The following is a 243793-nucleotide window of genomic DNA, read 5'->3' as shown; positions in this document are numbered from 1 at the left end:
CGCCTGGGGACAGCACAGCCCCCGCGGGCCCGGGGCTCTGGTGCCAGGGCAACTCGGGCGGGACTCAGGGTCCAGCCTTTTATCTCCTGCCTTCGCTTGGTGGAAACCCTGTTATGGAGGACCCAGGGCTTCTTTCATGTGTGGTTGTCGCCCAAGACTCATCAGGGACTTCTGGATTGATTTGAGGAGAAACCGAGCAATCAAGTGATCTGTTCCGCTGACCGATTCTGAAACCTGAAACCCTGGGCTCGAGTGAATTCTGGAAGCCTGTGGCTCACCACCACCCTCCGCAGGGCAGCCCGGGCCTGCTTGTCCCTGGGGGGGCCGAGGGCAGCCCGCTGTCCCCTCAGGGCCTCCGTTCTCCCGGAGGGGCTGGGGCAGCTCGGGTATCTGGGGCCCCGGCCCTCTGCTGCTCAGTGGCTCAAGTGCGTGGCACCACCAGGCCACTGCTGGGGCCTGCACACCCCCAGCCCCCCCAGGCATCAAACTCTGAGTCAGAGGCCGAGTCGGGTCAGGGCAGTTTATTTAACAGTAGTTGCCCCTGCCGGCGTGGGGCATGACACACTCAAGTCTACCAAGTTAGGGCCCCGGAAGCACCCTCTGGGCCCGCAGCCCTGACCCCCGCGGTTACAATTCCTGCTTCGAAGGACAGCCGTCTTCAGCGCCCCGGGAGCTGCCCCAGCCTCGGGCTCCAAGGTGCTTTTTGGGGTAGGAGAGGGAGGGGGTGCCCAGTGGCCACCCTGACTCTGGGCGGGGGCCAGGAGGCGGGCGGGGGCTTGCTGGGCAGTCCCAGGGAGGCTGGCTCAGCCCCCAGGGCCGCATGGACGGAGCAGGAAGCCCCCGCCTTCCCCAGGTTCCTCCGTCAAATGCACAGAATGAGTGATAGAGGCGCAGGGGGGTAAAGGTCCCTCAGTCCAGTCAGCGGGGATGTTCACAGGGCCAGGTGGCTGGAGGGTGTTCCCGCAGAGTGTTCCCGGAGGCACCCAGGGGTCTGTCCCACCCTCGGACTTCACTGGGGCGAGGGGACAGGCCATCCGGGGAGCAACAAGTCCCCAGGAGTCGGGGGGGAAGCAGGGGCACGGGGCCCAGGCACGGGGCGGGCGGGGGGAGGCGCGAGGCTGGGGCCGCCCCACAAGGCTCGTCACTGGACGGCATGCCGCAGCAGCAAGTCCACGGCCTCTGCCAGGTTGTCCACGTACCCGTCAGCCTTCACTTCCGGATGCTGCTCGTCACTCGGCCTGGAGAGCGGGGCCACAGGTTAGAGTGTCTGTGACCCCTCTGAAGCCTCTTTCTCCCCCACATCTTAGCACAGGCCTGGCCGGCCTTCAGGAAGCCTCCAGATCCTTCCGTGCCCCGTTACCGGATGCCCCCCTCCCCCAACTCCCGTCTCAGCCACCCCCAGTCAGGGCGCACACACCCCCCTCCTGTTCTCTCCACCTGGTCACCTCTCCAAACCCCTTCCACCCGAAGCCTGCTCAGGGCCCCACGGAGGGGTCCTTGCTGCCAGTGGAAAGGTCACATTCCTGACAGCAGGGCCATGAGCTTGACCTTGCTCTGAGTGCCTTCCCATGCAAACCCCAGGGGTCCACGTGCCAACCGGTCCCTGTCCTCCAAGGTTGCTCCCACACGATAGAGGGGGTGCTCCTGGCAAAGTAGCTCTCTGGCTGGGTGGGATTTGCGGGGCTACAACTATCCAAAACCCCAGATATTTCCTGAGGTGGGTGAGGCCACGCCATAAAGGTGAGCAGCTATGGGGCCCATGAGGCACCAAGGGCACCCCAACGTGGGGGCTCCTGGAGGAGAGGCTGTGGACTGAGTCCTGAGGTAGAGCAGGGCTCCCGGTGAGCATGTGGGAGGGAACTGGAGTCCCGGCCACAGGAGGCGCCTGGGGTGGGCTCCTAGGGACATCCCACAAGTCTTCAACACTTGTGGGAAGGGCTGGGGCCTCGTCCCCCGGGCTGTTGCAACGCAAGGGGCTCAGTGCACGGGGATCCTCACCACCACCCACTGGGCCCGCAACTCGAGCAAGAATAGCTCTCCTTTCGGGGCAGGTATTTTAAGGGAGTGTTTCACTCTTTCAATCCAGACACAATCCAGTGACCATGGGAATTTAAGATGTATTATCCCACAGCAGCACTGAAATACGTACTTGTCACTATCAAAATGTTATATAGGGCGTGGCCACTTTCGCAAATTGTGTGTCGGCACCTACTTGTGACCCACCAGTTTCACTCCCAGGTACGCACATAATAAAAATGCACCAGCATGTTCACCAAAAGACACGTACTAGAATGTTCCAGGCAGTCTTGGCGATAACAGCACAAAGGGGAAACTGCACAAATGTCCGTCAACAGCGGATGGAGAAACGCGCCTTGGAACACCGCGACAATCCTACTCAGAGGGAATTACTCTCCGCGCTGCAGGGTGCGCGGGTCCGGAACCCCAGCTGGACGACCCATTTATGCCAAGTTCAGGAACAGGCACAACCAGTCTCTACATGGTTACTTCTCGGGGGAATGTGATCGGGGGTGCTGGCAATGTTCTAGATCTTCACCTGGGCAGCGGTTACACGGATGGCACATGGGAAAATACATCACACTGTTCATTTTCGGGGTACTCTATGTATATACACAAACAGGTATGTAACAAAGTCACGTGTAATCTGACAAGCACGAGGTATCTATTTCCCGTCACTGTGGCTCGTCTCTGTGGTCCTTGGGCCAAATCCTGCCGGCAGCCTGCTTTTGCACAACCCTCAAGCTGCTGTAAAAAGAAAGGAATAGGCACTACTCAGCTCACAAAGCCTCCACCAGCTACTCCCCGGGCCTCTACCCCACAGTCTTGCAGACCTCTGGTTCTGGCCACCTGCCATCCACGGGCATCTCCCTTTTCGTCCACCCAGGATGGCGCTCATGCCTCCCGGCTGCCCAGGGCTTCTGTGCACAGCCCTTCCTACAGGACGTTCCTCATCCTTGGGAAGCCAGCGCTCCCCACTCAGGCCCTCCCGGTGTGCAGAAGCATCTGGTGGGCGCTGCTGGCCATGCCTGGCTCCAGAGTGTGCGGCGTCCCCGCCACCCAGGCCCCGGGGCGGGGAGGGGACGGGATTCTCCTCGGGCAGCTCTGACCGCAGGGCTCAGCAAGCTGGGCACGCAGGCGTGCGGGAGGGGCCGAGAGAGACGGAGGCCGAGCCCCCAAACAGGCTGTAAACACAACCCCGGCGAACTGTCGGCCTCAGTTTCCCCATCTGTGCATTGAGGATAAGCGTGGCTCCACCCTCTACCCACCATGTGACCTTGGGCAAACACCTGACACCTCTGTGTCTTGGCGTCCCTGTCTCTAACGCATGCTCGGCCTCTGGCGAGGAACAGGTGGGGGGGTTCAGTGGTTTTACCTCAATCACTGAGAGCCCGGATGCCGTCGGGGAGCACGCTGTGTGCCGGGGCTGGGCCGGCAGGGAGACAGAGTGGTGGCCCGGCCTTGGGCCCTGCCCTGGGCACACAGGCTGGCGGGGGGACAGACCTTAGTATATGGGGTACAGGGAAGTCAAAGAGGGGGGCTGTGTGGAGTGGGAGGGGCAGGCAGGCTGGGACCAGAACCCCGGCGGGGGGGATGTCCCGACAGCCCGGAGTCCCAGCAGTCCCCGCACCTGAGGGCACAGCTCCAGGTCCCTGCAGGGAGTGGCCGGCGGGAGGCCAGCACCCGGCCCGGTGTCACTGCTCCCCTGCTTCCAAGCAGAAGGAAGACCCCCGGTCTCCCCTCTCGCTCGGCCTGTGTGCATGGGGCTTGAGTCTTGCACCACCCTGGAGGTGCCCTTTGGGGGCTCCCTTGGCTATCCCTGGGGCCCAGGGCCCGCTCCAAAGCCGAAGCCCCACTTGCCAACGAGGCGGGGGTGCCCCAGCCCTTTGCCTATGAGGGGGTTGTTGGGGCCAGTGGGACGGCCAGGCAGGCTTCAGGTCGTGCCCGGGCAGGTGCGGACCCCCCAGCCCCTGCTCTGTGCCCCAACCCCCGTTCCTATGGCATTCCCAGCTTTCACCCCAAAAAGCGAGGTCTGCGTGACAGCTCAAAGGAACCAAACTTCTCAGAGCAACCCCCCCCGGCTCATCCTCCAAGTCCCTGCATGGCTGGCCCGGGGCCCCCCTCCTCAGACCCCGGCCCCAGGCCCCTGGGCCAGGCTTACCTAAGTTCAGTCAGATGAACTCGACCCTGAGAGGGAACAAGAGATCCGCCCAGGAGAGAAGATGCTCTGTAATGAGCTGCTCGCCAGCCTCGCTCGGCGCACGGCACCTAGCCGAATGGCGTACCCGGCTAATTATGTTTAATTACATATCATTTAAATTCAAGAATCCATTAAAAGAAAGGATTGCATTAGCAGCAAGTCGGTGTTTGCCAACACACAGAGGAAATCACGGACTTTCATGTCTTAATTACGTGACGCTGCCGTGGGCTGTGGCTCGGGAGCCGGGGTGCCAGGAGGGGACTGGCCCAACAGCGGACTAGTGGGAGAGGGTCCTGCTCGGCGCCGGCCGGTGACCCGGGCCCTGCAGGGCCTCAGAGACGCCACACTGCGGAGGCCGAACCAGGAGACCCGGCAAGGATGTGCCCTCGGCAGTGGGAACAGAGCAGAGAGGGCGACGGAGAAAGGGGCCGAGAGACCCCTCGGGCCTTGAGCAGGACGTGGGGGGACGAAGGGGGAGAAGAGCACAGCCAGGCAGTGACGGCAGGATGGGTTTGTGGGACAGATGGACAGAGGGACCCAGACAGATGCACACATACAGAGGAAGAGGAGGAGGGAGCAGAAACTGAGTCAGAGAGAGACAGAGAGAGAGAGAGGAAAGAGCAAAACAAAGAAGGTGTGAGAGAGCGGGGGGGGGGGCGGGGGGGACAGTGACATGGGGGAGGGCGACAGAGATGGGGTGGAGGGAAGGAGGCCAGAAAGACAGATGGACAGAAAGGACCGAGAGACGGCGAGTGTGCACAAAGTTGGGGCAGGGAGGGGGAGGCAGACACACAGGAGTCCCCCGCGCCGAGAGGCAGCCTCGGGGGCCCTGCTCTCGGCCCCGTGTGTCCTGGTTACCCTCCGCCCCTCTGTGACTTCGGTAGGCCCCCTTTCCTTGTACCCCATGGGGTCCCTGTGGGGTCGCAGCACTGCCCCTCCCCAGGGCCCGCTGCTCTGCCCGCCATGAGCTGTCTCTTTACCTCCCTGAGCCTCGGCGTCCTCATCTGTGCAGTGGGCACATGACCCAGCTCTCGAGACTGCTCTGAGAACAGAGCATGGTTATGACAGAACCCTCCCGGCTCATACGGCAAGAGCTCTGAGGGGCATTTAGAGGGAGCTGCGGGGCCAGAGAAGCTTCCAGAAAAAGGGACACAAAGTCCGGACACCACCATCCCCACCTGCTGCATTGCCCTCACCGCCCTCCAGGGGCTGGCATGGACACATGGGTCCTTGCGGACGTCACCCTAACTAGGCAGGGGCGAGGGCACCTGGGTGGCTCAGTCGTTAAGCGTCTGCCTTCGGCTCAGGTCATGATCCCAGGATCCTGGGATCGAGCCCCACATCGGGCTCCCTGCTCTGCGGGAAGCCTGCTTCTCCCTCTCCCACGCCCCCTGCTTGTGTTCCTGCTCTCACTATGTCTCTCTCTGTCAAAAAAATAAATAAAATCTTAAAAAAAAAAAAAAAAAAACTAGGCAGGGGCGCACAGCCTCCAATCCTGGCCCGAGGATTGAGGCAGAGGCAGATTCCCCTGGGGGGTTGCCCTGCAGAGGGCCAACATAGTCCTCTCTGCTCTCCTGGGCCCCTGGGGTGGCATTCAGGTGTCTCTGGCCGGGCCCAGATCCAGTGGGTGGGTCAGAGCAGCTTCTCCAAATGCTCATCTGCTCCCACCTCTGCCTGGGTAAACTCCGCTGATGACCCTACTGCCCAATGCCACAGTCCGGCTCGTCGGCACAGGAGACAAGTCCATCCTCACGGGGCCTCCATCCGCGGGCCAGCGTCCAGGGCCCGCTGCTCCTTCAGGTGTTCCCTGCCCTCCCACATCTCTGTCTACACTGTGTCCAGGAATGCTCTTCAAACCTGCTCCAGCTGCAAACTCCTATTCACCCTTCAAGACCTCACTCACCTGTTCCCACCTCCAGCTCGACCCCACAGGGCCCGCTGCTCTCTCTTTTCTGAGCACGCAGCACGCGCTCCCACCCCCCACCCCCGCCAGGCCATTCCGGCAGGTGCTCTGCTGACCTGGGCTGCCCAGAGGGGGGAGCCCGGCTTCCTGCCATTGGTGGTCGCCCACGCAGGCCGGGCCCAGAGCAGGCACCCAGGAAATGTCCGCCATCGAGTGAATGAACAAAGGCCCCCCTGCCCGGGCAGGGCGCCGCCTGTCATCAGCTATTCCTCCCCCTCGTGCCCTGTGAGCAGAGGGAAGCAGGGAAGACCGAGGCAGAGAACAAGGCCGATCTGTGCGCGGGCCAGCACGGCTTTACAGGGACGGTCTTTGTAGCAGCCAAAGAGAAGTGGCAGCCAGACCCCCCCACCTCCAGGCTAGCAACTGCGGGGACCTGGGGGCAGCCACCCCTCGGGGAGCTCTGGAGGGTCAGTGCCGCTGTGGCAGGCCCGCTTCCCCACCCTGGTCGGCCCCTGCCCACATGGGGAGGGCACACGTCCTTGCCCCGATTGTTCTGGAAGAGCCAGGCGCTGGGGGCAGGCCAGCCAAGTTCAGGGCACGGGGCACTGGCCTCAGAGAGTGACGCCAAGCAGCCTGGGCTGACGAAGTCGGAGGAAAGGACACAGAGTGTTGGCTCACAGGGCCACAGGTGACAAGCCTGGGCCAAGGGTGTCTTTCCGTCTGAACCCCAGGAGTCCAAGCCCCAGGGCCAGAGCTGGCCTGCAAACACTTCCCAGCGTGCACCTGCTGGCCCAGGACACCGCCTGGCAGAAGGGCAGCTGGCTGGGAGCCTGAGGGGCCGCCAGCAGCCCCCTGACCCAGGCTGGCTGCTGGCAGGTGCCAGAGGGTCAGTGACCTGGCAGTGGGGTGGCCGGGAGGGCAGTCGGCCTCTGATCTCAGATGGCTGCTTGAGCCCTTGGTCCCCTGGGCCAGCACGGGACCTGGGTTCCAGAAGTGGGGTGGATGGGCTTGGCCTGGACTTACGGCCCCTCTGGGAAAACTCTGGGTCCTCTGCTAACAGAAACCACTGCAGAAGCCCCTTGCCCCCGAGCCAGCGCCTTCATCCAGCCGAGGTCTGCTGGGCCCTGACTTCACAAGGGGCTCTGACCTGGTCCTTGCCAAGAAGGAGGTCACCACGGACACAAGAGCCAGGGGCCGGGCAGTCACGGGCTGCAGCCTTAGGTCCCTATCCTCACCTAGCCCTCAGGCCTGTGTCCCCCACCGCTTGTCCTGGGACAAGCTGGCCTGGAGCCCCCGGGCCCTGCCCTTGCCAAACCAGCTCACGCAGACAGGGGCTTCTTGACCTGCTTGAAAATCACATGGGGAAAACACACCGGAAGAAAAACCCAGGCCTGAAAGAGGACTTGCCCTGGGCCCTTCTCAGGACCACAGCAACCAGGCAAGGAGAGGAAATGGGGACAGAGTTCTGCGGGCTGGGACCTCTGTTGGGGTCAGAGCCCCGCTGGGGGAGGTGGCCACACCCCATGGCTCCCATCCCTGGCGGGCACCTGGGCCTCCCCTCGTCTGGCCTCTGCTCGCCTGTAATAGGTAGGGGTGGGGAAGGGGCAACAGGTAACCCTCCCTCCCGGTGCCCCCCATGCCGAGAACAGGGGTGTGCCCGGGACGACATGCAGGTCTGACCCACCTCACTCCGCCTTCCTCCCACCAACCTCCTTGTACCCTGAGCCAGGGGCCTGACATCAGTGGCGGAGGGGGCAGGGGACCGCAGGTTGGCCGTCTCCTCCTCTCTCCACCTCTGCTTATCAAGGTAGGGCAGGGTCCCATGCCCACCCACTGGGAGACATACGCTCTGCATAAGCACTGTAGACTGTGGTGGACTGGGGCTGCCCCCCAGAGAGTGCGGAGGTCCCACCCAGTGAGGCCCTGTGGTCTCCCGGTGGTCCAACCCTCATCTGGACATGGAGGGGAGCTGGGGTGAGGGGCAGTGCTGGGCTAACTGGACACCCCTTTCGTTCAGGTGGGTGGCAGCCCAGGGCCCAGAAGTCCACCCTGGCTGACCCATCCTCCAGCTGGGAAGGACCGGGAGTCTCTCCCAGCTGGAGGAAGCACTTGCTGGACCAATTTTCAGGGACTCTGAGCCCTGGTGGGTAAACTGAGGCAGGGGAAGACACTTGCCACAGACTAGAGCTCGCACCCAGCGAGCAGGCAGGCCCCGGAATGCAAGCAAAGCTCTCCTGGCTTGGGGGATGGGCGAGCTGCAGATGCTGCACCCAAGGATGAGGGCACCAACGTGGGCCGGCCGCCCGGGGCAGGTGCCTTTGAAGACAGTCTCCCACGTACCCTGCACAAGGGCCCGTGAGGTGGGCACCGCGACTCGCTGTTCTAGAGAGGACGACACGGATGTACGAGGGGAAGGCACGCGCCCGACGCCACAAGCAGTAAAGGGCAGCGCTGGGCCTTATACCTCCTGTGTCTGGCTTTCTGGAAAACTTAAACCTGGGTTCATTTTCGCGATTCTTCCCTCAGCACACAGGACATATTCTGCAGCGGGGGGGATCACCGATGTGCCGGCCGACCTCCGGCCAGACTGAGAGGCGTCTGGCTCAGCCCCGGGACAGCGGTGGGCCCCGGGAGGTATCCACCAGCTTCAACAACGGCAGTGGGGACAGCACAGGGTTTGGGGAAAAGCAACGAAAGAAAAGGCACAGTTCACACTGTGTGCGGCCTCCCCCACGGATGGGCCCAGCAGAGCCGAGAAGCTGCCGGAACACCTCCTCCGGGCCTCGCGGTCACCAGCAGGGCGGGGGACGGGGGGCCACAGAGGGCAGTGGGGCCCGAGCCCAGCCGGGGGAGGGGCGAGGCGCCGTGGACCCCAGCACCCCGCCTCAGGGCCACTCCATCCACAGGGAGGAAACGGCCCGTTCACGGTGTTTCGGCCTGGTGGTGCCTCGTCAAGCAGAAGCCCCCCCCGGCGCCAGTTGTTTCCTGGGCGGCTCTCAGAGCCCGTCACCTGCAGGTTCCTCACACGGACCACAGAGGTCCCCAGAGCCCCCGGGTCTGGCTGGAGCCCCCACGCCAGGCTTTGCTCAGCTCACATGAGCAATGAAGCCAGGGTCACAAGCCGGTGGCCTCCGGACATGTCGGGCTTGGCCCACAGAGTGTTTTGCAGACACAGAAGCTGGAAATCTGGCTTCTCTAGAACATCGGGAGGACCCAGTAACAACCCGCCGGCATTCCACAGGCGGAAATGAGCTGATGTGGCCCCCGAATGGGGCGAGCGGCTTCGAGTCTGTCGTGCTCCCCACTCTCTGGTGTCTCCCGGCTCTCAGACCGGGCTTGTTCACTCCGCTGCATTTCCTGCCTGCCCCTGTGGGCATCTGGATTTGCCGCCTTGCCCTACAGCGTTGCTATCTGGGGCCCATTTCCCAAGGAACAAGTAACTCCTCCAGGAAGCCTTCCCTGAAGCCCTCGCCCTAGCCCTCACCTCAGTTAGGTGCCTGCTCTGTGCTCCACGGTCCCCGTGTTGACCCCACCAGAGCACCCATCACTCTACTGCAAGTGCCTGGTTACCTGTGTGATGTCCCTCCAGACTGTGGACTCCCTGAGGCCAGGGGCAACCCCATGGTGGTCTCATACTCCTGGCATAAGGCCTTGGTCCTGCCAGAGACAGGAACACGCAGCCGGCACTCTGAGCAGACAAGCAGGTGGCCTCCTTCCTTCTGACCATCTGGGGGCTGTGGGCCATGACCAAGGCATCTAGCTCCTTCTGAGCCTGAGCCGTCCTAGAGGTCTAGGCGTGAGGGTCAGGCCATCTTGTAGCTGAGGGGTGAAGGGCAGAAGGACCTAGGCCCCAGGGCCCTGGGAGGCCTGGCCTGGTCTCACCTTCCTGGCCCTCCCTGGAGGAAGTCCCACTGCTGAGCCCCCACGCATCTGAGCTCCCCCCAGTCCGGGTGGCAGTGTGGGGCCACAGAGGATTTTCTTCTGGAGAACCACTCACCCCCAACCCGGACGTCAGAAGCATGAAAATGCCACCCCACGCCAGGGCCAACACCCAGCCTGGGCAGCCCTGTACGTGGCCAGTCTAAGTGAACCCCGAGAAGCAAGCTCTCCGCGCCCGAGGGCCGCGTTCTGAGCTAAGCCAGATGCCGGGGCTGGCAACAGGCACACAGGAAGCCGAGGTCGCCACAGAAGCGGAGGGATGGGTCCAAACGGTTCCCCACCACCACTGACACCAGATCTACCCGCCCTAACATGGCCCAGGAGCCCGCCAACCACCCCCACTTCTCCTCTCCTCTGTAACTCCATGGCTCCCCCAAACTGCCCCTGCCCAGTTCCCCCACAAGGCCCGACTCAGGGGACCCTCCCCCCTCTTGGTCTCCAGGACCCATCCTACCCCTGAATGGACACCTGTGCCTCTGGGACGAGGCCCAGGGAATCCAGTTGGGACGCTCCAGAATGGAGGCCTGGCACTGTTGTGGTTAGAGTACCAGAGTGGGGAGCTCTGTCCCCAGAGCAGCAGGGCACGCCGGGGGCGCCCCCAGACGGGCACGAGCAGAAGCCTTCACACACCCCCGTGGCTCCCACAGGTCGTCCAAACAGCAAGGCTGGTTTCTCTTTTCTTCCCCCATTTTGTTCCCAGAGAGCATCTGAGGCCTGACCCTAGAGGCCCCTAACGACAGCTGCACGCAGGGCTCGGGCTGCCCACTCAGGCGGGGACTGGGCAGGGGCAGGGAGGGCCAGGCCTGCCAGACAGAGGGTGGGTGGCCCTCCCACTGTCCCGGCCCACAGGTTTGCACTGGGCTGGCCCTGCCCCCGTGGGACCCTGGGCAAACACCTCACCGCTCAGAGCCTGTCGTCTGTGGCTGACAGGACCCCCCCTCCCTGGGCTGTGGCGGGGAGACGATGAAGCTGGCCCAGGGTGTGGCCCGCAGCAGACGTGCGATCTGGGTGGATGCACCGGGGTGGGCAAGAACCCTCCAGGGCCCCCTCTGCCAGGGGGGCGGGCAAGGTCCACAGCTGCTCCTGGGAAGCTCACCTTGGGCTCCATGTCTGGAGGGCAGGCGCCATCTCTGGAGAAGGCGGTGGGTCCTGAGGGCCAACTATCTCAGGGGGGCTTTCCCCAAGGGACTCGTGACAGAACCCAGCCAGGCTGCAGGGACGAGCGTGATGCTCCTGCTTGGCAGGTGCTGAGCGTGACCGGTGGTGGCCGATGCCCCGTGTGGATGTGCCTGGGGACAGGGGGCAAGGGGCCACTCTGGATTCCTTTGGGGGGGCAGCCACTGGGCAGTTGCTGACCTAGCCTAGGCCCCCCAAGCCTGCCCTTGGGGCCCACTTCTCCAAGCCAACAGGACGCACTATTCATGGTGTCATTCGTAACAGTGACGGCCACTGAGAGCCCTCTCCCTCCAGGGACCTGGCAAGGGGCCTTGCACACTTCGGCTCCTTTGGTTTCCACAGCGGCCCAAGACCTAGGTGCTACTGCCCCCATGTTATGGCTGGCAAAAGGGAGGCTCAGAGAGGGGGAGTGGCCTGCCCGGGGTCAGCGAGCCAGGGCCTGAGCCTGTCTGCCTCCCCAGCCTGGCCGGAAGCTCCTGCAGCACGGTCTAGACCCCACCAGGGGCCAGGTGGGCTGGGCTAGCAAGCAAGGGGGGGCCTCACCTAAAATAGGCTCGCTTTGGCAGAGGCACGGGCCCTCGGGGGGCTGGGCATCTGGCCTCCCGCACAGGAACTCCTGACAGCTCTTCAGAATATTTTGATAAAAACATGCTGAACACCTGGTGCGTGTTTAGTTGAAGACACGCCGGCCCAGCCCCTGGCAATATGCTCTCCAACGGCCCAATCCCCCCAGGAGGCTGCGTGCGCTCCCACCCAGGCCCTGGGGAGCACGGGGCAGGGCGCTCACTCCCGGCCTCCCCCAGAAAGCCACCACCCCCCCCTCCCTTTCGGAGGCCGGACCACAGGAGGTCAGGGAGACCCCCGCCCCCCAGCGAGCCTGGGCTTGCACACCCGAGCTCTGGGTTCTCGTGAGGTGGCCCAGGAGAGAGGGGCGCTGCAGGGTGGTGCCTTCCCAGCCTGGGGGCGGAAGGGGTCACGGAATCCCGCTCACTGAAGGCCTAGTGTCATTTCCATCACCATGTACAGACCCAGGTGGCCGGCCCGGGGACCTTGTTGTTGACGGAGGGCTGCTGTGAGGGGGGCCCCACGCGGGCACTTCCTCCAGCTAATCCGGGAGGTGGCACTGTTATGCCCCCCGGATACATGAAGCCTGAGGCTCAGGATGGGTCAAGGAAGTTGCCCGGTGCTCACGTGGCAGAGCAAGGCTCGGCCCCAAACTCTGCCCTGGTCTGTCAGCCTGGGAGCAGAGTCTCCGAAGTCGGGGAGGAGCCAGGCCGCCACCCCTCCCCAGGTGCTGCTTAGGGTCCAACGTGTGGGAAAGTACGTGACCTCAGAGATGCGGTTTCATGAACCCCACGGTCTTCCAGGGACACGCGTGGGACCTCTGACTTACCAGCCTTGGTGCGTGTTCCACCTACACAGGGTTAAAAATTGGCACTTCACAAGCCAGGTCTACACTGGCCACAATGCATGCGGAGAGGGGCTCAGCGTCGTGAGCCAGTTGGAGCAGAACACCCCCCCCCCGCCCACCGAACGGCCGGAGGGAAGGATGCTGAGGCGGGCAGGACGCGAGCAACAGGAACTCTCCCCCGTGGCTGGCGGGAGGGCCCACGGCGCGGCCCTCTGGAAAAAACCCGCTTGGCAGATATCTCTTAACTGGAAACCCGTGAATACCGCGTGACCCGGTGAGCCCATCCTGGGCATGTGCCCCGTGGCCATGAGCCTCTGGTTCCCTGAGAGATGGAAACAGGGACGTCCCCCCAGCTCTGTTCACAATGATCCCAAACTGGGAACCACCCCAGGGTCTGTCCACCAGCGGCAGGATGTGATCCAGTCAGACAATGAAACACACAACAGGCTCCTGCTACAGAGAACAACGCGGATGAGACAGAGCTGGCTTTTTTTTAAGGGTCTCAGTTAGCTCAGAAAGGCACACAGCGATGGTTCTCCTAAGACAGCCAGGGGAAGTCAGAGAGATGGTTCAGAAACCACAGTGAAGAAGGAGGGAAATACCCATACCACAGGCCTGGGAACTAGAGCCAAAAACTGCGGCTTTGAGTTCTCCGGCAGCCAAAGCAAAGGGGGAAGACCTGAAGGTTACATGGGAGCCACTGATGGTTCAGGAGGGATGCCCTTCTTCGCAGCACAGACCAGGAAGGTCTTATCCCTGCCCTACGTGAGGGCAGTGAGGCTCCAGCAGGCTGTCTGCAGAAACTCAGAGGTCATCCTTCCCAAATGAACAGACTCCTGGCTGTCACACTCCAAGGAGCCTGTTACGGGCTGGGGCCAGGACCGGCTCCACCTGCTCCCCTGACCTCCCAGCACCTGCACAGCGGGTCACTGGACTGTTCAGCCCAGGTTTCTCCAAACTAGCTCCCACTTGCTCCCCAGGTCGCCCCAGCCACCCCTTGTTCAGGGAAGTCCCTTCTCTCTGGACTTTGGAGTCTCCACTTGTAAGACGAGCGGAGGCTCCTGGCCCTCTAACCCCTCTCTCCAGTTTGTGGATGGACGGCTGATCTCAGGGGCCGACAGAGGACGGGTGGATGCTGGCCTGGGACAGGTGGGACAGGGGAGGCGGGCCGGGGCCAGGCTGCTGCAGTGTAGACAAGCCGGCAGAGGTCCTGGGAACCAAGCAGAGTTTTGGAGCCTGTGTTTAATGAGACCCATGCTGGGATATTGTTGTTCAGTCCTGATCCTGCACAGAACAGGTCTCTGAAGATATCCCCCGCCGTCCCACCCCGGGGGGCGGTGCGCCAGTCACTCCCCTCCCTGGCAGGCTGCCGTCTGCCCTCATCCACCCAGCCTGGCCCAGGGCCTGCACGGACATGGGCTGAGTGGATCCGTCTCCAGTGCCTGGGCCCCAGTGTGCTCAAGAAGTCCCTCCAAAGGCCAACCTGAGACCATCACACGGAGAGAGGACTGGCTCTGTCCTCAAGAGGCAGCTGGCCCCATTCGATGAGACCGTAACTGAAACACTGTAATGCTGGGCACTGAGCGCCGAAGTGGGCTCTGGCGGGCGGTCCTGCATTCACGGCCTGTCCCTTACTCACCATAATCAGGGGCCCCTGGAGGACAAACTGCCGCCCGCTCACTCACGACCAGCTCCCCGTGCCAGCTTATGTCCTGGAGCTGGGAAAGGACACGCCGTGCCAGGCAGGGAGCAGGGCGCTGCGGGCCTGGCTCCCACCTGCCACCGAGCTCGGAGTGTGAGCTCCTCACGTGCAAAGGGAGAGAACGATAGCCTCCCGGTCCTCACGGAGGTCGCCAGGGGTCCTGATGGGAGGGCCCCTGGCTGCAGCGTTCTGCCCACAGGCTCTGGACCTGGGGGGCCAGGGCCCGCATCCCGCCCAAGCAGGTGACCTCCCCTGCTGTGAGGACTGAATACGATGGTGGATGATGTGTGCGAGGCACGTGGGTGAGCAGTGGGCTCTGGGACAGTGCCGGGCGGGTTGACCGGTGGTACTTAGCGTGAGCACTCGGGGGGTGGGGGTGCGAGGCAGTGGTGCAGTTGGCCCTCACAGACGGGAAACCACGCAGCAGGAAAAGGACCAGATCATCCGGAGGGGGCATCAAGGAACCCTCCAGAGGGGCTGCTCGTTGGTTTCAAACTGACCTGCTGATTCATGAGGACTGTCCCCTGAGGGGTGGGGCTCAGCAGCGGCACCCCTGCCTCTGGGACGGCCTCCCTGTCCTGCACGTGATCCTGCCGCGGCCGCGTGGCTCTTCCCTTTGTCCTCGCACACTGTGCCACACGCTCTCCTTCGCCGCCCTCCTCCCCGCAGATGCCAAGCGGACAGTGCTCCTGCTGGGGGTCGTCTGCTGTAGATGTGGAGATCGCTAAAAAGAATTCTGTTCTTTAACCCCATTCCTGGAAATCTTTCCTGAAGATTTAATTCTAAAGAGACCTCTTACAGAGTCGGGCACGTGGGCAAGTCTTTAATAAAAGTTTGCTGAATGGAGGGAAAAAGTACTTTCAGAGACGTGTGTGACAGAGTACTTACAACAGAGAAAGAACCAGTCCAAATGCCCAAGCGTGGGGCAGAGCGGAAGCCTCGTCTGCTCTCTCTGCTCCGTGGAAGACCCAGAGCCGTGGGCACAGGCAGGAGGAAGGGGAAGCAGAAGACCAGAGGGTTATGCATGCCCGTGCCCTCGGATGCAGCGGGGAGCTGGCCGGAAACCTGAGATAAACAGCTGTCTAAGCGTGGAGGGATCAGAGACAGAGCCTTTTGTCTTTCAAGTTCCCCTGGAGGCTGCAGTAATGCTATCCTAATAATGCACATAATAGTAAAAACAGTCTTTCGTTTCGGCTCACCGCTGCTTCACCAGAGGTGTTAATAAGGCTGGAAAGTCGAGATGATGCTCCAGCCCAGACAGGCACGAGAGGCACAGCGACCCCGCCTGGACCCAGGGCTCGCCAGCCATGGGGATGACAGTCCAGACCAGCCCTGTCCCCGGGGCCAAGCACCTGGTCAAGCAAGGCCAATGCCACCTGCTCTGCAGAGCGTTATCAGTTCATTACAGAGCAGGGGCCTGTCCAGGTGCGCTAAGGTAACCCCGGGGGGAACCCCAAATGCTGCCGGCGATCACCCCCGGGCTGGTCCTCCAGTGGCCCCTCTGCCCGGCTGCCAGCCATCGGGTGGGTGTTGGACAGGCCCAAACCCAGCACCCTCAGGATGGAGAGTCCCACGGGTCTGCCCAGCATAACCATGTGGCACCTCATGCATACCCGCCCAGACTTCGTATCTCATCCCCCGGAGAGAAGGGCACGGGAACAAGGGGTTTGCTTCAGGTCACGTGGCCAGGGCTGGGACTTGGATCCCGGTTCTGACTCCAGTACAGCACCTTCCCTGAACCTGCTGGACGAAACACAACCAGAGAGAGGAGCAAACGAGCCCCCAAAGCTGGAGGCACTTTAGGGCACAACGCCTCCTTTTTCTGGTGAGGAAATCGAGGCCCAGGAAGGAAAAGATGCTGGCCCAAGACGGCCCAGCCAGACTGCACCCAAGATGAGGAGGGTGTCCTTCTAGACAGTGGAGCCTGGCTCTGGGTGCCCAGGCTGTCTGCCTGCCACCCACATGGCAAAGCCCCGAGCAGAAGGGGGTCCCTGGGCTCCCTTCTTCCCAGGACCCTCTCTCTCCTGCCCGTACTTACGACATGGGGGCTAGGGATGGGCTCGGGGTCTCTTCATCAATTCCTCCATACAGATGGGGAAACCAAGGCACAGAAACGAAGGGCCTAGAGTGACCCAGCAAGGAGGCCAGTGCCCCTCCCCCTATTTACTTAGCACCTTCCTCCCCAGCCAGGTTCCCCGAAAAGTTGACGGATGCCACCTCGGATTCATCACAGTCCAGACGGCACCTCGTAAATGGTCAAAGCCGCCCGAAGAGGGGGCCATTCATTCCGGCCCGGGGGGATGCCAGCCTGCCAGGGCAGCACGCCCCACAGTGGGCCAATTGTGCATGCAGGGACCCAGTCCAAGCTGCCCTGGCTCCTGGCGGGCCGCCGTGCCCTGGACGATTCCTAGATGAAATCTTGTTTTCGTCCGTTCCATCCCCAGGCAGGCAGACAAGCTGCTCCTCCAGAACATTTAATCAACACTGCTTCTGATTTTCTTCAGACCCCGGTCCTGTCCCACGATTTACAGGGAAGCCATAAACCAGCCCCAAACAAGCCTGCCCTGTAGCCTCCGGAAAGCTCTGGAAGCAGCTCCAGCAGGGTCCCATCCACCATCTCGGGCTGTGGGTGGGGATGGCGGTGACCTTCCGCTGCATTTACTCAGTGATCCTCGGGGGGATGCTGTCCTCTCTGCAGATGGGGAAACTGAGGCCCAGAGAGGGGGAACCAGGACGCGGGCAGCCAGGTAGGCTTGGGATTCTGGGCCAGGGTTTTCCCCAAGTTCTGGGAATGGCCCAGTGACCCAACTTGCCCCTAACAGCCTCGCTGCCTCGGTTCCCCACCAGAGGCTTTCAGGGCTCGAGCCCAAGGTTCAGTGTGTTGGAAGGGCTTGGGCATGCCAGGATGCCAGAACAGGCAGCCGTCCGTCTGGTGACGGGTGGGAGGAGGGAACCAGGACCGCCTCCTCAGGGTGCTGTGTGGGCTGAAGTTCCAGTGGGAAGCAGGGCCCTGCATGCCATCCATGATACCATTCTTTCCCAGGCACCAGACACCAGGAACAGGGCCTGGCACGTGCAGGAACACCGTCCCTCACTGGCCCCTCGGCCTGGGCGCATGCGGGCACCCTACCGTTCCATACTGTTCCAGCACCAGGTAAGGCCCGTCTGGTTCTCTCCTCGCTCCCGCCCCCAGAGGCCTGCTATTCACTTGTTTTCCATATAAACTTGAGAACTGGGGCACCTGGGTGGCTCAGTCGTTAAGCATCTGCCTTCAGCTCAGGTCATGATCCCAGGGTCCTGGGATCGAGCCCCACATCGGGCTCCCTGCTCCGCGGGAAGCCTGCTTCTCCCTCTCCCACTCCCCCTGCTTGTGTTCCTGCTCTCGCTATGTCTCTCTCTGTCAAATAAATAAATAAAATCTTTAAACTTGAGAACTAACTTCCCCAGTGTGTGCAACGAGGTGGGGGAAGGCGAGAGCAGCACAGATGGCCCGCCGGTGTCTTAAATCATCCCGAAACAAAGTTCTTCAGCAGGCCACACACAGTTTCCTCCTCACGACCCTGGAGAGTGGACTGGGACATGCTCTCAGCTCCCGGTGGGGAGGCCCAGAGCCACACGAGATGAGGACGCTGGTTCTCAAACCCCGCTGCTCAGCAGCACCACCTGGTGTCAAAGCTGTGGGGTGCTGCTAAAGCAGGACCCAGAGGGAAACTCATAGCTCTGCAGCCACTGCAGCATGCTCATGTCATTAGAGACGAAAGAGGAAAGTCTCAAACCCCTCATCTATGCTCCCACCTTAAGAAACTAGAGAAAGAAGAGCAAAATAAACCCAAGGCAAACAGAGGGAAGAATTCATAAAAGATTAGAGCAGAGAGCAATGAACTGAAAACAGAAAAATAGAGAATATCATTGAAACAAACAGCTGGTTGTTCAGAAAGACCAACTAGAAATGCTGATGCCTGAACCCTACCCCAGAGGTTTTTTTCACTTGGTTGGTCCGGGGTGTGGCCTGGGAGCTGGGTGGTCTAATCTCCCCAAGTGCTTCTAATGGGTAATCTGAGTGGAGAGCACCCCCCCTCGCTCCCAGGTGCAGACCCCTTGAGGGCTGGCCTCATGAGATACTGCCTCAGTTTCCATGCCTGCAAAGCCTGGCTGTGTGGTGTTGGGCAAATCCCTTCCACCTATCTGGGCCTCAGTTTCCACACTGGACTTGGTCCTACAGCTGACACTGCACACCTGTGCTATCTGGAGCCCTGGCTTCCCAGACAAACCTGGGGACAGCAGGGTGGGAGTCAGGCTGCCAGTCCAGGAGTCCTGCCTCCCCACCTCTCCCCCTGGGGGTGGTACGGACTCCTCCATCTGGGGCCCAGGGTTTTGTCTTTTCTCCCTCTAAGCTCCCATCCCAACTAGACACTCAGGACATGCTAGCATGCTAGGATACTAAGAGGATGCGCCCTGATGGTCAGGCATGGGGGGGGGGGGCGACCCTCCTGCCCTACCTCCTCTCTAATGAACAAGCCTGGACCCCCAAATAGCCCTGATGATAACACCCAGCCCACCCTCCCCTTGGCTGTATTCTGCAAACTCTGCCCCCTCCCTCCACACCCTGGAGGCTGCTCTGTGTTCCCCGTGCAGACAGCCATGGAGATAGGAATGCCTCAAGCTTTCCTGCAGAAACTTCATGAAAGCAGGGTGATGGGTGAGATCTTTTCTATCTGGGACAGGGATCCTGCTTCCTTCCAAGAGGCGGGCAACAGCATGTGCTAAAACCACAGTCCCTTCCCTAACGTTATGGGGCACAGCCCATGCTAGGAACCCATTCTGTCCTCCATCTGCACCGTATTATGATCTAGCCTTTGTTTTATGGATGAGGGAGCAGGCTCAGAAAAGGGGCTGTAAACTCCCTTGGTCCCAGAGCAGGTAAGTGGCAGTGCTGGGCTCCAGACCCCCTCTGTCTCTGGGTCCAATGTCTCCCCCCGTCCCTCATCTGGGCATCGCCGGGCGCCTCTGCTGGGACGGGCCCATCATGCAGCTCCAGGCGGACGGGACAGGCTCAGAATTGGGAGCCAGGAAAATTCTCTTGGCTCTGATGGTGTCTTCGGAGCTCAAGATAGACCCCTGACAGTGTGCCCTTCATGCCCTCACACCAGGAAAGACAAGAAGAGGCCAAGTCCAGAGCCGGCATGGCGCTGCCCCTCCCACCGTGGGGAAGAGGTGGGCGTACACATACAGAGATGGATTATTAAGCCAGGCCTTTGAAAACATCACAGGCAGAGAGAGGAGTGCCAGCAAGGATGTCCAGCTGCAGCAAACCCTGTGCGGAAGGTGCCAGCATTTCCCCGTGGCCACCCATGGGCACTGTCACTCTCTGGCAGCCCGTGGCACTTTCCTCTGCACAGACCTCAGCCAGTGCTTGCTCTGTACCCCCAGCCTCGAAATGTTCCTATTCCACACTCTCCCACTGCCATTCCGTGGGCATTTGGAAGGAGAGAGGGACAATGGGATGTGAACGAACGCATGAGCTGTTCACGCCATTCTCTGCAGAGAACGATGGATTAAAACCCTGCAAAGCCAATCAATCGCACATCTATTTCTCTAAAGGGGAGGGTGGGGGTGGAGAGAGCTTTCCTGAAAGGACTTGGCCTTGAAACATTAAGCCAAACAACTGGATTTGGCAGCGGCCAGCTTCCGAGCACCGCCAGCCTGAAGAAATGGCGGCCAGGCACGCCGAGGCAGGGTCGGGAAGAATGAACCCATTCAAAGCCAAGCCGGGCGCTGGAGAGTCCGTGCACGCAGGGGGCCCGCACATCAAGGCGCTGCAGCCCCAGGGTTCCCGGGGGCACCAAGAGCCTGACGTCAGCTCTGCCGCTGAGGCCTGGGCTGCCCATGGGGATGCACGGGTGTGGCCAGAGATGCAGGACGGCCAACAGGGCTGTCCGGGATGGTCAGGAAAAGGCCTCGCTCCATGTCGTTAGCCCAGCACCTGGGAATCGTGGGGGGCCAGTCCCCGGCGGACACTGAAGTTGCAGAGGGGTGAGCCCTGCAGCACCGTGGCCTCCAGAGTGGGGTTCTCGCATCAACTGGCGGCCCAGCTCCTCCCTGCACACCAGGCCCTGGACGGAGCGGTCACGCTGAGCCCTCGGGCGGCTGTCCACACCGTCTCTCGTTTGCAGTCCTGCCGTGGACACACGGGCTGTGAACCGGGCCGGAGCTGCTCCACGGCTGAGCCCCCATCACCTTTTGGGAGCCAAGTTTTAATCTTTTCGGACTGGCCTTCAACTTTGGGGGCAGCTTGGAAGCCAGAGTGGTGGGCACAGCTCAATCCAGCAGCTGGAGCTTTCGTGAATGGAGCGGAAAAAGCGTCAGGGCCTGGGATGCAGGCCGGAAGCCCACGGGCCCCGAGGAGGCGCCATCTCTCAGCTCTGAGCTGCTTTACGCAGGAAAAGGCGCCTGCCACACACAACCCAGACTCCGCTCCACCCACCGGGCTGCCTTGGGTAGCCCCTGGTAACCCCGACAGATGCTCCTCCTGCACACACTGCCCCAGACGCTGCTCGTAAACCTGCGGCCCAGGGACACGGTTTGCCAGGGTCTACACAGGCTCGGCAGAAGTCTACACGGTTCTTGTAGACTAGGGGCCGTCCTCCAAGGTTTGGTGGAGGGACACCATGAGATCATTTCAGAGTCCTCGTTAGCTGCACTGCTGGGAGGAAACCGGGACTTACGGATGCTCCACCATGGTTATGAAGAACCACATTTTGCTGGCAACACAGCTGGTCAAGAAAACGAGCATCTGGTTTTGCCGACCCTTTGCTCTTCCTTCCTCAGCTCCTAGAGCACATGCACTATGTGGGCCAGCCCCTGTGCCCTCCAGGGCCCCCCAAGGGACAAGATAGACACTGGGCATGTTCCAATGCTCCCCCCTCGGAAGGCAAACTTGTCCCCTGCAAGCTGTCAGAGCAGGTCCTGAGGAGCAAGAACCCACCAATATGGATATTTTTGTGCAAACACTGGCAAAAACTTGTTTTTTTAATTAAAAAGCGTAGCTTGCTGCTCTGCAGAGCAATGCTTCAGGTGGGCCAGAATCCACGGTCACCTCGGAGGCGAGGCCCAGGCTAACTCGGCCTGCATGTGGACTCCATGTGGACTGAGAACGCACGGAGCCCCTACACCTCAACAAACGGCCATTCAGTGGGTCGTATCTTCTCTTCCTGTGAGCATGGTTTGCTGGGAAGGGGCAGTGGGCAGCGAGACCTCCTCTTGTGGCTGGCAGGCCAGAGGGGTGGCCCACGGGTTTGGGATGCCCATGGTGACAGAGGCCCAGAGCCAGCCCCCCTGGTCGGCACACTTGAGCTGCAGACACTTGTGAGGTCAGGGCCAGCCCCCGACGTCCCAGCACATGTTTCTTGGCTTTTCTTGTTCTAAACTCAGGGTGTGTTCCAGCCACCCTGGAGAATAAAGAGCTAGAGCAGAGGGCACGGAGCCGAGTGGAGGGACCGTGGTGACTGGGAGGAGGCAGGGCACGGTAGGGCCTGGGGCCTGTCTCGTCACGTCGCTGTCAGGGGCCCCCCGGCCTCAGAGTTGATGGGAGGGACGGAGAAAGGACTGAATCGAACGGGGTGAGAGAAGTATTCACAGAATCGAGAGCAGAAGGTGAAGTGACAGGAGCTGAGGTGAGAAGGAAGGGTGATCTTGGTCAAAATGACAGGGCAGGCTGCTCGCTGAGCCCCTGCCGTGGCGTACTGAGTTGGGGGCAGCCTTACTCTTCCGTGGGGACCCCTCCCCTGTGCCCAGGGTCCCCCGCCCGGCCAGGCTCCCACCGCACCCTGGACCCACCTCCCCACTCTGAGTCCCAAGTGAGGAGGGCTGAGGGGAGGGCGGTCTGGGAGTCCTTGCAAAGCCTCCAAGGCGCTGCTGGGGCTGCTCTGTGCCCCAGAGCGAGGAATGACGGCTGGAACGGGCAGCCGGCGTACCAGCTCTGATATGAGCTCCGGCTGGCGCTGCGTCTTAGGGGAACTGCTGGCGGGAACCAGGGTTCAGAGGTTAGGAGCAGAGATGTGTGGCTGCGGGCAGATCTCCTGAACCTGGAGATTTCTTTTTCTTTTTTATTCTGTTTCTCTCTTCTTTTTTTAGAGAGGGAGAAGGGGAGAAGCTGAGGGAGAGAAAGAATCTTATGCAGGTTCCCCACCCAGTGCAGAGCCCGACACCGGGCTCGATCTCACACCCCTGAGCTCATGACCTGAGCTGAAATCAAAAGAGTCAGATGCTTAACCAACTGCACCATCCAGACGCCCCCCGAACCTGGAGGTTTCTGAACTCCTTGGGCTGTTCTCCAGACCTGGCTTCCCCTCCCTCTAAGAATCTCTAAGTGGATCTGACGTGGGCAGTGCAGGGCTCAGAGCCTAGAGAATGCTCCTGCTGGTGGCATTTCCTACGGGATTGGGACTTCTTTGCTCTTTCTGCCTTCTTGTGCCTGCCCTACAGCCCACTCAGAAACCGCTTTGCTTCTTGGTTCCCTCAAAGATCAGACTCCCAAGCCTCCTCTCCTCTCCCAGGGCCACCAGGCAGCACCACCACAAACAAGCACTGGGGACGAAACCAGCTGATGAGGATGTTGCTGACAGAGACCAGTTTTGCCCCAGAAAGAGTTGTGGGGCCAGTTTCTTTTTCGGAACAAAAATGCAATGGGGTGCACTTGGCGGTGTGTGGGAGCTGGTGTGGACTGACCACGCATCTCCCCCCAACCCCACGCTCCGTGAGCTCGCTTTGGTGGCTTGAAATCAGCCTTGCTGGGAGTATTTATGCCATGGAAAGTGGCGAGCGCTACCCATCAGGGCTTCTTTCCCTTCCCTCCAAAGAGCTAGTTGTTACATTTAAAGCACACCACTTGACCATGATAATCCTCCAAGTTCCTCTTAGGTAAAAACAATTCCCTGAGACAATGATTTATATGCTCACATATACGTAAGCCCATGTTCACAGATGCACGGCAGGGCAATTTCCAAGATAATGACAATAAAACCTAATTACTGTTCATCCAGCGAAGGTCTGTTGAAATGAGCAAACCTTCGATTTATAAAAATTTTTGAGTCATTAAAATCAGTATTAGCAAGGTGGAGGTCCACAGGAGGGCCGTGGCCTCTCTCCTGCCTGCACCATGATGACGGCATCACCACGTGCAAAAGAATAAAACTGGACCCTTACCTCACACCATAGGCAAACATAAACGCAAAATGGCTCAAAGATCTGGCCAACAGACACATGAAAAAGTGCTCAGCATCGCTCGGCAGCAGGGAAATCCAAATCAAAACCACGACTGGATACCACCTCACACCAGTCAGAATGGCTAAAATTAACAAGTCAGGAAACGACAGATGTTGGCGGGGATGCGGAGAAAGGGGAACCCTCCTACACTGTTGGTGGGAATGCAAGCTGGTGCAGCCACTCTGGAAAACAGTAGGGAGGTTCCTCAAAAAGTTGAAAATAGAGCTACCCCATGACCCAGCAATTGCACTACTGGGTATTTACCCCAAAGATACAAATGTAGGGATCCAAAGGGGTACGTGCACCCCATTGTTCATAACAGCAATGTCCACAATAGCCAAACTATGGCAAGAGCCTAGATGTCCATCAACAGATGAATGGCTAAAGATGTGGTATATACATACAATGGAATATTACTCAGCCATCAAAAAGAATGATATCTTGCCATTTGCAACAATGTGGATGGAACTAGAGGGTATTATGCTAAGCGAAATAAGTCAATCAGAGAAAGATGATTATCATATGATCTCATATGTTGAATTTAAGAAACAAAACAGAGGATCATAGGGGAAGAGAGGGAAAAATAAAACAAGATGAAATCAGAGAGGGAGACAAACCATAAGAGACTCTTAATCATAGGAAACAAACAGGGTTGCCAGAGGGCAGTGGGTGCGGGGGTGGGGCAGCTGGGTGATGGGCAATGGGGAGGGTATGTGTTGTAATGAGCACTGGGTATTACAGAAGACTGATGAATCACAGCCTATACCTCTGAAACTAATAATACATTATATGTTAAAAAAAAAAAAAAAAAAAAGCACCAAGGGCTTTTGGCACCAGAAAGACCTGAATTGGAAACTGAACTTTTTCACCTATGATGTTTTGTGATTGTGGTTAGTTAAGTCGATATACCTAAAACTTGGTTTCCCATTTGTAAAAATGTGACTGCCATGGAAATGACTTTTTAGGACCATGTTATGCGATAGATAAAATCATCTGTATATGCTTAACAGTAGCTGGAACAAAATATATGCTTAATAAAATATGCTTATCAGTTTTAAAAAATGGCTCAAAGCTCTAAATGGAAGAGCTAAAAACATCAAATTCTTAGAAGAACACACAGAGGTAAGTCTTCATGGCCTCAGATTTGTCAAAGGGAGGGGAACTGCAAATCAAAACCACAATGATATCACTTCCCCACCCACTAAGACGGCTGGAATCAAAAAGTCCGATGATCACAAGTGCAGGTGAGGATATAGAGAGATCAGGACCTTCATACACTGCTGGTGGGAATGTAAAATGGTGTGGCTGCTTTGGAAAACAGTCTGGCAGGTCCTCAAATGACTAAAATTAGTTACTAAATGACCCACCAATTCCACTCTGAGGTATATACCCAAGTGAAAGAAGCCAGTAAAAAAAGACCACTTTTCACATTGTTCCATTCATACGAAATGTCCAGAATAGGGAAACCTACAGGGGACAGAGAGTAGATTAGTGGTGGCTTTGGGCTGGGGAGATGGGGTGGGTAGCTAGATGGGGAGGGTGGTATACACAGTTCTTTTAGAGGTGATGCAAATGTTCCAAAATTGACCGATGGTGATGGTGACTGTACATACTAAAAACTCTCAAATTATAGATTTTAAATGGGTAAACTATGTGATTATAGATTCTACCTCAATAAAGCTGTTTATTTTTAAAAAAAACACATTTAAAGGGACTGATAAGAGCAAAGATGGAAAGCTGACACACAACAGAGGGAGCATTCCAAGTCGGTGGGGGAAAGGGTGGTGACTGAAATGAGGTGTTTGAATAGCCACTGGTTACCGTATAGACAATACAGTCAGATCCCTACCTCATGCCATGCACACCAGTCAAATTCAAGTAGATTTAGAACCTGAATGTGCCAAGCAAAACTTTCAAACTCCTGGAGGAGAATGCAGAAGAGTATTTTTCTAACGATGGGGAGGGGAAGATGTCTTGGACAAGACACAAAACGCATATTTCAATTTAAAACTTTCATTCAGTAAGACACCATAAACTAAGTAAAAATACAAACCACAGGGGTCCTAGGTGGCTCAGTTGGTAAACTGTCTGCCTTCCGCTCAGGTCATCATCTCGGGGTCCTTGGATTGAACCCCACATTGGGCTCCCTGCTCCGTGGGGAGTCTGCTTCTCTCTCTCTTTCTGTCCCTCCCCCAGCTCGTACTCTCTCTCAAATAAATAAATCTTTAAAAAAAATACAAACCACAGAGGGAGCGTAAATATTTGCAACACAAATAACTGACAAAGGAGCAGGAGAAGAATGTATTAAGAACTGTTACAAACTACACTTGACTCTTGAACGTGGGGGTTAGGACCTCCCAGCAGTCGGAAATCCATGTGTAACTTCTGACTCCCGCAAAATAGCCCACTGTTGACTGGAAGCCTTACCAATAACATAAACAGTTGGCTGACTCATTTTGTACGTGTCATACATGTTATATACTGTATTTATATAATAAAGTGATCATGCATATAAGTGGACCCACGCAGTTCAAACCTGTGTTTTTCAAGGGCCAACTGTAATTTTTTTTTAGATTTATTTATTGATTTGAGAGCGGGGGGGTGGGGAGAGGGAGAGAGAATCCTATGCGGACTCCACATGGAGGGAGGAGCCGATGCGGGGCTCGATCTCACGACCCCGAGATCATGACTTGAGCTGAAACCAAGAGTCAGACGCTCAACCGACTGAGCCACCCAGGCGCCCCGGGAGTCAACTAATTTTAAAAGTGACAAGCATTCCATAGTAAAGTGTACGAAGGATATGAATAGATAATCCACAAAGGGAACCTTGAACGGTTATGAAACATTTGAAAAAGAGCTCAACCACACGAAAAGTACAGGGAGTGCTGTTTATATTAAAATGAGATATTATTACACATACTCCAGATTTGGAAAAGCTTTTGAAAAACTTAACAGTACCAAGAACTGGCAAGGATGTGGGAAAATAGGGTTCTTTTCCACTGCTGGAGGGGACAGAAATGGGCACATCCACTGTGGAGTGGCCGGCAATATCCAGCTAGTAAACTGTGAAAGCTGGTTCACTCCGAGCCAGCTCCCCTGCTTCTGAGTCAGGGCGTGCTAACCTTCCCCGATAACAGGAATCACTGAAGTTTTGTTGAAAGAAATCAAAGATTCCCGGCTCTAAAGTCAGACCAGCCAGGGCAGATCTGGTAAGATGTGTATTTAACCAGCTCTCCACAGTGATGCTATGACCAGGCAAGTGGGGGGAAAATTGTCCCAAAGAAAACCTAGCACATTTGCACAAGAAGGCTTTGCCAACACCGTTCAGCACAGTATGATTTATAATCATGCAAAAATTGGAAACCATCTACCCGTCCATCAACGGGAGACTGGAATGCGAGCTGCAGGACAGCCATACATTGAGATGCTGTAACGCGACTCTGGCCGCCTTCCTGGCCAAGCCTGAAAGGCTCCTTTCCAGGAGCTGGCCAGGCCTCTAAATAAATAGGTCCTATGTGCGATTTTCCCTGTTGCTGCCATGTCGCATGAACGCAACTGAGGGAAACTGGAAGGCGTTCAGGGCTACGATTCTTCTACCTTTCCAGTAGCTGTTTCCATCCAGAGGTGGCAGTGACTCACACTCGCCAGTCCCTTGGTGGTGGCAGCGCTGCCCCGAGCGGGAGTTCCTTCTGCAAAACGCACGCCAAACCCTGGTGCCGTGAGATGCTCGTAGAAAGAGGGATTCTGGGGTCCGCTCAGCCAGCCGGGACACGTGTGTACTTAGGATAAGCACGGGGCAGACCTGCCTTAAAGAGGCGGAGACCCAACGACAGTGTCTGGAAGGCCTTCGGGAGGACGTGTTTCAGCACTGGGGCCGTCCGCGTTAGCCTAAAGCAACCAGCTTTCCCCAGATTACTAGCCCAGGAAAACCCTTTTCCATGCAATCTCCTTTACTAGAAACCTCTCTGGGCCTCGAAGGGGCCCTCCAAGCAGGCTGACATGGGTGTGGCCAAAGATAGATGATGCAAAAGGCTCTTCTTCCAAAGGTCCAAACCACAGTGTGCAAGCCAAGAGTGACTGCCATGGGAGGCCGGGCACCGCGGAAGGCTCGGGCAGCCTCTGGAAAGAGCAGCAGGGGCAAAAGACGAATGGCCTGACCCACCGAATCCTGGTGGCATTAGCATTCCCTCTGCCAGCTTCCCTGGCTGGGCCGGTGTGGGGACGTTGGTGACCATGATGGTATGGCCTCACCTCAGGGGGCTCACAGCCCGGGAGTGGGTGGGGGGACACACATGCACGAATCACCACATGGGAGTTAGAAAGCTACTCACAGCATGCAAGGGGCTTTGAGAGAGGCCGAGCTGTCTGCAGAGAAGGGAGTCAGGAACAGAGGTGTGTGCAGGCGCGTGCACACGTGTGGGGTGGGGAGGTGGCCATGGCACCACGTTGTGAGGTGGGGAAGGCAGGGCCAGGCCAGGCCTCGAAGGCCACCTGGCCTCATCTGAAGAGGGAGGTATGCGGGGCAGACACAGGCAAGCCTGCCTACCGCCTGCCTCAGGCCCCGGCCTCCCCGGGGGCCCTGGAAGCTGGAGGCAGGCCCTCTGGAAAGTGTCAAGAGTGACAGTTTACAAACCTAATTAACTTTTTTCTTTGGATCAATAAAATCGCAGGGTGGGCTCATTCCAGGGCATGTCTTGCTTCAAAGAAAAGTTTAGATGGGGAACAAGGCCACATGGGTGGGCTGAGGATGGACGCGCCCCCTGTGCCCAGGAGGCTGGCGTGGGTCCAGGGGACAGCCCATCTCTAGCTAGCTGGAGCTTGGGGAGCCGCCCTGGCTCTGGTCCTCGGGGCCTGGAACCTGACGGCCAGGAGCACCTGGTTCATCTCCTGGTCAACCACAGAGCTGGGCGAGTTCGCACCTCTCGGGGCCTTATTCTCCCAGCTCTAAAGTGGGGACGATAATGGCACCTACTTCCTAGTAGTGATTAAATGAGTTGGCATCAGGCCTAACACCAGTGAGTGCTCAATGGGCACTAGTATTAATCTTCCCATCCTCAGGATCCAAGTAATGGTTCCTGCTCTGAATCCTTTAGAGGTTGTTGCGTGGATGGGGCAACGCACCTGACAGCTCAGGGCAGCGATCAACAGCCTAGTCACCCTGACACAGGGCCGGGTTCAGCAGCCCACCCAGGCACGGGCCAGATGGGGGGGAGGCAGAGGCTAGGGAAGGAGGGAGCAGGGATGGTGGGGTCTCCCTCGGCAGCATGGACACTGACCGCCAGCGCCCCATGTGGGACCTCACCCTGGAGCTCTTCCTGGTCCTCCTGCCATCCCTGGCTTGCAGAAGCATGCAGAAGACCCCTGCACCCTGTGTTTCTGGCAGGGAACCTTGGGGGCAGGACACGGGGGGGATCTGGGCCAACCACTGTGGCCCAAGCATGCCCCCGAATTCCCTCACTACCTCACACTTCACACTAGCGCTTTGTGTTCTTCTGGGTTCTTAATGGGTTTTTTTCTTTAAATATATTTCTGGGAAAGCTGTATTTTTACTCTTGTCCTGCCAGGTTTTTTTTTTTTTCTTTTTTAAATATGTGTGCACTCCATTAGGCAGTAAAATCTCCACATGAAGTCATCCTCGACAGCTAATAATCAAAACCCTGGGTGTTCAGAGAACAAAGCGATTAAGAAAACCAGGCCTGAGTGCTCTGGACCACAGAGGAGTGACCGATGCAGCTGAGATCCACGCTTGCTTTCAGCTCGTGCCCCCGTTTTAGGAACTGCTGACGGCTAACGTCACCACAACACCCAAGGGGCACGAGCCTCTCGGTGGGCCAGCCGGCCGCCCCCACCTCCCCCTGCCCTGGCTGTCCTGCCCTGGCCACCACTCCCGCTCACACCCACCATGCCACAGGGTGGAACCCGGACTCACTCTTCCATGCACACAAGGCCTTCAGCGGCCAGGGTGTGGGTGTGGAGGAATAGGACACGGCCCCCACACCCCAAGGCAGGTGACACGGGAGGGGTCAGGGACGCAGGGACAAGGTGGACACAAGGGCCAGCCCCCCGTCTTCATCTTTTACCCCACAGAGGCCGACCTCTTGATCTTGGAAGTCCAGCCTCCAGAACTGTGAGAAAATAAATGTCCGGTGTTTCAGCCCCGGTCTGTACTGTTTTGTTTCAGCAGCTAGAGCTGACTGATACATGGTGTCTGAACAGAATGAAGGGAAGGAGGAAACGTTCCTGAGAATACAGTGACCATTTTGTACAATGTTCCTCACTGTGTGTGTTTATAACCGATCTCTTGAGATATGACTCACATACCATACACTTCACCTACCGAAAGCAGACAACTCAGTGGTTTTGGGTATATTATGTATTAATTTTTCTAAACTGTGGTACAATAAATAGAACGTAACATTTGCCGTTTTAACCATTTTTAAGTGTACGCTTCAGTGGCATTAACTTCATTCACGATGCTGTGTCACCATCACCACCAACTCGTTCGACGACTTCTTCATCACCCCAGACACAAAGTCTGTCCCCGGGAAGCAATAACATCCCATCCCCCGCCCCAGCCCCTGGCAACGGCCAGCCTACGTTCTTTCTCCACAAATTTGCCTATTCTGGCTTTCGGACTCCCTCCTAAGTGGAATACTACAATGTTTGTCCTTTCGCATCTGCCTATTTCACCCGGCGTAACGTCTTTTGGGTTCATCCGTGTCACAGCCGGTGTCAGAACTTCGTGCTGAATGATTTGCCATCATCAAGACGGACCACATTGTGCTTATCCCTTCACCAGCTGATGGACAGCTTCCACCTCTTGGCGACTGTGAGGAAGCATGCTATGGGCACATGTTCAAGTCCCTGCCTGCAATTCCCACCTCAACGTGGTGACATCTGAGGTTTTCCCGTGCTTCACGGGGAAGGACACACAGGGCTGAGGTGCCCTGAGAAGGGCACATTCAGGAGCACGTAAGTGCCATTAACCTTGATCACTAGGCTAAGGTTCAATCTACCAGATCCTCCACTGTAAACTTCCTATTTTTCCCTTTGTGACTGCTGAGTCTTTGGCATGTTAAGGCCATGCAAATATCCTGTTTCTGCTTACACTTCCAGTGGGCTCTGTCTGGAACCTGCCAGGCTGGAGATGTCTAATGATGGGCGAGGGCAGAGATCAGGAGGCTACTAGAAGCAGAGGTCTGGGAAGCTGGGTTTAAGGCCTGTGTGGGTCACCTGGGGGGCGAGAATGGAGAAGGAGAGCAGTGGGCCTAAGCCAAGTCCTGAAGCCTGTGACATCTGGAGACCAGCAAGGGGCGGGGACAGCAGGGAGACGGAAGAAGCCCCGTAAGTTTCCTCACACTTTGAGGCCATGAGAAGACACGTGGCCTCAGCCGGTGAAACACGGGAATCTATCCTTAGTACTTCAAGATAACAGACCCCTGTCTCGCACCTCCGCACCTCTGCCCACACCCTTCCCTCCCCTGCCTTCCGTGCCCTCCCTGCTCCTGTCTCCACGCATCCTCCCTCTCATCTTCCAGGGTCCACCTCACATGCTGCACCCCTGGGGCCAGCCCAGGGGCTCACTGAACGGGGCTCACTCCCCTCCCTCGGCCCAGACTCTTCAGGACTCTGGTTGTGCCCCTGGGACAGCACCGATGCCCGGGTCAGTCCCTGTGAATCTGGAGCTTTAGGGCTTTCCACAGTCCAGACGTACCCACCCCTCTGCACACAGGACACCTTGTCAAGTTTAAAGCCGATAAACCCCCGTCAGTCCTCCGAGCCAGGCTCTCCGTGTGTGAAGTTCTGGGGACTCACAGAGGCGTGAGGAAGAGCCAGCTGCTAGTCACCTGCTCCACGCCCGGCACAACCAGACACCACTCCCAAGGCACTGGGCACTGGCGTGGCCGAGCCCGAGCCTGGCGTGTTCTTGGACAGGCACAGCACGGTGACCGCAGGGTTAGCGGAGCTGTGGGCCTGGGGCCCCTGTGCCTGGAGGCCCTGAGGGTGGCTTTCCATTTCCCAGTCCTCGAACATAAACTCAGACCTGCCCAGTCTCAGGGACAGGCAATCACAGTTTGGGAACGTGGAATCTTCTGTGTCCCAGGTGTGGTGTGGGGAAGCTGCCTGGCTCCATCCTGTCTCTAATTGCTGCAAGACTGGCAGCTGGGACCTCTTCACCTTGCACCTCTAAATGTTCTCTCTGACCTGGCGCCTGGGTGGCTCAGTCGGTTAAGTGGCTCGGGTCATGATTCCGGGGTCCTGGGATCGAGCCCCGGATTGGGCTCCTGCTTCTCCCTCTCTCCTCTACCCCTCCCCTCCCGCGGCTTGTGCTCGCTCTCTAGCTCTCGCTCTCAAATAAATAAAATCTAAATAAATAAATAAATAAATGTTCCCTCTGACCCGACAATTCCACTTCGGGGTATTTATTTTAAAGAATCAGGGGCGCCCGGGTGGTGCAGTCAGTTAAGCACTTGTCTGACTCTTGGTTTCGGCTCAGGTCGCGATCTCACGGTCACGAGACTAAGCGTCGCATCAGGCTCCACGCTCAGCATGGAGTCTGCTTGAGATTCTCTCTCCCTCTGCCTCTGCCCCTCCACATTCATGCGTGCATGCGCGCACTCACTCTCTCTCTCTAAAATAAATAAATAAATCTTTGAAAAAAATTAAAAAATAAACAATCAAATGAATACACAAAAACATGTTTGTGGTAAAATGCCCATGAAGTTTAGACTTTATACAAAATAAACCAATATATGCACCATGGCCGTTCATTAGTTGTGATAAGGGACCACAGAAACCTAAGGTGTTAACCAGGGAAGAAAAGGGTGAAGAGCAGACGGGAACTCACTGCCATCTTGGTAACTTTTCTGGAGCTATGAAATTATACCAAAATAAAAAGTTTATTTTTAAAAACACACACACATATGTTAGCATGGGAATTTTCACTGCAACACTGTCTAAAATAGGGGAATGCTCGAAACAGCACCGTCTACCAGTCTGGGAATCGTTAAACAGACAACAGTGTGAGTGCGTCCTACATGCGTGAGCTGCAAGACGGAGAAGGGGCTCCCTGTGTGTCGACACAGACACCGGGGTATTCTGGTGGGGGAAGCAGGACTACTGAGCTTTATCAGGGTATGATCCCATTAAAGGAAAAAAGTATGCACATAAAAGAGTCCAGGAGGACGGACGTCAAACTGTAAGAGAGAGGATTGTCTCCAGGAAGGTGACAATGAGGTGACATCGCTTGGCAGTGGAAGCACTTCTGCGTTATTAGAACAGCGTTTCTTTACATCCTTATGCTGCTTTGTGCCAGTGACCACCACCTCGCCATGATGTGACTGCAGAAGCCGCCTACCTGGTCTCCCTGCTTCTATCCTCACCCCCCCCCATCTTACCCAACAAAGCAGCAGAGGGACCCCTTTAAAACCTGAAGTCAGACCATACCTTTCCCTTGTGCCAAACCCTGACATGGGCCATCTCTGCAGAATGAAATCGAAAGCCTTCGGAAGGCCTGCAAGGCCGTGACCCCTCTCCCACCGGCTGATGCTTCTGTTCCTTCTCTCTGCCCCAGCCACCCTGCTCCGGGCCGTTCCTTCCCCAGCAATCTGCACGGCCCCCACCTTCTCCTCCAAGGCTTTGTTCGAGTCTCACGTGACCCCGTGTGTTAGTGCAGCACCTACACCCCGTTCATTGTCAGGAGGCTCCCTCGTCTCTTCACCCACAATACGACCTGCCTACTTAGCATCCCTATCACCCGTCATCGATCGTGCGGCCCTCGAGGCAGGACTCACGCCTCTCACACGCCCAGCGCGTCGGGTGCTGGCACCAAGTGGCCGGCCCGTGAGCGCAGGTTAAAGGAGTGAATGTCTCAGTGTAAAAACACCATAAAAACACTTCCACTGAAGAGTTCTTCGGTCTCACTGATGAGCTGGCCTCTGTCACCAGTGACAAGGTTCAGATCTTGGCATGTTATTTGGCAAGTTTCTTGAATGGAAGTGAATAAATTTAGTCTTTTCCTTACATATCATTTTAAGATTTTATTTATTTATTACTTGAGAGAAAAAGAGAGAGCATGCTTGGGGGGAGGGGCAGAGGAGGAGGGAGAGGGAGAAAGCATCTGAAGCAGACTCCACACTGAGCATGGAGCCCGATGCGGGGCTCGAGCCACGACCTCGAGATCATGACCTGAGCCGAAACCAAGAGTCGGACACTCAACTGACTAAGCCACCCAAGTGCACCTACATATTTTTTTTTAAGTAGGCTCCACACACAGCATGGAGCCCAATGCGGGGCTCGAACTCACAACCTTGAGATCAAGACCTGAACTGAGATCAAGAGTTGGATACTTAACCAACTGAGCCACCCAGATGCCCCATTTCCTTACATATTTTTATCCAATCTTCAAAAACGGCTGCTCATTCCTTAAAAAGTTTAACATGAAGTCACCCTATGACCCAGAAATTCCACAGCTAGTCATATATCCAAGACAATTAAAAATACATGTCCACCAAAGATGTGTACACAAATGTTCACAGCAGCATTCTACACAAGAGCCGAAAACTGGAAACAACCCAAGTGTCCATCAGCTGATGAACAGGTATGTCAGATGTGGTCTCGACATATGATGGAACATTACTCCGCCATAAGAAGGAGTGAAGTGAGGAAGCTCACTTGCTGTGAGGAACACCTCAAAGTGGGAAAGCTAATCCACTGGCGGGAAATCAGAACAGTAGTTACCTGGGGAGGGGAGAGGACTGCTGACCAGGAAGGGGCGTGAGAACCTTCTGGGGCCTGGAGCATTACACAGATGGATCCGGGTGGTGGCTCACAGCTGCACACATGTGTACAAGTTCATCAAGCTGTATATTTCAGAAGCATGCATTTTACTGTACATTATAAATATTTAAAAGAAAGAGAAAACTTACTGTTGACAGTCATTACCCAAAAACATTGTGCGCCCTGGGTCTTTCCCTTCACGGCATTCATCACATCTGATGTGATGGTACCTGCCTCCCTTCTGGACCCTGCGCTCCCTAAAGGCAGCGAACCCCCAGCTGGGCTGCCAGGCGCATCGAGCCACCTGGCAAATACTTCTTAGCAAACGAGTCACATGTGACAAACTTTTCAGGCTGTCGTGCCCTCCACATCCTGTTGGCTTTGGAAACCCTGGCTCTTTCAGCTCTGCCTTCAGACGGAGCATGACCAAGCTCAGCGCTCAGTGCTGGCCCGACCCAGGACAGCTGCAGAGAATCAGCTTGATGGCCATCCCACTGGGGCCACCGTGCTGCGTAGCTGGTGACACACTGGCCTTGTACCTACATCTGCACATCCCCAAATGCCTGACCCAAAGCTATCAAGAGAAAAGAAGTCCCAAGCTTTGCAGGAGCCGAAGCCTCCCAGCTGCCCAGCCCCACAGACCCACGTCCAGACGAAGCCGAGAGCAGCTCCCTGCGGGTGGGGGACAGAAGGCAGGACAGACACACTCCTAGTCGCAGGGGTGCTGACCGGGGCTGCAAGGAGCCTCACCCAGGCTGCGTGTGTGGAGGGGCACTCAGAACCCCAAAACATAGGCCTGGAGCCCCCTCACCGGCTGGCCCTGTGCTGGCCCACTATGGGCCAGCTTCTCATAAAGCAGAGGTGACTCCCCTACACCCACAGCCGGGTGATGAGGGACGGTGCTGGCCTGGCGGTTACCAGCACAAGCTCGTTACAGACCACCGGGGTGCGAAGCAGTGTCCCCAGGTACTTGCTGTCACTTCATTTTCCTGTGCCTCAGCTTCCCAGGGGGAAAGGTCACTACCAGCAGGACGACGGTGTAAAGTTTAAATGAGACTGGTGTGTCCCCCCAGCCCCCATGGGCCTATGATGAAGAACAATGTCAGACACAGGACTCCCACTGCCAGGCTCACACCCAGGAGAAATGCATCTCAGGTGTGCCACCCTGTACGTAGGAATGTTCCGCTACGCTGTTCCGAATGGACCCACATGCCTGCATCCGCAGCCTAGAGACGTGGCAGAAACAGCGCAGCATTGAGCAAGGCAGGACCTGGCCCACAGGAAGCTTGCAGTCCACTGTGGGGACCGTGCCAAAAGCAGTCAGCCCCAGCAGAGGTCGGGACAAAGGGCTGGAGGGTCCAGAGGAGGGGGCTGCCAGGTCCACACCCTCGGGGACTCTGAGACCAGGGCGGAAGCCCCAGCTCTGAGGTTCTGGAGTCCCAAGGAACTCCCCCTTCCCCTCCCCTGCACTCCTCATTGTGGGACCCCCCCTCACTAGACAGGGAGCTCTGCAGGCCGGGTTAAGGGTGTGTGGCCTAGAGTGCCAGCACCCACAGAAACGGGGACGCCTGACCTGGGGAGGTAGGGTGCCGCTTCTGGGCAAAGTGGGGCCACCTGGGGAAATCCAGTGGAAACCATTTGGGTGGCCGGGATGAACAGCCTCCAGGCACGGCTGTTCGCCCTCAGACCCCTGGCCTCGGCTGCCCACCCACCTCTCAGCCTAACAGCCTCACGGAGACCTGGCCGAATTTCCGTTGGGATTCCACTCGCTCTGCACAAAAGACCCCCAAAGCTAGAGGTGTGCCAGTAACGCAGCTTCCTGAGGGGGCGGGAGCAAACCCCGGTGTGTGAGCATCCGCCGACGGCCGTGTCAAACACCTCGCCAAGGCTGACCTCAGGCTGCCGACTCGGTACCGCTGAAGAGAGTGGGGAAGAGATGTGCAAGCTGGCCCCAGCTCGCTCCGCGGACCGCAATTGCCCTTACACGCGTCCCCTGAGCCAAAAGGCTTCGTGTCAACGTTGGGAAACCCAGAGGAAAGTGGGCAGAAACCCAGCGGCGGTGGCCAGCACCCACGGCCTCCCAGCTTCGTGCCCCTGGGGGCGCAGTAAGCAGCATGCCCCTGGGGGGCCAGGACAACCCCTTCTGAGAATGGGTCTCCCTGGGGACCCAGCGATGCCAAGCAGCCTCCTGGTACCATGAGGGTGCCTGAGCACGGGGAGGGGGTATGATGACGCGGCGTCCAGTCTCCAGGAACGCCCCCCACCCCAGGGAGTAACTGGAGAAGGTCCCACTTGCTGGCCCGGCCGGCCTGGGGAATCACTGGGCTTGAGCACCTGTCCCGGGGCCTCGCTTGCCGAGATGCCTGAGTGTTGGCATTGACAACCCCCACAACAAACACAGCACAGAGGCTGAGCCCAGCTCTGCAGGCCCCCCAGGGGCCAGGCTACCCGCACAGAGCCCACCTCCCTGGACGTCCCCCGAGGACGGCAGGGGCGCTCACTGTCCACTTCGGTGCCTTTGTTTTGTTGCCTTTCTGAAGGCATCAAGGCCAATTTTCTCCTTCACACACAAGCAGGGAAGGGCAGCCGTGATCTTCCAACCCGGCTCAGGCCAGCGGGAACACAATGCGCGGCTGGAGCAGCGAGCAGGTGGCCACGTTCCAGGCTCTGGGCGCCAGTGTCTTCAGCTGCCTCCCGGTGACCTCCAGCAAGGCCAAATGCCGCCCAGGTCTCCCGCTGCATGCCGGGACGACGGGAGCCGTGCTCCTACCCCCACCTGACAGAACCGGATGGGCCAAGAACTGATCCCAGAAAACCACCTTGCAATTCCTGGGTGACGGTGGCCACCCAGGAGGCGGCCTCACTTCCTCATCAGGCTTCTGGGCACAGGGCCCTCTCCCAGTGACCGCTCCGAAGGACACAGGCTTCCACACAGACTCTGGGCTGGAGACTATCAGTTTAAAAATAGTGCCCTTCTTAAAAATAGGTGCAAAATCTGGAAACACAGCTCGCCAGGTCCTGCTCCCCACAAACTAAACCGTCACCCTATGTATAAACACACTTTCGTAGAGAAAGGCCAGCGAGATCTTGGGGATGGTGGCCTGGACAGCGAGCCGGCAGGCACCTGTGTTTTTGACAATTTCCAGGAAAGGACGCGCAGGAAGCCACTCCTGGCTTCTGCAAGTGGCTAAAGAACCAGCGAGCAGACAAAACCGTCCATCTCAACCAAAAAAGATTTCCAAGGGAGGAAAAAGGACCTTCTCAAACGTGCTCTCAGCTGGCTGAAGCTGCTATGGGAAGGGGGGTTCGCCCAGCAAAAACCTCTGAGAATCTCAGGTGGGCCCAGTGTGACCTCTGCAGGATGCATGGAGCTGCCCACACCGCCGGGCGGTTCTCCCACACCAGCAGGTGGCTCCCCATCCAACCCAACCCTGCCACTGTCTACCTGGTGACAGCCTCAGATCCCACAGGTCAAGGGATCGTGCCCCCCCACCCGACGCCAATCACAGCCCAGACTGTCACTGTGCTTCTGATCTACCAGCTACAACTCAGCTTCCCGCGCCCCTCTCCTCGGCTTCAGTTCATTTGCTGGAGCAGCTCACAGAACTCAGAGAAACATTTCCTTATGCTTCCCGGTTTATTCTAAAGAGTGTTTGTTATAAAGGCTACGGGGCAAGGTCCAGGGCAAGGGGTGAAGAGCTGTCCCGCCCTCTCCAAGCACATCCCTCTCCTGGTACCTCCATGGCTGCACCAACTCGGAAGCTCCTGGAAGCCCATCCTTCCGGGTTTCTAGGGAGTTTTCATTACGTAGGCATGACTGCTGAAATCCTTGGCCTTGGCCATGGTAGTCAGTCTCCTTCTCCTCTCCCCCAGGGGGCTGGTGGGTGAGGCACCAAGTACCAACATGGCAACCAGTCCCATCCTTAAGAAGTTTCCAAAAGTCATCTCATTAACAAAAACTCAGAGGTGGTTGAAAGGGGTTTGTTATGAATGAGACACCTTTATGCTCTCACCACTGAGGGGATTCCAAAGGTTTTAGGAGCTCTGTGCCAGAAACGAAGATGAAGACCGAATCTCTATTTCTTATTACAAATCACAGTATCACAGAGCCTAACACGGGACAAGTGGGGGTGAGGACATCACTGTTGAATGGAAACACACAGGATCCTGTGACAGCCCCGCTTTGCTCCCGCCTCCTGGCTTCTTGCTGGCTGGGAAGACAGGCCGGGACAGGTGTGTCTGGCGCAGATGAGGCCCACCACCAGCCATCTGGGCCAGGGACGCGCTCGTGTCCGAGAAGTGCAGGGCAAAGCCCCAGCAGCAAACTAGGCGGAGCTCTGTCCCCCTCTGCTCCCCAGAACTAGAGCTGTTGTCAGATGACCATCTGGTGGCTCAGCGCACCCTACGAGCTCTCTGGGAATGGCTAGCAGAAGACCTTAACTTTGCTCATGTGGTTTCCTTTTTTAATATGTAACTTCTTCCATCGTAAAAAAATAAAATAAAATAATAATAATAATAATAATATAACCAGGACACATGTTTAGAACTTAGAGACAGAGAAAAAACATTACCCATAATTCCACAGCACAGGCCACTGCCCACCCTCCCCCGCATCACACCACAACTGCCCCCTCCTCATCTGTCTCCCACCGAGGAACCAGACAGACAGACAGACAGACGACAGGTGGATCCAGTCCCCCAACTCAGCCACCTGAGCGTCTGGGTAGGTTGTCTTCCAGAGTCTTTCCCCACGAGCATGCTTACTCCAGAATTAGCATCACTCTTAAACAGTTTGTCATCAGCCCCTGGCACTTCCGATGACATCACAGGCATTTTTCTGGTTGCTACATACAAAGGGATCCCCCTCCTTGTTCCACTGCTTTTCCAGTAAACTGTTTATTTTACAGTAATTGTAGATTCACACGCAGCTGTGAGAAATCTAGTAAGCCCAGATTTACCCAGTTTCCCTCAATAGTAGTATCTTGCAAAGCTATAGGAGAGCATCAGAACCAAAATACTGACATCCTTATATCCAAAACATGGAAGGTTTCAATCCCTAGTACTAGGATCCCTCATGCTCTTTGTAGCCACGTCCCCTCCCCTCTCCCGACACCCGCTCCCTAATCCCTGCCAACCAAGAGTCTGGTTTCCATCACCGTAATTTTATCATTTTAAAACTGATTTTATCATTTTGAAAATGTTATATACTCGGGGTCAGATAGTACATAACCTTTGGGGACAGGCATTTTTCACTGGAGATTTTATCCAGTGCATCAGCGGTTTGTTTCTCTTCTTTGCCAAACAATATCCCACGGAATGGATATACAGTGAAACTCTTCACCCACTGAAGAACATCTGAATCGCTTCCAGTTTCGGGCTTGGAGAAAAACTGCTATGAACATTTACGTACAGGCTTCCGTGTGAATTATGAGTTTTCATTTTTCTGTGAGCAATGCCCTATGACAGTTGCATGTTTAGATTTTTTAAGAAACCGCCGAGCTGTTTTCCGAGTGGCCATACCATTTCACGTTCCCACCAGCAAGGCCAGAGCTGTCCAGATTCTCAGCATCCTGATCAGCCTGTGTTCTTGTGACTATCTTTTTATTTTAGCCCTTCTGATAAGCGTGTAGTGATACCTCATTGTGTGTGGTTTTAATCTGCATCTCCCTAATGACTAACGATGCTGGACATCTTTTTATGTGCTTACTTGCTATCTGTGTATATCATCTTTGGTGAAACGTCTGTTCATTTTCTTGAGCCCGTTTTTTTCTCCTCTGCATAACCTCTGTCTCTATCTTCATGTTCACAGATTGTTTCCTCTGTCCCCTCACTTCAGAGTTTTTTATTTCGGCTATTGTATTTTTCAGTTCTACAGCTGTCATTTGGTTCTTCTTTGGATCATCTATGTCTTTGCTGAGACTTTATCATTTGTTTCAAGCATTCTTGTAATAGCGGCTTTAAAATCTCTGTCCTAACATCTGTGTCATCTCAGTGCCGGAGTCTATTGGTTGTCTTTTCTCATTCAAGTTGAGATTTTCTTGGTTCTTGGCACGATAATGATTTTGTATTGAAACCTGGACATTTGGGATATTATGATACGAGACTCTAGATCTTATTTAAACCTTCCCTTTTAGTTGGTTTTTGGACACACCTCTGGCAGGCGAAGGGGGTTAGAGCTGCCACATTACTACCAGGGAGGATAGCAGTCCAGGTTCCCCACTTGTCCTCTGCTGACCCTGAGGTGGGGGAGGGGCTCTTCTTACTGCTGGTCGAGGGTGGGAGTTCCACCCTGGTTGGGAGGAACAGAAATGCTTCATAACTGCTTTCCGTACGGGAAGGAGGAGGGGGCGAGAGGGCCTTCTTACCACTGGATGGGGGGGATCTCTGTGTGGTCTCCACCGCTAGCCCAGCGGAGGGGCTCTCCTTACCTCCTGGCTCCTGGCGCCCTACTTGGCCTTCTCTGATACTGCCCCTCCCCAGTGGTGGGGGCTCATGACAGCCTCATGAGGGTGGAAGTTCTGGCTCCACATTCAGCCCTGGCTGGCATGGATGGAGACGGACCACAGCTTTGCTGTGGTATCTGGCTGGCATAAGGGTTATTGTCTACGAGTTTGCGGTCTTGCTAGGCTGCCTGTTTTCTGGTCTGTAGGCTAGAGAGAGTAGGCTTTGTGGGGCTTTTCCATCTGCGTCCACTGATGCTTCCAGCGTCCGGCCTCTTCAACTTCAAGTCTGGGATCTAGGACACAAAAAGACAACCGGGGAGTTCACTGCTGTGTCATTTCTCGGGTCTCAAGGTCACTAGCCTGTGTGCCTTCTTCTCTCCACCTTCCAGAGTCTTCTTAGGTTTGTTTTATACCCAACGTCCAGGGTTTTTAGTGATACTTAGCTGGAGGAATCGGAAAGTAGCGGGCGTCTGACGGAAGACCTAACTCCCTGCGAAGTGTTTGCTTTGCAGAAGAAGTTGGAGAGCTACCGAGGTTCCTGAGGAAGGCGGTGGGCTCCAGCCCCCTCCACAGCCAGGCCAGGCCATGCTCTAGTGCTCCTTCCTGTGACTGTCCCTTCCTCATCTCTGGGCCTGACGGGGACAGCACGACATGTGCCCTGTGAGTGTAAACACCAAACACCCACCAGAAGGTCCACTCTTCGTCTTGGCTAATTCTGCCTTTATTCTCCTGGGAGGAAAACGTGGAGCTATGGGGTTCCTTGTGCCAGGCCAACGAAAGGGTATTTTTAGATTTCCTTCTCCCACAGCTAAGCGTCGGCAATCTGGTCTTTTCCCTGTAGCCCATATCGAAAACGCAGATGAGCCTATTTCAAAGCTGACAAGTACATTCTGTAAAACTGTACATGAAACAGAATCTCAACTGTGTTTGAAAAATACTAAAGGGGGGAAGGGCGCTGGGAGAAAACATTCCAAAATGATAACTGATGTTACTGGTAGATCACAAAAGGATTTCTTTTAGCTACTTAAGAATTGTTTATAATTTCCAAATTTTCCGTATGAACATACCATGTTTATAGAATTAAAAATCAAAATTTGAAACCAAAACCAGTCCTCTCCCCTCCAAGAGAGGCAAACTAGCCTATCTGAAGCTACCGCGGGCTGCTTGTCTCCTCTGGACCTGAGCTCACTCCTCAACACTACAAAAGCTCTGGTCAAGGCAGGACCGTGATGGCGCTGCACGCGATACAACCCAGACCCAGGACCTGGAAGTGGAACTACGCCTCTTCCCTGGGCGCCTGAAGCTGCCGTCTCGCCCCCGCCCCCAGGCCTTCCAGTGTCGGCGGTGCATCAGGGGATAACACCGCTGCAGAGAGTCACTCTGCAGATGCCACTGAAGATGGACCCCATGGAATCTGCTCTGGGGGCTACAGAGTCAGGGGTGTGCACCCCGTGCAGAAGCTCTCAGGCTCCACAGTAGACAGCACCACCAAAGGACCAAAAGTGCAGTAAAATGCAGCACTTCCGAGAATCAACCCCCCGCCCCTTACCACGGCCTCCCCCAGACTCGCCCGAAGAAGCCCCCTTGGATGAAGACAAAAGAGATGCTCGTTGTCCTGTGTGACACAGCTCCACGGCAAGATGGCCTGCAGCCCGGGCAGGCTAGGGCCCACATGGGCATCTTCCACGGCAGATACATCCTCGGCCCCACCACCACACCCCCTCTGTGGCCCTGGTGGGTGGCCTCCATTTCAGCACGCAATGAGGGTTGGGGCCTCCCTGGAAGGTTCTGGGCCCTGGGGAAACCAGATGGCCCCCTGGCTGGAAGTCTAGGACCCACAGCCAGTCAAGTGCAGGAAAGTGAATACAGCTAAGAGGCAGCTGGTCTGCATCAGGGGCAGGTGCCCTCAGACCCACCCAGATTCCTCCAGCAGACAGTGCTGTCAGAGAGCCGAAGGGCAATAAAGAATCAGCACTTCCAAAATCCTGGACAGACTCAGCAAACCTTCCAAGAGTGGAAACATCTTCAGATGGCACCATCTTGCAGGAAGCCATGCCCCCATAAGTCCTCCAACAGCATTCTCTCTCTTCGGTTGCGGGCTGTGGAACCCTCGCTCTCTGGCCCTCTGCTATCTGGAAACATCCGTTAACTTCCTGTTACAGAGGCAGGGCCACATGGGGACCCTTGTGCTCATTAACAGCTGTGGAGAAACCACAGACGGCCAGTTGGGAGAGCACGGCCAGGCCTGGCCATTGGCTGCGCCTTTATTTATAACTTCTTTTACTTCCAGTGTTAAGGCCCCGCAATTGCAACCGAAAAGGTCGAGAGAAAAATGAATGCCTTGACATTTTTTCCAAACATCCTCTCAAAGAGCGCTTGGCAAGGGAACTTGGTTTTGCTGAGAGCATGAGAATGTCTGTGGCCGCAGAGCCCTCCTCGGATGGGATCTATTTTTGTTTGGTGAGACAGCTGTGTTCTGCTAGGCTCAACACTTGGGACTATAAAGGAAAAACAAAACATTGAAATGGGGACAAAAAGCTGTACCAAAATAAGAGTGGGTCTTGAACCGTTCTGTTACACGTCTGGTGGGCAGTGGGGAGCGTGATGGTGCGGCAAGGGCCCCCGAAGGGCTGGCCAGGACAGCGGCTCAGGCCTTCTGCCTGATCTTTCCCTGCAAGCCTTTCCAGGAGGTTCTGTGTCTGAACTGAACAAACACAAGTCAAACATATCCAGCCCCGGGAGAGGCTAGGACTCCCCACAACCAAGAGGGAGACAAACAGAGCAGCTCAGGGCCTGGCTTCCAGGGCCACCCTGCCAAGGGGCTGAGCCCCATCCGCCTCCCACCGTGGGTCCTGCGCATGTGACTTATCCCTCCCATCTCTCTGTATCTCACCTGGAAAGTGGGATTACAATCAGGGGCTGTGCCAAGCAATGCACGTACCTGCGCAGACAGCGCGTAGGTACGTGTGAGTGTGCTGGGAGTGTGGGTCGATGGTAGCTCCTTCGGGACAAGGAGGTCCACCAGCCTTGACAGGACATCCACTAGGGAGGACGTGGAAGCCCTGCCAGCTGCTCCCCGACACGGGGCTCAGATTCCAGAAGTGTCATCATGACTTCCTCCCCCTGCAAAGGCCACCAAGTGCACGGCCAGGGAGCCGCTGGGCCCATCCCCTGGTGCAAGTGGCCCAGCAGCAGCAGAGAACGCGGGACTATGCGACTGCTTCCCAGCTTTGTGCATCCTGGACTGTCACAGGCTCCACTCGACCATCCTTAGGATCAGGGAAAGGAGGGGGCCGAGGCTGTACCCCCTGCTTGCCTCTGGGTTTTCCTCCCCCACTCCTGCACACGCCCTGAACTCCCTAGGCGGCCTGTGGTCCCAGGTGTTCTGGCAACATGCCCAAGACCACTAAGTGGGACCCCCGCCCCTCGGTCCCCCCAGAGTCTACTCTGGGCCCTCTCCCCCTGGGGCCAGCCTGGCCTAGCATCACGGCACAACAGGAAGGACACCTGGCCCCATCGATGGCCATGCGGGGGGCAGGGGGTGAGCCCACTGGCTGGGCAACAGCGAAGTCACATGAGGTTCAAGCCCCACCCCAAGACTAGCCACCCCTAGTCCTCCTCTAGGAAATAGATTTTCCAAATGGACAGTGACTTACTCTAAGAAACCACTTAGTTATATGTCCTTGCTTCTCCGATTCCTGGGGACACAGGAGTTAGAGCACAAAGCAAACACAAGAAGCTACACGTTGACTCACTTTCCCAACACAAAGGGGGCTGGGATGCATGCGTCTGAAGGCACACCAGTGGGCTTCTGGGGCGGGGCTCACGCGGGCCCCGTGAGCACCACTGCTCGTTCAACTGGCATCTGCTGAGCACCAGGCCCCGATCCGCCAGCCACGCTGCTGGGCCTCCTTCCTTCCTTCAGCAGCTGAAAACCGGGTCTGGAGTGCATGCCAGGCCCCCCTTGGCCTGGACACTGGGGACGGGGAAAAGGAAGAAGCCCTGGTCCGGGGGTCCAGCTGCTCCTGGGCCTAGTGCAGAGAGGGGCCTGTCAAGAGAGCTGTGAGCAGGGCACGATGAGACCACGATCCTTCCGCACGCCGGCTACCAGCCCCGCCTGCTGCAAAGTAATTTGCCAACATCTTCTGGTATCTTATTAGATTAGGGAACAAAACACAAGCATCTTCTCTAGGGAATAAATGAGCCACAGACTCTGCATTCCATCTTTGATGAAATACAGATTTCTCGTTAAAAGAAAAGCCTTGGTTTTGAAAACATACAATAAAAATGGAAAAGGATAGAAATACGCAATGTAGAGAAGGAACAAGAATCAGTGACCAAAGAAGATGAGAAAAAACCTTTAGTCTCATTAGTAATCAGAGACGCTACCGTTTTTTTCCATCAACAGAGACGTTTTTGAGAAGCTGATGATGCTGTTCACTGGTATTACCCCTCGGTGAGAATGTGGAGGCGCAGAGCATGTGGTCCATGCGGATGGGGGTGCCACAGACATGGGGAAGGAGGACTCTGCAGAAGCACCAAAAACCTTAGAAGTCTGCCCATCTTTGGACCCAGCAATTCCATGTGCACCCAGAAGAGGGGCTCAGGAATGCCCACAGTTTTATCATCAACAAGAAAAATCATAAATTATTATATGGAAGTTTTGAGAAAATAAAGAGGCTAACGTCACAAAAGAGTGATTCTCCTGCCTTGAGGCAACCAGAAGATGGGATAAAATATGTGAAACGACAGTATTCAGGCCCTGGATGACAGGCAGGGCAGAACTGTGGTCCCAAATGAGGGGGAGCAATGAGGCCAGCCCCCCAGCTGCCCCGTGCAGAGAAAGGGGGTCCATCCATGCTCCCCAGAGCCCTGCACCTCAAAACCCAGGCTGTGGGAGGGTCAGGTGACCTGTCCGCAGATGCCCCCATCCTTGCAGGGCCCTCCGGAAGGAGGGGTGCCTAGCAGACGCCCCACCACCACCACCCAGCAGGCCCTGGGCAAGGTCTCCACGATGCAGTTCTCATTCCTCCTGGAGAGGGCACCTTCCCCCAGTGTTCTGTAGGCTCCTCCCTCTGGTCCAGCCAGGGGAATGTTCACCTTGCCGGACGGAGCGGGAGCAGGAACGGGGTGGGGGCTGCAGCCCAGCCCAGCCAGATCTTTCCTGTTCTCTTCCACGCAGGAGAAGCGTCTGCATGACCATCCCCTTGCTCAGCCCCACTGGCTGGCCCAGGACAGCGCGAGAGGGTAGGGGACTCCCCTTGGGAGGGAGAGAGCACAGTGGTGGTGAGAATGGTGGGGTTCAAATCCTGGCCCAGCCACTCCCTTGCTGGACGAATTCAAACCGATGACTCAACCTCTCTGAGCCCGTTTCATCATCCATGGAAGGCGACTGGAAGGCCAGCCACATCGAGCTGTCGCCGGGGGTCAGTGAGTGAGTCTGTGCAATGCTTAGCCCAGAGTCTCACACACAGGAGGTATTCAGTACATTACAGCTGTTATTATGATTTGTCGCTTTCTCCCCTAACGTGTGTGCCACCCCTGACCAACCACCTGGTTCCCATGGAGATATACCCTGTATTTGTGGGCTGGAGAACCTGGTCCCGTCTGGAAATTTCGGCCAGAGTTGCCAAGTCTCCGGGGTTCAGAGACAGGAAGGTGTGTGGAAATAAAGAAGGGAGAAGAGCCAGCACTGGGACCACCACATACACCAGACCTACAACCAGCGTGGTGGGGATAGCGGAGACCCCGGCGCCCCCCGCCCCGGCCCTGCCCCCAGCTGGGCCTGTCTCACCTGGCCCCTCCCCCCCCCACCGCTGCCTCCCTCGGGCCCTGCGCCCATCTGCCCGTGTCCTCCAGAGCCCCTATCAGTGACAGTGATGACAACAGCAGGAGCATTAGCTGAGCGCCTACCGTGTACCAGGCACTATGTCAAGGACTTTATGCACATTATTTTAGTCATCGTAGCCCCATTACATAAACCGGTCTTAAAGTGGTTAAAGAACTTCTACCTGCCGAAGTCATACCAGCTCAAGTGGCAGAGGCAGAGCTAAGTCCAGGCAGCTCAGGCTACCAACAGCCCCGCCACACTCCCTCCTAACACCGGCTTGAGGGCTCCTTCTATCTGCGCCGGAATCCCTCCTGAAGGAACCAGAGGGTGCTGTCTAAAGGAGCACCTGCTTCCCGGAGAACAGTGCTGCAAGGACAAAAGGAGGTCCCTGTCCCTCTCCCTGGGCAGGAAAAGGGCAGATTCCAGACAGATTAGCCTGCGGTAATCCCCCCCCCCCCCCCGGACACTGCCTGCTGAGGCTGCCGCTTATCTCCCGCTCCGGATTGGGGGGTGGGGGAGGCTGGCAGGCCTCAGTGCAGCTCACAAAGCTGATATTACCAGGAACCAGGCAACATACAGGAACAGGAGCAATCCTGGCCCTAGCATGCAGCTGTTGGACTTTTCCTGAGGTTGGGAAGGGGTGGAGGAGAGGGGTGAGGTCTGGAACATTCTGTATTAGTCAGGGTTCCTTTTCCTGGACACACCAATTTAGAGACCATGCAAAAGCCACCGGCAACGAAGGGTATCTAGATTTCCTGGCCGGCTCCCCTCAGCATCAGCCCTGGACACGGCCTCTGGGCACTGGCTGGGCTCCCCTGATCCTCACATGCAGCCCCCTCACACCCACCAGGCCCAACTCCCCACCCACGGGGAAAGAGTAGGGCAGTCCCACCCCACTTTGACCCCCAGGGCAGTGAGAAAGGCACAGGGGTAGCCTGGCTGCAGGTGCAGGGGGTGGGGTGGGAGGAAAGCCCGAAGGTAGGACCCCCCCGCCCACCCCCCCCACCGGACACTTCGGAGGCCAAGGTAGGAAACTCCATGTTTCCCCGGGTTTGGTTTTTATAGTTCCACACGTGAATTTCTCATTCTCTTTCTCCAAGAGCTGCTCTGCCAGGATGCGTCTAGGAGCCGGAGCCCGAGCTGGGCCCTGGGGACAGCCAAGTCAGAGGGCCTGCCTCCCCGGGGACTGCTGTCATCAGCCGGGCGCCTGCCGCAGAGCCCCGCGGCGGTAACGGCGGGTGACCCCACCCCTGTGAGGTAGGGTGCGAGTCCGGAGGCCTGAGAGGCAGAAGCCAAGAGCTCTAGGAGGCCACAGAGCGCCGAGCCAGCCTCATTATCAGCTCGGAAGGCCAGCTTAAAGGATATCCCAGTAATTGCAAGGTTTTTTGTAAATGTTAATTACAGTTCCCTTAATTAGCTCGGAACCCATTGATCTATGGATTATATTAGGTTTATAAGTGTAATTACCTTAACAGGCATATGGATTACAATTATGCTCCAATTAAACCCCAAGTGTAGAGCATATAAATCAGCAAGGGGGTCCTCCTAATTCTTCAGGGTCCGGCTGTTTAGATGCGGGGGCTGGTCCTTCGCAGGTTCAGGGGCATCTGGGGGTTTGGAGGGAGGGGAAGAGAAGGGTGGGCGGCATGATCTCTGGTATTTTCCCAAGAATGGGGGCCACGCGTCCGGTCGGTCTAGGCCTTGTCGGGGAGGCGGGGATGGCAGGGCCCCAGCCTGCAAAGCAGTGTCTACAGGATTAAGAGCTGTGCCCAGATTGGCCGCTGGAGCATGCCCCCCCCACCCCACCTCCGGGCCCCTTTCTTCCCTCAAGGAGATCAGGACACTCATCAGCCCGTTAATTATGATGCTCGGCCCCTCCAGGAAGAGATGGTTTTCTCTCCTTATCTCTGGAGAGGGCTGATGAATATTATTAACCTACTTTCCAGGGTGGGGAGTGAGGAGCCAAGGGGCCAGATGGGCACAGAGGGCAGGAGGGCAGAGCCCCCTCTTCTGACAGGGCGATGGAGTGCCAGGAACCCCCACCCAGGAGCCTGGAAAATGGGGTGACAAGGGGGACGGCAAGCAAAGGCTCCAGAGGACAGCCCAGCAGAGCAGGGGGAGAAGACAGGAAGTGCCTGCAGCTGGTGGAGGGGATGGGAAGGGCCCTGGGGCCTCAGGACACTGGACCTGCTCGCAGGGTCCCTCCTACAACTTGCAAGACCTCAGAGCAGGCAGCCGGGCGCAGCGCCCTGTGGCTGTCCCAGCATGAGTCCCGGCTCCGAGGGGGGACTTGCGGCTCAGCAGCGTGCCCGAGGTGGGAGCCCCCGTCTGGGCAAAGCCACACTGCTCCCTGAGGAGGCCTGCCAGGGGTCTCCTGGGCACCTCCCATGCCTGTCACAACCGGCCCGCACATGCGTGCACTTTCTTCCCGGGGAGGCCAGGCCAGCCGGGCAGGAACCACGGCAACAGCACCTCAGAAGACGGTGGCACTTCTGTCCTCCGGCCCAGGGCCCCAGGCCCCTGCTACCCACTTTGGCTCTTATGGTTCTGAATCCTTCTCGGGACTGTATCCCATCAGCTGGCCCTCACCTCCCCGAGATTAGGGAGGGAACGCACCCCCTGAACATGCCCCCCCAAACATGCAGTGTGAGAGAACAGCCCACGGGGAGGCAGTGGGGGACAGGGCTGGGCGAGATCAGCAGGCTTCCATGAGGGGACTGGGCTGAGGATGGGTGTCTGAGGGTCTGGGATGTGGATGTCTGTCAATGGCGGAGTGCGACCTCCCAGAGGGCATGGAAGGGTAGCAGTCCAGAGCCCAGGGGGTGGTAGGCAGGCTTGGACTCTGGGCGGAGGGGTGGCAGGGCAGAGGGAGCAGAGCTCCACACCTCTGGGGATGGGCCAGCGAGTCATCAGTCAACCTGCCTTGCCCTCTGCTTGGTCTCTGAGGCAGGTGGGTAATGAGCCTGGGGTGGGGCTGTCTCCTCGGGAACCCCAGGGGGCAGATGGGCACTGATGCCGGTGGGCATGATGATGATGATGAAAACCCGCACCAGGGGAGATGACAACTCCTGTGGTCCCATTTTACAGATGAGTTATGCAGAAACAGAGGCACAGCGAGATCAGAGAGAACCCAAGACCACCAGTCATTCAGTGGCGGACCAGGGATCTCACTCAGGCTGTTGGGCTCCAGAGCTGGGCTCTAGATCCCCACCTAGTTCACGCCCCTCTGTGGGTCACAGGGCCGGTCCCTTGCTGCCAAGGAAGCCATTACCCCAGGGCACAGAGGTGGTGGCAGGGCAGGGAGCAGGCGATTCGGCTCTCTCATGCTGGCTGGGCCCCTCCTTGCTGCCCCGGCTTCCGCTCCCCTAGCTGGCCTTCCAGAGCCCCTTTCCCAGAGTCTCAGCCCAGAGAGGGGAAGCAGGTCTGTCTCCTGCCCAGTTAGTGACTGTGGGGAAAAGTTGTGTGTGCACACGTATGCACGCGCACACACACACACACACACGTGTTCACATGCAGAAGGAAGGGCCCGGTGCATGAACACGCTGGGGCTGGGCCCTTACATGGTGTGGAGGCCTCCACGTACTGCAGCCGAGCCACCCCTATAAATGAAGCACGCGATGTTCTCCCTCCACCGCACACGATTCTAGAAGTCTTGTGGACCCACGAAAGCAGAGGCACTGTTCGACACAGGTACTGCAGGGAGAGTGGGGATGGGTCCTCTCTCCTGACGGCACACAAAGGGTGGGAGGCCAGGGGCAGGCCTCTCAACAGATAAGACCAGGGTCATCCCAAGCCCCCCGCCCCACGGCTGCCTGAGGCTGAGCCCACAAGGCACAGATCGGGCAAGAGGGTCCAGAGACAACAGCATCGACGGTGGACCAGGCTCCCGTGGCCAGGAATGAGCTCCCCGGCGCTGCAAGTGCTCAAGCCTCGCTGGCAGGCGCCAAGAGGAGAGGAGTCCATCCAATCCCCCAAGCCTGTGAGGGGCTAGGAGATGGGCCATCTGCCTTGCACACCAAAGTCAGGACGTCTGTGCCACCCATGCCCTCGCGGCCAGACGCTTCACAGACACAACCTGATTTGATTTAATCCTCGTAACAGCCAGCAAAGAAGCATTACCATCCCCGATCACAGACAAGAAAAGCAAGGTTCAGAGAGTCTGTCACTGGCCTCAAAGTGCCCCATCAGGCAGTGACTGAGCCAGGATTCAAACCCGAGCCTCGGATTCCGGACTCCAGGCCCCCTGATGCAGCCAGAGGCCGGCCCAGCCTGGCAGACCATTCCAGACTATTCCATGAAGGAAGGGAGGCCCACTCCTGCCAATCACAGCACCACAGGAAGCCCATATCCTGTGCTCCCGTTAAGGGCAAAGAGTACCAAGTGGTTTCTTCTAGGAGTTTCTAAGGTCTTACACATAAGACTTGAGCTTAAAAAAAAGGAAAGAAAGCTGGTTTTCAGAAGGCAGGCTCAGAAACAGTTCCTTCTTTCCCTTACACTTCTGAATTTAGCAGATAAGATTCACTCATCAGAGGGCTTTCATGTCCACAATGCATTGCTGGAAATCGTTTTGTGGGGAAAAGTTAATTAGATTTTTATATTAGACTCAGTTCCCATTCGGGCTTAAAGAGGATAATCACCACTGCTACTTACAAGTTAAAAGAGGCCGCGCATTTAAAAATGCATATATTTATTCTGGACTGTCCCCCTTCCCCTTTCTTTCCGGGTCAGGGTGGCTTGGCCTGTGGCAGAAGAGCTGACCCTGCCGTCCCGGGCCCAGGGTCTGGCTGAGAGGCACTGCTGGACAAGCTGTGTGGCTGATGGCAATCCTGGTCTGTCACTTGGAGCTCAAGCCTCCAAGGCCCAGCCATCTGCTGGGGGGGGGGGGGGGGGGCGCTCCAGTTGGGTGTCTAACAGGCCTCCCCATCGTAACGAGGCCAAGGCAGGACTCCCCACAGCCCCCAGCCCAGCTCCCACCCCCAGCCCTCCACCAGCTGCTCAGGCCCCAGACGTGCGGTCTCCCTGACTCCCCTGCCCTGCCCTCCCCAGCCTGCCAGTCTCTGGCTCTGGACTGAAGTGTTTTCAGACTAAATGACGGGATGCCTGTATTTGTTTCAGTCAGTGCTAGACAGGCCTGACTAATACTAGTTGTAACAAAGCGCCACAAACTGCCGGGGGGGGCGGGGGGTCTGTTAAAACAAGAGGAATTCATTCTCTCACAGATCTGGAGGCCAGAAGTCTGAAATCAAGGTGCTGGCAGGGTTGCATTGCCTTCAAAGCTCCTGGGGAGGGTCCTTCCTTATCTCTTCCAGCTCCTGGTGGCCCCAGGCGCTCCTTGGCTGGTGGCCATGTTGCTCCACCTCTGCCTCTGTCTACGCGTGGCGGACTTCTCACCATGTCTTTCTGTCTCTTCCTCTCTTCCTGCATTGCACTAAGGGCCCATCAGACTCCAGTAGGGCCTTGACTTAACTAATTAAATTTGCAAAGGCTCTTTCGAAATAAGGTCACGTTCTCAGCGCTGTGCGCACCGTCACCAGCCTGGGCAGGCCTGCTGCCCCTGGAACTGTTTCTCCAGGAGGGAGACAGTCAGCCTGGACCTCCTCGCAGCCAGAAGCCCTCCCCTCTGAGGTGATGCAGTGTCACCAAGCACGGAGCCAGGTCAGGGGCCTCAAGGGCCAAGGGGGGCTTTTCATGCACTCAGCACGGGCCGCAGGGAGACCCAGGGTGCAACCTACCTGAAGGGACGGTGGACAGAGGCGTCCCTTTCTGCACGCTCACACCTCACCCAGTGGACACCGGGGATGGCAAGCTGCATGCTTACCAAAACTTCTATTTTCTCCACAAAGACTTACATTAATGGAAATAATAAAATCATTACGAGAATCTAAAGTCCAAACCTTTGAAAAGAGAAATTGGAAACATGAAATTTAAACAGTTTTAAAACATGAAAATAAGCCTAAGAGAGCATATTTTTTCATTTGTAATGGAAAAAAAGAAAGCAAATAGCGCGAATATCCATGAGTAGGGGGTTGGAGGAGTAAGCTCGAGCATCCACACCAGGGACAGGTGCACGGCTATTAAAAAGTATGAGCTAGGGCGCCTGGGTGGCTCAGCTGGTTGAGCGACTGCCTTCGGCTCAGGTCATGATCCTGGAGTCTCGGGATCGAGTCCCGCATCGGGCTCCCTGCTCGGCGGGGGTCTGCTTCTCCCTCTGACCCTCCTCCCTCTCATGCTCTCTGTCTCTCATTCTCTCTATCTCAAATAAATAAATACATTAATTAAAAAAAAAAAGTAGAGCTAGCACTTCTGTCCGGGACTTGGCGGGTATCCAGGTGTGAAGTGAGAAAATCAAGGTGCAAAGAAAAACAGTATGATTCCATTCTTTAAAAGGTAAACAAGACGAGCCCCCTATATGTGTGGGGGGGTGGGGGTGTACACGCGTGAGCAGAGAGAGAGGCTGAGCAGGTTAAGACAGATTATTCTGGGATGGAGGTGGGGGTAGGAGAGAGAAGGCGTAAAAAATCTTAAAAACCATAATAAAAAGAACAATACATGTGGTGCAATGGCAGAACACAGAATTCTAACTATAATGTTATCTACAAACTGATACAAACGAGATGTCAATATGCCTATGGACAAGGAAGGAGAATGGAATGTGACAAGGACAGGGACATTCGGGGAAGGTGAGACCGGAGGGCAAGGGGACACAGAAGACCAGTACTCGCCACAAGAAACCACAGGGTGTTCAAGGCAGGGAGCGGGGTGATGGAGTGCGCACCCTAGGTCCTTCTGCCTCCCAGGGAAGATGGACTGGAGATGGGCCGGGGGGGAGAATGGGGACCGGATGCCCATGGTGGTGTGAGTGAGCTCAGGCCACGGGTAGGGGTGACTCAGTGACAGAGGAGGGTGGCCGAAAGACACAGTCGGGGTGGGCAACGGAGACCGTATGCTCAGTGACAGGCACGTCTCGTGTGAGGAGCCTGGGTTGGAAAGGTCAGGGACGGGGAGTCCTGGGCTGGGCGCAGGAGCCTGGGGAAGGCCTCGGGGTCTGGAAGAGGCATGGGTGTCTTCCCAATGTGGACACCCGCGGGGCCCCAACTGGGCGAGGCCCTGGCATGCTGCAGACTCCCACAGCTGGTCTGTCTCCCAACACGGGGACAGCACAGCTTTCAGAGGTCCTGGCTCTGAGTCCTGCCTTGCCGCCCATTAGCTCGGGACCCCGGGCAGCACCCACCCTGCTCTGAGCCACAATCTCCTTAACTCTCAAATGAGGGCTGTTTCTGATCAGATGACACACGGCCCATGGGCCCAGCCCCCCGAGGGCTCAAAAAACAGAGCTGGGAAGGTCTCTGCTGCCACCAGCGCCACCCACCCGCCCTGCTGCCGCCACATGACTATGGACAAGGAACTTGCCCACCAGCACCCCGTCCCGTGTCCATAAAATGGGGCTGAAAGCATCATCTGATTCGGAGTTTTAAGGGAGAGGATTCAAGAAGTGCATAGAAAGCACCACCTGCAGACGTGCCCCGTCCCTGCCAGCCACGTCACCGCCGTCCTCACCAACGTCCCTGCCACGGCAAAGGCCCACAGCTGTGGAGGAACAGGCTGTCGGGGGCTCCAAGGCCAGTGCTTCCGGAGGGAGCTAGGATGCACTGGCATGGTCACGCGACCCAGTCCCAAAGACATGACTGGAAGACTCTTAGGGGGGCGCCTCTGGGAGAGCTTTTGTAGCCACTCGCCAAGGGACTCTCATGGGAGGAGAGCTCACTGGCACTGCCTTGAAGGTGACCATGACACCCGGTACCATGGCAGCCATCTTATGACCAGGAGGTGACAATGTGTTCACATCAAAGGCCATTTCTTTTCTTTTTTTTTTTTTTAAAGATTTTGTTTTTTATTATTTGACAGAGAGAATGAGAGAGAGAGAGAGCATATGAGAGGGGGGAGGGTCAGAGGGAGAAGCAGACTCCCCGCCGAGCAGGGAGCCTGATGCGGGACTCGATCCCGGGACTCCGGGATCATGACCTGAGCCGAAGGCAGTCGCTCAACCGACTGAGCCACCCAGGCACCCATCAAAGGCCATTTCTAAATTGAGGTAAAATCCACATAACACAAAATCCACCATTTTAAAGTGTACACTTCAGTAACTTTTGATGCATTCAAGTTACGCACCCATCACCACGATCTACTTGTAGACATTTCATCACCCCAAAGGAAGCCCCACACCCATGAAGCAGTCACTCACCAGTCCTGGCTCCCCTACAGCCCCTGGCAACCACGAATCTGCCTTCTGTCTCCACAGATTTGCCTATTCTGGACATTGCTATAAACGCAACAACGCAACATGTGGCTTTTTGTGTCTGGCTTCCTCCACTCCAGTGTCTGCAAGGACCATCCGTGGTGCCGCCTGCCACAGGACCTCGTTCTCTTTTGTGGTTGAACAACATTCCATTGTGCGGGCAGGCCACACTGGCCACATTCTGTCGTCCCTGAATCAGCTGATGGACATCTGGGTTGTTTCCACTTTGGGGATATCATGAATAACACTGCTCTGAATATTCACGTCCGTGTTTTTGTTTGAACATATGTTTTCAATTCTTTCTAACCTAATTTTGTATTCATTAAACCTAATGTTGTATTTTTTAATTTTTCCTTAAAATGTCCCCCTTGTCCAAGCTCTCTAAACTTCAGGCCTTAAAAAACTTGGATTTACGCTGATATGAAGGCTGGTGGACCAGAAAGACAAAGATTGCCCTTGTTAATGGCAGTGCTAACCCCGAGTCTGAGGATCGCTGGCTGTTCTTAGGTAAATAACTAAGGGTTGAGGGTTGAAGCCCCCGTTGGTGGAGCGTCCTGTCAGCTGTGGCCAAAGGCGTCCTGATGGGACCAGGGGTTTACGACAGGGATCCAGGCCAGCAGCACTGAGGGGACGGGGTGGCTGGCCTGAAATCTGCAGGTGGGAGAGGACAAGACTTGGCGGCCACAGGACATGACTGAAGAGGAATTTAGGATGGTTCCAGACTTCTCCCGGCAACTTCTTGGGCACAAGTACAACAAAATAACTCACTGTCTTATTATTTAGCTAATAATTTGAGCAAATATTTGGCAGGTACATCCCAGTGCCTGGCAGGGGCCTCGCAGAGAACAGGCCTTTGATAAATGTGAGTGGCCAGCCGCCAGGAAAGGCGTGATGTGTGCAGCACCCAGCCCTGCTCCAGGCACAGCAGGCACGAAGGGACCCTGTCCTTGAGCGGCCACCCAAGGTCAGGAGAGCGTGGCGGTCCAGTGGCGCGTCCCTTCCACCCCACCCTGCCCCGAGAGATGCCCCCTGCAGACGCGGTGCCCCTCACGGAGTCCTACACACTTTGGACCTTCCCACCAGCCTGGCGGGCAGAGGGAGGAACACCCCGATTCCAAGCATACCCCTGAAACAGACGCCTCATCAGTGCCCCACGTCCAGCCTCCTAGTTGCACTGGACCTGGGACGCCACTGTCCATCACTGGACTTGGTGAGCTGACAGCAGAGGTGGCTGCATCCCCCTCCACCCCCCACACATGGGACTTCTCACCTCTCGACAAAATGACAATGTCAGCCTTTACCGCCAAGACCCGAGTCACACCTGAGGATTTGCAGTAATTTTCAGGAACGCTCTTTGACCGTGTCACCTGTGGTTTCCGACTTTGTTTTCGAAAACCAGTACAAAGCCTCAGGAGGAGCGGAGCTGGAGGTTGATGCGGGACTGCAAGAGGGCCCTCAACGGGTGAGTTGAAGTCACAGCCGGTTTGGACGCAGCAGTGACCTGCGGAGCGTCTACGGGGAGCCAGGCACGATTCTAACTATGCGCCATGCCTGATCTCACTCAATCCTGTACAGCCAGCGAAGGCCGCGTGATCAAACACCCGCATGTCCAGGTGAGGCTGTGAGTGTCTGGAGGGGTGCACACCTGCTCAGCCGTCTGCCCCGAGGGAGCCAACTCCCAGCTCTCAGAGCTTCCCTCCGGCACAAGAACCCTCTTCATCCAAAGGACTGTGGGGCCAGGTAGTGGCTGAGGGCGTCTTTCCACCCTGTATTGGGGGGGTGCCGGGGGGAGGCTGCCAGCAGAGCTGCCCCTGGAGAAGCTCCGTCTTTGGCTCGACTCTAGGCACCGACATGCCTGGGGTAAGGGAAGACAGTGGATGAGGCTGGGAGCCACAGTGCCCGGGAGCCAGCCCGTGGATGCAGCACAATGGGACCCATGCGTCACACCTCCATGGGTGCCATCAAGCCATGGGACCCAAGTCCATGGGTGGATGAAACGCAACTGGCAACCAAGTGCTGGCATCTATGCCAAGAAAAGGTCACCCTGACCAAAGGCTTGCTGGCACCAGATGCATTTACTTGTCAGGTTCTGTGAGGTCAGCATCCTTCTCCCCATTTTAGAGATGAGAACACGGAGGCCCAGCCCAGCCACCCATCGTGCCAAAGCTTGTATGCACAGCTCTGATCACACTCTTCCCCACACAACATCGTGGTGATAAGATATAAAAACAGAGGCCAGGGCTCCTGCAGGGAGGGGCTGCCAGCCAAGAGGTGATGTCAGGGCCTGTCAGTAATCGAGGCAGCTATGTTGGCTCGAGCAGCCTGGCCTGCCTGCACTTAGCATCCCATAGGGGTCCTGGGAGGTGGCTGGGATGGAATAAGGAGGGTATTCCTCTCTCAAAGACAAGATCAGTGGCCCCTGTGGGGTATGAACCTGACTCAACTCACTCAGTGGCACGTCTTGGACGTGTCCCGGCCTCTGCCAAGGTCAGGGTCCGTCCAGGACAAAAGTGCAAATGGCCACTGGCCAGCCCTTCCCGCACCCCTGCCCCACAGAGCGGTACCCGTAATTCCAGGCACACAGAGAACCCGATGACAGCCCCTCACAAAGCTCCTTACCCCCAGTGTCCCATTTACACCGTCTCTGCACGCGAGCCCCTGAAGTCCAGCCCTGGGCCCTGGGGGTCAGCACACCCACATTTGGGCACCCAAGGCCTTACAGTGGGACGCTGCCCTGCATCCCAAGCTCTCACTGTGGGTGAGGGCCCTGCAGTCATTCACATGTCAGGTCTAACTGGGAGGTGGTCAGAGCCAGAAGGGACCTTGAGAGACCTCTCTATCCAACTCCCACCTCTTTCGGAGCCTCAGCAAGGGGCGGGGCCGGGCCAAGTCACCCTGTCCTGCACCACCCCCTGTCTGTACCCTCTGCCCCCCTCCCATAAGCATCTACCTTAACCCTTAGGTCTCATGGTGGAAGAAGATGAGGAGCATTTTTGAGCAGCAGCTTCTTCCTGGTGCCCCTGGGAATCATGGCACATCTCGTGTGCGGTGGGCTTATCGTGTGCGGTGGGCTTAGAGTCTAGGAGACAAAGACACGGGTCCAACACAGGACGTGTGGTGCTGAATGGGCCTCCTCAGAGGGCTGAGTGGGCAGCAAGCACCACTCAGGCCTCCCACTTCATATGTGGCTTCTTGGTCCCAGTCTCGAGAAGAACAGGACCAGGGATGTGGCTGCCATCTACATGAGCCGGTGGGGGCCCATGGGGAAAACAAAGGCTCACACTCTTCTTCTTGACTTGCCTTTCCCCCAGCTCTCGTCCCTCCAGCAAACTCCCCTTCACCCTGCAGAACTACACCCAGGCTCCACCTGACACCACGCGGGACAGCCGCCCACCCTGCAGATCCCCCTTAAAAGGCTGACCATGAAAAAGAACAGTACGTGCGCTACGATTCCCTTTATAGAAAGTTCCAGAACAGGCAAACTAACCTCTGCTGTTAGAGGTCGTCAGGATCGTGGTTATCTCAGGGGACAAAGTGACTGAAAGAGACCCAAAGGGGTCTGGGTGGGGGAGGCTGGTCACATTCTGCTTACACAAGTGTGTTCACTTAATAAAAATGTGTTAAGCTCGTTTACCTAAATTCTGTACACTATTCTGCATGTTACATGTCAATAATCAGTTTGAAAAATAGAAAAAGAATCCTGACCACCATAAATGGGACGCTGGCCCAGAGGCTGACAGTAGCCAGGGGTGTGTGGAGGCCGTTCATCACCCCCATTAGCCCGGCCAGTGCTGCAACTCAGGGGCGCCAATTCTCGGCCCTTTGCCCCTGCTGCCCATGGGAGTGAGGGCACAGGCCACCCCACGTGGAGGGTAAGTCCAGGGCTGGCTGTGCCCCGCCAGGCTGAGTAGGGACGAGGGAGGGAGGAGAGGCCCATGAAGACCCCCCCCCCCCGCCCAGGATCTCCGTGGCCACCCACCACATACACACCTGAATAGGTACATGGAAATAGACACTGGAGACTGTCCCTATCTGCCACACATCCCTTCTCTCTGTGCCACCAGTGAGTCTGCTCCTGGCCTCTGGGTGCTGTGGATCAGCAGGCATGTCCAGAGCTGTAAAATGTTCATGGGGAGGGGGGGACAATTCCTCCTACCCAGGGGTTCCAGAAAAAGGAGACAGGATGGGACAATAGGGTTTTCTCTGCACAAAGGGGAAGGAAAGGAACATGCCAGGCTCAGACCTTCTCTGTCCGGTCAGCCCGGGGCGGGTGGGGGGGGGCCTCGGGGGCCTTTAGCCTGCCCCCCTGCTCTGCTGGGCTAGCAGATTCTGGGACAGGCTCCACCCCGGGGGAACTTGGCTCCACCCTGGGGTACTTGGCTGGACCCTGGGGAGTTTGGCCGGGAGGCCAGGAGGCTGCCATTCAGCGAGGGCACAACCGCATCCCAGAGATGGAACCGCACTGGGAGGCAAGCCAAGTCTTTGGGTATGATCTTAAATCCAAAACCAGGCTTCCCAGTCTCATTTAGTAAAACAAAATGCTAACCGTGATTCCCTTTGTGGCTTTTCCTCTTTGTGGTTTCCTACATTGTCCCAAAAAGGTATGGATTTCTTTTATAATCAGAAAAATTACATTAATTTTTTAAAAAGGAGGAAAACACAAACATTAGAGGCATTATCAAAAACATTAATCCCCGAGAGGGTTAATGGAACTCTTTGGGGTGAAAATGGCTTTTCCTCGTGCTGCCATGCTCCAGCCCCGACAGGCCCCACGGAACCCACCACACAGCAGATGAGAAATGCAAGATACACCCCAGCGCACGCTCCATACCAGCAACTGAATTCGTGTTGCATCCAGGATGTTCCATCTTGAGAAAAAGGCCCTGAGCCCAGAAAGACTCCCTGTTCCCAGGCTCCTAAGTCTTGGCCTTCCTGGGGCATCTCTGCTTTGTCCCACCGGCATGATTGCTCCCGGATGGGGTATGCAGTCCCAGATGTGGATGATGTGGCCTCAGGCAGGCCTGAGGGGGCACCCGGGGCTGGGGGACAGGCAGTGCCCCCTGCTCAGGTCAGTCATGAACTCGGGTCCCCATGGGGTGTGCATGCGTCAGGCAGACAACTGGACACCAGTGGTGAAATGCAGGTGGGCTGTGCCCACAGAAAGACCCATGAAAGTGAGGGGAGGCCAGACTAGGGGGTAGAACAGGCAGAGCAAGGAAGCCATCAGGAAAGTAGCATGCAGGGCAGCGAGAGCAGGAGGAATGAGGCCCAGAAAGAGGATTCCGGGAAAGATGGGCCTCCAGCATGGCCAAGCCCTGGGGTGCAGGTGGAAGACTGGTCCCCCCCCAACTGCCCCCTTCCCCTGCTGGTATCTGTCCAGCCCGTCCCTCTGGTCCCTGCGTGCAGGGGCAGAACTTCGGGTAAGGAAGGCCAGAACAGGCTTGATGCAGGAGGGCGGCTCCACCTCCCCAGAGCCTGCTCTCCAGTCCGTGAGATGCCACAAGAGTGGGAGCCCCTGGGGAGCCCCTAGAGGCCCCTCGGCACCTGCCCTAGACAGCCCCAGCCTGAGCGCTCGGACTGGACACAGAGAACCAGTGCCCACTAGCGGCTGGTGGCTAACCCAATCTTTCTGTGCCTCAGTTTCCTCACCTGTACATGGGGCTACATTAGTCTCACCTTGGGCTGCTGGGAACATTATCTGTAACCACGTAAGTCAGTAAATGAGTAGAAGCCACCCTGTGGCTGAGCCCCACAGATGGCCCCCGAGCCCGGAGGCGCTTCCAGCTCCAGGAGTGTGAGCTGCAGGTGTATCTCAGGAGAGCCCCTTGAAGCCCCCTCTCTGCCTCCACCCATCGGGGCAGGGACCTGGTGTGGACACAGGCCGCTCTGCCCCCTGGGCACTTGGGCTCTGACTCCTGGGGGGACAAGAGCCCAGTCCTGTGGCCAGAACCTAGAGGACAGGAAAGGGGACAAGTGGCTTCTACGAACTACCAAGCACTCTGACCCACTGGTCTTGGTATCTGTACCTGTACGGCCCCTGGGGGCTGGGGGCCACAACAGGGCCTGCTGGAGAAGACTTGCGGGCTCCCCGCAGCCTTCAGGCCCCTGCCCCGGCCCCGCCTGCCGAGCTGGGGTGCTGGGCGGCACGGGAGCACCGGGAACCGCGGGCGGTTTTCCAGGCAGCCTTGGGTGCGAGAGGCCGGCCCCCAGCAGCCCAGGGTCCCCAGCAAAAACTCGACTCAACTGTGAAGAGCAGAGCAGAGGGAAAAGAGCAGGCTACGAGGAGGGCCGGGAGTGTGAGGCTGGGCCACCCCAACCGTATGGGTACCCAGTGGAAGGAGCCAGCTCCCTGAGACACTGTGCTCTCTGTCGGTGACCTCCCCCAGAATACACTGAGAGCAACTCCGGAGCTCAGTGTGTGCAGGGCTCCAGACTGCAGTGAAAGGTCCCTCCTTGTGTGGCGCCCCTGCTCCCAGCCCCACCACCACATGGTGGGGACCTGGGGCCTCGTGGACCAGGAGGGACAGGGTAGGGCCATGTGCCTGGGCTGCAGGCCCCTGCTCGGGTGGGGGACCCCTGGCCTCTGGAAGGTGACAGCATGGGCACACCCAGAGCATCTCCCCAGAAACAGGGGCTCACCTGGCCACAGAAGGGCAGCGAGGGTGCAGGGACAGATGCGCCCAGGTACCTGCAAGGCAAGTCCCTCCACACTGATCCCGGGGCTGGTTTCCTCACATAATCACAGTGATGGGAGCACCCATGATAATAACACTACTTAGTATTCGCTGAGCACACACTCTGTGCCAGGAAATGTGCTGAATATTCCTGCAGAACATGCTGTTCTGTTCTCCCCACCCGAGGGCCAACACTCGTTCCCACTGTAATTTTTTTAAGATTTATTTATTTATTAGAGAGAGAGAGTCGAGAGAGAGAGTGGGGAGGGGCAGAGGGAGAAAAGGAGAGAATCCCAAGCAGACTCCCCATCGGGCATAGAGCCCGATGAGGGGCTTGATCTCACAACCCTGAGATCATGACCTGAACCAAAATCAAAAGTCAGATACTTAACCCACTGAGCCACCCAGGCGCCCTCATTATTCCCATTTTAAAGATAAGGAAACTGAGGCCTAAAGGGACTGGAGCAGGACGGGAACACAGAGAGTGGCTCTGACTGGGGATGCTTTCCTGCCTCCCCTCCACCGTCCCCAACCTGCACCCTGGGGAGCTCAGGGGGAGGGGGAGCATCTGGGTTTAAAGATGGTGGGTGAGCCACAGGGAAGACATGGGGGCCCTCTGGTACGCCTCAGGGGCACGCCGCATCTCCTCAAACCATCCATCTCCCCTGGAAAGAGGCTGTGAACAAGCATTCTACACTAGAAGTCTGTATTCTCCGATCCCGCGAGGCCAGGCTAAAAATAACTCAATCCCTACAATATTTTGAGAAATAAAGTGCCTTGAAATGTCACGGGAGGCAGCACAAACTTCTCAGGAAGTGCTTCCTTCCTTCGCCACGCCTCTGCTGCAGGAATTGAGAGGCGGTAAGTGTGTGTGCTGGTGAGCAAGCCCAGACTCCAGGATCCAGTCAGCTTTCCAACCGCTGGTGAGCAGGGCACGTCAGAAGCCACTCAGAGGCTTACGTTTCTGTAAGACTGGGGGGCGGGGGGAGGACCCAGAGAATTCCTAAGGGTTCTCCTAGATGCATGAGTCTCCCAACAAATGGAACACCAGTCCCCAGATCTTCACCATCAGGGGTCTCTTCCAGATCTGCGTTGCAAGCCCTTTGTGGGCATCCACACAGCTCAGGGCAGACGTGCGTGGCCCTCTGTCTCAGGGGAGGGAGGCGACAGAGGCCTGTCCGCTGTTTCCTCCTAGGAGAGCAGGGCAGGGGGGCTCAGAGTGGCAGCCTGCTCTCCTGAAGCTGTTGGACACGTGCAGACCAGAGCCTTGTAGCCCTGCTCCTCTCTTTTCCTCACACGAAACATCCCGATGGAGTGAGGAGAGGAGGCAACCGGGAGACCACGCTCTGGAAGTGGGGCCCACGGAGGCAAGACCTGCAGACCGCAGGAAAAGCGACAGCGAACGGCAGGGTGGGCCCAGCCCTCCGCACCGGGCTGGGAGGCTCTGGGGGGGTACCCTAGGAAGGGGGAATTGGAATGGTGGTGCCCACCAGAGGGCTCGCCATAGCAGAGGCCCAGGACCCTGCCAGGTCCTAAGAGGTGCTTTCGTCACCTGGGCCACGGCCCCACATCTGAGCCCTGCCTGCAGCCCTGTCTCCGTCTGTGGCAGCACATGTTTGGGGTATAAACCCACACACACATGTACCTGGGCAGAAGAGGCCCAGCAGCTTTTGTTTACGACGCAGCCTACCGTACTCACACCTGGCTGGTCTCTCCAAGGCCCAGCCCCAAGGCGGCAGGCACAGAAAGGGGAGCCACAGGAGCAGGAAACGGGGAGCCCGGCTCCTAGGGCCGCCCTATGCTGGCCCCCTGGCTCTCTGGCCTCCATATCCCTCCTCTGTAGAGTGGGGACAGTGGGATGGGTGACGTAAGGCCCCGCCATGGTCTACAATGGGCGGAGCCTGTAGGTAGCATCTCAACGCCCCTGTGCAAGAGCTCAGGGAAGTTCCGGGCTCACGCCGCCACTGTCCTCTTCAGGCCTGCGGCTGGGCAGGGAGGCAGAAGGTGCTCCAGGGGGCCCCGCCTTCCTACTTCGCCTGCCTGCACAGCCTGCTCCTGGCCGCGTGCCTACAGTCCCCTCTCAGTGACCCCGATTCGGGCCTCCAGCCCGGGTCCCCACTTGCGGCAACAATGAGGAGCCTCACCACGTGGCCTGAGCTCTGACACCCCCAACGTGCTCCTAGGCCCCCACAATAGCCCCAAGCTCTGTGCTCCCGGGACCTCTCTCAGCAGCCGGAGGGCAGAGAGGGCAGGTGGGGAAACTAAGTCTGGACACACTCAGCAGGGATTGCAAATAGAGGCTCTGGGGTCAGACAAACCTGATGCTCAAGTTTCTCATTGAAAACCCAGAGAACTAGGGGCATCTGGGTGGCTCAGTCGTTAAGCATCTGCTTCCGACTCAGGTCATGATCCCAGGGTCCTGGGATCGAGCCCCGCGTCGGGCTCCCTGCTCCGCAGGAAGCCTGCTTCTCCCTCTCCCACTCCCCCTGCTTATGTTCCTCTCTTGCTGTGTCTCTCTCTGTCAAATAAATAAAATCTTAAAAAAAAAAAAAAAAAAAACCCAGAAAACTGTGCTGTTTTGCACAAAGAAGAAAAAGTGCCACGGCCGGCACCTGGTAAATGCTGGATTATTCCAGAAAGACAGCTGCTCTTGTCATTACCTAAGAGATCAGGAGGCCCAAGCCACCACCTGGCAGCCCACAGCAGAGCCAGGAGGCACAGTCCAGGCGCCCAGCCGCTCACAGCCCAGTCCATCCATTTCCCAGCAGCTAAAGGACTACTGACAGCTTCCAACACGGCCCGTCAAGAGCCACTGTCCAAACCAATCCTTGCCGGTTCCGACCCAACTCTCCCGGGCTCAGAGCTGCAGCATAAAATTTGTTCTTAAATATCTCAGATTCCCAATGTCTTCTGCCAAATGGGGGCCTGCCCTGCTTCCTGCCTGCCTTCAGAGAGTCCCTTCCACAGTGGCCCTGAAACCCTGAGCCTCCCCAGGCCTTGGCTCGCAGAACCTCCGGAGACTTCTACTTTGGCTCCAGGACATGCCAGCTGGGTTCCCTGGGGCCCCGGGGTCCCTTGGCTTGCCCACACATTGTGCCCACTGCTCCCAGGTCTGGGAGCAGGGGTGGGGGTCTTCTCAGGCCTGCAGAGAGGATCTAGGACACTAGGAGGCACTGGTGAGCTTCCATCCTGGCATGTGGCGAGGCAGGGCAGGAGTATATTTAAACTATTTTGCATAAGGGGACACCTGGGTGGCTCAGTTGGCTTACTTCCTCACTTCGGCTCAGGTCATGATCTCAGGGTCCTGGGATCAAGCCCCGGAGTTGGGCTTGCTGCTCAGAAGGGAGTCTGCTTGTCCCTCTCCCTCTGCCCCTCCTCCTGCTCGTTGCTCATTTTCTCTCTCTCCCTCCCCCTTCTCGTTCTTAAATACATAAATAAAATCTAAAAAAAAAAAAAAAAAAGGCTACTTTATATGGTGGGGCGCCTGGGTGGCTCAGTCGGTTAAGCAGCCAACTCTTGATTTCGGCTCAGGTCATGAGGTCACAGTGGTGGGATTGAGCCTGGAGTCCAGGTCCACGCTGGGTTTGGAGCCTGCTTAAGATTCTCTCTCTCCTGGGTGCCTGGGTGGCTCAGTTGGTTAAGCGACTGCTTTCGGCTCAGGTCATGATCCCAGGGTCCTGGGATCAAGTCCCACATCGGGCTCCCTGCTCTGCGGGGAGCCTGCTTCTCCCTCTCCCCCTCCCCCTGCTGGTGTTCCCTCTCTCGCTGTGTCTCTCTCTGTCAAATAAATAAATAAAATCTTAAAAAAAAAAAAAAAGATTCTCTCTCTCCTTCTCCCTCTGCACCCCCCAATAAAAATAAAATATCCTTAAGCTATTTTATATGAAGACACTGGTGCTTCCCCTTTACTGGCAGGTTCCAAACAGGTTAATCCCCTCTTCTCCCTCCTGGCTGACTGTGGCCAGAACAAAACCAGCAATGACTTCCACACGCCACCTGGATCCTGCCGGCCCCCAGACACAGACAGTATCCATGAGACCCATGAGACCTCCGGGTGGAATGCTGGGGAGGGAGCCCAAGGACGGCCAGGCCCATTCGGCTCTGTGCTGGGGCTGCATGCGCGGGCGGGGATGGGAAGGACACAGTGGGGGCCCTGGGGCCAGTGCCCTGCCAGCCCCCAACTCAACTCCTGGCCTGTCTCCGCACCTGTAAAAGGGCAGGTGGAGTGGGGATGGGATCTGAAGATCAGCTTTTAAATGCTTCAAAGCAGCAGAACCTGCTGGGACACTAGGGGGCTAGGACAGCAGGAATTCACAAGGAAGCCGGATACAGACAGGAGAGCTGCTCCAGCTGAATTAGGGGTAGGGTCTGGAAGCCCCACCTGGATCCCGCTAATTTCCGAGGGACAAAGCAGAACTGAGGCTTGGGGCCCCCAGCCCGAGGACCTTGAGCCCACACTCTCTCTCCCCTGCGGCTCGGAGCTCCTTTGGCCGCTGTGAGTGACTCCTCCCGGCACCAGCCCCCCCCAGCAGGACTTCACAGCACATGTCCCTGGTGGCTGACTCAATTTAAAAATCCACCGGGCTAACTTAAAACAGTGCAGAAACAAACAGAGCAACAGTAATCACAGGTAACACTGCTCTTGCCGGAACCCGGGTTCAAAGGCCAGCTCTCACCAGCTCTGTGACCCCAGGCGAGTCACTCAACCTCTCGGAAGTAATTTAACCATCCCATACAGTTGCTTTGAGGGTAAATGAACTAATGGAATAATCTCTGGCACAGGAGGTCCTACGTCTGTTGCTGTCATGATCTGTGTTTTCCCAACAACCTTAGGAAGAAGACACCTTACTCCACCACCTACAGTGTGGAAGCTAACGCCCAGAGGGCTTAAGGAACCAGCCCAAGGCCAAACAGCTGAGCTGGGATTCACACCCAGGCAGCGGGTCCCAGAACCTGCGTGCTTACCCACTAGGCTCCAGAGACCAGGGCACAGGAGAAAGACTCAGATTCCGTGAAAGTCTTTATTTGGAAGTATTTCCAAGGCCTCAATGCTATGTTTACAGGTGGATCAATGAGCTCTTCCCAGCCCTGGGTCAGCCCGAGCCAGAAACCATGAGAGATCTCCAGTCAGGCACCAGGAAGGGAGGAGACAGGGCCCAGCGCAGGCTCACCTGTACCCCCCAGCATCCCGCAAGAGCATCTGTAAAATGCAGATGGAGCACAGAGAGGTAAGCTAGCCCATGCAGGGTCACCCGCCAGGGACCTCATGCCCTGCCCCGGGCCGCAAAGCCCAGGCCCTTCTCCGGCGCCCCCGTGCCTGGGCCAGGGCTGGTCAGGCTGAGAGGCACCCCTCCCGGCCTCCTGCCCACACGGCTGCAGCTTCTGACAAACCACTGCTGCCCCTCCCTGCCATCAGCTCTCCTTACAATCCCACAAACAGGGCATGGTCTACGATCAGAGAAAACGCCAGATGCCGTGGTGAGACCCAGGCCGACCCGGCGCCTGCCTCCAGGTGCTGAGCTCCCCAGCACAAGGGGAAAGACAGCGACACAAATCCCCCAGCAGTGGCCAACCAGCTGGCCCCGTGAGGGGCGTCTGCTCCTGAAACACAGGTGACCCCGCCTCAGGGCCTTCTCCTGCAGCCCACCACCTCTCAGTCACGCTTTGGGGCCTTTACAGGAACCTGCTGCAGCGAAGGGCTCTGCTCCTGCCAGCCCACCATCCCCAGGCTCCCACCCCAGGCCCCCTTGGGTCCTCAGCCCCAATCCCCGAACTCTGTCACGCAGAGCCTGCAGCGTGTCCGGCCCTGCGCCTACTACAGGTAGGACATGAAGCAGGGCCACCAACACGGCCCCCGCTATCCAGGTGATCCCCTGTGCTGCCACCTTCACCCTAGTCACCTCATCCCCCTGCATTCTGCATCTCACAGAGGCCTCTCCGAGCCCCCAGCAGCCACCCACCGCCCCCCCGCCCCCCGGACACACATTCCGTGCCCCACACTGGACTGGGGACTCTTCTCCCTACACACTGCTGAGCACACAGCAGGTGCTTGCAAAGCTGAGCTGCCTTCCAGATGCACTCCGGGTGGGCAGGAGCAGGCAGCTGAGGCAAAAGCGGGGTCCATCTCCCTGCATGGGGGTCAGGGAGGCTGGGAGCAGCCACCTGCTCCTGCCCGCACAGTAAGCTGGGGTACAGCCAACTGCACCCTCTTCAAAGAAAAGCTAACGTCTCCAATCAAGCCCCTTTCCTTGGGGGTGAGGCTGGCCCTGCAGTGAGCCACGCCAAGCTCTGCCTGCCTGCCACAAGGCTAGGAGCGGCAGGAGAAATCAGCGTGGCTGTACCTGGACTCTTTCCTCGCCCCGCCCGAGGACAGAGACTCCTGAGCACTGCCAACCCTCCCCCACACAAAGGGAAGGCCAGGAGCCGGTCTGTGAGAATGTTTTGGAAATCGGAGGTCACAGTCTCTAGGGGCGAGGTTTCAAAGTGGTGCCACGACTATCCCGGGGCATGACCCCTGTGATTGCACCCAGAAGTGGGGGCCTGGCTGAGCCTGCCCTCAGGAATGCCCCAGGCATGTGGAGGGTCAGGCCAGCAGCCTCGGGCCCTGCTGTGCTGGGCAGACAAGGCATCTCACTGACCTCTCTCCTGCAGCTGTGTATTTATTGAGCTCCTGCTGTACCAAAGCTGCTCAGGATACAAAGGAATACTCCCCCCTCCATCCCCATCTTACAGATGAGAAACCTGAGGCTCAGTGCTCTTCCAGCTGGAAAGTGGCAGAGCCAGGATGTGAGCCTGGGGCTCCTCTCTGTCTGGGAAGGACATGCCCTGACGCAGTAGCACCAGCCCAGGTGAGTGCCCGGGAGCCAGCAACAAAGGGCTGCTCTTCCCATACGAACACGCACGCGACATGGCTAGGCTTTCATCCAGGCACGGGGACAGCTGGGACGGACATGCTGGCAACTTCCCGGGAGCTGCCTTACTAGTCGGGGGGACCCTGGGGGAGTCAGCTCCTTCCCCAGAAAACAGCACGTTCTCAAATGCCTACCGCGAGGCTGGAAGGGGGCCACCAATGTGAAAGTGGCTGGAAAGCTGAAGGGCCGCTCTCCCACTCAGTTTAACAAACGCTGAGCGCCCACCACGTGCAAGGCATTGTGGGGAAAGCAAAAATGGCAAAGACCCATCTCTTCGCTCAAGAAGCAGGGTGGGAGAGCAGGGAGGCAGATGAGGTGGCCAACGTCTGGTGTCTTCCCTCCTTCCTTGTGGGAGGGTAGCCCGTGGCACCCGGGCCTGAAAAGGGGGCCGGAGCCCCCCATCAGGAGGCTCTGGGGCGGTGGGTGGGATGGCAGTCGAGGAGGTGAGGAGCAGGCACTCAGCAGCCCGGCAGGGTCAGGCTGGCTATATTCAAGGGGACTGAGCAAATACGCAAATGGAGAGAGAATAATGTAAACCAGGCTTCTCCCCGTAGAAGGAAGGCACAAATCTGCAAAGGCATAAGGCTGGGCTGAAGCCTGCAGTGTTGGCCTGGAATCAGAGGTGCTGGGGGGAATGTGCTGTCTTCGACAGATACGGATACAGAGGTTCTGGAGGATGGACGTGTGAACGCACATGTACACCCATGCGTACGTGTCCCACCTCTGTCCACGGAGAGGGTCAGAGAGCAGTGATACCCAGAGGCATGGGAAGCGTGTCTAGAGCACTGGGGTTCGATTCCAAATATCACTTTCCAGTAAAAGGAACCAGGGCTCCTTGAGAAATGGATGGCTCCAGGGCTGAGGCAAAGACAGAACATTATTTTGTGCCAGAAAATTAAGGAAGGGCTCAGAGAATGGTGGGGATGGGTCAAAAGGCCACACAGCCGGCTGAAAAGGGCTGCCACTTGCCACATCGGGGACCATGTGAGCCTCAAAATAAATTCTGATAGTAACAGATCGTAACCCATTGAATTAAACAGAATTCCATACGTCCACACTGGTTTAAGTAAAGGAATGGGGAGAAGAAACCATTCTTCTTTACAGTAGAATGCCAACAACAAACGTAAGAATGAAAAGATGGAATGACTTTGGCAACCATCGTAGAAACAGATAATTCAAGAAGTACCAACAGACATTAGAGCCAACAGATAGAAGCAGGGTGAGGAGAGGGATTTCACACAGTCCCCACGTATCTCCCCACAAGTGGTCATAAGTCACAAACGGAAGAAAGTCCGTACGTTTGCACAACTTGTCGCCATCTTAATCGGTGTTACCACCACCAATATCGGGGCAAATGGACATCCCGCGCCTCCTGATAAGACGCCCTGAGAAGCACACAGCACCACTTCTGTGACATTCTGGCCCAAAGTGCATAACCTAGGTCACATCACGAGGAAACGTCAGGTAAAGCGCGTGTCCTGTGATCCTCAAGAGCATCAGTGTCCTGAGAGCTGAGGTCTGGCCGGCGAAGTGCCCCAGACCAACGAAGCAGTCTAGAGAGAGGCCCACGGAGCTGCCTGCCCCCAGACTGGACGCTCCTCGCTACAAAGGACCTCAGGGACCAACGGGTGAAGCGTGGCCAGGTCCGGTCCGAGGGGATGGGTACATGCAATTTTTTTCTATTCTGGAAATCTCAAAAATGGTTTGGAAAATAAGAAGGCTGTGGGAAGTCAAGGGAGTCCCAGGTAATTCTTCTGGAGGTGAGGTGTGTTTGGGCAACAGCAGAAAGGGCCCTGGCGTGGGATCCGTCACAGGCTTCTGCTGGCCACGGGTTTCCCCTGCCCTTGAGACGGCCCCTCTGCTCCTCTCAGCACCCCATATGAAGCCGGGGGGTCCCCTCAGGGCGCTTCCGTGTGGGAGGACTCTGGGAATTCCTTCATTAGGGAAGGGCTGGAAGACAGCAGGATTCAGGCGAGCTGAGGAAGGGGCGGCGGAACAGGTGGCAGGCACAGCGTGATCGAAGGCCTGGAGGTGGGACAGGGCACAAGGGGCTGGAGGGCTGCCTCCTCAAGTGGAGACCTGGCCTCTACTGTGCTCGCAGGTTAGGCTGGGAGGCCCCTGCGCTCAGAGCACTCGCGGGTCTCAGGCTCCTCTCCCCTGAGAAGGTGCGAGATGGAAAAGAGAAAAAGGGCTGGCGAACTGATGCGAGGCTGCTCCACCTGTTTTAACTCCTGGGGCCCCAGCTGGCAGCAAAACCCGGAGACCCAGCACCTCCATGTTTTCCAGGCCTTGGAGGGCAGCAGAGGAGGGCGAGGGCCCGGAGGGAGGGCAGGACCCCAGGCCTGCCGCCCCAGTCCTAGCACCCACACACAGCCGCTTGAGAGAAAGAGGGGGCATGCAAGTGGGCGTGGCCAGCAGGCAGTCTGAGGGGGCCTGGGTGTGAGTGTGAGTGGGGGGAGCCTGGGTGTGGATATGTGTGAGTGCATGTGGCCTGGGTGTTTATGTGTGAGGGTGTGGGACCTGGGCGTGAGTCTGCTGAGTGTGGGACCTGGGTGTGAGTGCGTGGGACAGGGATGTCACGTGTGAGTGGGTGTGCATCCGGCCCCTCCCGGGACCAGCAGCACGGCGCCCTCTAGCGGCCCCAGCAGCAGGCAGTGCAGGGAGGAAGGGAAAATGAAAGCTGACCCTACCAGATCTGGGAGGAGGCACGACGCCCAGGGCAGACGGGATGGGCAGGGTATGAGAACAGGAAGGAAGAGCGCAGGGGTGAACCTGGAGAACACAGAGAAGGCCAGGCTGCACCGTCCCCCGGGGTCCTGCTCAGGGAGCAGCAGGTCTTCATGGTGACCCCGACCCTCTTAGATGACACAGGGCACTGGCTTCATACGACACAGCTGGGCTGGTGTGGCCCTTCAGCTAGGAGAGCTCGAGACAGACTTCCGACGCCCCCTCTCCAGCTAGGGCTCAGGCCCCTCTGCTGGCGACATGCCAAGCCCCCCACCCCATTCTGGGGTCTACAGGCTACAAGGCCAGAGAAAACGGCCCCGAGCACCCCCTCCGTGCTGGGGCGCCTGGGATGCCACCCTTGTGTGGCTGCCACTCTTCCACAGGTCAAACTGTGTGTGTGTGTGTGTGTGTGTGTATAAGCTGGTGTGTAGGGTGCAATGAGGCCACGCCCCGCTGGGCCTGTGGGAGGGAATGGCCACGGGGAGGTCGCAGACCGCTGCGCGTGTTTGGTGGCCCAGAGAAGGCACTGGTTTCAAGCCACAGGGACCGGAGCCCCTCGCCCTGATCCCTTCTGGATGAAACACCTCGGAGGGTGCAGAATGCACCTTGGCTGTGTCACGTCATAAGGGGAGGCAGAAGGAGCTGGGTGAGCCGTCACTGGGGCAGCCAGGCTGGGGGGTGGGAGACTTCCATCATGAAGAGACCTATTTCCGGTGATTTAGTCTTGTGAGTGAGGAGGGGTCCTCTCTGGGCACGGGGGGTCAGGGTAGAGCTGCATGCAGGCTTGGGGGTATTGGGGTACTTGGGTTGGTTTCTGTTTGTGAACTAATAAAGCTGCACTTTTATTTTTTTTTAATTTCTTTGAGAGCGAGAGAGAGAGCACGAGCGAGTGCGAGCAGATGGGGAGGAGGAGCAGAGGGAGAGAGAGAATCCTAAGCAGGCTCCATGCTCAGTGCGGAGCCCAACGGGGAGCTCGATCTCATGATCCTGAGATCGACATGAGCCAAAATCGAGTCAGACCTTAACCAACTGAGTCACCCAGTTGCCCCTGAAGTTGTACGTTTAGGTGGTTTTCTTTTTTGGAATCTTCCAAATTCACAAACCTATGGGTGGGGGGCACAAGTGCACTTTATAAAATAACTCTTGGGGCGCCTGGGTGGCTCAGTCATTAAGCGTCTGCCTTCGGCTCAAATCATGATCCCGGGGTCCTGGGATCGAGCCCCGCATCGGGCTCCCTGCTCGGCAGGAACCCTGCTTCTCCCTCTCCCACTCCCACTCCCCCTGCTTGTGTTCCCTCTCTCGCTGTGTCTCTCTCTCTGTCAAATAAATAAATAAAATCTTAAAAAAAAAAATAACTCTTGTTTGGAATCTCATCATAAAATATTGAGAAGACACTTAACTAAATCATCTGTAACAATCAGATGTCCTTCCTTCCAGTCTCTTCGCTACTCGGATGTCTATACACCTGGCTCCATCTCTGCCTGTGGTTTTCACGGCTGGGCTCCAGCGCCAGTGACCAGCCCAGGACCTAGAGCAGGAGGTCACAGACCAGGTGGAATGTGAGGCTTGAATGACAGGGCCTCAACTTCCACCTCCACCTCAGCTTCCACCTTCAGTGTGGCACTGAAATCTCTGCGTCTGTCAGCGGGGAAACAGGACCAGCCTCCTGGGCTCGTCCCAGGGACCAGAGGCACAGAAAAGACCTGATTCAACATCGGCAGCCTCAGGATGGGTTTGAGGCTTCATTTCGCCGCATGTTGCTGCTGCCCCTTCTTCAGCCTCCCCAGAGGAGGTCCACCAGCCTCTGCAAGTCATCTCTAGTGATGAGGACACCCCCCTCTCCAGGCAGCTCATTCCATGTTGAGACAGCTCTGGCACACCTTTGTGGGCAGTTTCCTCTGACGTTAAATGAGGTTCTTTCCAGAACTTTCTAGAGCAGGGAGAAAGCCAGCAGTGGCATGAGCTGACGGCCACTGTGGAGGTCTCTACCTGCCCCTTGAAAAGGGCAGCATGGGGACATCAACGGCATGTAAAGACAGGGGAGCCCTGGGGCAGGCTCCCCAGTGGGCATATATCCGGAAGAAGCCCACATGGCTAACCAGCCAGGGAGACCGCAGAGCTGTATGCACCAATGCCGAGGTACCACCGTGCTCCTTGCTGTGTTGCTCATAAAAATCCTAATTTAATTGCCCACTTTACCAAAAAGGCCAGAGGAGGGATCAGCTTCAGGCAGAGCTAGATCCAGATACTCCAATGATGTCACTGAAATCTCTCTCTCCCCATCTCTAGACTCTTCTTTCTTGACTGTTAACTTCATCCTTGATCAGGGTTCTTTCTGGGGTACCAAAAATGGCCACTAGAACTTCTTGGCTTATACTTCATTGGCCATTTTCCTAGGGGTTCTGGAAAATCCTGGGCTAACTCACCAGCCCGACTCAGATCATAATCCCATCAACTGTGGCCAAGAGCTCTGCAGGCTGCAGACTGGCCAAGCCTGAGTCCCATGCCCAGGCCTGTGCCTTTGGGGGGCTGGGGGCACAAGGGTGATCCTAAAGGAACACAAGAATCATGCTCGGCACAGGCAGAAACAAAAGGTGCCCACCACCCCACCCTGTTTATGTACTATGGCCCTTCAGAAGGGCCCAACCATGGTACTTCTAGGTTTTTTCACCCTTAAGAGGAATTCTGACCCCCTTGGGGGCAGTATCACCCCTACTGGGCATACATGCGCTAAAATGAGGGGCCAGACACTGTCCCCCCACCACCAACCAATCAAAGAGCAGGTAAACCAAGCAGGTGTAGAGGAAGTCCAACCCAGGCACAGCCGGAGGGCAGGGCCAAGAGGGGCGTGTCTGCCCCCCGCCCCTCCCACCCCCGTAGACATTGACCTCACCACCCATGCCCACCTCTGCCTCTCCCATGCCTTCCCCACTGAGGCCCCTGTGGGTCCCTCCCCATTGCCCTGGGGGGCCCAGCATCCGGGTGGACTGGACTGCTGGGTGCTGACACTGCCCCTCAGGCCCCTAAGCCCGTAAACTAGCAAGAACACAGGCTTCCCCTTCAAAACAGCCAAGAGGGAAAGAGGCTGGAAGCAGGTGGGGCCCTGCCCACTGCAGGCCGAGCATAAACCCACACCACCAGTGTGGAAGTCTGGCATTACCTGGTAAAGTTGACCATATGCATTCCCCATGACCCTGCAATTCCACCTTAAGCAGGCCTACCCTACGAGGACTCATGCCCACGTGCCCAGGAAACATGGATCAGGTGTTCCTGGCGGCACTTCAAAGAATGGCCAAACCGAGACCCACCCAAGTGTCCCTGCCAGGGAAGGGGAAGAGTGGGATGTGTTCATAGCACGGAGGACGCCCGGCCACCAGGAAGAACTAGCTATGCTTGGTGAAACATGCAGTAACTCCAGTTAGATAAAGGTCAGCTCAGGAAGACCTGACTGCGTTTTGGAGGGAAGCAGACCCACACGGAAGAACCACAGAGAACACCATGAAGTGGTCCCCGTGCAGGGTGCCATGGAGGCCTCTGTGGCTTCCCAGCCCCACAGGGGCCCGCAGAGCACATGGTTTCTCCGGCTGTCCTTTGGGGTCTGTGTGTCGCGAGTGCCATCTGCAGGGGAAAGGGGGAGGCGCAGGGTCCCCGCGCCCAACAGAAATGCACCGAGCCCTGATGTGAGCCAGGGAGGCAAGCAAGAACTTTCTAGCAGCTACACTGACAAAAATAAAAATAAGCAGGTGAAATTAACACAAGATACCAGCCTCTGAACATGTTATCGGTATAAAACATGACAAGTGAGCTTTTTCCCGTTCTTTCTCTCCCCTTCAGTCTTTGAAATCTGTATTTTGTACTTCCAGCACATCCGACTGAGAGCAGCCACAGTTCAAGGCAGCCTGTGACCACCGTACTCAACAGTGAGGCTCCAGAGAGCGACCAGTGGCAGAGAGTCCCCCACTTGCTGTCAGGCGCACAGAACCCAGCCTCCTCCGTAGAGGCCAGGCGGCTGTCCCCGGGAGACACTATCATCGACGCCATCCCATCACCTCACCCTCGCTGAAGGCCTGCCGTCCCTAGGTTCTCTGTCCCCCACAAACGGAGAAGGCAGAGCAGAAGAAGGAGGGTGACCAGGAGGAGCCAAGTGCCCACAAGCTGGAAGCTCCATGGGCAGGGCAGGCTCTGACCACCTTGCCCAACGGAGCACGGCCCAAATTCAGCCCGCCCTGCTGTGGCCTGGGGCAGCTGGAGTCCTTGCTCTCGTCTCCACGCTCCACCCTATTCAAATCCCAGTTTTGAATCTTGGACCCTGTATCAAAAGCTGCTTTACCTGACCACTCTCTGCGATGAAAAGATCAGCGAGGCCTGTCCTTAGAGGTCAGTTACAAAGAGGCCAGCAGATGTCCATATACCATTCTTTTTTAAAAAGAACAACCCCCTTTATTTTGGGGAAGAAAACAAAACAAAAACACGGATACCCCAGGAATCCACGGAGGAAGGCAGGCAGGCGAACTTGACCACGTGTGGGGCACTCACCTGAACTTTCCCGTCCGCACCTGCAGGGCTCTCATTCCACACCGCTGGGCACCGCCAACATCTCCCACGATATCATCTCCAATCATGATGGCCTGCCAGGCAGGGACATGGGCTCAGAAGTGATGTCAGGACAGTTTATTCTGTGCGCCTTCATCTTTTTTGACATAATCAACTGCTTGATTTGATGTTTAAAACCACCATCATACAAATTAAACAAGGCAATATTGTCATTATATTGATTAAAAGTCAACCCACCTTGACTGTATCTCCTGCTGCACCCCCCACCCCACCCCCTGCCCAAGAGCCGAGTGCCTCCAATAGTGCATATGTGGGCAACGTGAAATCAGTCAGCAGGTGTAAAGGTGATATGGTGTCACAGGCACGTGTGGGGAGGCTGACCCCATCTTCCCTCTACTCAAACACAGGCTCGATTTTACCTGCAGCTAAATACTCTGTAACCAGGAGCCAACCACTAGTTCTGTGAAAACTAACTAAATTTCTGGCAAATCTCTGTAGCTCACAGTTTAGGAGGTTTTGCTTTCAATAATGAAGATATTAACCTATAAAAACCAAAATAACGTGCAAACAAAAATACACACACACACAGAGGAAATGCTTGCAGCCTGGTTGTCATTTCAAAAAGCATCCTGTGGGATATGCTCTTCCACCTGAAACAACTAGAAAACCAGACAACCAAATGAAACAACAGTTTTCGAGTCACTGCACTGGACATCAAGCAGTGAAGAACAATGATTTGGGACACAGGAAACATATGAGGTGAGGCCCTTGAGTGCCTCCAGTTTCCAGACTGTGGGTGCAGGGAGGCAGGACCACACGGAGCCTGGCAGACTCCCGGAATTGAGGGACAGAGCTAGGGGCTGGGAGACCAAGGCAGCTGAAGTTCCCAGGACAGAGTATCAGAGAGGAGGGGGGTACCCAGAGAGAGAGGAAGGGCGCAGATCTGCAGAAGGTCCCTCTGAATGAGGCAGCATTCTGTAGACTGCTGATCAGCACACGTGAGTGAGGAAACCACCCGAGGCCAGAGAAAAAATCACACTGAAAAATGAAAGAAAACACTGCCCAGACCTCACACGGGGTTGGGAATAGTGCCTGTTCCCACCAGCCAGACTGGAAAATCTCATAATTCACAGGGCACTGGGTAGCGTTCTCAGAAGCATCTTGCCTCGGTAGTGAGGAGTAATTAGCCTTAGACCAAAACCTGCTCTGGTGCTGCCTCCCAAATCTTAAAAGCAAGCTCTGGAAGGATCAAACTGTTTCCAAGTTGTTTAACTGCATCCCAGAACAAAGTGCAAAAATATTTACAGGCATATGAAAATATCCAGCACCCAAAAAAAGTAAAATTCACAACATCTGGCAACTACTTTAAAAAAGTGATCAGACATGCAAAGAAGACAAATATCACACATAATGAGCAGAAAAAAAAAAAATCAGTCTGTCTAAACTGACCCAAAACTACACAGATGTGGGAATTAGCAGACAAGGACATTAAATTAGTTACCACAACTATCTTCCATATGCTCCAAAAGTTAAGTAGGGACATGGAAGATAAAAGAAAAGATCCCAGTCGAAGTTCTAGAGATGGCAACTACACCAGATTTTTTTCCGATGGAGAAGAACTGCTTTTATTTTTAATTACTAGTAACAGTGCAACTTACTGATATTTATAACTAAGGGCAAATGAGCAGTACTAAATAATGCTTACGTTTCATTTACATAGGTAGCACCTGAGATACATTATGTCTAGAACAGAAAACCCCTTGGATGAAATTAATACTGGATTATACAGTGCAGAAGAAAAGATTAATGAACTTGAAAATACAGTAATAGAAACCATCCAAAATGAAACACAGAGGAAAAAATAATTTAACAAAAATGAACAGAGTGAGGCACCTGGGTGGTTCAGTTGGTTAAGCATCTTTCGGCTTGGGTCATGATCCCAGGGTCCTAGGATGGAGACCTGCATTGGGCTCCCTGCTCAGCAGGGAGTCTACTTCTCTCTCTCCCTCTGCCCCTCTGCCCCGGTCATGCTCTCTCTCTCTTTCAAATAAATAAAATCTTTTAAAAAAGTGAACAGAGCATCATCAAACTATGACATGATTTCAAAGGGCCTGATACACGTGTAACTGGAATCCCTGATGGTGAGATGAGAGGGGGTGACAGAAACAATATTTAACTTTCTCCTAATGGCCGAAAAATTCCCAAACACAATAAAACTCATAAATCCACAGATCCAAGATCCCAATCAACATTAAACACAAGAAAAATGAAGAAAATTACATTAAGGCACAACATAATCAAATTGCTCCAAGTCAGTGACGAGGCGAAAATCTTAAAAACTGCTGGAGCAAAAAAAAAAAAAAAGCATGTTACATACTGAAAAACAAAGATAAGATATGAGATTTCCCACTGAAAACAGTGCAGGTGAGTAGCCAGTGGAGCACCATCTTTAAAGCACTGCGAGAGAGGGAAATGCCAACCTAGAATTCTATACCCGGCAAAAGTATCTTTCAAAAACAAAGGTGAAATATATTTTCAGTTGTCTTAAGCTAAAAGACATCATCACCAACAGATCCACACAAAAGAAATGTAAAAGGAAGTCTCTTAGATGAAAGGAAAAGAGTACTAACTGGAAATATGGATCTGCACAGAGGAAAAGAGAGAAGGTGACCCATGGCGCATGTTGACCTTTCTGTCCGCTTAGCCCCTTCGTCTACTGGCCAACCCCCAACAGGCTTTCAAGACTACCACCTTTGAACCCGTCTGGGTTCCAAGGCCCTCCCAAAGCCCTTGGATTACCACCTTGCACTGCACGCCCCCTACTGCATTGTACTGGTTATCTCTCTCTTCCAGCAACATGTGAGCTCCCACAGGCATGGATGTATGCTGATGCTGGCACTTCTCTGATGACCAACAAAAGCCTGTTGAGGGGATCGGTATTCGGGATGATGGCGTGGCTGTCCACGTCTGGAGACAAGTAGGAGGCAAAGCCAACCGGACTCTTCACTGGTCACCAAGGTAGAGTCTACGTCAGTGTTGCCTGAACCTTAGTCGTTAGTGGGCTTCCTTTTGCCAGTATCAATATGTATTATTAATATTCTTGTTCAAATTGATTCATACTTTCTTACATAAATAAATGTATTTTTAAAGAAAAAAGAGCAGCTTTCCTCACTCGACTACCACAGAACTCTGATTTAAAGCTTCAAAATAGGGGTGCCTGGGTGGCTCAGTCGTTAAGTGTCTGCCTTCGGCTCAGGTCATGATCCCAGGGTCCTGGGATCGAGCCCCGCATCGGGCTCCCTGCTCTGCGGGAAGACTGCTTCTCCCTCTCCCACTCCCCCTGCTTGTGTTCCCTCTCTCGCTGTGTCTCTCTGTCAAATAAATAAAATCTTAAAAAAAAAAAAAAAAAAAAGCTTCAAAATATTTTCAGGAGAAGACGTGGAAGAAATCAGTCCAACGCCTCAGACATCTAGAAACGTGTTCCTAGATCTGTTCTCAAGTCCAGTCAGGAATTTACGTGGCTGGAGGCCAGACAGGCCTGAGAAACCAGACTCCTATGACAAGGCAGGTGTCCTAATGCTGCCGGGACAGAAGCTTCGAAACCAACAGTCCTCCACAAGTCTCCTCTCTGCAATCCAGATGCCAAGTGTGGCAAACCAGTGAATGAACCCACAAGCCAAAATCAAGGAAAATCAAAACGATGACAGATGTTCACTAGGTAATTTCACAAATACATAGCCAAGACCTATGAAAAAGTACAGGAGGCAGTGAGGGGGTGGTGGTCAGGGAAGGCTTCCTGGAGGAGGTCAGGTTTTGAGCTTTGATCTGAAGAGCAAAAGAGGCCAACCAGGTTAGGAGGTAGGGAAAGGGGTGAAGGCATTCCCAGCAGGGGACACCACATGTGTGCTAACAACCCGTCTGCCATCATTCACCAAGGCAAGCCATACAGTGAATTCCACAAAGTACAGGCTAATGAGCCTGAAGCAACTGTCCTTGAAAACATCTGAACAGGCATTCAAATAGCTGGAGGAATCAGGAGGAGCTTGTGGAAAAGGCCAAAGACTGAGCTGGCGCCAGTCTGGAGGCCAGGGAGGTAGTTCTGGGCGCACACGAGGCTCTTTTAACAACCGGCTCGGGCTGTCTCGCAGGTATTGAGCCCATCCCTCGATCATATTCAAGCAGAGGCTGAAGGGGCCTTCATCAGTGAAGCCACAGGCAGATGCTGGCCCCAGGAGGAAGCTTGGACATGGACAACGAACACCAGCGCTAAGACCTGTGCCAAAGGTGAGTGGCTACAGCACCCGTCCCGCCCCGCGAGATGCGTGAAGAACTTGAAATGAACTGCATTTCTTCCAGTGAATATCCTAAACTTTATATGCTTCACTAATGCCCTCGGATCCTTTCTCGAATCCCACACTTCCCAAAGTCATACGGGAGACACACTATTTGATTTTAGGTAGAACAAGGACATGCATTTTAATGTAACTAGTTTGCGTTTATTTTTTGAGTAATCTATTTATGGTAAGTGATTCTGGTTTTCCATTTATAGGAGTGATCAAAGTTCCTTTTAAAATACATTTATCGGGGTGCCTGGGTGGCTCAGTTGGTTAAGCGACTGCCTTCAGCTCAGGTCATGATCCTGGAGTCCCAGGATCGAGTCCCGCATCGGGCTCCCTGCTCGGCAGGGAGTCTGCTTCTCCCTCTGACCCTCCTCCCTCTCATGCTCTCTGTCTCTCATTCTCTCTCTCAAATAAATAAATAAAATCTTTAAAAAAATAAAATAAAATAAAATAAAATAAAATAAAATAAAATACATTTATCTAGGGGCACCTCTGTGGCTCGGTTGGTTAAGTGTCCAACTCTTGGTTTCAGCTCAGGTCATGATCTCAGGGTCCTGGGATTGAGTCCCACGTCGGCCTCCCCACTCAGCGGGGAGTCTGCTTGAAGATTCTCCCCCTCTGCCCTTCCCCTGACTCTGCTCTCTCTCTCTGATAAATAAATAAATCTTTAAAAATAAATAAATTTTTAAAATAAAATAATTTAGGGGCACCTGGGTGGCTCAGTTAAGCGTTCAGGTCTTGATCTCAGGGTTGTGAGTTCAAGTCCCGTGTTGGGCTCCTCACTGGGCATGGAGCCTCTTTAAAAATTTTTTAATTATTTAAGTTTTTATGTTTGTTTTTTAAGATTGTATTTATTTGACAGAGAGAGACACAGGGGAACACAAGCAGGGGGAGTGGGAGAGGAAGAAGCAGGCTCCCGACCGAGCAGGGAGCCCGATGCGGGGGCTCGATCCCAGGACCCTGATTTAAAGAAAAATGAAGAAAAAAAAGTGCTGGTGGCAAGTACCAGATATGGTAAAAATTGTAAATTTTTTCTAGAATGACTGATGCTGGGGAGAACACGGCCAAACCCAAACGGGTGTAATTCGTGTGTCTATCAAGCTCCCACGCAGCTCTGGGGACATCATCGATCACAAAAGAAGAAACAGCCAGTGGCAACGCGTGCATCCGGACTTGACAGGGGAAGAGCAGCAGAGCCTGTGGTACACACACGTGATCCTGCAAGCCGGGGTCACCCAGGCCACCACACGCCTCGGCTGGGAGGAGGGGGCTGGAGCAGGGGGGACGCTCGGCCCAGGCGGCCGAACCAGCCATAAGCCCCAGTATGAGACTCTGCTTTGCCCTCTCAAAGAGATGTCCCGAAACCCTTAAGTCAGCCAGTGCACATGCATAACACTCCAACTTAGGATCCTGTCCACTGCCCCCCGAGGCTCCAGGGGCCACCTTGCTAGAAGTTCCTTGGAAATGAAACAGGCCTTCCAATTATTGCAGGTCAAGCCTGATGCCTTCCATGCTCGTGGGGAATAGAAAATTGTGTGCCCATGCACTCCCAAGGCAGCAGAAATTCTTCCCCCTCAGAACAGAGCCCCCCCAGGGCTTTGGGGGTAAGCACATTTGTTGCTGCGGCCCCCAAAGATGGAAGCAGAGACCTGGGCCCTCGGAGGGAGCACTCTGGAGAAGCAGCAGCTGGGCTTGTGCACAATGAGCCGCCGCCTGACCCAGGCAGCGCCTCGAAGCCACGAGTGAGGCTGGGGGAGCGCAGGGGTGCCGGAGGCGCGGGGTACGCAGCTGCCTGGGGCAGTGATGCCTGTCCGGGCCAGCTTGTGGGCTCATATACCCAAATGCGCTGGGGCCCCTGGGGATTTCACAGATTTACTATCGGTGAAGGGCAATAATCACGCCAGGAGGAGCAATTATTGCCAAATCATTTAGGATTTAAAAAATCATTGGCAAGAAGATAGAGGTCAAGAGGTGCACTGTCGGGGGAAATAAAAAACCCCTACCTGTCAGGCCCGGGAGGCACCTCCTCTCTGACTGCACTGCGGCGGAGGGAGCACAGCAATCCCGAGGGCTGGAGGGCGCACCACAGCCCTGCCGGCGGGCTTTTTGGCTCGAGCCCTAACGCGGATTTGTTCACCTTTCTGAAATCTTTCCTGCCACCATCTCTTTACCCTCCGGGTGCCCGGGGAAGAAACTGTTCTAACAGGTGATGATGTGTGGGAGCGCGAACTTTCAGTGCCAAGGAGCTGAGCTTTCCCAAGCAAGCCCACGTGGCACACATTTTCTGGTCATCCCGGGGCTCTGCCCAGGAGCACTCTCCCTCTTGCGGGCCAGTAGGGCTGGCGGGGAAGGAGCGCTGGGCTCCGTCCGGATCTCAGCCCGAGGGGCGCACACACCCACGGGGAGACACCTCGAGAAGACATTGAGCACTCGAGAAGCCCCGGGTCTTCTGCGTGCACCCAGACCCCCGCAGAGACCTGCAGATGGCTCACTGCTGAGTAATCCCCCCCACCTCCACCATCTGCCGCATTCGTCAGGAACAATACCAACACTGCACAACTCAAAGACCACTGTTTTACAGAAAGTAAGAAACACGGTGTGGTGAGGATGTGGGGGATTACTGCTGGTAAGGAAGGTAAACTGACACCACCTTTCTGAAACAGAAATAAGCAATGTGCATCATGGCCTGACGACTTCCCCACTAAGGTGGGATTTCTCCACAAATGATCAGATACATACTAAAGGACGTGCATTCAAGGGTGTTCACAGGGTTGGGTACAAGAGGGAAACTGGGAGTAAAGCTCAATGTCCAACAGTGGGGGATGGTAAAGAACATTACAGTAGCTGGGGCACCTGGGTGGCTCAGTCGGTTAAGCGTCTGCCTTCGGCTCAGGTCATGATCCCGGGGTCCTGGGATCAAGCCCCGCATCGGGCTCCCTGCTCCCTCTGCCTGCCGCTCCCCCTGCTTGTGCTCTCTCTGTGTCAAAGAAATAAAATCTTTAAAAATATATATATATAGAAACTAAAAAAACTGGAAAGGTTAAGCATGATTTGCGTTATTCTAGTTTAGTGGGACGATGAAGTTTTTTTCCTTGTACTTTCTGAATTTTTCCTATCTTTTTTTTTTTTAAGATTTTATTTATTCGACAGAGAGAGACACAGCGAGAGAGGGAACACAAGCAAGGGGAGCGGGAGAGGGAGAAGCAGGCTTCCTGCGGAGGTGTCCCTTCCTATCTCCTTTAATGAACATCAGTTACTTCATACGATAAAATTCTTGTGCTTCGAGGAGAAGAAAATCTATTTAAAAAAAGGCTCTTGGTGGCAGGGGCGGGGAGGGGGCAGCTTAGGAAAAGTCAGGTTTTAAAGGTTATACACACACCTGTGACTGAGATATAAGCCAAGGGCAAACCCAGAGCCGTAACATCCCGAAACTCCAGATGCCCTCAAACCCGAGGCTGCAGTGCTAGGCCCGTCACTGTCTGGGGACAGAGCTTCACGTTCCAATTGGGGCTGCAGGAGCAGACGAGCCACTCCCCCTGGCTCGCTCTCTCCCGGTGCTCCAGGCTCACACTGTCCCAGCCAGGTGTCCCTGAACTGACAGCCGAGTGTGTGCACGCAACTGGGGGGCAGGGCCTGAGCTGTAGAGGGGACTGGGGATGGGCCTTCCATGGAAATCCATGAGCGGGAGGAGGCCATGAGAGAAATGAGTGGCCCCCAGTGGCCCCACATGACATTCACTCCCCAGCCACAGGTCTTGCCACTAGGGTAAGAGCCTGTCCCCATAGCCACGTAGCTAGAATGAATGATCTGAGAACCAGTGAGCAGAACGACAGCGTCCATGTTTTATGCCCAGCCCTCTCAGGATAAACCTACAAACCTTGCCCCCCATATTCGATAGGCCGTCCTGAGGGCATTTACCCTCCCCACCTAAGATCCTGTCTAACTTTATTGTCTACAGTATGTAGTCTGCCAACGATATTTAATAGTTTTCAAAACAGTAAGTGATCCTGTACTTCTAAATACACCTTTTCAAAGTTCAATTACCAAGCCTAAAAATCCTGCTATGTGGTCGGCCCCCTCCTTGAGAACCGGGGTACAGCGAAGGCCTGGAGGGGACAGGTTTGTGGCCACATGCCTCATTAGCAGAGTAATCTTGGGTTCAGTACTAGGGTCTCTGTGACTACTCCCTAATGCTGTGCTTCTCAACTGGGGGCAATCTGGCCCCCAGGGGGACATGTGGCAACATCGGGAGACATCTGTGGTTTCACAACTAGGGAAAGGATTGCACAAGAAGCCCCCCACCACAAAGAATGATCTGGCCCCCAAATGTCAAGGGTGCCTAGGTGGGGAAATGCTGCCCTAATGGAAATGCAAGTACCTAGGACAAGGACTGGAGTAGGGACTTCGTGAAATGAACAGATACATGATGGTACCTGCTGTGACCAGCACATGCGGTGCTCCAGGTAGTCGAGGTCCTTCCTCTCCAAGCCTCAGGCCTCCCATCTGTTAAACAGTCACCCCCAGCTTCTTGGCTCCTGTGCTAACTAAGCCCTCTGGTTTCAACAGTCCCAATTTCCACGAACCCGCATAATTTGCAATGGACGCAATTTCTATGTTTATGGAAAACTGCCACAACCTTCACATCATTTGGGCTTCAGTATGAAGCTATAAAACCACCCACAGATTCTGAAGCCTTAAGCCATGAGAAATTAGGCATTTCTAGAAGTAACCTTTAAGGTATGTTATTCTTTGCCTTATTACTGAATCCCGGAAAGGGCCTGGTTACCTCTAAGAGGTTTGAATTTCCAATCTATTAGAGTAATACCAGCAATCTGTTATTTCTAGGCTATTGAGGAAAGGTTAGAGTGAAAATGGGATTTGGGTGATTATGTCCATTCCAAGCACAGGCAGAGGACTCAGCAGTGGAAGAGGGCCAGGGCCTGGAAGGAGCAGTTATCAAGGGAAATGACTGGTGATAACTTTATTGATTAAAGCAGCTTGAAAAATTTAAGATTTGCCACCACCTGGCACTGAGGATCGCTCCTCATAGGCATTTTTCATTAAAAATAAAGAAGCAGGAACAGAGAATTATTACCTTGTGCATAAGACACAGTTCATTTGAAATGGCCTTATTTTGAAATACTGCCTTAAAATGTCTACATATCCTGAGGCTCAAAACAACATTAACGAACATTTTAGAAAAACAGCGGGGTGAGAGCGTTAACAACATGCAGTTACGGCTCAACTATCTGTCAAGGGGAGAGACAGAAATGACACGTGAGGGGGGAAGGGAGAACGATAATGTGAGAGGTAAATAAGATTGTGGTCAGAGCCGCCAGAGAAAACAATCCCTCAGCTACCCAGGGCCTCCGATGCTCGCAATCAACTGCCGAAGGGACCTCAACCTCATCACACACAGAGATTCCCGAGGAATCCCCGAGCCGAAGCCCCCCACTCCTGACCCCACAGCCCCAGCCCCCGCCAAATGAGATGCCCAGATTAACCTGCCCCCCATACGGGCCTCAGCTGCTCTCTGAGGTGCGGGGAGGGCAGTTTCTCGTTCAGAATGTAAAAGCTGCCTGCTGCGAAAATAACTGAAAAGTGCCAAAAAGCAAAAAAGGGAGAGGGGAACCATGCCAGGTTGAACTATCCAATATAACCAATGATAATGTCATGACGTACAATTCTAAATACGGGTGTTTTTTTAAGATTTTATTTATTCATTTGAGAGAAAGAGAGAGAGCACAGAGGGAGAGTGAGAGGGAGAAACAGGCTCCCCACCAAACAGGGAGCCCAACGCAGGGCTCGATCCCCGGATCCTGAGATCATGACCCAAGCCAAAGGCAGACGCTTTAACCGACTGAGCCACCCAGGCGCCCCCTAAATACTGGTTTTTATTTTTATTTATTTATTTATTTATTTATTTATTTATTTATTTATTTGAGACAGAGAGAATGAGAGAGAGAGCACATGAGAGGGGGGAGGGTCAGAGGCAGAAGCAGGCTCCCTGCCAAGCAGGGAGCCCAATGCGGGACTCGATCCAGGGACTCCAGGATCATGACCCATGACATCCTGTCATAACAGGAAGTAAAGAACCTCAAAGACTACTGGGGTCAGGTCAGAAGGACCCAGAGGCCAACTTTAAGGGGGTCCCACTGATCAAAGATGAAGGCAGTCGCTTAACCAACTGAGCCACCCAGGCGCCCAATACTGGTTTTTAAACTCAAGTTACATTAGCCTTTCTCCTACTCTGTAACAAATTATCTTAAGAATTTATTCTCTCTTAAATTTATCCTATGAGTAGAATATAAATATATACAGGGGACCTTGGATGGCTCAGCTGGTTGAGCATCCAACTCTTGGTTTCGGCTCAGGTTGTGATCTCAGGGTCGTTGGATTGAGCCCCAAATCAGGCTCCACGTTCAGCACAGAGTCTGCTTGAGATTCTCTCTCTCCCTCTCCCACTACCCCTTCCCCTGCTCGCGTGAGTTTTTTTTTTTAAGATTTTATTTATTTACTTGACAGAGAGAGACACAGCGAGAGAGGGAACACAAGCAGGGGGAGTGGGAGAGGGAGAAGCAGGCTTCCTGCCGAGCAGGGAGCCCGATGCAGGGCTTGATCCCAGGACCCCGGGATCATGACCTGAACCGAAGGCAGACGCGTAACGACTGAGCCACCCAGGTGCCCCAATATATAAAATATTTTAAAAATAAATGAATATATATATATACACATAGTTGTTTATATTTAAGAAATGAAAAGGTAAGCCATAATATTTATAAAAAGGGCTCCAATGAGATGATTAGAAAGAGAAAGAAAAGGACAGAAGCTCTACTTCCTTGACTATATCTTGTTTTGTGGATTTGATTTTGAAGCCAAGTAAATATTTTACATAACTATAAAAAAATGCAAATGTTGAAAACCAATTCCCTAAAAATTACAAGCAAATTCAAAGAGGGTCCTGTTGGTGCCAGACCATCCAGACAGAACTATACCTGTGGCTCTAGAATAGAGCATTTTGGTTGTAAATCTCTAGAGGGAGGTGCTCTATACAAAAAAAGAACTGTCCAAACAAGAAATCTTCAGCAATAAGGGTAATTGGTCCCATCAGACTCAGCGATCAGTCGGGACAGGGATACTGATGGCCGTCCAGTCACTGGGACTCCAGCCACAACCGTGTCCCAGTCTCGGGGCACTGCTAGCCCCATGGCAGCACCACATTGCTCACGTTTGGTTCTTTCCCACGGTTTCTGAGATTCAAGACTCCCACGTGTACTATGGACGGAAACAAATGGACTGATTCTGTTGGTATCCTTGAGAGCCAAGATTTTTGATGTGGAAAAAGGAAATACAGATAGAAGACTGATGAGGTCAAGTAGAAACCCACAGGCCTGATGCATCAGAGGTTTCAGTACGAACTCCAGATGTAGTTCATGTTTAAAGATAGATACTTTTCTGAGCCTTAGTGACTAAAAAGGCTCAGAAAAGGGGTGCCTGGGTGGCTCAGTCGATTAAGCACCTGCCTTTGGCTCAGGTCATGAACCCGGGGTCCTGGGACCCAGCCCCACATCGAGCTCCCTGCTCGGTGGGGAGTCTGCTTCTCCCTCTGCCTCTGCCCCTCCCCCCACTCGTATTCCCCCCAAAATAAATAAATAATCTTAAATTAAAAAAATAATAACAGGGGCGCCTGGGTGGCTCAGTCGTTAAGCGTCTGCCTTTGGCTCAGGTCATGATCCCAGGGTCCTGGGATCGAGCCCCGCATCGGGCTCCCTGCTCGGCGGGAAGCCTGCTTCTCTCTCTCCCACTCCCCCTGCTTGTGTTCCCTCTCTTACTGTGTCTCTCTGTCAAATAAATAAATAAAATCTTAAAAAAAAAAAATAATAATAATAATAAAAAGGCTTAGAAATGATGATCATCCCAGTAGCAACAAGAGCTGTTAATGTTCCAATTATGGTTTCCAAATACCATTTTCCACTAAAGGTAAGCATGGCTCCTGGGAAGAAAGGTGAATCCCAAGCCTGAGACAGGAAATGTGCAAGGCAGGTGTGGAACATCCTGTCATAACAGGAAGTAAAGAACCTCAAAGACTACTGGGGTCAGGTCAGAAGGACCCAGAGGCCAACTTTAAGGGGGTCCCACTGGTCAAAGATGAAATACTTTCTACATGAATAAGATCATGACTGCAATGGATTGAAACACATCAAATCTGCTTATGTCTATCTATTTATACTGATATATGCAGTTTTAAATCTCCTTCATTACCTTGGAAGGATGCTAGAGAATCAACTCATTATTTTGAAAACTAATGAACAATGAGAAAGAAACAGGCATTTATCTGGAGTTCCCTATGTGAACTGTACCTCAGGGTAACAAACAGTTGGTGAGAAGTTTTCCTATGTAGAAGTAATCCAGAGGGGGAAATGAAGAAGGAAGGACAGAATTCAAAGAGCTCCATTCTACAGTCCTTGATGAATTAAAGGAGTTAGCACCAATCATGAATAGCAGCTAATAACACAAAAGGAGAAAACTGGACATTCTCAGCCTGCTGATGCAGGACACACCACCATCTATAAAGTAGTCATCAAAAAACTGAACCAGATTCTGACCAAACTTCTAGATCTAACTATCAATATTCAGAGAACAGAGGACAGAAGAGAACATGAAAGTGTACCACAGGTACAATCAACAAAATCCGGACCATGGGAAATTCCATACAACAAACCACCCAGTTTCCCCTTCATAACGTTGCAAGGAAAAACAAAAGGGAGATGGGGGGGGGGGTGCTGAGGGGAATCAGTAGATTAAAAAACACTTGAGAATCTCATTGACCAATCACAATGCAAGAGCCTCATCTGGATCTGATTCAAACAAATTGTAAGCAACATAAAACAATTTTAAGACCATGAAGGATATGTGAACAATGACTGGATATTTGATGATATTACGAAATTATTGTTGGTATTATTTAGACATGGCAATGGCATTATCTATGATTTTTAAAAGAATTCCTATCTTCTAGGGACACAGAAATATTTACAGATGAAGTAAGGATTTCTGGGATATGATTCAAAATAATTTAGGGGAGAAGAACGGATGGAGTATAGATTAAACAAGCGGCTATTAATCTTGAAGATTAATTAATGGCCAAATATGGGACAATCTGAGCAACAAAATTAATAACAACAATAACTTAGGGAATAAAACAAATATCCTTGAGTCCATGTTGGAATAAACGAATCAATGGGGAAAAAAAGGAAAGCTCTTTCTTATAGTCAATTCGAGCTAATAAATATAGAAGGAATGATAGAAATACAAATTCATTGTTTGGCAAACACCCTGTAATAACTGCTTCGGTAAGAATTATCAATGGATGCAAACATTAAGAGGGGAAAAGAATGATGGGAAAGCGGCTATTTATACAGTCAACATGCTTTCCCACAAGATACTTATTAGTTAAATGGGACAAGTAGTAATTCTGCAGTGTGGAGAACCCTGGCACGGATCACCTCCGACACGCTGATCAAAGTGAACCTCAGCCAACGACGGGGAGACGTACCCTCATGTGCCTCCTGATGGAATGCACCAAGAGGGCACAGCACTGTTTCTGGGACATTCCTGCCAAAAATGCATAACCTAAAATTAAATTAAATCATGAGGAGACATGAGGAAAAAAACCAAATTGAGGGACAGTCTACAAAATAACCAGCCAGTACTCTTCAAAAATGCCACCGTCCTTAAAGACTAGAAAGACTGAGGAATCAGCCCAGAAGGAAGGACCCTGGGGGATCCCATTGCAATAAGCAACGTGTCCCAGACAAAGACGCTGGTGGGCTGGCTGATGACATCTGATTTTATCACTGATCAATGACTGTTATGTAAGATGTTAGCGTTTGGGGAAGCTGGTGTAAGGGCATAAGGAAATTCTTTTTGCTAATTTTGCAACTTTTTTAAGTGTGAAATTCTTCAAAATGAACAGTTAAAAATAAGCTTTTTCTAAGTGGTTGTTAGTTGATCGTTAGCGAAGCTCGGTGATGGTACCTAGGAGTTCATTATACTACTCTACTTGCATAGTTACTTGAAATGTTCCATGCTAAAAAGTTAAAATGAGAAGTTTCGGAGACAAAACCACCACATGCAAGATATGGACCCTGTCTGGATTTGACTCAAACAAATTAACATGAAAGAACATTTCTGAGACAACCAGGGAAATTTAAATTTGATTATTGGATAATACTAAGGAATCACTGTTGATTTTGTAGGTAGATTTTTTCCCATTGTGATAAAAAAAAACCACACACACACACACACAAAATCTACCAACATAAGCATTTAAAGCGTACAAATCAGTGGCATTAGGTACATTCACAATATTGTATGACCGTCATCCCTGTCCAGGTCCAGACGTTTTTATCACCCCAAATGGAGACTGTCCCCATCAGCAGCCCGTCTCCACTCCCCCTCCCCCAGCCCCGGCAACCACTAATCTGTTCTGTATCTCTGATCTGCCTATTCGGGACATCTCATATAAACGCCATATAACATGTAAAATGTGGCCCTTTGTGTCTGGCTGCCTTCATTCACCATGATGTTTTCTAGGTACATCCACACTGTAGCATTTATCAGCATCTCGTTCTTTTTATAGCTGAAATATCCCATTGTGTGAATAGACCACATTTTGTTGATCCGTGCACGTGCTGATGAACATTTGCATTACTTCTACTTCTTGGCTATTGTGAACAGTGCTGCTGAATATTCATGCATAAGTTTTTGTTTGAACACCTGTTTTCAATTGTTCTGGATGCGGTCGTAGGAGTGGAATTGCTGGGTCATATGGTGCTTCTGTTTACCTCATCCAGAAGCTGTTTTCCAGAGTGGCTGGCTCCATTTCACATCTGGCCAGTGTCCCCACATAAGGGTTCCAATTTCTCCACATCCTTGCCAATGCTGGCCATCTTCCATTGCTTTTGTCTTTAAAATTATTATGGATAGGGGTGCCTGGGTGGCTTAGTCTGCCTTCAGCTCAGGTCATGATCCTGGGGTCCTGGGATCAAGTCCCACATCGGGCTCCTTGCTCAGTGGGGAGCCTGCTTCTCCCTCTGCCCCTCCCCCCGCTTGTGCTTTCTCTGTCAAATAAATAAATAATCTTTTAAAAAAATTATTATGGATGACCATCCAAGTGGGTGTGAGGTGGGATCTCACTGTAGTTTTGATTTGCATTTATTTCCCCAATGACTAATGACAATGAGTATCTTTTTGTGTGCTTTTTGGCCATTGTTAGGTGTATTAACATACTGTAGTTAGCTCAAAAATAACCATCTTTTTTGGAAAGACGTACTACAACATAAAAGGATACAATAACAACAAATCTGGGATTTAAAATACAACAGCAAGGAGCGCCTGGGTGGTTCAGATGGTTAAGCATCTGCCTTCCGCTCAGATCATGATCCCAGGGGCCTGGGATCGAGCCCCACATCAGGCTCCCTGCTCAGTGCAGAGCCTGCTTCTCCCTCTCCCACTCCCCCTGCTTGTGCTCTCTGGCTCTATCTATCTCTCTGTCAAATAAATAAATAAACTCTTCAAAATACCATCAACTTTTAAAAAAATAAAATACAACAGCAAAAAAAAAAAACCAAGTTAAAAAAGAAAAAGGAAAAAGAAGGGAATGTGGCAAAATCTTTTAATTGTTAAATCTGAGTGATGGATATATGGGGAGAATCCCTCTGAAATATGCCACAATAAAAAAAGAAATTCTGCCCTAGGAAACAAAGTCGTGAAAACCCAGGGTGGTTAAGCCTGTGGTCTTTGTTCATTCAAACCACAAGCCTCTCCTCTCCTACAAGGCTCACAAGGCATTTCCTGGGTTCTTCCTGGGGACCCCTGACTCCCTGTGCCCTGACATTCACAGATGTCAAGGAGGCTTGGGGGCAGAGGTTCTAGACTTCCGGGGCAGACAGCCAGCCTTCTCCATGCATTGTGAAATACCAGCGCTCTAGACAGGAACACGTGGGAAATTTGGATCCAACAAGAAGGGAGCACCACAGTGATCCTGGGGGTACTTGCCTCACCGCAGGGTGCTGACAATGTCCCCAGCATCATGTCCAAAACAGACATCAGGGCAGCCTTAGCCGGCTGCAGACATGTGCCCACTGTCTTTTCAACGACGCTCTCCGTAAACCACCTGCTGCTGGGGACCAACTCCACATCCCCTGGGAAATGGGGGGCCCTGTGGACATCAAAATCGTAACTGCTTTTTTTTTTTAAAGACGTATGTTGGGAAGGCCATCTGTCTCAAAAACAGTCATCCTGTAAGGGTGGCAAGACGCATGATTTTATTCTTACATATTTGAATCTTGCTACGTATTGTTTTTTCAATGAACTGTTGTGTTTTTTTTTATGGAGAAGTGTCCTCTTATCATTACTAACGTAAGCATTTGATGTCAAAGAGACGAAGGTAGGGGCGCCTGGGTGGCTCAGATGGTTGGGCATCTGCCTTCGGCTCAGGTCACGATCCTGGAGTCCCGGGATCGAGTCCCGCATCGGGCTCCCTGCTCGGCGGGGAGTCTGCTTCTCCTCCCTCTGACCCTCCTCCCTCTCCTGCTCTCTGTCTGTCATTCTCTCTCTCTCAAATAAATAAATAAAATCTTTAAAAAAAAAAAAGAGAGACGAAGGTAGTTTTACAAACTCAGAATGTTTGCAAGGACATAAAATTTCCATTTTATCGTGGTTTTCTGCCACACTAGCTCAAATGCACTTGTCCACAAGCAGCCCCGCACGGCCCCTTCGGAGTTATTTCAGGCAGCTTCAACATGGGACTCTGCCCAACACTCTGAGTCGAGAATAAACATATTAAATTGTAATTATTAACTTTTTGCTGGATGGGGTAAGAAATAAAGTCATCAGGTGATGGGACAGTCATCAGGTAGGACTGTTAATTTCCAAGGAAAAACTTGGTTGAAATGTTTCTTCTGATACAGTAGTTACAAATTAGAGTTTTCGAAAAACAAGGGCAGAACCAAAGTGCGGTGAAAGAAATTTCTGCAGCTTAGGCCTCCCATAGCCCTAAATCTCTGAGAGCAGCAAGGCAGAGCACCTTTCCTGCAAATTAAGTAGGTTTCCAGGATTTCCATGTAGTTGAGCTTTCAGAGAGAACCACTCAAGACGTATCATTAATCTATACATTATCTCAGCTCTGGTTGTCTTTTTCTTTAAGATTTTGTTTATACAAAAAAAAAATTTTTTGCTTAATTATTTGACAGAAAGAGAGAGGGAGAGAGGGAGGGAGGGAGGGAGGGAGCACAAGCAGGGGGAGCGGCAGGCAGAGCAGGCAGAGGGAGAAGCAGGCTCCCAGATGAGCAGGGAGCCCAATATGGGGCTCGATCCCAGGACCCTCGGATCATGACCTGAGCTGAAGGCAGACACTTAACTGACTGAGCCACCCAGGCGCCCCAGCGGTTCTGGTTGCCTTAATTATGCCTGCAGAGTGAGATGGCCATCCAAGTCCAAAGGCAGAGGAAGAACACACACACGGCTATGGTCATGGGCAGGGACCGACTGCAAAAGCCCAGGCTGGCTGGGCTGGTGCAGCCTCGTATGAGCTTTTCTTCCACGGAGGCAGAACCGAACAGTCCTGCCAAGGAGACTGACGGAATAAGGACAGTCAATGTAGGAAGACGCAGAGATATTCTTCTCCCCCACGTCTTCCCTGCCACTCGGACTCTTTAAAAGGTAAGTGGTATTAAGAAAATTCAGTTGTGGGGCGCCTGGGTGGCTCAGTTGGTTAAGCGACTGCCTTCGGCTCAGGTCATGATCCCGGAGTCCTGGGATCGAGTCCCACATCGGGCTCCCGGCTTGGCAGGGAGCTTGCTTCTCCCTCTGACCCTATCCCCTCTCATGCTGTTTCTCTCTCTCTCTCTCAAATAAATTAATTAATTAATTAAAAAAAAAAAAGAAAATTCAGTTGTGGGATGCCTGGGTGGCTCAGTTGGTTAAGCGTCTGCCTTTACCTCGGGTTATGATCCCAGGGTTCTGGGATCGAGCCCCACATTGGGCTCCCCGCTCAGTGGGGAATCTGCTTCTCCCTCTCCCTCTGCCCTTCCCCCCTGCTCATGCTGCACACTCTCTCTCACGTTGTCTCTCTCTCTCAAATAAATAAGATCTTTAAAAAAAAAAGAAAGAAAGAAAATTCAGTTGTGTGTGTTGTCTTCCACGATGCTCTAGAGCTGCTCCATTTCTTCTTGCTTCTGATTTGCCGTGTCATCCTAGCCGCCTGCGGTACCATATGAGGAATCCCGTCAATAATGGGATAGGCTCTTCCCGATTCTTCATTCATCAATTCGTTGGTCGATGTTTCATATCTGAGCCGCTTCTCAGAGGGCAGGCACACCAGGAACTCAAGCAGCGCCCGGTGGAAGGCGCGGGGCGGGTGCCCTGTCCTCTTGCTCTTGACTGCTGACCTCCGCCACCCAAACGCGTGAAGGCACCTCCGGGCCACCGCAGGTGATGGCGTGTACCCCGCAGACTGAGGCGAGCACGGTCTAGCAGCCCACGACCCTCGGCCAGCCCCCCACGCCTTCCGCCCATCCCCAGGCTGCCTGCTCCTCGCCTCTTCTGCGAACTATTTTTAACACGTTGGTAGGCTGGTCAATTCTTATCCTTCCAGAGAAGAAGCAGATGTCACTTAGAAACGGCCACAGGCCTTTGTGTCTTACTCTTATGCTGAAACTAATTTAACTGCTTGAAAGCATTCAGTGGGCCTCCTCTGCGGTCCTTCTCCCCCTTCCCAGTAAAATCAGCTCTCATGGGTGGAAGGGCCCACGCCTGGCTGCCCAGCCAACCTCCACAGGCTGCCCGAGCCCTCCAGCCCATGCTCCGGGCCATCCCCGACGGAGCGGCTTCCACACACACACACACTCCCCCGAGAGACCACCCTACCTCGTGGGCTTCCACCCCCATCTCCTTCAGGGCCAACTGGAAGTACTCAGGAGAAGGTTTCCCCACCACTTCGGCTTCGATTCCACAGGCATACTGGGAAAAGAGAAAAGGACACAGCACGAGTTGAGGATGAAGCCACAGGCGAATACTGCTCCGAAGGCCTCCCTCTGGGGAATCAAGGGAAAAGTGCCCCAAATGTGCACCCACGGGCCAGGGGCCTCCAAGAGGCAGGACGCTTGGGCTGAGAGACACATCTCAGAGGCAAGAGCATCAGGATGCTCAGGGCACCCCCACCAGGCCCCCTGACATCTGCTGAAAAACCTGAGCACAGCAGGAGGTGGGCCACCCCCCCCCCCCACCTTGGCTGGTGCTCTCATTTGCGTACTTGCTTCTCCCATGCCCCCAACTCTGTCACAGGCCCTCCAGGGGAAAAGGCCCAGGGCTCTATCTGTCAGTCTGCCCAGCCCTCCCACCTAAGTGCGGGTAGGCAGGAGCCTACGTAGCAATGAGGATGGCAGGTCAGCTGACCTGGGGCGGCTGAGCAGGCACGGGTCAGAGTGGGCCCTGGGGAGCCCCATCTGGGCCCAGCCCTGGAAACTGGAGGACGCAGTCAGGAGGGAGTCCCATTAGGACACATCAAGCTCAAGGTGTTGCAGATGAGCAGGGTCAGGGCTGAGGCAGGTGGCCCGCACAGAGACGGAAGCCGAGAGTCTGAGAGGAGAGCAGCAGTGAGCAGGCTGGAGGCCAGCCGGGTCCACGGCAGGCGGGCTAGGGTGTGGGGAGGAGCAGGAGGGACAGGAGAGCACAGTGACAACCCGGGCGGCTGACGGGCCACGCTCTGGAGCAGAGGGGGCGCTCAGCTTGAAGCCCCGAACAGGAGGCCCTACTTTGGAAACAGAAGAGGCGATTCAGACATGGAGTACACCCCCTTCTCCAGAAAGACCAGAAACATCCCAGACAGCCCTGAGATCTGAAGAAGGCACAGACAGACTCAGGGCAGGTACCTCGAGCGCCTTCATGTAGGCACCGACGTCCAGCATCAGGCCCGAGGTCTCCTTGTAGTAGCGTCTACAAAAGAGCAGGAGGGAACAAAGTGAGCTGAGCCCGGGAGCTATGCCAAGAGAAACTGCCCTGTCCTGGTTCTGCCAGCTCCGGAGAGCAGAGCCACGGGTGAGGGTCAGTCCAGACGCCACGCTGGGAACGACCGACGGAGGTCGGCACAACAGAGCCCAGCGGCGTGTCACCGTGCCCGGGCAGGAGGGACAGTGGGCCGGCAGCTCTCAGTCCCAGTGGCCCCCTGCTGCCAGCCTTATGGGGACCCCAGGGGCAGATGGATCCTGTCAGCAACAGAAAGGCAAGTGGCCTGTGTTCTGGGAAAGGGCAGAAGGTCCACAGAGCATGTAGTGAACCCCTACCTGCTAATAATTAACCCTTAACTGCTGCCCGAAGAAAACTCCATTAGTTCCATGGCACCCCGCAGCATCTCCGATTAGCCAGAGGTCGAGGTGCCAGGTTTCAGGGGCGCCAGATGGTTTCACGAGAGGACAACTCTCTCTTCCCTGTCTCACTGGAGACCGCCACTGCTCGGCTTGCGGGACTGTGCCTTTCTGAGGACAGGCCGTGAGCCCTGCGCTGGCCCTGGCCTCCACCGTCTGGCCCACTCCGGGCCACACAGACCCCTCAGGACACGTGGTGGACCAAGCCCGGTTCCCTCGGAGCAAAGCCATTTGACTATGAAGAGGGGCAAAGGTAGTTTAATCTGTGCTGCTCAAAAGACAGGGTTAATGGGAGCCCAGGACTGTTCAAATGTTTTGAGACCCATCACGTCAGGTGTCCTCTCTTTCCCATGCCCTTTGAGTCGGAGAAACATTGAACAACGCGTACGCAGAGACCCAAAGAAAAGAGAGTGAAGCACGCTGACTCCAGGGCCCAAATCCAAGCTCTACTTCTTTTTAACTGTGGGACTTTGGGTTGCTCAAGTCCTCTGGGCCTCAGTTTCCTAATCTGTAAAATGCGGGGGGGGTGGGCAGGGGCCCCAGTGCCCACCTCATGGATTGTTGCGAGGCTCAAACAAAATAATGCATGCAAAGTTCTTAACATGACGTCTCACATGCAGACACCACTCAAAAAATATTAGAAAATATTATTATTCTGTTTACCCGGACCAGGCTACAGGCAGTAAGCTATGAGCTGGGCCAGAAAGGATGAACACAAGTCTTTCCCATCTGTGGGAGTCGCAACCTGTTCTGTGCCTACTGAAATGTTAGAACTGAGCTTCCCAGGAGCTGCCGCAGAGCTGTCCCCTTTCTTCCAGCTCTGCGCACCCAGGAGTCCCGCCTGTTCCTCTCGGCCCCACCTGAGGCCCTGAAGGCTGCAGGAGCCTGACCGCCTGCCCACACTCACCCAGCACTCAGCATTCTCTGGCTCCATGCAGGCCAGCCTGCAAGGCTTTTAGAATCAACCAGCAGCACTGCTGAGGACCCCATGGGCCAGACGATGCTGCAGGCCCAGGCTTCAGCTTCGTCCCCTCGCCCTCTGTGTGATGACTGCTGTGGGAAGGGAAGAAGGGGGCAGTGGGAGCCCAGAAGGGACAGGAGGGGGACCAGGGAGGGCCTCCCTGAGGAAGGGACATGTCAAGGTGAGCCAGGGACAAAGGACAGAGGTGAGGAGAGAATGCAGAAAGCACAAGAGAGGCTGACCCAGAAGCCAAAGGACAAATTAAAAACAACGCCACCTTGTTGCAACAGGCACAGCTCTGTTTGGAGTTGAGGATTCTGGGGGCCTCTGGCCAGTGCCCTGGGCCAACTTGAGCTGGGTGTACCTCCCTTTGGAAAAACCTTCCAAGGACACCTCCACGGCACAACTTCTGCCTGGCCCATACTCCCCAGTCTTTCTTCCCAAGTGACAGGAACCTGGACTTTCTGAAGTTTAAATTTAGTCCCGCTGGAAGGAAAAACCTGAGCATGCAGCTTAAAATACACAATCAAAACCTTGTCTTTGTTACACTCATGTCTAGAGCCTAAAGAAAAAACTGACTTCCATAAATCAAAATTAGAAACCTTACAATTTCTTTTTTAACTGAATCTGGGTTTGTTTTTACAGCGTCCAGAATTTCCCTTTATTCCTTACTCATTCAGGAAAACCAAAAGCCACCTTGAAGGCCATCTGTTAGCTGAAAACATTTTTAGAGACACAGGAAATACAAGTACCTAAGTTAATTTTTTCTAAATATAAAGGCCCAGGTTATTCCCAAAACCTAAGAGATCTGATATCCTATCTTCTGTTACTGGCATCACGAAAGCAACAGGAGGCCTGGCTGGAATGTGAGTGTTCCAGCCACAAACTAGAAACTGGGGATGCTGGGGAGACAGGACAGGGCTGGGGGCAGAAGCAGTCAGTGGATTTTATGCTTTATTCTTCTGCCCTTCCGATTATTCAGCACGACCTCCCTTCAAAATGACCACTTGACCTCTCCCACAAGAACCATTAACCTTCCATAGTCTGTCGCGTAAACAGCTTAATTTTCTGACGACAGCATGACAGAAGAAATTACAAAGGCAATTCCCACTCTCGGTCCAAACAGATGCCAAATGTAAATCACTCCATTTCCAGGAGGACATTCTGCCCCAGTGCCTCCGCCATCCTGCCTCCTTGGGGGCATCGTGCGGCCCCACGCTGGTGGAGGACGACCCCTCGCTGTCCATGCCCCCCACTTGGACAGGACAGCAGCTCTTCATGGGTCCTTGGGCTGTCCCAGTGCTGACCTGGGCCCGAAAGCTCTCAGTTCCTGTCCCTCGTTTCCAAGCGCCCAACCCATAGCCCAAGTCAGAAGCCCCATTAAGTCAGAGGCACCCCTAATCGCTTATTTGTAAAACCAGCCCTTGCCTACTCTTGAATTTACTGCAGAATGACGAAGCTCAAAAGCAACTGATTCTGTTTCTTTTTCTTTTTCAACAACATATCTACTTTGACCACTACCCACAATCTGGAACAATAACGTTTAACAATTAGGGACAATTTTAAAGAAAAAAGTTTTAACGTAAATCAGTTACAACAGAGCTTCTTAATTATGCTGTTCTCCAGTGAGGGGCTGGTGATCTTAGGGATGCCTGAAGGACCAAGCCTGGAACGTAAGGGAGGTAAGCAGGCCAGGTTCCACGGTCTATAGTGCTCTACACCGTAGAAGGTTGTGAGGTCAGAAAGGGGCTAGGATGGTGAATTTATTTGTCAACCTGACTGGGCCGAGGTGCCAGATATTTGGTCAAACATTATTCTGGATGTTTCTGTGAAGGTCTTTCTTGGGTGAGATTAACATTTAAATCAGTGGTCTCTGAATAAACACATTGCCCTCCATTCTGTGGTGGGCCTCCTCTAATCAGTTGAAGGCACAAACAGAACAGTGTGACCTCCCCGAGCAAGAAGGAATCCGGTCAGCAGAGAGCCTTCGGACTCGGACCATATCTCTTCACTGGGTCTCCAGCCCGCCAGCCTGCCCTGCAGATTTTGGACTCACCTAGCCTCGCTTGGTTGTTTCTGGGACGAATCCTGACTAATACAGGACACATTCTATTTGCATGATAAACACACTAGAATATTTTTAGTTCCTAAAATAAATCTGTCCTCTCATTCCTGAAATCTCTTCTGTTCGTCTGTTTTGACAGAGACATAGCCATGAAAAAATACCATGCGAAAAACAACCAAAACAGTGCACGTAAAGTGAGAGCAGACTCTGAGCTTGGTGAAGGGGACAACAGAAGTGGTGGGGTCTGCGGTCAGCTGGAATTAATGGAGGCAGTGGCCTCAGCTAAGCTTCTGGGTGTGGTGGAATGTGGGGCCCTGAACTATTAGATCTTCTGATTTTTTAAGAAGAATCCAGAAATCTGTGTATTTTATATAAAATCTCCCATTTTTAAACACGCCTCCCCCGCCCCCAATTTAAGATCTTGTGAGGGCCAAACATCTGCTCTCGAATGTAGCCTGGAAGTGACAGGATTTATTGGCCCGGGACCCTGGCTTACTTCACCTCCTTAGGCCTCGATAAGCCCACCTCCAAAATGGCGCTGCTCTTGCCTACAGCTCACAGGGTTGTGGCGGGAATGAAACAAAATGGAGTACATAAAGTGCTCAGCAATGGCGCTTGGACGAACAAAAGGTCCCTCCCTTGACTACTCCAATAGCCAGCCCCGTCCGGCGGACACAGGGAGGGAGTTCCCGATCAGCAGAAGCACCCAAGCTGGGAAAGGCTTCCCCAGACACGGCCCCCAAATCCCTGCCAGGCACGAAAAGCTGGGGCAGGGCTCCAGAGGGTCCCTGCAACTTTAAGAGCCCGTGAATCCTAGTGCCGCTCTGGTGATGACAGAGGAGGTCTGCACAGCTTTCTGGAAAGCAACTTGGCCACATGCATCAAGAGCCTCGGATACGCACATCATCCTAAACATGAAGATGCTTATCTTGGCCTTACTCTGGCAGAAGATCAGAAACCACCTAATAATGTCCATCAGCAGGCATCGGTTTAAGAAACTACAGGATATCCTATAAAAAAGATTACAGCAAAACTGTGCCACAGAGACATTTATTTATTGAGTTGAAAGTTGTTCACAAATTATTATCTGGTGAACAACAAAAACCCGGGTGACAAAACTAGGTCAGGTTTGATACTGATGCTCCAAGTACGTCCCTTTGTAATGATTTCTTTGTGCCAGAAACCACTTGGAAGAAACACCAACGTGCTGACAGCTGTTAACCTGTGCAGTGGAATGGGAATATTTTCTGTTTTCTTCTTTCTGCTCATCTGTTTTCTCTAAGTTTCCTTCCACGAACATGCGCGGTCTTGGTGGTAAAAGAAGTTGTGAAAAATAACCAACATGGTTGGCTTGGGTTTTTTTAAAGAAAGAGACAGTGAGGACTGTGCTAAAGACTCAGGCAAAAATGCTGGCAACAAAATCAGGACTTTACAGAGACTGTGCTCTGCGGCCAGAGATGTGCAGCCTGGCCCAGAGCATTCCTCCAGGCCCTCGAGCCTCCTCTTTACTACTTAGGTGTCCCCTGGAGATAATCCTTCAGTGCCTTGTGCTGTATCCTGTGCAAACACACCTAACCTTGGGACAGTGAGCACCTGCGCTCTGAGACCTCGACGGGGCCTCCGTCCGCAGCGACCCTCCCCGGCCCCAGCCTCTCCCAGCCCAGCATCCACTCAGAAGCCTGACCAGCCAGCTCCCCCGAAGTCAGAGGATTCTCATTTCCTCACAAATTATTAAAAGAAAGGAAGGATGAAGGAAAAAGCGAGAAAAAAGCAGGGAGGGAAAAGGAAGGCAGCCTGTGCCCACCCCACACCCACTTTTCTGCACTGTATACTGATTCTGTAAGCCAGAGACCCACAGAGCGTCGTCCAAAGCAGCCGGAAACATTCTTCCTGAAGCTGACTTACCCTTTTCCCAGAGAGATGAGCACAGGCTTTTCTAGATCCATGAGCACCCGGAAGGCTTTATTCATGTTTTGGTAAGAAAAGCCTTCTCCAGCATCTGCAATGACCACACAGTTGGGGTTGGACGTGTCGATCTGATCAAATTCTGAGCGGACTCCTGGAAAGAAAAAGAGGGATAAAGCCCTGGGGAGATGTGGCCTATGTCCCGTCTCCTACCAGGGACACCTTCTGTCTGCCATGTGGGCCCTGCCCCTTCCTCAGACGTGCTTCCTGATCCTCCCAGCTGTACTGGAGGTGGGTAAGGAAGGGGTTTTACTCCCATTTTACAGATGAGGAATTCCACTCCCCACAGTTAGGATTTGTCAGGAGAAAGATGGGCCCGTCCCTGGGGCTCCCACCCCAACACTGGCATTACCCCAGGGGCTACTCAGTTCAATCCCCCAGGCAGGAAACCCATAGCTCCGCAAGTGAGAAGGGGCATTTGCCTGGAAGACACAGATTCCCAGATGTCGGGTGAAATGAGGCTGCTGGCAACCTTTACAGGGTCGGTACTGCTGGACCTAAACTGTAAAGACCATCGAACATTCCAGCCCAACCCCATGGAAGACAGGAGAGCCGGGACATACAGACGTGCTGAGAGGAGTAGCAGCTGATCCCTCCTGCTCACCAATACCCTTAGCAAAGCCTCTTCCTCCTTTGCCTTCTCTGCCCTCCCCTATTTTATGTCATTTTTAAAGATTTTATTTATTTGTCAGAGAGAGAAAGAGTACAAGCAGGGGGAGCGGCAGGCAGAGGGAGAAGCAGACTCCCCGCTGAGCAAGGAGCCCGATGTGGGGCTCTATCTCAGAAGCCCCGGATCATGACCTGAGCCGGTGGCAGACGCTTAACTGACTGAGCCACCCTGGCGCCCCTACCCTCCCCAATTTTAAATTAAAACCGAGAACGCTGCAAGGCTAAACTGAGTCATCGGCCTTATGTCTTCAGTTCCTAGGATGAAACAGACTCTCAGCTATCTTGGTATTAGATATTGACCTTGCTGGATTAACAAATGGAAGTAACCACATGATATCACTTCCAACCTGCCAGAATAGCAAGAATTAAAAAGACTGACACTGCCAAGTGCTGGTGGGGAAGCAGAGCGGCTCTAAGAGCTAGCTGGCCGGAATGTGAAATGACAGCCCTCTGGGGAAAGGCTAGCCATTTCTGATAAAACTGACAGCCACCTACCCTGCGACCCAGCAATTCCACTCCTAGGTATTTACCCAAAAGAACTGCAGAGAGGGGTGCCTGGGTGGCTCAGTCGTTAAGCGTCTGCCTTCAGCTCAGGTCATGATCCCAGTGTCCTGGGATCGAGCCCCGCATCGGGCTCCCTGCTCGGCGGGAAGCCTGCTTCTCCCTCTCCCACTCCCCCTGCTTGTGTTCCCTCTCTCACTGTCTCTCTCTCTGTGTCAAATAGATAAATAAAATCTTAAAAAAAAAAGAATTGCACAGAAACATTCGTAGCGGATTTCCTCCCTAATAGCCTGAAGTTGGAAACAGTCAGGTGTCCTTCAACAGGGGAATGGACAAAGCGTGGCATATTCACTTAATGGAATAGCACTCTGCAACAAAAAAGAAAAAAAACCTACTGATAATTGCAACCATACAGGTCCATCTCAACAACAGTATGTTGGGGCTGCTCAGACCCTGCAGATTCCAAAGAAAGGTGGTCCTCAGGGTACCTGGGTGGCTCAGTCGGTTAAGCATCTGCCTTCAGCTCAGGTCATGATCTCAGGGTCCTGGGATCGAGCCCCAGGTCGGGCTCTGCGTTCAGTGGGGAGTCTGCTTCTCCCTCTCCCTCTGCTCCTCCCCCTACTCATGCTCTCGCACATTCTCTCTTTCTCTCTCTCAAATAAATAAATAAAATCTTTTTAAAAAAGAGAGAGTGTTTTTGTAAGCCTGAGGCCCTGGGGGGCTGGAGACTAAGTAGCCAAGGTCAGTCCACAGGCGCTGCGTGCCTACCTGACCAACCCCTACTCAAAACCCGACACAAGGATCCAGTGAGCTCCTCTGGGTGACTACATGTTGCAGGTATGGTCACACATCTCGGCTGGGAGAATTAAGTGCGTCTCAGGGCAACTCCATGGACAAGGACTGCTGGAAGGTCATGCCCGGATTCTCCTGGAGTTCGCCCACACCTCTCTTCCCTCTGTTGAGTTCAATCCATGTTCTTTCACCGTGCTAAACTATAACTGAGTCTGACAGCTTTTCTGAGCCCTGTGAGTCCTCCCAGCAAATCGTCAAGCTTGAAGGTGGTCTGGAGAGCCCCTGACACAACTAGATGCTGCATGATACTATTTATATAAAAATCTAAACGAGGCAAACTTATTCATGATGAAACAAATCAAAATAGCAGGTGCCTCCAAGAGCGTAGGGGATGGGGACTGACCGGACAGCACATGAGGGAACTTTCAGGGTGCTGATAAAGTTCTAGATCGCATCACAATAGGGGTTCGGGATACACAGACGTGTGCATCTGTCAAAACTCAGCAGAAGTACACCTGAGATTTTTGCATTTCATTGTACATAAATTTTGTATCAAAAGAAAAAATGTAAACAGATGTTGAACTCTAGTTAATGATGTGCTGAAGTGTTTTCGAGATGTGTACCAATGTCTGCTATTTACCTTGAAATGCATCAAAAAGATAAGATAATGGGGCGCCTGGATGGCATAGTTGATTAAGTGTCTGACTCTTGATTTCAGCTCAGGTCATGATCTCAAAGTTGTGGGATCCAGCCCTGCGTTGGGCTCTGCGCTCAGCGAGGAGTCTGCTTAGAGTTCCTCTCTCCCTCTCCCTGCCCCTCCCCCCGCCACATAAGCACTCTCTCCCTCTCTCTCTCATTCTCTCTCTCAAATAAATAAATCTTAAGAAAAAAAGATAAGATGAAAAGATGGACAGAAGAATGGGTAGACATAACAAAAAAATTATAGTAAAATGTCACTGGTAAAGTCAGGTGATGAGCATACAAATATTTCAAGTAGAATTCCTTTAGCTTTGCTGTATGTTTGAAAATTTCATAATAAAATGTTGCAGGGGGTGGAATTCATCAACGATAAAACTTGGAAAAAGATTCCAAGTCTGAAAACAGGCATATTTATGGAAAACAGATGCAGGAGTGCATCTGGCTTCCCCTCCAGCCTGCTCAAGCTCTAATATCGATTAATGCCCCCTTCAAGGCAAACACTGAATTTCCCTCCCCTTCCCAGCTCATTCCACCCCCATTCCTCCCTTTTCCCCAGGGGTGGGGATTTTCTTTCTTAAGTTTTTCTCTTTCTTTGAAGACCTGTTCTAAAGACACTGGCAGAGATCCCAGATCACAGAGGAAGGATTTTGAGAAAGAGGATTTCTAAAGGCTGGGCATATTGCCCTCAACTGGCTCCAGAGCTATGGATTTGACACTCAGGCCTTTCAGGGAGCACCCTCAACCTCTGGGGGCCCCACTCCTGCCGGGAGGCAGAAAAGTATGCTTGCTTCTGCCAGTGGTTTGTAAATAAAAATACCCGGTGCAGGGGAAGAAAGAGGGCTCAGTGCAACGACAGGGAAGTGTCCTGAATTCTGAAGAAGTGCTTATGTTTCTTCTTTTTAAATATTCAGAAGGCACCAGATAATACTGCTCCTTCCACTTCTTTCCAGAAAAACTCTCCACAGAGGGTCAAAAGGGCTCTTTCCTTGCATTCAGACGAAGATCAGGATGTAAACCTTGTGCCATTTGCCAGAAAGCAGGGCTGGTATTCACAAATAGAGTTCAAGTTCAGGGTTGGGGGAGGGGGACAGGGGAGGTATGGGGAGTGGAGGGGACGGGGGGTGGCAGACACAAACCTATGGACTTCAATCTAGCCCCTCATCCTCCTTCCCTTCCTTCCCCTCCCCCCCCACCCCACAAACCCTAGAAGCTAAAATTTTGCCCCTGTGACAATTCCCTGCCCTCCTGGTCCATTCTAGATCAAAGAAATCAGGCTCAGGATTTTCCTCTGCGAAAACCATTCCATCTGGAAACTGCCTCTAAGGATCCTCTGGTACTCAGCCAGGGATGGAACGGGTCTGGTCCCCAGCAGGGAGCCCACGAGGTTTCCACCCCACAGGCCCATGAGCCAAGTGTTCATGTCCTCCCCAGTGGTTTGACCCAGGTGAGAGGGACACCGTCCCGCAGCCCCCATCTGGAAAGGAGGCACCTTGGCCCCCACCAAGCCCAGGGCCCAGCAGGCCTACCGTCATGAATAAGCAGGTGTGGCCGCAGGCCTCGCTCCTTCAGGATCAGGGAGGTGGCTGGGGCCGGGGAGGTGACCTCGCCCTCGGAAATGTCGAAGCCCTGGCGTTGAAGAAGCCCCACCAGCTCTCTCCGGGACTTCTGCGAATCGTTGGTGCAGAACCTCACCTTCAGCTGCGAGCGCTTCAGTCTGGAAGTGGGAACACGACAGGCAGAAGGTACTGTCAGCACTTGGAGCATGGGGCCTCCAAGGAGGAAGCCAGGTTAACTCCCAAGGGCAATCAGGACCGCCAGCAGGGGCTAGACCACCGTGGCTCCCTGAGGCCGGGCTCGGCTGACCCCGGGGTCTGGATGGGGTTGCTGAGCTGGAGCTGACCCCTTCCAGGGAACCCAGACCCTGCCCCACAACCCTCCTTTCCATCCTCACTGAGCCTGTCACCAGGGACATGTCCCCACTCCCTCCACCTGGGACACGTCTCTGTTCCCACTCTCTCTGCCTGGGACACCCTCCACTTCTTCATCTGAGACACATCTCCACTCCCTCCACCTGGGACACATCTCTGTTCCCTCTCCTGGGACATGTCCCTACTCCCTCCACCCGGGACACATCTCCACTCCTTCTGCCTGGGACACGGTGCCTCTCTACACGTGCCAATTCTCCCATCTCCCGAGACCCACCAGGTATCTCCCCTCCACCACTCCATCCCCTTGGCCTGGCTAGAGGTCTCTCGCGAACGTCCGCAGCAATTTCTCTGGACCATTCCACCATGATCGGCATTCCCTCTCTGCATGTGAGCTACGTGTGCCTAACTAACTCCGGATCCGTATTTCCCCTAAAGTGCAAAGGCGGAGGGACCAAGCTCAGGTGTGTCTTCTCATTGCTGTCACTGAAGAAAAGTTTGCCAGACCATCATCAGGTACATGGACGATCCCAGGATGGACGGACAGGACCCAGGGAGCCCCTGCAAGCCCAGCATGAACCTCGGTGCTATGGCCGGCCAGTTGTACTCACATTCTTCTCTCCTGAGCTCCCAGAACACCTGCTGCATCCTGGCTGCGCTTGGGCAGGTTGTTGGAATACAAAGCCACAAGGTGGACACCTAAAGAGGTCCCAAATGCAGTAACATCCAACCCTCCCACAATTAGTTACTGAGCACCTACTAAGTGCCTGGCTGGGGGCCAGTGCACAGAACTGTAACCTTGATCACAGGCAGGCTCCCGGCTGGAGCCACAGGCCGGGTGGGTGGGAGGGAAACTTCACAAAGGAAGGGAGATTTGTGCTTGTGAACAGGGAGGTGCTCTGAAGGACTGGAACAGGATGAAGAGACAGATGCGGGCCAGGAGGCAAAGAAACAGCGCCCAGCAGAGGGAAGAACAGACTCGGGCTGCATAGGAAAAGGGGCTGGCACGGCTGAGCCCCCAAGCAAGGGGTCCAGTGTGATGGTGGATGTCCCCGCGGGCCCAGGCCAGGAACGCACAGCCCTCCCTGGACAAGCCACGGCAAGACGGCAGTCCTACTCAGCATCCACAGAGCCGCAGCATGGGGTCGTGAAAAAGACACCAGGCTACAAGTCAGGAGGCCTGGGAAACCCTAGGAAAATTAACAGAGGGCACTAATCGTTACCTCGCACTGTTCGTAAACAGGTCTCTAAACACGTCCATGTCAATGGTCTCCAAATGCGCAGGAAGACATCTTCATTTTTCAGCCATCCTTTCAAGTTTTACATTTTTTGTAATATAAATTGTATTAACATTTGATCCAGTTAATAAACATGTAATTTATCATTTAGTATTTATCAATAAATACACATGTACGAGAGATAAGTGCTCCAATTTTGTGCTCACGTGCAGAGATAACACAAAGAGCAGACCCAGTTACTCAGAACTATGGACTTGCAATCAACCTCCATTTGGGCAAGTAAGTGAGACCCCCAACTAAAAACTCTGTCTCAACCCTAGCGGTAATATACTTTTATCCTGCTTTACGAGTGAGGACATTGAATCTCAGAAGGTCAAGTACCTTCTGTTCCCCTTCCTGGACCTGAGGCGCTAGGGATATGGGCTAATTCCTCCTTGACCCCAACACGGATCCTGGAACTGATATGGAGTCAGCACCATAACTACCCTCCAGAGCCAAAGGCAGGAAAGGTCTCCTACCAGGATGGGGTCTCGGAAAAGACTTCCCCGAAGAGCCAGGTCCAATGGGAATCTTGCAGAGCGGACAAGCTGGCCAGGGAAGGGTGGGCGGAGCAGAGGGAGGAGCAGGTGCAGGGTAGGCCCCGCCCTCCTAGGACCCGGTCAGGTTCAGAATCTTCGAGCAGCCTTGGGTATATGGAAGCTGAGCCAGAAAATGAGGCTGGAGCGGAGTGTCACTGAGCAGGCAGGGATGCCTCAGGCCATCTGTTCCATCCCGGGATGGAGGGAGCTCCACATGCAATGCTCCTTGGCGATAACAGAACTGGGAAAAGGTGGCAGGCCTGTCCAATGTCCCCCTCTCCACCCTGGGTGACGCTGTCCTTATCCTACCTCCGGCTTTATCTTTCTTTCTTTAAACGTCCACCAATATCTCCAATCATCTGACTCATATCTTTGTTTATTGTCTCTCTCCCAGACCTACGTGCTCCATGACATCAGCAATGACATCTGGTCCATGCTCCCCGGCATCCCTGCTTCACACAGGGCTGGAACACAGCAGGCTCCCATTTACTGAATGAGTGATGGAAAATCCAAATGACAGCCCGTGAGAGGGACCCTTCCTTAGAACCACACCCACCACACAACCTACTGCCACACCCAAGGGTGTCCCGAGCCTGCAGCCCCCTCACAAGCCCCGTCAGAAACAGGCAGGTGCTCCCACATTATGACGAGCCTCCTGACCCTCCATGCACTGGAGCTGACAGGTGCCACTTGAAAAGAAATCTGTAGATAGACCAACAACAGAGTGAACACACACCTCGAGGCTAACCATGTCTTAATCAACAGCCCAGGTGGCTCAGTCCTTTCTTAGTATTTGTCTTTCCTAATCAGAGGGTTATGAATGATCAATTACGCTTAGTGGTTAATTGCCCTTCATAAAGACAGCTTTTGTATTTTTAAATTAGGCAGTTAATATGTTGTAACTAATAGCATCACCTTGTGCATTATGCACAGATCTTCACTGATTGGCGCCTGGAATGTGTGATTCGCACCCAAGTTAATGGAGCAGTTGAGTGAAGAAGTGCAGGGGTGTCGGGGGACTAATTATCGCTAATGAATTATGATGTGACCTTCTCAGAACAGTGAACAATCGGTGTGACAGTGCCTCACATCTCCTATTCAGGACGCGACTTCAGATGCCGATGACAAATGAGGAAATAGCACAACTCACTTCGGGACACTTCAGCCACGGGTCTCCTCTGAAATACCCACCGAAGTTCACAAAACATATGCTTTAAAATCAAAGTACTGGTTTTAGGATTAAATCAGTCCCTGAAAAAAATCTAGTGCAAAATGTTTGGCAAGTCCCCTCCCTGTGGGTCTGCTCATCCTTCCACCCACCACCGACGGCACCCCCTTTCTGAACATTTGGGACAAGTCCCAGGTCCCCTCTCTGTTTCTCGTAATCACTGAAAATAATAAAAGTGTGGGTTATTAACACAGTAAAGCACGAATACAACGTTACACTGAGCCCTGCCTCAGGGCTCAGTGTCTGTGATCTGATTTGGCCCAGAACCACATGCTTTATTCCCTACATATGTCCCTGGGCCGGGTGCCCTGAGTACAAGCTGACTGAGCAATGCGCCGGGAGACCGGAACCACTGTCCCCATTCTAGAGATGACAAAGTGGAGGCTCTGAGGGGCAGAGACCAATAAAATCGGACAGCTTGTAAGCAGCAGAGCCCACAGGCTGTGAACCGACCCCACGGGGGCAGCTACGCGCTGGCGAGTGCAAGCTTGCATGTTTCCAATAAGGGGAGCATGGCGCCCCCAGGCAAGACCCAGCAGCCCAGGTGCGTGGGGGGGGGGGGGCGCACACATGGACTGAGCTGTGCCCCCCCCCCCCCCGCAGATCCCTATGTTGAAGCCCTAAGGAGGTAATGAGGGCTAAGTGAGGTCATAAGGGTGGGGTTATGAGAGGATAGGGATTAGTGTCCTTTTCTGACAGAGATCTCTCTCCGCTACGCAAAGAGACAATGTGAGGACAGCGGGCCCCAGAAGCCAGAAAGAGAACTTTTACCAGAAACGGACCCTGCTGGCACCAGATCTGGGCTCCCCGATAAATGTGTGCTGTTAGGCCCCCCGGCCTGTGGTTTTCTGTTGCGGCAGTGCAAACAGACGAGACAGCCAGAGAACCAAATCCTCAGCATCTCCTGGTGGGTCTGCTGCAGATGGCACAGATTTGGCCTAAGGGGCCCGGGACAGCAAGGCTTCAGAACGTCAGGAAAGCCCCAGCGCAGCATGGCCTCGGACTTCAGCACAGCCTGCCTGCATCTTCCCAGGAAAGCAAATGTAAAGGATTTCAGCTTCAGGCTGGGCCCAGCTCCAGGCCAGGCTGTGTTCCCCACCCCACCAAAACCCAAAAAGGCCGGAACCAGTGTCCTCCCGCAGGGCCCTGGCATCCCAGAGTGGGGCTCGGACCAGACTGCCCCTGAGACCCCAGCCCCCACCTCAGCCCGCTGCCCCCTCCCCAGGAGTCCCACAAGAGTGGGATTTGCCCCCACTTCCTGCGGCCACAACCGATCTTTGAACTGACCTTTACTTCATCCCGGCAGGCCAGGACAAGCCTCTGCGTGACAACGTCGCCTGGTGCAATTACTGTGCATCACACGAACTGGTCCCTTGCAAATCACCTCGGACCTCACACATCTGCTGGCTGTCGGCATCTGCCAGAGGCGCTCACCCGAAAATAATGGAAACCCTCTCATTATGGCTCGGTAGCAGGTAGAGCACTAGGGCGATTACTGGACATCCTGACCGACCTTGGCATAGCTCCACAGCCCGCTGCCCTCTCTGGCTCGCCACAGAGGGCTGGGAGGGGAGGCCACCCAGGGGGGCAAGAAGGCTGCCCCAGACAAGGCCCTCCTGACTGGGCCCATCCTCCCTCCTCACCCACCCCCCGCCCTTGGGAAGCTGTCACCTTCGTGTGACCCAGGGAGGCCTCCAGTCACCCAGAGTCTGCTGCACCCTCCCCTAGAGCCCAATCTTAGTCATCCTTCAAGGCCTGTTTCATGTTACCCTTCCTCCAGGAAGCCCTCCACCCCGCCCTGGGGCCCCCATCCCCAGTCTGTCCAGGCAGAGCTCATCTTCGGCTTGGCTTTCACACCCCTGGAGCGTGGCAATGCCTTTCTGTGGGAAGTCCCTAACTAATCCGAATTCCAGATCTGATGGGCCCACCTGGTAAAGGAACCACATTGTTCCTGGATCCAGACAACCTCAGGAAGAAAACCCATGTTCACAGCTAATCCCACCCCTGGGCGATATTGCTTCACCACTGCTCCTGCATCCGCCTCTAATCCTTCTGAAGCAAAGTTTCTAGAGGATTCCAGAGGAGAAAGCACAATGGAGCTGGATGCGTCCAGATAGGTAAAGGAAGGCTGAGCCTATGCACAAGGTGCCGGAGTGAGTCGCTCCTTTATGCAGGCTACGGATGGAACAGATGGAACAGACGTGCCCGAGAGCCGCTCTACTGCCAAGCAGCAGGCCAGGTGGCCCCATGGTGATAAGGAGGCACTTTGGAGTCTGATAACTGTGAACGGGGTCCCAGCTCTGCCACCTAATGACTGTGGGACCTTCAGCGAGCTACCCCTTCTCTCTGTGCCTCAGTCTCCTCATCTGTAAAATGGGGATGATCACAGCACCTGTCTCACATTGCAAGGCTCCAGCAAGACCTGTGATGTCCCTACACGGGCCTGGCACACGATGAGCGCTCACTATGTCCCAGCTGAGAACATCTGCCAGGACACAGGAGAAACACACCAGGAGGAGAGGGGAATTGAGGGGTGTGGAGGGGGAGTCCCCCATTCCTGCCTCAGCCTGCTCTGCCCCTGGGGCCACAACTCAAGACGTGCCCTGGTGGAGTGGGGGGTTCCTGTTACTACTAAAAGGGGAATAGCAGCAGATAAATAAAGCTATGCCTCAGTTTCCTTAGAGAGAGAAAGGACATTCACGACACCTCAGGGGGCTGTTGTGACCGGAATGCGGGCGGCAGTGCCTGGCCAAGGCCCTCGGCCCCCAGACGCTCCCAGACGGGAGCCTTAGCAGGGCTCTTCGGCCGTGCCAGCCTCTGTCTCTCTTGGAAGCCACAGAGACTGAAAACACACATCTGGAAGAGGTGAATCCTGCAAAGTACTTATTTGCTCTAAGAACCCATTTTTCTTCTTTTTTAAATAGAAGGTCAAACAGGAGCCTGTGAGTGGAGCACGGACAGCTATGTGGTCAGTCCTGCATTTTGCGTGCAGGAAAACACAGTCATTCGCACGTACCAAGAGGTGCTCATGTTGACTCAGGGAGGGACCCAGCCCAGGTCCCCGCGGGCCCCAGTGATGGGCATCAGCTGGGGTCAGGAAGGCGCCTTGCGGCTGGAGCAGCAGTGGAAGGGCTTTTGCCATGAGAATAGGGTCTGGCCTCCCAGCTGGGGTCCTGCACTTGCACCCTGAGAATGCCAGGCATCCAGAGGCCAGACTCTTGGGGTCCCAGAGTCCCAGCCATGAAATGGGGTAACAGCAGTGCCTGGTCTTCTGCCCTCCAGGACTGCGCATGCCGTGAGCCGTCCCACACGCTGGTATCACCATCGGACCAGGAACGCCAAGGGGAACCTGTAACAGCTTCTGCCAGTAGTAGCTTGGGCTGGGCTCGCCACACCTCCCCCTTCCTTCCACTGATCCACCAGAGCTTTCGGCTAGGCTGACAGCCAGTTTCTCCCCCACCTTAGGGTCCCTCCCCATTCTCCACCTGACATTCTGTGGGCAGCCATGCACATCACCATGTCGTCAGAGTCCAGGCAAGAAACGGAATCCTTAGAGAGAAGAGAAAGAACAAGGGGCAAGGTGACGCACATGGCCGGGCCCTGGCTGGGCCTCTCAGTCAGGCCGGCTGGCCAGTGACCTCAGAGAACAGCGATGAGGTCAGATAGACATCGGGCAGGCTCCAAAGCCAGGGCTCTTACGAAACACGAGGTACCTCCTCCCCGTGCCTGTAACTGCCTCACCTGCCATCCAGCATGTTCTCTCTGACCTGGCAGATCCTCAGAGCTCAGACCAAAGGGGCATGCTGAGCCCACAGACATCAGTGTACTATTTATTAATAAACACAACTTAAAATCAAGTGCAGGGAATCTAGAAACCAGTAGAGAGCTTGGATAGCATTCCACCAAGGGCTCATTTCACAAAGCAGGAGACTGGGGTTCAGAGGGATGCAAGGTGCCTGAGGACATGTGCTGAGGTGCTGTGGGTTCTTCGGACCACTCCCTAACCTTGCAGAACCATTCACCAGCCAGTCGTCCCTGAGTGCCATCACAGGCTGGTCCGGGCCAGGAGCTGCAGGGGACAGAGACCAGGCACACCCAGAGCCAGGTGGCAGGAGGTGACAGCCTGACTCAGAAAGCAACACGCCTGTTGTACCTCCGCCACCTCTGTGTGCCTGAGGCTTCTGACCTGACCCTCTCCAACCTCGGTTCGCACATCTATAAAACGGGACACTGCCAGCAGCTACTCGATTGGGCTGTCGTGAAGACGATACTTGCAAACTGTTGTCAGAAGCACCCAGCACGCTGCAAATACTCAGTAAATGCCAGTGAAGACGTGGGTAGCAACAGTGCCAACCACACCTCTGGCTGGGGACATCTGGGCCCTCGAGGCAGGCAGTCTGACAGGAAGCCACATGCCCAGTGAACCAGGGCCAGGAGGGGCCAGGACGTAGGGAGCCCAGAGAGCATCATTAAGAAAGAGGGCAAAATTCAACCCAGCCAAGGGAGGCTGGGGCAAAAATCCTGGGGCCCCCGGGACAAAAGGAAGCCCAATGGTAGCCACAGCTCCCAGGCACTGGCTGCCAGCACCTTCCCCAGCCCCCCAGTGCACCCTCCCCAGGCTCACAGTGACTTCTCAAGACAACTGGGGAGACGGGTCTCTATCCCCATTCACAGATGAGGACCTGGGGTTCGGAGGGGCTGAGTGCCTTATCCAGGGGCAGAGCACAGAAAAGAACCCTTTATTATGAACTGGCCCCATGAAAATGTACACAAATGTGAAAAATACAACCTGGGCAGAGCTGAGTGATTTCGGGTTGAATCAGCACCAAGTTCAACAACCAAAAGACTCTTCATATTTGCAAAAGAACCACCTCTTCCCCATTATCTGACTGTTCAAGCCACAAAATGCTCCTTTAGCTCCTAGAGGTAGCACAAGTAAAAGGGTGGTTTAAGAGAAAATATCCCACTTAACTTGCCCCCGGTGATGCATGTGGGCAACAGGCACAAAAAGGCTATGAAGCCTGCCCAAGACCACATCACAATCGCAGGACAGCATTGGGACTCAAAACCCAGGCCCTCACCTCCAAGAGCTGACACCTGCATTCTTTTAGGTGACAGGTAGGAAGCAGCACCTGTTTGGGGGAGCACACAGGCCCCACTCTCTTTCCCGGCGAGGCATCCTTAAGCCAGACTCTCTGGTTCCTTCCCGACAAGTGGGCAGAATCCTATCAGCCCCCCGGTCGTGGGAAATTGCCCCACACACTACTACAGGCAGGGCTCAGGCTGGGTTTGCCAATATGCCTTCTCTGTACATTCTTGGGGTGCTAGGGGCGGGGCGGGGGGATGGTGGTCACAACTCCTTTTGTGAGCCTCCTGAGCAACCCATGCCACAATGACCTCCTAATCTCAGGGGCTTCCTACCAGAGGCAGCATGGTTGGGGTGAACCATTAACTCTGCTCCAGAACCACCAGCCTGGCTGTCCTTGATTTCCATATGGTGACCCTGCCCGCCCGTGCTGAGATGAGAACCCGAGAAACAACTCTTGTCCGGTGCGGCCTCATGCACCCATCCAACATCCCTGTTTCCCTCCGTGTGGGTCAGGTGCACGATGCTACTGCTCTATCTCCGATATGTGTGGATTGTCGGGTCTCCTCTACCTTTCTGGACAAAAATGGTATTTTATACACATTATTCTAGAACATCTTTTGCGGACTATATACAACATTCATGTGATATAAACTAATGTCAACATCAAACTGCTGCAGAATACTATACGGTCTGGGTGAACCGTAATTTATTCCCTCCTCTTCTCCTGATAGACATGCAGCTTGTTTCCCAGCCACACACACATGAAACTATAAACATATAAACTGTGGAGCTGTTGGGGCACCTCAGTGGTGCAGCAGGTTAAGCATCTGACTTAGGCTCAGGTCATGATCTCAGGGCCGGGGGATCGAGCCCCACGTTGGGTTTCCTGCTCGGTGGGGAGTCTGCTTCTCCCTCCCCTTCCCCCTCTGCTCCTCCCCCTGCTCATCCTCTCTCACACATAAATAAAATCCTTTAAAAAAAATAAAATAAACTAAACTGTTGGGCTGGCCACTGGCCCTGACTTCAATATTGTTATTCATCAAAACACTTTGATCATTTTCACTGACTGGCTTCATCATCAATTATAGATTTGAACAGAGAAAATATACATTTGTCAAACATCGTTCTTTTGTTTTGTTTTGTTTTTAAGGGGGGGGTGTTCCTACCACAGATTCATTTGGGGGATAAATGCTCTGAGGCTACAGAAGGTTGGAAAGTCCTGGCTCGGGATCTGCAGGGACTCAGGCTCCAGTGACCTGTGAGCACCAGGGCGGAGGCAGGAAGGTGGGGCAGGAGGCGAGGAGGGTGTGATGTCAGGAAAGGGAAGCATTGTGCCTTCAAGTCCTCCAAAACCGAGAGGAAGGGGTGTGGAAGGAGCCACCGTTTCACCCTGGGGGAATGCATGGGCCAGGGCTGGTGACAAAAGGATTTAGACTCTTTACTCCATACCTTCATGCCCTGGTCAGGACTGTTCACAAGGAGGGAGCCGTCTTGTCCTAACACACTTTGTCCCAGGTCTGGGCTGAGTGAGGAAAGCTCCTGTTGGCCTAAACAAGCTCAAACAAGCAGCTGCCCCCTCCAATATCCCCAAGGGACCTCCTCCAGCAGGATGGGATGAGGCAGCACAGGGGAGGCTCCCGACTGTCCCTCGGTCCCTAGCAGCTCTTAGCATCGCCACTCCTAGGCCCAGATGCTGCCAGGGTGGCCCAGCATTGAGGAGGGGGAGGGGAAGAAGGGTTGGTCCTAAGGTCTGCAGGCTGGCAACTTCCGACAAGGTGCCCCCGGCCCCGTCCGTCGCTGCTCTAAAACCTGCCGGGAGGGGCCTCGGTGTCAACAGGGTCCCAGGACTTCCGGGGCACCCCGGGGCTTGAGAGGCCCCACCTGGAAGGATGGGTTGTGCGTCTGGCAGTCCCTGGGTGGGAACTGTTTTATAAAACGACCCTGGGCCGAGTCCTGCTTCCTTCCGCTGGCCACAAAAAGGCTGGGCCGCGCTGGGCCCAGCAGATGTGCTTTAGTGGCCTGAGACAGGATGCAGTAAATGCCCACCTGCCTTTCACATGCAGATGGCTCTGGGGCTCTCCTTTGTGCTGGCCAGCCCCTGGGCCAGCCCCTGCAGCCCCCGCTGGGCCCGGCCCTGCCTCTGAATGGCTCCCCTCCGAGAGCCCAAATGCCCAAGAATGGGCTCCAATAAAGGGCCTGTTGGGGGCACCCCGGGCTGGTTACAGATGTCCCATTACCACGCCCGCCCACAAATCCCAGAGCAGTGAGAGAGCTCGCAGCACCGTCCCCAGCAGCTCGAGGAAGCAGCGGGCGTGGCCTGCGAAGCCTGGGTCTTTGGTTCCATCGGGGACACTCCTGGCACAGATGACATCTGCAGATCCCAGCATACACCGCAGCGGGCCTGCAAGGCTATGTTCCCCCACCCCAGCTCCCCGGCTCCCTGCCGGCTAGGTCCCCACGCCCCCAAATCGGACATGGGCCTTTCCAGGTGCTGTTTACACTGATTCTCCCAACTGAACTCTCAGCTTCAAGAGGGCTGGGACTTCCCTCTGCCTCGTTCATGGCCGAGGGTTCTGGCAGTTTGGAAGTGCTCAGTAAACACTTGTTGGGTGGGAGTGCATGAAGGAGCAAATGCCTACACCGGAGGCAGCGTGGTGCTGGGAGGGACACGGAGGCCTTGGAGTCACAGGACTCCAGGTCACAGGAACCCAGGGGTTAAGCTGGCCCAGCCACTTTTTTCACTTCTGCCAGTTGCGCCTCCATCACTTTGAAAAGGGGCCCGAAATCCCTACCTGGGGGCCAGCTGGGAAGCACCCAGGCAGGACCCGACAGGCCTCCCTCAATCACTGCGTCCACATGGTTCTGGAAAGCAGGGTTTATCCTCCGCATGTGCTCCATGTCCCCAAAACGGTGGGACCTTTCAGAAAACCTGGGGATGACATATCACTACAGAAAGTCTAGGAAGAAGAGTAGGGAGCCACCCCCTCCAGGGCTCCCCAAATGGACGGTGCTGCTGGGAGCCTGCGGCGCTGGGGAGCTGCCATGGGGTGACCGGTCCCCCAGGACCTCGTCCCCTCCCCATCATGCTTGTCTCTCTGCAGCTGCCCTCACCCCAGGGACTTCCATTGAGCTCCTGGGACATCAAAGTGAGCCTCGCATATCAAGGAGGCCACAGAGTGCACGGTGTAAAGAAACCACTCTAGCGGCTAGAAACACTGTAGAAAGCGGCCAAACACAAAGTGTTCTTCACCTTGGCAAGCAGGACCTGTCCCTTAAAAGGTTCCTGGGAGAGTCCAGGCTCAGCTCGGATGCTACAAAATAGGGGTATCCTGCACGTGTGAAACATCCCCATGGAAAACTCCAAAAGCAGGGGGAAGCTTCCAGCACCACTCCCACTACCACTGAGTGTCTGGACGCTGGGCTTCGTGCCTGCCCAGGGCCACCCACAAGGAAGGCCTGAGTGTGATCAGTGGGCCACTGGAGGCCGGGCTGAAGAGCCCAAGAGAAAAGGATGTCCAGAGAGCCACCAGGGTGTGGGTGGGCCCAGGCTCGGTGGGTGCTTGGCCACAAAGGGGCTCATCAGTGAAAACCCTACCCAGAAGTCTTTGTGACTGGGAGCAACGGGATGAAGTAGCCAAGGGGGTGGCCAAGGGGCCACGAAGCTCACTTGAGAAGGCCCTGGTGGACTAGGAGGAGGCATGGGGACTTGGTCCTGTGGCCTGGGAACCCGGGAGGTTTCAGAGGGACGAGGCCATTAGTTCTCTAGGCCCCTGGGCAGCGCGATGATAAAATCTCCCAGGGTAAGTAGCACTATGTCCCCTCACCGAAAAAAATCCCACATGCCCTGGAGAAGGAAATCCCCCTCTCAGCCACAAAACTGGCTCTGATGCATTTTAAGACTACTGTTATACAGCTTTAGATTTCTTTTTTTTTTTTTTAAAGATTTTATTTATTTATTTGAGAGAGAGAATGAGATAGAGCATGAGACGGAGGAGGATCAGAGGGAGAAGCAGACTCCCCGCCGAGCAGGGAGCCCGATGCGGGACTCGATCCCGGGACTCCAGGATCATGACCTGAGCCGAAGGCAGTCGCTTAACCGACTGAGCCACCCAGGCGCCCCCAGCTTTAGATTTCTACACTATAGCTGTTAGCAGAGACATCCCGGCTACTTAAATCAGCCTGAGTTAAAGTAAATCAAAACAAAACCCTCCTGGAGATGGGTGGGAAGGTGCCAGTGCAGAACCCGCACAGGTGAACAGGCCAGGGACCCCTCCTTACCGCCACACCCTGCGACCTGCGCATGCATTTGTTGGACAGGTCTGTGTCAGGGTGGGAGCATTACTCAGGACAGGCTGCTGGAAGCCCCAGACCTTTCTCAATACCCACTCCTCCCACAAAGGACTCGAAGCATGGCTCAGGCACAGTGGCTGGGAGTCAGGCAGACTTGGATCCCCATGGTCCCTGGGCCATCCCGGCGGAGACCTTGGCAAGCCCCGAGCTGCAGTGGCTTCAGCTGGTAAAGGCGAGGCACAGCCCCTCCCCACCCCAGACTGTCAGGGGACCACAGAAGACAGTGAGAGGAAAGCATGAATAGCTAGCACAGAATAGGCGGCCTCTGAGAGCAGCCTCGCCTGCCCAGAAATACAGGGAATAGGGGTGCCTGGGGGGCTCAGTCATTAAGCATCTGCCTTAGGCTCGGGTCATGGTCCCAGGGTACCGGGATCGGGCCCCATGTGAGGCTCCCTGCTCAGTGGGAAGCCTGCTTCTCCCTCTCCCACTCCCCCTGCCTGTGTTCCCTCTCTCGCTGTGTCTCTGTCAAATAAATAAAATCTTTAAAAAAAAAAAAAAAAAAAAAGAAATACGGAGAATATAGTCAATAATATTGTAATAATGTCGTTTGGTGGCTGTTGGCAGCTCCGCTCATCATGGTGAGCACTGAGTAATGTATAGAATTGCTGAATCAATATGCTGTCCACCTGAAACTAATATAAGATTGCATATATACTTCAATAAAAAATTCCATAACTTAAATAAACATATGTATGTATGTATATATGTATACTGTGCTGTCATGGGGTCTATCCTGCACTTAGCACTGGACCAAGAACTTGACATGAGCTATCAGAACACCTGCCCTGCACCCCCTTCCCACCCTGTCTATCCTTTCAGGTGCTCTAGTCTGACACTCGGAGCCATTCTTTATTTCCTCTTCTCCCTGGCCCCCACAATACTCATTGTATCAGCAGGCCCTCCTGGTCCTACTTCCAAACATCTCTTTCATTCACTCCCTTCTTGCCAAATCCCTGGTCTATGCCCCCCCATCTCTCTCTGGACCACATGATGGTCTCCTAACTGCTTTCCCTGCTTCCTCTCTTGAGCCCTGCTGTCTGCCCCACTGCCAGGCCGTTCCCCACTTTGCAACTAGAGCGATCTTTTTTTTTTTTTTTTAAGATTTTTTTATTTGACAGAGAGCGAGAGAGGGAACACAAGCAGGGGGAGTGGGAGAGAGAGAAGCAGGCTCTCCTCTGAGCAGGGAGCCCGATGCGGGGCTCGATCCCAGGACCTGGGGATCATGACCTGAGCCGAAGGCAGACACTTAACGACTGAGCCACACAGTCCCCCCTGCAACTAGAGCGATCTTAAAATATTTGTAAATTTTTTTTTTTTTTTGGGTGCGGTACCTTTTTCCAGCTTTACTGACATATGATTCACAAAGAATTCAAAATTTCAAATGGGAGATACATTCACATGGTTCAAAAAGGTTAAAAAAAGTTAATACACAAAGCTGGACAGTGAAGAATCAACCCCACAGCGCTCCCCAATTGTCCGCCCCCTAGCTCTTCAAACAGTGAAGCTCTTCCCTCAGCTTCCTTAAGCAAACACAGCAGCAGGAACACCGGCCCTCATTTCTGCCTTTTCCACCCGAAAGACAGACACCACACAGCCTGTTCTGTGCTTTGCTGTCTTCACTGACAATACCTCGATATGACAGGCACACTCATTCGTCTTTCTGCTGCATGGTGTTCCCCTGAATAGACGGATGGACCATGATACTCCCCTATTAGTGGGTGTTTGAGCTGTTTCCAGTGTTTTCCTATTTCCAAAAGTTACTTTCATGAATGACCTCACACTGATGTCCTTTCTCATGTATGAGGCAAGGCAATTTCCAGAAGTGGAACTGTGAGAGATAATGCCAAATGTATCTTCCACAAGCAATGTCTGACAGGGTCTGTTTCCGCAAACTCTCACCAAGAGAATGTATGCTCAAAGTTGAGCATATTTGCCAGTTTTCTGGTATTGATGAAAAATGGCACCTTGGCATAGTTTTGATTTGCATTTCTCTTACCTAAGTAAGGCTGAGCATCTTTCCTATGCTTAGGGGTCATTTACTTTTTCTTCCTTGTGAACTAATTGTTTATATCTTTTGTGCATTTTTCTCTTAGGCTGTTGATTTTTTTTTGCTGTTGATTTCTAGATTTGGGGGCATAATTATAAAGGTCCTCTACTCTAAGATTTCAAAGGAAATCTCTCCTGTTTTCATTTGGTACTTATACAGTTTCGCTTTTTGCATTTCAAGTTCTTTAAAACATAAATCAGATCACATGACACTCCTGCCTGAAATCTTCAGTGACTTCCCACTTGCGCTCAGGATAAAATCCAGGCACGTCTCCGCAACAAGTCCCCACTATAGCCAAGCTCCTCCTCTTTGGTTCCATGAACATGAACGTGCCAAGCTCTCTTCCGCTGCTAGGCCTTTGCAGCTGCTGTTCCCTCTAGCTGTAATGCACTTCCTCTGCTCCTTCGCCCAGGTGGCCCTTTGTACCCTCTGGATGAGTCCAATGCCTTCTCCTCAGAGAAGTCCAACCTCCCCTCTGTCACTTTTTCAGCAAATCTTGTGTTTACTCGTCTGCATCCAAGTTTACTGTCCATTTCCCTTGCATACATGAGCCCCATGAAGACTTGTCTGCCTCAGTCACGGCCCTGAGACTGTGGCCTCATGTTTCCCCATACTAGGTTCACTTAACCCCAAAATATAGCCAGTGCCCTCTGCTGCATTCCCATAATGTTCTTGACACCATAAAGTGCCATCACATAATATTCTTGTTCATGACAGAGTTTGTCTGAAGCCTTGGGGTAAACAGAGACTAAGGCAAAGGGCAGAACTTAAACCTGGACTTTAGGAAATGAAGCTCCCAGGGCCGTGGGGAGTCTCCTAGGTCTGGGATGCCCTTCACACGCACTCCTTGTGGCCATGTCTCCCTTTTCTGAGTTCCTGGCCTCTCAAACACCTCCAACCTTGCTACACTGGATAGTTTGGCTCCTGTACAGACTGGTAGGGTGGGCTCCCTGAGAAGGACCAAGAGGCTCACTTAATTGCCATCTAGAGATACGTAAATTGCATCCTGGTGAGGTCAAGCCACTAACCCAGGGTCCTCCAACCAGTGAATCTGGGAACCCAAGTCCTGGGCAATTAGCCCTTCCTGGCTGCCCATCACAATCATGGCAGCACTGGCCTGTCCTGCCAATGGCAACTACAAAGCGGAGGGTCCAGTGGCGCCAACCGTGTTCCTTGCGTGGTTTTCTGTGCTCAAGATTTGGTGGGCAAGATGCCCTCCCCCTCCTCTCCACCCCCAAGCAAATGATGCCAGCACATACATAATTTTAAGTTTTCCGGTAACTACATTAAAATGTAAAAAACAGGTGGAATCTACTTAATATATTTTATTTGACCTAATATATTCAAATTATTATCACTTCCACATGTAATCCCTATAAAGCAACACAAAGAGCTCTTTACGTTTTTGTCACTAAGTCTTCGAAATCCGGCGTGGACTGTGCACTTACCGCACAACTCAGTTCAGACCAGCCCTAAGGCAAGCGCTCAGCTGCCGCAGGCAGGCAGGGGCTGCCCAGTGGGACAGCGAACCTCGGACCAGCAGCGGCCCTGCGCTCAGCTGGGGGTGCGGCGGCGGGGTCCCGCCCCGTGGGGTCCCAGCAGGAGGGCGGGGCGGGGCCAGAGCCGCAGCCCCGCCCCCGACCCCGGCACGGGCCAGACCGCCGGTGGGACCCGGCTGAGAGCTGAGCCTCGCGCCCGCCGCGGCCCACTCACCTCGCCACCGCCTCCACGGAGCCAGGGATCGGCGTGCCGCCGTCCTCGCCGCCATCGTACAGCACGCCCGAGATGTCGAGCAGCACCCCACGCACGCCGGCCAGCCGCTCTCCCCACGCGGCCATTGCGCTCTGCCGTGCGCCTCAGACTCCGCGTCCCCACCCCCGGCTGGGAACTGCGGCCGGGCTCGCCGCGCAGGGGCGCCTGGGAAGTGTAGTCCTGGGCTGTGCAGGCCGGCGGGGCGGGGCCGGCGGGGCGGGGCGGGGCCGGCGGGGCGGGGCGGGGCCGGCGGGGCGGGCCGGGTGTAAACCCGGAACCGCGGGGCGCAAACCACGGACCCCTCCCTGGCTGTCGCCTCTCCATTCCCGGGTCCCACGCCCCCGAAGTCGGAGCCATCTCCCCAGGAGAGCTCAGTGGACAAAAGGCAGGAAGAGCAAAAAACAAGCCCCTGGGAAATAGTCAACCTCCCTAAAAACCAGAGCAAGGCAAATCAAGACAAGGAGGCGCCTGTAAAGCAGCAAACATTAAAGAGATCAGTGCTTCGTTGGTGTCCTCATCCTTTTGCTGAGAGTGTGACAGCCCTAAAAGCAATGGAGATAGTTAGACCAATTGGCCGGGTAATCCCACGCCTGGGAAGTGATGCTAAGGAAGTGATTCTAAAGACGGTGAGCGCAGTGTAAGCTATCAGGCCAGAACAAGCTGGAGGAAGAGTCGGTGTGCAAACAAGTGTAACATGGCTACAGAAAGAAATATTAGGGGCGCCTGGGTGGCTCAGTCGTTGGGCGTCTGCCTTGGGCTCAGGTCATGATCCCAGGGTCCTGGGATCGAGTCCCACATCGGGCTCCCTGCTCGGCGGGAAGCCTGCTTCTCCCTCTCCCACTCCCCCTGCTTGTGTTCCCTTTCTCACTGTGTCTCTCTCTGTCAAATAAATAAATAAAATCTTAAAAAAAAAAAAAAGAAAGAAATATTATGCCACCAACAATGAAAACTAGGTAACAACGTGGAAACTGCTTGTGTTATATGAGAAAGCAGACTACAAAACTAGTAAATTTTACATTACCAGGCAGTAATGTAGACCACAGCCCTGCAAAATTAAGGATGCGTAGGAATAGGGCTGGGAAGAAAATGGGAACATTGCAGTGTGTTAGGCCAATGACATTTTGGATGAATTGTTACAATCCATTTAATGTTACCTCATTTTTGCAATAAATAGAAATTGATAGAAAAGGGGACGTTTCCTTGACTGCCCCTCTGACCTTTCCAAGTATTTAAATTGAAACTTGAGGGGACCCTGGGTGGCTCAGTCAGTTAAGCGTCTGCCTTCGGCTCAGGTCATTATGTTGGGGTCCTGGGATGGAGCCCCTCGAGAGGCTCCCTGCTCAACGGGGGGCCTGCTTGTCTCTCTCCCTCTGCCCCTCCCCACACACACTCATGCTCCTGCTCACTCACTATCTCTCTCTCTCAAATAAAAAATAAATAAAAATCAATAAATTGAAAAAAAAAGAAACTTGAAAAAAATCAGACTCCTCTGGGCATGACTTAGCTTTGAGGTATCAAAAGACCATATTAGAATGGCCACTTCATTTTAGGTTCTTCAGTCATAGACGGGACATAGAATTTGTCAGAATCTTAGAATTTTAACTCAATTCAATGAATTGTGCATATTGTATTGCTAAGTTTACTGGGGAATTTTGTACTCTGTTGATTTTACAGGAGGAATGTAAAATGTAGTTCCTGCCCTTTGGGAATTTACAATCTGGTTGAGGGAGAAAAGAATATTAGACCTTAAAACAAAACAAAAAAAAGAATATTAGGGCGCCTGAGTGGCTCAGGTGGTTAAGCGACTGCCTTCGGCTCAGGTCATGATCCTGGAGTCCCAGGATCGAGTCCCGCATCGGGCTCCCTGCTCAGCAGGAAGTCTGCTTCTCCCTCTGACGCTCCCCCATCTCATGCTCTCTCTGTCTCTATCTCATTCTCTCAAATAAATAAGTAAAATCTTTAAAAAAAAAAAAAAGAATATTAGCCATGGGTCTTAGCTGCAGAAAATAGATACCACACCAACTAAAGGTTTACACAGGCAGTAAGAAACTTACAGATTTCCACAGGAACTGGAGAACCAAGCTCAAGTACCATATAGCCAAGAGCCATGCAGCTATGAGAAATGCCCGACTGCATTGTTCCACTGGGGTAACTCGGCTCCTAAGTTACCAGGGACCTGACAGTACAGGCCCCAAAGAACCAAATCCACCCACCACCATGCCTTGGAAGGATTCTCTACACCTGTGGCTACCACTTACCTTGCTTTCACCATGTCTAGCTTGGTAGAACCTAGTCCAAGCTGCAGGGGAGTCTGGAAAATGCAGTTTTTAGCTGTCCAGATTCTGTGGTACAGGAGCCGAGTCAATCTGGGTAATCTGCATGAACATCATGCTCTGTATGCATGTATTGAACGTCTACTTTGTGGGCTCAGGGCTCTAGGAATGCAAAAAGGTCGAAGGTGTGATCTTTGCCTTTGAGTCAAGACTACAGAGAACAAGACGTACACTTTGAAGATTGCCGATTAAATGTGTGCCAAGCCAAGGAGTGACATAGACACAGCCAAGAGGATGGGCTCTGTTAACCAGAGAAGGCAGCAGTGGTTTCTGAGCCGAGGGACAGCCTGAAGTGGACCTTGAAGAGTAGCTTCCTGCCAAGGAGGAGAAGCAAGGGCATTTCTGCCAGTGGTGAGGAGCCTGCCCATGGTTCTCCCTCTTCTACCGGCCATGTATGACCTTGGGTAAATCACTTTCTATATCTAGGATTATGGTAGACAGAATAATGTCCCTAGAAGGTGTCCACATCCTTCTCTCCAGAGCCCGGGAATGTATACACTTACCTGCACATTTGCAGATGCAATTAAGCTAAGGACCTTGAAATGGGCGGTTATCCCGGATGATCCAGATAGGCTCAGTGTGATCACAAGAGTCCTTATAAGGGAAAGAGGGAGACAGGAGAGTCAGAGTCAGAGGAGGAGACATGACAACAGAAGCAGAGCTGAGAGAGAGAGGGAGAGGGAGGAAGGGAGTAAAAGAGGGAGGGAGAGAGAGAGAGATTCGAAAACGGCCTTGAATATGAAGGGGGCTTGAGCCAAGAAATGCAGGCAGCCCCTAGAAGCTGGAAAAGGGAAGGAAATGGATTCTCCTCTGAAGCCTCCAGAAGGAATTCAGCCCTGCTGACACCTTGATTTTAGGGTTTCTTGCCTCTAGAACTGTAAGATAATAAATTTGTGTCACTTTAAACTACTACGTTTGTGGCAATTTGTTACAGTAGCAATAGGAAATGAATACAGGGACTCAGGTTCTTCATCTGAAGAATGACATTGGTCCAAGGTGACAACATGGTATTGTGAACCACTGACGGACTTGGACCTAGCCTAAAAGTCCGTGACCTTTCTTTGGATATAATGGGTGAAAGGCATTATATAAGTTAGGGTTTCATTTGGCTGTGTGTAACAGAAACCCAGCTATAGTTGCTCAACAAAATAGAGATACATTTCTCATATGTCAGGAAGTCAAGAGGGAGGCAGGCCTGGGCAGGCACAATAGCTTCCAGGGATATCAGGGAATAGACTCCTTCCCTCTCCTGCTCTTCTATCCCTAACATGTGGCTTTCACCTTCATGCTCTCAAGGTGCCTACTGCATCCCTAAAACATTATGTCTGCATTTCAGGCAAGAAGAAGGGGAAGGAAAAGGGCAAAGGACCTGTGACAGCTAAGTCTTGCCCTTATACCAAGAAAACAAAAGTTTCCCCAAAATCCTGATCCAATAGACTCTTGTTTATATCTTTTGGGCCAGAGCTAGTTCAGTTAACACTCTAGTGTGCAGAGCTTCGGGCCTGTTATATTTCCAATTATAAGTCTACAAATCATGTCTGAATTTCCACTCCAATGTGAATCCATCTAATCTTCTGTGACTATAGTAGATGTCGTATAATCCTTCTAGATTTGCTTGTATTAGCTAGGACTCTTTCGTTGGCAGTAACAGAAACCCAATTTCAAATGACTTAAATTTCAAAGGAATGTTTTGGCTCCCATAACCAGATAGTCCAGCAATTGATGGCTTCAGGCATGGCTGGTTCCAAGGTTTAAATGGTAATATCCTAGGCTCTCCGACTCTCCATTTCTTGGCTCTTCCCCATCGTTGGGTTGACTTCCTTCTCTCTCAATGTGGTTGGGCTTTCTCCAGGCAACTGGGAGAGAGAGCTGTGACAGTTCCAGGCCAAAAGAATCCCAGGTGAACCACATGGGGAAGAACTTATTCCTCAACTTGGTCTGATGCTTCCAGAAAGAACTCTGGCCCTCTTGTATCAGAGCCCCCAAACTCCTCATGTCTGTGTTCAGAGGGAAGTGGTACTATGATGATCCAGCCTGACCTAGGTACCCTACCAGGGCTGGTACTCACAGTCTTACCACACATGGAATTTGGGAGGGCGAGCCTCCCAGCAAAAAGCAGGGCACTATCACAAGAGCGCTAAGGTCTAATAGTTTGTGTCCTCGAGAAAATTCAGATGTTGAAATCCTACGCCTAACATGATGGTATTAGGAGGTGGGGCCTTTGGGAAGTGATGAGGTCATGAGGGTGGAGTCCTCATGAATGGGATTCATGCCCTGATAAAAGCAACCCAGGGAGCTAGCTCATCTGTCCATCCTGTGACAGCACTACAAGAAATCAGGCAGTCTGCAACCTGGAAGAAGTTGGACCAAACCCTGTTGCGCTGGCACCCTGATCTTGAACTTCCAGCCTCCAAAACTGGGAGCAATAGTTTTCTGTTGTGTAGAAGCCACCCAGTCTGTGGCATTTTGTTTAAGTAGTCCAAGTGGATAAGAAAAAGAAGGAAGAGATATTGCGCAGGCAAAGTTAGGGTCCCCCACAGGAACCTTCTATTTTTTTTTTTAAGAATTTATTTATTTATCTGACAGAGAGACAGAGAGAGAAAGCACAAGTAGGCAGAGCAGTAGGCAGAGGGAGAGGGAGAAACAGGCTCCCGACTGAGCAGGGAGCCTGACGTGGGGCTCGATCCCAGAACCCTGGGATCATGACCTGAGCTGAGGGCAGCTGCTTAACCAACTGAGCCACCCAGGCACCCCAGGAACCTTCTATTTTTACCAAAGTTTGTCTCCCCTGGAAAGTGAGACCAGACCAAGAAAGGTCTGGGTGGGCCAAGGGGTCTTCTGTGTTACTGAGGTGGGCCATAGTAGAAAAGAAAGTAAGGAGCCATCGGTCGAGAAGTGCCTCTCAAATTTTCATGTACATTAAAATCACCTGGAGGGGGGCGCCTGGGTGGCTCAGTCCTCAAGCGTCTGCCTTCGGCTCAGGTCATGATCCCAGGGTCCTGGGATCGAGCCCCGCATTGGGCTCCCCGCTCCACGGGAAGCCTGCTTCTCCCTCTCCCACTCCCCCTGCTTGTGTTCCCTCTCTCGTTGTATCTCTCTCTGTCAAATAAATAAAATCTTTAAAAAAATAAAATAAATAAAATTAAAATAAAATAAAATCACCTGGAGGGCTTACTCAGAGTTTTGGATTGAGGAGGTCTGGGATGGGCCTGAGAACCTGCATTTCTCACAGGCTCCCAAGCAATGCTGATGCTGCTGGTCTCTGGATCTAGATCAACGTTTCTCAAATTTTAAGATACATGTGAATTTCCTGGGGGAACTTATTAAAATCCATATTCTGATTCAGTAGGTCCAGGGTGAAAAGAGATTCTGCATTTCTTTTTCTTTTTTTTTTTTTAATTTAATTTAATTTTTAAGAAAGATTTTATTTATTTGACAGAGAGAGAGAGACATGGAGAGAAGGAACACAAGCAGGGGAAGTGGGAGAGGGAGAAGCAGGCTTCCTGCCGAGCAGGGAGCCCGACACAGGGCTCGATCCCAGGACCCCGGGATTATGACCTGAGCCGAAGGCAGACGCTTGAGGACTGAGCCACCCAGGCGCCCCTAATTTTATTTTTTAAGTAATCTCTACACCCAATGTGGGGCTCAAACTTACAACCCCAAGATCAAGAGTTGTGTGCTCTTCTGACCGAGCCAACCAGGTGCCCTGCGATTCTGCATTTCTAACATGCCCTCGGATAGGCAGCTGCTGCTGGTCCACAGACCATACTTTAAGTAACAAGTCTAGATTCCAGACTCTAGGATGACCTCCCATCCATGGGGCAGCTTTGATAGTCTATGATCCTGTGATGGTTTTTTTTTTCTTTTCCTAAAAAGAGATCACTTTGTAGAGGAACATGTCCAAGACATTGCCCACGTATGTGCATATTGTTAGTAGAGGTACTGATTGGACAGGCTGTAAATGATGCTCATCAGTTGGTTCCTCCCTCCCTCCTGTCACTGCCTGGCAGGATCTCCTAGCAGACAAGGAGGTGAGGCTCAGGCTGTCAGCTCTAATGCGTTTGAGCAACTCGGGTAAAGGTGTGTGGGAGAGGACGCGCAGTGTGTGATAGTTTCCCAGGATTGCCGTATTTCTTCGGCATCTCTTTGGCCATGGAGACATGCTCCCTGTTTGTACAAAGAGCGGGGAGTTAGCAGTTTTAAATAAGTACACTGAATTATGAGGCTCTGGCAGCAGACCACTGAGGCACTCATATGCGGTACGTTGTACCGAAGAGATTACTCCCAAAGGTGTGGGCGGGAGTAAGGGAAAGAGCAAAAATCTGTACTCGCAGCGGAAGGCCTGATGAGTTCTTACTCCAGCCGCACGAGACCCGCAGCTGGGGAACCTGTGGCCTTCAGGGAAGGAGTAAAGGCGCTGCTAACCTGAAGCCGGGTGAGAGAGATAAAGTAATCTCATCCCTCCCATCCCTTCTACCCTGACAGTTTTCTTCTGCGAAGGGCGTGGTTGCCCAGCATACGTGGCCTGTTTAAAAGCATAAAAGTTGTTCCACAAGTGCATGGGAGGAAGGAGGATCCATTATGAACCCATATGCATTTCTAAACACTTCTGGATCATATTGTTATTTTCAGCATAGCCTGTACCAGCTCTGGAGGTATGGGGTTTCCAATCCCTCTTAGACTATAGAGCTTTGGGTTTATGCTATGGGCCACCATTTATTCCTTTGCAATCTTCAATCTGCTAAATGCCAGGGTGTTAATGAGCACACCAGAGGCAAATGCTGGGCCCCAACTTTTTTTTTTAAGATTGATTTATTTATTTGAGAGAGAGAGTGAGAATGGGGGCACGGGCAGAGGGAGAGACAGACTCTCAAGCAGACTCTCCACTAAGTGCAGAGCTCGATGAGGGGCTTGATCCCACGACCCTGAGATCATGACCCAAGTCTAAATCAAGAGTCAGACATGCAACTAACTGAGCCACCCAGGCTCCCCAGTGTGGGTTCCAACTTTAGGAAAGACCAAGGACTAGACAGTCTGTCCCCCATACAGTATGGCAAAAGCTGTGCCAATCAGCATTCCTGGACCCTGGCTAACTGAATTCCAAAATGCAAGGGGGCACAGTGAATGTGTTGGGAAGGCTGTAAGACGATTTACAGAATCAAAGAAAATGCTGGATTACCAGACCTCAGAAAGTACTAGAACCATCAGCTCCAGAGTGAGAATTAGCAGATGACTTCTTTCAGGCATTACTACTGAGATCAAGCAGCCCCAGCTCAGTGTCACACTGCCTCAGATTCCCAGGGGAGAGAGCCTGAGCAGTCCTGCAGGAGCCCACTCCCACCCAATTGCCAGGGCAAGGTGGCGCCCTGCTTGGCAGTCCCACATAGGAAGGGCAGTGAGGTGGGGTGACCTGAGCAAAGTCAAACTACCGATGCCAGAAAAGGGGCGAGGATGCTGATCAGGCAAAAGCAAGCGATGCCTACCAAGGCTGGCCGGAAGGCTGGGCACCCTGTGGGAAGGAGTGTCGGGGTCAGCCTGGGCAGGGCAGGGAAGGCCTCCCAGAGGAAGGAGCACTTGAACACAGGAGACCTGAAGCTGAAAGCAGGCTCCTTGGCGGGTGTGGGATGGAGAGAACATTGCTGGAGCGACACACACAGGTGTGCGAGCGAGTTCTACCCAGGGTTCCTCTCGTTGCCAGGACTAGAGCCCCTCTCAGGGTGTGTAATGGTTCATTTTGTATATCAACTTGACTAGGCCCCGAGGTGCCAAGATATTTGGTCAAACATTACTCTTGGTGTGTCTGTGAGGTGGTTTTTAGGTGATATAAACATTGCAGTTGGCAGATGGAGTAAAGCAGATTGCCTGCCCCAGTATGGGTGGGCCTCATCCAATCAGTTGAAGGCCTAAGTAGAGCCCAAAGGCTGACCTCCTCCAGGTAAGGGAGAGTCCTGCCTGCCTGACAGCCTTCACTCTGAGACAATGGCTTCTTTCCTGCCTTCAGACTCAAACTGCAACAGCCACGCTGCTGGAGGCTTGAGCCTGCCGGTGTTCAGACCAGAACTACACCATCAGCTCTCGTGGGTCTCCGGCTTGCCCACACATTCTGCGGATCTTGGGACTTGCCAGCCTTCATAACTGCATGAACCACTTCCTTATTTAAAAAATCTCCATATCTCAGGGCGCCTGGGTGGCTCAGTCATTAAGCGTCTGCCTTCGGCTCAGGTCATGATCCCAGGGTTCTGGGATCGAGCCCCACATCGGGCTCCTCGCTCGTCGGGAAGCCTGCTTCTCCCTCTCCCACTCCCACTGCTCTCTTGCTGTGTCTCTCTCTGTCAAATAAATAAATAAAATCTTTAAAAAACAAAAATTCTCCATATCTCAATGTATCTCTCTCTCTCTGTCTCTGTATCCATACAGCCTATCGGCACTGGCCCCCTGCAGAACCCTGACTAATGAGGGTGGCTCCCATCAAAGTGAGGAGGAAGGTTTGTAAGGATGCACAGAGGCTCACCGGGAACCCAGAAGCAGCCTCACAGCCGGCCTCTGGAAGAATGGAGCTCAGACAGCCGCTGGTGCTCACCCATCTGCCTGTGCCTATCATAGCTTCCCTGCTTTGCTCTGCACATCTGTTCTGTTTTGCTCCCCAGCTCTTGCCAAGCTCTACTTCCTCATTACTTCTGTGCTCATGTGGCCCCATAACAGTCACCCCATCTCCATATTTCTCGCCCAGTGAGCTCAACCACCCACCATGGGCAGGAAACATGCCCGTGGGTCTTGATCAGACTCCTGGGGTCTGACTGGTCCAGCTCACTGGTTGAGCTGACTGCTTTGGGCAGCCCAGGAATGGGCCAGCCCAAGGGTTTGGGGTTCTCCCCGCCCCCCACCAGCCTGGCCCACTGCCCACTCACCAGGACCCAGAGGCTGGGCAAAGTCTCTGAGACGGCAGCGTGCATGGGCCCTGCCTTCTAACCCACACACATCTAACACGGAACATCTCAGTCCAGGGACCAAAGTTGCCCAAACAGTGGGGTTGGATCGTGAAGAACCTCATATCTGGAGCTAAGGCATTTTGTCTTCACCCTGTGGATCACAGTAGCCATGGAAATGCCATGAGCAGTGAATCAGGTGAGGTCACTTGGCATGAGCACAGTGGAGGTGGCAGACTTGGGACCCACAGACACGTCTTATTTTTAAAGATTATTTATTTGAGAGAGAGCGAGCGGTCAGGGGCAGAGGGAGAGAGAGAATCCTCAAGCAGACTCCCCACTGAGCATGAGGCTCAATGCGGGGCTGGATTCCAGGGGGACCCTGAGATCACAACCTGAGCCGAAACCAAGAGTCGGATGCTTAGCTGACTGAGCCACCCAGGCGCCCCCACAGACATGTTTCTGATGGGCTTTTTTCAACATTTTGAATCGGTTGCCAGCATTTAAAACTTTGGACTTACCACATACGAATGCAGCTTCCCAGCTACTTTGGGGCAGTATGGAGATCTGGCAGCTCTGATCAGCATTCCTACAAGGTCGTCATCCTCCAGGTGGAGCATCAGCATCCCCTTGTCATAGGACACCGGCTGGTGTTGCTCCTCTAGGCCAGGCCTGGCCCTCTGAGGGCTGGAGCTTTGCACACCCATGCGAGGTGAAGAGCCTGCGGAGGCGGCAAGGCCGGAGGCAGGGAGACCAGGGAAAAGACTCTGAAGGCATGAAATTTAAACACAGATGTGGGGAACAGAGGGCTTTGACACCTACCTTGCAGGAAACTGCCTAAAAATGACGGATCATACTTACCTCCATTCAACAGGGAAGCAGGTGCTTCATGTACTTGCAAAGTCCCACCTTGCTTCCTTGTCTTTATTCTTCATGTGCCTCCCTTGGGAAAGGCTTTAACATGGCATTCAATGGTCACAGTCAGCAACAGCCCACACTGCACTTGTGTCCCTGCTCCTTCTGGCCTTGTCCCTCACCAGTTCTCTCCCCATATATCCTCAGCTTGTCATTTGGCATTTTTCCTTCCTTTCTCCTTCTTCCAATTACGTCTCTACTTTTCCAGATGCCCAGAGCAATTTGGTTTGCCTGGCAATTCCCTTGTCTTGGGCTCCTCCTGGGAATATCTTAAAACATTAGAAAACATGGAACGTAAGAGCTGCCAGAGCTGGATCCCCAAAAGGGCACCATGGTACCCCCCGCCCCAAGAAGTGGTGGGCTCACTTATTTTCCGGCAGGTCCTCTTATGCATCCCAGCCCTCGGTGTAACTTTGAAGGAAAACCATTCCGTAAATGTCTATGATTAGATTTCACCCTGGGGCCGGAAGGTGATTCCTTGATCAGAACTTTCCCAAAGCAGGTTCTGAAATCTCATTGCTTGGGTTCAGATCTCAGCTTCACCACCTCCTAGCGCTGAGGGCGTGGGCAAATTGGGGAGAGTAACAATGCCTGCTTTGTGGGTTTGGGAAGGATTGAATGAAGTAACCAAAATGAGCAAAGAGCCTGGCCGAGCGCCTGGTCCAGAGCAAGTTCCTCAAAAAGAACAGCTATTATTCATATTAATTGTCATTATCAGAAGCAATTAACATGTATTTAACTAACCAATATAACTGCTGCTTTATCCCCTTCTTTGATGCTTCCTCAACATTTCTGAGATAAAGAAGTTGATTTAAAAAAAAAAAAGTTGATTTTTTTTTTAACCTGTTGACTTCCAAGAAGAAATGCTGATTTCTTAAAGCAAAATATGTTGAGTAACCACTTTTCTTTTGGCTGCAGTGGGGTTTGGTGGGAAGGCTACCTTTTGAGCTTTCACAAATCAAAGCCTCCGAGGTGGGTTTTTAAAAGGAATACTTGCTCGGCTTGGCAGCCAGAGTTCAAAGCCCTGGTGGTAAACTGTAAATGCTAGCCTTTAATTGTAAATGAACTCTCCCGGGCAACAGGGGTGTAGAGTCAAGTAAACATTAACACCTGATTCTGCTAGGATCACTAGTTGCCTTTTACAATCCAGCACCTTCCCCCTTCCCATTTTGCAGACCTGTTTTTGAATTGAAATACATCTTGGGGAAAGCTGGCTAATGTCGTGAATAATGGGGTTGCCCACACGGCTATCCCTGCAGTTGACTTCTCTCCCTTTGTCACCAAGCTGTGCCTTATGAAGCTGTCTCTTTGGCATCTATGTCCTCCCCAGGGGGCTGGCCCAAACTGCAGGGTTTTACCTAGAGAATTTGTTTATTTTATTTCAGGAACATAAGATTTTATCTAAGGTGCTTTGACACGGCTCATAATATTGCTCTCCCTCTGCATAAACAGCAAATTCTTTCCGTGTTCACACTGTTCATGTCTTGGGCAGCAGCTATTCAAGGCTGTGCTGGAATTATAGGCCACTTTGTGGAATAGCTTGGGAAGCTTGGCACCATCGATCTGCATCAGTGCCTCTGGAATAGCCTTTGCCTTCTCCTTAAAGATACTATCTAAACTGTGAAATTCATTAAATAGCCCCAGAAATGGATCAGGTTATTTAACACAACATCCCTAATGGTGCAATATCTCAGCTGTCTGCACTGATAGTGAACATTGTCTTGGATAGTGTTATCAGCCCAGGACACCCGCTATGAATATTGATCCTGAGCTTGTTACAGCCATCACTTGCCATCAGGACAGGTCAGGGTTGGAACCCACCTAGCATCAAAGCAATTTAAAGACAGCACTCAGGCAGAATTTTAATGCCCACGTTGGAAAAACAAACCAACTCCATGCACAGAGGGAAGGTGGCTTGCTGGATATAGGAACACCTCAGGTATGAATACATGTGGGAGGATGTTAGTGAGTGAACACAAGACCAAATTGTACCTATCGGAGGTCTCACTAGCTCCTGGTCATTTACAAAGCAGGTGGCCAGAAAGACAATTCCCTAAGGCCCCCCTCCCCTCACCAAATTGAGGAATTTTGCCTGTTTGTTGGGTGGGGGACTTCTGAGTTGGGTGAGTCAAAGGGAGCATGTTCTATCCCTTCAATGTTGATGGGAGACACTACGCTGTTTCTTCTGCGTCATCTATTTCCAGAAGCCACACACGGTAACTTGTAGTACTGTACTGAGCACGCGTATCAGAAATAGAGGGGACAAAAATAAAGGACGAGAACAATTAAAAAGAACCAAAAGAAGTTCTTAAGATTGAGTCTTAAAAAATGTGGCCTTTATATGCTCTTGTCTTTGTCTCCAATTTGTTGCTTCTCCCTTTGCTGCTCCTTTTCTATATTTAACACCTGTCGACTTCAAAGGAAAGGTGATTCATATCCTTTAAACAAAATTTTTTTGAGGCAATTTATAAAGCGAAATGAAAATGACCCAGATTGGGGCTGCTCTTGGCTGTCTGCAGCCTTCCCTGTCTCCCTGGCTTGGGTATAGGGCGCCTCTGGAATGTCAGCCCACCTTCCGGAGGAAAATGGCTGCAAGATTGCTAACAGAACAGATAAGACCCATCGTGGGAGGCCACAAATATCCCTTCTGGAGCTACCTTAGGGAGATCTATTTCTACTCTGAAGAACCCAAATGTGGAAGAAATATGAATGTGCGCGGGGAAAAAAGTAACAGGAGGGTGAGCTCAATATGGGTGAGCTCAATATGGGGAGGGAAGGAGAAAGAAAGGGAAATAAAAAAAAAAAAATCAAGTGAGATCTGGGTGAGAAAGAGTTGTCAAAACAGAAAGCCAAGTACCCTATCAGTATGTGTTCTGGAAGGTTCTCTGATTTGCAATCCAGCTTCCTGGGTGCCACCGTTTAGTTCCAGGGTCACCTTTTCTTTGGTTTTCACAGGGCGTGCATTCCCTCTGGTGGGAGGTGGGCCAGGGGCTCGGGCAGGGCACTTCCCTTCCTGCTTTCCTGTAAAAGCACAATCCATCAGAGCTTTAGGACTAGAGCGGGTTTGAATTTCGGCAGGGCTTTAAAGTCGGCAGGGAATACAGGGGCCGCCTCTGGGAGGGGCCACAGGTTTGAATGAGAAAAGCTACAAGGAACCGGCGCGTAGGGTCTTCCCTTCCATAACAGATGGGATTAACAGCGCCCCACCCACCCCTCCACTTTAATGAGCGAGTTTCTCCTCCTCTTCCTACAGCTACCTTCTCGGACAATATTAATTGCCAAGTCATTGTTTGGAAGCCCCATGGGGCAGGGAAGAAAGGAACAGCAGAATTAGAAGTGGTTCTGGGCAGAGGGGTAGGAGAAGCCTCAGAATTTGCTGCTGGGGTAAATGCTTACTGCTCACAGACTACTCCCCAAGCGACAAAAGGAGAAGGAATGTTAAGATGGGTCTGGCTGGTGGAAGTTTCCCCCAAGGACTGATGTTCATCATTCCAGGGGACTTGGCGGGGCAGATGGGAGCCCGCTCGATTATCTGTTCTCCGACTTTACATTCAAACCAGACAAGCATCTTTTAACTTTTTTTTCCCCCTTCTTCTTGGGACTAGAAGGGGATGGGGGGGGGGTGTCAAAGATGCAACCTGGGTCCCAGAGACCCAATTTCTGTTGCACATGATTGAATCTGTGACTGTGAGGAAGGACTGAAGGGCATCAGGGCTGTGCTTGGCGGCTCAGCGAGCCAGGCTCATCTCACCTGGCTCTGAGCCCGCAACCCGCCAAGGTTCCCCAAAGCGGCGGGACACCCTAGCGGGGGCTCGGACCCCTCCCCCAGACCCCTGCTCTTCTGTGACCCGGCGCCGCTAGGCTCCGGCTCTGGGCAGAACGGAAAGCCTCGGACTTCGGGCAGGATTCTCCTCCTCCATTTCTGACATGGCAGGATATCCTGGAGAGGGTACTGGCCCGGGAAAAGAAGACCTCTCGGTTTGAATCCGGCCGCTGTCACCAGTCAACAGTAACTTTGGGCAACGGACTTCTCACCTTGGAATCTCAATTTCCTTATCTTTAAATGGGGATGATAGTGTTGCCAGGCCACTCCCTCCTCACAGGGATGCTCGGAGAACCAAGTGAGATCGCGCAAGCCCAGGGGCTTTGTAAACTGTAAATTGTGGGAACACTAGAGCTTTTAAATCTGAGGTGACCAGGTCTGAGACCATCACTGTGATTCCCTGGCGGGGCAGGAGATGTGCGGAGCGTTGCCTTCAAGTAATCACTGCTGGCCTCAATTATATCCCCAATTCAAAGTCACCGGGGAAAAGTCACAAACCGAAGCCCAAATCAGTGTGTGTATGGGGGGGAGGGGACCCCCAGGATGGAATGGTCCCGCGATCCCTCGCTCGCGCACATCCGGAGTCCCCGTGGGTCGGGCAGAGGCGCGCGGAGCCGGCGGCGGTGTATGGGCGGGCGCGCGCACCGGGCTCACGCAGGCGCCCCCGAGCCGAGGCGAGCTGCCCCGGCGCGGTGCAGGGCAGTCTTGGGGCCGCTGCGAGCGCGCTCTGCACGTGGCGGGGGTCTGGGCCGCGCAAGTGCCAATCCGGGCGCAGCGCCCCTGCGGCTCTCTCCCAGCCCCGCCTCCGCATGCCCCTCCCCAGATCCACTTGGCCGCCCCGACCCTCCTACTGGCGGGAGAGCTGCGGCCCGGCCACAGCCGAAGGCAAGCCAGAGCGCGGCCATCCCGGACCCCGCGCCGCCGGCCTCGGGCCCGTGGGCGGCGGGCATGCTGGCATGGCAGGACGGCGGGGCCAAGGCGGCTCCCTCCCACCACAAGATCTCCTTCTCTGTCCTGGACATCCTGGATCCGCAGAAATTCACCCGCGCTGCGCTCCCGGCCGTGCGCCCTGCTCCCCGGGAAGCCAAGAAAAGTTTGGCAGAGGCCGAAGCGGGGGAGGACGCCAGCCCAGGGGACTCAACTCGGCAGCGGGAGACCTCTGGTAAGGATGCGAAGCGGCCCCCGGGTCTCGGGAAGCCCCAGCCCAGATGATGCGATGGGGTGGCTGGGAGGTGGGTGGACAACCAGGGACCCAGTGAGTGGCCGTTAGCGGAGCCTTCACCAAAGGGAGAAGGCTCACAAGACGAAGTGCAAAGCGTTGCCTTGTCTCTGTGTTGGAACTGAATTGAGGCAGAAAAGAGGCCCCCAGCATCCTGGGTCTGGGATTTGCCTCCCAAAGGCCGTCCCTGCTCACCGGCCAAACCACTAAGCACCACAGCTCTGTTTTGCTCGCAGTGGAAACTAAACAGCCAACGTCCACCTTATCCAGGCTCATTCATTTATCGGGCATATAACGCACCCACCACGTGCCAGGGCCTAGACCACAGATAAAAGTCATGGAAAACGGCGAGGTAGACAACATGATGAATACTGCCCCCATTTTATGGACGAGGAAGCTGAGGCGAAATCATGTGTCGGTGTCTGGAAGGGAGTGCGAAGTCAGGTTTACGCACCTAGTGCCCACTTCCAACCATCTCGACACCTGCAGAGATTCCGCTGCCCCACGCGCTCTGCTCTCTCTCCCCAGACCCAGTCGTTGACTGGGGCGGGAGCAGGGGTGGGGCGGGGTAATGGGAGGCCTTTGGTCCTTTCTCCTCGAAAGGTTTTTTCACTTACTCCTAACTCTGGCGGGCACCTGATGAGGGGTCTGGGAGAGTTTGTGTCTGGAAAGACGGACAAAAGACAGCAGGATCCGTGCTGGGTGGAGCGTGGGCAGGAGGTTCCCTGGAGGGACGCCGAGTCAGAGGCGCAAGTCCGAGAGAGGCTGGATGCGGCACAGCCCCCCGCTTCTCCTCCCCAAGTTTGGCAGTGACTGGGGCTCGGGGCGCCTCTGGCGGCTGTGCTTGGGCCCGGGTAGTCCGCCTGGTAATTGTTTGGATCGCCCCTCGGAGGGGCCGCTCTCCCCTCCCCCCACAGCCGTGATCGATATTCTATTACTGGCGCCTGCATATCTCCTGCCCGCAGCTTGCAGGTACCGACTTCAAACCCCCTTTCCCTGTCTGATCCTAATATTGTTCGATTAAAACTTACCTTTAATAGATGACATCTATCGATCCGGTCCCGCACAAATCTGAAACTCTATTAACACGGCAGGAGAGAGAAGATGGGAAAGAGGGAATTTCACTTTAGGGGGGGGGGCGAGGGAGCTTAATAACTTCTTTTTTAATTGCTAGGAGTTCCAGACCAAAATAGGCTTCTAGGGACTATGGAGACAGAGCCTTAAACGCGCTTGACATCTCGATGTCTCAATGTACAGTGATCCTACCCGTCCAATACTGTCCAATATGGTCATTATATTTTCTTAATGGGGGTTGTCATTCATTCATTCAAAATTCATTTCTTGGACGTCAACTAGATAGCAAATGAGTAAAGGGCAAGAGGACACCGCACCCCTAAACCCCAACTCCTGGGAAGGGCTTGCGAGGATGTGTGATCGCGGGGTGGTGGGGGGAGCGAGATGCGGGGGAGAGGCAGAGCTAGGGACTCTGGGGAAGAGCAGGAGGGGGTCTGGCGACCCGGAGGGGCTGGGTCGTTCCGGGCTTCTGGTCACCCTCTCCTTCTCCACTAGATGCTGAGGATCGCGGCGCGGGCGCGTCGTCCCCCTTGGAGGGCTCGGAGGCCGAGGAGGCCGAGGAGGCCGAGGAGGAGGAGGAGGAGGAGGAAGCCGAGGACGCGGGCCAGCGGCGGCCGCTGGAGCGCGCTGCGCGCCTGCAAGCGGACCCGGCGCGCTCCCCCGAGTCCCGGGAGGCGGCGTTGGCGGCGGGGGAGCGGGGCACCCGCGGGCTCGCGGGCTCCCCGGGTTCGCCCGGCTCCCCGCGGCCCCGGCGCCGGCGCGCCGAGCCCCGCTGCGCCAAGCCGAGGCGCGCGCGCACCGCCTTCACCTACGAGCAGCTGGTGGCTTTGGAGAACAAGTTCCGGGCCACGCGCTACCTGTCGGTGTGTGAGCGCCTGAACCTCGCGCTGTCGCTCAGCCTCACTGAGACGCAGGTCAAAATCTGGTTCCAGAACCGCAGGACCAAGTGGAAGAAGCAGAACCCCGGCGCCGACGGTGCGGCGCAGGCGGGGAGCGGCGCGCCCCAGCCCGGGGCCCCCGGGACGGCCGCTGGAGCGGGCGGCGGCGGCGGCGGCGGCGCGGGGGGCAGCCCCGGACCCCCGGGCCCGGGCGCACTGCCTTTCCAGACTTTCCCCTCCTACTCGGCGGCCAACGTCCTCTTTCCGGCCGCCACCTCCTTCCCGCCCACGGCCGCCGCCGCCGCGGGCCCCTTTGCGTCCTTCCTCGGGCCCTCCTACCTGACCCCTTTCTACGCTCCGCACCTATGAACCCGGAGCTTCTCGGGGGTCCACTTCGTTGGGACTCACGAGTGATTGGCGTGGTCGCGGGTTTCCCCATTCCACTGAGGGGCGCCGACGCGCAGGGACCGCCCCCTCGTGGTGAGCGGGGGTCTGCGCGCCCCTTCCTTTCCAGCTGTCGCGAGGCGTCACCAGAGGGCAGGGAGAGGCTGCCCGCCCGCTCCAGCCGCGCCCCTTCCCGCCGCGAAGACCCCCTGAATCCACGCGGTCCACAGAGGGGTCAGGGATCTGCCGTCTTTAAAAGTGTCCGGAGGGAAGGCTGTCCTCGACGCTCCCGGCGTCTGACCCTGGCTCTTCACTTGCGGTCAGGCTCAGTTCCGTCCAAGGGCTCCTTCCGAGAGTCTGGGTGTCCTGAGCAGGGCTAACACGGCTGCGGGGATGGAGATGCCAGGAAGCCAAGACTTCCTGCCCGCCGGTCGCTCACACTTAGGATGGAATCTTCTTCGAACATTTTAGCTCACTCAGAGGGTAAGCAGCTTCCCCCTTTCGGAGCGTGTTGGTTCCCTTTTCATACTTGGTTATTGGCCCAAACCCAGTGATTCCTCCCAGGTACTGAACGAGCTGAGTCCACGAGCACACACTGCCGCTGTGAAATGGACTATTTTTAAATGCACAAAACTGCACATTTTTAGATCTTCATTTAAGATTAAGACTTGAGCGCAATTCTTGTTCCAAACAGACCCCCACAGGCTGTTCCTGAGAGAATAGGTATCTTACTTTTCTGAGAAGACCAGAAGTTTCTGCTAGGCTTTGTGGTTAGACTTAGCTGCTGACGCAGGCGCGGTTCGGCTGTCTTGCAGGTTTTTGAGACCAGCTTTGACCAACAGGCAATGGCCTCACGTGCTTAAAATTGATAATGAAGGGACCAGTGGTTCAACTAAAATCTTGAAGTTTATGCCTGAGGCAGTGTTTGATACTCTCATTGGTCGGTCCTGGCATTTCCTAGGCTCCCAAATAGTGAACAGAGCTGGGAAAGGACAGCTCCCCCAGTACACACGACAGTCATAAATTGGACTATTTTTTAAAGGCACAAACTCAACATTGTTAGAGCTTCATCTAGAGCCAGTCTTGTTCCCAACAGACTGTGGGATGGCACAACGTGCAAGAGGTTGTCAAGGGTGTGAAGGAAGTAGTTCTTGGGCTAAAGGAGGACTGTCATTTAGGCAATGTTTTATCCAAGCAAAAACATTCCCATAATGAATTCAACCGTGGGAACTTACTGTATGGCCCTTAGTTCCAACTGCTACTTTTATTATGTCCCTGAAAAAATTATTCTATAAAGTTCTTATGCCAGATTTATTTGGAATACTGCCTTTAGTCTTCTATGTGATATGTTTGGAGTTCATATCTCAGAAACCCCGAGGTTCCCAGCCAGGTCATGTCTATTTCATTCTTACCTTTGTTACTTGAGGTCGGCTGATATCTACACAGATACCATACTGTTTGCTATTTTTTGATAGTCTGTGCCATTAACAAATAAATTTAACGATCAAAGTCTTCTGATAAAGCAAGCCCAGTTTGGTGTCATAAACTCATGATACTATAATTTTGAAATGTCTAGTTCTATTATTATCAGGCATGATAGAAAATATCCCACCTTCTGCCAAATTAAATGAAAACTTCATATTCACCAGATGCTTACAAGATTTGAGAATGGGTATCCTTTAATTACATATGATGTGCTAATTACTTGTTTCCTTCTACGTTAAAGAAGAGTGTCCCCAGACAACCGCATTGTAACTTTCTAAAAGACAATTGATGCCAGATGAGATTAAAAATGCAGTTACTGTAGTTGAGAATGTTTTGTTCACTTTACCTATTGAGAAACACTCCCTCAACAACTGTTCTTTGGTTTTTGAAAAGCAACATCCCATGTGTCATGAACAGGCAGTTCAAGTGCCCAGAGTCAAGATCTGTAACAAGAAACTGAATTTCTGTAAGATGTGGGGAACATTTCGTCTCTCTCAGGTACCAGCATCACAGAAGACTCCAGCAGAAGAGAGGGACTAGGAAGGGAGGCGGGAGGCTTATCTGTCTGTGGACTAGCATGGAGTGCTATCATTCCTGACCTTTGTGGTTTCTACATATTGTGGCAGAGTAATGCTCCAAGTGTGTGACTTTGGACTTCTGCTGCTTTGAAAGGCCCAGTGGCTTTCCGACCAAATCCTTAGACTCAGTCGATTGATGTGTTTGTCTAATAAATCCTTTTTGTAATGATTTCTCATTTAACTATTTCTTGTTCTCTATTAGCAGAGTTTTTAACTAATTTTATAAGTATCGGAGTTTGTATAGATGTGTCTCCCTCCCCCCACCAGCTAGTCTCCACAAATAGAGGGTATTTCTACCCTAACATGACTTTCTCATGCCATGCTAGATACTTTTCCAAGCCTATGCTGGATAGACACACAGTGGCCATGCTAGCAGGCAGTATCTACAAACACACAGGGCCATTTTCACAGCAAAAGTGAAGTAGCTTACAGAATTTTGTTAGTGGCTACAAATTACATCAACCCCTAAGTACCAGATTTTTAGGACATTAACTTCCTAGACTTTTTTTTTTTTAAGATTTTAATTTATTTATTCATGAGAGACAGAGAGAGAGAGAGGCAGAGGGAGAAGCAGGCTCCCAAAGAGCAGGGAGCCCGATGCGGGACTCCATCCCAGGGCGCTGGGATCATGACCTGAGCCGAAGGCAGACGCTCAACCATCTGAGCCACCTAGGCGCCCTGTTACAAATTCTTAATACCCCATAAAGAGCCAGGTAAATAACTTTTTAGGCTTAGGCTGTCCATTGGTCGTAGATTTCTTTCTTTCTTTCTTTCTTTTCTTTTTTTTTTTTGAAAGATTTTATTTATTTATTTGAGAGAGAGCAGCGAGAGAGGGAACACAAGCAGGGGGAGTGGGAGAGGGAGAAGCAGGCTTCCCGCCGAGCAGGGAGCCCGATGTGGGGCTCGATCCCAGGACCCTGAGACCATGACCTGAGCCAAAGGCTTAACGACTGAGCTACCCAGACGCCCCTGACTCTGATTTATTCTTAAAAATAAAGCTTGTTGCCACTAAAGGAGGTACATTCTGGCGCCACCCAGGCACGCCTTGGTCGTAGATTTCTGATGTTAAAAATGACCATGTTGCCCCTTGGTCGTAGATTTCTGATGTTAAAAATGACCATTGCAGGGATGCCTGGGTGGCTCAATCGGTTAAGCATCTGTCTTTGGCTCAGGTCATGATCCCAGGGTCCTGGGATGGAGTCCCTCATTGGACTCCCTGCTCCGCGGGGAGCCTGCTTCTCCCTCTGCCCCTCCCCTTCCACTCCTGCTCACGCTCTCTCTTTCTCTCTCTCAAAAATAAATAAAATCTCGGGGTGCCTGGGTGGCTCAGTTGGTTGAGCGACTGCCTTCGGCTCAGGTCATGATCCTGGAGTCCCTGGATCGAGTCCCGCATCAGGCTCCCTGCTCGGCAGGGAGTCTGCTTCTCCCTCTGACCCTCCCCCCTTTCATGTGCTCTCTCTCTCATTCTCTCTCTCAAATAAATAAATAAAAATCTTAAAAAAAAAAAAAAAGAAATAACTGATAAGACCTGCTTAACTACCTTTAAACGTTATGAGTAGGCTAAAAGATATTCTTCAGTAAACGCTAATAAGTACACTTTTAAAAACATAATTCCACCTTAAAGTCAGTTGAAGGGAAGCACCTAAGAGTCAATGAATTGGGAAGACCCAGACTCAGGCAAAGAGAAACTAGAAGTGCCCCCTCCCGCCTCCAGCTAGAAGCTGGAGGCAAATCCCAGAGGAACCCAGTTGTGGAGACAAAGGGAGAGAGAGCCTTGGAAGGAGGGTCGCTTTCGGGGTCAGCCATGCTTGCCACACCTAACCCTCTCGTGGGCTGTGATTTTCAAGGACTACATGTTCAAAGCCACTTCTACCCCTCTGTAGATATGTGACTACAGAGTTTCTGTGTGGAAAACACGGAGCTTAGTGCCTGGCACAATGAAGGAATTGTTATTCCGCTTGAAGCTAGAAAGGACATTAAGCATGCTGTCCCTAGCCCAACCACCTCACTTACAAAATTTTTATTGCAGTATAATAAACATACAGGAAACTGAAAATATCAGATGTGTACAGCTTGGTGCATTTTTGCGAACAGAATACACCTTTATAGGGGCGCCTGGCTGACTCAGTTGGTAGAGCGTGCGACTCTTGATCTCAGGGTTGTAGGTTGAAGTCCTGCTTTGGGTGTAGAGATTACTTAAAAATAAAATCTTAAAAAAATATACACCTTTATAATCAGCACCCAGATCAAGAAACAGAACATGATGAGCATCTCAGAGGCCCCTTGTGTCCCCTTCCAATAATTACCTCCCCCAGCGTAACCGCTATCCTGACATCTAACAGCATTGATGAGTCGTGCCTGGTTTTCTTTTCTTCTGATTATAAAAATGGAATCCTACAGTACGTATTCTTTTGTGCCTGGATGTCTTTGCTCAACATTATTTATGAGTTTCATCCATGTTGTGGTATATGGTTGTAGATGATTCATTCCTCCTGCTGTTGGCATAGTATTGTATATACAACTTATTTATCCATTCTACTGTTGGTGGGTAATCAAATACTCTTTCATTATTTTGATTACCGTCTTACACACTTCTTTTGTTAACTATATCTTCATACTTTCATTTGTAATATATCCAGCAGGGGGGTTCCTGGGTGTTCATATGCCTAGCTTTAGTAGATACAGCCAATCAGTTTTCCAGTGTGGTTGTAACAGTTTACATTCCCACCTGCAAGGAAGGGGAGTCCCAGGTGTTCCACATGGGAATGACCACCTTTGTCATTCGATGATTTTGGAAGGTATGTAGTCATGTCACACTCTGGTTTTAAATTTCATTTCCCAACGGGTTATGATATTACTATCTCTCTAGATGCCTGTTGGCCACTGGGGATCTGTTTTGGTGAAGTGCCTAGTTCATATCTGCCCACTGGTGAAATAAATTGAGTCTTAGAGAGGAGGTGACTTACTCAAGGTCGTCCGGGTTACCTAAGAAACTGAGATGCAGTGAGGTTATGTGACTTACCCAAGGTCACACAGAGAGTAAGAGAAGAGCAGAACCTGAAAGCTGGGCCTAATAACTCCAGGATGATTTAAAAAAAAAATTTTTTTTTTAACTGGGAATATTCACAGGGTCTCAAATATCACCCCATTAATTACTTTATTAATTACAAATGAAAATGGGGTTTCTCTACAATGGTAACATTGAGGATATCACCTTGACCTTCACCAAATGAGACAAATTGATATCAGATCCCTCCTGGTGTAATCAGGATGATTTAAATTGTACATTGGGCCACCAATCATATAAAATATTTGGTAAGTTTTTTTTTTTTTTAAATGATCTGACAGCTGTTTGGGCATTTTGTAATACTTACACAGGTAAGTGTCAGTATTAGAAAGAAAAGGTATTCCATTGCTCCTCCTTCCTCTGTCCCCTGCCTCTTCCTGCCACAGACCTGTATGGAGCACCCATTCTGTGCCAACTGTTTTGGATGGTGGGAATTTATTGATTTATTGAGTTCCCAGGCACAGAGTAGATTACAGTCTGTGTATTCCTATCTTTTCTGCAACCATGGTGGTTTGTGGAGCCAAAAAGGGGACCACCCTTTATTTCCTCTCTACCACTTACTAGCTCTGCAATCTGATGTGAGTTTCCGCAAGTTTTCTGAGCCTAAGAGGCACATAATACGCTCTCAGTAAATGTTAAAGTTCTTCCTGCCAATGTATAAATTGGCTTATACAGGTAACCGACTGAGCCAGCCAGGCACCCTGGGGATTAGGTTTTAAATAAACGCTCTTCTGGGCAGCAGCTGATCACGCAACACTCATCGTTTGCGAGACTAAACCTGGCCAAGAACACTGGGGGCGGGAGAGGACAGTAGACAGTCCACACAAAAGAGCTGAGTGGACGATCTTAGAAAATTACTTATTTTACAAAATCGATTCCCTTCTTGTGAGCCATTTTCTCCTGTGTATAGTCAATACATTTACAAAATGTTCTCCTTGCTTCTGAATAACTGGCAGATCCTGAGGCAGAAGGGGCCGGTCTGGGGGAGATTTAGATCGCATTTTCAGAACAGCATTACCACAAATTACCACAAATGTGCAGGAAGGTTTAAGAATAATCACTAAAAGGCTAGTTTACCCCCTTTTGGAAAGTTCTCTTCTTTCACAAATGCATTTTTTCCAAGGGGTTCTAGTTTTGCATAGGGGGCTCACTTTGGTAGATCATTATCGTGGCTGGCTAAGTCACCCTAAATTCTCAGGGATTCAGAATACTTAGTTCCTAGGAATATCTCTACAGGAAGAAGGAAACAAATCAACTCCTCTTGGAGCCTAAAAATCCCTACTTACCTCTAAGCAAGATTCTGACGGAATCTTTCTAAAGACATCAAAACAAAGTTCAAGCACCTCTCTGATTTGAAATTAGCTTCCTTCCATATAAATCAGCACAGTAATATTGGTGAATAGGAGCAAACAGCAATCACTCAGGCGATACCACAAAGATGTCTTGTCTGATAAATTCACAAGCTGACTTAATAAAAATACCTTACATGTGAGTCACACTTCTTAATCTTTCAAAACACTTTAATTAAGTTCTTTAAGCTTATTTGTTTATTTATTTATTTTATTTTTATTTTTTTTAAGATTTTATTTATTAATTTGACACAGAGAGAGAGTTAGGGAGAGCAGGAACACAAGCGGGGGAGTGGGAGAGGGAGAAGCAGGCTTCCCACGGAGCAGGGAGCCCGATGTGGGGCTCGATCCCAGGACCCTGGGATCATGACCTGAGCCGAAGGCAGACGCTTAACGACTGAGCCACCCAGGTGCCCCTGTTTATTTATTTTTTTTAAAGATTTTATTTTTAAGTAATCTCTACACCCATGGTGGGGCTCGAACTCACAACCTTGAGATCAAGAGTCTCAGCCGCACTGACTGAGTCAGCCAGGCGCCCCCGAAGCCTTTTTTTTTTCTAGTTGTGGAAAAATATACATAACATAAAATTTACCATTAAAGTGTTCCATTTAAAGTGGCATTAAGTATATGCACAATGTTAGGGCACCTGGGTGGCTCAGTTGTTTAAGCGACTGCCTTTGGCTCAGGTCATGATCCTGGAGTCCCAGGATGGAGTCCCGCATTGGGTTCCCTGCTCAGCGGGGAGTCTGCTTCTCCCCTGCCCCTCACCCCCTCATGCTCTCTATCATTCTCTCTCTCTCAATAAATAAATAAAAATCCTAAAAAAAAGTATATTCACAATGTTAATGCAACCATCATGTCTATATGGTTCCAGAACTTTTTCGTCACCTCAAGCAGAAACCCTGTTTCCACTGAGTAGTAACTATCCATTTCCCCTGTCTACACCTTAGCAGCCACTAACCTGCTTTCTCTATGCATTTGTCTTTCCTGGATAATTCATATAAGTGAGATCATATAATATGTAGCCTTTCGCGCTTAGTTTCTTTCTCACATAATGTTTTCAAGGTTCATCCATGTGTTTGTACTTCATTGCTTTTAGTGGCTGAATTGATAAATCACATTTTGTTTATCCATTTATCAGTTGATGGACATTTGGGTTGTTTCCACATTTTGGTGATTGTGAATAGTACTGCTATGAACATCTGTGAAACAGTTTTTGTTTCAATGCCTGTCTTCAGTTCTTTTCTCTTTTTCTTTTCTTAAAGATTTTTTATTTATTTATTTGACAGAGAGAGAGTGAGAAAGCCCAAGCAGGGGGGAGCAGCAGAGGGAGAGGGAGAAGCGGGCTCCCCGCTGAGCGGGGAGCCCGATGCAGGGCTCCATCCCAGGACACTTGGATCATGATCTGAGCTGAAGGCAGACACTTAACCAACTGAGCCACCCAGGTGCCCCTCTTTTTCCTTTCTTTCTTTTTTTTTTTTTAAGATTTTATTTATTTATTTGACAGAGACACAGTGAGAGAGGGAACATAAGCAGAGGGAGTGGGAGAGGGAGAAGCAGGCCCCCTGCTGAGCAGGGAGCCCAGTGCGGGGCTCCATCCCAGGACCCTGAGATCATGACCTGAGCCGAAGGCAGCCGCTTAACGACTGAGCCACCCAGGTGCCCCTCTTTCTTTTTTTTAAGATTTTATTTATTTGAGAGAGAGACAGAGAGAGCATGAGTTGGGGGGTGGTGCAGAGGGAGAGGGAGAAGCAGACTCTCAGCTCAGCAGGGAGCCCAACTCAGGGCTCCATCCCAGGACTCCAGGATCATGACCTGAGCCAAAAGCAGCTACTTACCAGACTGAGCCACCCAGGCGCCCCAGTTCTTTTCGATGTGTAATTAGGTGTGGGATTGCTGGCTCACGTGGTCATTCTGTGTTTAAGCTGTTGAGGAATCCCAGATTATTTTGCACAGATGCTAGCTCATTGTACATTTCCCACCAGCAATGTATGAGGGTTCTGATTTCTCCATATCCTTACCAACACTTTTTATTATTATTGTTTTTTTTTTAAAGATTTTATTTATTTATTTGAGACAGAGAGAATGAGAGAGAGAGAGCACATGAGAAGGGGGAGGGTCAGAGGGAGAAGCAGACTCCCTGCCGAGCAGGGAGCCCGATGCGGGACTTGATCCTGGGACTCCAGGATCATGACCTGAGCCGAAGGCAGTCGCTTAACCAACTGAGCCACCCAGGCGCCCTATTATTATTGTTTTAAAATTAAAACCAATCTAGTAGATATAAAGTGTATCTCATTTAATTTTGATTTGTATTTCTCTAATCACTCAACAGTATTGAGCATTTTTTCATGTACACGTTGGCCATTTATATATCTTTGGAGAAATGTGCCTTCAAACCTCCTGCTCACTTTTTAATTGGGTTGTCTTTTTGTTGAATTTTAACAATTCTTTATATATTCAAACCACATTATCCCCCTCCCCCCTTTTTTTGTACATGAAAATAAACATAGAGTCCAAAGACTCTCTCCTCCCATCCTTTGCACAAACACTTTTTGGGCGCCAGCTGTGTGCCAGGTGCTACTCTAGCATCTGGAAGTGCAACAGAAAGATCCTGGCTGGGCATGGGAGGGGAGGTCGGGGGAGTGAAAGTCACAGAGAGCTGTGCACTTGGTGCAACAGAGTGTAGAAAATGTCATGGCCTTCTCATCAGCTGTTTCTGCATGAAGGAACACTCTCCTTTGCACTGATGTCATTTGGAATTCAGGCTGAAAATAAATATGCCACTCACACCGCCTTTGCCACGCTTGTTCGCTACCGATCTGGTTTATGTTTTACAAAGGTCTTGCCAGGCATTTATAACTCCCAGGGTGTGGCAAAGCATCATTACCATAGAAGTTAATGGTATTAGCAGGGTAAGTTCAAAGAATCAGAGTTACTTGTTTTCCTGAGATAAGTCATAACTGCTTTTTTCCCCTCACAGACTTCCCCTTACAAACTCCATCATGGTTTTCCAGACTAATTTTTTTTTAAGATTTTATTTATTTGAGAGAGAAAAAGCAAGAGAGAGAGCAGGATGGGGGGGGGAAGGTCAGAGGGAGCAGTACAAGCAGACCCCCTGCTGGGCAGGGAGCCTGGTGACAAGGGGCTAGATCCCAGGACCCTGAGATCATGACCTGACCCAAAGGCTGATGCTTAACCTACTGAGCCACCCAGGTGGCCCCCAAAATAATTTTAAGTAGAACTACTTTCACTGGCTTAGAGAAATGTATTCCTTCCTGGCAGCAAGGTTTATGGAGTATAAACCCATGTAATTAGATCTGCCAGCTAATTCCTAATTTTTCTTTCACTTCCAGACGGCAAAAATACTGTGTTTGAATGACAACTTCATGGCAGGACAGATATAAGATGTTTTGTCCTATCTTCCTCTTTGGAAGCTTAAATATTAGCAACCATACTTGCAGAAGCAGCTGGGCCCTCGATGCAGATACTTATTTTCAAAGCCACATCAGACCCCACATGATCCTTCTTTGCCTGCTGTGGGTCAGGCACTGACTGTGTCCCTGGGAGTACAATGGTGAGCAAGACAGACCAGATCCCTCCCCTACAGTCCTGCCACAGTGGTCTTCCTGCCTTTTTGATCTCTGATCTTTCAGAATAAAACAGTGAGTCTGCACCCCCAATATATGTATTTGCTTAAATTGTACATGTTTACTACAGTGCTAGTACATAATTTACATTGCAAAATATATACTTTGAAAAGGATGAGATTATAAAATATAAATTGAATTTCTAACATTTGTTCCTGCACATCCCTATTTCATCTTACACTCCCTTCTTATGTTTTAAAGGTTGGTGTCTTGAGGACGCCTGGGTGGTTCAGTCAGTTGAGCATCCGACTCCTGGACTCCTGATTTCGGCTCCGGTCATGATCTCAGGGTCATGAGATCGAGCCCCGTGTCAGTCTGGGCTCAGCATGGAGTCTGCTTGTCCCTCTCTCTCCCCCGGCTTGTGCTCTTGCTCTCTCTGAAATAAATAAATAAATAAATAAATAAATAAATAAATAAATAAATAAATAAATAAAATATTTATTTATTTTTAAAGATTTTATTTATTTGTTTGTCAGAGAGATAGCGAGAGCAGGAACACAAGCAGGGGGAGTGGGAGAGGGAGAAGCAGGCTTCCTGCCAATCAGGGAGCTGATGCGGGGCTCGATTCCAGGACCCCGGGGTCATGACCTGAGCTGAAGGCAGACGCTTAACCGACTGAGCCACCCGGGTGCCCCAAATAAAATATTAAAAAAAAAAAACAAAATAAAGATTGGTGTCCTGGCAGACAAGATGATTCCTGACACATTGCCCTTCTCTGCCTGGGCGGTCAGCTCCTTCTGCAGGGGACGTCTCAGCATATCACTTAGCACCTGCTACATTTTATATTCTGTCATTGTCTGCTTCTTTCATCTGGGAGAGCCTGCCTGTTTCTTTTTCTGTCTCTCTTTCCCTGCCAATTCACGCATATATTTTGGGGATCTTTTTACCTCTCACAGTGGAATATGCTGGCACTCAATCAATTGCTATTAAAGGATTGAAAATTCTTCCACTTTTTTGGTTAGTCTGATTTTGTTGTTTTCTTTGGTGTCTGGGGATGATTCTATTTTTCCCTAACTTTTTCAGAAATTGGGCAACAAATCTGAGTCAACATTACATTAAAAAAGAAGTTGTTCATTATTTTTGCCTCTCAATGGAAGTAATTTTCTTCTTTCTAGTCATCAGAGGTGGGTAAGGTCAATAAAACCAACTATTAGAAAAATGACCATGCAGGTAAATGTTGCAGTGGGAAACTCTAAGTTTTCCAACAGCTTTCAGTTTCTGCACTACCCACTGCAGACCAGCACCAGTCCAGGGACCACACAAGGAGTAGCCTGCTTTACTCTTTCTCCTCTGAGACCAGGATTTAGAGTCTTAGCCTTGAAATTGGAAATGCAGGCCAGTCCTTTGACCTGGCAATCCCACTTCTAGGACTTTATCCTACAGATACACCTTTATGAAATGTCAGAGAGGAGGTTATCACTTGTGACACTGTTTGCAATAACAAAAGATTGGAAATAATCCAGGTGTCCAGCAATGGGGCTATGAATGCAGCTATAAACAAAAGAATGTGGGCCATCTCTCCGTATTGACCTAGAGGGAGTTCCAGGCCATATTAAGTGGCAAGGTACAAAGAGCACATGTAACCTGCTTTCTCGGGTGTTAGAAAGTGGAGGAAATAATGGTATGCATTTGTATTTGCTTCTATTTGTATGAAGTATCCCTAGGAGGGTTAACAAGAAGCTAATATAAAGGGTTGCCCACGGTGGGGGATACCGACTGCATTGGTTTGGGGCAGGAGGAAGACTTCTTGGGGTGTACGGTTCATTTGTAAATGAGGCAAAGGCATTAACTTTTACAAAACAAAAAGAAGTTGTTTGGGAGACAAAGTGTCAGGGAAGTAGTTCTACAGACTTAGCAAAAAAAAAAACAACAACAAAAAAACAAATAAACAAAAAAACCCCCAGCTAGATAGTTTACACAATTGGAAGGTTTCCAAGGTTCCTTCAAATAGCACTCTTTGGAAATTGAGAAGAAAATTGGGACTTTCAACAATCTGCCCAGTGGGGCACTGGGCTACCTCCCCGGATTTATCACAAGCTTCCTTTAGAAAATTAAACATGTGGGAAGGTATGACCAGAGCTTGTTCATGGACCAGAAGAAGGCCAGCTCAGAGTCAAGTTCTTAACATATAATCCAGCCCGAATGTGCTTCCCAAACTCCAAGGAGGCTATGCGAAAACTCTATGGTGGTCATGTGTCGGCCCAGAGTGGGAACAGCGTCTGAGGCATCTGAGCAACACTTCATCAACTATTAAAAAGAAGTTGCCTTTTCCAAATAAAATTTACTCTAGCAGATCCCAGTCGTAAAATATTGTTGCCTGTTTAACTTCTCTAGCTTTCTAAGTACAATACACGATTTACCCAGATTTCAGTAGGAATCTGTAGAAGATGGAAGAGTCAAGACCAGATGATGATCATGAGGACTTATAAAAGAACCTTTACTCATCACTGTAAATAAAAATAATAATGCCACCATGGTTTGAACCGCTGGGTAGCTTCGAGTTAGCTGGGTGTTTTAGAGTGTCACATCTGTCTGTGATCCTCAGGACAACCCATTTTACAAGGTGGGTAAGTGAGCCGTGGGGTCTCAGGCTACCCAGCTAAGGAGTGGAGTCAGGATGGACTTCCGGATTGTCCGACTTCAAATAAAAGTTATCCAAGTTTTGGCACTCAGAGTTGGCCTTCATGGAATCAATAAAAAAATCATTGCAAAATACACTGAGCTTCTTAGTACCTGGATAGATAAGGATGTAAATATTTAACTGGTACTTGAGGTTTCTCTTATTTTTTAAATTAATTAGCAAGGCAAATATTTTCTAATGTAAATGGCTGCAAACTCCCTACTTAAATTTTTGTAAAAATTTTTACTTTAACTTTTTTGTTCTTAGTTGAAATTCCTTCTTTTTTTTAAAAGATTGATTGATTGATTGATTTTAGGGAGGTGGGGAAGGGGCAGAGGGAGAGAGAGAGAGAATGTCAAGCAGACTCCCTGCGGAGTGGAGAGCCCTGACAGGGGTTTGGATCTCAAGACCCTGAGATCATGACCTGAGCCAAAATCAACGGAATTAGCTGACTTTTCAGCTCCATAAGCTGAGTCTCTCTTTAAACACTTGCTGTTGAGCTGATTGAAATGGGCTTCCCCGCTAGGTGGGTGAACTGAATTGGCGTGGTTGACGATTCTTTTTGGTATTTCCCATTCTTTCTCTACTTAGCCTTCCAGGCACACAGCCCTCTCAGAGGTTCCCCTTCTGGACCCAGTTCTGTCTCCTGGAGATATGGAGATCTCATGACCCGTGCTAGGGACTGGTCCACCGCCTTCTCTCCAGCACTCAACTTTATAAACTTAACCACACCAAGTGACATTTCTTCAGCACTTAGATAAGTAACAATAATGGTTCAATTGTCCTCTTTTCTTCAACCCAAGCTTCTAGGGCTTCAATCTGAATGGCTGTTACTAGTGTAAGAGTGGGAAGGGCTTTGGGCAGCCTGGGCTTTTGGAATTCCAGGATCATACTCCCATAATGGCCACTGGCTGTGCCACGAATTTCTGCCCCCAGGAATGCAGTGTAGAATAATCATTCCTACAAAGAACACACCGTGAAGATGGGTTCGGGAAGCTGTAAAAATCCTGCAAAACAGGCTCAACTTTCAAGAGCTTTAGAGTCTTGGTGGGATGATAAGATATAGATAGAATTAGAGGTATATGGTAGTGAAACAAGGACTGCAGGTGAGTGACCCCTGTGGCCTTTGTCACCAGGGAATGTGTCATGTGGAGGACAGGTGCTACAGCTAGATTTCTTTCTTTCTTTTTTTTAATATTTATTTATTTATTTTAGAGAGAGCAAGGGTGTACATGCAAGCAGGGGCAGAGGGAGAGAGAGAGAGAGAATCTCAAGTAGACTCCCCACTGAGTGTGCAGCTGGATGCGGGGCCCAATCGCACAACCCCAAGGTCATGACCTGAGCCAAAACCAAGAGTCAGACGCCTAACTGACTGAGCCATCCAGGTGCTCCATGCACCTGATTTCTTTTTTTTTTTTTTTTTAAAGATTTTATTTATTTATTTGAGAGAGAGAGAATGAGAGAGAGCACATGAGAGGGGTTAGGGTCAGAGGGAGAAGCAGACTCCCTGCTGAGCAGGGAGCCTGATGCAGGACTCGATCCAGGGACTCCAGGATCATGACCTGAGCCAAAGGCAGTCGCTTAACCAACTGAGCCACCCAGGCGCCCTTCTTTTCTTTTTTTAAGATTTTATTTATTTATTTGACAGAGAGAAAGAGGGAGAGAGAGAGGGAGAGAGCACAAGCAGGGGGAGCAGCAGGCTCTCCACTGAGCAGAGAAGCCAATGTGGGGCCCGAACCCAGGACCCTGGGATCATGACCTAAGCTGAAGGCAGATGCTTAACCAACTGAGCCACCCAGGTGCCCCATGGACCTAGATTTCTTAAGTGGAATTCAGCTGCTGGGAGGGAAAGTAAGTACTCCTGGCAGGCAGACTCTCCTATCAGAACCAGTATTTCAATTGCAAAATTTCTGAATCTCTGCCTATTGTCCCCAGTTCAGAACCAAGTTCAGAACTTTTACCAGCTACTCCTCTCCCGCTCTCTTTACTACTTTGCTTACCTTGCTCCTGCCATATCCCTTCTTGTCTTAAAGAGGTTTACTCTCCTCCAGATACAAATGTCTGCCCCAGCTCAGTGCAGTAGCAACAGGAGGGATAAGTCATGTGTGTTGTTGAGTTTTTTGTGGGAAGGTATCTTTTTAGGGTGAATATAATCTGGGGAAAGGAAAATTTCTCCTGCTGGGTCAAAATCACCAAATACTTATTTTCTGAGTCTCTTTACCAGGCTTTCTCTTTGGTTGTCAGCTTGGATTTTTCCTTTTTAATCAATCCAAGGCCAAGTATATGTAAGCTGTACTAATAACAAGAAATAACAAGTTGGACAATGAAAGAAGTAGTGAAAAGTCAGAGGCCTGCAGAATCCATAAATCATTTTTCTGGTCACTGAGTAATTCAGAGTTGCCTATGGGAGAAAAATGAAGACTTGTTTCCTCTTTTTGTATAGTTTTAGCTTTTTTAGATGGTCAAGGTTGCCAGATCCAGTTCACTCCTGTTGAAAGAGCGCTTCCTGAACTTCTCCTTTCTCACTAAATTGACCCATGTGCTCTTGCCTGATTCAAAACTTATTGCAGAACCAGGCATGTAGGCACTCAAAGGACTTTGTTGAGTGAACTAATGAAATTAATTTAGGTGTTGGGTATCTGCTATAGGGTCAGTCTTTTTTTTTTTTTAATAAAGACCTTATTTATTTATTTGAGAGGGAGAGAGAGCGAGCACGAGCAGGGGCGAGAGGCAGAAGCAGAGGGAGAGGGAGAAGCAGGCTCCCAGTTGAGCAGGGAGACCTACTCCGGGCTGGATCCCAGGACCCCAGGATCATGACCTGAGCTGAAGGCAGACACCTAACACCACTGAGCCACCAGGTGCCCCTATAGGGTCAGTCTTTATATCTCCCAGATTTATGGCTCCTGAATAGTTAATTACTTGAATCTATGAACAGCTTTAGAGGCTCAAAAATCTTTGTAAAGTATGTTCTGTTTAAACATTTCTAGATTGTACAAGTAAAAAGCATACAAATAGAATAGCTGTTTCTTGGTTGAAAATAAGCTGCTTTCCAGTCCAGGGCTCCAAGGTCACATTATGCTGCAAAATAACCTGGTAGTAGAGAAACCATAAAATATTATCATGTACTTTGTACCTATTGCATTTTTCTGTTAAGAGAGAAGAGATAAAACCCAGACGTTCTCAGGAGTTTCTTACATGTGGAAACTTTTTTGTTAAAGAGCATCTTGTCTGTGAGTCCAAAGGCAATGTGACATATTTTGATGTTATACTCAGATCTTGGGTGTCATGTTCCCCTTCATGAACTCAGAAACACCTGCCCCTACTTGCCAAGGCTTAGGAGAGGTTTCCTGGGCTCTGTAAGATATCCAAGAGCTGGGCTTGGCTCTATATACCTGCCCAGGTTTGTAGAACAGGACCTTAGAGAAAACGATCCTTCTCTGACCTGTTGGGCAGAACAACCTAACTTCCAAGAAATCACACAGTGTTCAGGGTTGTGGAGGGACATCAAAGAAGTAAAAGGCAAAGTCCTGCTCTCAGTGAGCTCCAGAGAGTGCGTGGCTGTAACAGCTGGAGTAAGTGACCTTGGTCTAGGGCAGCGGGAGCCAAGGAGGACTGAATCCCTTTTGGTGTCTTGCTCTGGACATTTGCAGACATGGGCTCTGCTCTTTACAGCTTTGCCTCTGTGCCTACACCATTTTTCAGCCCTGACCTCGTAGCTTTGACTTTACTTTCTACTCAGCTAAGGCTAATCTCAGTTGCTTATGTGTGTTGAATGTTTTCCATTTGCCTCTCTACCCCATCTATTCTCCACCCTTTCCCACTGAGTCTGTGTTCTTGGAGAGTAACCTGCAGAGACTTCCTTAAAGGGGCTCCCTAGGGGGGTGCCTGGGTGGCTCAGATGGTTAAGCGTCTGCTTTCAGCTCAGTGCATGATCCCAGGGTCCTGGGATCGAGCCCCGCATCGGGCTCCTTGCTCAGCGGGAAGCCTGCGCTTCTCCCTCTCCTTCTACTGCTCCCCCTGCTTGTGCTCTCTCTGTCAAATAAATAAATAAAATCTTAAAAAAAAGGGGGAGGGCTCCCTAGGTCTCTGGCTTCCTAATGTGTCCAGCCCATGGAGAACTCTGGTAGGAGGTGGGAGGTCGGGATGCTTATCACCTCGGAGCCCTCCCAGTGGCATCACTGATGACCACAGCTCAGGCAGGTAGCCTCTCCTTTCTTCTTCTCTTTGGGTTTTGGGAACCAGCCTAGGGTTGACAATGGTGCACTGAGTCCAGGTTACTTCCCCACCCTTGTGGTTTACCAGTCCATGCTTAAATAATTCCTGTAACAAATGCACTTCAGATTTCCAATTTGGAGTGTGCCATAGGTTTCCAGCTGGGGTCCTGACTGATCACAATGGTTTCTTTTTCTTTCTTTCTTCTTTTTCTTTTCTTTTTAAGATTTATATATTTATTTTAGAGGGAGAGCACCCCCCCCGTAGGGGGAGGGGCAGAGGGAGACTATCTCAAGTGGACTCCCCGCTGAGTTCCCAGGCTCCATCTCACCACCCAGAGATCATGACCTCAGCCGAAATCCAGAGACTGAACCACCCAGGCGCCCCTGACCACGATGGTCTAAGGAAACACGGTGCAGTCCTTTGTCCCTGCAGCTGTCTTGGACTGCGCACTGAGAAGGGCAGAGGCACACGGGTCTGGGCTGCCTCTCACCTGCAGAGTGACCCTGGGCAAGTCGCTTTCCCTCTCCCAGTCTCTGGTTTCTAATATATAACAAAAATGGTGGAGGCAAAATGATGTCCAGGTCCCCTCCTATTCTCATACGAGATTGTCCTGGACTGTCCATTTTGAGTTCTGAGTTTTAATTATGGCTTGTGGAGGGCGCCACAGACAAACTTACACGGGGTGTGTCGCGGTCATTTAAGTGTCTACCCGCAGCACGAGGTCGGCAGTGTGTTTTCCAGCTGCCGTGATGACTTCTGGGGGTGGGTTCAGAAGCGCAACAGGGTTCGAGGGGTCCCGCAGCTGTGTTTGGGGTGTAGCTGGGTGGGCGCCCCGCAGAAGGCTCTGCGTGGCAAGGGACAGGGAGCATGGCCGGGAGCGCAGGGCTGGAGGTCCTGCCAGTCGTCCAGACCCTCGCGGCTGGGATCCTGGAAACTCCGGGAGCCCGAGGCCCAACAGACATTCCATCCTTTCGGGCCTCGTCTTCCCTCCAGCAAAGGGCGGACAGTGAGCGACCGGCTGAAAGGCAGCGGCCAGGCCCGCGCGGGAGCGCAGGGACCGGGCGGCGGCCCAGAGCAGCCCCGCCCGGGAGATGCGGGAGCCGCTCGAACCTCGGTGGGAGGTTGGGTTCGCGCCGCGCCGCAGCCGGGCGGGCGGGGCGGAGGGCGGGCCCACGGCGATTGGTGCCCAGCTCTCCGTCGCCAGCCAATGGGTGGCGAGGGCGTCCCGGGGGCGGGGCGGAAGCCGCGTCTTAGGCTCTGTGACGCGCCACCGTCGCGCTGCTGTGCTGTCGACGACGCGTGTCCCCGGCCGGCGTCGGAAGCCCCGCCAGGTATCCGCGCTAGCGCGGAGGGGCCGCGGCTCGGGCCGGGACCGGGCGTCCGCGACCGCGGCCGGCGAGGCGGCCGACGCAGGCGGCGTCGGTCTCGGGTCGAGGGTCTGGGGGGTGGGGAACGGGCTTAGGGGGCGCGCTGGGCCTCAGCCCGGGGGCAGGTTCCGCCTTTGCGGCCGTTTTACGCGGCGGGCGGCGGGCGGCGGGCACTGCGGGGCCGGGGGCAGCGGGCGGACGCGCAGCCTGGGCGGGCGGGGGACGCGGCGCATCCCGGCCCGGAGCGGCGGGCGGGCGAGGGAGGCAGGAGGCAGAGAGAGGCTGAGGATGTGGCGCCTCCGCCTGCCAGAGCAGGCGGGGCCGGGCGGGCCCTCGGCCCTCGGTCCCCCCGGCCCGCGGCCCCCCAGCGCTGCGGGGTCTCTGCGCCTTGGCTGCGCGCCTTCGGGCTTGCGAGAAGGTGTTGGGGCGCTAGCGCGTGGGGAGGCGGCACCGGGCACCGCGGGCACCCTGGGTTCCCGAGGTCTACCAGAAGGGTACATTATGGATTTGGGGGAACTGCTCAGTAAACGGTGGCTTTTGTAATGGGACGGAGGGCGCCGATGGACCCTTGAAAAGGGTTCGAATCCTTCCGGGTAGTGCCTGGGCCCTGCCTCCGACCTGCTTATCTCTCCCCTCCCCCAACATCGTTTTTCCCTCCAGTCTTTGTCCAAATAAAAAATTGCAGAAGTAGAGCCTTATCTACAGTAACGTGCAGACTAATTGGATGGTGTCAAGGGATTGGGGCCAACAGGCTTTCAGCATGAAGACTTCATCCGTAGAGGTCTTTGCCAGCAGTGCTGAACATCAGTAAATTCTGGTTGAAATCAGTGGGGCCCTTGTCTCAGGAACCTGTGGTCTCCACCTTTTTGTAACTCTTACCTTCTTGGTTTCAGTTTTACCTCTTTGATGAGGTGATAAATTAAGAGAGAAAAGTGAGTTTGAAATGAATTGGCTTTAATAAATGACTAATCTGTAATTTTCTCAATTCCAAATCCCTTCTTTGGGTTTCTAAGAGTTTCTGTAGGTAAACTCGTTCTCAGTTTGAACCTGAAAGTGTTCTTTATGTAATCCAATTTCTTTATCTTACCTGTTTGAAATAAACAATAGACTTCTTTCTTTTTTTTTTTTTTTTTAAGATTTTATTTATTTATTTGAAGAGAGAGACACAGCGAGAGAGGGAACACAAGCAGGGGGAGTGGCAGAGGGAGAAGCAGGCTCCCCGCCGAGCAGGGAGCCCGATGCGGGGCTCGATCCCAGGACCCTGGGATCATGACCTGAGCCGAAGGCAGACGCTTAACGACTGAGCCACCCAGGCGCCCCCAATAGACTTCTTTCTTAGAATATCTTGGTTTCATCTTCAGAGAATCTAGTTCCGGATTATGAAAAAGATCCAAGTATGAAAGTAGAGTCTGTCGCTCTCTCTCTCTCTTTTTTTTTTTAAGATTTTATTTATTTGAGAGAGAGCGAGGAGAGATATGAGAGTACAAGCACGGAGGAGAGGGAGAAGCAGGCTCCCTGCTGAGCAAGGAGCCCCACACAGGGCTTGATCCCAGGACCCTGAGATCGTGACGTGAGCCTAAGGCAGACGCTTAATGACTCAGCCACCCAGTCGCCCGTTGTGGTTTTTTTTTTTAATGAAGCATTTTAAAAAATGTTAATTCCAGTGTAGTTAAAAGTGTGTATGTTAATTTCAGGTGTACAATGTGGTGATTCAACAGTTGCATATATTAGCGCTCATCAAGATAAATATACTTAAAAAAAAGATTTTATTTATTTATTTGAGTGAGGTGGGGAGGGGGTCAGAGGGAGAAGCAGACTCTCTGCTGAGCAGGGAGCCTGATGCGGTGCTCCATCCTGGGACCCTGAGATCATGACCCTAGCTGAAGGCAGCTGCTTAACCAACTGAGCCACCCAGGCACCCCTGAATCTCATATATTTTAAAATACAGAGGAATTGGGGTGTCTGCATGGCTCGGTCAGTTAGGCAGATCTTGATCTCAGGGTTGTGAGTTCAAGCTCCCTTGTGCTCTGCGCTGGGCGCAGAGCCTACTTAAAAAAAAAAAAGTAGGAATGGACCAAATTTTGGAGGTGTGCGGAGGGTGTGGTCTGGCAGAGCCAGTCCTTTTTCAATAGTAATGGTTAAGATGTTTGTGCCAATGACGCACTTGAGTTGAATTTTAGCCAGATTACATACAAAAAAAAGAAAAACCCACAAATTTTTGTTAGCAGAACTTTAAAAAAAAAAAAAGACTGTATTTGTGAATGGTTACCTCAAGAAAAGTAAATATTTGACCGATACAGGAAAGTCAAATTTACTCCACAAGTTGAATATTTTAAGTGGCTTTTGATGAAATTCTGCTGGTTTTTCTTAGAGTTATTTAAAAAAAACTTGTATTTCATAGTGTATGCTAAATTAAATTAACTCTTCAAAATGCAGCCTTTTATGGAAATTCTATTTTAGGTATGTTTTCATGTAGACAGGATGGATTAGATAGATGGGAGTAATAATAGCTTGAAGAAGGGCTTTGTGAATTATGTAGATTACTGAAAACAATGATAAAATTTTTCCTGTCAGTAGCAGCTTGTCTTGTCTATCCTGTCGTGTCCCCCACCCCGCACCTGAGTGTGGGCCTTGGTTAAAGGCAAGACAACAGCCTGGACTGGTCAGGCTTACACATACTATTTTGACTCTTGAAGGCCATTAAATTTTTATTTTATTTTTTTAAATTTATTTATTTTATTTTATTTTTTTTAAGATTTTTATTTATTTATTTGAGAGAATGAGATGAGAGAGCATGAGACGGGGGAGGGTCAGAGGGAGAAGCAGACTCCCTGCTGAGCAGGGAGCCCGATGCGGGACTTGATCCCGGGACTCCAGGATCATGACCTGAGCCGAAGGCAGTTGCTCAACCAACTGAGCCACCCAGGCGCCCTTAATTTATTTTTTTTATTTAAAAAACTACACTGTACATTAACTTATTGGAATTTAAATAAAAACTTAAAAAAAAGTTCACTTCATTAAATTTAATGGCCTTGGGCTGCCAATCCACACGTATGGAGTAGAGCTTACTTAAAAAAAAAAATGTTAGTTAAGAGAGTTCTTAGTATTTTTTTAATACCTCAGTTTGTTTTCATAGTGCCTCTCTGCATGGTTCTGGTCACAGAGCTGCAGACCTTGATAGCAAAATCACTACAGAGGGTAGTTTTCATCTTAGAATTTGACCGTGTCTCATACAAATGAACTTCTAGACCTACTTGTAATCCAGGCTGCACTTCCTAGGGGAAATGACCTCTGCCTTTCTTTTAACCACAGACCATTTTCTCAGAGCTTCTCAAACACTTCTTTTCCCCTTAGTTTTGTTTTATATGTTGCCTAAGCTTTTTCTCTGTCGAATGTGACAACCTAGGCAGACATTCAGCTTCATTTGTAACAGTTCTTTTTCTGATTATAAATGTGGGACGTAGAGAATAGTAGAAAGATAATCACAGTGAACGTTTTTGTGCCTTTCCAGGTAGTTTTTCCTTATATTACTTCTTTATTTATAATCTTGAACGTATTGTATATATGGTTTTTTTTCACTTAAACACATCGTAAAACACCTCTCCGTGTTGTTATACTATAATTATTTTAAGTGACAGCATGTTGTTATGTATGTGATTATGTTGATCCGTTCTCCTACTGTTGAATATCTTTTATGCATGAATGTTTCTCCACATTCCTGAGTATTTATGATAAGATCTTAGGAGTGAAATTACTGGTCTAAGAGTACAAACCCTTCTAAGGCTGTGATAAGGGCTACAGTTCTTTTCTTTCTTTCTTTTCTTTCTTTCTTTCAAGATTTTATTTGAGAGAGAGAGAGAGAGCACAAGCAGGGGGAGCAGCAGAAGGAGAGGGAGAATCAGGCTCCTCGCTGAGCACGGAGCCCAATGTAGGGCTCGACCCCAGGACCCTCGGATCATGACCTGAGCTGAAGGCAGATGCTTAACTGACTGAGCCAACCAGGCGCCCCTATAGTTCTTTTCAAAAAGGGTTTAGTTCAGAGTACCACCATGGAATGCTGTGTTTGTTTTTTTTTTTTTAAAGATTTTTATTTATTTATTCATGAGAGACAGAGAGAGAGAGAGGCAGAGGGAGAAGCAGGCTCCCAAGGAGCAGAGAGCCCGATGCGGGACTCGATCCCAGGACCCTGGGATCATGACCTGAGCCGAAGGCAGACGCTTAACCATCTGAGCCACCCAGGCGCCCGGAATGCTGTGTTTTATTGCTAATTTGATCAAGGCAGAAATTGTTAATTTTTTAGTTGGTCGAACAGAGCATTAATTCTTACTGCGTAGAGCATAAAAGGCCAAGAAATAAAGTTAAAATCCATGTTTTAGACTTCACAGTAGTATTTTGGGGAAGTTCTGTCTCATTTTGTATAGCTAGACCTTGCATTTTGCTAGCCACTGCCCCCTGTCTGCTAGTTCCTATATAATGTGCCTCCCCCGGATACAACCTGGTGAGAGCTAAGGACCTTCTCCTTCGGAGAATGCATTTATGCATACAATTCTGCATTTTATTTCAGGAGTTATTGGATCCTCTGAACACCATCCCTGCATCTCAGATTAAAAATCTGTATTCTCATCTGAACTGTGGGAAGAAAGGATAGTTGGTGAGTTTGGGGAAACGGAGTGCTGGATTTTGTTTAGTAACTGTGAATTCCTGAACATACTGGATTTACCATGTCGTGCCAGGCTGAAAGGGAAGTAAGCCAAACTCCAAGTATTAAGTTTTTGCTAATTTGGCAGCTTAAAATGAGTGCTAGGAGGTTGTGTGATTTGACTTGTCATTCATGGAACTCTGTCTAAACATGACTTAAGTAGTCTTTTTAAAACATAAGTATAGACAAAAAAATATAGACGTAGTAAGTATGCTTAGTGTTTGTCAACTTTAAAAAAAAATTATTAATTTGAGAGAGAGAGAGAGGGCGCACCTCCCTTTGAATGAGGGGGGAGGAGCAGAGGGGGAGGGAGAGGGACAAGCAGACTCCTTGCTGAGTGCAGAGCCCCACCCCTGAGATCATGACCTGAGCCAACCCAAGAGTCCAAAGCTTAACCAACTGAGCCACCCAGGTGCCCCTGGCAACTTTTAAGATTCTGTTTTTTTATTTAAGAGAGAGAGTGAATGCAAGAGCAGAGGGGGGGTGGGGGGCTGGGGGTGTGGTAGCAGAGGGAGAGGGAGAAGCAGGCTCCCCACTGAGCCGGGAGCCCAATGTGGGGCCCGATCCCACCTCCTCCTCTGATTTGGTCTGCGTACTGAGGGGACTACCCATTTGAAAGGATTCGGCCCCACAGCAGTCCCTTATAACAGGTGCTCAGTCCACAAGATCAGGTACCACCTCTCTAGCCCCTCTGCTGTGCAGCCTTGCCTGACTCCCCAGAGTGAGTTCCTTGTCCTTGATATACTCTCAGTACTGATGACTTAAAAAAAGTATGTGTGCTTAGTAAAGAACACTTGAGTGGCACAGAAGAGAAGAGTGTAAGTGAGAGTCAAAGCCCCTGACCTCCCATCCATAGTTTTTCTCGATTTTCTTACCTATTCTCTTGGCCTCCTTTCCTGTAGTACTTTGTGCACATCCTGCTGTAGTCCTTGTCAGGTTTGACTCTAAACATGTATGTGCTTATTTCCCTTAAGCTTCCCCAGGCAAGGACTGGGTCTTTGTTCTCCCTCATTTTCTTGATTGTTTGGCGGACTTTGGTGAATGCTCAACACATGATAAGCCGACATGCACTGACTCTGGGAAGACTTTTACTCTTACTGCCTTCTCTTCTTTTTGAACAGGTGGGTGGTATTCCTACTTGAAGGACACGATGTTTTCCAGACTAGCTCATCTGCAGACCATTGCTGTGCTTCGTCGTGGAGTTCATTCCTCAGTGGCTTCTGCTACGTCTGTTGCGACTAAAAAGACAATCCAAGGCCCTCCATCTTCCGATTACATTTTTGAGCGAGAATCTAAATATGGTGCACACAACTACCATCCTTTACCTGTAGCCCTGGAGAGAGGAAAAGGTACATTTTGAATTAATCCAATGCCCCTTCTCCCTTTTGCTTGAAACCTTTTATAAAAATTGTTTTTAAGTTTTCTCAGTATACATTTTTCCAGATGCATTTAATTTCTTTTTTTTTTTTTTTAAAGATTTTTATTTATTTGAGAGAGAGAGAATGAGAGAGAGCACATGGGAGGGGGGAGGGTCAGAGGGAGAAGCAGACTCCTTGCTGAGCAGGGAGCCTGATGCGGGACTCGATCCAGGGACTCCAGGATCATGACCTGAGCCTAGAGCCTAGTGCTTGCAGTCTTAGGTACGGGGGGGGGGGGGGGGGGGGGGATACAAAGATGAACTCATTGTCTTTACCATTATGGACCTTGCCAGGAGGGAATGTAAGATACATAAGGGGGCACCTGGGTGGCTCAGTCGTTAAGCGTCTGCCTTCGGCTTAGGTCATGATCCCAGGGTCCTGGGATCGAGCCCCGCATCAGGCTCCCTGCTCCACGGGAAGCCTGCTTCTCTTTCTCCACTCCCCCTGCTTGTGTTCCCTCTCTTGCTGTGTCTCTCTGTCTCAAATAAATGAATAAAATCTTTAAAAAAAAAAGGGAAAGTACTATAATAGTGCTGTCGTTTCTTTCCTTTAACTTTTATTTTGGCATAATTTTAGGCTTAAAGAAAAGTTACAATAACAGTACAAAGAATTTTCTTTTTATTTTTTAAAGATTTATTTATTTATTTATTTGAGAGAGAGAAAGCCAGAGAGAGCACAAGCTGGGGGAGGGGCAGAGGGAGAGGGAGAAGCAGATTCTCTGCTGAGCAGGAAACCCAACTCAGGATTCAATCCCAGGACCCCTCAATCCCAGGACCCCGGGATGATGACCTGAGCTGAAGGCAGATGCTCAACTGACTGAGCCACCAGGCACCCAAAGAATTTTCTATTACTCTTCACCCAGATTTCTTTCTTTCTTTCTTTCCACTCAGATTTCTTTCTTTCTTTTTTTTTTTAAAGATTTTATTTATTTATTTGACACAGAGAGAGAGCACCAGCAGAGGGAGAGGGAGAAGCGGGCTCCTTGCTGAGCAGAGAGCCTAATGTGGGACTCGATCCCAGGACCCTGGGATCATGACCTGAGCCAAAGGCAGACGCTTAATGACTGAGCCACCCAGGCGCCTTCATGCAGATTTCTTGAGTGCTACCATTTTACCACATTTACTTTATCATTTTCTCTACACACACACACACGCACACACGCGCACTCGCACACACGGGCTACGTATTTTCCTGAACTGTTGAGAGGAAGTTGCAGACATGTGATGTCTCTTTACACCTAAATACTTAGTGTTTCTTTCCTGAAATACAGGACTTTTCTCAAACAATAGTGTAATTGTCAAGATAGGGAAATTATCGTTGGTAAGGCACCATTATCTAATCTACAGACCTGATCCAGATTTCATTTGTTGTCCTGTCGTAAAAGGAAAATCTCAGATCATGGGTTACATTCAGTTTTCAGGTCTGTTTAGTTTTCTTTAATCCAGAGCAGTTCCTCATTCTTTCTTTGTCATCTTGATCTTGATGTTTTTAAATAGTACAGGTCAATAATTTTGTAGAATGAACCTCAGTTTGGAAGTTGGCTGGTAAGGTAGTGACTGCCAGCCTTCTTCACTACAAAGATACTATTTTGTCCTTTTGAATATCTTGTGGGGACATGATTTGAGACTCTGCAAACTTTTACTCACACTTTTAACATCCATTAATTATTCTCTACCTGAATAAATGATTACTGATATTTGCCAAGTGGTGATTTAATGCACATTTTGAAATAACAGCCTTAACCTAATAAAACCAAACTTTATTACTTAGCTTTGGGCCAGAAGATGATGTATAAGAGTATTAAACATCTTTATCATTTTGCTGTATTTTTATTTAGGACCAGCACTGTAATCTAGATTTTGAACAAATGAAAATCTAGACTTCTTTTTTTTTTTTTTTTTTTAAAGATTTTATTTATTTATTTGAGAGAGAGAATGAGATAGAGCGAGCATGAGAGGGGGGAGGGTCAGAGGGAGAAGCAGGCTCCCCGCTGAGCAGGGAGCCCGATGCGGGACTCGATCCTGGGACTCCAGGATCATGACCTGAGCCGAAGGCAGTCGCTTAACCAACTGAGCCACCCAGGCGCCCCGAAAATCTAGACTTCTATGTTATGAATTTGGAAACTGTTTGTAAAAATATTCCTGTACTAGCAGAGTGTGGGTTCTGGAATCTGAGTGCCTGGGGTCAAGTCCTGGTTCTGTATGTGCCAGCTTGGGCTAATTCTAAGTCCAAGCATCTCTTTCCATATCTTTGTACTGTAGGATGGTAATACTTTCAGGGGTGGTTTGTTTTGTTTTGTTTTGTTTTTTAAATAGGGTTTTTTTGATGAGATAAGATACAGAAGTACCTAACACAGTATGTTAAAAGTACATGGTAAAAGTTAGCTGGTAAGCTACCCAGTACATTTTAAAATCTATAGTCAATTAAAAAAAATTGTTTTTAAGCATACATAACTTAAAATTTACCATTTTTATCGTTGAGTTCAGTGCAACTAAGTACACCTACAGTATTGTAGAGCTATCACCTCTAGCTAGTCCTGGGACTTTATTACCCCCAAAGGCCCCCCCTATACCCATTAAATAGTCACTCTACAGTCTCCCCTCTCCCTAAAACCCAGCAGCCACTAACCTGCATTCCATCTCTGTGGATTTGCCTGTTCTGGATATTTCATATAAATGGAATGGCTGCAACACATGGTCTTTTGTGTCTGGCTTCTCTGACTTAGTGTAATGTTTTCAAGGCTCACCCATGTAGCATGTGTTAGTACTCCATTGCTTTTTATGGTTGAATGATATTTCATTATATGGATGGACCACATTTTGTTTATCCATTCATTAGTTGGTGGACATTTGGGTTGTTTCCACCTTTGACTACTGTGAATGGAACTGCTATGAGCATTTGTGTACAAATTTTTGTTTGAACACATGTCTTCCACTTTTTTGGGGTATATACCTGGGTGTGGAATTGCTCGGTTAGATGGGAACTTTATGTGTGACTTGCTGAGGAGGTGCCCAACTGTTTTCTACAGCGGCTGCACCATTTTACAATATATATGAGTTGCAGTTTCTAGTAATACATGAGTTCCAGTTTCTCCTTATTGTTGCCAACACTTGTTTTCTTCCTTCCTTCTTCCCTCCCTCCCTCCCTCCCTCCCTCTCTTTCTTTCTTTCTTATAACCATCCTTATGAGTGTAGAATGCTATCACTGAGATTTTGATTTGCATTTCTGTAGTGACAGATATTGAGCATCTTTTCATGTGCTTTTTGGTCATTTGTATATCTTCTTTGGAGAAATGTCCATTCATGTTCTTTGCCCATTTTTAAATTTTTTTTTTTTTAAGATTTTATTTATTTGAGAGAGAGAGCAAGAGAGAGAGGGAACACGAGTGGGGGTGCAGAGGGAGAGGGAGAAGCAGACTCCCTGCTGAGCAGGGAGCCCGATGATGCCGGGCTCGATCCTGGGACTCCAGGATCATGATCTGAGCTGAAGGCAGCCGCTTAACCGACTGAGCCACCCAGGCGCCCCTGAATTGGGTTGTTTGTTGTTGACTTGTGTTTTGGATACTAGATCCTTAGTAGATAGGTTTGTGATCTGGAAATATATTTTCTCATTCTGTTGATAGTTACAGTCAAGTAATCATGATTTTTATGTTACGTTCTGCTTTTAAATTCCAAATGCCAGTTTTCTAGGAGTGAGGGTTTCACTCCAGACTTTATAAACTTTTTCATGTTACTGTGTTCTTGTTAAAGGTCTAATTTCAAGCTGGACAGATAAAATATAATTCCTTATAAACCAGGTTATTTATAATCAATCAGACTATGCTTGAGCTAAAATATGCCTTAACCACAATTCTGTATTAAGTAAAGGTTCATGTGTAGGTATTCAGAAGGCTTGCCAACAGTCTTAATCTTTGAATTTTATGTAACTCAGTGATTTTCTAAAATGACTCTCTTTATATATTTAGGTATTTATGTATGGGATGTAGAAGGCAGAAAATACTTTGACTTCCTGAGTGCTTACAGTGCTGTCAACCAAGGGCATTGCCATCCAAAGATTGTGAATGCTCTGAAAAGTCAAGCAGACAAACTGACTTTAACATCCAGGGCTTTCTATAATAATGTGCTTGGTGAATATGAAGAGTATATTACTAAACTTTTCAACTACCACAAAGTTCTTCCTATGAATACAGGTAAAATATTTCCTTTTACATTAAATAGCCAAGAAAACAATCTTACTACTTTTTGATAATTTAAGATTTTTTTTTTTTAACTGAAAAATTTTCTTTCTTGATAGGAGTGGAGGCTGGAGAGACCGCTTGCAAACTTGCTCGTAGGTGGGGATACACCGTTAAGGGTATTCCAAAGTACAAAGCAAAGATTGTTTTTGCAGGTATGTGAAATTCAACATTAGCCTTTGTGATGTCATCATACGATGTCATTATTATTTCAATTTACTGATGGAATATTTCCAGTGTGTTTGCCTCCTCTGTGATACATTATTTGCTAAATGTTTCATAAAAATTGAGAGATTTTCTCTTTTGGGGTTATTTCCAAGTATTTCTACATAAATGGGATTTTTCTCTGCTAAGTAACTCTCTACTCCTCACTCCCTAAAATGAATGACTGTATGATTTATTTATCATCTGCTTATCAGATTTTTTTCATAGCAGGTTTCTCATTAACTAGATGATCTTTACTGGTAGAGCATTTTTGTCAGGTTGTTGAGGTTGGGTTGTGTTAGAATGGGGCCGTGTCCTAGGCATGATATGGAGTTTGAATCTTAGTATTTGATGTGTTATTGTATCATGTTCTCAGAAGCTGTTGGAAGAGGAGGGCTGGAGTTGCCCTGGATAGATTTCTGGGAATGGTTGAGAGGAATGACTTGGATACTGATTTGGGAGACGAACAGTTACTTCAGATGATGGAATCTGACCTTTCTCCTCCGTACCCACCCTGTATTGGCATCTTACTTGTGTATTTAAATTTTGCTTTTATTTTTTGACATACCAAAAGATGTTTGTAATTGATGTAGACAACTTGCTGAGCTCAGAGATAGGTGTTCACCCATGAAACCACCATGACAATCTAAGCCGCTACCCTTTCCACCACCTCCAAAAGTTTCCTTTGTCCTCTTATTTATTATTACTAGTTGTACTTTTTATTCATTTTTTAATTGAAGTATAATTACCGTACAGCATCCTAGTAGTTGCAGGTATACAATGTAGTGATTCAGTAATTCTGTACATTCCTCAGTGCGCATTGTGATAAGTGTGCTCTTCATGCCCTTTATTTCACGCATAGCCCCACCCACCTCCTCTCTGGGAACCGCCAGTTTGTCCTCTGCATGATATAATCTGACTCTTGGAATCTTTATAATGATGTTCAGTTGATAGGTTCTGCCTTTTTTATAAAGTTTTGATTTTAATTTTTAAAAACAAAGTATGGATAAATTTGTCATTGCACATGGTCAAAATGCATTCTTTCAGTAGTTGAAATTGTTAAATATTCTGACGGCCAGGTGTAGTTGGTTTTTGGGGGTGACAAATTACTATTCCCAAAGAAGAAATCTTTGCTCAGCTCTGTGACCTGCCATTTTGGAATCTCGTGCCTTAGGGGTAGGATGGCATAACATAACTTTTCTTGCAAACAAAAATGGCATTTCTGGTGATTTTCATTCTTCCAGACTGTATTAGTCTCTTACATATTAGCAAACGGTGCAAAGGTGTTTTCACCTGAGTATTGAAAGCAGTTGGTGAGTCAGTTGGGTAGAGACAGAGAAGGCTGTTCCCAACTGAAATTCCCTTCCTCCACCCGCAGAGTAAGCCACAGAGGAGGAGACTCCTGAGGCTGCGTAGGGGGAGAGCAGATAGGCTCCTGGGCTGACTGGTGCATTTTCTTTTCTTTTTTCTTTTTACAGAGAGTGCACTTGCTGAGGCGGGGGAGGGGCAGAGGGAGAGGGAGAGAGAGAATCTTAAGCAGGCTTCATGCCCAGTGCAGAGCCCGTTGTGGGGCTCATTCCCACAACCCTGAGATCATGACCTGAGCCAAAATCAGCAGGCGGACACTTAACTGACTGAGCCACCCAGGTGCCCCTGGTGCATTTTCTCTTTCACAAGCCTGGTCAAAATCAGTGTGCTGTGACTGGTGGACAAGGAGAGTGGGGGTCACTCATGTGAGAGATCCTTTGCAAGAGTAGTGTTGAGGGACGCTTTAAGCCAAAACACAGTAATTCAGTACTGGGTTAATTGGGTTGGTGTGCGCAGAGGTGGTAGAAAGCTATTAAAAAAAAAAGGGGGGGGAACCCCCAAGCCTCTCTGTTATTCTACATTGTTTCTTTCCTTGCTTGAATGTAACCCAGTTCAAATTATCTTATGCATTTGCTTTACTCTGATTCAGGTTATGGTGTTTCTTCCCTCCAGCTTGTAAGCAGGCTCCATGCAGACCACTCTGTCCCCAACACCAAGGACAATGCCCCACATAGTAGGGCCTCAGATTTATTAATGAAATAAATTAATGGGTAAAAAGATGTTTCTGAACAAAGAACAATGTCAGTCATTTAGCACAAAAAAGATAATACCAAGGAAGGCAAAATTGAAAATGTTTAGATTGCCTGGGGATGTTTTCTGCAAATGAAATTTTTTTTAAAAAAATTTTTATTAACATATAATGTATTATTTGTTTCAGGGGTACAGATCTGTGATTCATTAGTCTTACACAATTCACAGTGCTCACCATAGTACCTACCCTCCCCAATGTCCCATCACCCAGCCCCCACATCCCTCCCACCCCCCACCACTCCAGCAACCCTCAGTTTGTTTCCTGAGATTAAGAATCTCTTATGGTTTGTCTCCCTCTCTGGTTTCGTCTTGTTTCATTTTTCCCTCCCTTCCCCTATAATCCTCTGTCTTGCTTCTCAAATTCCTCATATCAGTGAGATCATATGATACTTGTCTTTCTCTGATGGATTTATTTCGCTTAGCATAATATCCTCTAGTTCTATCCCCATTATTGTAAATGGCAAGATTTCATTTTTTGATGGTTGCATAATATTCCATTATCTATCTATCTATCTATCTCACATCTTCTTTATCCATTCATCTGCAAATGAAACTTAAAGTTCATTCTGTAGTATTGGGTGTTTAAAAGGAAAATACTAATTCTCTGTAAAGGATATTCTTTTTCTTTTATTGCTATTATAAATTCACTGTATCTAGAAAAGCATATGTTGAATGCCTCAGTTGTTAGGGTTTGGGATTACTGAAAGAAAAGACCAATATTTGTCCTCTAGGGCTCTAGATTACAGTCTGGACATTCAGTAGAGAAGTGCCTATAATAGCAATTGCGAGGCCAGGCCTTGGTGGTTGTGTGAGCCATGGTGTTTAATAGTGGGTGGTTTTTTTCCCCCTAATATCAGGTTTTTTTTAACAAATGAAAGCTCACCGGAGGCTGTATAAAGCAAAACCTCATTTTTTAAAAAAAATCAAACTTTTTTTTTTTTTTTTTTTAAAGATTTTATTTATTTATTTGACAGAGACATAGCGAGAGAGGGAACACAAGCAGGGGGAGTGGGAGAGGGAGAAGCAGGCTTCCCGCTGAGCAGGGAGCCTGATGTGGGGCTCGATCCCAGAACCCTGGGATCATGACCTGAGCCGAAGGCAGACGCTTAACGACTGAGCCACCCAGGCGCCCCCCAAAAATCAAACTTCTTAAGGTATTTTTTGGGGACCATGCTTATTAAGTTTGGGGGTTTGTTTGAAATAATCTCTGTTTATTTTTCCTTTTCAGCTGGAAACTTCTGGGGGAGAACATTGTCGGCTATCTCCAGTTCCACAGACCCAAGCAGCTATGATGGTTTTGGACCATTTATGCCAGGTTTTGAAATCATTCCATATAATGATCTGCCTGCTCTTGAGGTACTGCACTTAGCCTCACAGTGCTTTAGCTCAGAGTAATAGAAATTAAATTTGTTGAATGTATGAATTGAAAATAGATATGGGACTGTAATGAACGTCTGTCTAACATAAGTTGGGCCAAGATTTCAGACTGGTCTCTGTAATGGTCTATTGGTTTCCAGCACGGGGAAGTCAGGTGCCATGGTCTAATCCTGAGAACCAGCTACTTTCTCTTTGTATCCTGCATAAGTAACTTGGATAGTGTATGTTTAATTACTTTATTAGATAAAATTACTCAGTTTTTAGCTAGCCTTTTAAAATTATGAGTGGAGGACTTGTAAAATAAAAAGATTCACTGAAAATGTCTTTTAAAAAGCTATGTTTTTGGGGTGCCTGGGTGGCTCAGTCAGTTAAGCGTCTGTCTTCTGGCTCAGGTCATGATCCTGGGGTCCTGGGATCCTGTCCTGGGATTGAGCCGCATGTCAGGCTCCCTGCTCAGTGGGGAGTCTGCTTCTCCCTCTCCCTCTGTTGTTCCCCCTGCTTGTGCTCTCTCTTTGTCAGATGAATAAATAGAATCTTAAAAAAAAAAAGTAAAAAGCTATGTTTTTTTGGTTTTGATAGTACATTTAACTATGTATTAGAAAATAAAGGATATTGGGGGGCCTGGGTGGCTCGGTTGAGCGTCTGCCTTCATCTGCCTTCGGCTCAGGTCATGATCCCAGGGTCCTGGGATCGAGTTCCCCGTCGGGCTCTCTGCTCACTAGGGAGCCTGCTTCTCTCTCTCCTTCTGCCTGTGGTTTGCCTACTTGTGCGCTCGCTCGCTCTCTCTTGTCAAATAAATAAATAAACAGAATCTTAAAAAAAAAAATAGGATAGAGTAGCTTAAAGCTGAAATATTTGGAGCTCTTGGTAACTGAGTGTCAGAAATGTTATACTTTTTTTTTTAAGATTTACATCCAGGGCACCTGGGTGGCCGAGTTGTTAAGCGTCTGCCTTTGGCTCAGGTCATGATCCCGGGGTCCTGGGATCAAGCCCTGCATCAGGCTCCCTGCTCAGAGGGATGCCTGCTTCTCCCACTCTCACTCCCCCTGCTTGTGTTCCCTCTCTCACTGTCTCTCTGTCAAATAAATAAATAAAATCTTTAAAAAAAAGTAAAGATTTACATCCATTCTAAGAGTGAGAGATAGCGCATGTTGGCAGGGAAAGGGTAAGGGGAGAGGGAAAGAGAGTCCCAAGCAGACTCTGCCTGGAGTGCAGACCCTGACGCGTAGGCTTAGTCCCGAGACCCCAGCCATGACCTGAGCCAAAACCAAGAGTCGGATACCCAACCGCCTGCGCCACCCAGAAATGTTATACTTTAGTACAAAACTTAATTAGCATACTTAATGTAAAAATATATGCAGTGTGTGATTTCAGATTTAACTTACTTTTAGGCTATTTAACCAAATAGGTTAAAAAGGAAGCTACTAAAACGTATTCATATCTTTTTGTAGCGTGTTCTTCAGGATCCAAACGTTGCTGCGTTCATGGTAGAACCAATTCAGGGTGAGGCGGGCGTCGTCGTTCCAGATCCTGGTTACCTGATGGGCGTGCGAGAGCTGTGCACCCGGCACCAGGTCGCCCACCTTGCACCTGCCTACCTCGCTCAGGGCTGGGCCGGTAGTGTGGAAGCAAAGATGACATCACCTTTCCACTAGGGGGAGACCTCATTCTGAGAGCTTCAGAACTTTCTAGTACGCTCTGTCAGCGGCCTACACAGAAGTTGACTTTTTACTAGCTCTGGAAAGTGGCCAAGCCTGGGCTCAGGCAGAGCTGCAGACTTCCCGGGCCAAGGGTGGTTTCTTCCTCTCCACTCCAGCAGCCTGTGGGTGCTGTGATCCTCCCCAGGCCCCTGGTTGTATCCCTCTGCTCTCTTCCTCTTCCCACCGAGCTGGTCCATATTTAAGAAGTAACTGTTTAAGAAATGTTTGGAATAAGCAAGTGAATTAATTTGTTCCCAGAGAGTAGTTCTATCCAAACCCTGCGGAATAGAGCAGAATGGGCCTCAGGGAGGGAGTGGCCTGACACAGGAGATAATTGTGTGTCTGCAGGATTTCCATAGGATGCTGTTGAACTTCAGTCGGTAATTAAAAGGTTCTCACCAATCTGAGGGAATGTCAGAATGACAGATTTGTGTGGGGAAGTGTTCGCTGTTTGCCCTGTGGAAACAAAATCAGTAATTAATGTATTCCCTTGTTTTCCAACAGGTTCTGTTTATTGCTGATGAGATACAGACAGGATTGGCCAGAACTGGAAGGTGGCTGGCTGTGGATCATGAAGGGGTCAGACCTGATGTGGTTCTTCTGGGAAAGGCGCTTTCCGGTGGCTTGTACCCTGTAAGTTGAGGGTTCAGCTTCTTTAGTCCCTACTCTTGTGAAGTCTGCCCTTAAGATATTTTTACGTCAGCCAATCATGACAATGTGCCTTTCCCATGGCCTGGTTATACGGAGTGCGCTGCAAGGCACCCTGAACGTGTAATAGGAACATTTCGGCATTCCAGGGGGCCGATCGGCTTCGTTAACTTTACCCGGAGAACTGCGTGTACCTTGGAATTTGCTCCGGCATTTGTTTTGGATGGAAGCATTTTACCCCAGAAGTACTTCTGTAGAAGCCTGTGCTTTTTCCCGTTGTTCAGAAACCTAGCATTACCAATTGTCTAAAACCGTGACTGATTCATGTAGAGGTTGGGAAAAGAGTAATGTTTTGTTGTAGCTTCGTCCTTGAGTTTACTGCTCAGAGCCAGTCATTATACTGGATGATAGGTAAAGGGCTCTGACCGTAGCGCATGACTGTTGTTTTCTAGGCAGTTAAACCAGGCATTTCACTTGGCAAGTGGAAAGAATTCTAAATTCTATCGTTGCAGAAACCGCTTTCCTCTTGGTTCCTAAATGCTCTTGTTCGGAGCCATCAAAGCGTGCCTGACGAGCTCGCACTGAGCCCAGGGTATCACCAGTTTGTCCCTGGCAGTTAGGATGAAAGATGCATAGCCCTTGTTTGTGGAAGCTTCATGTCACATTTAATACCAGCTTCATAAATATTTGCTGAGAGTGGGAACGGTCAGTCCGGGAAATGACTTGGTTGGTCCCGAATTCTCTGTCTTGCAGGTGTCGGCCGTGTTGTGTGACGATGAAGTAATGCTGACCATTAAGCCGGGGGAGCACGGGTCCACGTACGGAGGCAACCCACTGGGCTGCCGAGTGGCCATTGCGGCCCTGGAGGTAACAGCCGATTCGGACCATTTGTCTGGTGTCCTTTTGTCTGGGTGGTGTCGACGTGGCTTTTAAGTTTGAGCCCAGGGGCGTAATGAGAAATATAATGACTGCCAAGTATCATAGAACATGAAGTCCAGAGGAGGGACTTTAGGGGCAAGGCATTCTCAAAAAGTAATTTAACCTTGGTCTTGTAGACGGGACTCCTCTGGGGGTTTTGAGTTGCAGTCACCTGGAGCTTTGGGGCCAGAGGCCCTGGGTGGCTTTCAGAGCTTTTACTCTGTGAGCAGACCTGGCCCGCAAGGCTATTTTTTTTTTTTTTTCTTTAGGTTTTGTTTATTTTGAGAGAAAGTAAGAGAGCGTGCACAGAGGGAGAGGGAGAAGCAGACTCCCCACTGAGCAGGGAGCCCGATGCGGGGCTGGATTCCAGGACCTTGAGATCACCATCTGAACCAAAGGCAGATGCTTAACTGACTGAGCCACCCAGGCGCCCCCCTCCTTTGTTTTTAAAGTGTAGATTTGAACACTTTTGGACTTATTCCTTAGGGGCCTACTACAAGGCATAAAATTATGTGATCTGGATCCAAGGATGGACTTTTTAGGGAAAAAAGTAAATGAAACTGTAGTTTAAAAATTAAAGTATATTCAGTCCATTGATTTATTCAGCTAATAAGATCAGTTGCATTAAACAAATTTTCATTCTTATTTTGCCACGAAATCAGATTGATGATGGATTTGTGACTAAAGCAAGCTCTGTTTGAGGCTTGTATATGTTTAACTAGAAACTAAACTGGTTGGGCCGCCTGGATGGCTCAGTCAAACGTTTGACTTTTGGTCTTAGCTCAGGTCTTGATCTCAGGGTCGTGAGTTCAAGCCCCACGTTGGGCTCTATGCTGGGTGCGGAGCGTACTTAAAAGAAAAATGAAACTGGGATAGACTTTGGAAAACAAACGAAAGTTCAGTGACTCTGGTCTTTATCTGATCGTGTTCTTCCTTTGCTTATTGTCCACGTTCCTTTCCAAAGAATGACTTAAACCAGGGCAATCTTAGCACTTGTGTAATTTCTCGTTAAACACAGGTTTTGGAAGAAGAAAACCTTGCCGAAAATGCAGAGAAGATGGGTAATATCCTGAGGAATGAGCTCATGAAGCTGCCGTCTGACATCGTCACAGCCGTCAGGGGGAAAGGATTGCTAAATGCTATTGTTATTCGGGAAACCAAAGGTATGGACGCGAACATTTTACTCCAGATGTTATTTTTATGGGAAGGACTGAAACACTTGCGGTATTTTCTCTGGTGGTTGGGTTCCCCTGTTTGAAATTGTTGAGCAGGTCTGTTAGGCAGAGTCTCATCTGACTTCTGTTAATGGCCTGTGGAAATAGAGCCCTTTCCTCCGGGAAGGACTGAACTGCTCCGTGACGTCACTTACCGTTCTGCCTTGGGCCCGTGACGCAGCACGCGGTGTTCAGTTACTTGCTGCCACGGCCTGCACACGGCACTTCCCTGGGGGGCTTCCTGTTCGCTGTCTTCCCTGCCTCCCGGCGGGACTTGCTCCGGCAGCGAAGGTGGCAGGGGTGGCGGGAGTGGCGGGAGTAGCAGTCGGAGCGACGCGTGACAGTGATGGCGGTGACCGGAGTTCCCCCTCCGCCGCCTGCTGCGTGTGGGCTGTCGCAGTACATCATCTGTATTGGCCCTCGAGGGCTCCTTGCTGGATTTTCCTGTGATAACCCTTCCTTTTATTTTTTTTATTTTTTATTTTTTTAAAGATTTTATTTATTTGACAGAGAGAGAGAGACAGCGAGAGAGGGAACGCAAGCAGGGGGAGTGGGGGAGGGAGTAGCCTTCCCGCTGAGCAGGGAGCCTGATGCGGGGCTCGATCCCAGGACTCTGGGACCACGACCGAAGGCAGATCCTCAACGACTGAGCAACCCAGGTGCCCCGATAACCCTTCCTTTTAAAGCAGTGATTCCCACCTTGGCAACACTTCAGGGTCACCTGAGGAACTTTTCATTTTTATTTTATTTATTTATTTTAGAGAGCGTGTGCAGCAGGTGTGGGGGTGGGCAGAGGGAGAGAGAGAATCTTAAGCAGCGGACTCCACACAGAGCGCAAAGCCCAACACAGGGCTCAAGCCCATGACCCTGAGATCACGACCTGAGCCGAAACCAAGAGTCGGACGCTTAACTGACTGAGCCACCCAGGCGCCCCCTGAGGAACTTTTCTTTTTTTTCTTTTTCTTTTTTTAGTTTTTACCCTGAGGAACTTTTATTTTATTTTATTATTTTATTTTTTTAAAGATTTTATTTATTTATTTGATAGAGACACAGCCAGAGAGGGAACACAAGCAGGGGGAGTGGGAGAGGGAGAAGCAGGCTTCCCGCGGAGCAGGGAGCCCGACGCGGGGCTCGATCCCAGGACCCTGAGATCATGACCTGAGCCAAACGCATTCACTTAACGACTGAGCCACTCAGGCGCCCCCCTGAGGAACTTTTAAAAACAATCCAAACCTAGCTTCCCCTCGGAGATTCTGATTTGATGGGTCTGGGCGGGGCCCAGGCATTGGCCGAACCCTTTCGGTGATTCTGACTTGCAGCCAGGGTTGACAATCATACTCTAAAATGAGGACAGTCTCTTTCCACAAGCTCAGGAGGCAGATCCATCTTAGGAATGTGTAGTGTTCCCTGAGTTTGAGTATTGCTCATTCTCTGCCTGTTAACTTCTCTGTGTCCTGCCCAAATTCTTTTTGCACTGGTTCCTCATAATTAATACGACAGCCTTAGCACATAATTTTTTTGCCTGGTGTTTTTCATTTTTGAAAAACGAATAAAGCTGTATGTCTGATCAGACCATCCAAACCTAGTTATGCGCTTGCTGAAAAATAACCTCATTTTTGAGAATAAGAACAAAGCGCTCTTGCAACTCTAAGCGTCTCTTTAGTAAGCCCTGGGAGTTTTCTTCTGCCAGGTGGCTCTTGCCCATCTGTACTGCAAGGGGATGCTCAAACATTTGTCTTTCATCAGCATGCATGTTTGGCCATTTTTCTTTAGATTATGATGCTTGGAAGGTGTGTCTACGGCTTCGAGATAATGGACTCCTGGCCAAGCCGACCCACGGCGACATCATCAGGTTTGCCCCACCGCTTGTGATCAAGGAGGATGAGGTTCAGGAGTCGGTGGAAATCATTAACAAGACCATCCTGTCTTTCTGAGGGGAGGGGCTGTTTCCAGTGGTGCCCGGAGCCAGCTGGAGCCAGCAGTTTGTGTGAGCTCTGTCACATTCCTGTACCTCACAGAGGCACATGCCACTCCCCGGTGTCTTCACGGACTTTTTTTTAATATACATTTTTTTTTTTTCAGTTCGTGCATAATAGAAGGGCATTTATAAACACTCGGTGTGCTGTGTAATGCGACTGTAAGAGAATGGAATGGCATCTCTGTACAATCAAGTTTCTGTGTGCGTGTGTTCTTTTAAGGTGAAATGTACCTACCTGTATATAGAGAGCCTTTTAATCAAGCCCTGCAGTATAATTTTATGTTTTTATAATTTCCTTACTGAACAGATGTTTTGTATTTGAAAAAGTTACATGGGATAGTACATGGAAGACTTGCTTAACCTTATAAAGTTAAATTATAATCACTGAATTTTAGGAAGGATTAATGGTTAAGCTTATATGAAATACTAGGATTTAAGGAAACTTCGTATTGGCCAGCACCAGGGTGTATCCTATAATGTCATTTTTAATTAGGAATTAGTGTTTAACATTCCCAGATTATGTTTTAAGTGATACAGTTTGTAAGAAAGGTTTATTTTCAGTTTTTCTTTAAAGTAACGCTCTATTTAAGCATCTGTTATGATGGCAGTGTCTCTGATTACCTAACATTTTTAAGCTCTTTGAGAATGTTTTTGCTTTACTGTGTGTGTTTTCTAAGAGCATTTCAGCGTCTTTGGTGATAGAAAAATAGAAATTATAAAAAGAAAGTCTGTTATTATATACTCCCTTCTCCCCTTTGACAATAATTGCTTTTTTCCTGTGCTTATACTGGTATTTACCATTTTTATTAAAGTATCCTTATTATGCATGGCATTGTGCAACTTTTTTTTTTTTTTTATCTGAACATAGTATTCTGGAGGCTTTTCTATGTCGGTAATTACAAGTTTATCTCAGCCTGTGAGGACTGTCATGTGGATATATTATAATTTCACACTGGGGGACACTTGGGTTGTTTCCAGTTTTTCCTTCTTTAAACAAAGCTTGTGTCTGCTTTACGTTTCTACAGTCTGTGTTCGTGGAGGTCTCTAGAGGTGGATTGCTGTGTCAAAGGGAATGAACTTCTATTTATTTTATTTTTATTTTTAAAGATTTTATTTATTTATTTGACAGAAAGAAAGAGCACAAGCAGGGGGAGTGGCAGGGAGAGGGAGAAGCAGACTCCCCTCTGAGCAGGGAGCCCGATGTAGGGCTCGATCCCAGGACCCTGGGATCATGACCTGAGCCGAAGGCAGACACTTAACTGACTGAGCCACCCAGGCGCCCCCCCATTTTTATTTTTTAAAATATTTATTTCTTTTTTTTTCAGTATTTTATTTGTTTGTTTGTTTGTTTATCTATCAGGGAGAGTGAGAGAGAGAGCACAAGCAGGGGGAGTGGCAGGCAGAGGGAGAAGCAGGCTTCCCGCCGAGCAGCGAGCCCGATGTGGGGCTCGATCCCAGGACCCTGGGACCATGACCCGAGCTGAAGGCAGACGGTTAACCAACTGAGCCACCCAGGTGTCCCTTAATATTTTATTTCTAAATAATCTCTACACCCAACATGGGGCTCGGACCTACAACCCTGAGATCGAGAGTCGCAGGCTCTCCTGACTGAGCCGCAGGTGCCCCGGGAATGAACTTTTAAATGCCATGGTGCTGTGTGGCTCCCTGCCACCCCCAGGTTCCAACGAGTTACCTCGTAGCAGCATGGGGGTTCATGACTGAACGTGTGGGCAGTTACAGGGGGTCTGTTCTTACCAGTGGCGGTGCTTATTGGTCTGGGTGGGAGTTTCTGGTTAAAGTGTTGGCAGCGGCTAGACAGGTCTGTCTGTAGGACACATGGCACACGGGAGTGTGACGTTCCTCCTGAAACGTTCAGAGGCTGCCAGTTCTCCATCCCTGGTTTGCACTCTAGGACCGGGTACCAGTGTCTCAGCCTTCCCTCCAAACCTCCCGGAGGCCCCTGACTGGAACCTGCAGACGGCCTCGAGGCTGCCCATTAGCATCACTCGGGCTGTCGGAGTCTCCAGGCTGGCACCCAAGCACCAGGAAGTTTAAAGCTCCCCAAGAGGATTCTGTGTGCAGTCAGGGTTGAGAAACCTGGCTCAGGGGTCTTCCTAAAATGCAGATCCTGATTCAGTGTGAGCCAGACCTGAAATTGTGCATTTCCAGTGAGCGCTCAGGGGGCCCCAGTCCCTGCAGAGGCAGATGCTGATGCTGCCTTCAGGCCTATGATCATCAGGCAGGAGTCCGTTTGATGTGCATTCAGCAATTCTCACCCATCAGAGAAGCCCTGAAGGCCAGGTGAATTTAAGAAATCGACAAGCTTCTTGCTAAATCCTCTGTGGGCCTAATAGTTTGAGAAAGGACCCTGTAGGAAAGCACAGGGTGCCGTGGGGAGCAGTTAGAACCTCGCATGCAAGAAGGTGGGATGTTGGGGAGTCTGGAATTCCTTTGGCGTCAGTGGAGGAAGGACGGGAAGCAGGGAAGTGGGGTGATACCAGATATATTAGACAAGCCTGCCAGGGGGAATGCTGCAGACCTGTTCACCCAGTGCACGCTTCCTGGTTTGCTAGCCATGTCTGTGGTGCTGGGTATGTGGAACGTGGAGAGCGAGGCGGAAAGACCCACGTGCTTGCTTCACTTTATAGTTTGTGGAGGGGGTGCTTGGTGATGGGGGGAGCCCAGGTAGTGGGGAGGCAGGACGGAGGAGAGGCTTTGGGATGTCAGAGCTATAGACTTGTCTTTAGAGCCTCCCTTCCCCCCTCGGAGGAAGTGGGACAATACCCACCTTTCCAGAGAGGTGTGGGCATGAACCGCTATGGGATAGGTAAAGTCCCCACACAGTACCCGGCAGATGCTGCCTAGGGCATGTGATCACAGTCAGGGGTCCCCGCCACTCTCCATTGGAGGAAGAGGGAACCTCTAGATGAGGGTGCTAGCGGGAGGGGGAGAAATGGGGTAGAGTTGGCGGGGCTGGCTGTGCCCTGAAGGGGAGGAGTGGCCTAAAGCAGAAGCCACGGAGAGCATGGGATGCCCAGATACAGGCCCTGGGTTGAATCGCCCAAAGAAAGATAATCCAGGTGTTATTTCGCACTTCCAGTGGTAAGTACCATTGTACTTAGTACATAACAAAGTACTGAGTGTCATAAATGCCAGAAATTTATTTCACAGTTCTGGAGTCTGGAAGTCTGACGTCAAGGTGTCTGTAGGGCTGGTTTCTTCTGGGGGCAACTCTCACATGGTCTTTCCTCTGTGTGTGTGTGTGTGTGTTCTTATAGGGACACCAGTCACACTGGGTCAGGGCCCACTCTAATGACCTCATTCTAACTTAATTATCACTTTAAAGACCTGATCTCCAAATACAGTCACATGCTGAAGTACTGGGGGTTAGGACTTCAACCTATTAATCTCAGGGGAGGAGCACAATTCAGCCCATAAGAAACCCCAACGATGATTTGTTCTTTGCATTTTGTCTTCCTAGGACACCTGGTCTAAGTTTATCATTGGACACATAAGAAAACTCAGGTTGGGTAAGACATCTGATTTACCTAGGCTAGCACGTGAGGCAAAATTACAGTGCATTTGAGGCACTAGGAATTTAAAGCTCCCAGCCTCTTCCCTACAAGAGGGGAACACACCATATGGGAGCCATTTGTAGGTTTAGATCTGTGCTTAATGCTGGCAGCAGACTAGGGTCACTTGGTATGCTTAAAAAAATTAATATCAACATCTAGGCTCCACCTCACATCAATTGCATCAGAATCTCTGGGGAGGGGCGCCTGGGTGGCTCAGTCGTTAAGCGTCTGCCTTCGGCTCAGGTCATGATTCCGGGGTCCTGGGATCGAGCCCCGCATCGGGCTCCCTGCTTGGCCGGGAGCCTGCTTCTCCCTCTCCCACTCCCCCTGCTTGTGTTCTCCTCTCTCGCTGTGTCTCTCTCTGTCAAATAAATAAAATCTTTAAAAAAAAAAAAAAAAGAATCTCTGGGGAGAGGGCCTGGGCGACTGTCTATTGAATGCCCCCTGGGGGATTCTTTTTTTTTTTTTATTTTTAATTTTTTTTTAAAAGATTTTATTTATTTATTTGAGAGAGAGAGAATGAGAGAGAGAGCACATGAGGGGGGGAGGGTCAGAGGGAGAAGCAGACTCCCCGCCGAGCAGGGAGCCCGATGCGGGACTCGATCCCGGGACTCCAGGATCATGACCTGAGGCGAAGGCAGTCGCCCAACCAACTGAGTCACCCAGGCGCCCCCCTGGGGGATTCTAATGCGCAGCCTTTGCAAAGTGGGTGTTGAAGGTAGATGGAGGAGTGGATGAATGTGAATGCAGGTGTCATGTACTCCACTCACCATGCCAGGCACTGGGCTTGCACTGGGGGTCCACTGGTGAAAGAGAAGGACTTCATGGGTTTTTTTTAGTCAGTACACTTTTTAAAATTATTTTCTTTTATTTATTTGGGAGAGCGAGAGAGAGAGGGAGCCAGAGTGTGAGTGCAGGAGTGGGGTGGGGGGGCAGAGGGAGAGGGAGAAGCAGACTCCCTGGACCCTGAGATCATGACCTGAGCCGAAGACACTTGACCTACTGAGCCACCCAGGCGCCCCTAGTCAGTACATTTATTTGTAAAGTACTCAGTACCACTTGGCTAGCCCCGGAGGAGAGGCAGTGCTTCAAAGAAATCCCATTTATTTTTATTTATTTATTTATTTATTTATTTATTTATTTATTTATTTATTTATTTATTATTCTTATGTTAATCCCCAAGAAATCCCATTTATTAACCAGTATGTGCCAAGCACTATTCCACATGTGTTGTTTTGCCACAGGCACAACCGTTTCCATTTCACAGATGAGAAAACGAAGTCTTAGGGCAAAGAAACTTGCCTTAAGTTATTAAAGTAATAGGTGGTGGAGGCCTGGAGCCCTAGGTGGTCTGCGCTAGGCTTCTGTGAGGAGGCAGGGGGTAGTCCCAGGTGCCCCAGGGACTAGGGGGTGGGGGACAGACAGTGCCTCCATTTGTCTAAGGAGTGGTTGAATGGCCCCCAGTATGTGTAAAAGCATTTCAATTTGTTTCTAACTTGGGGAATGGATTCTGAAAAATACCAGCAGGAGCCATTCAGATGAGTAATATATAAAAAAAGCAGTTTAGCCCACTTAGGAAAAACTGTAAAACATATTTCAGGCCCTACTCTACTGTTTCATGCATGTATAATGGTTCAGAGGAGTTTTATTAGCTCCCAGCCTTTATTTTGATTAATGTGCAAATGAGAATTTTTTCCCCCTCTGCACTACTCTAAGTCCCACAAATCGTTAATGAAATATCTGAGCTAATATGGCTTTTATAATTTGCATCACAAAACCTAAGTGCAGAGCAGATGGTGGCTAAAGATAAGTGGGGGTAGAGCAGAACTGGGTTCAAAGCAGCCTGTTCACTAGGACTGTGGCTTGGCTGCTGAGTGATGGGGCCGTGGGGGTCCCAGGTGCCTGTTGTGGGTGGCCTTTCCCCAGGCCTGTGGGGTGGATCTTCCTCTTGGAGATGGAAAGTGAAAGATGCCGGTAAGATTCACCAGCCCCCAATCTCTTCTACCTTCCCTTTCATCACAAAGCACTTTAACTTAGTGACTCCTGAGTGCCAAGCCATGTTACTAATGATCTGGAAGTCATTACTCCTGGGGGTGATTTCAAAATAAAAATGCGAACAGCACACAGAGCTGCAGGACATCCAGAGCTGGAGGACCTGGTTGCTTGAACCTGGGTGAGGAATTCTAGAGCCATGGAGGGTCTACTGCCTATGGGTTCATGTTAGCACCCAGACCTGGGGGAGGGGAGAGGACTTGCCCCGGGGCACAGCGCCAACGTGTGGGGCCTGGGACGGGACCCTGGCGGCGGCCTCCCGGTTTCCCCAACTGTGGGATGAGGGAAGGGGTGGCAGGTGAGCTGTCAGAGCTTCAGCTTGGCTCTTCCCTCTGTGGCCTTCGGCAAGTCACCGCCTGTCCGCCCTTTATGAGATGTGGGGTATAAGCCAGTATTAAAGTGTGGTTCTGGCTGAGCGGGTCTCTGGAGGTGAGGCCCAGGAGGGACCCCAACCCCTGGACTCTCCGCACGCCTTCCGCGCCAGCTGAGGAGCCAGGGTCTGAGACCCCCGGCAGAAGGTTTCAGATAGGAACCTGCCAGAAAACAGCCCCCACAGGTTGTGAGGTTCCCATCCCCCGTCTCAGGTTGTTAGATCCTCTTGTGACCTAGTTATTCCTCTAAGTCAGCTCCTTGGAAATGGGAAGTCCCATTTCTGCGGAGAAGGGGCTTCGGGCTGTGGGCGGAGGACAGGGCTGTGACGAGTTGCCCCTCATCCCCAAGATCCAGCACCTCAGCAAAACCGGGAGCCAGGTTTGGCCAGAGCCGCTCGCTGGCCCGGGGCCCAGGGCCCCTCGGGCCGGCAGGGGGCGCTGTCCGCAAAGTTTTCTTCCCCGGCCCGCCCTCAGGGTCGCGCGCCCGGTGAGTGCGCTGGGGGCCGGGCCGGGCGGGGTCTGGGGCGGCCCGGGGGTCGCCGGCGCTGCCTGCGTCCCTGCGCTGCAGAGCCGGGCGGTGCAGGAGGCCCAGGGGCGGCGGCGGCGACCCGCCCGGGCCTCGCGACCGCGCGCGGAATCCGCAGTGTGCTTTCGTGAACTTCCTTTTATTACTATTTTTTTTTTTTTTTAAGATTTTATTTATTTATTTGACAGAGAGAGACGCAGCGAGAGAGGGAACACAAGCAGGGGGAGTGGGAGAGGGAGAAGCAGGCTTCCCGCGGAGCAGGGAGCCCGATGCGGGGCTCGATCCCAGGACCCCGGGACCATGACCCAAGCCAAAGGCAGACGCTCAACGACTGAGCCACCCAGGCGCCCCCGTTTTATTACTATTAACTCTGCTCCTTGTTGGGAAATGTAGAAGCTCCCACGGCTGCTCCCCGCAGAGACGAGCGCTGTTGCTGGGGGGGCGCCGGGCGCCTACACGTGCCTCCGGGGCTCGGCTTTCTGGCTTGTCGGGGGTCTGCGAATCGCTTCCACCCCCTCGGAGCCCAGACGCCGCCCGTTGCGCCCCTCTGGACCCTTTCGTTCACTGTGCAGAGGTGCGGTTTCCCGAGCAGCTGGAGAATCACCCACCGCGCCGGGTCGGTGACTTAAAGAGCCCCGTGGCCAGCTTGGCAAGTGCCGGCCGCCCGTGCCTCCACCGGGCAGGGGGCAGGGGGCGCTCTGACACTACGGGAAGGGCCTCTTTCCCGGGCTCCCGGCCCTGCTGTGCCCGGAGGGATTTGCGGCTCGAGGGTCCTGCAGGGACTGTGCAGGGGTGCAGGGGTGGGATGGGGAGTACGGTGGCGGGTGGAGGGGTGGTTCTCTGGCTTCTCCGGGCCTCCGTGTTTGTCCCGGTGGTTGCGGAGGGAGTTGTCCAGTGAGTGGCAGGATGTGGGTCCTGGTGCTGGCCCGGCCGTGGCTCACTAATCTTGCCGTGGGTCACTGAGATCGTGACGGTCCCGTGCCAGCGAGGTCTGGCAGGCCGTGGGTGTGTGGGTGCCAAGGGCAAGGCCAGTGCCTGGGGCCCAGACCCGGCCTTGCCGCTGTGCTTCTGGATGCGAGGGAGAGGAGTGGGGAGCCAAGAGGGGTGAGATCCCTCCCCCTCCAGGGAGGAGCCAGGTGCTGCGGGGAGGGGGCGGGGCAAGCTTGCCTCGGAGTCCTTGGAGGCTACTTACCAGCTCCATGGCCTTGGACGAGTTTCCTCATTTAGAAAATGGGAGCGAGGCGCTGGGTCGGGGACAGTGTTGGGTTCTTGGTCCTGCCTGTCTCCCCCTCTGCCCCTGACCTCTCCTCTGGGAATTCTCAAGCTCTGGAGGGCACTGGGATGGTCTGAGACTTGATAAACATGCAGGCGTCTTGGGCCTTGCTCCACGGGTGGCTTCTGTAGGTCTGGATGGCCCCAGGAATCCTGCTTTGAACAACCCTCCTGGGGTTCTGGACCCCAGGGGCCACAGCACTGGGCGGGGGGTGTGGGGGTGCTAAGGTCATGGGGTGTGGGGGAGGTACCTACTCCAAACCCATTAACCTACAAGGCCTTGTCAAAAGTGAGGGATTTTAGTGGTTTGCATGGGCAAATTTGGGCAGGACGTGAGTCAGTGTTTCACTTAGGAGGGCTCATTGCTTCCCTGGGCTTGGGTGGCCTGGGGTTCCTAATCCTAGGTTCACCTGCCAGTGCCTGTCTCTGTCCCCATGGGTCTCAACCTGATGAGTGAATACTGATCCTGTCCTTCCTTCCTCATTGAGGGCCAGTTCATGCTTTAGATTCACGAATCCCTATAGCAGCCCTGCATAGGGACGTAATTCCTAGACTGGGTCCCAGGGAGGTCAGGCAGCTCTAGAGTCTTCAGACTTTAGGAGTTGAAGTTTGACCCCCATGGAGTCTGGTACCCATATAGCCCGGTGTGTGCAGTGGAGTTAACTGAAACTCCAAACCCCATGCTCACAACAGTGACCCCGTGTTTTCCAACCCAAGAGTGGTTGGGGCTGGGTTGGTAAGCAGGGTGGGGCTGGGTGCAGCCTGGTCTAGGGGCCAGGGGTGGGGGAGGTGGCTTCCACCTGTGGCTTCTGTGCCCCCCACCTGTTTCTGCTGTGTGGGCTGAACCTCCGTCCCTAGGCAGAGTTGTGACCCCATGCTACCCCACCTGGAGCATGGCCCTCTCTGGAGAGGTTCTGCCAATTTGCCCTTGGGTGTAGCCAGGGCGCTCTCCTGCAGTGAGGAGGAGTCTGGTCCCCCATTTGGAGGAATGTCTGTCTCAGTGGAGCCTTCTTTAGGCTGCTCTACCTCACGGTGGGGGAGCTCTGCCTCCATGGGTGTGGAGCTCGTTAGGCTGCAGGAGTGGCGCCTGGCCCCATCTGCCAGAACTCAGCCTCCCCTCCCGCCTGGCCTTGGCTGTTTGTGCTCTCACCCCCAGAGTACTTGTGTTTGGGTTGACACACCCCCTGCAAACAGCCAGCCCCGGGCACCTCTGTGGCAGCCAGACCTAGCCCTGCCCATGGCCAGCCACTTTTCCAGAGGAACACGCAGCCCCCCAGCAGCCCCAGCACGGCCCTGATCTTGAAGGTGGGAGCCAGGAGGCAAAGTCAAAATTGCATGGAGGGTAAACAGCGGAGGCCCCAGTTTGGCCTGGTTGGGGTGTCGGCTGGCTACAAAGGGACACTGTGAGGAATGTCCTCGGAGCAGAAGGGACCCATTCAGCTCCCCCAGAACGGGCTTTGCCTACTAATTCGGTGGGTGGGCTGCAGGAAAGGATGGGATGGGTGGTGGAGACTGTGGCCCAATTGCCGAAGAGCTTGCTGCTTCTGACCAGCTAGAACCCAAAGTCCAAACCCGGCCCTGCAGACCGGCTGCTCCAGAACCAGGCAGGGAGCTTGTTAAAAAAATGGCCGTGCTGGGCTCCTGGGTGGCTCAGTCTGTTAAGCATCGGACTCTTGATTTCAGCTCAGGTCGTGATCTTGGGGTCATGGGATCGAGTCCCGCGTCGGGCACCGTGCTTGGCAGGGAGTCTGCCTGAGATTCTCTCTCTCCCTCTGCCCCTCCCCCTGCTCACTCTCTCTCTCTCTCTCTCTCTCTAAATTAAAAAATAATAATAAATAAATATCCTTTTTAAAAAATGGCAATGCTGTCCCCATGGCAATGCCTCCCTGATGAGATGACAAAACCCAGCCCTAGGTGGTGGGCTTAATATATACCAGATCCCTACCTGGTGCTTTGGGAGGTTCAGGCTTGCACATTGCTCCCCTCAGCATCCTGGGCAACAGGGGCAGAGATGGAGACCCCTTTAGCTCTGGGGTGGCTGGGTGGGGCTCGGGGGCAGGAGGAAGCTCACAAGCAGTGTGGTCCTTTACTCAGTGCACTGTGCACATATTTCTCGTTCTCTATGTGTCTGGTCGTGAGCACGTCATGAAGCACCAGGTACTTTCATTTCATCTCATAGCGGGATGTTGTCCCCATTGCACAGGTAAGAAAGCCGAGGCTCCACGAGGTTAACCGATTTGTCCAAGGTCACACCGTGCTGGGGCTGGGACCTTCTCCATGAGTCTGCCTTCGGGGGGTGGATGGGGCCCCGGGCATGTGATGTTGTGGAAAACTCCACAGCAATTGGACTGTGCAGCCCTGTGGGGAGCGACGGGCCACATAACCTCTTGCTACCACTCCAGGTGGCCTCACTGCACACAGGACAAGTGTCAGGGCCACGCAGGGCTCTAGGTGGGGAGGTGAGGGAGATTCCCGTAGATGTGCTGATTGATAGCAGGAAGACAGGCCCCAGGGGTCCCTGGGGCTTCCTGGAAAAGGGACCCACTTCTGTGCAGGGATGCCGACCCATGCACAGAGTGGCAGCTGAGAGTCATTTCTAGACCCTTCTGGAGTTGGAGCTACTATTACAACAGCACGAACTTGTTTGCTTAGAAATGGTCTAAGGAATCTTGGTGGGCATCGGTGGGCTCATTCAGGGTCACCTGACTTTGGGCCCACCCTGCGTGCCTGGCATGGAGGTCGGCTCCCAGCAGCCACCCACGGAAGGCTAGTTTGGAGTGCAGCGAATGGATCCCAGGGCTGGCACCGAGTGGAGCAGCTAGCTGCCTGCTGCTAGAGTTAGTGTGGGGGGCTGAGCGGGGCGCGGCGGTCCCACCAGAAGCAGGGAGAGGGTGAGCGGGCTCCAACAGGGCTGAGGGGTCCTGCGCAGGGGGGTCCTGGCGGCTCCCTGCAATACACTCAGGGGTCTGCACACCGCGACTTGGTGACAGGTGCCCGGTGGTGATGGGCAGACTCCTGCACAGAGGCCACACATACAGTGAATTCCCGTGTGAGTTATTCCATGACCCAAGTGAGGGGAGAGCTCATTCCCATTGTTCTCTCTCAAGGACGCAGAAGAATGTGCTTGGACAGGTAAAAAATGGGAAAGGTTTGCTTAGCTAGCAGATTGCTCCCAAAACAATTCTCAATTTGGATTGAAAAGTGGGTTGCTGTTTCTCAAGCCGTCCCTTAAGGCCTGGTAGGTTTTTCATTCCGGCTCGAGGCAGGAGAGGGAGTGTGGCTGGGGCTCTGCAAGGCTGGATGGAGCCCAGGAAGGTCCCCCGGGAGGGGGGCGTCCGAGTCTCTGGGGAATCTGACATCTGCCTGGGGTCCCCACCTCTGCTCTGGGTTTGAATGAAGCATCAGTGGGCGGATGGAGTCGAAGACGAGAGAATCTGGAAATAAATCTGTGACTTCCTCGACCCTGTAAGGTCTTCCTCTTGAAACTAGAGACTTTGAACTTCAGAGCTAGAAGACCCTAAAGAGCCCTAGGCAGGAGAGACATAATCAAGAACACGCAGGAAGTTAGTAGCAGGAGCTAAACTTGAACCCAGGTCATGGGACTTCCAACCCAGTGCTCTCTCTGGAGTCGGAAATCAGAGTGAAGGAGACTGGTTTGTGTCTGCTTTCTTTTAGACCCAAACCCTCATGTGTTAATGACATTTTCACTCAACATGAGGAAGTAGGTAATTTGGAAAAATTATCAAGTGAGATGTTTCTTGAATCTGGGTGTCATGGAGCAAAGACAGCCTCGTCACATAAATTAAATAATATTTGTGGCTTGACGGCTTGCTTTATGAGGTCTGCAGAGTGAGCTTCTGTGTCTCAGGCAGACCTACGTGGTTGAGGGGTGCAGGATTTTACTACATCTGTTTTACGGACGAGAAAGCAGAGATTAGGACCAGTAAAGTGACTGACACCAAATACACAGAATGTCAGAGGTGGAACTGGGACAGTGTCCTGTCCCCGCCCCCCCCCCCCCCCCCCCGCCCCGTCCTTCTGCGATCCAGTGGTCCTCAGTCTCTGGAGCACTCTAGTGGGGGCGTCCCCCACATGCCTCTTTCTAGCAGACTTCCCAGGTGCTTTGGTTGAGAACCCTCCAATCAAAAATGTGATGATCAAATCCAGAAAGTCTGGTCAGTGATGCGATGAAGAGAAGCGTCCACTCCCTGAGTACTGAATGACTTCATCTTGGGCAACTGTGGACAGATTTTGTTTTCCTGGGACTAAGTCAGACCACGTGTTTGTTGTGATCATGAGCCAGCTGTTGGGAGTTTGGAATCCATAATTCAGCCAACTTTATTGAGTACCTACCTCGGAGGCGGGGGATGCCGAGTTGGGAGTCTCCAGAGAGTGGCCCCAGAGGCCAGGAAGCTGCCTTTAGCTGTTCATTGTCTGTCCTGCTAAGAGGCATCTGTCGGGGGCACAAAGCAGAATAAGCTTCTGGTTCTCTGAGGGATAGTGAGCGAGCGACAGGTTTGGGGTTTGTGCGGGTGGGATGCATGCTGCATCTATCTATCTATCTATCTATCTATCTATCTATCTATCATCTATCTATCATCTATCTATTTAGAGCATGAGCAGGGGGATGAGCAGAGGAGAGGGAGAAGCAGAATCGGAGCTGAGCGCGGAGCCCGACATGGGGCTCGATCCCAGGACCCTGAGATCATGACCTGAGCCGAAACCAAGAGTCAGACGCTCAGACTGTGCCACCCAAGCACCCCCTGTTCCTGCAGTTTTGTCCTCAGGGGGTGCCCCTTGGGTGCCTGTCCTGGCTTGGACATCACTGGCCCTGTGACCACCTGAGCTTCCCACTGGCAGTGTCCCCAAGTCTCTCCAGGGTGCGTCCCACGAATGCAGCGCAGAGGACCCTCCACAGAACAGGCTTTGATTTCCGTCCTCAACTGTGATGGTGGCTTATTGAGGTCGCCGCCTTTCTGATAGTGCTTAGAAAGCAAGGCCCATCCTCCACAGCGGAGGGGCCTCTTGTTTCTGCTGATTTATTGTGCTTACAGCACGGATGTTCACAAGGAACTGCGTATTTATTCCAGCACAGATATTTGCGCCCCTAAACGCACACGTGAAGGAAAACGGAAGAGCCCAAGTCTGGAAGGCTTCCCGAGGAGGTGGGAGAGGCTGGTTTCTGATTTCCTCAACGTGCCTGCCCCCGCCCAGCTGGGCATCTTGAGTCAATTTATGGAAAACTGCCGAGCAATCTTGAGATGGGTTAATTTCAGAGATTGACGAGCAGTTTCAACGTCAGCCAGGGTTTGTAGGGTGCTTATGGGGCCAGGAACGGTGCCAGGGGCCAGAGGGGGAGAGCGAAGAGAAGACAGATGGCACCTCAAGGTCGTAGGCGCTCAGCAAATAAATGTGTATCAAGCATGTCAATTGGAAGGTAGCTGCTGCTTCTCTAGCCTTTACAGTCGGGCACTTGCCCTGAGCTAAGGTCCACCCGAGTTTGGGCCTCGAAGCTGAAGGCCTGGAGACCCTGATGCACATCCTCCTCTTCGCTCGGCATCCATGCAGTGAGGGGATTGAGCGCTGCTCTTTGAGGAGGCGATTTGGAATTGAACGGCCTTCGAGAAGCTGGCTCAGACCCCTGGCTCCCTTGGCTGGTTATCCTGTTCCTTGGGCAAGCTGTCTCTCTGTAAGGCTTTCTCCCCAGCCTTCATGCCTTCGAAACAGCGTGCTCTGGGCTAGACCTCCACCACACAGGGAGAGGCCCTGGCTGTACCCCAGCACCTGGGATGTTTGGCACTCTCCCCCACCCCTGCTCATCTCACGTACATTAGGATGCTGGTCCCAGCTTCCTACCCTGAGATCTCTGCTGACCATTGGCAACCTGTCAGGCCAGGGATTGATGATTACACCTGCTGGTGGCTTCATGCTCCCGATATGCCCTCCGTGTCTGACAGGCCAAGACGTGGCCTCGTTGTGTGGCTACTGTTTGTGTCCACGGTCCCGGATGGCAGCACAGCGTGTGACTTCGCCCTGCCCCGAGCTCTCCTTAGCTGGGCCTTCAAGCATTAAATACGTTGATCTGCTCCGAGTGGACTAGAGGGTGAGAGAAGCCTGACTGTATTATATATATACTTTTTTATTTTGAAAGTCATAGCTGCTCATTGAAAAAAATGATATAGAAAAAAATACAGGAGAGCAGAAAAATCATCCATTATCCCATCTCTCTGAGAGAACTCGTGGTGATATGCCAGCATCTTTCCTTCCGGGCTTTCTGTCTATACCCTCACATAACGATTCCTTCCAAAACCGGAACACCATGGGTAACAGACTGCCTGATACGGCAGAAGTTAATTTACCATCTGTGTTTACCTGAAGAGTCCCATCTGTAGCCCCACTCAGTGATGCAGATGAAGAGCAGGCAGGCACCTAGGTCTGGGGGGTGCAAGGGTGCATCTTGAGGTTCTTAGAGATGAGACATAAAAGGAACCAGGGCCTTTTGGGAGGAGGCTGGGCACCAAGTCCCCATTCCCAGCTGCCCAAGATTGCGAGTTAGGGAGATCTATTGGTTGGGGTGACCCAGTGTGGCCCCAGCCTGGTTGTAGGGTTGGTGGCGGCTCGGGATGCCTCTGGTCATTCTTGTCCACCAGGGCAAAGCTGCAGTGTCCGGTGGCCCAAGTTACTGGGGGTAGAGGACCTGTGTGTGTGGCAGATGCGTTCCCCAGAACTCCTTTCCCTCCATAGTTCCAGGTTGGCTGGGGCCATGACAGATACTTGGCCTGAGTTTTGTTGTGGTTTGAAAGATTTATTTATTTATTTTAGAGAGAGAGAGAGAGAGAGAAGTGCGTGGGTAAGCAGGGGGCGGGGCCGAGGGGGGAGGGGCCAGGGGGAGGGGCAGAGAGACACAATCCCAAGCAGACTCTGGGCTGAGCGTGGAGCCTGAAGTGGGGCTCCATCTCACAAACCTGAGATCATGACCTGAGTTGAAACCAGCAGTCAGATGCTTCACCGACTAAGCCACAGGCGCCCCTGCCTGAGATTTTGGGGTCCGGTGGCAGCCATGTTCCCTTCCTTTGGGGAGACTAGAGCAGGGCCTTGGGCGCCGGCAGCTCACACACACCATCGCTCCTGCGCAGGCTTACCCGGCTGGCCTGGCCTCAGCGCCCCTTTCAGCCTCTGCTGCTCCTGGCCAGGGGCCGTTTGGCTGGGACGAAGGGTGCCAGAAGCAGGCCATTGCCATCATGCACGGTAAGCCTAGTCCATCCTGTGGGCTCTGCTCATCCTGGCTTCCCCTGACTTCCTCCGCGTCGCACCCACCTTCCCTTCACTGCTGACGTCAAACCTGACAGGTTGCCAATGGTCACCAGCTAGAGCAGGGCCAGCCTCCCAGAGACCGTTTCACCAGCCCCCACAGCTGGGTGACACCAAGCCCCTATAATCACAGATATGTGATTATACACAGTACATTATATATATTATTACATGATTATGATTGCACCTACTTTACACACGTGGAAATCGGGAAGCTACCAGGCTAGGGTCTGCGGTCCCAGATGCCGGCTCAACACTGGACTGGCCACTAAGGGACCCACGGTCCACCGAGGACCTTCTCCTCCACGGGCTGGGGGTCTCCAGACCCTTTAGGGAAGAAGCAGGGTAGGGAGGGTGCTCCCCACCACCATCTTCGTACCCCGCTCCCTCTTCTCCATTTCCTCCAAGCTGCCAGTGCCCAGAGCACTGGGCCTGGGCAATCGCCACGGACACTCAGCTGATTCAGGAGAAGGGGGGGATGGAGGCTGGGGTGGAAAAGGAGGAAAAAAGATCTCAGAAATGAAAGGGCCCTGGGAGGAAGGCCCTGAACACCCCCATGCGGTCTTCACCCACAAAAGGGCACAGCATCGGGGTGCTACTTGGTACAACAGCCAGCCCTCTAAAATTAGCACAGCAGCCTGGCAGGGGACCCCCTCCCCTGGCCCCTGGGGACCGTGGGCACCAGCCCAGACAGAGGGGCAGAACCATAGACTCCCAAGGCTCTTCTGTAGGGTTTTTCATGCTGGAGACAAAACTCAGACATAACTTCTGCGAACAACCCTTGCAGGGACTTGGGGAGCTGGGAAAGATACCACCTTCCATCCCTCAAGAAAGGGTGCCCAGAAGTGAGCGCTGGAGTACACATCAGCTCTTTGAGGTGGAATCATAAAAAATAATTCCTTCATACCTAGATTCACAAGCCCGTAACATCACATGGGACATCGGTGTGGAGGGAGAAGGGGAATCCCAGCCCCTGAACCCCAGTGGGGCTTTGCCATCCACGGGCAGGCACTCTGGAGAGGGTTTGGTGGGCTCAGGGGTTGGGGACTTAGAATGCATCTTGGCTCTGCCCACCTTCTTGCAGAAGTCACCTGACAGCTGTTGAAAGATAAACTGAGGCATATTCAACATTTTAAGGGTTTGAACAAAAATCAGTTAGAATCAGGCAGCATCCACTCCAGCAGAGAGGAAGGAGCTGAGGAGCTGCACAAAATAAAAGACTTGCAGGCAGAAGGGAGTGGGAATAAGGAGGTTAAACTGGCAAAAAACAGGGCTGGTTATTGCAAAGTCACTTTCCTTTAGGGGATGGCAGGGGTTTATCAGGCAAATGACCTAATTAGCACTGATCAGGGGGTCCCTTTTGTTTTTTGTTTTTTAAGATTTTATTTATTTATTTGACAGAGAGAGAACACAAATGGGGGCAGCAGCCGAGGGAGAGGGAGAAGCAGACTCCCTGTTGAGCAGGGAGCCCGATGTGGGGCTCGATCCCAGGACCCTGAGATCATGACTCAAGCTGAAGGTAGAAGCGTAATTGACTGAACCACCCAGGTGCCCCCTGATTAACTGGTTTAAGATTCCATTTCTGGGAGAGCTGAAACTAATTAAGTCTGGGTTTGGTGACCTGGGGCTTAGCACAAGTGACTCCATTTGGGGCCTATTGTCTTGTGTTTATTTTTAAACACAGCCCTTCTTCCATAACAAGTCCTTCTGTCTGGAAACCCACAACAATGATCATGGGGAGATGATGGCATTTCCCCCCAGTCCTTTACCTCTCTATCAGGCTTGCACACTGTAATTTGGGAGAAATTATATAATGTGGTGTCTTTATTAATAGCACCTTGGGAAGGAAGCAGGAGGTGAGGTGAGGGAACTGGAGCAAACGGACCTTGCCTCTAGAAACCCTAGCGGAGGGGCTTTGAGGGGTCTGGAAGGAAAAGGGACCTTTTGTCATCCTGGCCTTGCCCCAGGAAGGGACCCAACAGTGCCATCAGAGCAAACAATAAACTAGTACCCAGGCTGCTGTTCTGTTGACCAAGGGGGTTATTTGCATCTCAAAGACCCTGGACTAGTAGATGCTCCTTTCATGGGGTTTCTTGTTCCACATGGGATCTTTCTTCATGGCACGTGCAACTGTGCTTTAGAATGGGTCCTCAGTGCGGAAAAAGGGGAACCCTCTTACACTGTTGGTGGGAATGCAAGCTGGTTGCAGCCACTCTGGAAAACAGTAGGGAGGTTCCTCAAAAAGTTAATAATAGAACTACCCTACAACCCAGCAATTGCACTACTGGGTATTGACCCCAAAGATACAAATGTAGCGATCTGAAGGGGCACGTGCACCCCAATGTTCATAGCAGCAATGTCCACAATAGCCAAACTATGGAAAGAGCCCAGATGTCCATCGACAGATACATGGATAAAGAAGATGTGGTACATATATACAATGGAATATTACTTAGCCATCAAAAAATTGAAATCTTGCCATTTGCAATGACGTGGATGGAACTAGAGGGTATTATGCTAAGCAAAATAAGTCAGTCAGAAAAAGATGATTATTATATGAGCTCAGTCATATGTGGAATTTAAGAAATAAAACAGAGGATCATAGGGGAAGAGAGGAAAAAACAAAACAAGACAAAATCAGAGAGGGAGACAAACCATAAGAGACTCTTAATCACAGGAAACAAACAGGGTTGCTGGAGGGGAGGAGGGTAGAGGATGGGGTAACTGGGTGAGGGGCATTAAGGAGGGCACATGATGTAATGAGCACTGGGTGTTATATACAACTGATGAATCACTGACTTCTACCTCTGAAACTAATAATATACTATATGTTAATTAATTGAATTTAAATAAAATTAAAAAATAGAATGGGTCCTCAATGCAACAACCTTGATTATGTTAAGGTGTGATCTGCATGACAGAAGACCTAAGATAATTTAGGATGTGGTTCTAGTGGGATAGTTCATGTTGTTACACAGGTAGTACCCAGGCACCAGCAGGGGGAATTATTTTCAGGTAGGACTCTCAGCAGGAAGTGATCCCTCCCTCCGAGAGAGTTTCATGATGGGAGAGCAGCATTGGATTTAGAGTCAGACAAACCTAGAACCCATCCTGCCTCTATCTTTTAATTTTTAATTTTTTTTTTTAAGATTTATTTATTTGACACAGAGAGAGAGCACGAGAGAGCACAAGCAGAGGGAGCAGCAGAAGGAGAGGGAGAAGCAGACTCCCCACTGAGCAGGGAGCCTGATGCAGGGCTCGATCCCAGGACCCTGAGATCATGACCTGAGCTGAAGGCAGATGCTTAATTGACTGAGCCGCCCAGGCGCCCCGCCTCTATCTTTTCTAGCTGTGTTGCCTTTGGCAAGTTGAGAACCTCCTTTGAATCTCAGTTTCCTCTTCTCTAAAACTGGGCAATAATCTTTTTAAATTTAATTTATTATTTATTTTTTAAAAAGATTTTATTTATTTATTTGATAGAGAGAGTGAGAGAGAGATCACGAGCAGGGGGAAGGGTAGAGGGAGAAGCAGACCCCCACTGAGCAGGGAGCCCAATGCGGGACTTGATCCCAGGACGCTGGGATCATGACCTGAGCTGAAGGCAGATGCTTAACTGACTGAGCCACCCAGGCAGACTATTTTATTATATTTTAAAGACTTATTTATTTATTTGAGAGAGAGAGAGCAAGCGAGAGCATGAGCAGAGGGGCAGAAGGAGAGGGGGAGAGAGAATCTTAAGCAGACTCCACGGTGAGTGCGGAGCCTGATGTGGGGCTCAATCTCAGCACCGTGAGATCACAACTTGAACTGAAACCAAGAGTCGGACACTTAACTGACTGCACCACCCTGGGGCCCCTAATACTGGGCAGTAATCTTATCCATGCAATAGAGTTGTTATAAATAAGAAAAGGCGTGCAGAATGCTTACTCTAGCACCCAGCCCACAGCACGAAATTAATGGAAGAAATTTGAACAATGAAGATTGGCTAAGAGTGCAATGGGGTGTTATAAAAGGATGTGCATATTGCTTCAAAACTGCATATCTCAATGGCTATCAAGACCTCTACAAATGTCCACCACCTACTCATTCTTCTAGAAATCCATCCAGGAAAGTAGCCCAGGATACAGTCAAAATTCTGTGTACAAATATGCTTTTACAGCATAACTTATAAAGTAGAAAATGGGCAACAGCCTTAGTGTCAGACAAGAGGATGGCTAACAAAAATGATGGGAAACCCTCATTTTAGAGGGTTAGACATTAAAAATCTCTTTCTTTCTTTCAACATTTTATTTATTTGACAGAGAGAGAGAGCACAAGCAGGGGGAGCAGCAGAGGGAGAAGCAGGCTCCCTGATGAACAGGGAGCCCTATGTGGAGCTCCATCCCAGGACCCTGGGATCACGACCTGAGCCGAAGGCAGACGCTTAACAACTGAGCCACCCAGGCGCCCAAAAGTCAGGCTTTCAAAGAATATTAATGATGTGGGGAAATGTGAAAATTAATAAAAGTGAACCCGGTTTAGACTGGAGTCGGGAGGCTGGCAGAGGAAGCTCTCAGGCTCTACCCTTCCTTGTCAACTGCAAATCCAACAGCAAGAGGGGGACCTGGCAGGGTGGATGCTACTTTACTCTCTCAGCAGGAGGAAGACGACTTTCCTTCTCCACCCCCCCCCCAACAGCCCAGCCAATGAGACATGGTCACAAATCAGCCAATGAAAAGTCACCATACTCCAAACTCCCAGTTATTCCAATGGACATTTTGTTTATAACAGCCCTCCCAGTGTCCTTATTTCCTCTATAAAAGAATGTTCCTCTCCTTTGTTCTCTGGGCTTGCCTGTGGTTTTGCAGTAGCTTGCTTGTCCTGGATTGTAATTGTCTGCTATTCCTGAATAAAACCATTTTTGCTGGTAAAATAACTCACAGTTCTACTTTTTAAGGTTAATAATGCCCACAGCAAAATGTTAGGAAGGATGCAAAATTATGTGTAGCCAGAGCCCCAGAATAAACCTAAGCTTCATCTAACACGGGGGTTGGGGGGCAGGGCAGGCTGAAGTGCATCCTGGTTGCAGGTGGTCATGGGCCATGATCAGAGATTGCCCTTGGGGTAATGGAGAGAGTGACAGGGGGCCTGGGACCTGGGTCAACCTGGAGTCCAACCACATTGCCAAGTGTCCTGGGAAAGAAAACCTGGCAGACTCTGTCCTGGGCTCCATGCTCAACACTTTCCCTGTGTTTTCTCATTTAATCCTCAGAGACTCTATTCAGATGAAAAGGCCCAGTTCAGACCAGCTTAAGCTAAAAAGGAATGATTGGCTCATGGAACTAAGAGGTTCAGTAGTATAATTAGCTTCAAGCCCAACTAGATGCAGGGGCTGGAAGGGGTCATCATGCCCCATCTCCCTGGCTGTCATGTAGAGGTTGAATCCCAGTTCCGCTGTCTCCCTCTTCATCACCCCAAAGGGCACTCTCTGCATTATGTCCAAGATGGCTGCCTTCAGCCTTTACAGCAACCCCAGCAAACACAGATGGTCCTTTCCTTTTTTGAGAGAGAAAGAGAGAGCGTGTGCGTGCGATTGGTGGTGATGAGAGAGGCAGAGGCAGAGGGAGAGGGAGAGAGAGAGAGAATCTTAAGCAGGCTCCATGCCCAGCACGAACTCCACACGAGGCTTGATCTCATGACCCTGAGATCGTGACCTGAGCCTAAATCAAGAGTCTGATGCTTAACCGACTGAGCTAACCAGGCACCGTCAGATAGTCCTTTTTTTTAAAGATCTTATTTATTTATTTGAGAGGGAGAGAGAGAGAGAGCCCAAGCACAAGTGGGGGAGGGGCAGAGGCAGAGGGAGAAGCAGACTCCCTGCTAAGCGGGGAGCCTGGCGCTGGGCTTGATCCCAGGACCTGGAGATCATGACCTGAGCTGAAGGCAGATGCTTAACTGACTGAGCCACCCAGGTGTCCCCGAGATAGTCCTTTTTAACCAGAAAAATCCTGGGAAATCTTAATGAGCCTGGAGACCCACGCCCATCCTCAACAAGTCATGAATGAATTTACCCCAGGAAAGATGGACTCCATCTCCAGGAGCTGGAGTAGGGCTGCTGGGCAGGCAGTAAATCCTGGAGGTCTCCTACAAATCTTCAGTATTATTATCTTCATTTTACAGATAAAGCCAAGGTTCAGAGAGGCTCAGTAACTTACCCAAGAACACACTTACCTAAGCCATCGAGGAACCAAAATCCTAACCCAGGCTGGTTACTGCCGAAGCTCATGCTCAGACCACTCTTTTATACCACTTCTATTAGTCTGGTTGGGCTTGTCATAGGCTGGGGGGCTCAGTCAACAGAAATTAACTTTCTCACTGTTCTGGAGGCTGGAGAGTTCCAGAACAAGCCCTGTCACAGGCGGTTTCCGGGGAGGGCTCTCTTCCTGGCTTGCAGATAATACTTTCTGCCTGTGTCCTCCCATGGAAGGGAGAGGGATGCCTGTCCCCGTCTTCTTACAAAGCTGCCAGTCCTACCAGATTAGGCGGCATCATTATGCCCTCACCTAACCTTAAGTTCCTCATAAAGGCCTCATCTCCAAATATAGTCACATTGGGGGTTAGGGCCTCAACATCTGAATTTTTGGCAGGGCGTGGGGCGCAGTTCAGCTCATAGCACTGCTCATTGGAAAGGAGCGAGCCAGCAGCCCAGCTCGAATGCAGGAGGTCACACAGAGCTCAGTCCCTGGCCCACTCCCAAGCCCTCCCACCAGAATTTTAGAGCCAGAACGGCTGCAAGCAAAAGCCGGCAGGGCTGCGTGCACTAAACTGTGCGTCAATCAGGGAGCTTGGTTGCAAGCAGCTGAAGCTAATTTTGCTCATTAAAGCAAACCAGAAATGCATTAAATGCTAGGGAGCAGCTCGCAGGACCGCGAGACGACTAGGTTGGGAGGCTGTGCAGCTGGGGACAATGTTCAGAATCACTCCGCAGAGCTGCCCCGGGAAGACACCTGGGATAGTGGGGACGGACATCGCCACGTGGGCTAGTGACCCTGCTAGTGAATGAGCTGGCCACTGTTGCTTGAACCCAACCCTGGAAGCCTCTAGAACTGGCATGTGGGTATCTCTGCTGCCCCCAACCTCCCCAGTGTGGTGTCCAGACTCTGTGTCCCTGGCTTCCATGATCCCCTAATTGGCAGAACACTTTTTTTTTTAAGATTTATTTATTCAATTGAGAGAGAGGCAGAGAAGCAGACTCCCTGCTGAGGGCAGAGCCTGATGTGGGTCTTGATCCCTGGACCCTGAGACCATGACCTGAGCCTGAGTTGGATGAGCCACCCAGGTGCCCCTGGCAGAACCCATCAAATGGTTGCAAAGGAGGCTGGGAAGGCAGGGGCTTCTGGCATTTTCAGCCTCTGAATTGGGATGGGGCCTCTGCCTTACTCCAAGCTTCATGAAATAGGGAAAGGGCATGCAAGGATGCTGGGTGGCCAAAAAGTGACATTGATCAGAGAAGCAGAACCACTAGGAGGTTATGTGTGTGTGTGTGTGTGTATCTCCATCTCTGGGTCTCTGGTCCCCCTGTTTTGGCCTCATCCTCCACAGTCAGAGGCTTTCCTGGCAGGGGTGTGACCGGTTGGTGGGCTAGTAGGATGCAGGTCAGATCTCCTGGGGCTCTGCTCACCGAGCCCATCTGTGCTCAGAGCAGGGTTTAGGAGGGCAGACCCCAGGGCCAGGCACCAATGCCCTGAGCTGGTCCAGGACCATCCATAGGATCCTGTTTTCTATGTGGTCAGTGTGGGCAGCATCTCCTTAGCTCGGCCTCCCCCTGCCCGCTGTAAGTTTTCATTAGCTTTATTAATAAAATATGGCCACATCCCCCTGCCCATAAGTTGACTTGTTATATTTATAGCTCTTGGAAAACTCCCTGCCCAAAGCCTAAAACCCTCAAACCCTCGACCCCGCCAAAGCCTTTGCTTGGCCAACAGTGCCCCTTTCCCAGAGCTGTTATTTCCGCCTGGCTTCGATGGGGCGGCATCCGCCGGCAGATGTAGGTACTTGGGGATGGGCGGCAGCCTCCACCCAAACAGGTTCAGTTTTGTCAGAAAGCAGCTTAAAACCATCCTCGGAGAAGGAAATGTGTTTTATTTAGGGAAAACAGGAAGAGTCTGTTGCTGTTTAAAGTTATTATATAGTTTTCATCTCCTTTTTTTTTTTAAAGATTTTATTTATTTATTTGACAGAGAGAGACACAGCGAGAGAGGAAACATAAGCAAGGGGAGTGGGAGAGGGAGAAGCAGGGTTCCCACTGAGCAAGGAGCCCGATGCGGGGCTCGATCCCAGGACCCCGGGATCATGACCTGAGCCGAAGGCAGACGCTTGACAACTGAGCCCCCCCCAGGCGCCCCATCATCTCCTTTCTTTTTTTTAAACCCTTCCCAAGAAGTAGAATGGGATTATCTGAAGCCTGTTTTTCTTTTATCTAATTTTATTTTTATTATTATTTTTTATGTTTTTATTTTTTGAAGCTTGTTTTTCTATACACCAGGAGCAGAATTCAGAATAATTTTGCTCTGACCGTAAGAGACACTTCTGTAAGAGTCTCTGGGCGCAGCGTCCTCGCAGGAATCGCTCCCCCGCGAGGCGGTAGGAGAGCCTGTATATGAGTTCCCTTTACTGCTGTAACAAAGCACCACAAATGTGGCCTCACGAAACGCAAGTTCGTTATTTTACAGTTCTGGAAGTCGGGAGTCCAGAGTCAGTCTCACAGGGCTAAGGTCAAGGTGCGGGCGGCGCTGTTTCCTGCTGGGGGCTCCCGGGAAGAAGCCTATTCCTTGCCTCTTCCAGATCCTCAAGGTCACCCGCGTTCCCCAGACTGTGACCCCTTCCTATTTACAAAGCCCAGCACTGACCTCTGCTTCTGTCATCACTTCTCTGACTCTGGCCTGCTGTCTCCTCTCCCGAGGGCCTCTGTGATTCCAGCGGGCCCACCAGATACTCCACGATCGACTCCTGTCCTTAGATCCTTACCCAGCGCATCTGTAAAGTCCCTTTTGCCATGTAAAGGGGCACAGTCACACTTCTGGGGATAGGATTGGACCACTTTGGGGTCCTTATTCGGACTTCCACCCTCAGCAAAGCACTTGCACGGCCCGGGGACGCCCAAAGGTGAACTTGCTGGCCTGGGGTTGGGTCGTGAGTGTCAGGGCTGAGAGTGGAACCGGGGTTTCGCTGCTCTGAGTCCGACACTGTTTCTGCCTGCTCACACAAACCGCCCGCCAGCAGCCTCTCTGCGGGGCGGCTGAGCGTGTGGATGCCGGCTGCAGGGGCGCCCACCTTCTAGACCCACTCCACCACCCACCTGAGATCACACAGCCAGCAAGATCCTCAGCCTTCCTGCATCTCCGTCTTCTGGGGAGAAGCATTGTTCTTCTCTGCAAGGATATTTGTGCGGATAAAAGAGAATTCTATAAGAACAACGGTAAGTTTGGGCTATGTGGTGACTGGCACACTTACTGATGACGGTAGGACAGAACTCCCAAGCTCGGGGGCTCTAAGGCCGTGCACTGACGTGGCTCCAGGACGCCTTGGTTCCTGCCTGCCGGGCTCAGGCTCCGACACATGCTCTCTTTTTCTCTTTGCTCCTCTCTTTCAGCCAACCCTACCCATCATTCTAGGCCTGACTCGGACATCGCCACCTCCAGGAAGCCCTCTTTGACTGTGCCAGGTGGAGCTGGCCTCTCCTTCCCGATATTGGCACCTTCCATGCCTCTCAGGCGTGGTGAACATGGACGTGGGGGTGGACGGAGCCTGGCGTTACCTGCTGCAGATCCACGGTGGAGTCCTGGGCCCATTGCCTACCAGTATGTGTCCTTGGGCTGTTGTGAACCTGATTGCTTACCTGTGAGCTGGGGCTGAGGATGCTGGGCTTGCTTCCCAAGGGGACATGAGGCCTGAAAGAGATGATTCCTGCGAAGCCTCCCCTCCTGGGGCTTGCACGTGGGAAGTCCTCAGTAGCTGGTAGCTACACACAAGTGAATCATGGAGTTGTCCACTGTCACCGGAGCCCAAAGAGCCCGGGCACCCACTGTCTCCGCTTTGAGCTGGAGTCACGTCTGCATATGGGCTTAGCTCACACACATTGGACCTAGTTATGGCCGTCTTTGCTTAGCAAGGATGGGACAACAAGTTAATGACTACAAAGCATGGGAGCTGATTGAAACAATGGGGTGGTCTATGGGAGCTGATGGTATTTCCAGGGTCCTTGGTGCTGTTGGGGGGTGGGGCAGCAGCTCAGAGGCCCTGCCCTGATGGCTTTTGTATCCACTGGGGCTACATTTAAACGCTGGTGCTGGTGGTGGGCTTCCCAGGCCCCAGGAATCCAGTTACGATGTTGGGGCCTCACGCCCTGGTCTGCAGGGGTGAAGGTCCCTTGCTGGGCTCAGCCCCGTGGCTGTACATAACAAGGTGGGGGAGGCCCTGAGCCCTGCACACGGGCTGAATGCCCCTCAGTTCTCCCTGCCTTTGTGCCTTCATCACAGGGTCCTTGTGCTGACCTGCCTCTTTGCCCCCATTGTCTGGGCACCCGGTCCCATAAGCTGAGTGCTGTCCCAAAGTTGTCCCAGGTCCATAAATGCCTTGTAAAAATCGCCAGGGAACAAGACTATTTTATGTTGGTGGTGACTCCAGCCCAGGCCATTAAGTCTGTCCCGACGCAGGTTGGGGCCTGTGGTGGTCCCACTCCCAGGCTTTGTGTAATCCCCTAATTAGGGCCCCTGGGCTTCTGGCCCTGTGCTGTGTCCCCTCGGACCCGGCCCTGCGGGGCTCTGCCCTGTGTCCTGGCAGGGCTCTTGGGCTCCTGGGGCTTGGAGCCAGAGGACTCGGATTTATGCTGTTTGAGACCTTCTCTCCCCTTCCCTGTGTGTTTTCTCTTTCTGTATCTTAATCCAGTCCTTGGAAGTTCTGTTCTCCTACTGGGCTCTGCTCTCCTCTGTCTCTCTTTCTTAGGCCTCGTTTCCAGCTGCAAGTGCCAACTAGTAATTCTGGGAGGAGGCACTTTGACCATAACCCGGGGTGGGTGGGAGGGGATTGTCCCTGGGGGCTGTGCAGGGGAGCCGGGAAGGGGGCACCCAGAGTCTCTCTCCTCTCAGGTTGGACCCGGACATAGAGCGGAGGGTGGTTGGTGTGGAGGAAGGAGTCCAGACTCTGATGCCGAGGTGTAGGGTCCAGAGTTGGCCCTCTACTTTCCAGCTCCGTGACCCTGGCCATGTGCCTACCCTCTCTGAGCCGACTTCCTTATCTGGAGTTGGAGAAGGTGACCATCGTCTCTATGCTGCTTGCCTCACAGGGCTGTTCCAAGGGCCAGATGTGATGAGGGGTACGGGCAGGTCTGGCTCCATGGCATCTGACCTGTGCAGGTGCATGGGGCCCCACGCTCAGAGGACCTCGCGCTTGGTTTCATGCTCTCCTGTTGCCACTTTGCAATTCTTCGTCATTTGGAACAAGGGCTGGCATTTTCATTTTGCCCCGGGCCCTGCAGATTATGTAGCTGCTCCTGGCTAAGAGAATGCTTTATGGACTGCAGGGTGTGCTCTGGACAGAAGGTCAGGGTAGCCAGGACAGGAGCAAGTGCTCGGAAACCAGGTCTGGAGCAGGAATGTCCTAGTGTGTATGGGGGCATGCGGACAGCACAGGGCCCTGGGGGTTATTGTCAGAGCTTCTGCTCTACTCAGAGAAATAGGACGGCACTGGAAGGTTTGAGCAGAGGAGTGACATTATCTGACCTCAAGTATAGAAAGACCAACGTGGCGGCTGTGTTGGGAAGAGACTCCAAGGGTGGAAGCAGGGAGAGCAGACAAGGGGGCTGATGAGGAATCGTGACTCACTCACCTGGCCGCAGTGGTGCTGGAGGGAAGGGGCCGGATTCAGGAATGTTCTCCAGGTGGAGCCAACGGGACTTGTAATGCACCAGATGTCATGGTTCTGGCGTGAAGACTGGGAGGATGGAGGTGTCGTCCACCAGGCTGGGAAAGGCCGTGGGTGCCAGGTCTGGGGGAAGGGCGGGAGTTGGATTTTGGCAGGCTGGGTGTGAGATGTCCTGGTAGAAGAATCTCTAAGGAGAGCTGCTGACAATTCCTCCCCTCCGTCCCCCTGCCCCCATGCCACTTGGCCATTATTTCCCCCTGCCTCCCCGTCCTTGAACCAGGGCTGGTCTTGTGGCCTGCTTGGATCAGGGGAGCATGGGGAAATTATGCTAGGTCAGTTCCTGGCCTCAGCTTGACAAGGTCTGGCAGTTTCTCCTTTGGCTTTCTGGGAACTCGGCTACCAAGTGGAAAGGAAGCCGAGGGAGCCAACTGGAGAAGCCTGTGGATGGCAGTGAGTACCTACCCAACACGGGAGAAAGGCCTTCTTCCATGTTCCTGTACCAGCTGCATTCTCTGAGGAATGCAGCCCCAGGGTGGCCCCAGCCCACAGCCCATGGGGCAGAAGAACCGTCCTGATGAGTCCGGCCCAAAGTCCTGACCGACAGAGTCATGAGAAATAATCAATCGTTCTTTTGGTCACTACGTTCTGGGGTGTTTGTTACGCAGCAATAGATGACGGACCCAGATCTCTATCTGACATCCAAGCAGAGATCCGTTGTGTGGGCCACTGGATGCATGAGCCTGAAGTTCAGGAGAGAGATCCCATCTGGAAAGGTTGATTCGGGAATTTCGGACCCAGGTGACATTAAAGTCCTGAGACTGGATGAGATGAATGAGGTTGAGTGTGGAGAGAGAAGAGGACAGGGACTGAGCCCTGGGGGGTGGGTGGGGGGGTAGGTAGGGGGCTGGCAAGGGGCGGGAGGGGTATGCTGGGGGCCAGGCCTTTCTCCCACTCTGCTGGTGACGTGCCTTCTAACACCAGCCCCCTTGTAGCTGTCCCACGTGACCACAAACTCACTCAGTGGAGAATGCCAATTGTCCTGCTGGGGCCACCCGCATTCCCCTCCTCTCTGAGTTGGGGTCTTTGCAAGCCTCACTCAGCCTCACCCCGTCTCAGCCCAGGGCTTGCTGAGAGTTCTGCATCTGGAGCCTAGGACAGAGCGCTTGGTCCTCCCTGCAGCCCGCAGAGAGAGAAGGGGCTGCCAGGCCCCCAAAGCGGGTAGGAAACAGGTCCTCCTGCAGCCCGCTGAGTGGCACAGAGTTGGGCATGGGGAGGGAGCCCAGGGCTTTGGCCTAGTGTGCGTGGAAGTGGATGCTGAGCCAATGGTTCTCAGGTTCTCAGTCGTGGGAGAGTGGTCGTGGCAGAGGGAACAGTCTATGAGAGGCCCCGAGGTCAGCCGGGAAGAAGGAGGCTCGGAGAGCGGCAGGGCTTGGGGGTTAGGTGGGGCAGGCAGGTGGGACACAGGCCTCAACAGCTCCCCGGGGGGGGTCCTCGTGATGTCCCACAAATGCTCCAGATGACGACCCTTTTGAGAAAATATCACATTGTGCTTGGTGTCCTGTGCGTAACTAAAGGCAGGGACCATTAGTACATTTTGCAACATTAAATGGTTAAATGGTGCTTAAAGGGATAAATTTTATTTGCCTGAAGATTTCAAGATGTGCTCAGCTCCCTCCAGATTTTGATGAAGCAGGTTTCTACCACCCCAGACGTGTGCATGGAAACCCCTGTTGTCAAAGGGCTTTGCCTCCTTTGGCTCGGTTGGTGTGTCTGAGATTGGCTTGTTTGTACTTCTGTGTGGCCACTGCCCCTTCCCTCCCTCCCTCTGCCTTCCCTCCTCTCTTCTATCCATCCTGTCCCTCTTCCAGATTCCATAGGTGGGTCCTCAGAACCCATGCTGTGGGTGAGGTACAGCAACCTTGTCCTAAGACCCCCCCCCACTGCTCAGTCACCCTCAAAAAGTTAGTAACAGCAGGAAGGTAAGCAAATGCCACCCTCTGACAGGGCCCCCCACAGTGCTTCTGCTCATCTGAGCCGGTCTCTGGCCCAGCAGTGGAGGGCTGAGGGGGCAGAGGCCTCAGAGGCATCATCGGGGACGTGGACAGGGCGCGGACACTCTTGGGTGAAACGGGGGGTTGGGGTCTGGTGCTGATTGGTGATGAAAGTTGGCCTTTCCACAGGCCAGCCTGCGCCTGTGGGGCTCACCTGAGGCTGGTGGAGGGAAGCAGGATGGGAGCCGTTGGCTGGGAAGGCCCTGCAGGTGAATCCCGGCCTCCCAGTGGCCCTGTGGCCCTGTGGCCTTGGGGCCCCGGTCCTCTGGTCCTCTGCCCTGGGAAATCCTGGAACAAAACCAAGCCCCCACCGCCCTGCCCCCCAGGTCCTGGCTCACTTCACCTAGCTGCACTTAGGTTGTATTTACCCCTCTCCCCACCCTCCTTCCCTCTCCTCCCTCCCCTTCCCTCCTCCCTGTAACACCCGCTTAGTGCAGTTAATTCACTAGAGTTTAATCCTTCCGATCCATTGTCAATACGTTGTACATTCATTTAAATATAAGTGACTCTTTGAAAATGATTGAGTGCCATGTTGTGTGTGTTTTAGAATCTGCATAGAGAATATTGGTCCATAAGTTTCATTTTCTGTCTTTTTTTTTTTCACCAGACATTAAGTTTTTGAGATAGGTCCTTGTTCTAGGTAATGTGGTTCAGGATATCTGATGGCCTCATGGAATTTTCACTGTGTGAGTCTATGTATAATTTCGACTGAAGGTGTGTGTCCCCACAAAACTCAGATGTTGCACCTAACCACCATCCCCCCACCCCCCGCCAAAGGTATTAGGAGGCGGGGCCTTCAGGAGGTGACTAGGTCATGAGGGTGGAGGATCACAAATGGGATCAGTACTCTTAGAGAAGAAGCCCTCATGGGATGCTGAATCTGCAGGGACCTTGATCTTGGACTTCCAGAATCATGAGAAATAAATGTCTGTTGTTTAAGAGGCTTCCAGTCTATGGCATTTGGTTATAGTGGCCCTGATGGACAAAGACAACTTAACACACACACCCCCATTCCTGAGTGATGGGCCCTTACGCTCTTTGTACCTCAAATCACGCTGTGCCCCCTTCCCTGTGCTTCTGGTGGCAGTGAAGCACGTCAGGGTCACGCATCTGCAGGAGACACACCCTGTGTCTGGGGGTGGTGCACACACTTATGGGGGTGCTCCTGCCTGGCTGCGTGCAGCCCTGCAGCAGTCCGCCCTCCCAGCCGGGAAGGGAACCTGTTTCCGCAGCTCACGGCTGTTCGACCTTCTATTTCTAGTGAACCGGAGCGCTGGGGGAAGCCGAACAGGCAGGATCCCGGTCTGGTGACTGGAGAGGTAAAGCTCTCCTTTTATGGTTAGACATCGGGCTCTCCCCGCCGCTAATCTCCGTTCACACCCTTGCTCATTTACCGGAGGCGCTGACTCTCTTTCATTTGCTGATTTGTAGGAGTTACTTGTGTAATTTGCATGATAATTCCTCATCAGTTTTAGACAATGAGGAAAAACTTCTCTCCATCCGTCACTCATCTGTTCAGCGTGTGCAAGGGGGTTAGTTTGGGGTGTTCTTTATCTAATAGAAATCTTCAACTTTGATGAAGTTGAATCTGTCATTTATCTTCTCATACTTTGTCTTTTGGCATCTTGTTCAAGAAAGTCTTCCTTTGAGACCATAAAGCTTTTTCTCTTCTATTAGCTTTATACTTTAATTTACATATTTTAATCCTTAAACTATGTATGTGTGTGATTATAGTATATTATACTATCATGTGATATTATATAAACATATGTAATAGTTTTCATTTTTATCTTCTTGTCTCTGTGGACAGTTTTTTTGTTTTTTTAAGTAAGTCCTACGCCCAACGTAGGGCTTGAAATCATGACCCTGAGATCGCTTGCTCTACCAACTGAGCCAGCCAGGTGCTCCCTGTAGTCTCGTCATTATGTACAATATGAAGACTTTCCACATACCATTGATAGTTGCATTTATTTTTTTTTTTAAGATTTTATTTATTTATTTGGCAGAGAGAACGAAAGAGCACATGCAGGGGGAGCAGTAGAAGGAGAGGGAGAAGCAGGCTCCTCGTGGAGCAGGGAGCCCGATGCGGGCTCGATCCCAGGATCCTGGGATCATGACCTGAGCCGAAGGCAGACGCTTAACCATTTGAGCCACCCAGGCGCCCTGATAGTTGCCTCTAAAGAACTTTAGTGCTTTTTTTTTCTTTTTAAAAAAATTTTTTATTATGTTAATCCCCATACATTACATCATTAGTTTTAGATGTAGTGTTCCATGATTCATTGTTTGTGCATAACACCCAGTGCTCCATGCAGAACGTGCCCTCTTTAATACCCATCACCGGGCTAACCCATCCTCCCAACCCCCTCCCCTCTAGAAGAGTGCTTTGTTTTCTTTCTTCATAACCTGTACTGAGAATCTGAAGTATCTCTTATTTCCAAAGGAAGAAAATATCCAAGGCAAATACTTTTCTTTATACCTCGTCTCCTGCTTTCCTGATGCTAATTTGTTGGAATTGGAGGACCGTTGTTCATCTTGATGAGTTTACCTCCCCATTTTGAGAAGCTGAATGCTCCACCAGCTTATCTTCCCTTTAAAGCTGTCTGATTATTTGCTTGCTTAATTCGGTGAAAGAATTTCAAGAATCTGCCTTTCATTTTGAACTTGCTTCATTCAACTGCTCTTCCACACAGGAAAAGTTTGAATTACTAAGCACTTAGTATGCAGTCAAGAGACAGCTGGGTGGCTCAGTCGTTAAGCATTTGCCTTCGGCTCAGGTCATGATCCCAGGGTCCTGGGATCGAGCCCCGCATCAGGCTCCCTGCTCCGTGGGAAGCCGGCTTCTCCCTCTCCCACTCCCCCTGCTTGTGTTCCCTCTCTGTCAAATAAATAAATAAAAAATCTTAAATAAAAAAAGATTAAAAAAATATGCAGTCAACATTGAAAAATATTGTAAATGTATGTTGAAATTATAAGACACGCTGCAATACTCAAACTAATGATTGTCAAATGGGCAAATCATTTTTAGTTGGTAGATGAGGTCATTGAGTCAGGGTGTGGATGAAATGTTGGGCCCTGTTTGGAGTATAGGCTGTACGTAGCGGGAGCGTGCATCTGCTTCACACAGCGAGCCAATATCCCAGCTTCATTTCTTTTTTTTTTTTTTAAGATTTTATTTATTTATTTGAGAGAGAATGAGAGAGAGAGAGCATGAGAGGGGGGAGGGTGAGAGGGAGAAGCAGACCCCCTGCTGAGCAGGGAGCCCGATGCGGGACTCGATCCCGGGACTCCAGGATCATGACCTGAGCTGAAGGCAGTCGCTTAACCAACTGAGCCACCCAGGCGCCCTCCCAGCTTCATTTCTTAAATAATTCATTTTTCCTCCCTAATTTCTGATGCCACTACCACCATTGTGGTATGATTTTGGAATTTCTATTCTGTTTCTTTGATCATCTGATCTGTTCCCTTGCCAAAACCACTTCTTTGATCTTTTAGCTATTCGTGAATCTTTATTTTTCATATGAATTTTCACGTCAATTTGTAAAGTTCCTGAAAATGTATTGCTGTGACTTTGATTGGATTGTTTTAAGCTTACAGAAGAGCTTGAGGAACACTGACCTTGGCAATGTTAAGCTGTGCCATCCATGAATAGGGCACATCTCCCCATTTTCTCACACAGTCTTTTGTGCCTTTACGAAATACAAAATTTTCTCCATAGAGATCTTGTGCATTCTCTAATAGGCTAATTCCTAGATGCACTATATTTTTGGCTACATTTTTTCAATGAGTTTTTGCTGGAACAGAGCAACACTGTTGCTTTTGGTGTGTTGATTATGTATCTGGCAACCATAGTGAGTGCTCCTGGTAGTTCTAATAGTCTGTTGGTTCTCTTGGGTTTTTACTTTTATGGCTATTGATCTATTCAACTTTTCTATTTTCTCTTGAGCCAATTTTGGCACTTCATTTTTTTTTTTTTTAGAAATGTATCCATTTAATGCATTTTTAAGTATTGGCCTATGGTTGTGATAATATCCCTCAAATGTTTAATTTATAGTTGTTATATCTGAGTTGTTTCCTGTTTCCATTTTATGTCTTATATATTTGTATTTTAATTGTGTTCATTATTTCTGTTTTGGTCTTGATTTTATTGAATTCTGTCCTATCTATTTACTTAGGTCTTTCTTGTGCCTTGAGTGTTGCTGGTTAGTTTTTCTTTTTCTAGCCCCTTGAGCTAAACTCATTTGTTTTTTGATTAATATATTAATGGCTTTGAATTTTCCTCAAAGAGCAGCTTTAGCCATGACCTGTGAATTTTTTACATGTAGTATACTCATTGTTTGGCTTTCTTGGGGTACTTTTGACTATTCGGCATTCTAAATGATTTCCCCTATTCCTGTTACCTCTAAGTTTTAAAGTGATGGTCTTTTAAACTTTCAGGCTTTAAAAAAGTTATCTTTGACTTGAAAACAACCTGCGGGAAGTATAACCTGATGTGGGAGACAAAAGGAAAAGAAAGAATTAAATTTCCTTCCTAATTACAGCCCATTGGCAAATCCTTGAAACAGGTGGAATGACCTTCCTCTAGGAACTCAGTGCCTTGATGTTAGTACTTTGCTAAAGGCAAAAGGCAATCTTAGCTTGACATTATCCCAACCACCCCAGGATCCTGTGAGTCTACTTTAGCATACAAAAATTCCTTTGGAAACTTCCTTTATCTCTACCCCCCAAGATACAAGTTAGCAATCATCCTCTAAGCATATGGACCACTGATATGCATCTGAAGGGTCTCATGATTAAGGTGTTATCAGACAGTAATAAATGACCTTTTCCCAACAATAGCTAGACCCCTCAAGGTCCTGGAAACCTTGCTTTCAAAATTCCTTAGGGACTTATGTTATCCCTAACCCCCTCCCACTTGAAAGTATATAATGGGTCACTCCTCATGACCCCAGCGCAGCTTTCTGCCCACAGGTCCTGTCCCCCTGTTTTAATAAAACCACCTTTTTGCACTGAAGATGTCTCAAGAATTCTTTCTTGGCCTTCAGCTTGGGGCCCAATTTCTACATCATAACCAACCCAGAGGTAAATATGGCTAGGGGAGGTGGCTGAAGGCAGAGTGGTGACAACATCTCAGGAGCCCCTGAATCCTGACAGTAAAGTCACCTCCCCCATTAACCCAGGGCGTGGAGGGTTTCTGTAATTTGCAACAGAAAAATATCACAGTCTGGGGTAGGGGGAAGGCTGCAGATCACTGAGTCTGTATGTGCCTGGACCATCAGCGGGGGCCCAGGGCAGCCCACCAGGTCCAGGACAGGGTCAGGCTGGTGGAGCCTGCAGGGAGAGGGCTGATGCAGGATGCTCTGCAGGTGTGTCCTGGGGCCCATGCAGGTCAGGCAGGAGAACCCCTTGTGTGGGCATGCAGCTGGAGGGCCACAAATCTCCAGAGTGCAGCTCATCTGAGGAGGACACATGTGTGGTTTTATTTTTTTAAAAAAGATTTAATTAATTGATTAATTTAGAGAGTGAGTGGGGGAGGGGCAGAGGGCTAGAGAATCCCAAGCTGACTCCGCACTGATCATGGAGCCCGACACAGGTCTCCCTCTCACGACTGTGAGATCATGACCTGAGCTGAAATCAAGAGTCAGGCAGTCAACCGACTGAGCCACCCAAGTGCCCTGGAAAATATGTGTTAATAACAACAACAGCAGTGAAAAATCCCTTAATAAGGTTAGTTCTGTGCTAAACCCAGTTCTAAGCACTTTACAGGTTATTACCACATGTAGTCTTTGAGACTGTCCACATTGTAGGTGCTATTATCCTCAGGGGCAGAGGCCGAGGACCAGAGAGGTTATAAAAGTTGCCCAAGATGATGAGCTAGCAAGGAATAAGGCTGGGATCAAACCCAGAGGTCAGAGCCAGTTGGCCCTGGGTCCCTGCTCACAGCCACTCTGCTGTCCTGCTTCTTGCAAAGGAGCTGCGAGAAGCCTCAACACTTTGGGCAGAGTAGGGGCTCCCTCTGCTGCTCCTTATGATGAGTCCAGGTCCCGGTTGTCCCTTTCTGCTCCCTGCCTCAGAGGCTGATATTTTGGTTCCTATCTGGATGGAGTGGTTTCTTCTTGAGGAAGCTGGTTGTTTCCTACGTATTTGGCCTTGAAAGAAGTGGGAGTGATGCTTCTGATCCTTGACATGTCACATGCTGTTCAGGAATCCAGCTTGTATCAGAAGGCCTAACTCAGGGCGCCTGGGTGGCTCAGTCGTTAAGCGTCTGCCTTCGGCTCAGGTCATGATCCTGGGGTCCTGGGATAGAGCCCGCATCGGGCTCTCTGCTCTACGGGAAGCCTGCTTCTCCCTCTCCCACTCCCCTTGCTTGTGTTCCCTCTCTTGCTGTGTGTCTCAACAGCGGTGGACACCTAGGCCCCATGCCCGCAGTGTCCCGAGAGGTGGCAGGGCCTTGGGCAGTGACCAACTTGTACCTCTGGTCACCAGGTGCCCGGCTTTGGCAAAGATGCCTCCCATCACCCCACTCAGCATGGGGACAGGTGAGCTTCCTGCCCCTGAGGGAACCATGATAGACTCAGAACTCACAGTGGGTGCCAGTGGGTACTGGCGGCCTGTTCCCCACCTGTTCTGCTCTGAGTGACCTTGTGGGGTCTTTGCAGGACCCTTAGGAGATTCAGATAGGGTTGTCAGAGAAAATGAAGGACACCCAATTAAATATGAATTTCAGATAAACCATGAATATTTTAGTATATCTCAAGTATTTCATGGGATATACTTATACCAAAAATTATTTGTTATTTATCCGGGCATCTGATATTTTTATTTGCTAAATCTAGCAACCCTGGTCAGAGAGAGATCCCTGATAATGATGAGTGAATTTGCCATTAGCCCAGAGGAATGGGAGCATGGGGCCAGATTTAATCTGCTTTTGAAAAATATGAAGTGTCATTTCTTGGTGCCTCCGAGTAAAGTCCATGCTGAACCGAGCATGCACCGCCTGGTAGAAGCTGGATGTGGGATGAGGCGCTATCTGTCCACACCTTGCCCCCTTCCCTCCCAGGCATCCTTGGGGAATCTCAGGGACTGACACCCAGGAGCTCCGAGAAGGACGCCAACAAGTCATGCCCACCTTTCACACCAGGAAATCAAGCTGTCAATTACTTTATGATATTTTGTCCTATTGTTACTAGAACATTTTTTCTCCCTGATTTCTGAAGTAACGCAGGCTCATTACTGAAAACTGGCAAATATGGAGGAAGAAACGACCAGCCGTTCATTATTCACCATTCAGAGAGAGCTGCCAACAGCTTTGGTGCCCAGCCTTACATTTCCATGCCTTTATATACATATAGGTTATATTTTGAAGATAAAACTTGCATCCTACTCTATACACTATTTTATCATTTGCTTTTTCACTTAGTAAGAGAAGGGGAGTACTTTCCCATTATCCCAATCGTTAAGTTTATGGCTAGATCATATTCCATCTTATTAATGGGCCACGATAGGTCAATTATTTTAATTACCTCGGTCAAACGGAAGGTTTAGTAGAATCAGTCAATTCACTCATTCATCCCATATGACTCATTGGACACCTACAACGTGCAGATGGGAGGACCTGAGGTCCCCGGTGTTGACCGCTGGCCTCTGGCCGCCCAGGCCCCAGGCAGGTGCCCGCACTGCCCTGAGATACACTTGGAGCTTAGTTATCAGCAGCGGCTTCTAACCCCCCGGAGATTGTTCCAGCAAAGCCTTGGCCTTTTGAATTCTACTGTAAACAGCCGTGGGCAATAATGAGAGAGATGAGCCTTATTCTTCTTCCATGTGATCTTAGAAAACCATAAAAACTTCACCGTAAAAAAATTAATAAAAAGCAGCATGATGATTCATCCACCACCAGAGTTTACACTTCCGATTTTTATTCCACAGCTGCCTCCCCTGAGAAAATAAAATATGCTTCTAATTAGCTGAGCTTTTAAAAAGAAAGCTGAGCACTGGGCTTTTTGAAGGCTGTTCGGTATGGGGAATGGGCAGCGCTGTCCATGTTCTGGGGCCACTGAGGCGCCCGGGGGCCTGTCTCAGGGAGGGGCCAGAGGGACACAACACTGTCCTGCCCAATGACCACCTGCTCGTCACCCTCATGGACCTCATGGGGCCATACCACCTTCATAAAATGGATGAAATTCTCCACTCCCAAGGAACATGCTATTTCTTCTAGCTTTGCTCCCTTTGCTGGAAGCATTGTTCGTGGTCCAGGGGCTGGGACCTGGGGCATGTCTGAGCCTCAGTTCCCACATTTGAGAAATGGGCATAATTACAGCTACCCGGAAGGACCACAGTGAGAATGAGATGACACGTTGGTGCCCTGAGATCCTAAGTCCTTCCCACCCCCTTCTGTCTCACCTACGAGAGCTTCTCTGAGCCTGTGCCCCCTGTCTTGGTTTGACCTCCCCCCTCCCACCATCCTTCCTGCCTTGCCTTCCAGAAGAGACCAGGACTGGGGGATTGTGTATTTGGGAGTGGAGACCTGAGCCAGGGAGGGAGGTTCCCTGAGGGGTGAGGTGGCTGAGACCCACCTGTAGCTGGTGGAGCACTGCCCCCAGGGACACCCAATTCCCACAGTGCTCTGGGCTCACAGCATTTGTGGCTGAGCGTGGTCCGTGGCCCCAGGCCCTGTCAGCAGCCAGGGCTGCAGGGTTGGGGGGGTGGGGGTCTGGGTAATCCCTGGACTGGCTCAGGGCTGGCTCCAGTCTATCTATCTATCTATCTATCTATCTATCTATCTATCTATCTATCTATCCATCCATCCACCTCTCCGTCCATCCCTCTAGCTATCTAGAGATCTAAAAACGTCTCTCTATTAAAAAAATGTGGATACAGATTTGTAACAGAATCTTAGTGTATAAGGAAGGTGAGGGCAGGGGCCTGAATAATCTTATTTACATTTTTCTATTTCTTCAGGCATCAGTTGATTCTAGAAAAAAATAGCAGGAGTTAAACATAGAAGATGTGTTCCTGTGCCCACAGTCTGGATGCTGGGAGGTGATTCTGGGAGTGCCAGAGAGGACGTCTGAGAAGGGAGAGATGCAAGGGTAAAGATTGTCTTCTTCTGTACCAGGAGGCTGGGAGGCCCCAGCAAAGCCCCAGACTGGACCTGCACCTAGAGCCTTGGGCCTCGTCACAAACGGGAGCAGGCGGTGAGAAATCCCCGTGGCTTATCCAGTCTGTGGCCTAGGCACAGGTGTGTGTGGGTATTTGGAGGGGAGTGTGTCCATCTGGGAACTTACTGCTGCATAATGACAGCTCACAGTGAGGACCGATCGAAGGTTCTGAGGCCACCCTGGGTCAGACAGCAGGTGGCCCGGCGAGGTCAAGGTCCTCAGGGCTGGGGCTTTCAGGCCTTCCTTGGCTGTGGAACCTCAGGCTCGGGCAAGGCACTGCCTCCCTTGATGGCCTGATTTTGGGGATTGAGGTCAAGGAGTCGGATGGAGAAAGCTCTGTGGGTGTTGGAAGTGGGAGTCTGAGGCCCCTGGTTCGGGTGTCCTTCAGAGGAGGCCTGGATCCACTGTACCAGCCAGGGCCAGAGCGGACCTGCCAGCCGCGGGGCATGTGGGGCCTGAGGCCCAGAGGTGGAGCTAGAGACGGCGGGATTCCTGAAGCCGAGACGATGAAGGGAGTCTGCCCAGGGAGAGGGCAGACTCAGAAGAGGGTTAAGGATGGGCCATGAGGGAACCCTGACATTTAGGGGGCAGTGCTAAGGAGGCGGCAGAAGAGACTGGGAGGGAGCAGCTGGTGGGGAAAGAGATGAGTGTGCCAAGGCCTGGAAACCTAGAAGGAGAAATTTCCAGAACTCAGAAGGTGGGTGTCTGCAAACTGTGAACTGAAGTTGTTGTTTTTTAAATATATAAAGATTTATTTATTTACCTGACACACACACAGCACAAGCAGGGGGAGCAGCAGATTCCCCGCCGAGCAGGGAGCCCGATGCGGGGCTTGATCCCAGGACCCCGAGACCACGACCTGAGCCAAAGGCAGCCGCTTCACCGACTGAGCCGCCCAGGTGCCCTGAAGTTGTTCTGATCACTCTGCAGAGGTGCTTGGGACCAACTAACATGCTTTTTGTTTCTGGGGCTTTGCAGTGGCCCAGACCCTTGTTTCTGCCCAGCCCGGAGAGGCCCAAGGGCCCGTTACTTTCTTGGTCAGAAGCTTCCCTGCAGAGACCTTCTCTTCCATCCTGCACGGCTCCGAGCAGGCCAGCAGCCCCCGAGGAGTCAGGGCGAGTCAGGACGGACGGGGCGACAGATGCATCATGCCGGCACCCATGCGTCGCCTGTAGGGAGCCCGGGATCGGCTGGGCTTTCCGGGCATTTCTGGAGGGGACACTCGAGGCCAGAAGGAGGGTAGGGGCGTGGCTGTCCTCAGGGCCAGAGGGGGCAAAGCGGGGGGCAGGGACCGTGACCCACCTGCGAGGACGATGCAGGAGGAGCGGGTGGGAGGCTGTCAGGATGCAGGCTGCGCTGGCCACGGCTGCTCACTGTTGTTCTAGAACTGTCCTGGCCACAGGCTGACAAGACGCGGAGCCAGCTCTCCATGACGCCTGGCTTTTTTTGGCCAAGGGTGGCGGGTTCCACGAAGGCGATTGCTGTCATTACCCAGGTCGCCCTCCCTGCCCTGGCTCTTAGGAGCTTTGACGTTGAGGGGCATCCTCCCAAGTCCTGGTTACATGTGGCTGCCGGTGGCCCCCAGCGCTGCCTGAGCGAGTCATGAGGCCACGAGCATGCATGACGGGCGTGTATGGGAGACAGAGGGAAAGCCAGCCTGGCTGTCAGGGTGGGCCGCGGCTTCCCTGAAGAAGCAGGACATGGGAGAGCTGACGATGGTTTCTGGGGTCACTGCAATAAAGCCCCAGCCTGACTGGCCCCCAGCTCATCTCTGTTTCTCCGGCGTGCACTGATAATGAATGTGTGTCCCACGTAGGGACAGGCGGTGCCACATGCCCAGGAGGGACGAATGTCCTTGGGGCCCCTGGAAAAGGCCAGGTTTTGCCTTTCCCGATGACAAGGAGCACAGAGCAAAAATTCCTAGCGCATATTGCCAATACCTGGGGAGAACTTCCCCTTACAGAGTAATTCTATAGCTGTTTTTAGATTGATCTGCATTTATCATCCCCATTTTACAGATGAGGGAACTGAGGTAGAGAGAGGTAAAGGAACTTAGCCTGGGTCACACAGCCAGGAAGAGTCTGAGCTGGAGCATGAACCCGAGAGGTTGGGAGCTGTCTGGCTGCCCAGGAGAGGTCTGGCCCATCCCAGGCCAGATGGCTGCTCCTCACTGCTGTGAGCGTTCGATGTCCAGTGTTATTCCCAGCCGATGCCTGGATCTCGGGAGCAATCTTCAGGAGTAACTGTCCTCAGATTCTAGAGCTTGGACTCGGCTCTGGGAGGCCCAGGTTGGCTTCAGTGTGGAGATAAATGGCCAGCTGGGCCATTGCTGGGCTGAGTATCCCTGCATAGGGATCAGACCTGGGTACCACTCGAGGAGCTGGATCCTGGGGTTCAAATCTTTGCTCTACCATTTCTAGTTGCATGACCTTGGACAAGTCACTAAACTGCTGTGCCTCAGTTTCCCCATCTGCAGCTACCTCATAGAGTTGCAGAGAGAAAGAAGTACATCATCCGTGAAGGGCTGGGACCAGAGCCCGGAGTAGGTGCCGGGCTCTGGTGTGGGGCCATTGCCCTGTTCTGCTTCATTCCGGGAGCAGTGCTGCAAGGACCTGCCTGTCCCAGGCATTGTCTGGAGCCACCAACCTGGCCGTTCCTGTCCTTCAGGGACTGAGTGTCCGGTAAGGAGGGTTCTTGGGTCAACCCCAGGTGTTGGTCCATGCATGCTGATGGCAGGAGTTCTGGGGACAGGGACTGGGGAAGCTGTGCCTGCCCTGCTGGCTCTGGGGGAGGTTTGGATTACTCCTGGCCATGACCAGGAGGTACAACTCTATGCCTGGGGTCTCTTTTAGGTTCTAAGGATTAATTAAGTAATCATGAGAGCACCCCTCTTGCACGGTCCTGGGGCCAGTGGTCATGTGAGGGCTCTACATTGACCCAGTGTATGCGTTTGGGAAGTCAAAGGATTTAGCTGAACCCTAGTTTTCTCACCTGGAAAATGGGGCTAAAATAGTACCTTCTGTATAAGGCTTTTGGAGGGAGTAAATGAAATACTTCACCAAAGTCCTCGAAAGAGTGTCTAGTTCTTGGAAAGTTCTTCTTAAATTTTTTTCTTTTTTTTTTTGCATTTCATCTTTTTTTGGTCCCCCAGTTTTGTTTTTTTTTTTGAAATATAATTGACTGTGGTAAGTTCTTTTTTTTAAAAGTAGGCTCCCCGCCCAGCGTGGAGCCCAACGTGGGGCTTGAATCCATGACCCTGAGATCAAGACCTGAGCTGAGATCAAGAGTTGGATGCTTAACTGACTGAGCCACCCAGGTGTCCCCATGGCAAGTTCTTAATACCTATCACTTAACCTGGAAAACATCCCTACAGGTACTCTCATCCCTAGCTCAGACGAGGAAGCAGGTTCAGAGACAGGATGAGGGGGCTCCAGTAGCTGGCTACATCGTTTGTGGGTTCCAGATGACCAGCGATGGAGCAAGTGACCGAAAGTGAGGTAGCAGGTGCTGGGAAGTTTCTGGACTGGGGATCAGGATGAGGCCTAATCTTGATTAAGACCTCACCCTAGATTAGCAAAAGATCAGCTGACCTGGCGCACTCACCGTGCAGAGCCCGTTGCTCTGCCTGTAGAATCTGCTCAGTAAATGTTAGCATCGCGCTGTGCGTGTCTTGATGGGCTGCCTTGCTGGCCCGACTGCCACTGCAACAAGGTGCCTCTCAGTGACCCAGGTGGCATGGCCGAGCTGAGCCAGACATTGGGGAACCAGCTGAAGTGGCCCTGTAGGTGTCTGAGCCTTACGTTTTTTTCTCCCCTCAAAGACAGTTGTTTTAAAGATAGTCCTCTTGCTCCTCCGAGCTGAGCCTCCAGTTGGAGGTGCCATTTTTGTTTCTGTCTATCTGTTGGCTGTCATGGCCCGGGTCTTACAGCTCTGGGCCATCTGCTTTCACTGGGGTGCTCTTCCTTCATGAAATGAGCCTGTTCTGGTAGTTGCAGGTGAGTGGCGTGTGGGATAAGAGTCCTGGAGGGGGGAGGCTGGGAAGTCAGAACAGAGGACCCCCAAAAGGTACTCGGCCTGAGGCTGGCTCCTGACGGGTCATTAGAGAAGCGTCCCTGCAGTGAACAGTGGCTCTCTCTTGTGGCCAGGGCCATGGCTCAGGGTGCGGGGGTCCACTGCTTTTTTCGTTGTCTTGTTTGAGAGACAATGATCCCTGGGAGCAGAGGTCTGTGAGTATAGAGACATTTGTTCCGCCCAGTGGGACAATTGGAGGAAGGCAGAAGGACAGGAGGTGCTGCAGGTCACCATGCTTCTGGATCTGGCTGTGCTTACTTATGTGTTGATGAGGAATTTCTTCCTGAGCTGATGCTCAGGAAGATGTATAAATAATTTCTGGCACTGTTTAAGGTTGAACCCCAAAGGGAGTCACGTAAACCTTTCACGCTGCCAAGCCCGCAGGGGATCTGTAGCCTGTAGTGAAAGCGCATGCCCACCTCAAGGTCTAGAGATGATTATCTCTGTAGCAGCCGGGATTCTGGGGCGTAGCTGGGTGTGGATGGCTTTCCTGAAAATATTTGCTCAGCAGCCGTTCCCTGCACCCAGAAAACTCAAGAGGTACCAGTGCTGACTCTGTGACATGATCACAGTGTGACGTGGTGATGTCATGATGCTGTGGTATGGGGACACTGTGACCTGTCTCGCGTGACTCCCCTGAGTCAGACCTGCTGGGGCTGGCAGGCCTGTGGGTCTGACCTGGAAGGAAATCCTCCCACTGGTTACCCACGTGGCCAGGTAGAGCTCATCTCGGTGGGTCCCTGGCATTCCTTGTCTTCTGGGTCTTGGTGGGGACGGAAGGGTGGTGCCTGGTCTTCCCCTGGCTTTGCGGGAGGAGCTCCTGAGTCTCCCAGGTGGCCCTCTGGGAGACAGACCAGTCTCCTGCTGACATCAGCCGCTCCTCATGGCTTCACCTGGGGTGTTGTGCTCACGAACTCCCTGTACCTGTGCTCTCTGACTTCCCAGAGACCCTGTCCCTTTGGGGTGATTGGGGCTGGGTGGGGGGGTGTGGTGGAAGAAGGAGGGTGCAGGGTGGCAGGGGGATTCTGCGTAGCCCCTTGGTGCTGACTCTAGTGTCCCGGGTGAGGGTTCTCCAGCGCTCCTGCAGGGGGGTCCCACTGCGGGACTTGCCCAGATCCCTCCCGGAGGGTGTTTAGCAAGCTGGTGGCCCTGCCAGCCACGGGGCAGCACCAGAGCGTCACTGCCCTGGGCTGGCTGCTGTAGCTTCAGCCTCCACCCGGCTGCTGGGGCCCGAGCCGTGGGAGGCTCAGGAGAGCAGCTGAGGCCCACAGCGTTCTCTCTGCAAGCCCATCAGCCTCTCGAAGGTATTGGCATGAGCGTGCCTAGAGGAACATGCGTATTTTGAAAGTAAATGATTTGATGTGGAAAGCATACTTGGTCAAGTCATGGGAAAATGGCAGGTCACAGCACAAAAATGTCCGGTTGGAGGCTCCGTGAGGATAGGGCAAGGTATAAACATGGCTTTGCAGACCCAGCTTCAACCCTGAGCTCCCACAAAAATCATCTGGCCCGGAGGAACCATGGAGGAGCCAAGATTCATGATGAGCAATGGGAGAGGACATTTGTAGACCCTGTGTTTCATGCAGTCCCCATGACCCAGGACTGGGACAGCTTCAGAGGCCACGGGTGAAGCTCCTGAGGGTCTGGGCTCAGACCTGGGGTCAGGTCTCAGTCTGGCCACTGGACAAGTTCCCGCTCGTCTTGGAGCCTCAGTTTCCTGATCTGAAGAATGGGGTGTAATTGTACCGGAGAGGTCGGCCCAAGGCTAACAGCGAGGTTGCTTGTGAAACGTGTGTGCTGAGGGACCCTGGGGCCCATCCTCCCACTGGGAGGCCGTCCCCCAGATTGTGCTGGCAAATCTTGGAGTGTACCACGTGCCTGTAACATATGTGGCACCTGATGCCGGGCTGGAAGCTCCTGGGCGCAGGAAGGGGCCTGTGGGACTCCCCTCTTGTTGCCTGCAGCAGCCTGCCCAGTGCCCAGAGGAAGTGCTCGAGAGCTGTTTGCGGGAGAAACGAACCCACGCAGTGATGTGTGCCCAGCACCCCCGTGTGCCACTTCCAGGCGGGCAAAGCACTAGCTTTTTGCAGGTGAGGCTAGCAGGAGGGTAGAGCGAAGAGCCAAGGCTCATGGCACTGTTGCAGAGATAAGGGCAGTCAGAGTGAACAGGACGAGGTAGGTTTGCCAGTGGATACGTCTTCCTGAGACTGGAGCTGGATGGAACCCCTCTCCACCATCTGTCAGGGCCCCAAGTTTCTCCCTGCTCTTCCAAACCCAGTGGGACTGAGAGATGGACATGGGCCGGGGTGAGGAACAAGTGGGATGCTCAGGGGCGGTGGAGGAGTTAGGAGAAGGACAGGACACTGGTAGGGGGGAGGAAGAGAAGGAAGCCCCTGCAGCCCATTCAAGGTGGGCTCACTTGGTCCGATGGGATATTTTGGGGGGAAAATGAAAGGATCATTTAGCCTCAATCTCTGCATTGCTGTGCGTGCTGGACAGTCTAAGAGGAAGCCTCTTGTGGGTATGACCCTTTCTTCCACACATCCGGGGGCATAGTAAAGGGAGCCTACTCTCACTCCCCAAAGTGTGCTGGAGGAGTTCTTGGTGCCCAACTGTGAGCCTGGCTGAGGAAGGCCCTGGAAACTGGAGATGAGTGGGACCTGGTCTGCGTCCTCAAGGAGCTCGAATATCCAGCACCGTGTCAGAGCCTTATGTGATGAGTCTTCAGGGTGATTAGTTTTTTGGAATGGTGCTGGGGGCTGGCAGGGTTCCCCTCCCTCAGCTCCCCGGGAAATACCTAAGCCATGGCAGGGAGCTGGCTCGCCTTCTGGCACATCTTCTTAATAAGTTTAATTAACCCAAGGCAACGTTTGCCGACGCTGATCGCACTCTGGGAGCACAAAATGAAGTGTGCTGGCCAATTCTTGGCCATGTGAGACTCTCACAATGTGCTGTGGGTTCCCCAAATGGGTGGGCACTTTACTCTCGGGTTTTCCAACTGGTGAGGAGCCCCTGCCCACCCTTCCTCACAGCCTCACTGATCTGCGGAGAATTTGCAGATCAAGGTGACACCTTTCAGAGGTGTCACTGTGCCCTTCTCAGACGGGCTTATACACACCTCTGCTCTGACCGTCCATGCCTGCAGGCAGGGCCCGGAGACCCAGCCAGTGCGGACCTGCCTGAGCGTTTCTAGCCTAAGTCACAGGCAGGAGCAGTCCTGCCTTCCTGAGCCCGAGGAGTCACTGAGTGAGGGACAAGTTCCTCCTTGGCAAGGCTCTGCCTGTGTTTCTCCTGGCCACTCAGCCTGGCTGTGTGTATAAGGAGAGAGAAAAATAGTGCCCAGGGCAACCCCTGAATGTTGGTTACTGTTCCATCTCAAACTGAACTATTTTCAATAGTCCTCTAGCAGACTGGATGTCGTAGTTTTGGAATCTGTGAATTCCATCTGGGCAGAGTCATAGAGCACCCCAAGGGCCACAGGGCTCTACAGAGATGGCCTCGTGGGTAGGCCTGGGCCACTGACTTTGGGTGTGGAGAGTGCGGGCAAGTGATGGGCCAGGTCTGTGAATAGGAGGGAGCCCCGTGTGGACAGAGGAGAGGTAGGTGGTGAAAGCGTGCATGATGTGGAGGGGAAAAGGCCCGTGAGGTCAGTCCAGCTATGAGTGCCGAGAAGGGCAGCACCCGACCCGGCTGCCCACCGCCCTACACCAGCACAGTGACGCTGTGGTCGCCCCCACAGCCTTGGCTGCCAGCAGAGATTGGGTGCCTGCTGTGGGTTCTGTTTGGGATTCAAACCAATGTGAGAATGCGTCCAGACCTGGGAATCAGCACAAAGAGTGAGGCTGACAGTTAAGAATTTTCATGGCAAGTACCAAAAACCTCAGCTCAAACTGGTTTAAATAAAGTGAATGAGCCCAGAAGAAATAGATGAATAAGGCATGCAGTGACTTATGTAACTGAGATGTCCATGGACTGGCTGGTCCGACATCATCAGGACGGGATTTTTTCTCTCTCACCATTTCTTCCCCGCGCTCTCCCTTGAGAAATGAGGTGGCCACCAGCAGTGTGTGTCCTCCCAGGTTCAAGTACAGCGGAGGGGAGAGAAGTTCTCTGCATGGCGGCTCCTCAAACAATTGAACACAGAGTGTGAAGACCCACCATTCTGTAGCTAGCTGCATATCTAAGAAAACTGAGAGCACGTGTCCACAAGGGGACTTGACCCCAAATGTTCATAACAGCATTATTCCCAATAGCTGAAAGTAGAAACAACCCCAATACTCACAAAGTGGTCTGTTCATATGATGGAATATTATTTGGCAACAAAGAGGAACACAATATCTCTATCCACAGGGACCCCATGGTAAGGGTGGGAGAGAAGAAGGAATAGGGAGCAAAGAACATTTTCCAGAAAACAGTGGGCATCTGTCTCATCTGGATGGCCCACTCTCCCCCTGATGGGCAGGAATCTAGGGCTCTGGACAGGACAGGAAATCTGAAGGTAAACTGTGGCTGGGAGTGGAATCTGTTGAGTATAGGATGGGGATGTGGTAAGAGAGGCAGAATCCAGGGGCCAAACCAAAATCCAAAAGAAGATGGCAGCCCAGTGGGCTGTCCCTGATTTGTTGAGCTGAGTAGAGGAAAACCTGGGGCTAAGAGTAGGAAATGAACCAGGGATACCAGTCCTGGGCAGCAAGGTTCAGGTCAATGGGCAGATCAGCTGAGAGGAGCCCCAAGTCATTGACAGCACTGGCTAGATGAGGGTAAGGGGATGCTGATAGAGAAGAGGGGTCTCCCTCAAAGATTTTACCTCATTCCATAAGAGGCAAGGAATAGAGAGATGATGCCCCTGTGGGAAGTGCTTAGATGAGTAAATGGAGTCCAGACCAAGGAGAAGCTCATTCTGATAAGAGTGATCAGGAATGGTTTAATGAGGGAGAAGATTGGAGAATGTTCTTGAAGGATCTGTAGACATTTGACAGTCAAAGAGGTGGTAAAAGGCTTTGAGGTGGAGTGTTGAAAGTACACTCTGGAAGGGGAGAGCGTGGAATTCTTCACACCAGATGGGGAGAAGCATGGAGTTCTTCACACCAGTTGGGGAGAAGCATGGAATTCTTCACACCAGATGGGGAGAGCATGGAAGTCTTCCCACCAGATGGCGAGAGTGTGGAAGTCTTCACCCAGATGGGGAAAGTGTGGAAGTCTTCATACCAGACTGAGAGAGCATGGAAATCTTCAGGCCAGATGGGGTGAGTGTGGAAGTCTTTTCACCCAAAAGGGACAGATGGGAAGGGAAAACTGAGAAGAAAGAGTGCAGTGAGAAGCCCAGTGCTCTGAGGATGGGACCTTGGAGCTCCAAGGTCTGAGAAATGGGGCCTAGGTTTAAGTGAGCTGATTCTTGGAGTCCAGGCTGGAGGGACAGGACTGAGGTACAGCTGGTGGGTGGGGCAGGGGACCCCAGGGTCTATCAGCATTCATTGTATTGTTGGAGGCAGAGTCCTCGGATGGGGCTTGTGGATCCTCCTGGAGGGAGGGGAACACAGTGGTGGGAAGCACAGTGAGTGTGGAAGGTGCTCAGCCATCCCCTCCACCATGGGGAGCCGTAGGACAGGCATACCGCCAACTCCTGTCGTAGGAGGGGCCTGGTCCAAGCAGGGGCCAGCCTCAGGTGGGGCCAGCCAGTTGTGGAAGGCTTTGGTTCCATGGGCTGAGGGCTGCTGGGCACTGGCCTGTAGGTCCAGAAGCTCAGGAGCGAGGCTGAGGTGGGCGTCCCACAGCCAGGGCACCTAAGGCAGGAGAGAAGCTTGTCCATGCCACATGGGTTGCCTACTTCTGGTTTGGGGTCAGCATAGGTCCTTGGGAAGGACTGACAAGTCCAACACTCATTCATTCATTCATTCATTTAGTTCTTTTTGTCTTTTCATTCAGGCAGCAGGTATTCATGGAGATGCTGTGTCAGGGGCCGTGAAAAGCTGACCAGGGCTCTATGGCGCTCACAGCCTGCAGAGGGAGACAGACAGACAAACAGGATCTTCCCTCCCAGAGTGGTAGGGGCAGCATGGGGGTGGGGAGTGCTGGGAGCTGAGAGAGAAGGAGGACGGACATCTGTGTGAGTCTGGTGTGGTCAGAGAGGGCTGCCTGGAGGAAGCAACACCCAGGCTGAGACCTGAAAGTGTAATGGGAATGAGTGGTGTGAATTGGGTGGGGAAGAGTGTCTGAGGCAGAGGGGACAGTACCAGCTGGGCCCGGAGGCAAGGATCTCCGGGAGCACTGAGGAGCCCAGCGTATCATGCTCTGCTTTGAGGTCCTGGACCTCCTCCCCATCCCAGGTGATGGAATTTGGATCCTTCCCCTCCCATGGTCATGGCTGCTGATAATCCCTCTCCTGGTGCTGATGACCTTGGGCCTGGGGGTGGGCCTGCGGCTGTGGGGGGAAAGGGGAGGCTCTGCTGCGGGGCCTGGGGTGTCACGGGCAGGGAACCAACGGGGCACTGACTCTGGGACTGAGCCCCGAGTGTGTCCTGGGGGCCACTGTGGCCAGAACCTCTGCAGCCCCTGGACAGGGCCCGGCCCCGCGGAGCCTGGAAAATACACGGCACATCTAGAAGAAGCAAGGCAGCTGGAAACAGGGTTTGCTGGGATTTACATTTGAGAACCCGAAGATGACAAATGTCCTGCCTCATTCCAGGATGGTGTGTGGGGTGAGGGAGATGGCCATGCACGGGGGTGGGGGGGTGTGGGGTGCGCTGGCTGGGGCGGGGTCCTCCAGCCAGGGGCCCAGGGTGCAGATGAAGAACAACGAGGTTTATTTCCCTCCTGAGCCTGGGCCAGGGCTCGGGTGATTTAACTCACCTCCATTCTGCTGGGCACCTCGGCATAGATGAAAGACCACCATGCATCAAATATTAACAAGCCTCGGGGCCTGGAAGGTGGTGTGCGGGCCGTGGGCCCCCCGGGGCTGCCCAGCCTCCTGCCCACGGTTCCTGTGGCCTTGCAGCCTCGCTGGCCGAGGATCAAACAACACAGACGCAGCTCGGCCAGCAGGGCTGTGGGCAGGGGCCTTCTCTGAGCCCCCGGCCCCCCAAACATGAAAGTGAGCCCTGGAGTGCCAGAAACTGACCACAGATCAATATTCTTCCGCAATAAGCTGCCTCGTGCCAGTGAGGTAAGAATGTTCCAAGGAACGCAGGAAGGAGTGGTTTTTATAGTTTCGCCCTCCTCCGCATCTCTCTGAAGCTTAAGGCCTGCGCGGCCGTCCGGCAGAGGGGAGGAGGCGTGAATGTCCCCTGGATCATCACCGCGTTTAGGGAGTGGCCAGCAGGAAGAGTGGGAGCTCGAGGATGCCTCTGATCCCGTCCCGAGGGGCCGATGCTGGGTCAGCTCTGACAGTCCTGCTCCCCATCAGCCCTGCGGCACGCGCTGCTTCCCGGGGAACTGCCACCAGACGCATGGCTGGCCTTCGGGGACACAAGCTCTGATTTGCTTTCTTTGGCGTGGTGCTTGTGAGCACCCCTCCGTGGGCTTGCTGGCTGCACCAGCCCGCAGATGAAGCATTTGGGGGTGGGGGGAAGGCTGCGTCTGCAGGTGGGGTTCTGGCAGGCAGAGCGCACGCCCGGAGGGGGCCCGGGGCTGATAAATCCTGGACGGGGTCCACAGCAGAAGACAGGGACTCACTCACCAGGCAGAGATGGGCTGGACCAAGAGACGTCAGCAGACCTTGGCCCAGGCTCTGCTGTATTTTTATTGAGAATTGTCAGGGGAAGCTCCTTCAAAAGGGTGGGGATGGAGTGGGCGGCATCTGGCAGATTCCATGGGGCTTTGTGGGCAAGAGGTCAGTGGAGGGAGGTTATGAGGTCTGAGAGGGGCCCCCACCTCCCCGATCTGCATCAGGCCAGGGCCGGGAAGTCAGAGGATGTCTCGGGGATACCCTGGGGGGCTGGCTGCCGCCTCGGTGCGTGCGCAGATCTGGCCCTGCCACGTATCAACGGCGCCGGCGGCCCAGGAGACTTGAGACTGGGTTTTCCCGTTGCAGGATTTGTGGAAGATCGATGGTGACAGTGATGTCTGCTCTTGAGTACCTACTGTGTGCCAGGCCCTCTGCTCATCTCATCTCATGTGATCGCCCCATCCTGGAGGTGGGCTCCCTCTCGGTTCATGGAGGGCTCTCTTGAGGCCGGGGAAGTTCATGAACTCGCTCCAGCCCAGAAACCAGGACTGGACCAAGTCTGGGGCTCTTTCCATGGGGCTGCTCAGCACTCACGTGTGTGGCTGGGCCCAGCTCAGTGCTTCACACAGAGTAGGTGCTCGGGAAACACAGGCACGAACCCTTCCTCCTTCCCGCCTTGAAGCTTGTCTTTCCTCCCCGCTCTGGTGCACAGGCATTTACTGAGGCCTCGTCTGTGTCCCCCTCTGCAGGCTCCTGGTCCCCAGGGTGTGGCCATATGGTGAATTCTTGCTACCAGAACGCGAGGGGAGGTGACACCCGTCCTAGTGGCCAGCATCGAAAACTGGTGTTCAGGGAGCGGGAGAGGGAGTTGTTCAGTGGATGGAAGGTCAGTTGTGCAAGATGAGAAAGTTCTCGAGACCCGTTGCACAACAAGGTACATGTAATTAATTCTGTTGTCCTGTACACTTAAACGTGGTTGCCATGGTAAATTTCATGCTGTGTATTTTTTTTTTTTACCATAATAAAAACAAACCCCCTCTATAGAGAGGACTCCAAGGGCTGCGGGAGGGTGGGGCCACAGGCCGGACGGAGCCCGGGGCCCTGAGTGAGCCTGTGGAAGGCTGCCCGGCCAGAAACATTGACCACAGATGTGACATGAGGCCTCAGGTGTTACTGTGTCAGGCCGGTGAGATGCCAGCTTTTTCTGTGATGGTAGCTAGCATTGCCTCAACTGATCAAGGGGGCTTCAGAGATGAAGATCGAAGGCCCCCCTTCCCTCTGGGGTTCACAAGGGTCAGAGAGGACAGCAAACATGAGAGGCTGTGACCCAAAGTGGATGAGTACCTTTAGGGCCTAGGGAAAGATGTGGGGGAGCCCGAGGAGGTCTCATCAGGACCAGGGAAGGATTCATGGAGGATGTAACCAGGAAGAGGACATTTCAGGGTTGCTAAGGGAGAAGAGAGGCCTCTTGGGGAGGGAGCCCCATCTAGCATAGCATGAGAGCTGAAGTCCAGGCAAAGTGTCTGAGGCCCTGGGGGAGCAGTGGGGCCAGGTCCTGCAGGACTGAAGAGTGGGAGCTTGATTTTGTAGGCAGTGGGAGCCACAGAAGGTTAGTGAGGGAGAGCATGCCAGATACACTGTGCTTGAGGCAAGCTTCTCCTGTTGCCATGTGGAGAGTGCCCAGAGCAGGAGAGGTTAGATGTGGGAGACTGGAAGGGTGATGGAGGATAGAAGGGAGAAGCCCAAGAGGGTGGACTCCCAGGACCAGGAGACAGAAGAGGGGCAGTGCGGGGGAAACAGTGCAGACGGCGTCTCTCCCCTCTTCCAGGCTGTGTGCTGGAAATGGGGGTGGTCCTTTTCATGAAGATGGGGAGCCCAGGGAAGGAGCAATAGGGTGTTGGAGTAGACAGTGCCAGAGTTTGTTGGTCCCAAAGTGGATGAATGTCCCTTCCCATGACTGGAGGCCCCATCCTGAGAATCGGTGCCCGGGCTCTGCCCTTCTCTTTGGTAGGGCCCTGAGCCTGTCACTGCCTGTGCGCTGGACGCGAGAGCCCCCCATGCCTCCTTGTGGCAACCCCACCCCCCCTGCCTCCTGCCCCGCAGGTGTCCGGTGGAAGCTTCCTAGAGCTGCTGATGGTTTGGGGCGGGAGTGACTGCAGGGTCTGAACAGGTATGGCCATGAGGTAAAGAAAATGATGCTGCAAACGTGCCCTCAGAGAACATCCACGCTCTGTGTGTTGCCTTTAAAAAATCTACAGAATTGGCTTCGCTTTTCTGCATTTACAAGAAATCTACCTTGCAAATAAGTTTCAAAAATAACCTCTCTCACAACTCTGCATTGTGCTCACCATCTGTGGGCCAGGGTGCGGATGTGTATGCGCGGCCTATGGGTCCAAGCCCAGGACAGGCTTGGGACATGGTGGGAGGGAGGAGGCACCCCTTGGAGGGTCACGTGGTCAACGGTGAGAAATGGCGCATCATGGCTTATTGTAGCAGGGACATAGGCCTGGAGGGACACATGCCAGGGAAGACAGACACCTTCAGGGGACGGAGGAGACAGCATGTGCGCCCGGGGTTCCAACACGGTCACCTGAGCCTCTCACCCGGGCCTTCTTGACTTCTCTTCTCATTCCCCACGGCCTTGGCTGTAGGGGTAGGAAGTGGGGCCCGTCTGTCCTTCGCAGGGAGCGGAAAGGTCTTGAGGGGCTGCAGCACAGGGAAAGAAAGATGATGAGCCCCTGGATGCTGAACAAGCAGCTCAGACCCTCGAACCATCTCAAACAGAGCCCAGCTTCCCCCCAGACCCACTCCTTCCCTGGCGGGGGTAACAGCCCCTGCCCCCCCAACTGTGCATCCTGAAACCTAACGTTGCCCCAGCTCCTCCGGTGTACCCACGCCCACACCCCACGAGGAGGCTGACGCCAGCCTGGAAAGGTCCTCAGTTCCATCCGCACTCCCCCCAGCCGCTCCCCGCTGGGCCATGGACATCGCTGACCTGGTCAGCATGGTCAGTCTCTCCTTCCTCCACACTGTCCCTAGGAGGTGGTCCTGAAACCCTTCTGCATGCCTGGCTGTCTCCCTGACCCCTTAATATCCATGAGCTGAATTTCAGTGTTCGGGGCAGGGAGTCGGGATCCTCCTGTGCCCACTTGATTCACAAAACTTTGCACCTCTCTGGTCCCCCAGGCCCACGTGCAACTCCATGTATTTTCACGAGTTGCTCCTTCTTCTGGGAATGCCTTCACCTGTCCCCCAGCAACAAAGCCTGGCGATGGTTGGGCTAGCAGTCCCAGAGTAGATGGCATGTTTGCAAGCGAGTGACACACATGGCATGCCATGTGGTAAGGGGGCTGGTGGGTGTGTACGTGTGATGTGTGCACCTTCACAATCGCAGCCCACTGCGGGCGGCAGCCCTCGGCAAGTGCACCAGTTCTAAATGCCGCCCGCTGGGCCCACGCCCTGGCTCCGCCCCACGGCAGGACATCGAGTCATACCAGCCAGCGCCACCCAGCATGAGCCTTCGAGAAGCGCATTCATAAGCACAGCACTGTCGACCTGCCAGGCCAGCCAAGTGCGGAACCTGAGCGATGGTAATTTGCACAGGCTGACCTCAGACCCGCACGGCGCCAGTCATTTCTTAGTAAGCAGCTGGGCCCGTCTTCTGCACTGTAACTGGGGCTTCAGGGAAGAAGCATCAGTGAAGGCTTTGGCTGGGGAGCTGTCCCCGCTAGCTCTGTCTTTGCCAGCCACTGTCACTCCCGAGGCACAGAAAAGATCTTAAGTGGACGCTTGAGAAGCTTGCACAGTGGGACTTGTCCTCTCTTGCTGCTCTTGGAACTTTGCTCTGTTGTGAAGAAACGTGGGCCAGGCTTCTGGGTAAAGAGAGACCTGTGGCCCAGTTGCCTCTGTCCCTCTGTTGACAGCCTGCTGACGGCCAGACACGTGAGTGGGGCATCCTAGATCATGCAGCCACAGCCTGCCCGCTGGCTGACCACAGACACAGGAAAGAGCTCAGGCGAGATCAACGGAATCAGCTCAAACACAAGAACTGCCCAACTGACTCACAGCATCATGCACTAAATAAATACATGCTGTTTTAACCACTAAATTTTAGGGTGGTTTGTTATGCAGCAAAAGCTAACTGATATAACACATTGTTTTTTGGTTACTATTGCTGTATAACAAACGTAACTTAAACCCCCAAACTTAGAGGTGCTTGGGTGCCTCAGTTGTCAAGCGTCTGCCTTCGGCTCAGGTCATGGTCCCAGGGTCCTGGGATCAAGCCCCACATTGGGCTCCCTGCTCTGCAGGAAGCCTTCTTCTCCCTCTCCCACTCCCCCTGCTTGTGTTCTCTCTCTTGTCGTGTCTCTCTCTGTCAAATAAATAAATAAAATTAAAAAAAAAAAATCCAAATGTAATTGTTAAAACAATCATTTTTAAAAAAGATTTTATTTATTATAAAATAAATAATAGAGTGAGTGAGAGAGTGAGAGAGAGATCACTAGCAGGGGGGAAGTAGAGGGAGAAGCAGGGAGTCTGATGTGGGACTTGATCCCAGGATCCTGGGATCATGACCTGAGCCGAACGCAGATGCTTAACTGACTGAGCCACCCAGGTGTCCCAAAACAATAATTTTATTGTGCTAATGGATACGAATCAGAGACTTGAACAAGGCATAGCGAGAATGACATGTCTTGGCTCCGTGCTGTCTAGAGCCCCAGCTGGGATGACTCAAGGGCTGATGACCTGGGGTATTGATGGCTGGGGGCTGGAATAATCTGGAGGTGTCTTTGCTCACTTCTGGTAGTTGAGATTGTTAGCTGGTGTCTCAGCAGCGAGAGAGGACAAGTCCCACTGTGCAAGCTTCTCAAGCATCCACTTAAGGTCTTTTCTGTGCCTCAGAAGTGACAGTGGCTGGCAAAGACAGAGCTAGCGGGGACAGCTCCCAGCCAAAGCCTTCCCTGATGCTTCCTCCCTGAAGCCCCAGTTACAGTGCAGAAGACGGGCCCGGCTGCTTACTAAGAAATATGTTGCGGTCACTTTCAGAAGATACAGTCTGCCACCCATTATCTCACCCAATTCCTGCCATAACTCAATGAGACAGGCACCACTTTTATCCTCACTTTTCAGATGAGGAGTGGAGGCTCAGATGGTGGATAGTGCGCTCAGGACACACCTCCTATGACGGTTGGAGCCAAGTCTAACCTTCACCCTTACCACATTTCCTGGGCTGCCTGTTGGTCCTTTGGATCTAGTATCTTGGTGTCCCTTTTCCCTCCATGCTTTGTTTCCACCTTAGTGGGACACCTTCTGATAAGCAGCTGCACTTCTTAGCATCTCTCTTGACTGTGTTGGGGTTCCCCACCTGTTCCCCAATCCCAACCCCAGAGCCAGGTGTGTGGTTGTGGGGGAGGGGGAGAGGGACTCTAATACACATGTTCAACTGATCACCACCTTCCCTCCTGCAAAACAGATAACAGTTTGAAGGTCCCTAGGAGGCAATTTGAATTGAAATCCTAAGAGGATGGAAAGAGGGGTTATGTCTCTGGACTTCAGAAGATTTATTTTTTGTGTTACAAAAATTACTACTGCTGAGTATGTGCAGTCCTGTTTCCTCCCTGACCCTCCTACCAGCCCATGCAAAACGCCAGCTTTGCCCACTGACATTCTCCTCCCTTCTTAGGGAAGATGAGAGGACCCATATGGATAGCAGTGCCCTATAAGGTTTTTCCTAACATTTATTGATGTATAAAATACATTCATGATATGTGTTGATTGACAAAATGTCCATTAACAGGAGAACGGAATAGGGTAGTCAGGTAAAATGCACGATTTTCTATTAAATTTGAACCACTGCAAAACAACAAGCTGTTTCTATAAGCATGTCTCACTCTTATAAAAGGGCACCTATTTTAAGTGTACAGTTTGATGGATTTTCACACAGGAACTTGTTTGTGCAACCAGCACCCATATCAGGAAACAGAACATTCCAGGCTCCCAAAATATCCCTGGTGTCCCCATCCAGGAACAACCCATCCCCCCTTAACTATCCTGTATCCTGACCTCTATGTACAGCGTAGATGAGTTTGGGCTTGTGTTGAGTGTCATATAGATGGAACCACTCTGTCTGTATTCGCCTGTGTCTGTCTTCTTTCGTGCATCATTGCATCCGAGAGACCTATCCATGTTACGTATGGCAGTAGTTCATTTTGGGTAATAATTACTGTATGAGACACGCTTGTCCTGAAAAATTGTCTGTTATTTATCTGAAATTGAAATTGAACTGGGTGTCCTGTATTTTATCTGGCAACCCTATTCCAGTCTTCTGTTCATAGACATTTTGTCGTCTTCTGTTTGGGGCTCTTGTGAACAAAGCTGCTGTGAATATTCTAATACATGTCTTTTGGTGAACATATGGACTCATTTCCTTTGGGTATTTACCTAGAAGTGGAATTTCTGGGTCATAAGGAATGCGTATGTTCAGCTTAGTCTATCCTGCCAAAAGCTGTTCCAGATGGTACCATTTTACACTCTAACCAGCAGTGTGTGAAAGTTCCAGTTGCTCTGTATCCTCACCAATACTTGGCATTTTCTGCTATTTCTTTGCAGTCACTCTAGGGAGTGTGTTCTGTTTTAATTTCATTGTGGCTTTAATTGACATATCCCTGAGGATCACCAAGCTGGGCACCTTCTCACATGCCTAGTGCCCATTCGGGCCTCCCCTTCTGTGAATTGCCTGTTCTAACATGTTGCCCTATTCTATTGGGATGCCTGCCTTTTTCTTTTTGCTCTGTAGGTATTTCTTATATAGTTGGCATACAAGTTATTTTTCAGACATATGTCAACTGTCTTTTCCTGGGGAATTTTGGGAAACAGTTGAGAGAGGATTTCTGGCTAGCTATGGGTCATGTGGTTGACTTGGAAGAATCGAGTGGGAAGAGGGGTTTAACAAGACTTGCCATGGATCGTGGCTCTCCTCCAATGGTCTTGGGAGGGCACAAGTGAAGACCAGATGATGTTTCTTTGAATGTCTCACTCATTCTGAGACTGTGCCACATGGGGCCCTGAGTAATATTCAGATCTTGACGTGAAGGCACAGATAGATTTCCATTGTATTGAGTTTATAGTGTGTCTTGGGAAATTTAACCTAGGATGGTTGGAAGCACTTCCAAGAAATTCATATATGTCCCAGCAAAATCTCTGGTGCCTATTTCCACATCCTGAGGGGAGAGGTCATCCCTAAGAGAATGGAGATCCTTATTTTTCAGAGAGGGAGAAACTCCCCTCCAGAACACACACTGGATAAGAATAGAATGCATCTAAAAGGTACACTTAATTCATAAATCAAGGCTGCACAGCAGATGATATTTATGGCAATTCTTGCTAGAGGAAATATTAAAATTTGTACGAATAGGAAATGCTGTAACACAAAATGCTATAGTCACTGGTCATAATTGATGACTTCCTCTTGAATGTATTGAATAAATTAATTTCATCACTATAGAGATGACATTAATATGCTTTTATAATTAATTTAGTTCTGAGAGCTGTTGTGGGTGCCAAGATTTCATTGGAGGGAGAAAATGGCCCAAGGAAAAAGGTGACACATGAAGAATAATTTTGAAATCAAATAAAGAATAACACTCTAATAAGAAACAGCAGGCTCGGCGGGGCCCTGTCATAAACGAGAACATACCAGGGAATTGTCGGGAGGCGGATATTAAGGTCAGCATCGTGCGAGTGTTTCCAGCGTTGCTGTATTTTCATTGGGATTTCTCACATCCTGAGTCAGGGGTTTAAGGCTAGCTTATGTGGAAAGCCTCCTTCTTCAGTGGGTATCATGATCGAGCTTGAGACTGGAGCCTTCTGCCCACAAACCTGGTCTCAGAAGGAGGATTCTGAGGCCCTCCAGGAAGGGGCATCAAATGGTCAAGGAAGCCGATTTCTTTACAGCCAAACAACCAAAAAATAACATTTAGGAGCCATTTTTCTCAGGCACTCTGCTGAATTCTTTACATTCATTGTGTCAACAGGATTGTTCCTTTCCTCTTTTAAAGAATAACCTTTAACTTATTACAAAATAATGCATGTTTTTTTTTTTTTTTTGGATATTCCTTAGAAAACACAGTTCAACAAATTCAGCCATGTTTTTACTCCTGGAGGCTTCCATTCCTAGTGCTCAGTCTGGGGGGCTTTGGAAGCTGCAGCCTCTAGCCTGGTGGATGGCATGCCATGGGCAATTTTTCCGAAAGTTTCCCTTTTCCTTACAAAGACCCCCAAAAGGTGGGGGAGGTGGTTTGCTTGGAGAGAATCTTTTATACTTCCCCCTTACCTAAGAGCTTGAGTATAGGACTTAGAAACGGCCCAATTTAAAAAGTCATATTTCATGAAAAATCCCCTAAAGCGTGGTCAGTTCAGATGCAATTGTGGGAAAGAGAAATGATCTTTCTCTAACTCCGAGCAGCATGAGTTTAGGCCTCTGCTTGCACACCGCACATGCTCAGGAGCTGATGGCCAACCACTGGAAAGATTAATTGGAAAAAAGGATCCCCAAACGCAGTTTCCCCTGATTGACGCTTCATCAATGCTGTCAACCCCGACAGAGCACCAGCCACATGCCAGGCCCTGGGAGGAAGCTGGTGGGGATGGTGTGTGTGTGTGTGTATTTGTGTGCGGTGCGGTGTGAGTCTGTGTGTGTGTGTGTTGTGTGTGTCTATGTTGTCTATGTATGCGTGTGGTGTCTGTGTGTGTCTGTGTGTGTGTGGTGTCTGTGTGTGGTGTGGTGTGTGTGTATTTGTGTGTGTGTGTGCGCACATGTGTATGCGTGCGTGTGGTAGGAGAGGAGAGCATGCAGAGTGAATAGGGCGCTGTGTCCTGCCCCGCAGCCCTTGACCTTGTCAGGGAGGGAATACAAGATCTGCACACAGCATGCTCCTCCTTTGCTGTCCAGTCCCCCCTTTCCCTCCCTCCCTCCCTCCCTCCACCCTCCCTCCCTCCTCCTCTACTGCCTTCAGCTCCTGCCGCCCTGGACTGCTGGGCTTCCTCCCGCCAGCTCCCAGCTCCCCATCCGCGATGTTTTTGCTTTGCTGGGCCCTTCGTCCAGAACACCTTCTCCTCCATTTCGCACGTCTCAGCCCTGCCTGTCAGGTGGTGGGTGGGAGGCAACAGTCCTGAAATTGGCTCAGGCTCCGTGCTTTCTACCTCCTGTCGCTTCACAGCGACTTTGGAATGAGTGCACCCGGTAGGCAGCCGTGTTGCTGTGAGTGTGGGGTGTTGTGTGGACACGATGAAGGAGAAGCGTGTTGTATGCCAGTGTCTAAGATGATAGAGAAGCATGCTTTCTAAAACTGCTAAGTATAAATCAGAGGTACATCAGGTGGTGGAGGAAAAAAGAATCTGGACGACAAATGAAAACCATCCGCTGAGTCAGCGTTCAGAGTATGGAAGCTGAGTGGGCACACACCACCGTGAGGTGGGACCCCACAGCCCGGGGGCGGTGTGCACAGCTGGTGACCTTGGTTAGACTCCTGGTTATGGCTTCATGCAGTAGAGGGGAGAGAGCCTCAAGTTTGCCACCTTGAGATGAATCAGCCCACTGGACAACTTCTACTTCGGAATTTGGTGAGGAGACACCTGGCTTGTTGCTCCTCTTCTGAGGAACCCAGCGAGGTATGTGGACAAGCCTGCTGTTTGTGGGGGCCTTGATCTTTTGGTCATCCCGGGCAGCCTGACACACAGTCTCGTGTTCTCTGGCTGGTCTCGGAAGGAAAAACTGTCTTTCCAAAGCCGGTTATTTCCACTCTCAGTCTAGGTCCCTCCCTCCTGTTTGGAGCAAATCGGTTGTGGAGAGCAGCTTCCAAGATGGCAGCCTTCTGATATTCGTGCTTCGTGTAGTCCCCTCCTTTGCTGGACTTACTGATTCTCTTCGAGCAGGAAAGATGAGCTGTGACTGCTGAGATTAAATTATAAAGGATGGTAGCTTCTGCCTTGGTGTTTGGGATCTCTTTTTTTTCTCTCTCTCTCCCCCTAATCTTGAATCGCAAGCTGCCATGTCATGAGGACACTCAGATGGAGAGACCCAGATGTAGACTGAAGTGCATCTTCCCAAAACTCGTATGTTGAAGTCAAAATACCCCCGACCTCAGAATGTGACTGTATTTGGAGATCACGTGTTTTAAAGGGGTAATTAAATTAAAGCAAGGCCATGGGGTGGCCCCTAATCCAATACGACTGGTGTCTTTATAAGAAGAGGAGATTATGACACAGACATACACAAAGGGATGATCATGAGAGGACATGGGAGAAAGTGGCCATTTGCAAGCCAAGCAGAGAGGCTCTAGGAGAACAATCCTGCCGACAACTTGATCTCAGACTTCCGGCCTCCAGAATTGTAAGGAAATAAATGTCTGTTGTTTAAGTGTTCAGTCTATACTACTTGTTACAGCAGCCCGAGCTGACTAATACAGGCCTATAACCATGTCAGGGAACCTGGAGGCACATTTCCTGAAGCTTGCTGACAGCCACCTGAGTGGGCTTAGAAGTGGACTTCTCAGCCCCAGGTAAGACTTAGATTAAACTGTAGCCCTTTACTACTGCCTCATGGGAGACCCTGACCCAGAGGCTAAGCCACATCTGGATTCTTGAGCTACATGGTATCTCGTCTACATTGTACAATAATAACTGTTGGCTGTTTTAAGCTGTTAAGTTTTGGGATAATTTATTATACAGCAATGTAGACTAATATGCCTCCTCATCCATCATGGCTGGAGCGACAATATATTTCCTCTTTCTTTTTCTTTTTTAAAAGCTTTTATTTTTAAGCAATCTCTACACCCAATATGGGGCTCAAACTCACAACCCCAAAATCAAGAGTCACATGCTCCACTGACTGAGCCAGCCGGGCACCCCTAGAATGACCATATATTTTGTTGATGACTCCAAGTCACTTTTGAGAGTAAACAAAGATTCTAAAACAATTAAAATTTTGTGTATTTTGAAAATATTTATTTCTTGACTGACAGATTGGTTTTATTATACTGGCGCTGTAAACGGTTCTGTTAGAAACAAGTTTCAATAATAACATTCTTTCTAAAACAAAAAATTAACATATATTCATGTACAATAAAGTAAAATTTAAAAACACTGTTTATATTGATTATCTGATATAAAAAATAACAAAAACAGAATAGTGTACTTGAATCAGTATCTTAAGCCATGTCTGTCTTTTTTTCGAAATTGAATTTTTAAAATATTTTTTATTGTTATGTTAATCCCCATACATTACATCATTAGTTTTTGGTGTAGTGTTCCATGATTCATTGTGCATAACACCCAGTGCTCCATGCAGAATGTGCCCTCTTTAATACCCATCACCAGGCTAACCCATCCTCCCAACCCCCTCCCCTCTAGAACCCTCAGTTTGTTTCTCAGAGTCCATAGTCTCTCATGGTTCTTCTCCCCCTCCGATTTCCCCCCCTTCATTCTTCCCCTCCTGCTCTCTTCTTTTTTTTTTTTCTTAACATATATTGCATTATTTGTTTCAGAGGTACAGATCTGTGATTCAACAGTCTTGCACAATTCACAGTGCTCATCATAGCACATACCCTCCCCAGTGTCTATCACCCACCACCCCATCCCTGCCACCGCCCACCGTTCCAGCAACCCTCAGTTTCCTGAGATTAAGAATTCCTCATATCAGTGAGGTCATATGATACATGTCTTTCTCTGATTGACTTCTTTCGCTCAGCGTAATACCCTCCAGTTCCATCCACGTCATCACAAATGGCAAGATTTCATTCCTTTTGATGGCTGCATAATATTCCATTGTGTATATATATACTACATCTTCTTTATCCATTCATCTGTCAGTGGACATCTTGGCTCTTTCCACAGTTTGGTTATTGTAGACATTGCTGCTATAAACATTGGGGTGCACGTACCCCTTTGGATCCTTACATTTGTATCTTTGGGGTAAATACCCACTAGTGCAATTGCTGGATCGTTTGAGATTGAATTTTTAATTTTAATTCTAGTATAGTTAAAATACAGTGTTACATTAGTTTCAGGTGTACAACATAGTGAATCAACAATTCTATGTAATTCTCAGTGCTCATCATGATAAGTGTACTCTTGATCCCCATCACCTATCCTACCCATCCCCCCACCCACCTCCCCTCTGGCAATCATCAGTTTATTCTCTATAGTTAAGAATCTGTTGCTTGGTTTGTCTCTTTTTTTCCCCTTTGTTCATTTGTTTGTTTTTTAAATTCTACATATGAGTGAAATCATATGGTATTTGTCTTTCTGTGATGGACTTATTTCACTTAGCTTTATACTCTCTAGCTCCATCCATGTTGTTGCAAATGGCAGGATTTTATTCTTTTTTATGGCTGAGTAATATTCCTGTGTGTGTGTGTGTGTGTGTGTGTGTGTGTGTGTACACACACCACCTCTTCTTTATCCATTCATCAGTTGATAGACATTTGGGCTGCTTCCATAATTTGGCTATTGTAAGACATGTCTGTCTTATGTCAATGGGATGGATTGTTTTTTCCTTCAATATGGTCTCAGCATTTTATTTTTTCACAAAATTTCCTATAATCTTCAAAGTAACATTTTGTGGTTAGTAAATTTGAAATTATTGACACCTTCAATCTACTCTTCATTGTAGGCCATAATATTTTTAATTGGGAAAATATCCTGTCCACAGGTGTTGAGCTACCTAGTCAGCTCAGGACAAATGAGGGATACTCTCAATGCTGATTTTTTGGTATTAAAATATGAAAATCTTACAGCCCCCAAATTTTACCAGGGACTTCCTTTTTGCCTCCTTTCAGAGTAACTTTTTCAATAAATATTTTCATAAAACTAAAATCATCAAGTAAATTGTCTTTATGATTCTTTTGAATGCTTCACTAAACTTAGATGCTGCAAAATTATAGGCTTTTCCAGTTTCCTGCTCTTCTGGGATACAATGTAATTTTTTTCTAATTAAAAATAGGGATTACATCAAAAGAGTCTTTTTACAAGTCAAGATATTCTGAAGTACCCTTACAGAATTTCAATATTGAGCTCTCATTGATTAATGTGTTCCATTTCTCTCTTATTTTTCAAGGATAAATTCCAATGTGTTTTCACTTGCAAACTTTGTTTTCAATTAATGTAGTTCTTTCAAAGCCTCCATAACTGAAAGTTTATATGTTGACTAATTTGATCAAGGTGCTCCTATTTTTGAACAACATGCATCTAAAATTAAGAGGACTCATCTATGAAAAGATCAATATCATTGTAGAGCACTTAGATTGACTTCAAAAGGTCCAAGTATTCTAAAATCTGATAGATGGCAGGCAGCAAAGAGAGAAAGCACAGCAAGCCATGCTGAAGCATGTTTTTTTGTTTTTTGTTTTTCATTTTTATCAGCTTTGTCACAAAATGTTGACAACTATAGCTTCTACTTAAATTGGTAGAAAATCACACCTTATTTGGATCCAATTATGAATTATATATGCATCATTACCAATTCCAAGTAAATTTCTGCTTCATAGGTTTCTTAAATTAGTAAGAATGTTGTTTTTGCCATGACACTGCGTTCCACCAAAAAATATATTTGATTATCATTGTAAAGACAAGCACTATTTAGCTTCAATGTCAACATCACAAAAGTGTCCATAATAGTCTCAGATGATGCACAATTAATAAAGAAAACTTCCAAGAGCTTTATTCTGAGTCTATGACTTGGATGAGAAAAAATGGACACATTATTGTAATTAACTGATGCTCTATTTGAAGAATCTGATGACACCAAAATAAAACCTGCATTATATTACAATTTGTATAGTTTTTCTGATGGAGACAACATATAAACAGTGATTGCCTCACATGAATGAGTCTCACTCTTAATTAGGATGTAGAAAATGGTAAAAGACTGCTTCTTTTGAGGAAATACTAAGAAAACACTGGATAAAAAATTATATATTTTTAAAAAGCTATTGAAGAGCTATGGGTGCAGAGAAGTTTATATACCAGGGAGAGAGACCAATCGTTTCTAGAGGAGCACCGACCGATGGCTGATTTTACACCTGGGAGATGTTAGCTAGACAGCATATGGGTGGGCAGAGGAGTCAGTTTGCCATAGATAAAGATATTTGCCTGGAATAAAATAAGCCAAAGTTTTAATTACTGTGTGGACTGGCATGAAGGATTGGAATTTTTAAGAGTCTCAAATGCAAAACTAATTTTTGTCTGCTTATAAGCTGAGTAAGCTATGGCTAAGGGCGTGGCCAGAAAGCAGAGAGATCTCATGGTAGCATGATGCCTGGTCCCAAAGATGTGTTGGAAGGGGAGGCCCAATTTCAGCCACAAACGTTTTGGAGCCAGAGGTAAACTGAAATGAATTCAACTTGTGATCTGGCTCCAACGAATCTCAATTCCTAATGGATCAAAGTGATCAACTTTTTAGCCTAGCTGCTTGATAGAGGAAAGGATGTAAATTACCCACCCTCGTCTCTAATTTTCTTTAATACAGGATGTCTAGATTTCAATTTAAAAAAGATAGGACATGTAAAGAAGCAGGAAAATGAGCCTCATAATCAAGAGAGAAAATAGTAAAGAGAAACAGTCCCATGAATTATCCAGATGTTGAAATGAACAGAAAAGATAATATAAATTTGTTTTAAAAATTAGGGGAAAAAATAGGCAATATGGTTGGACAGATGGAGAATTTTAGTGCAGAAGTGGAAACTCTAAAGTAAAATCAAATGGAGATTTTAGAATTAAAAAAAAAACCCAATGTGAAATGAAGAATTAATTGGTTGGGCTTAATAGACTAAACTGAGCAGAATAAAGGATTAATGTGCTTAAGGACAGTCAGAAATTATTCTAACTGAAGCACAGAGAGTAAAAAGAAAAAATGAAAGAGAGCAGGGTTTTAGAAGCTATGTTATTTGGTGCACATATTTCACATATATTTTACTTATTATCTCTCATGTAACCCACTGACCCCACTGA

The 243793-nt window shown here is 51.7% G+C and overlaps 4 protein-coding genes across 11 annotated transcripts; 2 read left to right on the top strand and 2 right to left on the bottom strand.

Annotated features, from left to right (window-relative positions):
- Positions 1-484: 484 nt before the first annotated feature.
- On the bottom strand, positions 485-122601 carry LHPP (phospholysine phosphohistidine inorganic pyrophosphate phosphatase). Of its 7 annotated transcripts, XM_064595414.1 has the most exons (8): positions 122413-122601; positions 105771-105958; positions 101524-101677; positions 96101-96164; positions 95097-95189; positions 75808-75899; positions 15961-16090; positions 14678-15412 (listed from the first exon to the last, which is right to left on the bottom strand). In XM_064595414.1, exons 1-7 carry the CDS (start codon positions 122535-122537, stop codon positions 15979-15981), a joined length of 828 nt encoding a protein of 275 aa, XP_064451484.1. In that variant the 5' UTR covers positions 122538-122601; the 3' UTR covers positions 14678-15412; positions 15961-15978. The 7 variants fall into 7 exon arrangements, with proteins under 7 accessions (XP_064451485.1, XP_064451487.1, XP_064451483.1 ...); XM_064595415.1 differs by lacking the exons at positions 14678-15412; positions 15961-16090 and adding an exon at positions 485-1238; XM_064595417.1 differs by lacking the exons at positions 14678-15412; positions 15961-16090 and adding an exon at positions 1407-2763.
- LOC123845609 (phosphatidylinositol N-acetylglucosaminyltransferase subunit Y-like) lies at positions 88958-94272 on the bottom strand. The gene is made up of 2 exons (XM_064593559.1): positions 94256-94272; positions 88958-93881 (listed from the first exon to the last, which is right to left on the bottom strand). The coding sequence occupies exons 1-2, from the start codon at positions 94270-94272 to the stop codon at positions 93629-93631; spliced, it is 270 nt and encodes an 89-aa protein (XP_064449629.1). The 3' UTR covers positions 88958-93628.
- A 14795-nt stretch (positions 122602-137396) lies between the features above and the next one.
- NKX1-2 (NK1 homeobox 2) lies at positions 137397-139988 on the top strand. Its single transcript, XM_045876316.1, has 2 exons — positions 137397-137610; positions 139237-139988. The coding sequence occupies exons 1-2, from the start codon at positions 137397-137399 to the stop codon at positions 139986-139988; spliced, it is 966 nt and encodes a 321-aa protein (XP_045732272.1).
- An 18191-nt stretch (positions 139989-158179) lies between these two features.
- On the top strand, positions 158180-179032 carry OAT (ornithine aminotransferase). Of its 2 annotated transcripts, XM_045879026.2 has the most exons (11): positions 158180-158295; positions 162896-162982; positions 164152-164379; positions 168413-168637; positions 168742-168837; positions 172233-172360; positions 173833-173955; positions 174586-174714; positions 175483-175596; positions 176666-176810; positions 178635-179032. In XM_045879026.2, exons 3-11 carry the CDS (start codon positions 164181-164183, stop codon positions 178793-178795), a joined length of 1320 nt encoding a protein of 439 aa, XP_045734982.1. In that variant the 5' UTR covers positions 158180-158295; positions 162896-162982; positions 164152-164180; the 3' UTR covers positions 178796-179032. The 2 variants fall into 2 exon arrangements, with proteins under 2 accessions (XP_045734982.1, XP_064451482.1); XM_064595412.1 differs by lacking the exon at positions 162896-162982 and having other exon boundaries at positions 158224-158295.
- The last annotated feature ends 64761 nt before the right edge of the window (positions 179033-243793 follow it).

The sequence above is a fragment of the Mirounga angustirostris genome, unplaced genomic scaffold (genome assembly GCF_029215605.1).
Source record: "Mirounga angustirostris isolate CCGP_5_RB_7025 unplaced genomic scaffold, mMirAng1.0.hap1 SCAF_6, whole genome shotgun sequence".
In the NCBI taxonomy this organism is placed as follows: Eukaryota; Metazoa; Chordata; class Mammalia; order Carnivora; family Phocidae; genus Mirounga; species Mirounga angustirostris.
This window is presented reverse-complemented; position numbering and strand designations above follow the sequence as displayed.

Excerpts from the sequence above, each read along its gene's own strand:
- LHPP (XM_064595413.1), bottom strand. The coding sequence starts at position 122,537 with ATGGCCGCGTGGGGAGAGCGGCTGGCCGGCGTGCGTGGGGTGCTGCTC. Across the intron at positions 105,959-122,412 it reads TCCGTGGAGGCGGTGGCGAG|ACTGAAGCGCTCGCAGCTGA; the intron begins GTGAGTGGGCCG and ends TCCCACTTCCAG. Across the intron at positions 96,165-101,523 it reads CTCATCTCTCTGGGAAAAGG|ACGCTACTACAAGGAGACCT; the intron begins GTAAGTCAGCTT and ends GCTCTTTTGTAG.
- NKX1-2 (XM_045876316.1), top strand. The coding sequence starts at position 137,397 with ATGCTGGCATGGCAGGACGGCGGGGCCAAGGCGGCTCCCTCCCACCAC. Across the intron at positions 137,611-139,236 it reads TCGGCAGCGGGAGACCTCTG|ATGCTGAGGATCGCGGCGCG; the intron begins GTAAGGATGCGA and ends CTTCTCCACTAG.
- OAT (XM_045879026.2), top strand. The coding sequence starts at position 164,181 with ATGTTTTCCAGACTAGCTCATCTGCAGACCATTGCTGTGCTTCGTCGT. Across the intron at positions 173,956-174,585 it reads AGCTGTGCACCCGGCACCAG|GTTCTGTTTATTGCTGATGA; the intron begins GTCGCCCACCTT and ends GTTTTCCAACAG. Across the intron at positions 176,811-178,634 it reads TGTTATTCGGGAAACCAAAG|ATTATGATGCTTGGAAGGTG; the intron begins GTATGGACGCGA and ends ATTTTTCTTTAG.